This window comes from Ostrinia nubilalis, chromosome 18 (assembly GCF_963855985.1).
Source record: "Ostrinia nubilalis chromosome 18, ilOstNubi1.1, whole genome shotgun sequence".
In the NCBI taxonomy this organism is placed as follows: domain Eukaryota; kingdom Metazoa; phylum Arthropoda; class Insecta; order Lepidoptera; family Crambidae; genus Ostrinia; species Ostrinia nubilalis.
The window spans coordinates 3103178-3391535 of NC_087105.1; the positions used below are offsets into that span (position 1 = coordinate 3103178).

The following is a 288358-nucleotide window of genomic DNA, read 5'->3' on the forward strand; positions in this document are numbered from 1 at the left end:
TTTTCACCATCAATCCCGCGTTTCCTAACTAAGTATCACTTTTAAACAATACCTTAAATTGCCATCCGCGATAAAAATGTGGCTGCCTAAATAAATTGAAGTTAGAAAGTATTTCTACTGTCTAAATATTGCATCAAAAGCTTCAAAGTAATAATTTAGTTTAGTTTTCATTTTGCCGACCATTCCGCGTGATTTTACAATAAAACTGTCACTTAACACTTAGGGGCCCGAAAATTGGGCGCCTATCTTAAAGTGACCTAGAGTGTGACATTTCATAGGGGTCACTTAAAATATAGAGATTAATAGTGAAAACGGGCATGGGGCTCGTTATAAACAGTCAACAGCGCATTAGATTAAACAATTTTGTTCTGAAATAACTCGTGTTTCAGCTACTTAAGATGCAGTGTTAGCTTCAAGTACCGATGTCTGAACAGGGAGTTAAGCACTGAAGTTGATCGCCGTGGCCTATGTCACAACAAAAAAATCATTTTGAAGATTTCCTTTTGGCGAACTTGTTCAGAGTAACATAAAGATGTCCCTATTATACGGAACGCAAGGAAATCAGAAGGACCATTGTATTTAATGCAAAAATCATAGTGTACCTAAACTTAGCCTTTAGAATCCCTCTGGAAGAAAAACAATGCTTATCTACCAGACAAACTAGTAAACTAATCCCTCACACGGTTATTACGTTCATTAATAAGTAACATAATTAGTAACAGGTATCGAATCTTAATTGGAGGCTAAATCCGATATTGATTAGGAGCCATACATAATAGATAAAATCTTTGACGTATAAATGATTAGGGACCTGACTTCGGTGTATTATTTCCAATTAAGATGAATATTAGAAAGGTTCTCTTTAGGTAAGATTACAATGTGTCTATTTCCACTCCGTTTATCGATAGGTTCGTGACACCCAAAGTAGCCAAAAAGTTCGCAACATGTCTTTGTGACAATAAAATTGGAATGAGCTTGTGTTGTCACCTTATTGTCCACTTTGGGTGTCACGTACTATTTGACGCTGACTGTACTAGGTCATAATTGGAATATAAATGATGCCTTTTTTCTTAATAATAACTTGAAACTAGATCTACTGAACTTGATAGGATTTGGTTCACCGTAATACTACAAGCAGTCGAAGAGAATTGAACTGCTGATCCTCAAATCAGCAGTCTGACTCCGAGATAATTCGGATATTGTCACTTTGATGTATTTTTCTTCATGAAGTAATCGGACCTAAGACCACATTTAATTTTTAATTATGACTTTTTGCTACATGTGGTTCAAACTTGATCTTCATTGAGTTTTTATTGGCGATCAAGCTTTAGATCGCATAGAATCACATCTGTGGGATGTGCTGACCAAAAAACTCTCTATAAAATCTTAAACAACCCTATCCCCTATTTCAATAGTTATAAGGTTTACCATCTTCTACCTTAATAAGGTGCAGGAATACCCAATCAGATAACTCGACCAATCTCATTACAAACACTATCTGCATCAGTCGCGATGTTCCCAAATCAGTTCCGATGATCACAGCGTACACAACACACGCTATTAGGGAAACGGTCAATGTAAACAATAGTTGTGACATAGTCGTTTGGCTGCACTGCACCAACTCGGACGCGATTGGAAAGTCGCGGTCTACCTACGGCGAATTGTATAAAAATTGAAAATTCTTTTGATAGCTCTAAAATGTCGACCTGTCTCTATCATGGCAAATAAAGATTATCATGAGTGGGTTTTACCGTAATCACGCATTTTCAGCGCAAGACCGGTCGGTAGCATTTTGCTCTTTTCAGAAGAAAAATTTCCACTCAACCCTAGACTCTACAAGGACCGTTCCTGTCCGTCATGACTAATGAAATGACTACTAGTCCCATTCACCCTAGTGGTAAGGTAAAATTATGCTTACCACATTGATGTCCAGCGGCGGCGGGATTCGAACCAGCGATCTTTGGATCTGTCAGACCACACCGTCACCGCTTCTTCAGTGCTCAGTTGCACCTCACTCTCACGCTCACCTTTTTTTATGCATAACAAGGCAGGTATTTGACCACAATCGCACCTGATGTTAAGTGGGATGCAGTCTAGGATGGTACATATCTGCCCTGTAAGTGCCTATTCACTCTCGCCTTGAAAAGGCCCGGATTATATTACCTCTTCCTTTTTGCTTTCCTTTCTCTTCCGTAAATCATGATGCACAATATCCTAAAGTTTTCTCATCACATTCGCCGTAGCTAGCCCGCACCCGCAAACTTTCATCTAAAACCGGCATGTCACTACTACAAATCGATGGGTGCCTGGAATAAAGCCACAATCGACAAAACACAATTTTACAGGAGAAGAGATTTAGGGACAATTTTGAATCATTCTAAACTAAGAGGCGTATCAAAACGGTTTGTATATCAAACGATGCGTTATTTTTTCTGGAGTAACATTTAATGTGCTTAAGGTTATAGTGCTTAGAATATACTTTAAAAAAGGTATAAATACATATTGCCGCTTCATACATTGAAAGTCGGTTCCGTAAGAGTCCATTGTGGTTTTATTCCGGTAAAAAGTGTGCAATTAATCAAACAGCAATAGTGTATTGCAGCCTCAGGCGCTGATCTGAAGGATACAGTAATAGCCGTTTGCTTGTAGAAGATTTAAATAAAAGTTTTAACATTGTATATTGCACGATTATTCCGGTCAACAAATTTTAAATGATGAATGAGAATAACGATTCAATATCCATAGTGCTTTTGGTAAATCAGGCAGTTTCAAAGATAAAATTCTGAAAAAAATTCAAAAGGTGTATAGGGACCCGCAGTTTACTAAAATCACTTAATCGGAAAACTGCTGCTATGGCTATTGCGGCTTTATTCCAGGCACCCATCGAAATGTCCTATATTTAGGTACGTTGAAAATTACTGGCGGTTACTACAAAACATCAGTATTTTAAAAGCTCGTTTGTTCCACAAAAATCTTACCTATTCGCCGTAGCTATCCCGCACCCGCAAACTTTCATCTAAAGCCGGCATGTCGCACAAGTCCTGTATTTACGACGCGCCAGCGCCGAGTTATGATGCCCGCGCCGGTAGCCGCGTCACACGATACGCTTTGTTTCACTGCCTTTTACATATCTTGTACAGCACAGATCAGGGTTTACATTTTTGCAGTGAAATAGCAACAGTACAAACACATCTTTAAATATTATAACTCAAAAGGTGACTTATTTACATATTGGATCTATCAACGCACAGCCCTAACCACTCAACGGATCGGGCTGAAATTTGGCATGCAGGTAGACATTATGACGTAGGCATCTGCTAAGAAAGGTTTTAACGAAACTCCACCCCTAAGGGGGTAAAACGGGATCCACGCATACGAAGTCGCGGGCGGCCGCTAGTTTTGCAATAAAATATCACCTAGAGTAACTGTATAAGACGCCTTAAAGTTTAGATGTCTTACAAGGATTTGTTTCATTGCCTTTTACATAATCTTTACATTTTTCCAGTGAAAAATTTTGCAACAGTACAGGCACATTTTGCAATGAAATAGCGCCTATGGTAACTAAAAGATGGTTCAAAGTGCAGCTTGATGCGCCGTCTCTACAAGGATTTGTTTCATTGCCTTATAATCTTGTACAGCAGAGACTGTACAGATCAGGGTTTACATTATTGCAGTGAAATAGCCCCTTAGTAACTGCAAAAGACGTGAAATAGCACATAAAGTAACGGTATGAGATGCCAAGAGTTCAGTTTGATGCGCTGTAGAAAAATTGTAGAGCAGGATAACATATTTCATTTCATTTATGGAATCCAATATTGTTACAGAGAATTTATATTCTATGTATTTAATTATGTTTAAATTACCTAAAATAACACCAAGAAATTTAAACCAAATAACTATTCATTAAAATTTTATCATTATCAGATAAGCCTAAAATTCTCAATTAATTCTACTGCAGTTAAACCCGGAACAGTACGTTTTAAGTAAGTTTTTTTATTGTTATTCAGTACATTGGTGATATTTTTCGCACCGGTTCCTGGCAAGGCTTTGTTTGACAAGAAATTTTAAAGCTGGATTCACATTTATCATAAGTGTTGTGTCGCGTTAGAAATCTTACCACTACTTAGAGCCCAGCAAAGAACGATCGTCATTAAACATATTAAAATATCTACTCTAATATTATAAAGAGGAAAGATTTATTTGTTAATTGGTATTGAATAGGCTCCAAAACTACTGGACTGATTTAAAAAAAATGTCTTTCACCATTAGAACTACATTATTTCTGATGAACATAGGCGGTACGAAGTTCGCCGGGGTAGCTATAGTTAGGTAAAATAAAGTTTATTAAGGCTAAGTTGCCAGATCTTACTGACTTAAACAAACGTCAAAAATCTGTCAAACTCCATACAAAAACACCGGTTATCGTTATAGTTACGGCCAAAGTTAGGTGGTGCAACCCAGCCTAAGGCTTATAAAACAGGCAGCCCACCCTGTTTCCTGAAGAGGATGTTATGAATGTAATCTAAAATCGTTTCATTAACGAGGACTGGCTACTCAATATAAAGATATCGGGCTCTATTTCACAGCAATCGGTAAACAAAAACTTTAACTAATTTGACGCTTGTGCCCTGAGGTGGTTTATTGTTATTGATCAAGGAAGAGTCTTGTCTAAACTATTATTTCCCGATTAAAACTACCAATTTTATAAATCTAGATCGGTCTTCATTTTAGGACTAATATTAAAATTTATACCTGAATTTGGTTATGGACTTATTCCTATTTTTTAGTAAAAGTAAAATTATTTACATTGGTGAAAAAACACTATAGCAAAAACGAAATCATTTAAAATTGCAATAGATTTACCAATTTTTCCGATTTATTTTCGATTGAGCGATTTTCTCGTTCCTTCTCTCGTAGAGACGAACGGGCCAGAAGATGTACTATGGGCAGGCCTTTCCTTCCACTAGGTGGACTGACGATCTGGTGAAGTTCGCAGGGAGTACCTGGTGGTGGGCAGCACAGACAGGACCAGTCGTTGTGGAAATGCTTGGAGGAGGCTTTTGTCCAGAAGTGGACGTCATTTGGCTGAAACTAACGAATAATTTTCTCATTTTCAAAAAATCATTAACATAACCCACAAGTATGAATCCAGCTTTAACAAATTTAACCCTTGCACACCTGGTGGCCAGAACAATGCGTCATGCGACACGCACGCGTAGTTTTATTTCATTTCATTGGTCGTACACAGCCTTGATTTGTAAATCGAACGACTTGTTCTGAAATGTTAACACTTAAGGTGGCAGGCGATAACACAATAACTTGATTGTAAAATGAAACTAGCGTGTGATGTTTTGCTATAAAGTTGAGGTGAAATTTCCCATTAAAAATGGTGTTTCAAATACAGCAAATCTTGGGTACCATTCCTAGTCCAGTCATTATAGTAAGTTCACCTCGGAATTCGAGATACCCAGCTGTAAGTCTGTAAATACGTGTATATTGACACCCTAAAAGTTGTCTCAAAACCTACATATGGTAGGGTGTAAGCAACTATTAAATTTCAAGATCAACGGTCACAAAAATCGGTTTTTTGCGCTTTTTTTAGAAATATCTCATTTCCTATGGGTTTTTTGCTATTTGTATTTATTATCAATATTGTAGAATACTAAATTCTCTACAAATTTTGTTTAAAAACTTTTTTTATACGGTGAACCGTTTTCGAGATAGAGGGCGGAGAGCGCGCGGTCACTGCATCACTTCAGGTCTACTTAAGCGGTTTAGATTTTTCATACAAAAGGATTTTCCCGCTAATTCCTGTGGGAATTTCGGGAATTCCTTGTTGTAACTAAGCTTTGAGTTTACTAAGGTACCTACATGCCAAATTTCAAGCGTCTAACTTCCGTTAAGCGTTTAGATTTTTCATACAAAAGGATTTTCCCGCTAATTCCTGTTCCCGTGGGAATTCCTAAGTATACTATAACCTGCCCAGGTGTATGAAGAATAATTGTACCAAGTTTCGTTAAAATCCGTCGAGTAGTTTTTGTTTCTATAAGGAACATACAGACGGACAGAATTCTATACATGAAATATATTTTCAAAATAACTATCAGGGGGTGATTAGTGATCGATACTGATGCCAAAAATGCAATCAGTAAAATTTTTGTGTCTGTCTGTCCGTCTGTATGTTCCTTATAGAAACAAAAACTACTCGACGGATTTTAACGAAACTTGGTACAATTATTCTTCATACACCTGGGCAGGTTATAGTTTACTTAGGAATTCCCACGGGGACAGGAATTAGCGGGAAAATCCTTTTGTATGAAAAATCTAAACGCTTAACGGAAGTTAGACGCTTGAAATTTGGCATGTAGGTACCTTAGTAAACTTAAAGCTTATTTACAACAAGTAATTACCGAAATTCCCACGGGAATTAGCGGGAAAATCCTTTTGTATGAAAAACCTAAACCACTTAAGTTGACCTGAAGTGATGCAGTGACCGCGCGCTCTCCGCCCTCTATCTCGAAAACGGTTCACCGTACAAAAATTTTTTTTAAACAAAATTTGTAGAGAATTTAGTATTCTACAATATTGATAATAAATACAAATAGCAAAAAACCCATAGGAAATGAGATATTTCCAAAAAAAGCGCAAAAAACCGATTTTTGTGACCTTTGACCTTAAAATTTAATAGTTGCTTACACCCTACCATATGTAGGTTTTGAGACAACTTTTAGGGTGTCAATATACAAGTATTTACAGACTTACAGCTGGGTATCTCGAATTCCGAGATTCTTACCTAATTTAAGCTTAAATGACTGGACTATCCAGGGGAAAGCACTGTGGCTGATATATTTTTCATTATTTAATTGTATACTCTAAGACCCAGTCTTAGACTCCATCTTACTTTAAATTTAACAAACGTGAAAAGTCTGTCAAACTCCATACAAAAAACACCGGTTATCGTTAAAGTTACGGTCAAAGTTAGGTGGTGCAACTCAGGCATCTAAGGCTCAATTGCACCATCTTACTTTAACTTTAACAAACATCAAAATAAATTTTATTACTATTTACTGTCAATAAATTACCAAAATTAGTTTTCTTTAATTCTAGAATTTATACATATTTATACAAAAATTGTTTTAAATACATTATTCTTCTAAGGTTCAGAAAATTTGAATATTTCACTTAACAATAGACGACACATTTTAATTAAAGTAACAGTTTCACTACAAAAACAATTTTATTTTGCGGGAAAAATTTTAAGGTAGACATTTTATATTTGTACAAGCATTCTAAAATTGAGACAGCTTTGTACAAAAAGCTCTCATAAAAGCAACTATAAACCGTTCTAACAGCTTTTACGGTATGAAAGTTCTTTATCGCGTCATGTCTAACATGCCAAGTCTAGATTTAAGACCTTATCCTCATTATTCTTCGATCCTAGACCTTTATACTGCGGCACCAAAGAGGATCGTGTAAAGCGACAGTAAAAACTAAGCCGTATAAGCTGTAAAACCAATAAAATCTGGATTTCGCCCACGTTACAGCTCGCAGGTTACAACCTATTCGTAACTGCTACGGGTACTGCGTAGGCGCAGATGTGGGGCGTGAGTGTGAGCGGAAAGCTTAAAATATGATTTTATTCATTTCATCGTATCGCATCAAGAAATGGAAAACTAACTAGTTAAAGATGGTACAGCGAAACACATTCAGCCTGCGACAGCAAGAATCTCCACTAGGTATGGTCTATTTTTTGCCACCTCTCGCTAGCTATCAAAACGGAGCTGGTGTCCGAAAAATCAATCGTTGACCAAGAAATCGTTGACTAAGGAGCATTTATTTGTATATTACAATTAATAAACCAAAAATCTGGAGCTTCCTTACTTACTAATCAACCAGAAAAAAAAAACATGCACAAAATCTAACCCCGTTAATACGAGTAACTACGGAGTTAGTTAAAATTCAGATAGAATACCGACATGTTTCTTTTAAAAAAATCAAGTTTATTCCAGCCCTAAAAGGCCTTAAACTCTCTAACCACACACTTGTAATATTCTATGCATGTCACACTTGGAAATAAATCTAGAAGTACGTTGAGAAACTCTATCCTCTGGCAAGCTTGACAGTGAAAAGAAAATCAACCCGCTTGAATTGAGGCCCCACCCTCAAAACATTCGGTCCCATGTCACCGCTGGCGGGAATCCTTTTTATGGGTCTCAATAACGTGCCTTTTTTAACCAAAGCTTGCCAATAATTGTATTGGTTAGTTATGAAAATAAAACGGCTGGGATTATTGTAAACATTTCCCAGTAGTTTGTGCAAATTGAATGCTTTGTGTTGGAACGTTCTGTGGATTCCATTATGTTTGGGAATTTTAAGCTTTGTTTTATGAATGTGACCTTTTGAAACTGAGGTTTGATTCGAAAAATTTAAATGCTTTGTTAGCAAAGATTGGATTTTGCTAAACAATTCCCAGCTTATATTAGTATTAAACTAAGGTAAACTATTTCGGTCTAGAATTCTAGATGCTTTGTTTGTTTTCTTCTACGACTTTTTAATGGCTGAACCGATTTTGATAAATCAAGCTCAACACCATGTTAGCTAAAACTGTGTAATAGCTGCTATATTGTTTTTTACAAAATTGTTTTCTGCTATTAGTAACTAAGTAACTGATAAGTAACTGATAAACATAATTTATGTACTTATTTAAGTACGTAATAAGACACAATTTTTTCTACATGTAGGTATAAAGTATAGCACAGATCACTCCAAAATTGTTCCCAGCAGGATGTGAACCCACAACCATCTGGCGTAGCAGTCAATACTCCACACATAACCAAGCTGGATCCTTAAGAGATGTCCCTTGATAAAAGTACCGTCGCAATTCCTGATCGAAAATAAAGTACGGTTAGCATAATTAATATAAACAACAAGCCGCAATGCAGTAAATCAGTAACATGCAAACCCATGGTGTTCGAATTTAATAAATAATGGCATTATCTGCTTTATGCCCATATAAATTAAGGGAACGAGCGTCGAGAAGAAAGGACAAACAGTACAGTCTGCATGAAGAAAGCTTAGTAACTTTTGAAAAGGAGTCTATACTAATATTATAAATGCGAAAGTAACTCTGTCTGTCTGTCGGTCTGTCTGTCTGTCTGTCTCGCTTTCACGCCTAAACCACTGAACAGATTTTGATGAAATTTGGCATAGAGATAGTTTGAGTCCCGGGAAAGGACATAGGATAGTTTTTATCCCGGTTTTTGAAACAAAGACACGCGCGATAAAGTTTTTCTGTGACAGACAAAATTCCACGCGGGCGAAGCCGCGCGGGCGGAAAGCTAGTATCACATAATTAAAGATTCTTTGGCAGTTTAAGGGTACGGTTTCCGGTAGGGAAAATGAAATCAAATTACAGGCCCAGTTTGATGAAAATGTGTCATTATCATTATTTCAGCCATAGGACGTCGTGACCTTGTAGTCACCGCAGATACGTATGTCCCCATTTCTTTTAACTACCGGTACAATTGGAGTACCATAATCTGAGCAATCTACGCGGTAAATGGTGCCATCACTCTCAAGACGCGCAAGTTCTTGTTCGACCCGGGTGCGAAGGGTTAAAGGTACTGGCCGAGCTCGAACATACACTGGTTCCTTATCCGTGAGCCGTAATTGTATCATTTGTTTACAAGTACCTAGTTTATCACAAAACACTTCTGGATATTCTTTAATCAACTGGTTCACGAATGTGTCATCAATTAAAACATTAAGGTTTATTTGTTTCATTTCCAAAGCGCTCATCCACTCTCTACCAAGTAGAGGCCTCGCTCCATTTTTAATAATATATAGTTTTAATTTTTTTTTGTTACTATTGGCACAAAGGCTGACTGAAACTTCAATATACCCCAAAGTACAGATTCGTGAACCCGAGTAACAACGTAAAATTAAATTATCAGGTTGAATTTTTTTGTCCGGAAACAAAGATTGATACAAATCCTCACTGATTGCCGAGATGCGGCTACCCGTGTCCACTTCGCACTTAATCACCTTACTGTCAATACACACGTCAATAAAGTATGGTTTGTTGTTACCTTGTGCCACTGCCTCAATGTTGAACATACCATCATCCGATTCATCACTCACGTAATTATGCCTGCCAACACTTGTGTTGACCTTTTTACACATCACTTTCAAATGCCCTTTTTTATTGCACTCATCACACGTATAGTTTTTGAAACGACACTTTTCTGCGGCGTGTGCCCTGCCGCAGCGCCAACACGCGCTCGCGGGTGAGCCTCCTGCCTGCTCTCGCGCGCCCGGCGCCCCCGTGGCGCCAGCGCCTCCCGCTCGCGGCGGCCGCCGCGCCTGCGGGCCGGCCCGGCCTCCACGCGTGAAATGCAAGCCCTCGCTCGCCTCACTGCCGATGCCGCCCGCCGATGAGTCTGCTGCCGTCAACGCCTTCCCGCTTGAGCTTACTTCGGCATGTTTCTCCGCTGCCTCTAAAGCCAAAGCCAACTCGACTGCTTCTTTGTACTCTATTTTTTTCTCAGCGAAAATTCTCGAACGCATAGCGTCGTTCGCCAATCCTGATACAAATTGATCTCTTAGATTTTCTTGCAGAGTCGAACACTGATTGCACTTTCCGAAATTGCATGTAGAAGCGAGATGTTTCAAGGCTTGTAGGTATTCACTGAGTGTTTCGCCGGGCCGTTGTCTTCGAAGTCTAAAAATATGGCGCTCTGCGATTTCTGAGCGTTGAGGCTCAAGATGATCTTCCACCAATTTTACCAGTTCCTCGTAAGTTTTGTTTTCAGGAAAATCCGGAGAACACAAATCGCACATCAAATTATATGTATTTTCACCAACAACAGTAATTAGCATTGACACTTTGAGGTTATCCTCGACTTTGTTTAGCAAAATAAACTGGTTAACTCGGCGAATATACGCCGGCCACTGATGTGTGGTTAAGTTAAAAGGTTCCAACTTTCCGATAGGCATAATTAATTATGAAAACGCGTTTAAATTCGTCGAAAACAGACTCGTCGCCAGTGGAACGATAAATAAAAGGCGCGGATATGCAACAGACTGACTTTAATGACAGGAGGCACAGACATTACAACTGGCGGCAAAGGCAATAACAATATACAGCCTAGATGGCGCAATAGTGGCCTCAACAACGTATCAGTTATTAGAAAAATCTTAAATACGATTAGGTATTATTATTTGTGACAAAAACTCACTGGAAGTTACAACACTCCAAACGAATGCAGGTATAGTTACCTGTTGTACCAAAACATTATATTACTCGTAATAAAAATACATAAATAAACTTTTCGAAGTACCTATTTACAAATTTATTGTACAATTAAACAAAATCATTTAATTTTAAAAACACAAGGACCGAACCGCGTCTAAAATAACGAATACCTTACTTCGATTTACGCTTTGATCATACATGTGTTTAATTACACACCAAAATAAAACCAAAAGATGCGCAAGCGTCGATCGGCGCATGATTACTGTCAGTCCGGCGGACCGTGGCTAACGCGACGCGAGATGACTATATTATTACTTTTTGTTTTGTTTAAACAAGTCTGCTTCGTAAAAATTGTTTGGAGTATTAAAAAGAAACTCATAAAACTCATTTATTTTTATAAGTAGGCTTTTAAAAGCACTTTTACACGTCCCATCCCCTACCACTGCTTCGGGACAATACATGGGCTTTGCTGACCTACCACAATTTTAAAATGTTTTCAAAGGCAGCCTTGGAAATACTTTGGTCTGGGTAAAATAATTATTTATCTAAGTAGATTTATAAGCCTATGAAAGTAAAAAAACCTTTAAGATATTGAAAGGAATAAAAATTATGTAAAAGTAGATTTGTCCAGCAGTGGACGTCCTTCGGCTGAAACTAGTAGCTGGAGATTGCCCCCTTATCATCAATCCCTAATTTTTAAGTGACCTCTATGGTAACACCCAGCAGGAAATTTGTTTTCATTAGGGTCACTTAAAAATTAATAATAATAATCTACAGCCTTCAAAAAGCCTCAATACTGAACACCTGCCGCATTACGCGTAAATTTTTATCCGCAGGTTCCACAGCTCTGCACCCTATGACGCTTGGCTGAGGCCCGCGCCATAGGTCAAAACACCCGTCTTTAAGATGGAGAAAGATAGAATCTCTTTTTTTTTTTTTCTCGGTTCTTCGATCGGGCTCGCTACACAAAATCCTATTTGCATTGGTAAACTTCACTGCAACAAGCTTCAAGGATGTTGACCCGTAAGGCCACCATGAAGGACATGGAAGTTAAGTTGAGGCAGGCTCTCCTGGACCTCAAAGCTTCACGAGAGGTCAGCGACCAGCTTCTCCGGGAACGTGAAGACAGTGAACAGGAGATTCAAAAAGTTGTAAACAGGAACTCACAACTGAAGAATGAGCTTGCCGAGCTTCATGGCAAATATCTGGACCTCGCGGAACAATGTTTGAAATTGCAACAAACGGTGAATTCCTTCAGTGAATGCAACAACACTCATGAGCAGGCTTTGGATCGCATCCATGACCTCGAAAAGAGCCTATGTGAGTCACATAAAACCATAAAATCTATGGAGGAAGAAAAACAGGCTCAAGAATTCAACTCAACCGTTAGCCTGTATAATGAATTGATGAACAATGATCATGAATCGAAGAATCCAACTATACCCATAATAGACTTGACCTGTGATGTGTCCTGTTCCGGTCCAGCAGTAAATTATCAATTTAATAGTAATAATAAACTTAAAAAATATATTAAAATCAAGAAATTTATCAAAAAATGCAAAAAATTAATTAAATTTCAACGTAGTTTACCTAAACAGTCAATTCTAATGAAAGAAAAAAATCTTTTAAAAGAAAAGCTTAAATCATACAACTTAAAAATAGAACAAAACAAAAAGTTGTATGATGATAATACTTTGATCTTACATGAGAAAATAGATGACTTGGAACTTTATCTTAAACAGTTCAAATCTCGATATGAAATTGCACAGAAACAAATCAATGAACATGTACTGGCCACTTCCAAACTTGTTGACCTATGCAATTACAACACTGAGCGTTTTGAGTCCTTATCAAAAAAACAGTCTTGTAACTGTATTAATGGCCTTCAGCCCACTATAATACCAAAGTCTATTCAAACTGAGCCGGCGCAGGACATATTATTAATTGAATCCCAAACTAATGAAACTGCCTTGTCTAAAAAAATTAGTGATACCGGTAATGGAGGGAAAACCTTTATTTATTCTGATCAGCTTGGTCAGGGGTTAGGTTCTATGCTCAGGGAGCACTTGAATACACAGGTCTTGAATTATTGCTATCCAGGCAGGTTTCTGACAGAGATAATTTACGAAATTGGTAAAAACCAAGAATTAGATGAGAACTCCAATGTAATTATAATGTATGGTAATAGTTACTCTGTAGATAAAAAGAGTATAATTCAAAATATTGACCAACTATTAAATTTGCAAAATAGGTTAAAATTTAATATAATTTTGTGTACTTTACCCTATGTAAATTCAGGGTATAATCTAAATAAGATAAACAAGAACATATTTGATTTAAATATACTTATGTATAACTTGACTTATCGTCATAGCGACGCACTTTTACTTTTTGACGTAAATAAATTTATTTCTAGCTTTAAGTTGACTGTAGATACAATGTATCTCTCTAAAAAATTGAAGAATAAATTAGCCTCATTGTTTGCATACAATATTAAATGTAATTATATTCATAAAACTGATCATAGTGAGGGTACTAATAATTTGATATCTCAGTATGTAAATAGTAACAATATTATGACTGTACCTACTACTAGTTGTTTAAACTGAGGCACTCGACAAAGGCCAAGCCCGGAACATTCAAGATTGTTCATCAAAATATTCAAGGCTTGGCCAGCAAAGTCTTAGAAATAGAGCTATTCTTAAAAAGTTTTGATATTAATGTAATATGTATTACTGAACACTGGCTAAAGAAATATGAAAGCTCTTTTCATATAGATAATTATCAGTTAAGTAGCGCGTTTTTCAGGAAGTCTGCCATTCACGGAGGCTCCTTAATATTTGTGAATAATAATATTAAATATAAAGAACGCAAAGATGTAGTAGGGCTATCAGTTGAGCGTGTTGTCGAAATTTCCTGTGTCGAGCTTGAGAGTTACATCATTGTATGTGTGTATAGACCCCCTTCTGGGGACTTTGGTATTTTTGAAGCGGCTATTGAGGATGCTCTTAATAAAACTTGTAACAGCAACAAAAAGGTCTTAGTTTGTGGAGATTTTAACGTCAATTTACTAGATAGCTCATCATCATATTCTGTAAGACTACTTTCCCTTTTTCAGTCATTTAACTTGTTTAGTCAATTTAAGGAAGCAACTAGAATTACGGAAACCACAGCTACTTGTCTAGATAATATTTTCTCTAGCTGTGTCCCTGACAATAAAGCTGTCATACACAATCTTACGTCAGATCACTGTGGTATTAAAGTAGAATTTATTTGTAATAATTTGAATAATAAAAGTAAAAAAAATGCCGTATGTAGACCTGTAACCATTAGTCGTCTAGAACGTTTTAAAAATAATCTTGAAAATAAATTGCATTTAGTCCCGTATGTTCAGGGAGACCCAGATGCTCTTTACAATAACCTTTTCGAATGTATTAAAACCGAACATGACAAAGTTTTTACGGTAAAGCCATTAAAACCAAATACCAAATCAAAGTTTAGTGACTGGGCTACTAAGGGAATATACAAAAGTCGAAATACGTTATATGAACTTTATGGCATGAAAAAGTATAATAATAGTATATCTTTTCTTGAGCATGTAAAAAAGTATTCAAAAATTTTTAAGAAAGTTTGCTTCATGGCTAAGTCTTTTTATATTCGGGACAAGATAGGGAACGCCAGTAATAAAATAAAAGAAACTTGGAATGTTATCAACCGAGAGACTGGTAAACTAAAACCAAGAGATAATGACTTTTCTCTCAAAGTTCACGATAATTTGATATCTGCAGATAAAGATGTAGCGGAAGCTTTTGACAATTTTTTTGGGAATATAGCTTCAGCAACAACTGCCAACTTAAAGTCATCTCCCTCCGAGGCCGAAGAAATATTGAAAACCCACGTGACACCCTGTGACTCGCACTTCTCTTTTAAACATATTACTCCATTAGATATCACTAAAACTTTTAATCTTTTAAACGTAAAGAGTACAACTGATATCTGGGGCATCTCTGTCAAGATAGTCAAACACATTATTGATATAATTTCCCCACAGTTAGCGATAATATTCAATAATTGCATAGAGAAGGGAATCTTCCCCGACCTCATGAAACATAGTAGACTAATGCCATTATTTAAGTCTGGTAGCAAAACCGACCCTGGCAATTATAGACCCATTTCTATCTTGCCCGCTCTGAGCAAGATTTTTGAAAAAATCATACAGGAGCAACTTATGATTCACTTTGGCTCTAATAAACTATTTCATAGTGAACAATATGGTTTCACCAAGGGTCGTTCCACCACCGATGCAGGGGTTGCACTACTTAAACATATCTTCGAGGCTTGGGAGAATTCTCAAAATGCACTAGGGGTCTTCTGTGATCTCTCAAAAGCTTTTGACTGCGTAGAACATCAAACGCTAATTCGCAAACTGCACTATTATGGGGTAAAGGACTCGGCTTTGGATTTAATACAATCCTATTTAAACTTTAGAGTTCAAAAAGTTGACATAAATGGTGTTTTGTCTTCTGGGTCACCTGTGAAAATGGGAGTTCCGCAGGGGTCCATTCTGGGTCCATTCTTGTTTCTTATATACATTAATGATCTACCATATTTTGTTAAGGACTCTTGCGAAATCGTGTTATTTGCTGATGACACATCTTTGATTTTTAATATCGATAGAAGTAAAAATAACTTTGACGATGTAAATAATGCACTAACAAGAGTTTTAAGTTGGTTCATTACAAATAATTTACAACTCAATGCAAAGAAAACAAAATGTATAAAATTCTTTTTGCCTAACGTAAAAACAGTTAGTACACAAATAGAACTTAATAATAATGCAATCGATCTGGTAGACTCTACTGTATTTCTGGGAATTACCCTGGATTCAAAACTCCAGTGGGGCCCCCATATAGAAACTCTGGCGGGAAAGCTCAGCTCAGCGGCTTTTGCAATAAAAAGGATACGGTCATTAACCGATGTTTCAACAGCTCGCTTAGTCTACTTTAGCTACTTTCATAGCCTAATGTCATATGGAATCATGCTGTGGGGCAAAGCTGCAGATTTTGAAACAATATTTATTTTGCAAAAACGTGCGATAAGATACTTGTATAAAATGAAAGCAAGAGCATCCCTTAGAGAATTGTTTAAAGAAATTGGCATTCTCACGGCCGCTTCACAATACATCTTAAACTGTATTCTATTTATTCAAAAAAATATTACTGAATTCAAAAAGAAAAGTGATATTCACCAAATTAACACTAGAAATAAAAATAAATTGGCTATACCCGCTTTTAGACTTAATAAAGTGTTTGCTACTTTTATGGGACAAGGTATCCATTTTTATAACAAAGTCCCTGATAAATATAAAGAGCTACCGTATAATAAATTTAAAGATATAGTTAAAGATCACATGCTTAAAAAAGCCTATTATACAACTCGAGATTTTCTTAATGATAAGTCATCCTGGGAGTAGGATTATGGTCCTCTCATGCTCGCACTAAAAAGAATTAAAATGAAAAGTAATGTATAAACTAATAATAATTTCTCAAATGTTATAGTGTCATGCTTCTCAATCTGGACTGTTACTTAGCTTTATTATTAGTTTTTTTTTAAAGAGATAACTTGGAATTGTCATTCTCACTAAAATGTCTCTGGGGTGGTGGCGTAGTGAGGCGGGTCGTTACATTCCCTCTAATATGGTCGAGTGAAGCGATGGCTGGTTCACTCGTCATGTCTGTGAACAGGCGCTGCTTTCGGGGACTGGTCAATCCAAGTTATTCAAATTTATGTATGCGAGTCATTTCTACTAGTATCTTAATATGTAAGTCTAGATATTAGCACGTCACTACCTTGTTTAATATACCACGCAATCTTGTATACCCATTCTTATAAGATACACCATACAAGAATGCATGGTAAATTCAGTGAACTGCTCCTGAATCGAATGTACCTACTACTACTATTTCTATTTATTTATATTAACCGGCAGACAGTGGTGACTGAGTTTGTTGCGGCGCTTCTTCTCAGCACTTGCCAAATGTTGGTCTCGAAGCGCTGGTAGGGTAAAAAGATTATGAGACATGTAGAGGCTCCTTAAGAGCAAAATGACGATTTGTAAGAACTATTTATTAGTCCAAACAAATAAAGAAATTTTGACTTTGACTTTGACTTTGACTTTGAAATAAAATAATAATAATAAAAATCTTTATTTGGCACGGGACAAAAAAATGACAATTACAAGTGTAAAAAAGTACATAAAGAAGAAAAAAAAAAAAAAAAAAAAAAACAGTAAAATAAACCAGCCAGACCAGTAAAGATCCCGAGCCAAAAAGGCGCCCGCTCAGCGATATTCGGGACTTATGTGAAAGTCCCGACGCTGATTTTCAGCGAGTACCCTTCCCTAGGCCTCGGCTGTTGGGTGGGACCCAAACCGCGTCCGCCAAACAAACTAATTATTAAAAACTTTAATAGGATAATAAAGAGCGGAGAGGGGATGCCCAACAGTCGAGGCCCTGCGTGGCGCTCTGCTGACATATAAACAAACAATAAAAATAAAATAACACAAATTAGGGATTGATGGTGAAAACGGGCATGGCTGAGTTGCACCATCTTACTTTACTTTGAATAACGTCAAAAATCTGTCAAAATCCATACAAAAAGCACTGGTTATTGCTGTTGTTACGGTTCAAAAATGTTACTTCTAACTCCTAACGTATATTCACATTCTGAAACACAAACAATTTAAACACACAATATAATATAAACATGTCTTACCATAAACTACCAGTGTCCAAAACAAAATTGCATATTGAAAAACGTTTAACAACAGTTCAACCACCGATTTCCATTCCATAGAAATAACTCTAGCATGTAACAACTCCGTGTATTTCAAGAACTAAATGCACTGTCACATATATTCATACTCTATGAAAGCATCCCGTAACATATATTTTGAGCTAGACAAGGTAAAATGGCCCATAAATATACTACAGACAAGTACGCTAATTGCTTGCAGTACCGAGTTATTTTTGACGCCTTTGCTTATTATACAGGCTGCGCCACCGTCAAAGGGAAAAGAAAACAGCCATCTTTTCAACCGACTTCAAAAAAGGAGGAGGTTCTCAATTCGACCCGTATGTTTTTTTTTTTTTTTTTTTTCTATGTTTGTTACGCGATAACTCCGCCAATTATGAACCGATTTGAACAAATCTTTTTTCGGCGTATAGGTAATACTTCAAGGGTGGTCCCATTTAAATTTAATAATAGAAAAAACAACCCCCAAGGGTGGAAAATTGGGGATGAACTTTTTTATACGCAATATCTCCGCCGATTATAAATCAATTTGAACGATTATTTTTTTGTTGAATAGGTATTATCAAAAGGGGGGTTTCATGCGAATTTGAAGAAAATATTTCACCCCCAAGGGTGGAAAATTGGGGATGAACTTTTTTATACGCAATATTTTTAATTTTTAGTTTTTTTTTGTGTTCACGCATTTGAAGTCGGTTTTATTTTTTTTAAAAGTTAATTATAAGATCATAAAATCAAATGGTGCTCCCAACTGATCAACTTGGAAATTGGGGGAGGTCTATGTTCAGCCGTGGACGTCCTATGGCTGAAATGATGATGATGATGATGGTATGAATTTATGAAGTCCAGCCTGTCTTACAAAAACAATATTTTTGTTATTGTGTCGTAACTCCTACTTAACTTAAGTATTCGTAGATAAGTTTTTATAATTATAATGATTCATAATTTTATTATGTTCTTGGTGATTAGGTTGGTTGCGTTCATGAATGTGGCTATGTACTACAATTTCTCAGTCATTGAACTCTATTATAGAGCGTTTACTCCGCAAGTTTATGATGTAATAGAGCATGTGAAATTTTAATGGATATTGTGAATGAAGATAAATTATGTCTTGATGATAATAAGAATAAGTTAACTAACTTGGATTCGACGATTCCTTAATATTCTCAAGGATTGCGAGTAAGTCTTGATGTACCTTTCTCTTGTACCTTTTACTGTGGCACTGTAAAGCTTCAACCACACCAACGCTAGCAGATCGCCATCACCGGCGCGATCTCTCTATGATCTCTCATCAATCTGCGCGCGTTGGTGTGGTTGCAGCTTAAAAAAATGCCGAAACTCAACGGAATGAGCTGGCTCATTTATTTGGCATGTGGTAGACCGTCCCACAACCTAAAGTAATTTTACAACATAATATTATGTGAAAGTGTGCAATTATGGGACTGGCCATCCGGAGGTTTTCCCTTGTATTATAATTAAGAGCCAGGAGGTAATGTTTGTAAGCCTTCGGGATTTAGCTGGTATACAAGAGAGGTTATAAAGCGAGTAAAATAAATAAATAAATATCCTTGGACATTTTTACAATACGCTTCTAGTCCCAAACTAAGCAAAGCTTGTACTATGGGTACTAGACAACGGATATAAAACATACTTAAATACTTTTTTTTGTAAATACATACATACATAGTAACACCCAGACCCGCCACTGAAATTAAAATTCATCATTTCAATTTCTGCCCGGCCGGGAATCGAACCCGGGACCTCTCCGCATAATAGTCCGTTTCGAAACCACTACACCAAATGGCCGACAAGATAAACTACTTCTTATGTTTAGTTACTTGAGTATAGTTGTTGCAATTCACGAAAGCGAGTGAGCTTTACATGTGTGGTGGCTCGCTACTGTCCGGTTTAAAGTTTTGAACATTACACTGTTGTTATGTGCATGTACACGTACACACACAATAAAGCTCACTCGCCTTGGTGAGTTGCAAGAACTATAATTTGAGTCCTAAGCCCTAAACGTATTGGTTTTCTACTAATATAGTGTGAACCCCTAAGAACATGATATCTTTCTTGAACACTTTCATCTAGCCCCTTCAAAGCGAGAGTCATTATGGGTGCACTGGGCAGGTATGAGCCACTATAGACTATCCCCACCTCTCGTTCCCACCACTGCAACTTCTGTGTAGCCAGGATTTACAGCTTGACCGCCACAAAAACCCAACCAATGAAGGTCAAGTTTGTCCCGGGGGAAAGTTAAACTGTCATTGGACCCGCAACGAAATTAATCAGAAGAACATAGGAGGAGTTCGAAATTAAGGTTCGACTTCCCTCCATTGCAAAGCGGATGACAGGTGACAAACAAAGGTTTAAAACCTTTAAGAAAAGATTATGCACCACGGACAATACATTAAATTAAGGGGGCCTATCTTATGAGCAATTAGCAACTACCTGCCAATAATATTTTTCACAAAATCGCTTTTAAAAGCACGGAAATTTTTCCTTGTCGCGACAAGATCCACTATAGACTGCATCTATTCTTAGCATTAGGGTGTTTATATAAAAAATAAAGCCTAAAGAATTTTAATTGTTCCCCTAAAGAAGAATAAGAACATTCCTCTTGTGTATGTCGTAAAATGCCGCTACCAATCGACCAACATGGAAAGCATTGGGGGAGGCCTATGTTCAGCAGTGGACGTCCTATGGCTGAATGATGATGATGATGATGATGATAATGATGATGATGATGATGATGATGATGATGATGATGATGATGATGATGATGATGATGATGATGATGATGATGATGATGATGATGATGATGATGATGATGATGTCGTAAAAGGCGACTACGGGACACGCAAGCGAACATCAGGTTTTCTCAACCCATCTAGCCAGCGAAAAGAGAGTAGGCGAAAACCAATTTGCAATTGTAAATTGGTGAGGATGGAGCTCATACTGTGGACTAAAATTCTGATGATGATGATGATGATCATGATGATGACAGTTCTACTCGTTGATACACTTAAATCTAGCAAGACTCATGTGAGGATTGAAAACATCAAATTTCAGTTCACAGTCTCTTTTTTTCGATACAATTCCTAATAACCAATTAATTAACAATCATGTCAGAGCAAACAATTGAAAAACAGCAATTTTACTAAATAAATGTGTGGAGTCAACAGCATTACAGCATTGTAACTGGGAACCTAGTCATTTATGTTAATGCCAGGTATGTTTGATTAAGTGTTACATCAAAATGGAAAATTCATTTTATGCGGGTACACACGGTACATCAAGCTAAATTCTGTAGCTTCTATTCTGTTGGAACAGGGTCTAGTTTGCAAGAGAAATGTATTTCTATAGACTGTGTATGTCTCTACAACACAGCAATTTCGGTAATTGGATTCTGGCCCAACGTGTAAAAGTCTAGCCGTTTCAAATTGTCGATGGTAATTTTGGAAATATTTGCAAATAATGAAAACTCTGTGCTTTAGCATACTAATTAGTGCGTAATTAGGTAGATATCTAAATATACATAACTCAAAGGTGACTGACTGACTGACATAGTGATCTATCAACGCACAGCCCAAACCACTGGACGGATCGGGCTGAAATTTGGCATGCAAGTAGATGTTATGACGTAGGCATCCGCTAAGAAAGGATTTTACGAAACTCTACCCCCAAGGGGGTAAAACGGGATCCACGCGTACGAAGTCGCAGGCGGCCGCTAGTTTATATAAACATTATACGGTCGATTCCTTATAAAAGTTAGAAGCTGACAAAATGAAGTCTGTAATTCTGCGAAAATTAAGGCTTATTCCCACGGAGATCCTGTTTTATGCAGGATCCCGTTATTAGTATACGTGTTTTAATACACTCGGCATCAAATAAATCGCACCTCCCGCGACAAGCACTTTCAAACGTATGCATCCCCACTTCCCACCAACATTGGTACCATTTGAAAGCCTAGTTCTAAACTTCATTTCATTAAAGGAAAGGTTTTTACCCCAAAAACGTGTCTTTACAAGGAGCCAGAGTCACTTCTTCAAAAAATAGGTAGTTACGCTAGAGCCAACTTTTATGGCTATAAAACTGTTAAGTTGGGATTAATCGCTATCCATCTGTTAAAGAGGACACGTGAGTTCATTATTTAGTTTTATAACCATAAAAATTGGTCTCAATGATCCCATAGGTGGGCCCAAAGTGAGGTATTTTTTCAAGGCACATTTATGGTATATGTTAATCATTTATTAAAAAATTAAATGTGTTTTTCTTTAAGGATATTTATTGGGCTTTCAAATAACACCAATATTGTTGGGGCACCATGATTGTGTCAGAAGAAAATCGCTAAAGTTCGCGTCGCGGAAGGTGCGGTTTATTTGATGTTGAGTATATAAACATTCACACGAACATCCTGTTTACTGGGGTAAACCTACTTGGAGTCCTGTTACATTTTGTGACCCATTTGGAAATCGAACCCAGAATCTCTGATTCGAGAGAGTCTAACTCTTCCACTGGACCACAGGCCAGAGCTTAATAGGTCAATAAAAATAGTTCGCTGATACCATTTCAAGAATCCACCGTCTTATTAAACTTTATAATAATCGTTTTTTACAAAGATACGTGCGGACTGACGCCATATTGTATTTGAATCACCTTCTTATCTGCTCTACTATTACGCTTATGAAAGGCAAGCTTATCCTCAAGTTTATGGACCTAACAGAAGTTCTTTATAAATGGTTGACATTTTTGTACCTCTATGTAATGTTAAGTTCTGGATGTTCAACTAAAGGCCGATAACTGATGCTACAAAATGTAGGAATAACTTAAGCAATGAATAATTATTTTCTAATTATGTAGCTACCTACATGTCTTAATTTTTTTTAGAATGTGATAGGAAGTGATCATAAGTAGAACAGAATTTCGAATGTTGATTCCAGGTTAGTCATAAATTATGTGACAAACTTGGAACTGGGAATCGAATCCAGAACCTCTAGGTAACAAGATCTTTTTTATTAGCATCGGATTATTATCAGTTACTTAACTGCAATATTTCTAATTTCTATACAATTCTAATGACAAAATTTGGTATGATATTCAAACCGTTAGTAAAAGTCACAGTGTTTTTCATTACTTTGAATAAGGTCATAACAATTACTGAGGGTCATAAACTGCAAGATTTTTATGCATCAATAGACCCTTTTTCTTGGGAACGGCAACTTACTCGACTTGTTTTGATGAACATCTTTATTTTAGGACCTTTAATCCGTTCTATTGCCGCACCAACCTCTAAGTTCATTATCCGACAACTCTATCATAAATTGCTTTATCTTCTTCAACAATTAAATAAAATTGACCGCAATTCGGGTCAGTTAAGTCATCAATTCATTAATAGTCCCAAATGATAGCTCGCTCGCGCCGCCGGGCATAAAGGCGCCTCGAACACGAATGCACTCTCAATCTCCAACCTGCATAGACAAAACCCCTACGCTTGATGCAGCTAACTCCCACCCCACCTGTTTATCCGTCCCTCTCATCCCGTTAAAAAGTTCCACCCGTCTCGCTCGCAGCTCAAAATTACATTCGGCCGTTTTCGTTTATTCTCGGATGCAATAGCCGGTGTGGCTCGTAGCTAAACATGATTTCAGTTCAGTCGCTTCCCAACTGTCGGAGGAAGCGTATCGCTCTCGGCCTCATTCCCGCGCTCGTAACATCGCTCGGTATCTCTACAGGGATGTTTGTTTCTAGATAGTGCCTAAAATTTAGAGGATTTCAACTGTGCTGTGTCAAAGTGTGGACAACGTGAAAGTGCTCGTCGTTTTAACGGTCAGTTGTGTTGCAACTACGGATGTGGCTAATGCAGCAAGATCTGTTTGATTGTCAAAAGTAAACACATCTGCCCCATCGGGTGTTAGATCTGCAACGTTGTCTGACAACAATTTAATGGACAAATGTAACTTCGTAGCGGAAACATGAAATGATTTCGCAGAAATGTTATGATTATTAATATGCCTGTGGCGGGCGATGTTATTGAGAATTCTGAAGATTTGCTTTGCCGCTTATTCGATATTAATGAGAAAGGAGAATATTAAGATTTGAATATTAATAAGGCTCCTTTAGTATCAGGGCCTGAACAAATGATGGTGCAAGTTCTGTAATAATTAATTTAATTTGTGTTTCATTATTTAAAATATGTGGGCGTAATAAAAGCCAACAATGATCGGGCGGTTTTGGGATGAACACGTTACAAACAATTCATTATAACAATAGAGTATTGTTTGTGATTGGGCTAACCTTTTTGTCCATTAATTACTTCCATTTATATGTTATGATTTAGTTTACGTGGGTTGGACAATACCGGTACAAGCAAAATCATTAAATTGTTATTGTTTATGTCGATTTCTATTTGATTGAATTTCTGGTTTATGAATGATTATTATTTTGAGATTGAAAAGGTTGCAGGATGAAAGATAATAAATATTATTGATAAAGATAAAACTATAGATAGAAATGCAATGGTGAAAACAGATCTTGCTAAGAAATTGACCGTTAAAGCGGCACAATTACTCAAAGTTTTAATTATTTCAGTCGATCTGATCTGTGGACAATCAAAATACTGATAACAATATAAGTTAAGGTGATAAGTGTAAATGAGCCACTCCAAAGGATCTCCGACGAGAAATGATAAATTAACAAGTAAGTTTACGTACATTTTTCTATTGAAGAAATTTCTTCTTTATTTTATGAACGTCAAACATTTTCCGCGATTCTTAGAACGAGCTTGAAAGCCCTTTGAGTTGAAAAGAACTGACATGGGTGCTATTTGAGCAGATACTGTTTCAGTATTATTAGAGAAGCTGATTAATATTTTATCTTTATTTTGTTGAATATAATATCTGATCAAAAGAATCAATGGTGGAGTTTTAAAAGCTTGTTTGTTATTGAATTCAAGAATCAATAAGAAGCTAATAGGATCAGTACCTAATTAGGTGAATGAAATAAACACATTTTAAGGTGTAAAGTAGTTAGACTAAATTAATTAATGGGTAAACAGTAAACACACGTAACATTATTGTATCAAGCAAGAAGTGGGGTATCACTTACTTAGGGTTGTAATTTCCAATTAGAAAATAAAACTTATTTATAATACTTATTCTTATGAAACATCAAATTGGTATAAAAAGAGCTACATTTATGTGCTTAACGTTATAATACCTGTGACAAGGATAAATAATTATTATTTTTAAAATAATGTAATGTCCTACACATATAATTTTATTTTATTGCGATAATCCGTTCTAGATTACGTTCATTAACAGACTCATCAGGTTGACATACTCAAGAGTATAATAAATTATTATAAGACTATATTTTTTTGGAAAATGAAATTACTCCTAAAATCTACTAAGAAGTCCAACTGTTTGGCTTGAAATACCGTCGTCGTTACAAATCATCGTACCCACAACACCGTGCCACAATGTTGACAGGAAAGGTGAAGGATAAATAATGTGCTCCAAAATAATCCTAACTAACTATTTAAGAACATCTACCAACAACCATTACTCACTGTGTACGCTTAGACATTCCAAAACTTCAGCTGTCGAGAATTTTATCAGTGAATGCTGATAAAAATGACGTCACGGATGCTCGGTAGATTCATCATAAAAGGTATTCGCCTACGAGCCGAACAAATTTAACAAATGCTCCGCTCGGACGACTGACCGACGTATGTGATGGATGTGCCACGTTTAAAAGGTAACGTGGTCATTACTTTTTCTTTAACAAGACACTGTCTTGTATGCACAGTTTTTGGGACAACTTACAACCTTGTGATTAGTGATCTCATTAGGTGTTTATTTAGTGCTAGTGCAGCGATAAAAACCTAGCCTTACCTTACTTTTGGTAATAATGAACAGACTAGAATACCTATTCAATTTGGTAAATAAGTTGGGTTGTCCTATTGCAGTGTAGACTAAAGAGATTTCCAATAAGCTAGTCATAGTTGAATTTGGGATAATAATAAATTGATGATGATGATACCTACTCTAATAAGAATATTAAAATATTCGTGTTATTACAACTTCATTTTATCTAATCTCGTATAGGTACTTGGATGCAAATAAATTGAAATGCTAATTCAATTTGAATTATTAATCTAACACCCGATTAAGATTATTCTAGAAGTTCATTTTGAGAAAAGTTCTTCATACAGAAATTCTTCGGTTTACTGGGTAGTTACAACTTCAAAGGTCTTTAAAAATCCTAGTTATTTTTATTCAAAAGCACTCAACTATAAATAATAGGTCCACCGCGTTGAAACGAAACATCTCAAAGTAAAAAGAGAAAAAATGGCGGCTGTATCGGTTTCTTTTCATTAAAGATCATTAGAGTTTGGTGGATGAAAAATGAAAAATAAATAAAGGAGGCCGTCGTAGGCTTCTTGTGTTCGTTTCGAGGCGTGGATTTTTCATCGTATTTTATTCCCTCTTTCTGAGGGCGAAGAAAGACTTTCTGATAAAACAATAACGCTTTGGTACTAGAATAGTACATAGAACATACTAATTCGATCAAAGAATATTTCTACAAGCTCCATCCAGGGATGACTTTGTAAGTTTATTTTGTATTGTCTGCCGGCCAGTCACGGAACTGCTTTGCCTCGTATATTTATGCTGAGTGAGATTGATAAAACAGAATTCTAAAGTGTGGGAATATTAAATCATCCGCGCGTTTAAGACTGAGTGCAATAATTCAAGGTTTCTATATCGGATTTAAATTCTCACCGGGCCTGTGTAATCGGGCTTGATCAAACCAACTTCGAAATAAGTAACTTAATGTTATTCAGAACGTGTCGCTACATTTATCCTAACTGGAAGATCTGGCACGACTTCACCGACAGCAAGGCAGCTCCATATAAATCTAACTCGAATATATTTTAACTTGGTAATAGCGAAGAAATGGATCTCGTTGAAAATTCTACCTGGAGAAAAGTTTGAGAAGGATTTCTAAGGAGTAGTTGGAAGTGTGGAAATAAGGTTTTCAATGCGAATGAAGGATTACTAAAAGGGTTTAAGCAAGGTCTGGTTTTAATAAATAGAAGGTAATACATGAATGTATATCTTTTATAAGTGGGTGTATTCTGATTTCGCAAAAAATCCAATAGGACTTTTTATTTCACATTCCTTTTTCTTATTATAAAGTACTTAAAATATTGGCTTTGAATTTTTAATGTAATTTCCAATTAGGATTAGGCTTTAATTATTAGACTAATAATTGCACAATAGATTAGTTGCGCTATATCCTAGTTCATTTCCACATACCCATTGACTAGCTACGATAAGCCCGACATGTGCCTCCTAGATAAAGCCTTCGGAGATAATGACTTCAACTTCGCTTCCCTCATTAGATAGAATCAGCTGATCGCATTCAGCCTTTAACTTAAACCTTCATGGCGATTCATTAAAATTTGGGACACAGTCGTTACGAGGTTTTGCTGAGCGGCTGATTTGTGACGATGAAGTTTCCGATGACCAGCTACGAACGGTTAAGTTTTAATCCGAAGTTGTAACTCAATTGTTCGGTCGAGTTTGAAATATCTTATTAGAAATTTATCAGGAACATAAACACTTATAAGATTCTTATCTTATCTGATCAAGATCAACTTAACGACTTTTGTTTCTTAATCTTAATTTCCAAATACACGAAGTCAAAAGATTAAAGAATTCCACTCCCAAATAGTTTTATCTAAACGCCCAATAATCTTACTAATCCCTACAATCAAACGATCACCATCAATCTTCTACATTTCCTCTCGTAAAGCCCAAGCCATAAATATCCCATTTTCTATTACCATTAAATCGCTACTAAAGTTTATGAGTCCCGCAAGTAATGAACCAACATGTACTTCTAATTCAACTAATGTCTTCCTTACAGTTTCTTGAATTTCAAACGAGACCTCAGTAAGATCGTCGAGCAGATTCCCAGATGGCTCGGATTAGTCCCATATTGAGTGAAATGTAGAATTACCCTTCTTACTTGGGGTTCTTCGAATATTTGAAGACTAATTTGCGGCTTTAGTATCGGATTGAGTAACGTTTCGACATTCTGAATCGAATCATGGAGGTTCACACGCTTGAAAGGAAATTGTAACTTGTCCTTTAATGGGAGAGTGATTATCAGTTTAATTATCTAAAGAAAATAGAAAATTTTGTTTTAATGGTTGAGTTTTTGATGACCCATTTTATTTACTTTTCTTATTAGACTCTTATAATAATTGCATGCACGACGGATTAGTTTGGAAACATACAGTGTGAGTCACGTTAAAGTGTACATATGAAAATAGATAAAACTATACCTATTTTTATCGACAAAAAAGAGGTCAAAATTTTTTTGAGATTTTTTTTAAATTTTTTATCGATTTTTTTTTCTTCCAATTACTTATTGTAAAGAAAACGTAATAACTTTTAAACTAAGAGGTATATCCTGATAAAATAAAAACAGTAATAATGCTAAATAACAGGCAATACTGAAAAAATACATAAAATACCCAGAAAATGCCAACAAATAATAAAAAATGAGACTTTTTGAAAAAAATCTGCTTAAAAATTCGTATTTTTTTGGTTATTTGATAAATTTTTCAAAAAAATGCCCCTATAGTAGGTGGTTTTTATTACTTTGTATTATTCTCTATCGTATTATCTTTGTAAAACCAAAAATCGCATGTCTCTATCCCTATCACAACATTTGCTATGATCGTTTGAACAAAGGCCTGCCACAACATTATTCTCCGCTACAGGTAGAGACAATTTTAATTTTAACTAAAATGCTTATTTTACTTCGAAATCTTTTGTTTTTATTTGAAATCTAACTTGTTTTTATCAAAATTACAAATCTAGAGCCATTTTCAGTTTCGTTGTCAACGAAGCGTTGAATGGCGTGCCCGGAGAGGCTTAGTTCAAACAATCATTGCAAACGTTGTGATAGGGATAGAGACATGCGATTTTTGGTTTTACGAAGGTAATACGATACAGAATAATAAAAAGTAATAAAAGCCACCGGTTATAGGGGCATTTTTTGGAGAAATTTATCAAATAACCAAAAAAACACAATTTTTTTAGCAAATTTTTTTCAAAAAGTATTATTTTTTATTATTTTTTGGCCTTTTTTTGTATATTTTATGTATTTTTTAGTATCGCCTGTTATTTAGCATTATTACTGTTATTATTTTATCAGGATATACCGCATAGTTTAAAAGTTATGACGTTTTCTTTACAATAAGTAATTGGAAGAAAAAAAATTCGATAAAAAATTAAAAAAAAATCTCAAAAATTTTTTGACCTCTTTTTTGTCGATAAAAATAGGTCTAGTTTCATTTATTTCCATATGTACACTTTAACGTGACTCACACTGTATACGAGTAGGTAGTACTTTTAGTAAAATTTAACTACGATAGTTTGATGATTACGAGTGTAGCAGTTAAGTGTGTTATGATATAAATTGTGCATAAAAACGAAGCATTAAACGTTTGTAGTCCAAACAATATTAAATAATACAAACAGTTCTACAATTTTACTGTCAATACTTAACATTTCCGCCCGTAAACGTTTCAGCTAATATTCAGCGAGAAATATTTACAGAGAAATCTAAAAATGTTTACTAAATCGTGTAAACTGTATACGGCCTATATACAGGCCTTTGATCTTGAAGACATTTGGTTTGATTGATGGGGAATCATAACCCCATTTGATTCGGGTCTCACGCCATAAACATTGGGATAAGTTTCTGTTGCCGTATGTTTGGGAGCTATTTCGAAGAAGCCGTCTTTAGATATTTTATTTGGAGTTCCTATTGTAGCTGCTGGTTTGATTTTATTGTCAACGGGCTTAGACATGTCTTTTATTGCTATTTTACATAGTTAATCTGCTTATATTATACGCGTTCTATTGTCGTTTTCCAAACAGATTGGGTGAGGTAATGTTATTGAAAACCGGGAAAATCTATTTTAGGAAATGTCCGTCAAAAATTAAAATGTCTGATTGATGTATTCACCTCGTTGTCCAAACTTCCGTTGTTTCAGAAAAACAGACCGTACCATGATTTATGACATAAATATTGAACAGAATTTGTCGTAAAGCCCAGTTTATGGTCCGCTGCCTCTATTCGAAATTTCCCTCGCATTATATTTCAATCCTGATTAAATTATGACCGCCATAAACAACTTTAAAGAGAAATTCTGACGTAACCGTAAGCAATTATGGTCGTAAATGAATGATATATTGTAAATATTTAACGCGCGATTGAGTGAAGTTTCAAAAACAAATTGGCAGTAAAGTGGAATTACTATTGCTAAGTCGTAGAAGTGCTGATGATATCGTAAAGGCACCTTCTGTTCCGTAGATACTATTTTATTAAAAAAGTTCGGTCATCATGTCACTGCGGTCGACACGAGTTGAGGCAATCTCCCTAATATCTTCGTATATTAAAATCTAACAACGAATTTTAGCCTGAACATTGAACTGAATCTGCTCTAGCGAGAGCCATAAAAAGTGGCAAAATTAAAAAAGGACCGTAAGGTTTTGTTCTCACAGAGACCTCCCGTTTTTTTGCAGGATCCTATATAGCTAGTAGAATTCGTGTTTTAATGCCCCACAAAAATCAGATCGAATTGAATGCACATAATATTCACAAACGAGGGGGAGGCCTTTGTCCAGCAGTGGACGTCTTTCGGCTGAAACGAACGAACGAACGAACGATTCACAAACGATGCTTGCTTCTTGCTCTGCTCTTGCTCTGCAGCAAATCGAACGCACAGCGTTGAATAGAGCTCTGTGATTGGTTCATGTGTTACACGCGCACTGTGAGACCTCATAGTAATGTTTGTGAATACGGGCGATAAACACTCATAAATGTGTGTCCATACGAGAGTCCAGTTTTGGGAGAACCTGCAAAACTGGATCCCGCAAAAGGTATTGCCATGAAAACAAGCTCAAAGGGGAACGCTATCGTATGGTTAACGTTGATTCATTAAATATAGAGCGAACTTTTAAGTCGTTTGGAACTTTGACGGTGGAAAATTACTCGTCCATTTTAGTAATAAGATCAGATGCGAAGTTTGCGATAGCTCGTACTTCGGGAATGGAGACGTAATCACACATGTACCGGAACTTCCTGAAAGTTTTATTCAAAGACAATTAAGGTGAGCTTTTGAATATGCTAATTGAAACGCGTAAACATTATTAGCAAAGTCGATTTAATGTTTGTTGTTCGACAAGAGAGTTAGGAACTTCATGCATGAATTTTAACATTTTAATGCTTAAAACTTTCATGGACAGACGAAAGCATTATCTGATGTTATAAATTGACTTAATTATGTTCCTAACTTAAGATAAGAAAATTTAAGAAGCTCAAGGACGTAAACCAAAGAATTTGAGAATAATGCTTAATAGGTATTTGATAACGAATTGATCCTACATATGCTATGATAACGTATGACCACTCAAGTAATATCTTTTAGCAATCGTTACAAAAATGAATAAACTCTTTTATTCGCACGAGCTTTATGCTCTATCTATAAGAAATACCAAATTATGAACATCGTGGCTTCGTTCGCGTGTAAATTCAATTCATCAAATCCGTTCAGTAGTTTTTGCGTAAAAGAGTAATAAACATACATCAATACGACCTCACAAACTTTCGCATTTATAATATTAGTAGGATAGTAGGAAATCCGGGCGTTTTCAAGGCGAGAGTGAATAGGCACTTACAGGGCAGATATGTACCATCCTAGACTGCATCTCACTTAACACCAGGTGCGATTGCGGTCAAATACCTGCCTTGTCTAGCATAAAAAAAAATACAGCACAATTTCTTCCAGAATTTAAAAATTCTCTAAGACAAACTAACCAGCGTACACCGTAAAATTCACAAGTTCGCACTACCATTAAAAATTGAACGGGAAGCTCTTTATTGTTCCCCCATGCCATACAAATTACAATGGTGACAGCCACTTCAAAGGACAATGAAACAAGGAAATATCTGGATACACTTCAACCAGCTATTGTGAAGGCACAAACCACCCATTGGGGGCTGTAAAAAGTAAAAATCGGTTTGTCATTCTTTGAAACAGTAAAACAATTTAGTACAGGATGTGCTCCTGGCCATAACACAAAAGACAACAGCCAGCTCAGACTTATCTATGACTCAAAGGGGAACGCTATCGTATGGTTAACGTTGATTCATTAAATATAGAGCGAACTTTTAAGTCGTTTGGAACTTTGACGGTGGAAAATTACTCGTCCATTTTAGTAATAAGATCAGATGCGAAGTTTGCGATAGCTCGTACTTCGGGAATGGAGACGTAATCACACATGTACCGGAACTTCCTGAAAGTTTTATTCAAAGACAATTAAGGTGAGCTTTTGAATATGCTAATTGAAACGCGTAAACATTATTAGCAAAGTCGATTTAATGTTTGTTGTTCGACAAGAGAGTTAGGAACTTCATGCATGAATTTTAACATTTTAATGCTTAAAACTTTCATGGACAGACGAAAGCATTATCTGATGTTATAAATTGACTTAATTATGTTCCTAACTTAAGATAAGAAAATTTAAGAAGCTCAAGGACGTAAACCAAAGAATTTGAGAATAATGCTTAATAGGTATTTGATAACGAATTGATCCTACATATGCTATGATAACGTATGACCACTCAAGTAATATCTTTTAGCAATCGTTACAAAAATGAATAAACTCTTTTATTCGCACGAGCTTTATGCTCTATCTATAAGAAATACCAAATTATGAACATCGTGGCTTCGTTCGCGTGTAAATTCAATTCATCAAATCCGTTCAGTAGTTTTTGCGTAAAAGAGTAATAAACATACATCAATACGACCTCACAAACTTTCGCATTTATAATATTAGTAGGATAGTAGGAAATCCGGGCGTTTTCAAGGCGAGAGTGAATAGGCACTTACAGGGCAGATATGTACCATCCTAGACTGCATCTCACTTAACACCAGGTGCGATTGCGGTCAAATACCTGCCTTGTCTAGCATAAAAAAAAATACAGCACAATTTCTTCCAGAATTTAAAAATTCTCTAAGACAAACTAACCAGCGTACACCGTAAAATTCACAAGTTCGCACTACCATTAAAAATTGAACGGGAAGCTCTTTATTGTTCCCCCATGCCATACAAATTACAATGGTGACAGCCACTTCAAAGGACAATGAAACAAGGAAATATCTGGATACACTTCAACCAGCTATTGTTGTTTAACCCTCCCATAGAGGAGGGTGGAATTCCCTCACCCTGCGCACTTCCTAGGCGCTATCACTCACTCCTACCTACCACTGACTGGGTACTACTAACTACTAGTGAATGAAACACTGTCTTGAGGTCAACTGAATTCAATCTTTATTGCGTCCCGGTTATATTTAAAGGCCGGGCAAAAAATCTGGACACCGCGGGCTAATATTTTGCACATAAAATACAAGTGTCATCTATTGGTAAAACTATGTAAACTTAAACACAAACATAGCATGTGGCGCCATCTAGTAATAGAACAATGAACGAACTTTGAACTAACTCTAACATAATCGCCCACCAAGGACGAGCTAAGCTTCGTCCTTAATTACATCGCCCACCATGACAATCGCCCATTACGAACACTTAAAATACAGAAGAAAGAAGGCATAATATTTTCGAAGTATAACCCAGACATATTAAATACTTTATTACTTCAATCAGTCTGCCTTCTAACCTTACTACTATCCTTATATCTAACCTTAGCCCTAAAATTTCTGTTTGTTGACTTTGTACAATTTCCCGATAAAATCCACCCAAACAATGTCTCTTGTGCAACACAGGTACCGCTTGGACTTTGCCTAACTCCCTCTAGCAAGACTTGACTAAACACATCTACTCCCAATAACAAATCGATACGATTTGGCGTGTGATAGCCAGGATCTGCCAATGGCAAATTCATATTTTCAGCCCATTGCACAGGTTCTATTTTATGGGATGGTAATAAAGAAGTTATTGACTTTAAAACATAAGCTCTCACCCCTAAATTCTCCCCTGGATGAATCCTTGAACTAATTTTCAAGTCAACAAAAGCATTGGATACTAAACTATCCCCACCTATTCCTGACAAGCGCTCTTTAATTGGAGTCTTTTTCAACCCAAGTCTTCGTACTGTTTCTTCAGTTACGAAAGACGACTCCGAGGCCTGATCAAGTAATGTTCTAATCTCTATGCTATCCTTCTTGGTCGACATAGTTTTAACTACCGCAGTCGGCAGTAAAACTTGATTATTATTTCCTGTCGACAAACAAGACCCAGAACTTTTAACTTCCTCACTTGCATTTCTGTTTCCTACACCTCTATGTACATTACCTCGAGGGTGTAACAAATAATGATGTCTGCGTTTGCAGATTCGGCATTTAGTTACATATTTACAGAATTTGGCAGAATGATTGAGTCCTAAACAATTAAAACATACATTGTTATTTAAAACAAATTCCCGACGAGACTCCACCGCCTCCCTTGCAAATTCTTTGCAATACCTAAGTTTATGCCCTCCTTCCGTACAAAACGGACATTGCACATTTTTTACAATATGCATAGACTTAGTAGTTCTATTATGTACATTATTTACATTTATCGAAGTGGATTTTGAATCTAAAAACTCCAATGCCCTGTAACGATTCGTTAGAAAATCTTTGAAATGATCATAAGTAGGCAGTTCATCCGATGTATTAGTTTCCGCAATCATGAACTCCCACTGACGTCTAGATTCAGTATCCAACTTCGATGTCAAAATATGAACAAGAACTACATCCCAACTATCTACATTTATATCAAGATTCATCAAAGTAGCCAAGCAATCATTAGTTGTGTCAATTAATTCCTTCAGCGCATGTGCTGACTCCTTTACAATATTTTTCTGACTAAAGAACCGATTTAATGTTTGCTGGCAAATGAATTTCTTATTGTTATAACGTTCCTCTAACAATTGCCAACACCTATCATAATTACATTCAGCTATAGATATGTGCTTCACAAGTTGTTCTGCTTCTCCTGTAAGGTAGCTCTTTAGATAATGGAACTTCTGTACCTTTGTCAAATGCTCATTGAAATGCACCAAAGAACTATATAAATCGCAAAATGTGGGCCATTCCGAATATTTCCCCGAAAATGATGGAATAATAATTTTGGGCAATTCAAGTTGACTACTTTTCCCCTGAACAACTTGCGGAGTACTATCTGAATCGATGTTGGAAGTCAACTTCAACAAACAGGTTTTTAGATCACATTTGAACCAAGTGTACAATTCCTCTACTTGATCACATAAGTCCTCTTTAACATACAAGGAATCAGCTAGTTCCTCAGGACATGCACTACGCATCAACTCTTTGTGTCCTGAAGAAAACTCTACCCACAGCTGTTCCAACAGTTCCAATTTACCTTCTACATACTGTTTAGTTATTTGACTTTCCGAAAGTTTGTTGAAATTAACTTTATGTTTGTTCAAACGCTTAAAAACATCATACTGAAATCTAATAATATTTTCCATTTCAATTTTACATTCTTTACGTTTCGCCATTTTAAGAATTTGACAAAACAGAATAAACAAAATACAAAACCTGTCACCGAAAAATCAAAAATTTAAAAGTCTTCTAAAAAGCAAATCGACTGTCAAAATTCAAACCGCACTGACACCAAATACACTGACAGTCAATCTCAAAAAGAAGTTACTCACGATGACATTTCCGAATTCATACGAAACTTGCCGAAGTTTGAAGCTTCGCGTCTGCCGATCCTTGCCGAACCTCCTGCAACCTCTGCTAGGAGGGCAGCTCCGCGGACGTCACTCCGTCCTCAACCTGACGTGCGCCGACCAAGCCAAGCGCCGTCGAGATCCTCCTCAGGACCTCTTAGGTGAAGTAGATCTTCACCTCCTGCAGCCTCTGAGGACTGCCCTTGGACCCTCCTCTGTCCTCAAATGGCACCGGTTACGTACACGCCTGCTAAGCCCAGCGCCGTCTGAGGCCCTCCTCTGGACCTCTGAGGTGCCCCACAGCAGCAGTCCACTGCTCGCGTGGAGGAGGAATCCACTCCTTAGGATGCTAGTACCTCCTCACAGCATCCGGCTCGAAGGACCATGTTTAACCCTCCCATAGAGGAGGGTGGAATTCCCTCACCCTGCGCACTTCCTAGGCGCTATCACTCACTCCTACCTACCACTGACTGGGTACTACTAACTACTAGTGAATGAAACACTGTCTTGGGGTCAACTGAATTCAATCTTTATTGCGTCCCGGTTATATTTAAAGGCCGGGCAAAAAATCTGGACACCGCGGGCTAATATTTTGCACATAAAATACAAGTGTCATCTATTGGTAAAACTATGTAAACTTAAACACAAACATAGCATGTGGCGCCATCTAGTAATAGAACAATGAACGAACTTTGAACTAACTCTAACAATTGTGAAGGCACAAACCACCCATTGGGGGCTGTAAAAAGTAAAAATCGGTTTGTCATTCTTTGAAACAGTAAAACAATTTAGTACAGGATGTGCTCCTGGCCATAACACAAAAGACAACAGCCAGCTCAGACTTATCTATGACCTAAATTTTAAGGTTAAAAAATATCCCTTAAAAACCGGCAAATTCAATCTCAGTGAAATGATACTTATCTGCAATCGAAATCAGCGTCTGTCTGTAGACAATATAACGTTATTCTAAGCTTCTGAGCTTATTAAAATTTGGCGTGATTTTAGTGTGAGTCAAATCTATAAAGAGTACAATTTTTTTGCACATTTTACTAATCCCTCACAGATAAAGACAATAAAAACATCAATTAGTAATTTTCCCATTCTCCTTGGTCCATTAAGATACAGAAGCGAGTCAGCACGTAACTTGACAATTGTGTCACCGCAATTTGTACGAAGTGAACTGGCTGTACTCTTTGCCTTACATCAAGTCTATTCATTTGAGGGCTCGGTGGAATTTTATTGAGGCCCTTTCATCAAACCCTACTCTAATGAGGACGTGTTAACAGAAACTTCCTTGGCTCTCTGTTTACCGACGCCGTACAGCTTTTAATTCAGTTTTCTATTACTGTTCTGAAGTATCAATGTTTGTTTTATTTAACGGTTTTAGCTCTTGTTTCCGATGCAAATTGAATGTTGCGTAAATGCGAATTGGAAACGTTTTTGAAAGCATTTACTTTAGTTTATGGATGCTTTTTGGGCTCTGTTTTTGGATTAGAGTATTTCTAATACTGAAGTGTAGTGATAGATGTGATTAAAAGTAGAAGTCGTCATTTTTATAATGCTTTTTTGTCAATTACAAGGTGCATAGTATCAGTAGTTACGTATTAGTTTTTAGTATAAGAAAAAACGTTATGATTGTGAACATTATGATAATGTTTTTCAAGCTAATTTAACATGTTTAGGTTGGTTAATGAACTAACTAGCTACCTACCCTACCTAACTAGAAACCTACCTACCTAGAAATTGTATAACTTCATAATTTTCATCTTCAAACTTAAATTGATTTAAGTTATAAACAATCTCACTTAGCCTTTTATAGCAGCGAAACGCCAGAAGTTGTGTTATTTCAAAATATTTTTATAACACCAAATTGTAGTAATTATTTCTTATGAATGTAATAATTATGATCGTCATTAAGTATATTACAATTTGAGCAATAACTTTTTACAGGTGCAATAAAATCGCAATCAGAAGATCCATTTAAGTCTTCATTATTAATATTTAGAAGTTGGAAAATATTAACATCTTCGGATCTATGGGTACGTGTACTTTTTGTAGTTATTAAAATATGATTTTGAATTTTACAGTTATCAAAAAACTTAAATTGCTCTCAAGGTAGACTGAATTTAATATGCTTTTGTGGTTTTAACACTAATATTAGTGGTTTCGAGATTATATTTAGTTGCATGTCATGCATATAAATTAGATATTTTTAAGAATCGAATATTTTTAAATTTTACTTGTCAAAAAGCTAGTTGAATCTTATATGACAGACGTATTGTATATCTTGCATTATTTTTCTGTAAAACTTACCATTTAAAGTATACAAGTATCAAAATCTTTTTCATGTCTCTTAATAAACTACACCCCCTTTAAAACCCCATGCCCCATCACAAAAACGCTACTTGAAAAATTTCCATACGTTTTAAATCGTCGGATAACCAAACCGCTAACTAGCACTGAACACATACATTTTGCTGAACTATCTCAGCCCGCAATACTAATGAACGAGCATTAAGTTATAGTGCAATTACTTAGGCGGATTTGCATAAAATCTATCTGGAACGAGAACACATTGAAACGTTTGAAGAATAAAAAGATAAGAAGTCAAGAATCGGTAATGGAAAAAGGAATTAACCTTAATGACCAGAAGCGGCTAATAATGAGTGAGGCTATGAGAAAAAGAAAACTGCAGCCAGGATAGATGGCAAGCGAGGCAGGATAGATGATAAAGAAACCAGGATACATAGTACAGGAGCCAGGGTAGACAGCACGGGAGATACGATAGATAGGTATAGCAAGAGACTGAGTTGCTGATGAGTGTGATGCTTTGAATGAATAAAAAAGTTGTGAGCTAATGTAAATGGCAAGGCAAGGTAAAAAAGGGAGTCAGGATACATAGAACGTGAGCCAGTGTAAAAGAAACCAGTAGGTAGTTAGCAAAATAATGACCGGTAAAAGTACTTAAGAAATTGGTTAACCATGAGATCCTATAAGATTATGGCGAGTCCTATTGGAAAATGATGACATCAATAAGAACATGGTAGTTGGTACGATGATCGATAGATGGTCAATGGGTTTGTGAATGATGGCAAATGAAAAATTATCAAGTTTTACGTAAAATACTATTTGGTATGTTGTATAGGGTAATAATATTTTAAAATAAATTAGTATTTGTATCAAATTGTATCTGTACATATTTTGTAATATAAAAGTATTGCAAGTTCTTCGATAATAGCAGCAGTAAGATTGTAAGTTTTGTCGGCCGTTTGGTGTAGTGGTTCGAAACGGACTACTATTCCGGAGGTTGCGGGTTCGATTCCCGCACAGTACAAACATTTGTGTGCATGAACATGTTTGTTTGTATTGGACTGGGTGTTTTCTATGTATAATATGTATGTATTTACAAAAAAAAAGTATTTAAGTATGTTTATATCCGTTGTCTAGTACCCATAGTACAAGCTTTGCTTAGTTTGGGACTAGAAGCGCAGTGTAAAATGTCCAAAGATATTTATTTATTATTTATTATTATCTACCTCACTGTGAACATACAAAACTTCAAACTGTGCTTAGATATTGAGATAACAAAGTATAACATTGTGGGCCACACTTTAGGTGGCACGTACAGCCTTAACTTTACAATGTTACAAAACTGCATTTTTGTGTAAAAATTTATTTTCCTATAAAACTGGAAAACGTTTAATTCTTATTTCACTTTGTTACTGCGTTAATATTGACGCATTTTACAATGTAAAATATTTTTTGAGACTTTTCTGAATAATCTATTTAATCTTGTTCTATCGTGCATCAATCATCTAGGATTCAAACCTAAGGACCATCAGATCAAAATCTTTCATAAGACCGTGTCATCATAATCATCATTTCAGCCGCAGAACGTCCACTGCTGAGCATTGGCCTCCCCCAACTAGACCATGTCCTTTTTATAGGCGAAACTAAAATTTAAGTTACTATTCCATCACGAAAACGAATTTCGATCCAATCAACTTAATACGTAAGGATGTATTAGCATTCTTTTATTTCGTCCTATCTAATGTAAAGACTCGATAAAGAGGAAACGTATCGATAAAACCTTTGTTAGGGCCATTTCTGCCTGCTCAGCCCTCTTGAAGTTGTTGATTAGGGTTGCCAGCGCTGAAAGTTTTTCGTTGTTTATTCAAAGGTTTTTGTTCTTCTTCTGCCGTAGTTCTGTTGATTAGGCAGGCTAGACTTTATTTTTACTCGTGATAAGTTTCAGAGTAAAGGATAAGTTGGTTGGGCTCTTGTATTAGTACCGTCATACTTTTAAGTTTATCGGAACACCTTCTTTAAAAAAATGATTTTATTTTAACATGCTTACTCTTTGTTATAATCTACTTGTTTGCAAGGAAGCAATGAAACCAATCAAATTATTTTTTAGTTATTAGACAACTTACATCGTAGTTGCGGGTTCTTAAACTGTCAGGAGCAAATATTAGTGTGAATAACACAAGCATTACCATGTAAGTCTATTTGTGTCTATTTGAATCATGATTTATTACCTGGACTGCTTAGTTTTGGGTCTTATTAGAGTGATTTTTGGAGCAATTTATTTCGTTTATATTTTTTTATGTAAATTGCTTGACAACCCTAGATCGAGTCGACGTATAAAGTAAATTGCACACATCCTTATCTTGCAATGCCCTTCAGCGTGCGTACTTTATGAATTTTCAATACGAACCTAATGGCAAATGGGGATGATCAAATTTGAAACATTATCATTTATATTGACATTTACCATTTTTGCAATTTTATCGCCAATTGGTAATTTGAATTTAATCAAAAGTTAAGTGAAAGTAATAAACAGGGTGGAAACAATTTCAGTGTGATAATTAATTTTGTAAACTAGTTTGTGTTGAACTATCATTAGTAGTGAATATTTAGTACCTCTACCTGCATCGACCGCACTATGCACTTCTACTAACAAAAGTTTAGGATTACATTTTTCTTAGTTTGATTTAATTTATTTAACTTACAATTTTTTACTTGTAAGTTTCCGTTACCGATCCGACTTGTTATTTAAACTTTTTCCAAGAATCTTAATGCGTCCGTTAACTGCGCATTTTGATTCCACAAAAATTAGTAGAAACTACCAGAATCTTGCCTCTTTACAACAAAATCAACATAAAACACGGGACATGGTGACTTTTACATACATTCTTTGATATTAATTTTATGGAAGCAATGTATCAGGTTTCAATTAAAAACTAGCGTTGTGCTGATAATGATCTGTAGACGACGCCGGCTCAAGAGCTAGTCTCGCTTCTTTATTCAAATTGTGTGATAAATTGAAAGGTCGACGAACGTCGGAGGTCAAGTTATAATGGTCAGTAATAATTGCCTTTCCCAAAACCAGTAATAATATACGAACTGTTTGAACAATCTGCAACTATGTGGATGGAATGTATGCTGGTTATAAACTTCGGAGTCATGATTCCGGTGCGGTGTAACGCAAAGAGATGGATACTAAAAAGTTTATTGTTTGAGACGAAAGACAATAAAATTGGGATGATAATTTGAAGTGTTAACTAGCTAACTTTAAAAATGACATAACATTCTCAACATTTTACTGAGAAATGAATAGTAGATACAAACACGTTTTCCACATTTATGAAATGTTTAATATGTTAAGCCGTATCAGTTTGAATTTCATTACAAGTTTATTATGTCTAAACTTTATAGCAGAAATTTAAATTTGCCTAAGAACCTAGGATTAAGTGTTTGAATTTAACTTTTGCACGTATCAAATTACCAATTTTATTATCGTCCTATAAAGCCGTATCTAGCAAAAGTACATCCTTTGGAAGTCGTGACGGGTCTCACGGTACAGTCGGTGAAATGGGATCTGCAGTAGTGCATTCAATTTTGGTTCTTGTTGGGTTGGGTTTAGGAACATTTTGAGATGTTTATTTCTTGTGGACTGTATAAGTGCTGCCGGCGATCGCTCCGTAATGGTCTATGAAATTATTCACGTGGCTCCCTTGCGCAGACGCCGGCTTTGGACGTATCTAGCCACTTTTAGTCTAGCTCCTATTGCGAGTACTAGTGATGCAACGAATACTATTTTACGAATACGAATATTAAATCTACTATTCGGCAAATACGAATATCTCTATACATAGTCATGAAATACTCATAAAAACTCTTTTACGTATCGTTTATGTTTTAGTAATTAAAATTTACAAATGGCATTTTTTTGTTATTGTATCACTTTACTTTGTATGTAACTAATCACAAAACAAGTTAATACTTGTACAATCGACCTGCTACTGACCGGGGTTTTCCCCTCGTGTCGTCGTCGCTATAGTGTTCAGACACACACGTGTGTGACAAAATTTAAAAAAAGTAGGTATCCGCAGGAGAACCAAAGTAACCGACATAGCTCGCAGAATTGCTAAAATCAAGTGGCAGTAGGCGGGGCACATAGCTCGTAGAGACGATGGCCGTTGGGGCAGGAAAGTTCTCGAGTGGCGACCACGGGCTGGAAGACGTAGCGTGGGCAGGCCTCCTACTAGGTGGACCGACGATCTGGTAAAGGTCGCGGGAAGAGCCTGGATGCGGGCAGCGCAGGACCGTTCATTGTGGAAAACCTTGGGGGAGGCCTTTGTCCAGCAGTGAACGTCATTTGGCTGAAAAGAAAGAAAGAAAGAGGTATTCGTAATTATTATTTCACCGAATACGAATATTCGGTAAATGTCTACTATTCGGCGAATACGAATATTCGTATTCGTTGCATCAGTAGCGAGTACTGTTGCTTTGGGCTTTACGGGAACTTTATTGGTGTTTTGAGTTTATCTGTTTCGTTAGTTGTAATGATGCTGTGGTACTGTTTCGGTTTTAGGTGTTGTTTTGAGCTGGCATTTTGAGGTTTAATGTTACCTGTTTTCTTGGCTTATAAAATGGTGATATAGTTTTATGGGTGGTCTCTTTTCCCAGTGTTATGGATTTTCTTTGTAATTTTTGCTTTATATTTTTCTTTTATTTATTTTTCTCTCATATTCTGTTTATGTAAGCCCTAATAATATTAGCCCTATTAATATCATAATTTGTGCCAATCTCTGGCATCGGCTAATGGATACCTAATAATACTAATCCATTACTATTGTAAGTAATGAATTATGTTTTTGATATGAATGGAAATAATACGAATATAAATTTTATCAAAAAGTTTTCTTACTAATCCAAATAATTGAATTTGAATACCCTCATATTTAACCGACCGTACTTACTTGAAATTGAAATAATATGAAACAAGATTAAATTGTCCTGACCGAGAAACCCACTGGCAATTCAAATTCGTCTGCAGGTATTGTAATATTCAAACCCTAATTGAATTCTAAAGCGAAATATTAATAACCGGCCCCACCAGAGGCAAAACTTACTTGGAAGTACACATTTTTCGAAAAGAACTCTTTATTACTTATGCATTTTGCCCACCGTGCAAAGTTTCGTCTTTAATAATTTAGACGAAATGCTATCTTCGAAAATTCCCTTCCGTGAAAGTGTACATTTTTGGTTTTGAATTTTTCATTAGATAGAGTCCGGCAAACGGCGAGTCGTTGAGGAAAATTAAATAGACTTGTGAGTTTCAATAAATTATGAAGCTGCTCATTTGCAAAGTAAGAACACTATACTAATTGATCAATATACGTCAAAGGCAAAATAGAATACGTAAATACGTCCAGATATTGAAAATTCGAGCATCAAGAAATTTAATTTTGATTCAGAATTAAAAAATAAAGTTATGATTACACTATAAAATGTATGTAACTACAGTCAGTGTCAAGTAGTTTGTGACACCCAAAGTGGCCAAAACAGTTGACAACACAAACTTATTCCAATTGTAAAAACGACGTGTTGCCAATGTTGCGAACTTTTTGGCTACTTTGGGTGTCACGAAACTGACGATGAATGTACACACCATTTAAATTTTGAATTCGATAAAAATGTTCCTAAATCGATTCAACCTCCAAGACCTTGGATGATATTCCAAATTTTGACCAACCACAGACATAAAACAGTGTATATTGTGTGAGTTCTTACGTCCTGAATATAGTTCCGTAATACCATAATGATATACAGGGTGTTGATTTCAATCCTCGCCATATTTAGGGAGTTGATTAAGTAGCTTATTCTGATCACGAATCAGTATCAGTAAAAAAATTGACTTCGAAAAAAATTTAAAACGAACTTTAACTTTAGGTAGTCAAAGAAAAACACCTTTTACACTACCTACTTTACGTGGCTTCCTTCAGTAGGTTATCCGACATGATAAGCGAGCGATCCGCGTAGCTCGATGGGTGCCGCAGTGTAAACTGCTGCAGTATTGCGAGCCACAGTACAGTTGATTTCGCACGGAAAATATTCGCTAAAAATTCCCCTTTCGTTTGTAATTTTTTTTTTGTTGGATAATGGGCTTATATAAGTCATAATAGATCACCTAAATATATAATATGGCGAGGATCGAAATCAACACCCTGTATCTCTAAGCATTTTCTTTTTGCCCATTGAAATATTCCACGCGAAGGCCATTTTTAACACCATCCAGTATCCTTAAAAGGATAATGGGAAGCGTCCAGTTCATCTCTAAGCACCAATTAAAGTATTTTATTCCTTTCATTAGTTCCTACGAACTGTGAACGTTTTATTTATGAATAAGAAGTTTATAGACAGTGAGCACGAAATTTCAGTTAGTTCTTGGAATTGGAAATGTTAGCTCTTGGAATTGGAGAATTACTTTAATACTCTTTCAAAGACACAAGGTTCTGCTTTTCTTTACTCATTTTAAAAAGAGGATAGATTTGATTGTTTATGTTGTATAGGCTCCGAAACTACTGGACCGATTTGAAAAATCCTTTCACCATTAAGTAGAGACCTACATTATTTTTGAAGTAGTTGGTAAGAAGCTTGCTGGGTCACCTATAGTAATTTTGCTATCACGGTGAATATTCGCTTAAACTTGAATCAATCAAGGGTGAGGCATTTCTTTTAAAGATGAACTTGTCTTTTAAAACAATTTCTACTTATTATTAACTAACTTTTAAATGCATACCTTAATCCTTTAACTGGTGATGATTTTATTTTTCCGTCATATTTTGAACTTTTTTTAAATAGACGTTCAGAACCAGTGAAAATTATTGTTTTCTGTACTCGTGAATGACTTGCACTCAGTTATTTTATTACTATGTAATAAAAATAATTTTAAAAGACACACAAGAATAATAATTTATAATTTTAAACCTTTAAACTTTCCTTTCTTTGTAGTCTTTAATCCTTAGAGTTTCTTCGGAGCCAGGATTTACAATGTTCCCTTTGCCACTTTGCTGGCCTGTGTTAATTCAATTAAAACAAAAATGTTCTTTCACGATAACTTTGGTTCTCGCTCTTTGTCTATGGGCAATTTGTTTGAATGTTATTTAGCACTTTAGTGAGTTATTACTGAGGGTTAGAAGCTTCTGAGTATTTTGGTATAATCAGCGTCAAATAGTTCGTGATCGTGACACCCAAAGGTAAAAAATTCACAACACGTCTTTAGAGCGCTTTCACATTTAGGCTATTTAGCAGCGCGACAAACGCGTGACAGACGCGCTGCCGAAAATTTCATACTATGTGTCAGCGGATGCATGCCTTCACATTATAAAAACGCCGCTGCCACGCTGCAGTCGCGTTACTAACGTCCTAATGTGAAAGCGCTCTTAAATTAAGGTTTCGTTGTTTGGCCATTTTGGGTGTCACGAACTACGTGATGCTGACTGTACCTACTAAAGAAAAGACCAATAAAAATGTTTTAATCAGATTAATAATGATACAAATTAATATTGAATTAAGCTTAGCATCATCAGATGATTTCACTTTGCAATTAATAATTAAAGATCCTATTCTTCATGATGGCTATTATATTCGCGCGGGTATGCATAATTTATGAAGTTAATTGTAATTCATTATTAGATACTAAAAGCTTTAGTTACGGGAAGATGTGGCTATTTCCGGCAGTTTGAAAGGGCCATTTGTATATTTGCAAGTATTGTCACACATTTCCGATTCAATATGCTAGGTAAAAATAGCGTCTTTGATCGCTTCTTCGCTAGACATAATTAGATATAATCATGAATCATATTTTTCATCATCATAAAAACTTTATTGTCTCAAAAGTACACATTTTAGGAGAGCAATCTTCTTCTAGCTTTGTTTCCTTCAATTTTTTTATTTGGGTCACCTCAATTGAATATGATAAATTATTATTTTAATGTATAAATTTATGCATAAAAAAACTTTATTTTGTTAAGATTTTAAGTGAACCTTTTTTATCAACAGCGATTGCATCATGCCCCAAATATTCCATAGGACGGCAAACTTTCCATGACAATCCCATGCTTTCTCGGAGTCAGGACCGTCCGTTCTGCCTCCCAGCATACTAATAAGTTAATCTTTTATATCGCTTTTCGTGAAACAAAGAGATGAAAACATGTACGGCTCGGCGACCATTTTGTCTTGACCTACGGAATCGTCCGTCGTTTCTAATAAGGGAGCTCACAGACGAACGACACTATATCAGTAAGTCGGCGATGAACGGTGACAGTTGCCGATAACCGCCGACAACAGATATTTCAATTAAACGACTGTCACCGACGCATCGTGAATACAGCCAATGGTCGCCAACAGTCGATGCATTGCGACTCTCGAAGACGGGCAGTCAGTAACATATACGGGATTATTCCCACCTCTCGTTCCCACCACTGCAACTCCTGTGTAGCCAGGATCTACAGCTTGACCGCCAATAAAAACCCAACCAGTGAAGGTCAAGTTTGTCCCGGGGGAAAGTTAAACTGTCATTGGACCCGCAAAATTAATCAGAAGGACATAGGAGGTCACTAACGTATAGTCAGAGTGTTAACATGTCATGACAGCGAAAGGCGCGAGTTGGAAACTGTCGCGACAGTCGCTTAACTATTTAGTCGCCGAAACAATGTTGCTCGTCTGTCTTCTTCTTCTTGTCGTGTCGAGAACAAACCTACAGTGTCAGCCCAAAATTCCACCACAAGAGTGGCGTTGTCTGTAGCATTAATTAAATCTTCCTGCGTGCAGTTATTTGGGCACGCAGGACACGACATCATGTGCTTCATCATTAAAAGTTGCTTGTCTGTGTGCTCTCTAAATATTCTGTGTTTGGAAGATTAAGAGCGGGGTCTTTTTCTTTGGTTCCGAGACGGTGGTCGAGTATGAGGCTGTATTAAGAAACGGGGAATTATGAAGCATATACGCTTTGAATACTAAGCGGCCATATTATGAAAGGTCCGGTTGGAGCGGCATATACAAAGATGTATGAGTAATAGCGTCACTTCTGACGTCACATTCAAATGATAATTTGGGTGTTTATGGGATTATTAACGGAACTTTAGTTAGAAACAAACAGCTGATAAAAGCTACTGTGCTTAAAAATACAGTATTGGAATTTGGCAATTTTAAAAATTACTTAAAAAGTTGTTGTCAATGTTCAATGGCCTTATTAGGTTATAATATTTTTACAGTCTATTATTGCTTATTATAGATAGAGAAGAAAGTAAGTAAGTACCTAACAAATAACGATATACGTAGATAAAATGTTTGTAATGTAATCTCAATTTAAATCAATTTGAGTTAAAAGTTACCTACCTCACATAATAATGATAACATCTTAAAAGAACATAAGTAATTCGCTTTTAGTTTTACGTAATATTATCTGACTTAATCTTGAATTTTCTTTCCTAAAAATTTACGCAAAGTAGGTATAATAACAACCTTCTAAGAATTATGTTTTACAAAGAATGAGAGAATAGCGAATATAAAATAAAATAGTGTCTTAACACAAAAACATTTCAACATTATTCCTTTATTCCCGTAACAAGAAAATTTTAATTATGTAAATTTACAAACAGTAAAGCAAAATTCAAATGGTTACTACCCTAAAACTGAGAAAGTAAGGCTGTGTTCATAAGCACAGCGGAGAGCATGTCACAATTACGTCGTCCGTATACTTATTCACAAACATTACTATGAGGTCTTACAGTGCGCGTGGACGCACAGGGTGACACACGAACCAATCACAGAGCTCTATTCAACGCTATGCGTTCAATTTTTTGCTTCATTTAAGCAAGCATCGTTTGTGAATACGGGTGTTAATGTATCAAGCAGAAGTGACGCGGGAAATATTCGTGTTACTTTAAATTGACTTAAGACTTAAACTTTACCCTAATTTTGATATAAAAATACATACACAGATCGTCTAGAATCTATATTTCACCCAAAATAACGGACTAAAGCACAATTCAGTCAGCGGTGTCACTACAAAGTGATCAATATTATTATTTATTTGTACCTGACAGACAAAAAAAGCTTGTAGGAGTTATTTTGAAGAAAAAAAGTGATAATATGCCGACTAACACACGAGCACAATACCATGATCGGTCAAATATAAAGCTAAAAAAAATAATGTAGTCTTGAGCTACTCTATCAATGTTCTGCAGAACTAAAACCAGTTTTCACCGCTAATCGCTCCGCTCACCACCACACCTTTCCCTTACATTTAGTAAGGAAATCCTTACTTCATTTGTATGTAAGGCAGCGCGCCCTTAAACGGCTGTACTGTTTTGAATAAATCTCTACCTAAATACTAACTCAATAAGTACTTTGACTATGTTTTAAGGCAGTACGCAAATGGAGATCCCTTTTAGGGCAAGGTTAGGTTACATTTTAGTTTGGGAAAAAGGTTACTGTTTGTAAATTAATGATAGTTCTTTATAATATTATCACGTAGGTTTCTTTTGAACTCAACTATTACTGTAACCTATAACAAGTAAAGTAAGTAGTTTTTGCCAGCGGATTCGCGCGCGTTAAATTAAGTTTTTCACAGCAATGCCATTATGAAGTATGCATTATACTCGTATGTTATTCATATGTTTAAACAATAGTACTGTAAAGTTCCGTAAGGCACGGTTTCCGCCAAAGCGGAGTGGAGCGGTGAAGTGTCGGTGGCCGAATATTTCTATATTTTGACATCGACAGGGACAGCGCGGAGTGGAAATAATGAAATCTGATTGGATCACACACTTCTCCGCTGCGCTTCGCTCTGATCCGCCTTAGTGGAAACCGGGCCTCAATGTACCATTCAGTAGTTTTTGCGTGAAAAAGCATCCTCAAAGTTTCACATTTGTAATATCTATACTTCTATACTAATATTATAAATGCGAAAGTAACTCTGTCTGTCTGTCTGTCTGTCTCTCTTTCACGCCTAAATCACTGAACCGATTTTGATGAAATCTGGCATAAAGATAGTTTGAGTCCCGGGAAAGGACATAGGATAGTTTTTATCCCGGTTTTTGAAACAGTGACGCGCGCGATAAAGTTTTCTGTGAAAGCCAAAATTCCACGCGGGCGAAGCCGCGGGTGGAAAGCTAGTATTAGATAGGATAGTTTCTCGCCTAAATAACCCATTTGCGCCGGGCCTAAGCTACCGTTCGCTGAATTGAAAAAGGTTAAACTGATTTGCATTCCACTAAGTACAATGTCTTCCTAAGGGACTCTCGGCAGCTATTTATCAACTTGTCGGCAGTTAGGAGTCTCGTTTAATGTTTTACTTTTAAATGGAAAGTGATGATTGGCGAAAGAGATTTATTTCTTGGTTTGCATAGGGTTCTTGGTTTTGGAGAACTTTTTGCTAATTTTTGACTTATTAGACCTATATTGTGGCCTATTAAAGGTAACCTCTGTGGTCTTAAGAGTATGGATGTCTGTCTGATACAGAGATCTGGGGTTCGATTCCCAAATGGGACTACAATTAACAATTAGCAGTAGTAGTAGTAGCACAGTAATATTTAAGTAAGTAAACTGACTGTACTAAAAGATTTTGGTTTTGCTTATTTAATTATCAAGCAATTCAACCATTGCAATTTTGGTTTGTATCTAGAGTCTAGACCCACAGGCTTGAAACTATTTACTGTCAAGAAAAATACTGTCTCAAATTCTTTTATTCAACACTCAAGTGTGGATTCATACTTAAGAGTCGTCTTAGAATACTTATTCAAGAAGCTCATTTAAATACAATTACAAACGTCCCAGAAACACTTGAAATGACTAAAGTTGACTAAACCTCAACAAGTCAATATACCGCTAACATACTTATATTTTTGCTCATTAACAAATAATGGAAATACCTCATTTGAATATGACTGAAGTAAAATCCTCGTATACCTACTATCATTATGGACACAGTAAAATTGATGTGGTAGGTTTGGTTTTAACCACCACAGTTATGGTACCAATACTTTTCTCAAAAGGCGTTTTAAGAGTTAACGTACATACCCTAGCTAGACAATTAAATACCTCAGTAACTTTGCATATACAATGATATAACTCACAAAATAGTGAACCCCAGCGGGATTTGAAGCCGCAACCTTAATTCTCTTTTTAAGTAAGTACCTCAATACGAGAACCACCGGTTAGTGCTATGATGGCATCAAACCCGCGAAATCGGGCATAGTAGTCCGGTGCCAAAAAACCGCCACATAGCTTCAGGAGCTTATCCTACTATAATTATTATAAAATGTGAGAGTTTGTAAGAATGAATGTTGGTTTTTTGCTCTTTCACACTTGTACATTTAGATAGAGAAAAAATATAAGATTTTGGGAGGACACGCGATTTTGACTTTCTGAAGCAGGTCGAAATATTCGCGGGTGATGCCACAAGCAAAAACTAGTATCTAGTAGGGTAAATTGTATACTGGTAAGTTATTTAACCGTTACTAATGAACCTACTGGTCGCTTAAGTTAATTGTGACTAGAAAAAATACCCTGCCATATACCTACTTGCTGAGTCACCACACACAATTACACTTAATGAATTGTCTTTTACCCGGTATTGGACATTGACAGCATATTAATACATACACTCGGTTACATACACGCAAGTTGGATGGTATTTCAAGGTACAGTCGACCGCAAAAAGAAATTAAATAAGCTATGGTTATGCATGCATGTTCAATTATTAGTTTTTGATAATAGGGATGATGACTGGGTAATGAAATCGAAATTCTGTTTAGTCCGTCAAAAAAAACTTTGGACACATAAAATATTTTTGATTTTTTTTTATAATCGAATACCTATTACAGTACTTATTATATTGAGTTGAAATGTCGCGTGACGTCACTTTTGAGTAAAAAATCTACTCAAGCGTGACGTAACTCGCCATTTGAACTCGATGTTATTATTTAATTATGAAAGAAAATAAAAAATATGAGTCTAATATTTTCTAATTTTTTATTTGTCTGACGGACAAATAATTGAAATTTTGTCATCTAGCCTATTATACGAGTACATTGAATAATGACTGTCACTGAATCGTGCATAAATAAGTTGTGTAATTTTTGTATTGAAAAAGTACAGCTAACACAGATTCCTTTTTTGCCATAGCATAGTGCTAAGCTTGATGCATTTGTTCATATAGCGTTTATGTAGAGATGTGAGGGAAAAATAAGACTAAAATGAATAGGTTACTGTATAAGATCAAATATTTCCTGAATCAACCGCATGTTAAAGAAAGAAATTTAAAAATCTATCAGGAAAAGTCATTTTCTGGCCAACCAGAGCTGCAGTAACCTGTAACCTCGTCAGCTCAAAGCTTCAAATTCGCAAAAAAAACATGGCGATTAAACGCTAGTCCGGGAGTCAAAGAGCCTTTTAACTGATGTGGGCTGGATTGGCGATTAATACTGATTACGTCACAGCTAAAAGGTTAGTTACATGACTTTTATTTGGCCTTTTCTACGTGAACTTTGAATTGTAAGAACAGTAACCGTTTATATTCATGTTTCTTATGTGAATAACAAACATGAATATAAACGAAGTATATTTAAGTACCTACTATATCGCTTCCAGCTATGTTTATTTGAGTATTGTCGCTTCTATAAGATAACTAAAATAATCACAAAGGATGCTTTAAATAATTGTGCATTTTATACTAAGGAAAATATTTATATTCCACTGCGACAATAGAAAGAGTGTACACCACACCCACAGTATCAGGTAGGTAGTAAAATACTTAAAAAAATTAATAAATTATTTATCATTAAAGTCTTTAAGTCACAAACTAACACCTACACCTTACCAATACTATGACCTTACCTGTTCGAACTATATTAATATTTTATTTTGTATTTTTTTAGGCTGACTGTACGTTCGTTGGACTAAAGCGGGAGATTGGAAAAGAGATTAATGCCTTCTGAATAGTTTCTGTTGGCGGTGAAATGTGATACAAAGTTACTTATACTGGCATCAAAATGTTTAAGAGATGGAATTCTTTTCATATTTTTTTGCATTCGATGTTACAATATGAGCTCTATTTTGTTTCTGGACAATTGAAATATGTTATTGTTGGTATTGTTTATACTCGTATGTAATGTGCTGTGTTATACAGTGCCTATGTAGGTACTTTTTCATTACCTAGTTAATACATAGTTATCCTACTAATATTATAAATGCAAAAGTTTGTATGGATGTCTGGATGTTAACATGTTGTTACTTTTTCATGCAAAAAGTACTGAAAGAATTTAACTACACTACCTTAATTCTGAATGGGAGTTTTAAAAAATTAATGTATAATGTGGTTCAAACAGTAAAATGCCTCGATTAGAACTTAATCACAGCCCTAAGCCTAAGTCCTTAGGTAAGTACAGTCGACATATTTTTTTGTTACGAAATGTCACCTCATTACTACTGCGTAAGATCCTACATAGTTTAGCTTTATATGCCATTGTGTGTACTCATTTAAAGACTAAGACTAAGGCTGGGCTGCACCATCTTACTTTAACTCTGACAAAAGTAAAAAATCTGTCAATCTTCATACAATAATACCTTTTAGCGTTATAGTTACGGTCAAAGTTAGGTGGTAATACCCAGCCTAAATAAATGAGTATTAAGGCTAGCGTAACTTCTCATCCTGTCTATACATTATTTTATTATGCAAGTGCGAGTACGAGTATGTATAAAACCATAACAAAAACAGCCCAACGAACGAGCACGTCGGCACCGAATCAATTGCCCACAGTAATGAAGACATTAAAGTCGGTTCGCAAAGATACTCATCGCCAGCCGAAGATAATCGCAGCTGTATCACGATCGGGGCACAGGGAATAGAGAACAGACAGGCCACAATAAACACGCGGCAAAATCCAATTGGAAACCACCACTTGAAAGTAACTTATAATTCCAAAGCAAAGACACGCGGGCAAAATCCAATTAGAAAGAGAGAAGAAAGAAAGAAAAATTGTTTATTTGCTTCAAACATTTAGAAACAACAACAATTAGAAAGCACCACTTGAAAATACCTACCTACTTATTCCAAAGCACAATGTTTTGGAAGGAGCTCATCATTGTGGTATCATTCAATACTATGTTTGTAGACAATAAATTGAATTAGTAAAATAATGACGTAATTGGCTTAAATCGCCACACGTTTTCACATAATTTATCTTCAAAAGTTCGTAATAATTTATTAATTTGTCCTGTTACTGCTGTTGCCTTAATTTGGGACTTTCGTTTCAACATTTCAGTGAGTGAACGAAAAAGGTCCTGTCTATTTATTTAACAAACCATAAATACGACTGTCTACAATTTATCAAAGCGCATCTTTCGAGTTTTCTCAAAAATAACTGTGCTGTCTGTTCTGTTTGCGCTGTGGCCAGGTGAATCGACCCGAGATTCATTCTACTAGAATAAGATTCTTTATTTTTATCCGCTGTACTTAATTCTACACCACATGATTGATCGTAGGTACCAAATGCTTAGTGAATTTTATCATTATGGTTATGAATGAACATCATTATTCGGAAACGAAATGATTCTGTCTTGGAACATTTTTGGCAACTAGCTAATTATTTTTAGGTATTCTTTCATCGTGTATGTCATATTTACTAGTTTACTTTATGATCTTCCATAGGTGCCCGAAGCAAGATTTTTTTTTTTAAATTAAATTGATTCACTTCTGACAAATTCCTAAGTAAGTATACCAATAATTTCTTAAAATGAATTTTCACAATTTGTGTCCCTGTTTAGAATTGAACCAAAAACCTCCGGGCTTTAAGTCAAACTCTCTAATCGCTCAAACATGGAGGCGTTATATCTTGGACCTCCTAGTTTTACTCAACTATGGCGTCATAATGATATGACGTAAAGGTAAAACCTATGAAGGTATTTAGGACTACATTTTGTGACCTAAGCCAGGCGCAGACCACCGAATTTTAGTTGGCCGATAGTTGGATAGGGCTGATATTCAGTATGGACATGATTGTATGAAAGTGCACTTAATGGTATCGGCCGATTCTTTATACAAATTAGAATCGGGCCCAACTATAGTCCTATTAAAAGTCTGTAGTTTGTGGGACGTCTTAGAGAAAATACCTTGTCACAGCGTAATCATTGTGTCACTAGAATGATGTATATGCAAACTTTATTCATTTCGGCATAATCATCCAACATATTAAATACATAATAGTTGCGAAGAGTATACTGAGCGAACTTTAGTAATTTAACATCGAATTTACTACTGGAGTTTGGAACAAACTGCTGAACGGCGAACGGTACAAAATTGTTCGTAAAAATGGCGGGCGATCGGAAAATCGGTTGGAATAGGTATTTTGTTTATAGGGAAAACCTTTAGTCATTATTATGTAGAAACTGGAACAAAATGGGATATCGACTTTCTGTAGTTATTTGTTTGTAGGTGCTTTGATAGAGAATATTGATAAAAAGGTTATTGCTTTTTGCTTCAAAGTAAATTCATCACGACAAACGAAGTGAGGCCTTTCAGAAATAAAATTAAAACTAGTTCATGGAGACTTACAACCTTCCTTAAGGCCTCATTTTAATTATCTCTTTCTAATAACTCACAAAATACAAATGTTGGAACATAATCTGTAGGTACATAATTAAATCTAGCACAAATTAATAAAAATGAGGCCGCAAAAGTTTTAGACTCAATAATGAAACGAGGCTCAAAAGTCAATTTGAACTTATAAATATTTGAAAATTTCTATTTTCAGACCAATCTCAGGTTTCAATATTATTCTTGAGCGTGGATTGAAACTTGAGTACCTATCATTTCATTTCATAATAAGGGCCTAAGTAGATTTAACTTCCACACAAATATTCAAACAATTTTGCGCCGTATCTTCAAGATTTAGTTCTAAAAACTATATCGTTTGGTGTGCCATCTTATTAGTATTCCGTAGAAACTTTCGGGGTCTCAGGTCCAGATTTATATCGATCATAATAAATGTTACTAGTACGTGCTTTGAGTACATTTAATTTACCTGAGTTTTTAGGCCGATAAAGGGTTTTATTGTTTTAGGGAAGCCTTTGATTTACGCGTAACCTTCCTTTGTGTATTCACGTGAATTCTGGTTTAATTGTAGATTAAAAGGTTTAAAAGATAATGTTTAACAGAAATGTTTGTAACAAAATGGCTGGTTTGGGAATATTGTGCTTGTACTTAGCCTTCATTAGTTTCTTTAGGTATCTATGAAAATTTTACATTAAAAATTAATTTTGTTAGATTTCAAATACGAGTATTGTATACCAATATTAAACACTTTGACTTTGGACAATTTTTATTTTTATTAAGTACTAAAAAATGAATATTTTACAAGACCTAGGACGAGAAATAAACAACAATAAGCCTTATACAGCCTGAAAGCATTTTAACCAGCAAAATCGATTGTAACCGGCATTTCACGCTTACAATAAACCCGAAACAAAGCCGCAATCAATATACAAACGAAGATGGACATACAGACAGTACTGACACGTTTTTATGTCCGAACACTCGAGCATTCTGCGTATCGAAAAAGGTACAACAGTCCAAATTAACAGACATCTATGACAAGTTACAAGTGCTTTTAACAATGTTAAACTCTCCGACAGTGTTACAAGTTCTGATGCTAATGTAAATCTTATTGCTGAAGAGGAAGGGTCATTTTGTGATGTGACTGGATTTGGAGATGCGGTTGAAACATTTGCAGTGTAGAGGGCCATTGAGACTTTTGTGTCCGCTTTCAAAGACAATGAGTTAGACAAAAGACTCTCTAGAGTGGTCAACGTTTTGAAGTCGTCATGGAGTACGGCATAGCACCGTTATTCTAAGATGTGACTAATAGTCTGGCACTGTACGTATCGATAAAAGAGGTACTTATTGAATATTAGCTTTTGTAGCGGCTTCACCTGTGAGAGTTTCGGTATGTCACAAAATATTTACGAATAATAACGTCTAATTACTTAGAAATATTTGAGCTTCAAAAGGAAAAATCTCTTAGTAATTCCAGATATTACTTCTACAAAATAACGTCTTTGAAACATGTAGATATCGAAACTAAAATAAATGCTATATCTACACTCTTAAATGTGTGGAAACAGTGAAACTAAGAACACAATTTTCGTATTAGCTCTATAACAGCCAAAGAATCTACCTTTATTTCCATCTTATTACCATTTCGCAACATATTACTGCTCTTAAGATCCATTTAAAACCACAAATCCTTTTCATAAACATGTCAAAACCATGATTAATATGATAACGGAAATTGATGCATTACATTCCACGTTGATTGAGCGATCGTACCTACAGTTTCACCGGGGATACTCCAACTGCTGATTTATAAAGAGAATCAGTTAATAAATTCACTATCGTGACTGTATAGTCGGATCGAGGAATCGTGATCCCATTCCACCCTGACTTTACATTTGATTTATCTAATGGCATTACGTTGAGTAATGAATTTATTAAACTTGAACTCTGACTTGCTTGCTACTGATTTTATGGGATTGTTTCCTTCATAAATGTTGACTTTTGTTTTTATTGCTTATTCAATTATACGATAAATATTTTCTTCTTATATTAACTTCTTTTAAGTCTAATAATTTCGAACTTTCGTATTAAATTTTGCAGGGTTTATTGTGCCAAAAACATTTTGAGTGTAGTCTCATTTTTGTGAGCATGATTTAATTGGTTTTTAACGCTTTTATTTTTAATCCTTGTCTCCTCAGTAGCGCTATTAATAGTAAAATTATGAGTAAACCTTCTTTTCCATATTTTTTATCAATCTACAGAAACCCATTTCCTATAGTTTTATACTTGTAAATGAATTTATTAAGATAATTATCATTATACTTACAGAGTATGTCAGGTAATTTACATCAACCTTTTTGATATGCGCACTACCAATTAACTATTGCATCTTTTTATCTTATATTCGAACAGGTATCGAGATGAAGTTATTAACGAACGATTTTATTATCGATAAACAGGTTAAAACTTAATTGCCTCTTCTTTTGGCATTTAATTTTATTTTTTTGCGTGCGTACGCGCATTTAACTTTTAGTTTAACCTTTTAGTTTGTTGGGTAACTAGACTGGTTATTTACAGGCAATTGAGTTAATCTGATTATTTATAGCAAAAGGACGCTTGCTGTCTCAATTTAAGTGTGTATTAATATGTATATCGAGGCTTAAGTTTACGTGTTATAGTCACAATGATTTTATTTGTTTTTATGTGTCAGACAACACAAACCTTTGGGTTCTCCTACAGATAATGAGTTGATTCTTTTTCGAGAAATGAATATCGAACTCAGTAGTGTCTTTTTTTTAATGCATAACAAGGCTGGTATTTGACCACAATCGCACCTGATGTTCGCTCATCATGACTTTTAGTACTTTTGGCTTGAATAAAATATTTTTTTAAGTTATCTGTGAGTGGTCCTCGTCGCTGGAAGAAAAAAAAATTTTTATGGATCCAGCGACTGGGACCGCGGTCCCAGTTAATTGCGGTCCTAGTAGCCGGAAACCTCGTGTCTTGGAAATGACATTTATTATTAATTCATAAGCTGCACATCATTGTAGACTTAGTAGTTTTGTGTAACCTTAAAGTCTTTAGGTATTACAAATCCCTTTAAGTAGTAATATCGGTAACCAAGCCGTAACAGGATATTAAACCTAAGACAAAAAATAAGGCATCCAACAAATCTTTAACAACTCTATCAGTAATCAGCTTACTGTATCGTTTTTCGGCCGTTTTATGTCTTGCGAAAAAAACTCCTTTTTTGCTTCAATTCAAAGGGTTTTGCCTCTAACCGGATTTACTGCGATGGCGAATTTAACCCCGATACTCAAAGGCGGCACCCGGTTGTAAAAAACCGGCTACCTGGTTCGCCAACTATTTTAGGATTAGTTTTTGACAATAGGCTTAGATGTTAATAGGGTTTTATTCCGGTAAATTGATCTTGGTTTTGATCAATTTTAAGTTCTTGTAAGAAAATATCTGGAAAAAATACTAATTTCAATTTGTTTATTAAGTTTTCCATCTAGATCTGTATTAGGTACCTACTTCAGTATAGTTTTGCAACGTTTAAGGGATGATTAGGGAACTGTATAAATCCTAAGTTATTTAATATTCATTCACAGAGAGAATTCAGAGAAAATGTTATTTGAGTTTATCTTCATGCAAAGTTGCTAAAGCAAAATCTATTAAAATATTCCTTATATTTAAACTTCTTGTTAATTAAGGGCAAAGAACTACCTAAATTCTGTCCCAAGTCATTTATAATAAAACCAAAAATGTAATCCAATGTAATTTTCACTAATGATTATTTTGTTTCATACATTACCCAAACAAAAGTTTGTTATTCTTCCACGCCCAAGTAAAACAAAACAATTTAACATTATCCTATTACGCGCTTAGCGCCGTTAATTTTCATAAAATCGCACTTTGGCCATATTTAAAATGTTTTATTATGGGCATTGTGAGACAATCCCCGTATTTTGTCGGGCAAAGCCAACATAGGCCGGTAAACAACGGCCGGTCCAGGATTTAGGCTAAAAGATATAGCTATCCCGTGGCAGAGTTTAGTAGGTATGGGGTAATATGGGTCCACAATATTATGTAATAGATGGACCGTAATATTATATGTATGAAAATAAAGAAACAACAGAAGTGACACAAATTATTCTCTTAGCAGTGATTGTGTTGGGCGCGCGAAATTTCATACATTCTAAATTACTTAGGTACTTGCATGGTTGGTTATGTTAATTTCTAAGTTTACTTGTAAATTTAGCTGACCCGGCGAACTTCGTACCGCCTAATTCTTACCTTCTGATGGTAATTTTTTTTTCAAAACGGTCTACTAGTTACGGAGCCTACAAACAAACAAACATACAAATCTTTCTTTATTTATGATATAAGAAAACATGCGTTGCAAAAGTTTAAGAAAGTAGGTGAAGTACAGTTAGACCTACATTAATTGTTGACCCTGAATGTGTGTTTTTGAACTAAGTATTGTTGTTACTTTTCACTAAAATGTGGACTCAAGGCGTGTGAACTCCATCATTGAGGTTTTGTCAATACAAATATTAGAGGTCGAGTCATACCTTTGCCATTTAGAACCAGTATGAAGATTGTTTATTTAGCACATGTATCTATGTAAATAGTTTTAAAATCTTTGTCAGTCATAAAATAAAATCTATAGTTTACTCTTCACAAGTCCCAAATATTGACAAGTGCAAAATTCATAAATAAATAATAAATAAATATCCTTGGACATGTTACACTACGCTTCTAGTCTCAAACTAAGCAACTAAGCAAATCTTGTACTATGGGTACTAGACAACGGATATAAACATACTTAAATACTTTTTTTTTTGTAAATACATACATATTGTACATAGTAACACCCAGACCCGTCACAGAAATTAAAATTCATAATTTCAATTTCTGCCCGGCCGGGAATCGAACCCGGGACCTCTCGGCATAGTAGTCCGTTTCCGAACCACTACACCAAACGGCCGATAAGAAATTAAATACCCACGTTTCGCTTAACATTATGTAATCATCAGCTGTACCATACAATTCAATATTATTCTAAATATTCATGTTTTTATTCGAGAATAAATTTTATAATAATACTTACATTAACTTAAAATTACTTAAAAACTAAAATTTAAAAATTACTAATTATAAAAACTATTTACAAAATAAAAAATACTTCACCCCCAGCGCCGCAGTCAGGGATGGTGCCCAAAAGGCTGGCAGCATTGCCACGTTGAATGGCCAGGCTAATTCTCTGACCAAAATAGCTGCCAGCCTTTTGATCACCGGTCACCTCGGTGAGCCTCTTTGCCAGTTCCTTATAAAAGGAACGAGCGCTTGGACCCCATGGTCCCATAGTCTCAACCCCAAACGGCACAAATATATAACTCTCATTGAGAGCTGCATATTTGCGCCGCTTGGAGCACTCAGCCGAGGCCGCCGCCGCGCCTGCGGCAAGGGAGGTACCTCCTGTATGAGACGGAGCAAGCGTATCCGCGCATGTTGCGTCCCACACAAGAGGACGTCCCTGCTTCCAGGGAATGAGCGTCATGCCGTCAGGTCTCTTGCCATCGTCACGGAATATGCCGTTAGGCTCTAAAACTGCTGGCACATTGACGGCGACAAGAGCTCTGCGGATGACGTCATTGATGCAGGCGTGTCGGGAGACTCGACCAGCGCTCATTTGGCATGAGAGGCCATGGTGTCCTAACTCACCGACGCGAGTACCGCAAGGACAGCGATGGGGATGGTTTGTCTTGACGCCAAGTCTAAGGGAAATGGCAAGGGACAGTGTACTCCTGTCAAGCAGAGTCCCGATATTGGCCGAAGGAAGAGCATGTAGCCAATAACCGGACTCTGCCTGAAAGACCGCTAGTAGGCGAGCACGCTCTGCAGCATTTTCGGAGGAAGCCAATAGATCACTCTGAAAACGCAAACAGAGCGGCTCGTCCCACTGCCTCTGAGACGATAGAGAGGTAGGTGGATCGGCTCCCGGGCATGCCCTGGTCCAAGCGTTTCTGGCCTCTGCGAGGTGAGCCAACTCCACTACCCCTAAAGAAGGGGCTAGTAATTTATTAAAGAGTTCGGCTGTACCATACGCAGAAGACAGAAAAGCTGGAAGGGCAATATGCGATATCTGACGTGTGCCTAGTCCTCCGAAACGCACAGGGAGAGAGGCCTGTTTCCAGGCGTTATCGCTAAATGCACAATTTAGAATTTTGGAGAGTGTCTCCCTGAGCGAACTACATTTTCAACCATATGACTGAATCCACTGCTGAACGTAAGCCTCCCCTAATGATTTTCATAATTATTAGTTGGATCATGCCTCGCAAAATATTACTAACATGATTTGGTTGCTTTTAGGTATAGATTTTTTCTTTGTTTTTATTTTCTCATAGACCTCACTACAGACCACTAAACTGAAAGCTAAAATCTGAAATAATTCCACAGAATCTTCTTTATTTTAAGCCATTTCATAAACAATCGAATCATTCCATTCCTTGCAGATCATAGATATTTTCCCACAAAACACGGTCTAAACATCCCCGGATCCGTTTCGGGTTACGCATTATACTATTATATATATAAATATGGTACACGAAACTCGACTCCGTAGTATCATGGTGTTTATTTGTCGAGCCGCACATACACTACCTATTGTCCCCTTTTTGCAAGATTTCTGATGTATGGTCGGAGGAAAAGTTGAAATTGAATTTGGGTGACATTTAATTTTATTCTTGAAGGGCTGATTTTTCAATCGTCAGATAACTTTTATCTGAAGAATAACCTACTCATTTTGACATATTTCCCATACTAAAACTGTCAATGTGCCAAACTTATTCTTCAGTTAAAAGTTATCCGACGATTGAAAAATCAGCCCTTAGTGTGTTATAAGAAACTTGCTTTGAGATATTAAGATTAATTAAGTAAGCTTTCAAAAAATCATGAAGATTACTAATATTTTTTCAGAGGACCAAAAACTTTTACTAACAAAATTCTAGCATAATGAAACAACTCCTCTCTTTTTCTCTCACTCTTCCCATGCATGTTTTAAGAGGCGACTAAGGAAGATATTATTTGAACATTCAAGCTTACAACCCGTCCGTCCCCACCAGGCTGGGGAGTACTCGTATAGACCGAATCCTCCATTTGCCTCTGGTACTCGTACATTATCTGCCATATCGTGCCATTGGACCTTATTTTTCATAAATAGATTCCTTTAAGATTAATAAGCTTAAAATAAGTCTAGAAGGCATTGTGAAAATAATATAAATAAATAAATAAATAAATATCCTTAGACATTTTACACTGCGCTTCTAGTCCCAAACTAAGCAAAGCTTGTACTATGGGTACTAGACAACGGATATAAACATACTTAAATACTTTTTTTTTTGTAAATACATACCTACTTATTATACATAGAAAACACCCAGTCCAATACAAACAAATATGTTCATGCACACAAATGTTTGTACTGTGCGGGAATCGAACCCGCTACCTCCGGAATAGTAGTCCGTTTCGAACCACTACACCAAACGGCCGACAAGCAAATAATACTTTTTCCTAAATTGAATAGACCCTAAAAGTACCCTCACATCGACCTAAAAACGTAATAACGTCTGTTCCAAAGCAGCATCAATTTGCTTAATAGCAATAAAACAGAAATATAATATCTTTTTTGCTGTCTGTACCTTTCTCCCTCCTAAACGCGATACTCGGAGTGGATAGCCAACAAAAGCCCGCGATTTTGTTTTGACTAAAAATGAAGCCGGCATGGTGTCACGTTTCAATAAACACGCTGCCCTTGATATACAATATTTATGAAAATATTAATAAATAACGGCTGGAATACCGTTTTAGGTTAATGTATCGGTATACGGGCTTCGTGGTATTTCGTTTTGATTTTCATGAGTAAGGGTTAGCGTGATAAAAATAACCCCTTTAGTTGATATTTTTCAAAATGTTCATCATCATCAACATTTCAGACAGGACGTCACTTCTGAACATAGGCCTCCCCAATGACTTCCACAATGGCCGGTTGGTGGCGGCCTGCATCCAGCGCCTTCCTGTTACCTTTATGTGGTCGTCGGTCCACCTTGTAGGTAAGTGTGGTGTAAAATGTTAGGCAGTTTTATCTCAATAGTACTCGAAATTGTAGAGATTAGAAAAGTCCACAAAATAAGAGCTCACAATTCGCATAGAAACTTAACCTACTTGTATAGAGTTCTTTGAGATCATTCCAAAAGGTCTGTGTTAGTAACTTAGTAAGCTAAGTTTTATGACTATCTACCACTACAGCAATGATCACAGTTGCAAAGTAATATAATGGAAAGTAAAGTAAATCATTCACATCACTAGAGGTTACAAATTAATTCCTAAATTATAGCACCCTTTACTATTAAAATTATATTATGTGCCTTTACGACTAATTACTTATTGACTTTAGTAGCGTGGGCAGGCCTCCCACTAGGTGGACCGACGATCTGGTGTAGGTCGCGGGAGGTGCCTGGATGCGAGCGGCGCAGGACCGGACTTTGTGGAAATCCTTGGGGGAGGCCTTTGTCCGGCAGTGGACGTCTTTCGGCTGAAACGAACGAACGACTAATTAAGACGCCACTGTATTTATCTTGATAATAATTATGTCGCCTTCTGTAACTATTTGTACAATATTATTATGAACGATAACTATAAGAAAATCACATTTAGCAACGCTAATACCTTCTAGTTTGCGACAGATGCACCTTTTTAATGCATTTCAAGCTCATTCACAAATGTTTGTGGTCGCACAAACTGTTGTCTGCGTCGGACATCATTGTCTCCACATAATACACAGGAAGTTGGCAGAACTGGCAGAACCGTATCCCTTTGCATAAAATAAAATATAAATGACAACAAATAAAGATTGTGTCCCATATACATTTTATTGACATGGCAACAATAGAATAATATGAATAGTGGAGCCCTGGAACGCAGGCTTAGTCCATTTTTATTCGTTTACAAATATCCTTGCTTCCTCTTATTTTTTGTTTCATTGTATCCTTTGGGGATATTCCTTTGATATCCGAATACGATTTGGGGACTTTTTATAAGCAGATCTGAAATACGTCACTCAACGTAAGATAATCTTGGCAACAAAAATTGTTAACAAACTTAAAAGGAAATATTTTATCATTGACACGCATTTTAACAATAACTACCTATTCAGTTCGCCAATCATCTATCTTTTTTTTTCTTTTTAATCTTATCGTATTTTTTATCCAAACCTTTATTTCCTTAAACAGTCGTAAACAACGTAATACAAGTATACAAGATGTACTAGAATTACATGTCTGTACAATTTTGCTTGGTATGATACAATCATAGAGCCTAATTTCGCTTTGAAATCTTGCAGTTCTTCTCCTACCGTTATCTAAATATATATCGATGGGTGCCTGGAACAAAGCCGCAATCGACAAAACACAATTTTACAGGAGAAGAGATTTAGTGAAATTTTTGAATAATAACTAAACTACGAGGCGTATCCAAATGGTTTGTATATCAAACGATGCGTTATTTTTTTTGGAGTAACATATAATGTGCATAAGGTTATAGTGCTTAGAATATACCTTAAAAAAGGTAGAAATACATATTGCCGCTTCATACTTTGAAAGTCGGTTCCGTAAGAGTCCATTGTGGTTTTATTCCGGTAAAAAGTGCAAAAGTAATGATACAGCAATAGTGCATTGCAGCGTTGTGCGCTGATCTGAAGGATGTATGGCGAATACAGTAATAGCGGTTTGCTAGAATTTAATGATCGACTTGGAAAATGTACTGGTGAATGCTGTGTACATTATACAGGGTGTCCCAAAAACAATGGATAAGGGCATTTCTACTGTACGGTGTATTTTTTCTCAATTCGGTGCTAAAATTTATATTTAGTTTTTTAAGTAGTTTCAATACAAAAAAATAAATGTTACTCCATTCTGAATGCAAAAATAGCATTGTCACTAAATATTGTGAAGTGGTTTATGAGAAATGTTAAGCATCGAATTGAGAGAGCACCGAATTGAGAAAATGAATCACGGAATTGAGAAATGAATCTCCAAATATAAAAATCGCTCCGCAAACTTAGAATTGATGACATTATGAAGAAATACCTAATGTATTTCAATAATCTATATATATAAAAGAAAGTCGTGTTAGTTACTCCACTTATAACTCAAGAACGGCTGAACCGATTTAGCTGAAAATTGTCAGGGAGGTAGTTTAGAGCCAGGAGAAGGACATAGGATACTTTTTATCCCGTTCGAAATAAAAAAAAAGTCTGCTTATTTATTGCCATTAAGGCGGAACAAAGTTCGCCGGGTCAGCTAGTTAATATAATAAATAAAACGTTTTGATATCTGATTGCTGGTCTATTAGTTAGATGGTTCATTTTAGGTTTATGTGTCTGAAATACCAATGGAATAAAACAAAAATCCTAATCAATATGTTTAATTTTTTAATAAGGAACTATAATAAATTCTTAATTTTTATATATTATTTTAATTTTATTTAAATAAAACAAATAAATACATAACACAGGGTCCCTTTATTTATTTATTCTTAACCTTAAACATAAAACAAATATTGCAAAACCCAAGAGCTAGATTGACCTGACACTATACCGAAGATATTATATCGGACGTCAGTTTGTACACTATTAAAATGGCACTCAAATAGCTGAAATACAACAGGCACCAGGTGTTACGGCATTATAGCTGAGCTTCGCCGGTACTAAAGGCTCTACAGAAGCAGTTCAATTACGTCATTCTCGAAGAAAAAACGCCTCCGGCATGGCACAGAAGTGTGGTGATAGTATTATAGACTCATCTCACTTATGAGGCGTGTTTACAAGCTGTTTTCGAGAGTCCTTACGAATCATCTCGCTCGCAGACTCGACGACTTCCAGTCTTCCAAACAAGCTTGTTTCCGAAAAGGCTTTAGTATTATGGTACACACACAGGTACGCTACGGCAGATTATACAGAAGACCAAGGAGTCGCGATGTCGGGGATGATATCGGAGTCATGGCCTCCGTAGAGCCTTTCAACAAGTGGGTCTCAAAATGAACATGGACAAGACAAAAATCATGTCAAATGTCCGTGTTGCACCCACTCCTCTGAAGGTTGGAGACTGCACTCGAAGTTGTTGACAATTGTGTATACCTGGGACAAGAGTCCAGATAGTTAGGTCCAACTTTGAGAAAGAGGTCTATCGCTGAATTCAACTCAGCTAAGCATCGATCGGGAAGCTTCGCTATTACGTCTGAAATACCGCAGCGTCTTAAGACAAAAGTCTTCTACCAGTGTGTGTTGCCAGTGATGGTGTATGGATGTGAAACTTGGTCGCTTACTATGAGCCTAATAAGAATCAGAAATGTGAATATCGGCAAGAGAACCAAAGTGACCGGCATAGCCCGTAAAATTGCATAAATCAAGTAGCAGTGGGCGGGGCACATAGCTCGTACAGATAATGTCTGTTGGGACTGAAAAGTTGTCGAGTGGAAACCACGGACCAGTGAGCAGGCCCCCACTAGGTAGACCGACGATCTGGTGAAGGTCGAGGGAAGAACCTGGAAGAATTATTTTAATAAGATAGCAATAGCAGTGTATTTTTTTAAATGAAACCTCAAAAAATTAGTTTTATTGTCTTCTGTCCAATGACTGGTACGGCCCAATGATTGGTTGTTCACCCTATTATTATGCTCTATTGATTTCATTATTATTTTAAGTTACACAAACAATTTATAGCACAATAAAAGTATCTATTTTCATTTAATATCAATTCGGTGTACGTGTTTTCTCAATTCGATGCTCCATATTCCGCGGAATTGAGATCCACGGAATTGAGGAAAAATCACATTTCATCAAATTACTCGAAAATATTATAAATTACAACGATTTCTACCAAACGTAATGGCAGATATCAGTTAAATACTTAATTAATTCAGCAGTAATCTCATTAAATACTTCAAGAACATTATTAATATCGCACACCGGTTTGAGAAATGACTAGTGACCAAAAATTCTGAGTGATTTCAAACCTCTGAAAAATGCTCCTCAAAGCGACTGATCCCTCTTTTATACTGCTCGACCACTCGAGTGCAACTGCTAGTTTATGGGAATCAGGCGTGGGTGTTCGTATTGTGCGTTGTTAGTGATATAGGAGCACAAAAGTAAAAATCACGGAATTGAGGCACACACGTCGGACAAAATTTAAATGTGTTACTGTATTAAAACCCAAGGACTTGCAATAAAGAAACTCATTTATATAGCTTTATTAACTATCCCTTGTTCTGTGAATGTGGGTTTCATAATGGGGAAGTTATTATTTCAAAAGTTATGAAGCAAAAACGAGTGAATTCTGGAAACCGGACACTCCATTTTAGGCCAAATTTCGCCCGTTTTTGAACTTTCGGATTTTTTCAAGGCGAGATGTAAAACCTGGCGGTCTTCTAAATATGCTCTCCATCAAGTCAAGAGTCCTATAAATACGTGTGTTTTTTTTCAAGTCCGTACTTCAATTTTAAAGGTACTTTTTTCGCCCCAGTAGGTCGATCGGTCGTCCCCGTAGAAATGCCCATAACCCTGTAACCATCGATAGGCCTCTCCATGGTCTCCCTAACGTCCAATTTTGACCCCAGTAAAAATATCACCGTTTTCAAGATTTTTAAGTTTTTGTGCATTTTTAGAAAATTGCCACCTGCGATTACTTTTTCTCATGCCATTTCTACAAATGAGGATACTTTTCAATCTAGTTTTTTTCCTTATCACAAGGGATAGTTGGGCTATCAAAAGAAAAGATTAAAGTTCAACAAACTAGTTTAAAAGTATGAAAATTTTAAGAAATTGCAGAGAAGAAGGAAAAATTAATTCATTGTCTTGCACTTTTGATCAGCTATCGTGTAAAAAAAATGTAGGGAGACCATCGTGCCCATTATCTTAAAAACTTCCTTGGTTAATTGAGATTCTAAAAAGGTATCACAAGCCTATGTATTCTGTATTATTTTTATCTTATGGCTACTTGAATAGCAACTAGTATGAAAACTGCAAAAATGAGTTTTTCTCGTAATAGTTAAACTAGGACTGCATAGTGGCATTAAATACAAATGGATAATTTTTAGCGTAGGAATTTAAATAAAGCAACATTTTATCGTCATCATCATCATCATTTCAGCCATAGGACGTCCACTGCTGAACATAGGCCTGTATCCCAATGATTTTCATAATGACCGCTTGTTAGCGGCCTGCATCCAGCACCTTCCTGCTTACCTTTATGAGGTCGTCGGTCCACTTTGTAGGTGGACGTCCTACGATGCGCTTTCCGGTACGTAGCCTCCACTTGAAACCTGTTGCCCCATTGGCCGTCCGTTCTGCGTTTTTGTGATTACTTAATTTTTGTTTTACACCTTATAAATGTCCCTATAGACAGATACCCGTGATGACACACGGCTCGGAAACGTGGATTTTTTGCACAGCGTGCTATGAAAGGGGCTATGCTCGGGTTTCTTTACGAAACCTTATCAGAAATTAGGAGACCTGTAAACGAACTAAAGTCGCTGACATAGTCCGACGGATCAGCAAGCTGAAGTGGCAAAGGGCAAGGCACAGTAGTTCGCAGAACTGAGGCAGCAGGGTTCAAGTGGAGGCTACGTACAGGAGAGCGCATCGTAGGACGTCCACCTACAAAGTGGACCGACGACCTAATAAAGATAAGCAGGAAGGTGCTGGATGCAGGCCGCTACCAAGCGGTCATTATGAAAATCATTGGGATACAGGCCTATGTTCAGCAGTGGACGTCCTATGGCTGAAATGATGATGATGATGACGATAAAATGTTGCTTTATTTAAATTCCTACGCTAAAAATTATCCATTTGTATTTAATGCCACTATGCAGTCCTAGTTTAACTATTACGAGAAAAACTCATTTTTGCAGTTTTCATACTAGTTGCTATTCAAGTAGCCATAAGATAAAAATAATACAGAATACATAGGCTTGTGATACCTTTTTAGAATCTCAATTAACCAAGGAAGTTTTTAAGATAATGGGCACGATGGTCTCCCTACATTTTTTTTACACGATAGCTGATCAAAAGTGCAAGACAATGAATTAATTTTTCCTTCTTCTCTGCAATTTCTTAAAATTTTCATACTTTTAAACTAGTTTGTTGAACTTTAATCTTTTCTTTTGATAGCCCAACTATCCCTTGTGATAAGGAAAAAAACTAGATTGAAAAGTATCCTCATTTGTAGAAATGGCATGAGAAAAAGTAATCGCAGGTGGCAATTTTCTAAAAATGCACAAAAACTTAAAAATCTTGAAAACGGTGATATTTTTACTGGGGTCAAAATTGGACGTTAGGGAGACCATGGAGAGGCCTATCGATGGTTACAGGGTTATCCATTGTTTTTGGGACACCCTGTATGTTCATATGGTCCGTATCGAAATGAGTACAAAGTTGAATATCTAGAGTGTTTCGTTAATATCTTTATATAAAGTAGTGGAATTCATTAGTACATAATGATAATATTATAATATTACACGCTTTTGCCCGCGGCTTTTTCGTAGTTTAGAAGTTATCAATAATTTTGTAACTTTTTTTCAATTTCATGACCTAGTAGGCTTTAAAAAAACTTATCTTTATTTCGGGTTGACTTATCTCAGGTTTCTTTATTTTGACAATATCGCTATTAATTGCAAATGTTTGAAAAAAATATTCACCTTCCTATCTTTGATGCAAGATTCAAAATGTTTGCTAGAAACATAAAAAAAATGCTTTTAGCAGAACATTCTCAAAATTTCAACTTAAATGTTTAAATAATAAAAAATGAGAACTTTCATAGGTCTAAAATAATTTTAAAAACTGCGCAGTTTTCTGGACATTCATAATAATACAAAAAAAACATAGGCCACTATTTTTGTAATCGCTCCACTAAAGTGGTAAGTCGCTAAATGTTTTTGACTTTCTTAAAGTGAATTAATATGGGCAATCTTCTAAGTTTACATTACGTAGAACAGATTTAGAGACAATAACTGAACAGAACATGTTTTTATTCTCAGCAAGGAAGCTTTTGCCCTTTATCACACCTGGTGGAAACTGTGATCAGGCTCAAGGTAGAAGGAAACTTCAACTACAGAGAAACTATGGCTTCCTACCTCCAATGCCGAAACATATTGTTATTATAAATAAGCTTTAATGAACATAAACCAAATATCCCTCCTTCTTCTCTTCCTAAGTCCCCTTTATCTTCCTAAGTCTGTCGCCATAACAATAATGTTGACAGCATTACTGTGTTCCAGCAGTTGTCAGGTAGGTACACAGCATTGCTTAATGTAAATCCAATCAACATATTTTTATTGCATAGAAGAACACCATGAAGTATTATTACTTATGAAAGTTTAAAGAAATTGTACAAGTAGGTAATGTTTATTGTGACTTGGTACACATAGTTTGTTTCGGGGAACAAAGCCGCAATGGCCGTTACTTGTAGAAGTTTGAAATAAAACTTTTAACATTGAACATGCCACGATTATTCTGGTAAACAAATTTCCGGGAATAACGATTCAATATCCATAGTGCTTTTGGTAAATCAGCCAGTTTCAAAGATAAAATTCTGAAAAAAAATCACAAGGTGTATAGGGACCCCCAGATTACGAAAATCGCTTAATCGGAAAACTGCTGCTATGGCTATTGCGGCTTTATTCCAGGCACCCATCGATATAATCAAAGGTGACTGACTGACTGACTGACTGACATAGACTGATCTATCAACGCACAGCCCAAACCACTGGACGGATCGGGCTGAAATTTGGCATGCAGGTAGATGTTATGACGTAGGCATCCGCTAAGAAAGGATTTTACGAAACTCCACCCCTAAGGGGGTAAAACGGGATCCACGCGTACGAAGTCGCGGGCGGGCGCTAGTTGTTACTATACGTCTATCTTCTTCTATTGATTGGGATTTTCCATATTTTCTTTTCTGACAATTAAATTCATTTAAGTCTGTATTGTCCTACATAACCAAACTGGAAACAAAACATATAATTACAACATCCGTTTAAATTATATTTAACTACATTTGCGTTGTTTTATACCAAAGTTTATACCAACTCTAAAGAAGCTCTCTCTTTAGCTCGTACTGTAAGTGACACCCATATAAATCTCCATTCATTCATGCCTTTACCACAGTACCACCTTTTGCTTAGTCCTCGCACTTAATCATCTGTACTTTATTTTATGCAATAATGTAGATAAATCATTATTTCCATTCAAAGATGGAGACTTGGCGTTGTAAATCATAAAACTTCAAAGCTATTAGTGGTATATTTAAGCCTTGCTATTTGTTACAGACTATTTGATGGAATAGAAGCCTATAGTGTCTATAGTGCGTGTTTGTAAATGAAAAAATGCTGTTTTTTTTTAGAATTATGTGATGCACGAGCATTAATGAGGGTTTCTTATCTTCGCCTCTAAACTACTACTGTCATAAAAAATTAACAGGAAAGAGGTAACAGCTACTTTAGGTGAAACTACTTATTTCTCTAAATAAAATTACTTTACTTAAAAACATTTCAATAAACATAAGTAACACTGAAAGCAATATTAAATAAGATATTTTCTTAGTAACTTGAAAGAAAACTACGAAAATATTTTATTTTTTATAAGAAGTAAGTGCTCTGCTTAAAGCTTTTGCTGAATCAATCATCGGTTTTTTGAGATATTTATATTTTTTTGAGATAGGTGCTAACTTTTTTGCGAAAGGTGATCACTTTTTTTCTATGCGTGCTTTCACTGAGTGCGTATTTAACCAAAGCAAGCTTTATGGCGTCTATTACTTCATTTGTCTATACGAATTCTCCACCTTGAACGTGCACTTGAAGTAACTAGTATCTATTTAAGTATAATTTATAGACTTCGGCTAACCTCAAGTGGTTGTAATCTTGTACTACATGTGTTTTTTAATGGCGGCGGTCTTGTACAGATACGGGAAGTGAACTTGAATTACTTGATTCTGTATCAGTTTTAAAGTGTTATGGTCAAGATATGGGTACCGTAGTATTTCGTTCCCACAGTGATTATTATTTTAGACTACATAATACTACATTTCGATACGCCAATAAAATTTATTTAACATCATAATTTTAGTAAGAAGTTGGCTAATTAAGTTAACTTTCACATCTTGAAGATCTTTTATTTAGATAGCAGACAGATTTTTAATGATAACATCGTTGCACTAAAGAAATAGCAAAATCAACTAGAATTGGGGAAAAGACACAAACTACCTAGGTACTACTTAACATGTACCCTTCATTTACATGAAAAAATAGTTCTTGCTTGTGTGCATTAAAAATTAAGCCTAAAATATTTTTTTGTCTTTCAAAGGACTTCACATCATTGTACTTATTTCTGTAATTTCGAGAAACATTTCTTTGAATTCATAAAAAAAACTTAACAACTGAAAGCTACAGTCAAAATAATTGTTTTCAGCGAAGTAATTTTAAGAAGAAAAAACGTACCAACCGAATGGAGAACCTCCCTTTTTGATGTCGGTTAAAAGAAGAAAAGTCAAATTGGATAACTTACTGCACCTTTTGCGACGCAACGAAGTAGAAAGTGACACTAAAGATATTGTTCGCGATTCACGCATCCATTCTGTGCCTTAAGCACGAACGACTCTCGGTATAGTAATCGACTGTATTTGTTATTACACGATTGGTTGCTGTCAAAAATATTGAAAGAAAAAAAGAAAGACAGAAAGTAAAAAAAATATTTCGCACACATTTAGAATTGCAAAACTACAATGGACAAAAAATATTGTTTTAAAAATTTGCGAAAAAAACAATGAAAAGAGCGTTCGCCACTAAGTTTTGTATCTTTTTATCGCTTATTTATGATAATTTATCGCTCATGACAGCAGCAATCAGCTGTCATGAAAATTACTTATGATTACGAGAGCTAGGTTTTGTTATATAAAATGGACTGTCCCGTTTTGCGTGCTTGGGCTACTGACCGGAGCAAATTGTTGAGGCGGGTAAATGTCATTTTTTCATCCCACTGTCCTGTAGAAGTGACAGAATGATACATCATGTATGTGAATAAGGACATCCAGGTAGTCGATTCACGCCCGATTGGTTTTGTATTTGTCGGTTTCGATTGAATTTGCAACATTTGTAGTCGCAAAGAATTTTAGATGTCGCAATTTATTGACTGGCCTTTGCCCGCAGCTTCGCACGAGACGTTTTTATGTCAATTTTTTTTAACATGCTTTGGATAATGTACGATAAACTTACAAATAATTACACTGACAGAAACTACTCACTGGGCAGATATTTATTTTCGAAAAAAATGATGAAGATTATTTCTGGGTTCAAAAAATAAAAAGACCTGTGAAGGGTTATCATTTTTTTTTGTTAATGGTCATTCGTAGGTGCCAAAATATCAAAACTGAATAAATATTCTTCATTTTTTTCTTTTTTTCACTATAGTTAACGGAAAAGAGAAAAAAAAAATATTTACCACAAACATTCCTATTGATTCATGTTCATGTTAATAATCATGAGAAAAGACTTACACAAAATAAATCCAGCTCTTGGCAGCCAAAAACTTACAAAAACAAGTCTTAATTGAATCACAGCGTCTTCAAACAAAGGCTACAATACAATCAAATACTACATTGACATAGATTGATAGTAATCATAAGTTATGATTGGCAAAACATTGTTATACCAATGCTTCTGGCCAACAAAGATCCTTGTAACTACAACTAAATAAATCAACTACTTACAACAAGAGTTCGGCGTTAGGGTTGCCAGGTCCAAAAATAAGTACAAAAGCCGGACTCGGTGCTTAATGCCGGACAGTTTGGAGACCCCGCAATAACACCCATGGCAGAATAAGACCGCTTAAAAGATGGACAGGTGACATCCTAAAATAAGCTGGAATAAACTGGATGCAAGTGGCCGAGGACAGAAGTCAGTGGAAAGTTGAAGAGGAGGCCTATGTTTGTAGACGAACCCCAAAGGCTGCTATAGATAGATGGAATGTTCCAAAACCCGAAAAATATTTCTTAAAATAATAAAAACAAAAATTGCGTCATGGCTTTACTTATGCGCTCGATTTTCGACTGGCGCGGCAGCCACATAAAAAGCCGGACAAGAAAATTTTTGTCGGACACGTCCGTAAAAAGCCAAACATGTCCGGCTCTAGACGGACACCTGGCAACCCTAGGCGTACCCAATTGTATTAGGTTAATTTATCAAATGTTCTTACTAACTAACATTAAGAAGAGAAAATAAGTTCCTACAAGGCTGTACGAAAACACTTGATGTGCTTTATCAGTTGTACTAGCTATGCCCGCGACTTCGTACGCGTGAAAATAGTTTGAATAATTCCCGTTTTTGTAACATTTTTCTTTACTGCTCCGCCCCTTAGGAGACGCAAAACAAACTTCATCTTTATAATATTAGTATCTATAATCTACTAGGTTGGTATGACGTACGTTACGTTAACACACAATAGCTGAATAATGCTGATGAAGTGTAACCTAAATTGGATCACAATACAAAGATGTAGGTCAATCAATTGACCCAAATGCAAGACTGAAAGTACCCATCATCTCTCAAGTGAAAATGTATTTATGTTCATTTTTACATCCTCTTGAAATGGAGTCTGCATGATCGCAGGAATTGCACGGAAATCCGTTTCCCCCTTTGCTTTGAATTACTTCGAAGTCATGAATAAAATGTAGGTGCGTAAGATGAATCAATATTATTCTTTAGATATGTTTCCTGAGGGCCCAGTGTGAGTTTACATAGTAAAAAAATGACATAAAATGTATGACGGATTGTACAGCGCCCCTAGCGGAAACGTTCAAGAACTAAAATTTTCATAAATTTTTTTAACGCGCTCACTAGTGAGGACGTTTGAAAAGCAAGAGTTTGAATATTAGTCCGTCGATTAACTTATCAAAAAATACTCGACACGTATTTTTCACTTTTTCAAACTAATGAAAATTCAAAGAGATAAAGTGCGCTAGAGTTTAAAAAAAGAGGCCCGTGACATCAAGGCGTTGTAGCACTTTGTGACGTCACGCGGAACTTAACGCATCATAACTTCGTAATTACTTGTTTGATTGACAAATAAAAATATACGTGTCCAATATCTTTTGATAATCTAATTGATAGACTAAAAGTATTTTTAGGAAACTAGCCCAATATGTAGACTCAGTGAAAATGGATTCAAAATGAACGAAACATACTTTAGCTGATGAAGTAAGGACGCCCGAATAACAACGTTTTTGAGACAATGCTACGTGAACACATTTCCCAGCTATTTTCGGAACGTTCTCATTCGCTTTGTCATTTACTCTCGAAATATCCTCGCGTTTACGATTTGTTATCAACTATCCGCAGTGTTGACAGTAGTTTATGAAATAATAAAGCCAAGATCGAAATTATGTCTAACCCAGTTTTGAAACAAGTGAATCACGCGCTAAGTTCGAAGAAGATATCAATTGGTAAGGCATCGGCTATGTTTGGGAACAAAAGCACAAAAAAACAGTTAAACTGTTATTATAGGTGGTAATTAGCAACAAAAATATACAGGGTGGAAATGATAAGTGATCTCACTTGATTATTTCTAAACTATACAAGATATCGAAAAACTGGTTACTGATCCTGAAAGTGTTTTACGAGCCAGTCTAACGGTATACAGAATAAACTGGAGAGAACCTGAAGTTCAATGTTTTCAACGTTATCAAGGTTACTTCACATTAGATGGCAGTTTCTCAAACCGAGGTTATTAACAAATTAAGCCGATCCAACCGTTCCTTATCAAACACTATCAAGGCGGGATTAGTCAACTTTCCCATCGGCCGACGGCAAATAATAAACACACAGATCCTTAGGCCAGATATTGAGGGTCACTATTTGAGTTTGGCTAAATACGTTACGGATACAGACTACTTAACCAATAGACGGGGACATTAAGTTTGAGTTTTTAATTACAGCCCGATAAAATCTAAAGTGAAAATGATTAAGAAAATTTTAGTGTAATTAACAGTAACAGTAACTTAGGAAAGGAAAACTTTTTTCAATTAAAGTCAAATCAATGAAATTTTCTTTATCTATCTTATTCGTACCTATTTATTAATGTAACAGTTTTAAAACACGTTAGTTATGACATTTTCATAGATTAATACAATTTATAAAAGGCATGGTGTAGGATGTTATAAAAATACAATCGAGAGAATATACCTGCATTTTTATGCATAAAAAAGACAAAAAAAACTTGTAGACTTTATAGCCGTTGCTATTAATTAAAGTTTGTAAGCTGTGTGGTAACTTGATAACTTTTGTGCCTGTATTCAAAAACTGTTACAAGAAATCCCTAAATCAGAACATTCGTCCTTGAAAGAGCAGTCTTTACCCAAAGTACTCTGCGATCAAACCCAATATTTGTGTGGCCTGTTCGTAGCTGCCCAAACAAAGTTGACATCAATGAATCCCCCGGGATGGATATACCGTCCGTATGCTTAACATGTCGAATTTCAGATGGAGTTTTGTCTTTTATAGTCAATAAGTGGGAGCCATGTTTGCTTAAGTTGAAAGTTTGAAAGGCCCACGCGAAAACATGGTGTTTGCTTGGAATCTTGCACTACTTTTAACTTTGATAAAAAAGTTTAAATTTTGAGTTAAATCTAATGGGCTTGTTCCCACGAAGACCTTTCGTTTTTTGCAGGATCCCCTTTAGTAGTTATATGACTACGTGTTTTAATATTAACGTTAACATGAACAATCCCCACAGATCACAGAAACTAAAGGGAGATGTGACAAGGGGGCGGGGCCAGTGTCGCAGCAATATGCCCAAAAACAGAACACATCACTCGTGACAGCAATGATGACAGCAGCGACGTCATAATGTAAACAGTTTACATTGCTTGTGTAGTACTAAAGATTATTCGAACGTTGTGTACTGATACCGCAGTGGATTGTGCACATATTTTGATTACTTTGTGTTTGTGAATTTCTAATGCAACACTGAGTTTCGAACTCAGCGCATTTGTTGACATCTCTCTATATCTATTTGCCTCGAACAAATAATAGAATAAAAAAATTCTAAGATCTAATCTATCTCTAGAACAAACTTAGATTTATTTCAGAAATCAGTTTAGAAGCTTAGGCGTGAAAAGACAGGCACTTAAATAAATGACCTCAATATGTGTTCCCAAATTCAATTCCACACGAATTTCTTTGCCCAAAGAAGTAATAAAACTTCTCGATCAGATCAGACTAACGTCCGGTGACATTATAAATTGGGACGATTTACACACTTTTCTATAGATACCATTAGGTAAATATTGAACTTTATTCACTTGGAACAGAGTCGATTTTGTAACAAAAGGATAGGCTGATGTGCTGGACCAAAAAGACACTAATAACTTATTGTCGTTCACAAGTTACTTCTTGATTGCATGATTTTTCTTATAACACAACATCCGGCGAAGTTAAGTAACTTACTTAATTTAGTTACGAAATAAATGTTAACTATTTAGTAAAGTTTAATAAAATTTTCGTGGTATCTAAATAACATTCAAAGTTTGTATAGTTTGTAATACTATTCTGGTATGAGTTGCGACAATTTCTTGTAACTACAGAACTTGTGTTTTAGATTCCAAGTGAGAGAGTATGTTTTCGTACTTATTTTTTTTTTATTAATTTATTTACCTTATTTTATAATACTATGGTAGTTATAGCATTTGATCATAAACTACTACGAATAAAATAAATAAAACACCATGATTACATTTAAATATTTTATTATTAAAATCAAATTAAATCTAGTTTACTGTGCAGCAACATGCTGTTTTTACTACTTATTACTAATATTATACAATACAAAACTATTGCTCATCTTTCAGTCTCACTAAAAGAATCAACAGTGAATAATTTTTCAGTCATCATAATCAATTTTAGCAATGAAAATATTTCAGTCATTAAAACACCATTTGATATCCCTTCATCGCAGTACAAATCCAGCGCAGAACCGGGAATAATTAGCAAGGTCTGATCAGTTAAACATTAAACTAAATCGGCCACATTCATGGGCATTTCATCAATTTGAGTCGCATAATACTGTTCGATGTCTCTCAAGATTCTGATGTCATCGCACTTGGCGAAATTGATAGCGACTCCTTTACGGCCAAATCTTCCTGACCGGCCGATCCTGTGGATATACAGCTCGCGATTGTTCGGCAGGTCGTAGTTGATGACTAGGGACACTTGCTGGACGTCGATGCCTCTGGACCATACGTCTGTTGTGATTAGGACTCGGCTGAAACAAAAAGATATAAAGAAATTAAAAATTGTTCAAATAGATGGCATAACGCATTGGACAAAGTTACTGTGAAAATTTAAAGGAGCCTAGAAATCCTTTTGGAAGTGCTAACTGGACTATGTTTTTGGGCCATACTAAATAAAAAAGAACCATGGATAAGTTTAAAAAGTATGGCTTTATTTGATAGATTTTTTGCTATACATGAAATTGAGTCAAATTTCAGTTTAAATTCAAAACTATAAAAAGAAAAAGTTAAACAAATTAATTTTTTTGTGAAGTAAACATACCTTTTTCCAGAGCGAAATTCTTTCATAATGTTATCTCTCTCTTTCTGAGGCATATCACCGTGCATGGAGCACACAGTGAAATTGACCTCTCGCATCTTTTGTGTCAGCCAGTCCACTTTCCTCCTCGTGTTGCAGAAGACAACAGCTTGTGAGATTGTGAGTGTGTCATACAAATCACAAAGAGTGTCGAATTTCCATTCCTCTTTCTCCACAGCTACGAAGAACTGCTTGATTCCTTCGAGAGTCAATTCATCACTGCAAAGAAGAAGACACAATATAAAACACACATGGTTAATTGAAAGAAATTAAATTAACTAATAATGATACACATAGTTTAGTAATTATTATCATTACTGGTTAAAATGGAAATTGAGGTAAGGGAGACAACATTAATTTCACTTTTCAGAATAAACGGACATAAAATTAAAGAGGTTGATAGAAGTAAGCAAAAGAAGAAGATAAAGGACGTAAAAAAGATAATTCTTAAAATTAAAAATTACAACTTACCGTTTAACCAAAATCCTGATGGGGTCTGTCATGAACTTCGAAGTCATCTCAAGAATTTCATGGGGCAATGTAGCAGACATGAGCACAACCTGGGTTGCAGGGGGTAAGTAGCGGTACACATCATAGATTTGCTCCTTAAATCCTTTATCCAACATCTCATCTGCTTCATCAAGAACTAGCATTTTGATTGCTCTGGTCCTCAATACACGCCTCTTGATCATATCTAGAAAAAATAATTAAAAAATATGTAATTTGATTACAATAAGACCTAAATTATCAGACGATTTATAAAATAGACCTTCATAAAAATAAAAAGGTTAGTCAAAATAGTGAATAAAACTTACCAAAAACCCTTCCCGGTGTGCCAGAAACAACGTGTTGCCCATAATCCAGTTTCCTTATGTCTTGCCCAAGGTTGGTGCCGCCGATGCAAGCATGGCACTGCACGTTCATGAAGTCGCCCAACGCAAGGATCACTTTCTGGATCTGCGTAGCCAACTCACGAGTCGGAGAGAGCACCAACACTTGCGTTTCACGTACAGTTGTGTCCAACGACTGGAGTATTGAAGCAGAAAAGGTGGCAGTTTTACCAGTACCAGACTGGGCTTGGGCTATCACATCTCTACCATTCACAATAGGCAAGATACTCCTTTGCTGGATTGCGGACGGTTTCTCGAACCCTGCAAAGTACAGACATCTGTAAATTTTGCCCAATAACAAACAGTATTAATTAAGAACTAGCGGCCGCCCGCGATTTCGTACGCGTGGACTTCGTTTCACCCCCGTTAGATATCATGTTGATAGATGGCGTTTCACAGCTTCCCCCGTATGAATATTTACGGACGTCAAAAACAGTAGTTTGTCCAGCTCTGTAATGTGATTTTAACCAATGACGATAGATGGCGCTTTTTAGACACGTCTTATTTATTTATTGAAATTTGTTTGTCACATATCGTCATCTACACTAATATTATAAAGAGGAAAACTTTGTTTGTTTGTTTGTTTGTTTGTTTAGTTGTAATGGATAGGCTCAAAAACTACTGGACCGATTTTAAAAATTCTTTCACCATTCGAAAGCTACATAACTCACGAGTAACATAGGCTAAATTTTATTTTGGAAAAAAATAGGGTCCCGTAAAATATTTGGGATTTTCATAAGACGTGGAAAAGCGCCATCTATCGTCATTGGTTAAAATCTTCTTGCGCCTGACAAAAATTTTTGAGGTACGTAAATATTCATGAAGGCAAAGCTGTCAACCGCCATCTATCGACATCATTAGTAAATTAGTAACTAATTATTACATGTACTATGAATAACGCTGTTCGTAATAATATTGAAAATTTAATAAATAAAGATATTTTATGTAATTGAACCATTCACTGTATGTACCTATTTGAATCATTCACTGTGTTTAAACGAGCAAATCAAAGTGTTAATTAGTGACTTTTTACAAACTTCCTTGCAAATTCTTATTAAGTGCCGCCATCTACCGAGATGAATATTAGGGTACGGTTCAGCGGCGGACAAATGGTATGGGCGCGTGGGCGATTGTAGTTAAATAGGATAAGAATTACTTCGTTTTTGTTTTCTGTATGTAATTTGTTAATTTTTTGGTAGGGTCTTTATTTTAATTACTTAGGTTGGTAGGTAACTTACTTATTTGAGTTTAATGATAATTACTATAGGTACGTATAATTTTAGTAGAAAGAAAGGTAATTGAATGACTAAGTGCCTCACTCACTCATCACGAAGTCTCAGAAACTACAAGTCTCAAAAGACTTCTCATAGGGGTTAATGGTCTATTCCACCTGGCTTTGATCACCAAGATGATCAAAGTGGACTCCAGTTAAATTATTTTTTTTAGTGTTCTTTGATCACCTATAAATAAATCATACCTCTGAATTGTCACATACATGTCCAATTTGTTTATTGCGGTTTTTAGAAAATATCAAAAATGTTACAAAACAAAATATGTAGTACAACAATTGGACATATTGTGACTATTCAGAGGAGGTGTGATTTGTTTGTAGATGATCAAAGGACACTAAAATAATAATTTAACTAGAGTCTACTTGGCTTGGCTTGCCCAGGACATCGTATCCGTGGGTGATCAAAGGCACAGAATAAATTCAAAGGACACTAAATTGTCGCTGTAAGTCCACTTTGATCACCTAGCTGATCAAAGCCAGGTGATCAAAGTGGAATACACCTCCTTTTAGAACGTAGGTCGTAGTCACTAAGACGAAATTTTGCAAAATTCAACCCTTATCGGAGTTAAAAAGGGGGTTAGAAGTTTGTATTGCAGTCCTCGGTTTTTAAAGTAAGAGACTTGAAAGTTAAAATGTATGCTCACTATGATCTCTAGATATTGTGGAGGTGTAGGTACATATACTGTTCGGTACACTGTGGTACTGTGTACACATCGGTTTGCCGTCGATATTGTGGTCATGGCAGAATCGTTGGAAGATCTTGGCACAATGCTCGAAGACCTTAATCGATTTTCCCAACAGGTAGGCCTGAGGATGAACATGGACAAAACGAAGCTTATGTCGAATGTCCGTGTTGCGCCCTACCCAGTTTCAGTTGGGAGCTCAATTCTCGAGATTGTCGACAAGTAGGTATTACTATGTCTACCTCGGACAAACGATCCAGCTAGGTAGGTCCAATTTCGAGAAGGAGGTCAATCGTCGAATCCAACTCGGCTGGGCAGCGTTCGGGAAACTACGCAACATCTTTTCGTCCAAAATATCTCAATGCCTGAAGACTAGAGTGTATAACCAATGTGTGTTACCAGTGATAACTTATGGCTCGGAAACGTGGCCTCTCACTATAGGCCTTATAGGTACAGAAGCTGAGTTGCACAGCGTGCTATGAAGAGGGCTATGCTTGGTGTTTCTTTGCGAGATCGAATCAGAAATGAGGAGATCCGTAAACGAATCAAAGTCGCTGACATAGCCCGACGGATTAGCAAGCTGAAGTGGCAATGGGAAGGGCACATAGTACGCAGAACTGATGGCCGATGGGGCAGAATGGTTCTGGAATGGAGGCCGCGTACCGGAAAACGTAGCGTGGGACTTCCACCTACAAGGTGGACCGACGACATCGTAAAGGTAGCAGCGAAGCGCTGGACGCAGGCCGCTTCCAATCGATCAACATGGAAAGCATTGGGGGAGGCCTATGTTCAGCAGTGGACGTCCTATGGCTGAAATGGTAGTTTCTTTGCGAGATCGAATCAGAAATGAGGAGATCCGTAAACGAATCAAAGTCGCTGACATAGCCCGACGGATTAGCAAGCTGAAGTGGCAATGGGCAGGGCACATAGTACGCAGAACTGATGGCCGATGGGGCAGAATGGTTCTGGAATGGAGGCCGCGTACCGGAAAACGTAGCGTGGGACTTCCACCTACAAGGTAGACCGACGACATCGTAAAGGTAGCAGCGAAGCGCTGGACGCAGGCCGCTTCCAATCGATCAACATGGAAAGCATTGGGGGAGGCCTATGTTCAGCAGTGGACGTCCTATGGCTGAAATGGTAGTGGTGGTGGTGGTACATATACTGAAAATGTATCATTAGAAATCAACTACGGGGGCTAAGGAGATAAAAGGAGGGTTGGAAGTTTATATTATGAAAGTCCTATGTGTTTAAAGTAAGAGAGTTGAAATTTAAAATGTATGCGCTATAGATGCTAAGAGCGGATTTTACGAAACTCCACCCCTAATGGAGTAAAACGAGGTCCATGCGTACGAAGTCGCGGGCGGCCGCTAGTACATTATAAACTATATGTCAATCTGGGTTATAAACAATAATACTGTAAAGTTTCAACAAAATCCATTCAGTACCTAGTTTTTGCGTGAAAGAGTAACAAACATCCAGACATCCAGATATCATGGCATCCAGACATCCTAACTTTCGCCTTTATAATATTAGTAGGATGTTTAATCTCAAATTAAATTTCTAATAACTTAGTCATATTGCCAATATTAAAAGTTGCATCTCAAACTAAATTTGTAATAATATAGAAAAGTCAAGCCTTATTTGGAAATAGAATCCATGAGTCCACCTGGCCAGCAAAGGGTCGTGATGTTAATTTTTTCCCAGTGACAAACATGCTAGTTACTATTTTTTAAACACCAAGAGTTGCAAGTTAAGTTAAATTTCTAATAACTTGGTAAAGCCTGAAGGAATTGAGCCCATGAGCCCACACGGTAATACTGTGTGGGATCATGGGCTCGACTCCTTCGTATACGAAGGGTCGTAGGTTCTATTTCCTTAGCCAATTCGATTTTTTCAGCTTATTAGAAACAGACAGGATATTTCGGTAGAAAATCCCTTAAGAGTAGAAAATTAAATAAACATACCATAGTTATAGATTCCTCGTAGTAACTCGTCCCGCAATCCCATCTTATCGAAGCTTCGAATCACAGCCACATCCTCACTTGTATCGAACTCTACGTTAGACAAATCTCTTGGAACTATTTTCCGCTTTTTCAAAACCGGTAACACAAACGTTACTTTCTTTTCGCCTGGCATCTTACTGTCACTGTTACGAAAATATAGTAAAATCAAGGAACGACCGCGCGCACACGAAGCAAGCGAACGAATGAGCAACCGTGCTATGATACGCGCACAAGAAAGCATTGTATCCCCTCTACGCCGGCTCTTTAGCACGTGGTATATTTTAGACAGAGATAGATATATCTTGACTCACAGAATGACTAACAATGGTAACGACAAAAACAATTGAATTTAAGCACCCGTTTTCTATTGTTTTCGTGGCTACTACAATAAAAGGGTTTATCGGTATCAGTTAGTAAAATACACACATGGTATTTTTTGGCGAAAATCTATTGTTTAACTGGATACCTACTAGAATAAAAAATCTTATCAGTGAGAACTTTAATGCAGTGGGATTTTTGGCTTCGGCGAGACTTGGTTTAGTGGCTCACACAAGAAACTTTTCAGGACCACCTATGTAGATAAAAATTTACATCATATACAGCGACATATACAAATACAAATACAAATACAAATATTTTATTTATGCAAACACACCGTTTACGAATACACCTTCAAATACAATTGGTAACATATAACATGGTTATTATTACGACTTTTAACATAGCACATAAAAAGTTTCAACTGAAAAAAAAAAATATTTTCAAGTGCTGTCGTGACAGTCGTAAGTCTATGTCTCATTCTTATACGAAAGAACGACGCGACACTCATTTTTTTATATGATCTTGGTGATGCGCGAAGACTTATAAAAATTTAGAGTGGTAAATGAAATAAATATTTATTTTAGCGTGAAAAAAAAGCCAACGAATTATAAAACAAATTAATGTCGTCGCTTATGATGTTGCTAATGTTTAAACAATAGCCCTGTTATTACTTAGTACTTTTTATTGCGCTTTTTAATTCCAAAGTGTTCTTACAAATACGCCTATTTTATCACATAAGTTACGCTCTATAAGCTTTTTCTTCCAATCCAATTTATTTAAGATAGTTTGTGATTTCATGATTCCTTCGCGTGACAATACCCATTTACCCTCCAGATGGATTTATAAGACTTAACTTAGTCTTAATTAAGACTTACTTTGCGTGGGATGTTTTAAGACCTAAATTAGTGCGAGAACACGGATCGAACAAGTCTTTTAACTTAAAATCCTCTGGAATAACTGAGTTAAATTAAACATTTCCAATGAAATTAAATGTTTTATTTACAAGTGATTTTCTACCGAATGGACAGCGATTTAACGGCGAAGAAATTAATGATGTGTAGAAAGAGAATTTAAACTACTTGCGCATATAAACAGAATATTGACTAATAACTAAATGGCTCGACGAAAATTTTAGTTTAGTGGATGTTCCTGAGTATCACACTAACTTTTGCCACAAGAGAGTCAAAATTAAATCTGCAACCACTTAAGCTAGCGGATTGAGAACCTCCTCTTTGTTAAAAAGCATCGCCCACAAACTATCAATTAGGGAGAGCTTTATAGCGTCATCATTATCATCATCATCATCATCATCATAAAGGACGAACAATAATGAACATAGGCGTCCCTTTAAATATCATGTTGTCAAATCCATTATAATACCTACCCCTAGCAAAAGATGCTGACTTATTGAAGCTAGGTAACTTTTACACAGAATTTTTGTACTATCACAGAATCCCGGAACTAATTTTCTTTAAGCGAAATTCCTTTACCCTATAAACTAAGAGCTAGATTTCCACGTTCTTATTCATCTATTAGCTACTTTGGTTCACTTTAATTAACTTCCGATCTTGAACTTACGATCACCGATATCGATAAACTGTGCACAACACTATCGGGGCCCTTAAAATACCTTTAATGCAATTATCAGACGAACGGGTCTTTCTGGATTCGTGCGATTCAATGAAGACATGCTTAAGTCACATCACTTGAAGAACCGCCAGCTCATTCTGTTCAAAAACTCAAGTCCAATTTCATCTACTTACTTTGAATTCATAAACATAACAACAATATTGTACCTAAGGTAAAAAAACTTAACAGGCAGAAAAGTGTCAACTATTATGCATTAGTCACAGTCAGACATTAGGGTTCTTAGAAGCTTTTGGTGACTCATAGTCTGACACTAGGATTAAGTACTTCATTATCACAAAACTAATTAGTATTATCTTAATTTCTGCGGATTTTCTCATACCTAATACATATCACCCAAATATTAAACATGCGTAATCAGAGTAAATGATTTCTTTATATTTATTGCTAGCAAATCTGTGATGCTGAAATTACACAAAGATTTGTGTAAAATTCTGTATTTTTTTAGTAATCTTCTGCATAACGCTACATGAGATTCTGGCTACACAGGGGTTACAGCGAGATGTAGGTAGACATAGTCCGTGAGCCAGACGTACGCTATAAACAAACTCGATCCAAGTTCTTTTACCTTAGGTACAATATTGTTGTTATGTTTATGAATTCAAAGTAAGTAGATGAAAATATTGGACTTGAGTTTTTGAACAGAATGAGCTGGCGGTTCTTCAAGTGATGTGACTTAAGCATGTCTTCATTGAATCGCACGAATCCAGAAAGACCCGTTCGTCTGATAATTGCATTAAAGGTATTTTAAGGGCCCCGATAGTGTTGTGCACAGTTTATCGATATCGGTGATCGTAAGTTCAAGATCGGAAGTTAATTAAAGTGAACCAAAGTAGCTAATAGATGAATAAGAACGTGGAAATCTAGCTCTTAGTTTATAGGGTAAAGGAATTTCGCTTAAAGAAAATTAGTTCCGGGATTCTGTGATAGTACAAAAATTCTGTGTAAAAGTTACCTAGCTTCAATAAGTCAGCATCTTTTGCTAGGGGTAGGTATTATAATGGATTTGACAACATGATATTTAAAGGGACGCCTATGTTCATTTTTCGTTTGCACCACAGAGCATGGAATGACCATACTCAGCCCCGCCCCCAATTTTGAATTTTGTCTTGTCCGTTATTTGAAAAGAAACAAATAACACATGGCGGGGGTTGGGTCTAGTCGCTGCAAAGAAATATTTTATAAGCCTTAAAGGTATTCAAGCGTCAAGTTCGTAGTACGGTCAGCGTCAAAATATAGTTTATGACCCCTAAAGTAGCCAAAAAATTCGCAACAAGTCCTACGTCCGTATTCAAAAACGATTGCAAGTGAAGCAGCAAATCGAACGCACAAAATTGAATAGAGCTCTGTGATTGGTTCGTGTGTCACCCTGTGCTACACGCGCACTGTGAGACCTCATAGTAACGTTTATGAAAACGGGCGTTAGTTACAATTGAAGAAAGATTGTGCTATCAACTTTTTAGCCACTTTAGGTGTCACGAACTATATGACGCTGACTAGCTGACTAGCTGACTAGCTGACTACTGGCTGATCTCTCCAAGCTGTGGTCATCTAGGATTAACAGGCTTAATTGCTCGGACTGAATGTGGTAATCTTAGTACTTATGCGGCATTGGTGTTACGATTCAGCAATTAGTAGCGCGGCCATAACTTTACGTAGCTAGACGTGTTCAGTGGGTTTGCCCGTCGTTAGTAATAAGTGGAAACAGAAATCTTAATGTGAAACGGGTTTTGATGGTGTTTTTGTAACAGCCTGTGCTACCCAGTGAATCAAAGGACGTTATTGCAACCACATTATAACCATGTGGGCTTAGAAATGTAGCCTTCTTTCAACATGGACTTGGAACTCAGAATGAGGTTGGCTCGTCCCAATGTTGGTGCCAATTATTTTCTAGATCCACACGTTGGACGAGTGGCGTTGGGTCCAACATTTGGGCCAACGTCCATGGCTCATTGTTATGTTTTATTTCGCACTTTGAATGAATGAGTGAGATTAGAAGCAGACAATGGTAGGGTTTAACTGGGACGTGTAAAAGCGCTTTGTAAAAGCCTAATTGCAAATAAACACATTATGACTGTTATGACTCACACTAACCAGACATTCTTTATGAGTTAAAGCAGTAATTAACGAGTTTAAATACTTTATAATTAATATCCTAATTACGTAATTATTACCTAAGAGTTGACATTGAAAATAAGTATCATTGTTAAGTGCCTAAGTACTTAACGATGATACTTATTTTTAACTGATGTTTAACTGAACTTTATTATTATTAGACGTTGCACGATTTGACTAATTTGATGCATTTATTTGCAATTATCTTAATGTCAGATGGAATTGTGAAACAGCAAATATGGAAGTAACACTTCTTCAGTAAATATGGATTAAAAACACAATAGATAAAGAAGGTTCATCTAAAGCGAAAGGTCACTGACTGACTCACTCACTCATCACGAAATCTCAAAAACTAATATACAAGTGCTCAGCCTCTCAAATTTTGCATGGGGGTTCCTTTTACAACGTAGGTCCCATTTAGACGGGATTTTTCAAAATTCAATCCCTAAGGGGGTAAAACGGGGTCCACGCGTACGAAGTCGCGGGCAGCCGCTACTTATTTATAACTCTTATGAAAAGCATTGTGTACAGCAACTAATCCATCTATAATTTCCAATACAACAACCTTATTCTACAACCAACCTTCATATCTGGCGCCTACAATATTGACACAACACAAAATAATCTCAAAAGTGACATTATGTCACCTATTATATCAGTAGCGGCGTTCCATACTTATCAGTTATCGTCCTGTAAATAACTCGGGGGATTTTATTAACTAAGGATGTAATGGATTAGGCTGGCGTCGCGGGGGTAGATAAGCTATGTGATAGACTCTGCAGGTTTTCCCCCTACTACTGTCTATTGTTTCCTCCCTTATTGATAAAAGTCACGCGTGTTGAACGCTAGTTCAAGGTGACTTTTAGTATGAAATGTCATTTTTAACTAGTGACATGCGTTGCGACGTGCCTTTGGAATTTTGAGAGAGCGTGCAGTTGCTTGATATTATTTTTATTCTCATCTGTTAGGCCTAGGATGCACGCCGTGTTAAGATTTTGCGTTATTTTATCGACTTCACGCGATAAGCCCATAACATTTTGTCGTCTAAAATGATCAATAAAACAGGACCTAAAAGCGAACTACAAAATGTGGGTGGGTAGTAGACACAAACTAGTAAAAAAAACACTTTGACAGCCCATAATAAGTTTTGTATGTGACAAAGCAGCTATAGGTGGCTTCTGATGTCACGGTAGTCTGTGACAGGAGTCACACGCGTGGCGATAGCTTGATGGATCGGTAGCCTTATCAATTTGTTAGTGTGTTGTGTGCCTTAGACTTTGTTTTGACTCGTGGCGGATTAGGATAGAAGGCAGTTGTAGTGTGAAGGCACTGATAAGTTTTTAATCCTTGGTTTTGATGAAGGGACTGGGTGAGAGGATTTTCCGGCTGATTTAATGTGACTCAAGGTATAATCTAAAGGTGTAAACCGAATAATTCTTTGTGAATCATGTCTGTTTATTTTAACTGTATTAATCGTGAATATTGGTATGTGGATATTATGTCTATAAGCCTGAGTCTTCCTCGAGAGAGCTTTAAAAGCTGGACACAGTGGTCACATTATTCTTGTGTTGAATTTAATAAGCCATAATAATTATTGTGTCACAATTTAGTGTATCATTATAACATAGGTGTCTGACGTTTACATCACTAGGATTAATCCCACATCTCATTCCCACTGTTGTGACTCCTGTGTAACCAGATGTAAACGCTTTGTTTAACTGACTTTATAGTACGTTATGAACTGTCAAATGATTACGATTGCTTTACACAATTCCACCTCAGGACCCATACAGCTTGACTGTCAATAAAAACTCAACTAGTGTCGTTTGAATAAAAATAAAAATAAATACCTGACAACTTGAATCCATTTTTTATGAAAAAAGAATATGTTATTGTTAGCAGGAAGAGCCACACTACTTTTGTGTTTACCTTTCATCCCTTGATTATACGCAGTTCCCCAGGGACACATCTGACGGACCAAAACCGACTCATGGCCAAACATTTCCTCCTATTTATTTTCAATAAAAATACAGCTGCATTTAACAAGCAAATGTATTCAACAATGACAACATACAAGTCCGTAAAAAGATAAACTAAAACAGTGAACAGTCCGACAATACAATGAGTTATTTAATTACAAATATAATAAACGACTTATCAACGTATCCCTTTGTATGTCATTAATTCTGATGAAGATATTAAAGGTAAGCCGAAATACAGGGCTGCTTTAAAATTAAACACGCCTGCCAGACCATGACCTGCCAATGTACGGATAAAGACTTATTATCTTGTAATTTACATACATTTTGTATGAGAGCCGATGACGGAAAGAACGCCCTCTGCCGTATTTGGTAGGGTTCTGTTGTTGTGAAAATTATTTTTAATAAGATTGTAATTATTGTTTGTGTAACTTTTAATGCTGAGAAAATTAATATTGCGTCTCATTCTTTTGAATGGTGTGATACTTTCACATAAGTAATCATCTCACACTTTTTTATGTCATAGGTAACTTTAGACGGAAATTAAGAATAAGTATGTATTGAAATTATTGCTTACAATTTGGTAAGAGTTTAACTAAATTTTTAACTAGTTAACACATTACGAAATATTGGTGCTAACAAGTTATAGAATAAAGGGCTATTGTGATATAATTATTGTCTCATAGACGATGAATTTTACATAAGGAAAAGTTTAAAATATTAATTTAATGAGGACTTTCTTACGCAAAATAAACAAAACAAAACCTTCAGCTAAAATTCAAGCAACAAAAGCTTACCATACCTTATTTCGTTCCACGATCGCGTAACGTCTTTTCACCGTTTTCAAAGGTTCGGTAATTAGGAATTACCTCTAATTACCATGTCAGTTTCGTCGTGCAGCTACCGCATCTGTTATTTGAGTAAACCATCATAACGAGCCGCCATTGTGTGCCTGTCAGATGCCGCTTCCGAGCTATCATTCATTTCAGTAACCTTTAGTATAATAAGGTGCTAAATAATACAGGGTTACTTCGCAAATAACGCTTTGACTATTGTTAAGATGCTAAAGTAATGAGTCAGAGTTACGATACCTAAGATCGATATCGATTGGTATTGTAAATAATAAATAAATAAATAATAAATAAATAAATATCCTTAGACATTTTACACTGCGCTTCTAGTCCCAAACTAAGCAAAGCTTGTACTATGGGTACTAGACAACGGATATAAACATACTTAAATACTTTTTTTTGTAAATACATACTTATTATACATAGAAAACACCCAGTCCAATACAAACAAATATGTTCATGCACACAAATGTTTGTACTGTGCGGGAATCGAACCCGCTACCTCCGGAATAGTAGTCCGTTTCGAACCACTACACCAAACGGCCGACAAAATCTTCATCATTTATAATTTACTTGATGTCTATTTAATCTTCGCCCGCGTGTAATTTTATTTGACACAGAAAAACTTTTTTCACGCATCTATGTTTCAAAACCGGGATAAAAACTATCCTATGTCCTTTCCCAGTAATCAAACTGTCTTACCTTATCAAAATCCATTTATACCTTATCATAATCAGTCCAGTGCAGTGGTTTAGATGTTAAAGCATAACACACAGACAGGGTTACATTCGCAATTATTTTTATTAAGAATCTAATAAAAACAATACGAAAAACTTGACATTAAAATCGAAATCGCTTCGCATGTTTGAAGTTTAATTCGCTGGATTTCGCTTCAAATTTGAATAATGTCGTCAACAAACCGTGGGGATATAAAAAGCTTAAGAGCGGAGAATTCCTTTAACAGATTATTTGAGGTTGAGGATTTAGGTTATTGTGTTTTCGAGTTTTTTGCTTGAGGAACGAATTTAATGTATTTGTAGGTAGAGATAGAAGGGACTGTAGATAAATAGAAAATACTATAAGAAAGTACCTAATAGGTATGCTACTTAAACATTTTTAGTGATTTCACTGTATAAAGTTTCCCACTTTAAACTAAAATTAAGTTTAAACTTAAGTTAAGAATAAGAAAATCTTTATTTTCTTCAAACATGGGTAGGTAATGAGGATGTTAATTATTAAATAATAAAAATACGCCATGTATATTCAAATTTATACAAGACTGATTGGAAACTCGCTAGTAGAATTAACATTTTTGAAGATTACAAGTATAAGATCAATAGATTGTTATTTTGATTATTGGATTTATACGCAGTTACCACTCTTCTCCTATTTTAATACCTACATAGTACAGTTCTGATATTAAAGCTCCTAAATTCAATCAGTTCCAAATTCTCATGGTTTCATTAATACTCCATAAAAGTGATTATTCTATAAGCACTAAAAATGATTTTGTAGCGATAAAACAATCACCAAACAAACCTTAATTACTTTATTACGAGAACACTGAGCAAGAAAAACAATAACCTCGTGCCCCAAATCGCAGAGAAAAAGGCCAAAGTTCGCAAACATAAATAACGGTTGCCTTCTTGACAAACTTAAACTGTCTCTAATATAAAGCGGGCTATTCATCACCCGGCTCCTAATAAAGGTCGGCACTCGCGGAACCAAAATCTTGAAAGCCTCAAATCACTGGCAATCTATCTGAGCACCGAGTACTATAAAAATAATAATTCGTCTCAGTCGAGGGAGGTGCAAATGAGAAGATTTCGCGAAAACTGGTCACACTGAGGCAACTTATAAGTTTATTGACGCTGGCAATACTGATAGTTTCTTGTACAGCATCTTCTGAACACTAAAAAATTTGGCCCCAAAGCAGTGTTAGATCGGCAGATCTTAAAAATCTCTTTTGTAGGTCAAAAGACCTTTTAAGATCCTGAATATTACTGAGAAAATTAATGATGGTTAAATAAGTTCTAAAACTTGTTCATAGACTTGGGCAAAACAGATGAACTTTATTCGCTGTACACCATACTCATACTGGCCTACAATTTAACAGATTCCTTTAAACCTTGAGTGGTTAAGTCTCTCTTTCGACATGAATACAAACACGTTTTTGTAGAGCAACAGTCACCACATGCAAAACAATAAATATTGGGCTTCTACCCACTGGTTCTATTCTTATACAGGGTGGAAACGATAAGTAATCTCACTCGATTTTTTCTAAACTTCACATCGAAAAACCGTTAACTGATCCTCAAAGTGTTTCGCGAGCTCTATCAAACAGTATCAATAATAGGTTACACTACTACAGAATAAACTAGATTTTCTAAAATGCAATATTTCCAGCTTTACATTTTTCCAAACTCAATACGTTTTAAAGTCGCTTAGACCATTCTACCACTTGGACCAGCCGCCAGAACGCGTTCGTGATCTCAGGCCCAACCGGGTGGCGCGACCTAATATCCCTCAGAGAGAACTCCGCTCACACAGACATACGTATACCCAGGGTCGCCAGTAGGAAGGCTTACCTTCAAAGTTCAAATATTACATTTTGGGTTTAGACTGAAAATGTGGGTTACTGGAGCGTGAGGTGTTGGAAAAGATTAAAACAGCTGGAATTAAAAAGGAACTGACAAAACAAAGAGGTTCTCAAAGCTGTAACGTTTGAAAAATAATAGTTGAACATAATGCGTCATAGTATTAAGTCTTTAACTGCCGAGACACTAAATACAATATATTAATTGTTTTGTTCAAGACTCACCGGTGAGTCGCGTAGCGTCCTACTAGTCCAGTAATTTGATAGTTTTGCCTTGACAGTTTTCCGGGAGTTTAGAAAATTGGTATTTATATAGATTTCTGTATTCTTTTCGAATTTCAACTTTATTTTGAACCAAATGACTGCACTGTACGAGTTACAAGGATTTTTGGACTTAGGTAATAATCACGGAGTAATTTTTGGAATCAAACTGTCTAACGTTCCAATAGATACCTAGTTACCCGATTGTCCAGTAGTGTCAATTGGCACACAGGTGCAGGTGATTGCTGTAAGACTATGACTGTAAAACAACTCAACCCAAGAATCCAAGTTAAAATTAAACGCCATAAAATCAAACCAGTTTTATGAACAGCTATTGTGCCTTGTGGCAGCCCTGGCTGCTCTACATTGTATTCTTTAACATCAGACACTGCACCGCTTGTTAACTTCCAACCTTTAGTTGGACAGTCCGTGCCATGCCATTGGTATGAGAAAATCTTTAGTAATTCCATTTCTATCTCCCATCAAACATTTCACTTACAGTAAATTTGTTTAGGTTGGATTGCACCATCTTACTAACTTTAGCAAACGTCAAAAGTTCGTCAAACTCCATACGAAAATCACCGGTTATGGTTATAGTTACGGTTTAAGTGAGACGGTGTATCTCCGCCTATAGGCTCTGAACTAGAATTAGACGGCACTAAAGTTATTTTGCTGATGACTCAATTAATACAAAATAACCATGTAGTTATTTGGTTTTCATAAGTTACCTATACTAAGAATCTTACACATAAAATCAACGATGAATCATGAATAAAAAACATTCCAAAGATCCTTTGCAACTCAATTGTGCTACACAATACATGTTTTAAAATCCAAAAAACTCCCCCTTGTAAAGACCACCATTTTTAAAGAAACACTAAACTGTACAAAGAACTTAACGATCATCAGAAACAATCACAGCAACCGGGATCCTATGACCTCACAAGGTCCACAGTGTAAATGATGCTCCAGTAGTTTTCTTTCCATCTTGAAGGGTGAAGTAAATTATAAAATGCGTTAAGTAAGACGTACTTAGTAGAATTTCTGTAAAGGGCAATAATTTATTCCGTAGCTAGAGCAGTTATTTAAACCATTTAATATCCAAAGTATTTTCCAATACATCATAATTTGAGGTGTAACTAGTCTCCTATGTTGCGTTAGAAGTTCACAATCATTCCTTGTGAGTTAAGCTACTTCAAAATATTTTTTCTTGTACTAAATGTAACTTCTTAGCTTAACTTTTGTAGCAAAAACTTTGGGTTACTTATAGTCATAATATCAGGTCAATTTCTCTACTAAGGATCTATGTGTAAAACTTCAACGTTCTAGTCATAATAATAAGATCAGATATCAGGTGTTGTTTTCAGCATTCCGAGATTAATGGTTGGTTCTACTGTATTAACGTATGCTGTACCAGAACCGGTCCGTCGATTAAGTGATCTTGGGCTGTTTCACCGATTTCGTTAATTTCTTCATTTTGTCCGTCTCACGACTCGGCCCACCATTTTTAAGGTTCAGTACGAGATGTTCGTGAGAAATCCTTAATTACTCGCCTCTGTCTTTGAGACGTGTTTCTTTAAGTACTTACTTCAATATTGGAGTTCATTCGTCTTTGATTTAAAGCTTTTCAAAATGTAAATGTGTACTTGGGTATTTCGCCAAAAATGGTCAATTTTGCCTAATTTCCTTGGTACGAAATATTCTTTTGTTTTTAACTATTTTTAGTTTCCCATTGCATTAAGTAGCAAAAACTAAGCTAATATATCTAAAAGGGGTCTCATAATTAGTTTTAGAAACAAAGTTATAAGGTCATGAATTTTTGGTAGCCAAGGAAATTATTATAAATATTTTTTTCTCTAAGTTTTCTTCTGTGGTTTGCTTTTTTTTTGTTCGACCCATTTTTGTGTACCTTCACAAGCAAACATAGCAATAAAATTAAATATTGTATCATTACGACCTTTTTACACAACTAAGGATGATAAATGCAGTAGATTGAGTTAAGAGTTAAAAACAAGTTGTTCTATATCTATTCTGATACCCATTTCTTAAAATGTAAATTTTAAACTAATTCCATTAAAGAAATACTCAAAATTTGACTTTACGCCGAATTAAAAATGATCTTTTATAATTTCCTAGGCCATTTTATGCCACGGAAAACAAGGAAATTAGGGCCAAAGAAATTAGATTTATGCCTAAAAGACACCACAGACAAATACCTATTTACCCTATGCATTTACTATTTAAATCATGGGTTTACCCCTACAGACACTGCATCTGTGTAAATAAACAAAAAAATTAATCCATGTTTAGCTGCGAAAAACCGTCCAAAGAAATTGACTTTTTAGTAAACAAAAACCCAAGGAGGGGCCTACTTATGCGATTTGTCGCGAAACTGATCAACGAAGTATTGTCCTGCCTCGATGGCCTCGTGGGACGAAATGGCCTAGTGTAACGGTGCAGTGCATTACATTCTAAGTTCTTTCGTTTCGTTACTACAATGGTCGAAAAGAAGACCCAGGGAAATTATACTTTTGACTCGGACAAGAACTTAACTTCACTTTATTTCCTTCCTTTAAGTTTTTCACATTTAAAGTTTTTATTTTCCGATAGCCAAACGTTCCTCAAATATAAGAGAGTGCTATTAGAATGAAATTACGCTTCAATTTGTTACAATGTGCCTTCATTTTGGCAAACAACAGTAATTAACAAGGAAATTAGAAAAACGACTTTTGATTAAGTTTTTCTACAATATTATTTGTAGTTTCTGCTGTTGTAATAGCAAAAACAAATAAAACTTTTGATGATCTTTCCCATAAAAATAGTTTTATACATATAGATATAAAAAAAACATGTGTTCGCCTGCCTGGACACAGAAAATTTACTGTTTCGGCGAAATACCCACTTACCACGTCAATGAAGATAAATTAATTATTTCACACATTTATTGCCCTAAACATTGAATTTTTTGTTGTATTTGTAACTTGTGTAAAAAAGTGTCTAATAATATCCTTTCCATTCCGTGAACGCGGAATTCTCAACAAAAAATTGGATCACCATTGCCACATTTTTTCATTTCTTCCAACCATTTGTCCAAAATCGAACGCAATTTTTCTAATGGACCATCAAAGACGTCAATGGCTCAAAGCTTTTGGAATAATTGTCATTATAACTGGTCATTACTTTCCTTCATGGGCATCTTTCCTTTTGTTTCGTGAACTAGCCTCTCTGTCGCTTGTTGTTCCATTATGACAATTAATTTCATTACAATAATATTGCCTTTTTCAAATAATTTATTATATGTTTTGTAGTACCTATCTATCTTTTTATTTTGGCCTGTAGTTTGATTATTTTAACTTACAATTATACATCTAAAAGTTTTACAACATCAAATCCATTTTAATTATTCAGTGGCATTAAATTGCTCTTAAAGGGAATATTTAAGTTCTCAAATTGAAATTCAAAGCTATTTAAATAAGTTATTTGTTACAAGTAAATTATTTGAGGCCAGTTTAAGGTGACCTTGTCAATCCGCAGTGAGGCTTTAGATTGACACGTAGACGGCACCTCGGATTCCAATTTAGTCGTGATTCGAACGTCATTCTCATGACTTTATCTGTGACTGCTAGTATATTTTTTGTACACTGATGATAGTCCCGTTTTTTTACCCGCTACGATATTTTTGATTTATTTTTATTACATACGATTTACTTCATTCGTCATGCTTTGTTTTGAGGATAATAAGAACTTGTTTCGTGTTTTTTGCTAGTTTGAATGTCTTTATTTGTTGCTTGATTTATGTTTGACGGGAATATTATAAAGTTGGAGAATTTCTCACTGAATATTTCGAGTTTCACAACAAGTCTCACATTAGTAATGACCCGTTCTATTCAACTGTAAGTTGGAGATGTTAGTCAGTCCGTCTGTTCAAACTTCCTTGTCTAATGAAATCGCACTAGTCACCGTTAGGGCATGAATCAACGTCAATAGCTTAAGGTCATGAGTGTTAACGAACACTTCACTACAAAATATTTCATAACGTCTCAGTAACATGCGTAAAATTAAAGCTTTGCTTGTCGCTCGTAAATGTGAGATAATTAAAGGCTAAAAATTAAGAAGGTATTTTGAATATTAAACGAGTTTCATAAATTGATATTGGAAGATGAATTTCCTGAGACTTCAATATGAGCAGATGAGATTCAAGATGAGGGAGTCCACAAATTGTGCCATAAAGAACTTATAGCAGACAAATCAAACGAGTCCGATTGAATGGTAACAGTATCGTAAATAAATCTAGAGCGTTCTATGGCGGCGATGGTGATTGAGCACTTTAATGACGCTATATGCCGATACAATTTTATTATGGCTGGGAATAATCGTAAATTTGTTAGTGTAACAATAGTATTGAGTGCGGTCCATTTTGTTAATACAATATTCTTGGGACTTTGTTTTGCCTTGACGCATGCGGCTATAAACGAGGTGGCAGATCGTAAACTTACTTTATCGACGTTTGTCCAAGATGCTTTATAGCTTACGGGATTACGTTTTGTGATTGATTCGAGTTCTCCCAAATAAATTTAGGTTAGGATTACCGTAGAAACTTGCTCTGTTTGTTTTATGTCGCAGTATTAAATTTTGGATTTTAAGTACCCCACCAGATTTATGGACGCGATCACCAGATAAAGGAGCACGGCTTATTAAAACAGAATTTATCTTTCCGCTTGATTCATCGATTCAGAGATTTTACGATTCCATTAAAACGCGGGCAGGAGTTTTGAAGAGGTCAGTGACCTTCCAAGACTTTAATTTAACAGATTACAATAAAGAAAGATGGTGCTATTTACTAAAATAACCTCTAATCAAATCAGCCCGGAGCAAATGGATATGGCTCGCCGACAAAACACATGTAAAACACCTTGTACCACAATATCGAGCTTTATGTTTTCAATGTAAAGTAGCGGGACGTATATTTTCTAAACTGTTGCCATAATTATAAAGTTCAATTTAGAACGATGGGGATAGCTTTTAAGCGATTAAAACCTCAATCTCTAAATGCCATAATGCGAGGGCTCTCTCGCTTGGTTAATTAAGACATAGATTATCAAACGTTTTTGAGTAGTAAATAAAATAGTAATCTTTTACCGTACCGTATAGGCGTCTCCATAACACGCCTTTATCTCAAAATGGTAAGCCGAAACGCATAACGTTTCTTTGATCCCACACCTACACGTATCCGAACTAAAATCCTACCATTTGATACTAATGCACTGTCAAAATTTAATGTGCCTTCAGATAGAGCAGCTTTAGAAAGACCATGACTAATATTTGTGTCTGAATGTTCCATTTTTTAACAAGATCTTTCTTTTTCACAGGTAAGTGCGTCTTTAGCAAATTGGATGATCTCCACTTCGGTAAGTGTTGTTAATTGTACAACTTTGACGTCATTCACCTCATTTGAGGACATCTTCTGAATTTTTCCCCGTGTTTCAACCCTCATTTCTTGTTTTGCCAAAATTTTCTACTCCAATTTAACTCGGAGTTCAAAAGATATAAGTCACGTCAAAACTTTTGTTAAACAACACAGAAAGAGAAGGAGAGCCCTAGAACAAACTGATTAAATACTTTAATCTTTATTTACTGAGACGTCTGTGAGCAGAATTTTGTTTAAGAATTTATTGTTCAACTTATAATGAGTTCAAATCAAGTTTGGGGTCCAGTGCCTCTCTGAGTTGTCATTTTGGCATTAAGTAATCCAGCGAATAAGATGTATTATTATTAGCACTAATTAAAAATATCGAACCTGAAAATATACTAAAACTAGCTTTTGCCCGCGGCTTCACCCGCGTGAAATTTAGTTTGTCACAGATCATCATAAATTATAGCCTATATGTTATTCTGGGCTATAAACAATAATACTGCAAAGTTTCATCAAAATCCGTTCCGTAGTTTTTGCGTGAAAGAGTAACAAACATCCAGACATCCACACAAACTTTCGCATTTATAATATTAGTAGGTACGACAAATTAAATAACAAATTCAATGTTATTTTACAAATATCATAACCCAAAAAAGGTTTTGATCTAATAACCCATATCACACTTTTATTTTTAAAAGCAAAAGGATTCCTGATGGATCTAGTAGCTATACCACTCATACATTCATTATCACGTGTCAGAATGAAATTTGATCTCTATCAACTAGGGGATAGGGATGTCTTTTTTCACTTAGAAGTTCCCGATGTTGTTTTTAGTAAAGTGAAGAAGTCATTCGTATGTTGTCCTGATGGGTTCCCAAACATTGACCGGCGTGTCCATTATCGGAGTGTGACGCCTGCCTAACGATAACCAGTGTCTCGCCGCCCTAAGGGCTTTTACTGACGGGACGTTTTGTAAGCTTGTTTTTGCACGCCCAAATAAAGGGGTTTTACAAACAAGCTCTCTTGCAGAAGCATGTGTTCGTTTAGTCTCTTTTGAACAAAATTTTCATGCTACGTTGTTATGCAATCCAAAATCAAATACTTTTTCAATAAATATTAGATCAAATCTTCAGATGGATAAAGGAGTTTTTCATTTTATGAAGATTGATGTGTTTTTGAGTATACAATTAACAAAAGTTTTTTTTTTTTCACTCTCGTGTAGAACTTAAACTTTTCCTACCAATCAATATGACTTTTAGACATTTACCAAATTGTCATTTTAGGCTAAGTCTTTAGTCCAGTTACTGGATATAATATTTTTAATATTATTAAATTCATCATTGAGTAGAAGATGAGCAATGAGCATGCTCAATCTAGAAATCTCAATTCAATCACAGGCCTTTATCGCGCACAAATATTGATATGCAAGCGTCAAAACGCCTAATCTGTGCACGCCCTAACCGTCGTGTTTGTCCTTCTGTCTGTGTTTGCGTCGGTGCGGATATTAAAAGGTGCGGGCCCTTTGTAATTAAAAGCCCACGAATTCGAGTTCAGTAGAATTTCGTATTCATTCTCCTTATTGTTAGTTGTTCTGTTTAAAGGCAGCTTCATTATTTTAATGAATGCTCAGAACTTAATTGTATCTGTGATTATTTTTTGTCTTGGCTCCTTTAATCTAGAATTCTACATAATTATATTCTACGTTATAATTAATGAACACCACGCATAAGTATAGTCCACAACGAGCAGTGTTTTGAGCTTAGCTAAGAAACTACACAAATAATGAAGATTATGGTAGACATTTCGTGAATCAAGACTGTACAAATCCTTCATGGATTTAATTGTGAACGTATTACATTGAGTTTACTGGAGCGTTGAACGCTTAGGAGAATTAGCAAAGAAATAGACACCTAAATTAATTTTGCTTTGCTCAACAATAATAGGTACTATAGTTTTCAATGTAGAATCCTTAGCTCAGTTTTTGGGACGTCAACCGTCAGCGAGACTTTAAAATGTGCATCATAATATATGTCAATGTCACTCCTCCTGTACCGCTCCCATGCCTCAGGCACTAAGTTATGATCTAGACCTATAGATGATAAATGGCAATTGCTCATAACATATCTCGACATTCCAATGAAAACCAAGAATATGTCGAACACGATGCTGATACAACAAAAACTAACACAATCGAACATGTTTAAGATTAATTATCTCCCGATTAAAAAACCGAACATGCTTTTAAACGAATGTAAGTGAATTCACACAACCGGATTGCAACGAAGCAATTAAGAATATTGTTATGTTGATCAGATTTCTTATTGAGATACAAACTCGATGAAGGTAGATAAACATCTCGTTATTCGATGTTTGTGTTCAAGTTGAATGTACTTTTAATTTACTTAGGTCGTGAACTCGCCTTCGATGCATATAAAATTTTATTATTACATCAAAAAAGTTAGCAGTTAAAAATGAGAGAAAAATTTTAGTACAATCAGCAACCAAAGTCCATGAACACATCCAAATTTTCAAAACACCTGCACAATATAAAGATTCATATTTATGTAACTGAACAGGCTGTTGTACATTTTGTTTGTAGCTATGTTCAGTAACTTATGTACAATTCATGTGTCTAGTATTTTTTGTAAAGTTATTTCGCTCGGCAAATTTCGTTGCTGACTGAACCATGGGTTGTTGAATTTAGTTTTTTACATTTTAAAAGACACAAAACCGTCCCCAGCCATTACTATAATCACGTCATCAACATACACTCACTCTTATTTCGTCTCACATTTCTAGCTTTCCTGTTCACGCACGTCACAACAAATGATAAATTTCAATGCAGCGTGAGCTCCCTTTCAAAATTCACTCATATCAACACATTTGTTTCCAATTAAGTTGAAATACACACTGAGAATTTTGTCTGTCTGTCTTATAATTAATATCTCCTGAACGCTTTCAACACATGTGTGAATCATATTTCTGATTTGTTAAGCGATACTTCATTTTGGTTTTCGATGTCTAATGAGGCTAGAGATATTGATTGACCATCATTATTATTGACTGATTTTAAGCCGTTTTCGATGAACTAAGTTCAATTTTGGAATTGTTTTCATTTGTTTTTATTTGGGAGTAATTATTTTGCATAGTGATCTCGTGATTATGCACATTTTAGAATTATTGTTGTCACCTTATTTACTTACTTATTCAAATTGAAATCTTCCTGTGCAAGCTAATTGATTGTTTATAACAACTACAATAAGGTGAATAATTTCTGTTGCATGCTAGGTATTTGTAGTATTAATGAAAGGCCTCATTACAACTTCTTCAACTAAGAGCACGTTACACTTTCCAAAACGACTTATCCCCTTGAGTTTACTATAAAATAATAGTCTCCTTATTCGTAGGTTATTTGGATCTTAAAAAGCTGTTCCATGTATTCTCCTACGCTATTATCGTTCGAGTTTAATTAAGCAATTAAAACCTCACACTTAATTAGAGCCAATAAAACTTGGCAAAGTAAATCGAGTAGTATTTTCTTTAAATGTTAAGAGCCTACCGTAATAAACTGGAGTCTATCCAAACATAAAATACTTTGAAGTGTTTACGCTTAAAATAAATACACTAGGTTCATTTTTTTAGTTTTTCTTACTTTGATTATGCCCTTAAATTTTAGTTTCATTTTATCATTGGACCATTCTGTTAATGTAACTAACTAACCAATTATTCCGAACCATAAGATAGGCAATAATATTGAATATTAAGGTCTAAAATGCTTGATCCTGTCTAGCACATCTATTATCACGTATCTAGAGTAGAGAGTAGAGGGGTTCGAATCCTCGATTTACTAAACCGCTGCTGATCAAATTGATTTATGTCAGACACCAATCAGGTCATGAAGTCAGATATCTAGCAAAGTGATGGCTTTAGTTGTTTTGGTAAAGGAAGAGGAAGAGTCAATTTTAAGTATAAATATTTTCACATTTTTGTTATGTTGTTAGTCGCTAACATTGTTACACAATTTTGTTATTTCCTTATATCTTTAACGTATTTAACAATAAGCCTACCAATAGAATCATAATTTATTTATGATTCAAGATTCACAATAACTCCTTCAAACATTATAGTAGAAATGTAAATTTCTTAAGAAAAGACCTTTGGTATTCTCTCGAATGCTTGTTCTGGAGCCTTGAAATAATTTGTGATAATTTATTTGCTACTCAATCCTATTCACAAAACCCTCTCAATACGAAACAATTTCAAATATGCCGTAGTCTAAGAGCTAGTAAACGCCAGACCTTTGTTATTTTATAAAAGCTGAAAGTTTGTCAGCGCATGCTCCCAACATAGGTAAGAACGTTGGTGCATCATGAAGTTTGGGTCATCTGACTTTGGCGGCTACCCTAAAATGATTGTCTGGCAAGAGGATATAGAACGATCAAAACTCTCTGCCTGATGAGGAAACAACTTCTAATTTTATCAAAATTATTATAAAAATCAGCTTTTATGGGCACGTACTCAACTCACGTTTTTAGCTTAGCTTTTATAAAATACGTTCAGGCGTTCATTAGCTCCTAGTCTATAGGTACCGATTCTTGAATTTTAAATTGTACAAACTTTTGCCGATGTTGTTTCTGTGGAATTTCCAAGCAAATATTATACTTAATTAAATACTTTAAACTTCAGGGTTGAGGTGAGGCTCCACAGATCTTTAAATATGAATAAGGAAAGGAGTTTGAGGTAAAAATAGATGAGTAAGAACAATGAGGAATTACCGTTTGAAGTTTTAATAAAGACAATGCAAACGTTTAACCCGAAAAGTTAATTACATTAAACAAAGGGAATGGAATTCGTTATAATTACGAAGAATGTACTGTTCCGCGATGGAGAAGTTTCTACTGTTATTGTTTGTAGAAATTCCAGCAGAGAAATTACTTTGAAAATGCGAATCTGTCTCTTGGTGTTTGGATATATTATTTATTGAAATGGTCATACCACATATTTTAACTAAGGAGTTTGTTTAGATAGGCCTTAGTAGAGTTAGGGCGTGTAGAGTAAGAAGTTTGGCTCTACATGCGATCTGATAACTTTTTCACATTGAGAGCCATTTGGGTCTATTCTTGGCCACATTTTAGATTAAAAATTTAAAATGTTTTGATGGGATATTTTTAGGACATGTACCACTAGAGTTAGAATCTTGACTCTACCCTTTTTTGGTGGCATATTTTTTACTATTTCACGCAAACGGAAACATTAAGGCCTCAGCCTCGAACTTAGCGGGCAGCGGGGCGGGAGCGGCGGCGGCGCTGGAGCGGGGCGGGCAACGCAGACCCGTTCTCGAAACAAGCGGGCAGCTCGCGCGGCGCTTTAGCGGCGAAGTATTGTGTTCGGGGTTGTGTTGTCGAGATATTTGTTTTTATTCGCAAATGAAATGTCTGAACAACGGCGACAATTTTATTTCGATTCAAATTTATTCCTAACGCTCGATTTATTGTGGGCAAAAGAAGGAGTGCGCTCTGCCCGCTCGTTGCCCGCTCCCTCGCCGCTGCCCGCTCGTTGCCCGCTGCCGCCCCGCTGCCGCGCCGCTGTTTTCGAGAACCGGTCTATTTGATTTTACGCATAAGATCCTTACGCTACCGCGCCGCCGCCGCCGACGCCCCGCTGCCCGCTAAGTTCGAGGCTGAGGCCTTACAGAATGATGAAAATTTACCAAATACCGTTTTATTGTTTATACATCAGAATAACATACGGGCTTTAATTTTACTTTGTTTATTTCTTCCTGTACAAAGGTTCTTACAGTGTGTTACAGTTAATTTAGAACGATACCATAAACCCACGCCGGCAAAGCCACAAGCAAAAGCTTGTACTAGATCCAACAAGTATAATATCAGAGTTATAAACAATTTTAGCGCTACAATCGCCATGATGCTCCAATTGAATGCTCCGTCTGCATTCTTATGCGCAGGCGCAAACGGGTTCCGGTAAAAAGCGGTCGGTCCTCTCCGTTGCATTCATATAAGTTTTTGTCACCTGCCCGCTCCTGGTATTATTTCAATAATAACGCGATACGTATTATAAATCTTGGTTTTGTAGAGAGGTATGCCGGGACATTAATTTAATGCGGAATTTAATGAAGTGAACGGTTTAGTGTTTGGTGTTTTAAGTAGAGCTAGTAGTTACAGAAAAAGCGGATTTCATTCAGTTTGCTTTTTAAATTATTTGATCATCAGAAAAATAAGCTTTTAACTATATTTTTCTTCTATGTCTGCTTGTAGTTTTTCTACTAAGTTTTTATAGAAATTGGAATCTTCACCGAAGAAGAATTTTGTATACCCAGTACTAAATGAAAACAGTTAAATTAAAACTTCTCCAACGTTATGTCCATTTAGAATGAACAAAAAATTTTTGAGTTCAAGAAACTTGACTATTTATTTGCTTTAAATCCGTTTTGTTCAAACACCCAGCCACCCAAAAACACAAAATTGGTTATTGCAGCAGTATTGGTTCTAGAACAATCCATTCACTCACTTTCCAGTCCCATCAGACCTGTGAACTAGTTCCATTATCCATTATATGGAAGCCATCGACAAAGTATCAACTTGATGGTTTTGCTCCAGTAAAAAGAGCCATCAGTTTAATGGCAACGTGCTTGTATTAAAGTAACAGATTATTAGGAGCCAACAGCGGCTGTGTAAGACTAAAACCATCTGCATAACGATGCGTAATTGGTTGATAATGGCGATTTTTAACTTATAAAGATTACATAGCGCTTAACGGACGAACGGACGACCGTGTAGGATTTTATACAAATATATGCAAAATGCAATAATTATATACATTTTTATGTCCACTACAACGAGGAGGCTCATAGTGTGCATCTCACCTAGTGAAAAATAATGATCAGGCTAAAGATGGAAGTGGGTTTCACCAGGTATCCTTACCCACAAAGGAACTGACTATCTTACCTTTAACTGCCGGAATACAGCAATGCTGTTAACATTGTTGCTATTGCGACGCGATACACTTAGGTAAGATGGTGGTAGTTAGCCAGGCGGAGTTATAACAAGCCCTACCTCCAACCAAACCGAAAAGAATCCCCCACTGGAAATTGAACCTAGAGGCTAATATAATAAAAATCAATAATACAATAGAAAAAAAAAACAAAGCCGTAACAGGCTGAGGTAAATTAGCATTATAAATGGAGAGTTGAAAATGTAACAGATAACATCACCACATTAAACAATCCCCGACCCAGCGACCTTTGCTCTCAAAACGTCAGAACTTTAATTATTCGTAACATCATAATCATTCGAATCGTGAGCATTCATCGAACACAAGTATTAATACTGCTCGACCAGTTTATCTGGAACTCTACGAAGGTATGAGATAGGAGGTTATTCTAAAAAGCTCAGAGGTCAAACGTCTGGCTGTGAGTACTTAGATTATTACGTTACCCTCACTGTAAGATACTAGTTTACTTGTCCAAACCACCCGCTGAGCTCAATGTGAGGCGTCTGTACAACCATCCTCAACATCGTTCTCATCCATTTATAAATAGACTTTATTGTTAAGACGAGAGAGATCAAGTTCAGTTTTGTTTGCGTTTACGTGTGGCAACTATACAGCTCATACCGTTTCATTACAATCCTTACATCGTTTATCATACTTTACATTGCCATAATTTATTCATAAAAGCGATCCTGTTTTATTTCCACCAAGATTGTTTTACATGGTGTTCTCAGATTTCTCTATACGTGATGCGATTCTGTATATAAAGTCGTTGCGTTGAATTATTGTAGTTTTATTATCGATAACCATATTTTACACGTCACCAAGTGTAGTGTAAAATGAAACCGTGCCCTATTTATGTTACGACCGCAAAGGTTATGGATGCTTGGTGTTTATTAAAAAAGGGAATGTTACATTCTTGCCGATGATATCAAATCCTTTGTAACACTAATGCATATTTATAACGTTCCTTCGAATTATTGTTTTTATAACTAGGCTATTTTTCGTGCTAACTACATTTTGTTCACCTTCAGAGCTTGATCAAAAATTGAACGTCAAACACACTTAAAATTATACTTGAAAAAGGCACTAACTAGTTAATGGTTTCACCATTCCAAAAACCATTAATTAACACCGACACATTTATAGTTAATCTATATTCAAATACAAAATAACACCATCTATCTACATCAAAACCAGATTGAAAAGGAATGGCACCAATAGATCTCCCTGTGGCACACCTTTATTAGTAGACGTTAAATGATTTATAGTGATTAACGCAATCAACGTTTATTCGATCACTTGATTAGTGTCTAGTTAAATTAGATGTAGATAATTTGAATTGCTTGTTCAATTCGATAGCTCGATCGAACAGAAATTACATTTTTGAATTAGCGATTCGAATTTGTAAAGCTATTACTGGATGATGGATAGCTTTGTTGACGTGTGATTTTCAAAGCCGGTAGAAAAATAAATAAAAAATTATTTATATGTGTGAACCATTTTTTGTGTTCTTGATGATGTACACAAACTCAAAAAAGATTAAGCTAAAGTAGAAACAAAACTTTACGAATATAAAAATGTTACAGCTTTTACTGTATGCTTAGAACACATTTGTAATATATCTTGTCGCGGCTTATATCAGCCCCATGAAACCTAATAAATAACTTGTAGATACCATTAATTAGATGGCTTGTAGTACAAGACACTAATACCCTCTAAATGCGGTAGTCTGATTCTGCTTAGCATATTCTATCACGCGATTTTAGAAAGGTGATCTTATCCCAGTGTTAATAATATCTACTTTGTAATGTATTTTATTGATGACTGTTCCGCTAGTTTGTTGTTAATTGGTAGCGGGAACAATAGATCTTTTTTGTTCTTTTAAAAAAACATACGCTCTTCTATTTCCATTTTTGTAAGTTATTGGATTGAATCTTAATTTAACAGTGGAATAATTGGTCAAGAAAAGCTAGTGACAATGACTGTGTTGGTATTAAAATCGATGCCAAAACTTTTTAAAGTTGGGACAAACTTCTTGAGTAACTGGATTACAGAGTTTAAGTACAACGACATATTTTACAACATCTAAAAGTAGTACAATGACATGAAACATTATTTTCTGTAGCTTATGCAATGTTGGTAGTACAGTCGCCACATCAACCTAAGCACTGGCTTCTTATGTAGACGTAATAGTTGCTATTTTTCAATAAATATGTACAGTCTGATGTGCTCTCGACTGTACCATACATTACAGCGCTCATAACATCGCTCGGATAATATGGAAATGGGTCTTGGCCTGTTCCAACTCTCGGATGTAAGACTTTTAGTAAAATGTACTGATGCAGAAAATTGTGTTTTACTCTACTGACTCAGAAATATTTGCTCTGCGGAATTTAGTTGGTAACAAATTTCATGTTTTGCAACGCGGCATCCGAACAAATATTAAATATGCACGTTCGGTCAAAACAATGTTGGTATTTTCATGACTGGTTGTTCTAGCATTCGCTTGCAGTTCTACAACTATAATTTTGAGTACAATGAGGATTTTGTGTACCCACTTATTATAGTTTAAAAAATATCCCGCGAATTTGATATCCATTTCATAAGCAACATTTTCATAAAATTCCCATTAGTATGACATTAAGAATCAGCATTTAAAACACCATCAGCGATTACTTAACACGTTTCACATGTCACTGTGATCGATTTATAATACACTTACAACTAATCAACGACAGAATTGATTCTCGTCGGTCGCCGTTAACATAGGTGTAAAACGACCGGCCTATTCAACACTAAAAAAATATATGCCTTTTTATAATTTATTATTAACATCAATTAACCCTCGTACGGAAACATTTACATATTAATACATTTCGAAATCATAAATTAGAGTCGTTTGAATATCAGTTTAGTTTTTTTAAGCTAATGCGTGAGGTGGAAATTTGAGTCGGATCTTATTAATATTTCTGTCTGGTTCAACTCATGCGTCGCTTTTGTCATGTTGTGTATCATTAATAATGCATTTTCCTTTGATGAGAGTCAGCGTTGCATTTACCTTAAATTTAAAACACATTTTATCTTTAACTTCTCGAATTATATCCTTTCCGTTAGTTTGTTTTTTCATATTTCCGCAAATGTCTTTATGATGTTTTTTAAATTTACATTTAGATGATACATTTTCATATGCTGTACCTATTTAACCTACTACCCTACTTTGGAGTTTTAAATTGAATGATCCAATGCATTGTGAGATAACTGGAGCATGAATTTCAGCGCCCTTCCATAGGATTGTCGAAGTTCACTCACCCCTAGCATTCAGCACAGATTGATCCACTCCCATTGTTGCCAAACTCGCAAACTATTCCATAACAAAAACCGCCAAACTCCAAACTGGGGCTCCTCGATTGAAATGTCTGCAACTAAAAATATCAGGGAACAAAGCGGCCGACGAATGTCTTAATTCCCCGAAGCAAACGAATGGCTACAATTTGTCGGTCTCGTTGGCTTGATATCTAAATTAGTATGGAGACAGGCCTATACTTTTTTTTCGTTGCCCCTTCTGCAAACTTGACGTCTCAATTAATGACATGTAATTTCAAAGATCTGAATCTGTGGCGACTAATTTTGGCGCGAAATGATGCCTGCAAATATTATACGCATTGACTTTGCTTCAACTTTCTGCATTAAAACGAGTTTATACTTTACACGCAACTACTACCACTGTAGTTTGCGCTTGAATATTAAGCGAAACTTTTAGATTTGATGCGAAAAAAATAAGTTCAGGTTTTTCGACGCTCCACATTATTTATACGCCCAACTTTAAGGAGAAAGGATACTTTTTTCATCGCACACTCCAGGATTTGAATACAAAACGAGTTCTTAAATGCAAATGCGTTTTTTATTCAATAATTATGACATGAAAAGATACGATGTAAGGTGAAAATTGAGTGAATACAAAATGAGATTACTCCGTCGTATAAATTAAAATTGTTAGACGTAAAAGATACTAATTAAAAAGATTTCACAAACAAAAGATCTCAGGAAACTTCACCGTAGGTATACTTTGTCAAAAATGAATGCAAAATAATACAATTTTGTTGAGAGCGTCCGCCAAGCCGGCACAGAGCTTGTAAAAACCTCTCAGATTTTCTAGCCAACCGAACGAACTGTATTTATTTTAGTGCCTAATTTAAATAAGACAGGGCTTAAGTTCTTTTGTGACTTTGTTGGGATTCGTAAACAAATTAGCTTTATACGAAAAGGATAAATTTTATTACGACAAAAGCAACATTATCATACTTAAATGGCTGAGTCTTAAACTTGAATCCTTGCTCTCTGTATTTGTGGCCATTATTTAATTTATACTTTATTAGGTTATCTAGTTTCTTTTTAGTAAATGATGAATTAATAACGCTTGCATTTATAGTAATAATTACGAAAGCAATTATCACTGTAATGATGTTAAGTTTAGTTTAAAACGCACTATAATTTAGACTGATAATCCCTTCAAGCGTTTAAAAAGAAACCGGTGAGAAAATACTTACAAAAACCCAACAATTCATCATAATAGTGCCAAGCAATTACTGTTGGAAGCGTTAATGACTGCCGTCCATTATTAATCCGAAGGGAACTTGTTTTGAATTTACAAGACTTATAGCGATTTCGATAATAATCTTGTTTTAATAATTACTCACTTATTTTTCTTCCCACAATCTTGATTAGCCCTATTTGTATGTTATTTTTCTAAGTCCCCGTTAGACTTAATTTGGTGGCTTGACAACTCTTTTAGGAATGCTTAATTCATGTTATTTTTCTTGGTTGGCGTTATCTAGCGAAGCATCGCAGGGGAGAGCTTCAACGGAACGTTTTATTTTTTTACTTCTTATCACGGCTCCATTCTCTTTGTTTTGGGAACAGTTTGGTTCGTATCCAAAAATTTTAAACAACATACGCTGGGGAACTACTCACAGTATTTTAAACTATTTCGCTCCTCTCGCATCCGGGACTATGACTGGAATGTTATTTATTCCGCAGTTTATTTTCACTCTTATATCTCCAAGTGCTTGAGCGGAAACTGTGAACTCCTTGAAAATATTTTTGAATCTAACAACGCACAGTGTGTTATGGGACTGTATAAACGGACATTCTCATTGATTTGATGAAACGTATAGAGCTCAGTTATACAAACATGATAGTAAAACTCCCGTTTGAAAATTCCACGTAGTTTTCGCGTTATAAAAATTCAAAGTTACCTATTTTTTTACTTCAAAATTATGCAAAAATATTCTCACTCGTTAACTAATAACATTTAATTCAGAATTGTTACAATACTTCATAGAGCTCTTAAAACTACACGTAATAAGCGTATTAAGTGCTTCGTAAACGCATTCAGTTAATTAGGAAAAATGATTTTAGTGATTTTTGTTTTTATTTTTTTTCTCAATTATACCTTAATATATGCAAACATTTTGAATTGCAAGATATAGTCTGATATTTAATCTTATTGTATTAATAAAATCAGCTTTAAACTCCGTGATATATTTGAGAAAAAACATAAAACGTCTTAATAAAATTTTTACGAGTCTAGGGTCGACAATTTTGGAAGGAATAATTCATGTCTAAAAAGTTTCAAATCCCGCCTGTTATGTGCATAGTGTTGAAGGTTCTAAAAAGTCACATTCACATTGTTTTTAACCGACTTCAAAAAAAGGAGGAGGTTCTCAAGTCGAGTTATTTTTCTTTTTTAACACTCTTATATTAACTTAAGTTGTATGTAAGTAACTAACTAAAAAAGTATGTAAACTAATCTAGGAAGTCGAAATTTATCCTACCTTTAATAATTTTCTCATCGATTTGAAACCTATGTAAATCGAATGTCAATACAATAATTTGGTACAATCGAGCTGATGATATTTAAACATCCAAAAGAAATATTGCTATTAAAAAGTGATGGGAAATTTACAATTGTATATTGCGCATATTTTCAATTTGATTTTCCTCAAATATATCACGGAATTTAAAGTTGATTTTTTTTATGCAATTAGACTAAATATCAGACTATATCTTGCACTTAAAAATGTTTGCATATATTAAGATATAATTGAGAAAAAAAATAAAAACAAAAATCACTAAAATCATTTTTCCTAATTAACTGAATGCGTTTACGAAGCACTTAATACGCTTATTACGTGTAGTTTTAAGATCTCTATGAAGTATTGTAACAATTCTGAATTAAATGTTATTAGTTAACGAGTGAGAATATTTTTGCATAATTTTGAAGTAAAAAAATAGGTAACTTTGAATTTTTATACCGCGAAAACTACGTGGAATTTTCAAACGGGAGTTTTACTATCATGTTTGTATAACTGAGCTCTATACGTTTCATCAAATCAATGAGAATGTCCGTTTATACAGTCCCATAACACACTGTGCAACGTCGAGTTCGTAAACGTGACTTATGAAATATAATAATTTACATGTCTAAGTCCAATTGCACAATCTCATTATGGATCGGCCTACCGTTCTTGCTTTGGTAATAAATATTAATCACTCTCTAACTCATGCTTAAATGTTTCCTGCTACTGTAGAAATTACCAATGCCCAAACGAATTTAATTCATAAAAGCCTCATTATCATATAACAGACATGGCGTGTGGGTTGGTTTGCCTTAGCTTTTTAACTGGTATTTTTAATAGGATAGCGTATACGTCTCTTTAGATCTTTTGTTACTCTATTCGGGCGTCTTCAACAATAAATCGAGACCCATAATTATTACATCATATTTCATGAATATCTAATGTAATTTCACCGTCTACATTCTCTGTTGGCGCGGGAATGATTACAATAATTCATAAATCGACTTATTAAACCCACACCTCGGCAGTATAAATAAAATTAGCCGCCATTTTGTTTAAGCTCGTTACAGCTGGGCGCACGCCACTGGCCCTCCTAATTATGATGTTAAGCCGGGCTCGTGTGTGTGCACCATCCCTAACGTCCGCGAATAAATCGCTCCTCTGTGTGCGTGCGCACCATTACATGCGCCCGCGCTGTTAAGTGTCGAGTTTTATACGTGAGGTTGTTTGTCGGCGTTTTTGAATCGTACGGTGCTTGTCTAACAATAATTACTATATACCATACGGCCAGCCGGACGCCCTCTAGTTTTTGTTTCATTTTTTCACATAGCACCTTAATCAAAATGTTTGATAGTAGCACGCACTTGGCGCGCAGCCAAAAAATGGTCTTGAGTTCGTTGTTTAATGGTTAATCACGATTGTTATCGCTTTTCGATTACGAGGGGCGATGGAAAACATAAATATGCTGCCAAATATTGGCGGAGCACTTGTCTGCGGCAATTTGCACCACTGTTTGCTGTGATATTAACGTTTAATTATTCGACGTGAGGTCGAAATGTTCGTGAGGCGTGCGTTATTTGTTTGTTAATTTGCTGTTTACGTTCAAAAGGGAGAACAAGAGAGTGCATTAAGTTTTAAAATTCACAAACAGCATCATTATTGGCGCGGCAATGTTGACACTATTCAACGTTTTTGCACCTGACTCACGTTGAAAGTATAAAAAATAAACAACTGAATATTGACTCAATATATCAAGCCGCAAAATAGTCAGCCCAACATCCGATGCGCTAGTAAATCTCGACTCACATGAACGCAGTACATCATACGATTCACAATAAAAAAACGAATAGGTAGACTCATTAAACGTGTAGCAGGAGAAAAACGAGCACGACCGACGGATCGTTGCGGACTAACGTCTCAATTCATGTTGATTTGCCTCGGAGAAACAAGTTATACGGGTAGGCAACGAGATGTAAATGTAACGAAGGCAAATACAATGAAATTGTTTAGTAACAAAAGATAATACAAAGGGTTTTTAAGTGAGTGGAGTATGGGAACTGCCCCGCGGTCGCCTACCACGATTGCGTCGTCACGACTCCAGAGTTTTAAAAAGGGCACTGCTGCATTTGAATAAGTGACAAATTTCACTCACAGATTATTTAAATCGAGATTTTTGAAAGTCCAATCCATTTGTTTTGAGGACTTATCGGTTTGCAAATGTGGTCCGAAAATGCTGAAATCATTTTTAAGCTTTTGAGAAGTAGGAACTCAACATTTTTGTTCGTGGTTAACGATCTGTTATTTCTTACTGTTTGGTTGTGATTCTTTCTCCAATTTAAAGTGTTATAAACAGACATTTTATAACTTGTAATTTGTTATGTTATTGCATGCTCTCTGCGCAGGTAAGAATAAATTAGGCTTATTTTCTCCTTTCAAGTGGGAATATCGAATGGCTTATTATTTTTATGTAGCTCTTTAAGTAGTTCGTCTTTAGCTCAGGATTCGGTTATACTTACGATCATGGATTAGTGTTCTTATTTTGCTATTTATTGCCTATGACTTTATTGACACACTTTTCGAAAATGATTCGTCTATAATTAAAGTAGGTAATCTGAAATTGATTTAAAAATAATTAACAATTAAATCAGAATGGCGTAATTTAAACTGTTAACGCTAATTGGAATTGAACAGCAGCTTAATAAGATTAAATGGAAGATAAATTAATTAAAGATGTCCGGTTAATTTGTTAAATTAAGTAATTATTTTTTAGTTTTATTGTTTGCTATATTGTGAACTCTATATTAAGTTAAGTACGAGTTAAATAAAGTCAATTAGTGATTTTGACTGAATTTATATCTTCCTATAGTCCAGTCAATGAATGCCTTAACGACGGTGTAGAGAGAAATCCATGGAACACAATTTCTGACCTCGGGACTTTATTTAGCCTAGTTAGGTGGTGAAAATAGCAAAAGTCCCCGCCCTTAGCCCTTGAGCCGGCGGGGAGAGGGGGGTTTAAAGGTACCACTTTTCGATTTTTCGCTTAATCCTCGGAAACTATGCGTCCTAGTGACATGACTACTATGAACCAAAAAAAGCTTATTCAATTTGCTACAGGTGAGACAGTCAAGTTTTTCTATATCTTGTATAGTTTTTGCGGCATCTGCTCTAGAAGGTCTGTAAAATTGGAAATTTTATTGTTGTCTTACATGTTCCTTTCAGGAGAAAATCGACTAAATCAACATTGAGCAAACACTATAGACATGCGGGAGCATGTTAAGCCTAGTTCCAGGGAGGGGACTGCACCGTGCGTATATTTAGACGAACCAATTAGAGCCACTTTTGACTCCTCATCATTCAAAAACTACTGTGCATTAACACTTCAAATTTGGCTCATGTATTGAGACTTGCAAGATGTACATCTGCTTCAAATTTCATAAATATACCTCAAACGGTTATTTAGGTATTGACGTTCAAAAATCGATATTTAGAGCACTACTATCTATCACATGTGAAATGTTAAAATTTACTGGTTTTTTATTTGTTCCTTTGTATTTACATAACTACCTTTCTGGATGCCAAATTTGAACCTTCGAGGTCATCTGGAAGTGGTTAGAATTTGGTCTATAGGTCAGACATGTAGATTTTTGGACGTCAATATCTAAAGAACCGTTTGAGGCAGATTTATGAAATTTGAAACTGATGTATATCTTGTAAGTCTCAACACATGAGCCAAATTTGAAGTGTTAATGCACAGTAGTTTTTGAGTGATGAGAACTCAAAAGTGGCTCAAAGTGATTCGTCTAAATATACGCACGGTGTAGTCCCCTCGCTGGAACTAGGCTTAACATGCTCCCGCATGTCTAGAATGATTGCTCAATGTTGATTTAGTCGATTTTCTCCTGATGGTAACATGTAAGACAAAAATAAAATTTCCAATATTACAGACCTTCTAGAGCAGATGCCGCGAAAACTATACAATTTATAGAAAAACTTGTCTATCTCATCTGTAGCAAATTGAATATGCTTTTTTTGGTTCAAAGTAGTCATGTCACTAGGACGCATAGTTTCCGAGGATTAAGCGAAAAACCGAAAAGTGGCACCTTTAAACCCCCCTCTCCCCGCCGGCTCAAGGGCTAAGGGCGGGGACTTTTGCTATGTTCACCTCCTAACTAGTCTAAATAAAGTCCTGAAGTCAGAAATTGTGTTCTACAGTTTTCCATCTATAATGCTTTATTGACTGGACTACTATTTAATTTTAGAATTTATTCTCCATGTCGTCAACTTTATAAGGTAAGAAGCATTCGTTTTCAGCCAAATGACGTCCACTGCTGGACAAAGGCCTCCCCCAAGGTTTTCCACAATGAACGGTCCTGCGCTGCCCGCATCCAGGCTCTTCCCGCGACCTTCACCAGATCGTCGGTCCACCTAGTAGGAGGTCTGCCCACGCTACGTCTTCCAGCCCGTGGTCGCCACTCGAGAACTTTCCTGCCCCAACGGCCATCGTCTCTACGAGCTATGTGCCCCGCCCACTGCCACTTGATTTTAGCAATTCTGCGAGCTATGTCGGTTACTTTGGTTCTCCTGCGGATCTCCTCATTTCTGATTCGATCACGCAGGGAAACTCCGAGCATAGCCACCTTCGATTCGCGGACGATATCGTAGTCATGGCTGAGACCTTGAAGGATCTAGGCACAATGCTCAATGGCCTCAGTAGAGCCTCTCAACAAGTGGGCCTCAGAATGAACATGGACAAGACAAAAATCATGTCTAATGTCCGTGTTGCACCCACTCCTCTGAAGTTTGGAGACTCTACACTCGAAGTTGTTGACAATTATGTATACCTGGGACAAACAGTCCAGTTAGGTAGATCCAACTTCGAGAAAGAGGTCAATCGTCGAATCCAACTCGGATGGGCAGCGTTCGGGAAGCTTCGCCATATACTCACGTCCGAAATACCGCAGTGTCTCAAGTCGAAAGTATTCGACCAATGTGTGTTGCCAGTGATGGTATACGGAGCTGAGACGTGGTCGCTTACTATGGGCCTCATAAGAAGGCTCAAGGTCACCCAAAGGGCGATGGAGCGGGCTAAGAAGCATTAAATGAAAGTAATTTTTTCTTTGCTTCGGTTCCGAAGTGTCCCAATTAAGACATTTTTATAAGTAGCTAGTTAAGGATAGAGTTACGCCTGTATTCACAAACGATGCTTAAGTGAAGCAGCTAATAGAACGCACAGCGTTGAATAGAGCTCTGTGATTGGTTCGTGTGTCATCCTGTGCGTCCATGCGCACTGTGAGACCTCATAGTAATGTTTGTGAATACGGACATAAGAGGACACAAATAATGGACTTATACGCTACTGAAAAAAGAGACTATTTGAAGTTTTGATTCAGTTGAATCCGCGAGCACTAGCTAGTATCTATTATTGCTTGCTTAAGTGAAGCAGCAAATCGAATGCACAGCGAATAGAGCTCTGTGATTGGTTTGTGTGTTACCCTGTGCGTCCACGCGCAATGTTTGTGAATACACTAGCTAGTATCTATAATGCTTCAACCACACCAACGCGATCATAGGGAAATGACAGGTCGGGTGAACTGTCATGGGTCGCGCGACCTGTCATTGGCCTTTGATCGTACCGGCGATGGCGATCTGCACGCGTTGGTGTGGCTGAAGCTTAATAGGCGTTATAAAAGCGCCAAATTACCCGTTTTTGTGACATAAACATTCAATATCAGATCGTTCACACTTTTAGCATCACAAAGAGCAATTTGTAGTTTATTCGCTGCGGCACTAATAACACTATCTCGATATTGCTAATTTACATTTAATTTTAATAATTTCAATGGAAACAGGACAGTTTTATGGCCGGGCATAATGAAATTATTAGCATAATAATGCTCGCAGAACTAGCTGAAATGGACGCGGAATTAATGGTGACGAATAGACTAGTAAAATTGGCAATAATAGCTAGTAATTAACTTCTTTTATGTCTAGCTATGAAAATAACGTTGGCCAGTCATGACAGTGGCAGATCTGATGAAACTAATTATATTTTAAGAAAGGTCAAATAGTCCAACGATATCAATATTGGACACCGATTCGAGAATCGCTCGCGAGGTTGTTCCATATCGATTACTGTGGCAAAACTACGAGCTAGGGTTAAACGGAAATACATAGTACATAATTTATGCCTGCACAGGCTAAAAAATTCAGACGAAGTTTTTTTTTTAGTTTAACTTAGATCTAAGCTAAGTTTTATAGAGTTTTTGATGACGTTTTTAGAAATACATCAACACACATAGCAAAAACTTGATTACTCGTGATTGTGGGCAAAACAAATATGCAACACAACACCCATAGCAAATGGAGAGTTGGAATTAAGTCATCACTACAAGGGGTCTACTTCAGTTGTGTATTTTAAGCTTTCCAACAGCAAAAGCTACTTAAAACTCTAAGCTGGCGAGATAAAGTGCACATTCATCTACACCCGGTGTTAATGGCGGAAAAAATCGCATCGTCATTTCGACGACGACGGCAAAGCGTGACGAAAGCGATGGAGACGTCAATTCCTTTAAGAATGTACAATAAAACCAACAAGTACGACAAAAAGCAAACAACGGCAAGAAAACGGAATAAATAGTACAAAAATCGGGTAAGAATGATACTGGAGCGGAGTTTAGTGTTCTGTATAAAATTAGTTGTTGATTGCTTCGATTTGCCATCGGTAAATGTGTTGTTCTTATTTGAACATTTGGTTGCAAAAGGTGGAACAAGATGTAGGAAGTTATCAATGCTAAACTCCAAGATCTGAATTCATTGAGCTGGTAAATTAAAGTTTGTTTTGTTTGAAACTGATGTCACTGAGAACTTTACTGATGATAGGTTACTATAAGTAAGCCGATGCACGCCTCTTCTTTTCATTTTATTGTATTTCCCCAGCTCTAGTGTCATACTTAACGCCCCAACCTCTTACCTGCTGGTCAGCTTGCTGACTGACTGCTGATCAGCTCAGCGTCTTTGCTTCTGCTACATATCTTCATCTTTCTTTTCTCGATCAAATTCCGTTATTGACGTATTTTGATACCTCAGTATCTTTTCTGGCCATATAATCACGTCTCTTGCTCCAGCTAGTACTTTTTTAACCCGATCGAGTTAAATGCGCACCTGGCAGCCGTGACGTCACATCGACGCTCTGGTACAGACGGGGCGAACGCGGGTATGTTTGCGGGGGAGTGCGAGGGAGAGTCGCAATCCAGCGAGTTGTGCAGTTACCTCGATCGGGTTGTACTTATCATGTCTCTGTCTCCATGCTACCTTCCTACGGAACCCTAAGAATGACAATCGCGGAGTGTGCTCGTGACAGAGTAGAGCTACCGGGACGACTTCATGTCGGTAAGTGTATTTTAGCGCCGCTGCCTATTATGCGGTGGATCTTCGAATTCTGACCCCGTTCTGCCTGATTAGCGAGACAAATAAATTGGGTATTTTTAGGCTTAGACGTTATTTTGACAAGAGTTATCTTGGTTAGGTTGGGAAAACAAATAACGCTTCTTGTTTACTACTTCTTGATCTTAGTTTTTAAATTACGTAGCCAATGTCCAAAGCTCGCATTACTATTGATGGTTCATATCATCATACATTTTGTTATTGTTACTTATAAATATCTTCGTTTGTAGCAACTTGTAGTAAGCATAAATGAACTAGAAAGTCCAAACAATACGGCGATTTTGTGACTCTACCTTGACTAATATGGCAATAGTCGTTTGCTACTAGTTTATTCATCTTCCATCGTGTAGGTAGCAATCCTGATGCCTTCTTGAGATATGCCTAATTTTTATGTTTCTTCGTCACCTGCAACAAATAATGTTGTCAGAATATTAATATCCTACTAATATTATAAATGTGAAAGTTGTGACGGATGTATGGATTGTTTTTACTCATTCACGCAAAAACTACTAAAAGGATTTTGATGTAACCTTCCAGTATTATTTTTATACATGGGAACGATCTGTGATAACCTGAATTTTCCACTGGCGAAGCCGCGGGCAAAAGCTTTACACCTACTTACATATTATTATAAAATTATATACTTCAACAAAACATCTTGTGCGACTTTCTATCAAGATAGCCCTTCATAATTCCATTTTACCCTAACAGGAATTCTACATTATAATTTTGAATAGGGAATCTCCACAAACAACTCACAATGGGGGTAATTTATACTCTGTACAGATGTAATCTGTGGATCTTGTGAGTGTTCAGTGCCTATTTCGTACGTGATTCTGCTAAAAGCACAAGTTTATGTATGTGGTGAGAAGAGCAAGATTTGGTACGGCAGAACTGTTTGATTTCCATATTTAAGTATCTTCTTAAATATAAGAAAAACGCAGCGTGAAATGTCCACTAACAAGGTGGGCCGACGACCTCATAAAGGTAGCAGGAAGGCGCTGAATGCAGGTCGCTACCAAACGGGCGATATGGAAATCATTGGGGGAGGCCTATGTTCAGAAGTGGACGTCCTGTGGCTGAAATGACGATGATGATGATGATACTTCATTAGTATCCTCTTACGTCAGTATCTTGATGATTTGTTGATGACACATTATGACATAAAATGTCATCGTCATCGTCATCATTTCAGTCACTAGATGTCTACTGTTGAACATAGGCCTCGCCCAATAATTACCAGAATGGCAGGTTCAGCGGCCTACATCCAGCGCTATCCTGCTACCTAAAGAGGTCTTCTGTCCATCTTATTGGTGAAAATGAAGTATAAAATAATGTCAACTACTATGTACCGATTTAAATCTAAGGCTAAATGCCTTAAGCTTCTAAGGCTGGGTTGCACCATCTTACTTTAACTTTGACAAACGTCAAAAATCTGTCTACTCCATACATAAAACATCGGTTATCGTCATAGTTACGGCCAAAGTTAGGTGGTGCAACTCAGCCTAAATGTTACAGATATACATTTTTTATGATATTTATGTAGCAAAGAAGTTTAAAACGCACTTATAATAACCGTATTTTAAGCAGTTAGAAAGATTAAAGCCGTCTGCATTAAAATGTTTGTCTAAAACGGCTTTATTTATACCCCATAACGATGTTTAATATTAACTTGCGACTCAGTCTAATAACAAATTTATCTACAAATTAGCATAAACCGCTTCCTATCTTAAGTGGAGTGACATAAATAATTAACAATACACATTTTCCATTCTGAATATGTATCCAAAATGACAATTTGCATACAAAATTAACTATATGCAAATTTTGAGCTATTATTCATATTAAGTACGTGTAATTCTGCATCCATTCGCATGATGTTTAGGATTTCTGAAATCTAATTGAATTTTAATTTGATTTGTTCTTTTATACCAATTAAGCTATGTCATGTTCTAAGCAACAAGTCTTACAATAGGGAAATTTATTTATTTCTTCCTTAATGCCATATTAATTTGTACCAATTTAATGCCAATATCATGTGGAAATCGTTAGGAGAGGCCTATGTTCAGGAATGGACGTCCTTTGGCTGAAACTATAATGATGATGGTGGTGAACTTATTGCCATAAAGGTAACTTTCCGCCAGTAAATCATCAGTCAAACATTTGGCAGTGTTTTTAAAACGCAAAAAAAAGCACTAAGTAAACAAACGGCCACGTACCGGAAAACGCAACTTGGGATGTCCACCCATAAGGTGGACCGACGACAGGTCAGATAAAGGTAGCAGGAAGGCGCTGCCGCGCTGGATGCAGGCCGCTACTAATTGCGATGTGGAAGTCTTTGGGGGAGGCCTATGTTCAGCAGTGGACGTCCTGTGGCTGAAATGATGATGATGATGAAGTACACAACAGCAGTTTTTAGGCCTGAATCTTAAAAATCTTTAATTTCAACATAAACAATGTTTATAGAGTTTCATTGTCTTCAAATTTTCGAGAAAATCGGTCAATGATAATGATAATGATAGGGGATCATTATCATTTTATTATGAAAGTATGGTCTCTGGGAATTATAATCTCATGTTCAATTAGTAAACAACTATATCCACTATTTACTGCTCGATCGATTCTGCCAAGACAAGGAAAACCCCTGTTTTCCGGTAATCGTGCACGCGTGTATCTGACATTTAGTTAACAGCTCACGTGACAGTTTCCTTATTTCTTCCGTGTCAATATAAATATATACATATGTATTTGCCTTTCTTTTATAAGGTAATTTTGTCTTATAATAATATTCTAATACTAAAAGTGCCCGCGACTTCGAACGCGTGAAGAAATCCCGTTTTTGCAACATTTTTCATTGATGGTCTGCTCCTATTGATCGTAGCGTGATCGTATAGAGTCATTAGCCTTTCTCGATAAATGGGGCAACCCAACACAAAATATTGTTTTCAAAATAAATCAGTAGTTTCTAAGATTAGAAAGTTCAACCAAACAAACTCCATCAGCTTTATTATTAGTATAGATTTACTTACTGTGAAAAACCTCTTTCGTTTCATCAATATTCCCGTCTGTTTCTCTCATACCATCATCTTTAGTAGTGTGACAAAGACGAAAATAGTCGAGTATTCGTCGTTCAGGACCTCATTCATAGAATACAGTCAGCGTCAAATAAGTCATAACATCCAAAGTAGCCAAAGAGTTCGCAACAGGTCTTTATTACATTGGAATAAGGTCGTCGTCAATTTTTTTGCCACATGTCGCAAACTATTTTCAGCTGACTGTATCACTGAAACTTCGGATCCCATTCTCAACATAACAAGAAAACTTAGTCTATGCATTCAACATTCAAATTAAGCCATTTATATGAACAATACTTACAAACAACCAACACGTCGCTTAGTAGTGGAAAATTACAAAATAGAGTTAGATTTCCCTCCGGAGTTAGTTCTAAAGGAAGTTACGGGGGTTCACTGTCAACAGACAGGACGAAAGTTTGTGGATGGTTTTATTCTGTGGCTTTTTTATTTATAAGGTATCTTTTTACCGACTTCAAAAAAGGAGGATATTGTATGGCCTTTATTATTAATGATGTTAGTTTGTCAGGGGATTTTAAGAGAACTTTATCTATATTATTTTAATTAAAATAGGATAATAAAAACTTATATTTTTACTAAAATACTATTGTCAAAATCAAAAGTAAATTAAACGTTTTGTTCTATTATCAAAAAATGATTTTCAAAACTAATCTAAGCAAAAAACAATAGCTTCAAAGTTTATATTTTTAGAAAAGTTCATTTCAATTCAGTTTAACTTCCAAAAAATTCGTTAAACTCCGCAACTATTTCGCATTCTACCAAATCAATTTAAATACTCTAACATTGTGGACTTTAATTTAGATTTTTATTTATACCGAATGGTGTTCGCGTTCAGTTCAATTTGCTTTCAATCAAGCAGATTGAACTTGGAACAAACATTCAATTAGGAGAAGTAGCGGTCCACGGTACGCTCCCTGGTGCACTCCCATGCGAGTTCAAATTAACTAGCTAAAGCCTTCGTTTGTTCTGTAATAAATTCGCTCTAAATCTATATGGAGTAGATCCTGCAGGTGAGTGAAGTAAATTGAATGGAACCAAACAGTTGCCATTGGATAATACGAGTAGGGACAGTGAAAGCTCATTTTACGTTTCTTTTCTAAAAATAATCCAGTGTTTTCTTTACGGGTTTCACGTATACGTTTAATTATTTATTTGCATAATATTAGGCAACATACAAAACATGCATCATATTATTTAACCCTGTTTAAAAATACAAGAGCTATTTTGAGTAATGTTTGGTGTAATTAACGATGTCGTAGCTACAGGAAACATAATTATTTGTAGGATAGTCAATAATATTAGACCCTTACGCATTTTACGACTTGCATTTCAGTACTAAACAAATACGGGTATAATAGTGTTGAATAAAATTACGACTTCAGTATTTAAACTTTCTCTACAATTTCGTTTAAAAACTTCACTGCAACATTCGTAATAAAAATGTATTTACGAAGTAAATTGAAACTTCAGCACATCTCACAACTTAGTAATGGATTCCTCAGATCTCTACACCACTTAATACCATACATAAATGGCATGGGAATCCATAAACCGTCAACTTTACACCTAGCAGGGTATTTGCATCTCAAACGGCTCGCTTACGAGTAAAATCATGGCGCTAATGTACGGTGATGGAGGTATATGGTTTGGGAAAAATTAGAAAAGCTTAGTGAAATCTGATGGCGCAGTTTAGTTGAATATTGTCCTAATTTTAATTGAAACATAGGCGTGCCAGCTTCTGGGAAGTATGTACCTGCAAACTTTTAGCGATGAAAAGCCGTAGAGAAAAGAAAGAAGAAATTTTAAGGCTGGGTTGCACCATCTTACTTTAACTTTGACAAACGTCAAAAATCTGACAAACTTCATACAAAAAGCACCGGTTATCGTCGTAGTTACCGTTAAAGCTAGGTGGTGCAACCCAGCCAAATAGTTTTCATATCTTTGATATTAGAATACTCGCTCGCTACAAAATCTCAAACTATTGAAATGTCCGAGTAATCCTTAAACTAAGCCTTTTCCTGCGACTTCTTCCACATAGTTTTAATTAAAAGTAAGTAATATAAATAGTCTTGTATGATGTACAATAATGTATGTTCAATTTAAGCCCATTTGACTATAGCCTGTATACTATTCTGATATGATTGTAAAGTTTCATAAATAGTAAAACAAACATCCATCAACGCGTATTACGTTCATTCCCACAAACTGCCGTATTTATATGTGTATTATTCTGCCTTAGCTGCATTATTATAGACAAGTTAGACGACATAATTCGACTACCCACAGCTAATGGCAGGGGAATCAATAACTCGTCAACTGTACACCTTGCTGCAAATTTGCATTTCAAAAGGATTCCCTTAGGAGTCGCTCTAACAGTTCCACGGCTCTAATGTATGAGAGATGTATTAACTATGTATCTAACATTACTCTGAATTACAAAATAAATAGCTACATTGAATCTACACCTACACTAATATTATAAAGAGGAAATATTTGTTAGCTTATTTGTATTTAATAGGATACAAAACTACTCTACCGATTTGAAAAAATCTTTCACCATTAGAATCCCATATTATCCTTGATGAAAATAGGCTAAAAAGGGATTTTATTGGTCAGCTAACTACAAAATAAATAGCTACACTTAGGGCTGATTTTACCATCGTCGAATAACTTTTAACTGAAAAATAAGTTTGGCACATTGACAGTCTCAGTATGGGAATTATGTCAAAATGACAAGTTTATTCTTCAGTTAAAAGTTATCGGACGATGGTAAATTCAGCCCTTAATAGATTTATGCCTACATAGATGGATAGATTAATAGACGACTCGTCATAAAGCAATTAAGAAACTTATGACATTATTATGCCCTTTAATTAATTTCGTATGCGAACAAGCAAATGCCTACCCACTAGTCTCCAGTACGCTGTATTCTGCTCAGTTACCGTACCGTATTTTCACTAAACTGTATTTTTGCGAATCTCGTTTCACATGTATGAGGGTCCTTATTAAACCGAATCACTATTTAAGGACTAAGGTACTGTTTAATAGAAAAAAGTATTTCTGAGTCCAGTTGAATAAACTCTTTTTATCATAGAAATAAGAAATGCCATATTTTGAAAGCCATTTCTGACCATCTGCATGATTATTGCATTCGGGTAAGAACTACAAAATGTCAAAAACTACAATCAAAGTGATGATGTCAAAAACTACAATGAAAGATATTCCTAAATATTTTTTTAATTTTATAAAAATCATTGAGGCTGGGTTCCACCATCTTACTTTAACTTTGACAAACGTCAAAAATCTGTCAAACTCCATACAAAAAGCACCGGTTATCGTTATAGTTAGGTGGTGCAACTCAGCGTAAATAGTACACTAAATAACATACTTTTTACGTAGGCAATTTAGGCATAGGTACATATTTTATTAGTACCTACTTACAACTCTACGGATTTTCTTTTCAGTGCCAAATTACAGGACGTTCTTACATAATAATCTCAAGCTAAACATTTCAATATACTCGTGATACAGTTAATATTAATACAGTAAATGTGGAAACTATGTAGTTTAAACGCCTACCTCTCAGAGTAGCTTACCCCAGCGAAAGTACCACTTAGCAATAGTGCAGGCTAACCATCGATAAAAATATCGATTTATCGATCTCAACATTGCTTTAGAAGAATTTTGGACATCGTTTAGTAATACGAGCCGTAGTTGTTTTTGATATTTTTGGAAGGAATAAGGTAAAACATGATTATGTTAGTGATAGATTAATTGCTCAGCCAATAAACAAAAGCTCAGCCCTCTATTATCTAGCTGCGCCATCCCTTAGGAACCAAAGTAGCTCTGGATCTCTCTGAACTCTTTATAAAGCAATTGTGGAAGTTTCATAATTCACCATAATTCCTTTAAATTAATTTCGAATACGAACAAGCAAGTTCAGTCAAGTTAACCTGATATAATTCACCCTAATTTATCAATTAAAGACTATCGATAACGACTGACTACATCACTAAATACCGCGGCTGCGTAATGCGGTTGTAACATAATACGCGCGTGTCACAACACTGCCTTATCACGTCTTGATGAATTATCGCCATCTTGGAGCCGTATACAGAAGTGATGCCAATTTGGGAATCTAATTAAGTAATGTACGAACGTGCTAGGACACATTCAACATGGCGCGAACATTGTGACGTCATTCAGTTGAAATTGTATTGAGGGTTTTGTTTTGGGAATTTTTAAGAAAATTGATTTATTTTTAGACTTTTAGGTCAAAGTTTCAGATAAATACTCATGTTAAAGTAAAGATGGCGCGAATATTTCTCGTACGTCAGTTGTTGTATTGAGGGTTTTGTTTTGGGAATTTTTAAGAAAAATGATTTATTTTTAGACTTTTAGGTCAAAGTTTCAGCTAAATACTGATTTCAAAGTAAATAAGTAATAATATTTAATAAACATTACTTCGACTCATAGAGATTCTTCTTCTACTTCTCTCATAAATGACGAATGTTATTCCACGCTTTCCAACAATGAGCATAGTCATAATTTAAAGAGGTTCGGAAACAAATTAAAACATAATTAACAGCCAAAAAATGAACGTCAAGCTTATCAAATGATACTAGTTTTAAGCTAAAACAAGTTTAATTCTCTGTTAAAATCTCACACTCATTACTCCTGCTTGCAGCAAGCCACTGGCTAACAGTGACTAGCTGCTGAACCCTGACACTACTTAATGGACTCACGGCTTTAGCTCCTGCATTTTTTAAATCTTTGTTATACTTCGCTTTGGAGCTAAAATTATTAAGTATGACCTCTTTAGGTGCTTGAGTTCTTGAAGGTAAACGGTTTTATTAGTTTTTGTACGATGAAAAATAGAGTAATAGGTTTGTAGAATCAAAAATAACTGCTTTGGTTGAGAGAAACGACTTTTGTAGCGAGGAAACTTATTCAGAATCTGTGGTACTTACTGTTTTTTATTACCTACGTATATTTACATACTAAGTTCAAAAAACCACTTTTATAAGTCCCAGACATTTTTCTCAGAGCATTCAAACAACTCTTTCAAGTTCAAGATTTGATTTTTATTGTGTTTACTTACTGAACAACTTACTGTGTGCTTACTTAAAATAATTAATATTAATTGCACAATAGTTCACAAGACCCTTAAAATACTTTAACGAAATTAAAAACAATTAGTTCCCCGAACCTACCCACCACCATGTTCCCGCGTCGAAAACAATGTTTTTTATTCATTAAAAATAACCAAAGAGGTTTTTAACAATTACTACGCACCGGAAACTCGGCTGGTTGGCGAGCGATAATATCTTTGCTTTTTAATTATACCAATAGGCCAATAGACTCCGCCTGGTGCCGTCATTTATATGAAAACGTCCAATCATATTAGACTCTGTGGTCGTCGAGTGTCACTCGCGCGGGAAAAAGAATATGCCGCATTATAATTCAAAATTGGAACACTTTTTTTGGAATGCAATATTTGAATCGTGTAATTCGATCTGACAAGATGACGCGGGAAATTCTTGTGGGCGAGATTTTATAAAAACAAAAGAATGATTAGGTGAAAGAAATACTGTATTATTTTACGAATGGTCGATTTTAATTAAGATCAATTACTTTGAAAATGTTTTGACAAATGAAAGCCGCAAATAGCGACATAAAAAATGGAGCAATCGTCCATTACTTAGCTCATCGGACCATTACTCGTATGAAATAAAAAACCCAGTAACTAGATTACAAATTAAATCATCCGCCTAATTCTTTTTTACTTTTACCTTTGTTCACAGCCGCCACAATTTTCTCTAATACACGCGTAACACTCTCGATAAGTAGTCGACTAATCTTCGTTGAATTTACGTACCTACATTCGACGTCATTTCAGACTATCCATCTCTGACAAAATCGCCCCTATAACAATTGCTTAAGGTGGACTGTTTAGCTAGAATCGTCTGTCCATTTTATACTGTACCTGTATAATTTACAGCTGCTCCGGCGGATGCCTTCTCACAAATTATGATTCAAAATAACACATTTCTCCCGACCGAAGCTATAATGCGGGACTCAAAATTAACCATAATTGCTTAATTCGGAACTCATGCGTTGTTTGCCCTGATCCGCCGCAAAGGGTTCGATGGAGATGGATATAGAAAAAATAACGGATAAGAAAGAGATGAGGATAGCGAGTTAGATGTCGACGTAGTGTTGTGCTGGTTTTGTAATCAGGAAAAGTTGAGCAAAATAGGTTATGCTTTAAAATTGCTTTAATATTTATGTTTATGTTTATTATTGTAGTGCACATACCACTTAGCTACGTAAACTCATAAAAAAGGTATAATCTATGGTGATACATAGACTCGTAACATTTCACTTGTCGGGCTGACGACAGCTCATACGGTTTTATTTCAAACTCTTACGGAACTGAAAATCATATAATTCGATAGAATAATGCTAAAAATGAAATAAATATCAACCAATCTTATACCCCTTTCAACAAGGAATCACAATAATTCGATTAGCTCAAATTGCAGTCCTGCAAATTACTTAATCAACAATTAGACTAAAAAACCTCCACCGCTCTACTTAACTAACACTACCTAGCAATTTTCTACCATAAACTTTCGACTCGATTCTCGATTTATCGATAACAAGAACATCACTAGCGCACACCTTCCAAGTAATGGCTGAAACGTGTGAAGGGAATAACAGCGTGATCATTACGCTCGTAGTTTTTATCAGGCTGTAATGACGTGGGATATGAGAAAGCGTTTGTCACTAGTGTCTGGCCAATAAATATGATGTTGTTATGGAGAAATGGCGATGTGATTAACTTTTTTTTCGATTATGATTTGGTTTTGCCATGATTATTAGTTATTTTGAAAATTGTACGAAAACCACAAGACAGAGTTAGGCTGAGTTGCACCATCTTAACAAACGTCAAAAATCTATCAATCTCCATACAAAAAACACCGGTTGTCGCTCTCGCTATAGTTACGGTTAAAGTAAGATGGTGTAACTCAGCCTTAGTGTACAAGTGAAGAGTATTTTTATAGTTTTTTAACTGCTTTAGGATAATTTAGTGAATAGTAATAGTAACTTATTTTGAGTTTTTTATATATTTTCCTTTACTAATGTTCGATTTTTTCTATTTCAGATGCCGTGATTTCGGGGCCACCATTAAAAAGGTAAACTAGAATAAATTATTTTAATTCTTTGATTTCTACTTAGCTCTGCATATATTATTATTTTATTTTCAAACTGCAACCTTATCACCGATTAATAAATAACTCCATACCATGTATGGTAGGTATGGAGTTTTTGTCTTTTGATGTAAAATAATTTCAATTAAAGGAAAAAACAATACCAATTAATCATCCCAAAATCGACTTTCATAAAATCCAGGCAGTCACATGTAGATGATACGTTTCATAAAAGCTTTTTCCCAAACAACAATATTTATTCCGAATTTTCCATGCCCGATGAAATTACGATCATCGCCAAAACAAATCGGACATCAAATCGAATTCATCAAATACCGTGCCTTTTTATTATATTGCCTCTAAAGCCCGGGCCGAGATAAATATTTGAATAGCCAACTCCATTGTTACGGGCAACTTATTTCGAAAATCGTAAAATTCACTCGCATGTAGGGATGGGCGAACAATTATCGATAGTTTACACCCACGCTGTGGCGTTGTGGAGTATGGATTTAACAATATTGAAAGTAATCTGTATAACGATTTGGTTTAAGTTAGTGTGTGCCAGTACCCCGCAATGGGACTTACCTACCTACTTTTACGCTCCATTCATTTATGAAAAAAGACAAACTAGGTACTTATCTATTACTATCACTAATGTATAATATCCATATTTCTAATTACATGATTATTATACAATAAAATCACACACACACACAGCCACAGTGTTAACTATCCATTTCTGTTTTTGCTCTCGCTCGCATCAAATGGTGATTCTTTGCGATAGAACGAGACGACATGACCGGCAATGGTGCCGATAGTAGTACGTACGTGGCACGCACATTTTTAGGTTTATGTATTAAGTATGTGGTGTTCCTGTTCATCACTTTGGGCATTGTAAATTATGTCTCTACATGGCACTCATAAAATATTTTTAGTGCCTATCGATATCGGTAAAAATCAATTCAACACATCTCTACTCGCATCAAATATGTTCCAAACAATGTTTGTGGGCGATTCGTCAACGCGACAGGCAAATGTTATTAAATTTTATAATGGATTTGGGATTAACATGCTGAAGTGATTTTTACTTTATAAAATTATGTTCACCACCAACTTCACCAATATTTTACCTAGCTTACTGAGTTACATAACAATGCAACGGTATATAGTCAACTTTTGACACAGCAAGAGAAAAGTTGACTTCCTTTAACCCCTTTTTATTGCATTACATTTTATCAAACTGTTAAAGGGTTTGTCCAACTAAGAATCAACCCCAGTACCTACCTATGACTTTCTTAGAGTCAAAGCACACGATGCGTTGCGGCTGCGATGCGACGCGTGAGGGCTATCGCTGTGTCACCCATATAATTATCTGTGGATGCGGCGAAACCTTTGCGGTGCGGCGCCGCAACGCATCGTGTGCTTTGGCTCTCCGAGTCAAATTCGCTAACAACCTAGTCCGTCTATATGATTTCCTAGGGACACATTTTACACGCTTCAATTATCCCCAAAAATTGTTACAATTCACAAAGACATGTCAAAACGCCATCTCCTTCCTACCCACGCCTGAGGCGACCTAAATTGGTCGCCTCAGGCGGTGGCTATTATTTCTTTTGTATCATAGCACGCTCCGCGAACAAATTGCATCACAGACACAGTTTTTCGATTGATGCTTTCATCAAACTCATTTTCGATCGATTTCACTTCTCGTTTAAGCTTTTGATCTGAGGAGTCGTCAATATGGGCGATTAATTAAATAGGAGTGTCAAAAGTAAATTTTAGTTTATGTAAACCTAAACATACTATTCTCTATTAATAAGCAATTTAAGGTCACCTTTAGCGCTGTGGCGTTATTCTTCAAATATGAATGAAGGTTTTTTCTATCAAAAATGTAATTTCATCTTTTGTTAATCAAGACGTTTTTTGATATTACAGTTAATATTTCGATATTACAATGATTTTGTTGTAAGGAAAACAGCTAAATTGATTAAATATTCAGCCGTTATTTTACTTTCAGTGGTTAATATTTCATCCACGTGTAACATAATTAACCCATTTAGACCTACCGTACCCTATGTGGTACGGTATATTATTGAACATATTTTGAAGTACCAAACTATTGTTATTTTGTAAAAATGATTGTGACAGTAAGCTTAAAGTGATTATTTTACATAAAAATATTTAAAAATGCGTTTTAACAGGAGGTTTCGGAAATATTTTTAAAATTCCTCGACAGAAAACAAAAAAAATATTTACAATGTATTCAAGAAGGTATATTTCATATTATTCATGGTAAATTATATTATTTATCAATTTTATTTCAAAAATAAAGTACAATAGATATCATAACTACGAAAAAAATATTATTGAGATTATTTTTATACCATTTTTTCTAGTCTAAAATAGGTGTACCCTATAAGGTACAGTAGGTCTATGCATAAGCAAAATCATGCGAGAAAATGTAATTTAATTATTATTATTTTTCATTGTTTTAGGCTATTGATGCTTCACTTGATTGCCACAACTCCAGAAAAAAATTATAATTTCAGCAAACAAAGCAATTTTGGTATTTTTTTACTGCTTTCTTATCAGATGGCCGCTAATGGTGATCAGACTGACGAAGATTCAGGCGATAAAGATAGTGTCAATGTAAATAATTATCCTCAGAGTTTTCTTCGATGGATTTGCTAAATTTCCGTCATCGTAATGTTAAATGCGGTTATTGATAGCAATAAACGTAACAAGTCAGAAGAAGCCAGGTCTTCTTCAGCTATCCTCACTAACTTTGGAGAAGGTAGGAAAAAAGAACCAAATGTGATTAGTGCCACATAAAACGTCTTACAAGCTATGCCAAGAGTAATACTGGTGATTATGTGATTTTATTTTTATTTTATATCATACAAAAATAAATAAAAACCTGCTTTGAACAACTAGTATGTTTTGTATGCATATAGACCTACTGTACCCTATATGGTACGGGCTCCCCACGGCCCCCTTTTTATGGATTATTTTTTTAAATATTTTTTTCATGATTTTTATGCTTCCTTTTGTAAGTTCTTGCTGAGAAATCAATAATTGTTTACAAAAATAATTATCGGTCTAAATGGGTTAATTACTCCTAAAGCTGTCTCACAAATCAGACGCCATTTTAGTTGTGTGGATTAAAAACTGACAAATCCACACTGACAGCTCCGCCATAAAAAATGTGTTGACAGCCCACAAATTCCCGCCAAGATTAGCGTTCACAGAATTGCATCCTATTCCGCGTATAAAATTCTAAATACAAAAACTTGAAGTTTGAAAATGGAACGGCTATATTAACTGCCAGTCTGACATGTTAAAACAGATGTCCACCTTCTTGCTTGACGGATGGGTCAGGCGAGGTCGCCGCCATCTTGCGAGATTCCCGCCATTCGTCCCGGGGTGCCTGTCACCGCGGCGAAACAATCAGCGGGATCGTGACTGGTAAACAGAAAGAGGATGTAATTACAGGAGGATTGTGTTAATGCACAGTCCACGTATGTTTAGTAGGGTTACTAAAATAAACATATTATTATTAAGTAGTATGTAGCTAGGGCCCGGTTTCTGAATTGAGTTTTGAAGCATAAGCGTGCTCGTATTATACTCAATAATCGATTTAATGCATAGAGCAATAAAAGATAGAGTTATCGTTAGCAAAATTCTTGTACCATTTTGGAAATAATTAAAACTGAAGTTCGCTGCAGCGCTATAACGTTTCTGTCGTACCAAACTGTAAAAACTTGCAGCGTTCGATCGCTTACAAAGTATAGTTTTTAACCGACTTCTACAAAAGGAGGAGGTTCTCATCTCGCGATAAATTCATACATACCTAATTAGAAGATGAGCACGCTCAAGCTGGAAAATTTCAATTCAGAAATTGAGCGTAGCCACGCCTAGGTGTTATTCCATAGAACAGATAAATGTACCTACGTGTACTTTTGTGTGATTTTGCAGTAGTTTTTTTTTGCTAATGAGCAGCTTGTCTAGTAACTGAGCTTTCTTCTCCTACTTCTACTATTTAGAGTCGTACTTTAAAATAATCACAAAACAGTTTAGATATCTGGTTCTATTTGAACTGCCCGTTCCACTTAGCTGGATTCTGTTGGTGTTCAGTAACGATGTTCCTGTTACAGTGGTTGGAAATTTTAATTAGTTGAGTTTAGATTTTCCGAGGCAGTTAATTTACACTTAATTATGAGGCGAATGAAAATAATTGGTAAAGTTGGGTGCGCTTATTTTTTAAGCTATTGCAGTTTTAGAATTTTGGGAATGGATGATCCGTACCTTATTAATATTTTAATATTTAAAGCAAGGATGCGTGGTCAACATTACGCCATTTTGTTATGCTATGCTACACAGTAATGTACTTACAGGATACAAAATGGAACACAGCCGATTCGATTCCTATCACATACCTTACCTATGTCTACGTAATTTAATACTTATTTCGTGCTTAGTCAGAAACTGTTTCACATGATAAGAACACCCGCGTAAAAACTTTCATCTGACAGGACTAAACAACCAAAAAATTAAGCTACAGAAAGAAAACAATTGAAACTCGATCCAAAATTGCAGCAAAAACCCTTGCGATTCCAATTGGTCTTAATTGATCGACCCAAAAACTTTAATAAGAAATAACTTTATCCGTCCGAATAAAATAGGTACACTACACAAACAGGTCATTAGTCCACACCCTACAATTACATTCGCAAGCATATCAAGCTAAATACTGACTCTTATGCAGTCGCAATAGGAGGTATTTTACAGCAGAAATGTATAGGTTGATGTGCCTGTACCTTCGTCAGGCTCCGATCACCCGAAACACCTGTCATGGACCTCTCTTTCCTTTAATGAAGACATTTAGATCCTTGCAGGTGTCCATAGCCATAAAGAAGGTGTATTCAGTAGACTAAACCTTTTGGAAAGAAGAAGTATAAGGAATTTGGGACTGTATAGATTCTTGCTTTAGATTTTATAGAAGAGTTACAATTTGCTTCTTCTCACTACCTAGCTTATTTAAAATACTTAATGTACGAATCGTAGCTTAGAATCCAACTTAAAAAAATACACTATAATCTATTCCTGACAATTAAAATGATAACTACAATGTATTTTCGTACGTTTGTGGTATCCCAAATGTCAAAAGACGATCGATATTTAGATAAAACACTTCAGGTATTCGGTTTATTTAATAAAATGCCAAACATTTACAAGACGTGAAAATATTTTCTTCGAATTGAAATTAAGCTCATTTCAATTTGTGCTCGTGTTAATTTATTGAATTGTAAATTGTGAACCTGAAGCATAATTTTAACATAATGAGCGCGAAAATAATATTTAAGTTTAATAAACAGTAATAATTATTAAATTTTAAAATATTAAATAAATTTTTTATAAATTTAATACTAATTTTATCATTATAACTAAATTTATAAAATTTAAATCCTATGTAAAGTATTAATTAGATTGACTTTAAAAATCAGCTGATAGAGAGACTAAAGTAGAAGCAAACATGGTCAATAATGACCCTACTGAGATCCTATTGTCACGTGATAACTCCCGATGGTGTATTTTAAATGCGCTTTGTTTTCTTTACAATTTTTTTCCGCACAAGTTTATTACTACAATTTATAGCGGCTCAGAGGTGCATAATAAATCGTATCAATTCGTATAACAGATGTACGCAATTAAGCTGTAAAGTTACAATGTTTTTACGACTAGGGAAGTTAATCGTTGCTATTCAACCTTCGTGCTTAATTTGAGCTTAAACAATACGACTCCGCCGAGGCCTAATATAAAAGAGGTTTGATAGATCCTTTTTGAGGTCAGTTTTATTGCTTTTGTTTTGCTTAAAGAACTTATAGACAAAAGTAAAAATGGTTGATATAATTTGGAGTAGACATAATAAAACACCTAAGATAATAAGGCAATAAAATCAACGCTACAATAAAACTATCCACAATGTTTTCCAATAGAGCTCGTGATTCGATCGAATACTTTTTGTTTCGAACGAAACGAGACCGAATGTCCGTATGTTGCTGGCAACTTTTTCTTTTTCATCCACAACTTTCCGTGGAACAACTCGAACAACGATTCGCGTTTCAAAATTCGAATACTCATTGACATTTTAGACATTCCATTGCCAAATGAAAACGTCGTTCCGCCTCCACAGACAACAACAAAACGGGACCCAACGCTGATCTGAATAAGCTCCGAATTCAAACCTTTCTTATAAACCACCTGCAGCGAAATGGAAACAGAATAAAACGCTCCTTTAAGATAATACAACAGATTCAAATATCGCATCCTCGTTCCAATCGTCGACTTTATTAGCAATCGATTAAAGGCACTTCTCGCTTGCGTCGAACATCGATTGGCTTCAAAATAAAAGTTATTGAATGATCACTGATTAGATGATTATCGGAGCAGAGTTGCGGCGTCGTGGATGTTGTACGAACATTTTATATGGTAATTGAAATGTAATATAAGCATTCGCTTTCGAGGCTTCATTATCTGTGGTTTATTCGGTATCGGTAACATGAGCGCGGAGCGTTGTGCATGTACATCTCGAATTAGTTATTCCGGAATAATTATGATAAGCGTTGTATCGATTACATGAATTTTAATGACAGAATCTGATCCGAGCGAGTTACATATCGAGTATATCGTCGATTTAACCGTCACACGGGCTGTGAAAAAAAAGGACAAAAGGGCAGATGCGAGCAAGACTGCACAATTAATTTTATATGTTCATAAAAATAACGTCTCTATCCGAAGGAAGCCATTTCTCGAAGATTTGACGCGTTATAAATTTGTGTGGATGCTTTTTGTGGGTGTTACGGTCGCCATATGCTGGTCTAATGTTTTATTCAGGCTGGCTCCGAATGTATGGATGACCAGTGGTTTTTTAGTTTGCGCTATGTGATATTATTATAACAAACATAATTCGGAGATATGCGCCGTGGAAAATTATGTTTATGAGGTTGCATTGTTTGGAGTTTTTATTTTAACTTTTTGTAGTAAATTATAATAAGAATTTTATTTAACTGTAATTTTCAAATGTACCTACTTTTCTCTACAGTTATTACAGTAACTAACTAAAAAAGAAAAAACAATATTTAAGTGATTGATAGTTGCCAGAGCCAAAGCCGATTGCTGTTGCATTTTATGGCAAAAGCATGTCTTTCTAGGCATAGGGATAAATCTAGAAGCTGATCATGATTATGATTACACGGGACTATTCCCATTCCCACCTCTCGTTCCCACCGCTGCAACTTCTGTGTAGCCAAAATCTACAGCTTGACCGACATGATAATGACTACGATGAGTCTACATTTAAGAGTATAATTACAGTAGTTAGTTCTTTTATACACATAGTCTCTAATGTTCTAATCTAGAAGCTATCAAAAAGCTCGTTTCGCTGATGAAGCTATTACCTCGACAACAGCAAATTTTTTGCCCATGTTCGGCTGTTGCCGAAATCCAAAGGTGACAGATGGCAAGATCACCCCACATAACGTCCACAAAAAACCCATAGAAATCATTAAGGTCAACAAATAATGGGACAAGCACAACAAAAGGTCCAAAATGTAGATTCGGCCACAATAAAAGCATTTGTACGATATTTGTAGTTATTGTACGAATCCAAATTTACCGTGCGAACTAAATCTGAATTTGGTTGTATTCAATGAAAATGTATTAATAAATTGAAGCGTATTAAATTAATCGAATTACCAAACTTTAATCGAGAATTGTTTGCGGAAGCAGTACATTTGAATGTACTTTGTGAACAATGAACAATTAATACCGCAAGATTTTCTCTTCTATTTACGTCAGCTGAATACAAATAGGGACATTATTGTGTTTATTGAAATCTATTTTGTAAAATTAAGCCAGTAGGGTACTGTGTTATACGATTATTACAATCTGATAATATTACACCATTGACTACAAAGACATTTGCTGATCCATCACTTATCCCGTTCATCACTTGATTCACTGCTTAGCATAGACTGAAAAGCCTACGTCGCTAATTTTAGTAAAGTCTAGAGTACTATGTTAACATTTCAAAAAGTCTAAAGTCATGAATGATAATATAATGCAGTACCTACGTGGATTATCAGTTCAAACCAATCAAAATTGCATTGTTAATAGGTTTCCACAATAGTTTTGGAAATTAGAATGACCAAATTCTAGTAATATAAAAAGTACAAATATTCCGATAGGACTTCTCAATTCACTTTCAAAGATGAAACACCCATACGTAACTATGTAACTACGATCCAAATGAAATTGATACGTCATAAATTCTTCTACCGTATTTCACTATCCTTCATTGAACAACAGATGGTACTCATGCTGATTCATAGTTTAATGATATTATGGCGCTTACATTATTGTTTTAGGTCCAGTGGCGCCAAACACATGGTGAAGGATCTAAGGCTCAATGAAGACTTTTACGATTGTAAAAAAGAACAGCAAAACTGTTTTTGCCCCAACAAGGCCGTAAAGTTTGTTTGCCTACCCACTTGTTGGACTGATGTTAAGAAAATAGTATGCCACTGAATTGGGGTTCCTTCCCCGAAGGGAAGATGTTTTATGAGGTTCACTATGTCCTTGGGAATAAGTACTTCTCGTCAACTCTTTACAAACGATGAAGATAGAGGTACTTTACACACTTCAATTATCTTCATTGAAACTTAACTATAACATAATTAACTATAACATAAAGAAAACAAACCATAACAACAACAGCACAAGCTTTAATAACAGCTAAAAATAATCTTAAATCCTTAAACTATAATACAATTACGAATGAACCCTTTGAATTTTTGGGATTCACACCTGACCCATTTTTTAGAAGAGTTTAGACACTCAACCAGGATTACTGTCATTCTCGTCATTGTTCAAATATGTCAAGTCATAACCGTCAAAATTTGCTTTTACCGCGCGTCATTTGCGATAGTAAAAGACACTTTAGCTGTCGACGTTTTTACAAGGGGTAGAGATTTTGCCATAGACAGATAAGAAGTTTGTTTATGGTATTTCAAGTGCTTCCAAGAAGTTTTGTCATAAATTGAAGTGTTTGTATGAATAAGTCTTTGTTTTTTATAGTAGTAATTATCTCCTGTCCAAATAGAATTATAAAGCTTGATAAAATCGTTTCTGAAACCCCTTTATTTATGTTTTCGATTATATCATCAGCCACATCATTATCGTTCTATAATCACGCACGATGTGTATCACATTTAAATAGATCATCAACACCTTCGTTATCTTTTTTGTGGGATCCATGCGTTTACGCTATACTAATTTAAAGCACCATCAATCATTTCTCAAAGAAACGCAATCTGTGCAGCCCATAAACCCTGCTTACCTGGGGTCCGGAGAATCACAGAAAAAGGTTACTACAACAGACACGACCGTAAAAGATGTCTCAATTTATATTTCTATACAATCGACAGGAATCAATTTGTTCCCAGAAGTCGCATTGGTGACAAACTTCTCAACTCAATTATCTCTTCAACTGTGTTTATTAATGTCTTTGATGCTACCTTCTAAGGATTTAAAAGCAAAAATAAAAGTGGTACGTGGATAGAATTTCTTGCCTAGATAGTATCTCTCGACGCTTCATTTGAGGCCAATACGGCGTATTTCCATGCTACATTCCTGCATTTTGAATAAAGCTATATTTCAACGGCTGACGGCCACTGATACCTATCGGGCAGCCTTCAAAGGTAACAAACTTGACAACTCATTCCGTACTAAATTTTTGTGTTCATAGAGTGTGAACAGTTAAGGGTAAATTATAGGCTAAAACAAAAATCGAGGGTCGAAACTCGAATAGGTTCTAAGAAATTATATTAAGATGTTATCGTCTTTGAGTTTCGGCACCGCTAACGAAGGTTCGGTTTGGTACCTGTTTGTTTTTTTCTGATCCCCGCGAAGCACCCACATGTCATGATGCGAGAGGGAGATAGCTGATTTATCGATGACCACCGATTGTCATCAGATTTCTCACTGTCACATTTGGAATACAATGTATATTTTATTTACGTCTTCTTTTATTATTGAGTTTCATTTTTGTATTATCATCTTTATTAAAATCATCTGTTGCTTTATGTTTTATCTTATTAACTGTAATTTTATCACGATCGCAATTTGATACCGTTTAATGACCGTTTGTCGGTCTTCATTAAGTAGCTCACGCGTCAAAAACAGTAGGCGATAAAGTGATAACACTATCTATAGTTCCACCAGTTCCACGGTCGTGCTTGGCCCCTAACGCATATGTTCCAGGTAACGCTCTTTTGTCCGTATAAAAGTGTAGATAATGAATGTCCGACATTTTAGGGTAGGTACCGGATTTTATGGCCAACGCTTACCTACTGTTTGACTTTTATTCTACTCGAAATCGAAAACGCAGTGATGTAATGGGTGGTTTTTAAATACCTTTACCTACCTACATAAACTAACATACTACAATATGAAAAATTCCAATGTGCATTTTTAACAGGATTCTGTCTAGTTCAACTATCAAATTCACTAATTAATAAATGAATAATTATCGCCTAAGCAAGAAAAGTGTACTTATAGAAATTTTTGAAACAGAAGTCAGTAAGAAATTGTGTAAGTCCAAACCACCGCTTCGGCCTTGACCGTTTTTTTTATTATTAGCCTCGTTCTCTACATCTGTCGTGTTTTGTTATATTTTTTGTTGAGTGGCCACTGCCCGGCCGTTATAGGTAGATTGGTCGGTCCCTAATAGTGTACAAGTAATGAGCTCCGAAATTGATAATGACTATATAAAGTTTGAACTCATGCGTTTTGATACCGTAATTTTGAATTATGACTTCATATCCTGCCTTTCGCTTAAACAGGACGTTACTTTACGGATCGTTTGTTGTTGAACAATCAGACGAAGTGAGATTATTTTGGTTAGCGTACTTTGTAAGGTTTGGAAATAAACCTCTCCAATTACAGTCACATTATCGACGTAGTACCAGTATTATTAAATTGTAATTGCTCTTTGAAGTGCTCGCTTCAGTTGCTAATGTAAGATACAGGCAGTTGAAAATAATCATTTTTATTTTCACTTAATAATAAGACAATTTGACAAGCTCAAGGGCGGCGTTGAAACAGGATTATGCTCTCAGCTACTCCTTATTAAACCCACATCCAGCTTGCCCACATTTGCTTAACGTTCATAACCGTCATTTGTCATAACATCCCCTACGCCTGTGTTTGTTTTCTTTCAAATTTCGAAATTGGAACTCCCCTAAATTCGTTTGCAAGTGTTGTCCCACATCGAATTTCATTTGTTTAATTGAGCAACCAAATATTTGGCCCGATTCTGTCGATGTCGTTAGTTCTGTCCGTGTTCTGTCAATACGTCCACTAATAAAGGACAACATGACGCGTGGCGTATATCCCCACGCCAAATTGGAGCTACTGTGCTCGACATAGGACAACATTTTGCACAGTCTATTATTAAAGCTGATGAAAGACTGACTGTTCGGTGGCAAGGCATAATAAATTGTTTGGGAGTTCCGTATTAGTGCTAATTTTCAGAGTTGCCATGTTACAAGTGGGATTTGTCAGTGGGCGAAATGAAACTCCTTATTGAGGTACGGATTTAGTCATACGGTAATTGAATCGTAAAAATGAAACTGATACTCGTTTGGATGGAAACATAAGAGGAAAGTATGAAGCCAAACACAATTTTGTAAGTACTATAAACCAACTTTATCCTCGCTAAAACTGTTCGAACAGTTTTGGCATGGCAAATGCGTTTAATAGCTTTCGATGTTTCACCAGTTGTAAAAATTTTATTGTTCAATTTTATATCTGACTTGGTGCCCGGCGGAGTTTACTGTCGGTTTTATATGGCCGAAGTCTTTTGACCATTGACCACACCATCTTACACACTCGGATAATTGGTAGTACGTGTCCACTTCCCGTAGTTTATTGTGTCTATAATTTTAAGTAGCCGCACTTTCTCATAAATATCTTTAGCTTGTTTATTTGTCATTCAAAGTCCCTCTTGTACTTCGCAGTTCTCCATCAGATACATATATTACATTTGAAACTACTCCAGATTTACGTCGATGATAAACTTTTATGCATTTCGAAGTTAAGAAATTTCCAAAAACGCGTGATTCTCAACACTGAACCGGCGATAAATTGCGTTGTAAATGGACGAGCAGTTTCACAATAAATATCTGATCTAACACCGTCTTCCTGCCCACGCTCATAATTCAGAGAGAATTATTGGTATAAATTAAATAAACATCTCAAGTGGGACATTTACAACGAATGCCCAAGTCACCGCGAAATTATTTATAGAAACTCTTACTTACTACGCCCGAGATAGTTTTAATTGGGTGCAGAAACATTTCTAGTACGATGCGTTTAAAGTGAAATGTTAGCAATAAATAACGTTTTAATACTCTTTTATAGTGTCAATAAACACGTTGCTAGATTTCTGGTCATAAATTCGCAATAATAATTTTCAAGCCTCAAATACTTAGTTGATTATGTGGCCGTAAAGCGTTTGATAGCGTGCGCGGAGTGGGTGTTAAATCTTTTTCTGATTCTCTTACGCCTAAACGAACTTGAATGCGATAAAAAGCGAGATTTTATGATAGGGGAATCTCTAAAACATTGTTCATCTTGGGTGGTCAAATAACGACTGGAGCGATGCTGGTCTAATAAACACTTGTTTTGCGGCCGGTTCCCATTTTAATGTTTGTTTTCATATCAGACGAAGGAGAACCAAAATTCAATTCATTCTGTAACAATTTATTGGGCTTGTTTATTCAAATGTTGGTTTAAAAGCGTACTCCAACATTGTAGATAGCAATGAAATAAAAGCTAAACGTATGATCAAAACAGAAATGTTGGTCTTTGTTCGCTCTTGTATTTAATTTATTTTCCAGAGGAGTGCTTTTAAAACGTTATTGTATAAGGTCCGACTTTGTGTAGTACTAGATAAGCGTTAAATATATTTTATATTCAAATTATATCTGTACGAATATTTTTATACAAATGGTGATTCAGCAGTTTTTACTAATAGACACTTGGTTGATATTGTCCATTTCAAATCTCTATCAAAGCTACTACGCCCTGAACTTGTTTAACCTAAAATATGTATGTTCCACACATTTGTAACACAAACAGTCTATTATTTCTTCTCTATTACCACTATTAAATCCAACATCGCTATCACATCATCAAAACACCCTCTTAGATTTTATAAGCGGCAGCTGCTTTGACATAAATTTTAAACGTAATCATACATAGCTGTTTCTTCGAAGAGTGACTTGTAAGCCTCTGAATGGTCTCAGCGTCGACGTTAAATTTCATCTCGAAGACATCTGTCAAGCGAACAAGATCAACTTTGTCGCTGCCTTTGCTACTAATTTCCCTTTGCTCCCATTTATTGAGTGTGATTGGATTATTTCCGTGGCGAGTTCTTCTCTTCCTTGCCGAGCTAAAAATAATATCGCTCTTAAGATTTTATTTTATTATTCGAAGCGTGCTCCGGCTCCAGTTAATTTTTTTTCTTCCAATCAAACTCCAACGCTTTGGACGCTACTTTCTGAAGACAAATTCTCGATTGATAATAATTTGACAAGGTACATTTGTATACCAATTTGTTTTCCAATAAATCATTTCCATGGGTATCGATGGAACCTTTACAAACTACATACATCCTTGATACATCCAAGCCTGTCATTGATGCGATAAAACTCAATGGCTTCTTCATTCATTCGTGTACAAGAATGCACGTTTATCAAAAGTTATAGGCGTGTCACTTGATAAAAACTATATTTTATTACAACGCGTAACAACAAATGGAAAAGAAATCGGTGACGCAACACAAAACAATGGTACAAAACAGAAATGTTCTCATCGAAAAAAATATATACACCGAAACAATTAAGTCCTCAGCGAAAAACTTCCCGAAAACTCGGCAACTAAATACGACGAAAATCACTTAAGACCCTAACTCTGAGCATTCCGATCCCCAAAGTTTTTGCGTGAAAAGAGACAAGGAGTGAGTGTCATACATTTTGATGCTCCGTTTTTGCGGACGTCTGTTATTGCAGAAACAAAAACGGCTGTTGTTCGCTTGTCTGCCGTTTTTGTTGGCCTGACAAGTTACACGACGGCCGACTTTAATTTGTCGCGAATAATTACGTAATTATTTGTCCCCGATGTTGGATTGTTACAGCTTCGGACGGTGAAGTTAACCGCACAGTTTAAACATTTGCAGCGTTAATTTATTTGATTGGCCTTAAAATATCTGTATGTAAATACAGGCGCTGCAAGAGCAAGATTTTTCATTTATTCCAAAGTTCGTTCTGGAAAAGCAACTTTGAAATTTAGTGATGACACTGCCTAATTTATTGAGGAAGTTATAATTGTACTCATATTTACGCAGGCGTCCAACTTTCTCAACACTTAATTAGCTTCTTAAGATAGAAGGAATTAAAAGTTGACTCTCCTATTTCAAGCCGAATTCGGACATTCCTTAACTTGTTTAATTCGAAGTGTTTGTCCCTTTTCGAATAAATTACCTAATAAATCGACTCCCCTAAATTTCTGCATCCAACTTTGGGAAGATTTTTCTTTCTGTAATTGGCCCTTATCCAAATTAGCTGGGGTATGTCTATGGAATTATAACTTTCCATAACGTTAACTGTACACGTCGGGGGGTGAAACAACAAAATGAACTGTCAACGGGGACGTCCAAATCCAATTATTCTTGGCCTTACAAACGCTGAGATTCAAATTAACCTTCATTCTCTTCCCTTTTTACAAGCTATGACTGGGTTTCGCGAAGTTTCCCTTTTGAGCTATGACACCGGTGATTAAGATTCATTTTTATTCGCGCCGCGGAAATTATAATGGCTTTATAACAGCCCGGAGTTTCTTGACTCGAGATATTTGGTTATCAAAAATGTCATCTCGGTTTTCAATGGGATTAGGCTTATAGCGATCGGGTAGTTCTTTGTAATGAGACTTTTTCCAGCCAAAGTTTTAAGCAAGTAATTTTATCTCGAAACTTCAGATTTCTCATTAGAGCATCTGTAAGGATTTCGGCATACTTTTTAGTTTATACATTTTTATCTTCAATAATATATCGCCTACACGGATTTCAAAAGGATTCTTTAATAAATCATATCTGGGTTAGTAGGTATCTTATTTATCTGCAGAAAATAATTAAGTTTTCATAATTTCAATTTGATGTTTCCTTCGGTGCAAAGTTTCAGCATGTGCTTTTGCGGGCGCACTTTATTTTCAATTAGCAAAACTTCTCATTCCATTTCGTTTCATTTTCTCGGTATTTCTGAGAAAAACTTGTTCAAAACAAGTTTAATTCGAGCGTGTTTTATGTTCTTCTTAATTGTGTGTTTATGTCGTCATTGTCTTTGGATCCACTTAATTTATAGCCTACTTCAAGAAAACATAATGATATCTCTGTAATCTTATGTGGTTCAGTATTTTATTAGTTTTGTAATTATAATGTTTATCTGGGAAGTTTTACGACCGTTGGTTGTATTATTTATGTCATTTTGTATAATAATCAAGATAATATAATCGTAAACCACATTAGTTATTAAATATAAGTTTAATTATCTGTTAACCTTTGCTCAGTCCATATTATTTTTACGCATTAAAGCTTTAAAAGGAACAAAAACGTTTTGGTTTCAAGTACATTTACCAAGAAAAGTGTATCCCACCAAAAACATTCTGTAAAAAACTAGCCAAGTCTCGATGGAGCTGCCTGTTTATCTCTAAAAAGTAATGAAATCTAGACAAAGTCGTGCCAAGTCTATGGTTCCTTACTGCGATTTCTTTATTATTTATAGTTAATGTTGTGTGACTTGGCCGTTGAAGGGTACAAAACCAGATGCTCCATGACACCATTTGCACCAATCTGTCGCCAGAACCGCTACCCATTGACGATGGAAAATAAATTGCACTTGGAAAACGTTGATTCAATAACCAGTCAATTGTAGACTTAATAAAGCTGCGTATTTCAATAATACTTATGTATGATTATCTTAATAAAGATTGTTCAACGGCCAAGTCACACAACATTAACTATAAATAATAAAGAAATCGCAGTAAGGAACCATAGACTTGGCACGACTTTGTCTAGATTTCATTACTTTTTAGAGATAAACAGGCAGCTCCATCGAGACTTGGCTAGTTTTTTACAGAATGTTTTTGGTGGGATTTCACTTCTTTTTGTAGAAAGTGGCATAATAATTATTTAACGTCGTCGTCTTTTCTTTTAATATTATCGACATTTTTTTTACAATATTAAACACAAATAAACTCAACGACCTTTAAAATGGACAAAGAATCAGAAGTTGTTTTAATAACTTAACCTTAGCGAACAATAAACGAAATGCAAATAATTACAATAATGGGGGGGGGGGGGTCGTAGAAAGGAAAACAGAAAATCGACGCTCAAAGTGCTAGCGCCATCTAGCGGTGAGCGGTACAGGCGAACACCACGGTGCCAGTGTGGCGCTAGTAGTATTGATTATGAATGTGGTGTTACTCCAGATCTTCGATTTTCCTAGTTTTTATAGTTTTCCCTTTATGTGGCCATTAAACCCTAACTCTGTACCAAATTTCAGCTCTCTGGGTTAATGGGAAGTACTAGTTCTATTTTGATGATCATCAGTGAGTGAGTGTCATAAATGCGAAACTTTGCTTTCGCTTAACTTCGGAACTAAATGACCTACAGACTTGAAATTTTGGATTTTAAGTATGTGATTATAGCTTACTAGATGAAAAAAATTTCTGCACTCTGGTCTTATCCAAAGGTTCTCAAATAGAGACCTGAAAATGCGGCGAAATGGTTCCAGTAAAGGATGGTACGGCAGTGTTTGCTTCGCGCTCGACTTGGCGGGGGCACTGCCGTGCCCCCAGATCCATAACGCGATCTCTACTATCGACACTGAATCAAACTAGCGCAATTGAGTGCGAATTAATCTATCAGCGAGCATTCGCCGAATCCACTGATAAACGAGCAATCAATCAGTCGGTGAAATCAGCCCGGATTAGCCTCACAAGTGACGAATTGTCCCGTAATTGCCGACGTCGGAGGCAGATATTTTTTCGGCTAAAGACAAAAGTCGTATTCGCTTAAATAACCCGAAAGCGATTGATGGTCCCCGTGACAGATGGGAAACGAATGTCCCAACTCTTGGTCACAGGGAATTTACAAACAGTAGGTCCCAAGCTGAGATAGCAAACTCACGGGAAGTCTAAAAAATTAGGTACTCAATAATATAACGCCCGTATACATAAACATTACTATGACGTCTCACAATGCGTGTGGACGCACATCGTGACACCATGAACCAATCACAAAGCTCTATTCAACGCTGTGCGTTCGATTTGCTGCTTCACTTAAGCAAGCATTGTTTGTGAATACGGGCGTTAAAATGCTTATATAATTGCTTATAAAATGCTTATATACTGCATGCTTATAAAATTTTCTCTCTATGATATTCAATATTGCAGTTCAATACACATTTATTTTGACGACTCAAATCCACTAATATTATAAATGCGAAAGTTTGAATGTCTGGATGTTTGTTACTCTTTCACGCAAAAACTACTGAACGGATTTTGTTGAAACTTTACAGAATTATTGTTTATAACCTAGAATAACATATAGGCTATAATTTATGACAATGTGACAAACTAAATTTCACGCGGGTGAAGCTGCGGGCAAAAGCTAGTTAGATAAAAAAATATTAGTTTCTATAGCAAATGATCGTTATAAAGTGAATTTTCTTTATCGTCGTATATTGTGTTTGATTGTGAGCGTTCAAAGGCTTATGGTAATGAACGATACTCGCTATTGATAGTAAACGATGCAATGGGAAAAGTATTTTAAAATTGCTGTCTTTTGTTAAATGAATTCAGTACCTTTGTTGAATTGATTGTTTTCAGTATACTTTAATAAGAATTGCTGACATATTTTGACAGTTTTTGACTTTAACTTTAAACTGTTTGTTAAAATTGTATTGTTTTTATTCTTCCAAGGCCCAGTTTTTTGATTCATAGTTAAAATAACTAATTGTTAAATTTTGCTACTAATGGTTAAATATTAACAAAATGTAAACAATTAGTTAAAAAATGTACTAAAAGTCAAGCTAACCATTGTTCGAAAAACATTTTTTTCTGATATTTAACCACTTGTCATTTGACATCTGTCAAATTTGACCATTGGTTAATTTAACTACGAATCAAAAAACCGGGCCTAAGGCCCAGTTTTTTGATTCATAGTTAAAATAACAAATTGTTAAATTTTGCTACTAATGGTTAAATATTAACAAAATGTTAACTAATAGTTAAAAAATGTACTAAAAGTCAAGCTAACCATTGTTCGAAAAACATTTTTTTCTGATATTTAACCACTTGTCAATTGACATCTGTCAAATTTGACTATTGGTTATTTTAACTACGAATCAAAAAACCGGGCCTAAGTTTTCACATAAAAACTAAATAAAAACTTTTCTTAACGAGATTATGTTATGATCTAACTTGCAGTTAATGTCTTTCAGTAATGAGTAAGTTTTATGAATTAAATCCATAAAGAATTTGCTTTTTCTCACAAACAATTATCATCAAAACATCGACTACTGCATCGAATAATCTTTCGATTTAATCAACTCGATTCACTTTAGCGTCTGGTTCTCAATCATCTAGGTGTAATAGTATATTCGAATCCCGACTTTTCTCGGTGGAAGAAAAACTAAAAGATTTATGAGTCCGCCGTTTGGCTGAGGAAAAACTTGCCTTTCCTGCTAAGAGTGGAAGAATTTTCATAGCTATAGATGTTGGTGCGAAATTCAGTGAGCGGGTTTGCAATATTGATCGTTAAACCTTTACTTACATGGCTGTTTTTAGCGGATTATTTCACTTCACCTGGGTGATGTGAGATGTCACCTGGGAGAAAGTGGAATTTTTAGTGTCCTCATTCACCTCCAAACCACCTAGCTTCATTTTCCAGGAAAATTGATTCACCCAGGTTATCGCATCTGTTGTCTGCTTTAGTCGAATCAATTCACTCGGATTATATCACCTGGGTGAAATGGTTCTGAGGTGAAATGAGGACACTGAAAATTCCACTTTGTGATATCACCCAGGTGAACAAAGTGGAATAATCCATCATAGAGTATTTTCCCTCAACTGTCATTAGAAGGATTTTCATTTATTTTTTTTAGTAATTTTCAATTTTATAAAGTTGAAACTTTTAAAAAGTTCTTCAATTTTTTGAATCAATCGTGATTCATGTAAAAATATTCTACCAAATTATCATCACACCACCATGAGAATTTATTGTTAATGTAAGCATCAGACTTGGAATGGTTTCAGTCATAACTTCTTCATATCAAGATAAGGCAAATTTGCGTTCCTCAAAAATATTAACGTTGAATACATTAAGATAAAATCGAAATTTAATGGCAGAACGCCGGGCCCGAATACATAACACGCTCGGCTAGTTTTTTGATCGTTCACTTTGAGCAGTGTCTTGCAAAATATGCGTCGAATATTATTTTTCATCACGTTATAAAATGATTTTATCAGAAGTATATTCTTAGAATTTTCTGTGATTTTGTGCCTCACACTAAAAACATCTTAAATTCTAAGTTAAATGCTAAGGTGTATAAAATTTTATAGGTAAATTAAGCATTTAAAAATAATCAGGTTTAGTTCAATGCGCAATCAAGGTTTGGTAAAGTGTTGTAGAGCTATAAAGAAACTAATATTGCCCCTGACTGTACCCAAAACCAGTTTCATAAATGGCGTTATTACTTTTAACCGTTTAACGCTAATGATTGTTTCGTTAAGCTTTTTCGGTAGCCAAAAATAATAATTCTGACGACTACTTTACTTAATGGTGGGTAATTTTTTGTGTTAACTAATAAGTGGCTAATAAATTATTTTTTCTAATATTAATAATATTACCGTGTGCTGACGGCAAGTAGAATATTATTTGTCACCAACCCTTACTCTTCCCGCGGGTGTTGTAAGAAGCGACTTAGAGACTACACATTGAACAGAGAACGGGCAGCAGCGCTCTCTGATTCAAACATCAATAACCTTTTAAACTGCGATCTCCAACCCGCCTGCCAAGCGTGAAGATTATGGTTTAAAACCCTCGACTAAAGTGCGAAAGCTTATAGTCCAAAGGGCTGTTGATGATGACGATGAAAGTTATTTAAAAACATTTTCCAATGCCTGTAACGTTTTTTTCATCCGAAAATCTCGTATCTAATATTCTATGTTAACCCGTTTTGTTTTCGAATTTGCCGAAAAACCCCAAAGCGTCCTCTCATAAATTCAGAGCCTATTCGACCGACGCCAGTTTTTGTGGATAACCGTCCGATTTGAGCCGGGAAATCTGCAGGCATGTTTGGGGTAAAAAGTTTGCCGCGTGGCAGTGGGTGGGTTAAGTCAAAAGACCAAATGCCGTAGTGCCAAAATATTATGGGTTCTTGGTATAAATTAATTTAGAAGTTATAGCGTGGAGAGTATAGGCAATACTCCACTTGCTTCTAGTACTGAAAGAGGGGTTGCCCCTGTAGATGGATGTGTATGAAAAATAGCAAATTATTAAGACAACCTGTCACACTAAAAAGTTTTCGTTCGTTCGTTCGTTCGTTCGTTCGTTCGTTCGTTTCAGCCAAATGACGTCTACTGCTGGACAAAGGCCTCCTCCAAGGTTTTCCACAATGCACGGTCCTGCGCTGCCCGCATCTAAGTTCTTCCCGCGACCTTTACCCTAGATCGTCGGTCCACCTAGTGGGAGGCCTGCCCACGCTACGTCTTCCAGCCCGTGGTCGCCACTCGAGAACTTTTCTGCCCCAACGGCCATCGTCTCTACGATCTACGAACGAACGAACGTAATGTTGGGATAGACAATATAGGTTCTGACGTGAAAATACTGATAAAATTGATTTCCCTTGGAAAAAATATCGCTTTTTTATATTTGCCAATTTAGTTAATTTGACTTTAGCTCTTATGATTTAGACCAAACCCCACACTCTTCTTCAATTGTGTCCAAAGTTTTCGCGTTGGCGTGAATTATTATCTTAATAATGAGCGGGCAGAAGTGTTGTAGCGGTCAAAATACCTTTTTCCATACAGAGAAACAATAAAACGGGCCGAAAGTGCCCTTTTAGGGCGTTATGAATTTGGGCCATGTTATAAGAATGTGACTGGCCAATTATTTCTTGTTTAAATTTCGAATGTGCCTTTGAATTTCGAACGGTGTTTGAATTTTTGAATTTTTCCTTCTTCATTACGGGATACAATACAATACGAGATTGTAGCTTTAAAAATATTTTTTAATACACGTTTGTTGTAAAGTGGCTTTTATTGCTTAGTGCTTAGGTGCCTTTCTGATTTATATTACCTATCGTAGTAGTGCTGTTACATACGAAAATCTTGAATTAGCTTGAATAAAGCTTTTTTGCAAAAAAAAAATGTGAATTTACAAAAATAATGAGGTTAGATGCCTGAAAATTATACTCCTTTACATAAATATTTTCTAAGCTGAAATTGTTGTAATGCTTTACTTATCATATTTTAATGCTTAATTCAAAGCCTAATGTTATAATGTAAGAACTTAAAATACTAAAAACGAGACAGTGAATTAAGTAGAGTGTAAGTTAATAAGAGAAAAGGTTTTATCTCGTAACGTTCTTAATGCATTACTTTACTTTATTAATCACTTACAACGGACTCTACGACTGTATAAAATGTCTTACAAGTCGGAATTCATGCCCTAAAAACGTGTTCAAACAAACTTTCAAATACAATGAGCACGCGCTTACCTCAAAAAACGAATAAACACTTTTTCTGGGTATCACTATAAAATCGTTAAAACCGAGAAGAGATTTTCGGTTCAAAGACCGTTTGATTACGACATTAGAGCACATCGCCTGTCTCCGTGACGTATTATTCACGCACGTACGTTTTCTGATCGAGTTCGTGATTTCGAAGCGATAAAAAAGTGAGATCTGTGACGACGGTTCCGCTGTTTGTTTAGTGGGTGGAGAAAGAAAGGGCTTGAGAGAAAGAGATGACATAAAATTTTAAGATTTGCGTGATAAAAATACCCAATACACTTTAACAACGCCGTTTTTGCGTGATTTTTCGACAAATTTTAATCACAAGGCATGACACTTTCTTCGATAGCTATAATAATAACTTTCCCTAATAAATGATGTAAATAATTACTTTTAAATTAGTTGATAACCAATACATGTTTTCATTCTGCGTGTTATTTGTAAGAGGTCTCACATAAAAATAATTGTAGTCTATTATTTTATCGAATTTATATTTAACGAATAAGTTGAGTTATTTTATTTTTGTACACACATTAAGAGTCTTATTCTTAACAAGCAAATAAAAAAAGCCAACGAAAACTTAACATCATTTCTTTACATTCTTTCCGCAAACATTAAGAAAGAAATTCAAATAAACCAAAATAGCAACAAGGAACAGTTATTTAACCTAACCGAATTCGCCAGCCATGTTTACGTACAACCGCGAAACGTATCACCACAACAAGACTAACGCGTTAAAAATGCAAACACGCGGGGAAATGACGCGTTTACGGACGCGCGAGACATAATTGCGTCATAAGAAAAGTCATAATAAAAAGATGCGTCATTTTGACGCGGAGCCCAGACCGCACGTGTGTGCTCATTAAATTAAGTAAATGTGCGCTGAAACCGAGGATCTTTTAAGCGAGCTAGTGACGAGAGTAAAGATGCTGAGGATTTGAAAAATACGCTCTTTTTTGTAAGTACTAATAAGCCCCGGATAGCGTGTAAATCCAAGTAAACCAAATTAGAGAGCCTTTTTCGGGCCAAAATGAAGGAACTGTCAAATTTTGTCGGATTAAAATTAGGCTTCTTTATTTTACAACTACGATTGGTCCCAAAATATTGCGATGCCTGAAATCAAAAGAAAACATTATGGTTGCTATCTATTTGGCTTTACTTAACAAGGATAAGAAAAATGATCTTTACTTAAAAGGTAAGTAATGAAATGTAAAAAATAACTGCGTAAAAGCTGAAATGATCTTGAAAGAATTGCATGGTAGGTTAATTTGCATTTTAATAATATTCACCTATTACAATTAGTTCTTATAAAAATAGTTTTTAACTTTATCGATGGACTTGAACCTGTCCCAACACTAGCGTTTACGGTAAGTTCGCGTTCATAAGTAGAGTTACATTAATTAAAATTGGTGTGCTTGGCTGTGTTAAATTAACTCCATTCCGCTTAGCGAACGAAACGGGATGCTAATGGAATAAATAGTAAAGGCTCGCTTATTTTCGTTCTAAGAAATAAATAGGACGTTTTGTTTCTCGTACGAACTTCGTTGGAAAGAGATGTTTTAGTTATTTATTAGAATTGAATTTCTCGTTCTAATTTCGTAGAAGACATTTTTTGAGTTAGTTTTAAAAAAACTGATTAATAAGTATTTAGTTTTTTGTAGGAACATACACATACACTAGATAGCTGAAAGGAAATAAAAGCTTGTAAAAAATATACCATAGAGACATAAAGCTCATCCTTACTTGAAGTAGGTTAAAATATCTTATGGATCAACAAACGGTATAGGATAGTGTGTATTCCTGAGGTTAACTTTACATTTTTCATCATTCATAACATTTGTCTCTTACAAGAGTCGATTCTACGACTACAAGCCTTCCTTTCTCAACCACGAACTACTCACTACAAGAACAAACGCTTTTTATTATACAAAAAATATTTTCCCCAACACATCTATCAGAAAAGGCTGCGCCATTTTCCCCATGTAAATACATTAATATTTTTAATGGCAATCGTTTGGGGACATAAAAGGTAAAGTGAATTTACGGGACGTCCCGTCCCAAACCCCTTCGATACATTATCGGGGACGTCCGTGTTTATTACTGTGTGTTTTGTGATAAAAAGTGATTAATATTGCTTTGTGCGTTATTAAAGGGATTTTGAATGGCCGTTATAGGATTTTTTATTTACATTATTTGCTTGGATTTTAGGTTTTTTGCAACAATTACGTGAAATTACTCGTCAGTAGCAGAGCTTGCGCAGATGTGGGCATTTAACCCATTAACGACTAAATAATTTGATTGCAATACTTAGACGTTATTTTGAAAAATAAATGTAGAGCATAATGTTATATCGAATGTACTATGGCGATAAACAAAACGTCTATGGACACTGGTACACCATGTTTGGGCTTGTAGTCGTAAAAGTGTAAATTAAAATGAACTTAAATAAAACTGCCTCGTACTGCAGTACATGAATGAACTAATATAAAATCATAAATATGACAGAATTAAAATTTAGATAGGTACTTTACATCATTTTCAGAAGTCTATGAAGATTCACTAGAAAATAGTCTATACTTAATATTGTTGTAGCCAGATAATGGTTTGTTCAATGTCACGTTTTGCTTCTTATAAGTAAGTAGTCAGAACTACCTAAATAACAAAAATGATTTATATCACAAAACTGAATGTCGTACCAGACAATATCAAAGACATGCTCCAATCTTATTTCATTGTTTTGCAGTCCACTGACATCAAAAGAAGCGTGTTTTTCCTTATTACTATGAGCATAAAGTCCAAATACTTTCGCCTTATACCATACTTATAATAACAGCAAGATAAGCTTAACACTGTGGAAGCTTTTGTAGTTGTAATAGGGTTGAATTTGCGACTAAATTGTTTAGTTTAATGGGCTTGCCAAAAATAAACGAATTTGTTCGCAATTCTGGGTGGGATATGGATCAAAAGGCTGACTTTTTAAGACGTAAGTAGGCAAAGGAATAAAGCCTTATGTCTTGTTAATTTAAATGCCGCCATCTTTTTTCGTTCGCAATACAATCTTGCGATGACAGAGGTATAAATTTAGTTTATGGTAGCGATTAATTTGCGATATTACCAGGCCTCCGTCACTCGCCTATGCCGGCCGAGATAATTACCTACAGCGCGCGACAACTTCAAGTTGCAAATCAGTCATGGCCGCCACGCGCCTGTGAGCACACGCGTATTTCTACACGCTCGGTCGATCATCATCACAATCAAGGTTTATTGTTCCAACAGCACTGTTATCCTTCTTTAATGGAAAATCGTAATATTTAGGAATAATAATTAACTGTAGTAATTTAAATAATTAATAAAAACTACACTTTTTAAATAATTTTGAATACTTATGACAAAAAACTGTAGCAAAAAAAATATTTTAGCTAATATAAACATTAACTTTACTTCACCGTGTCTATTTTCCGACACTGCACCTTTTAAAACTGTTTGTCCAATTTTAAATTATCGCAACACTGAAGTTTATTAATAGGTACTTTAGAGATGGTACGATTATACAAACACCACTAGATTAAAGTTTACCAATCGTCTATACTTATAATAAATCTGTAGAGAGGTCAATTCTGTACATGAAATATATTTTCAAAATAACTATCAGGGGGTGATTAGTGATCGATACTGATGCCAAAAATGCAATCAGTAAAATTTTTGTCTGTCTGTCTGTCTGTCTGTCTGTCTGTCTGTATGTTCCTTATAGAAACAAAAACTACTCGACGGATTTTAACGAAACTTGGTACAATTATTCTTCATACTCCTGGGCAGGTTATAGGATACTTAGGAATTCCCACGGGAACGGGCATTAGCGGGAAAATCCTTTTGTATGAAAAATCTAAACCGCTTAAGTTAGACGCTTGAAATTTGGCATGCAGGTCCCTTAGTAAACTTAAAGCGTAGTTACAACAGGATATTGCGAAATTCCAACGGGAACGGGAGTTAGCGGGAAAAAACATTTGTATGAAAAAATCTAAACCGCGTAAGATAGATGAAGGGGGTAAAACGGGATCCACGCGTACGAAGTCGCGGGCGGCCGCTAGTATACAATAAATGCTTCTTAAAATTAAGTTTTTATTTATTTTACTTTGCTTATACAACCCTGACGCTTGAGCTGTGAGGTAGATCAATTCTGAACACAAAAAAATTGCGCTTTTGTGAGCGTAGTAGTAAGGTGCGATTTCGAATGCACCATGTGCGTTGGATAATTTGCATTATTATTATTACCGTTAAAATGTCGGCATCTGATCCTACACAAAGGAGTGCAATTTCTGTTGCTACTATTATGTATTCTGTGATATTACTAAAAGGACTTTCTTTAGTTGAATGGCTGTTTGATTTTTAAATACAAATATAAAAATAAGAAAAAAAAAACGTGAATCATGTGACTAATGATTTGAATCATGGGAAGTGCATGTAAAAGATAATTCAAGCCTGATACTATTTTACATAATAAACTATTTTTAACCTACATAAAAAAAATATAATTTTAAAATGTGAAAACAAAAAATATCTAAGAAATTGGTCAATAATGCGCAACAGCGCAAACCAAACAAAAAAACTAATAATATACTTAGGATATTTTCTTCATAAAAATACATAACAAGATTAACAGCACAGATCAAGGATTTTATTTTTCAAAGAGAATGAAGGAATTAAAAAGAAGTGTCTAAATAATATTTTACGAATAGTCATGCATCTTTTACAAATTCAACTGACAATACCATCTTCTTAAAACGTATTTTCGTAAACTCACACCGATTTATTCACAAATAGTTAACAAGGTTTCAAACAAATGCTGAAATAAAACTATGACTAGCTTATTTATAGAAGCGAAGATGAAAATTGGCGCCCGCGGCACAACTTTTAAAGAAGTAATGCCACTGTATTTTGAACTTTATTGAGTTGACATAAGGTTCAAAACCAATGAAAAATATTTTTCTCTGCACCAGTTAAAGGGTTAAGTTTTAACCCTTACGTACTGTACTTTGTGGACTGAGTAAATTGGCCGAAGCATTTCAATACCCGTAATTGGTTCGGAGTAGTGCTGAGCAAATACTTACGATAGTTGGGGAGTAGTATCAATATCGAAAATGCTATTTGTATCAATCGAATTTGGTTCTTGATACCACCAAACAAAGTGGCAACAACCATAGGCTAGAAGATGTAGTGGGAGCAACCCACTAGGTTGACCGACGATCTGGTGAGGGTTGCAAGAGGTGCCTGGATGCCGGCAGCGAAGATCCGGTCGTCGTGAAAGTCCTTGGGAGGGGCTTTTTGTCCAGCAGTGGACGTCACTTGGCTACGAAGGAACTATCAAACAATAAAACTGACACACTCTTTAAGAGTTGCCAAAACGCAGCAATATCTTAAAGCAATAATTCAATGTTATAGACCACCAACTCTATTAAATTCAAAGTTTTAAATCAAATTAGAATCTTTTGCAGTCAATTGATAAATAATTTGTTTTTCAGGCTCAAATGAAGTATTTTTTAGATAAATAAGTATTTTAGTGTCGTTAAACTTATCGATAGTAAGTTTATCGATATTATAACATTGCAACAATATACGCAACACTAGTCTAGAGCTTGCGATTCGTTATTTCTGATTGATGAGCATTTTTGTAATAAAATAACCATTAGCAGTAGACTTCGCAAATTGCTTGTTAACTTCTTTTTTTGAGAGTTAAAAGGGTTAACGCGTCGTGAGGATTATTGTTTAATTGGATAACTACTCTTTGATGTTTTGCTTCGTACTTAGAGCTTGTTGTGGCGAAATGAAAAATGACATGTCAATTTAAACGTATGTCGTTTGTTCTTGGTATTTTCGCGTTTGAGAGGTTAATTACTGCGTGTTTTAGGACGAAAAATATAGGCTCTATAATATTTTCAGTATTTTATCATGCATTAATTAAATATTTCTCTCAGTTTTCTGGTTTCCAATTCGATGTGTTTTGTTGTAAAAAAAACAATGAAGTGTCAAATTGTTTTGATTTGACTCTTTTTTTTTTGCGGAAATAGGCAAAGGCATACGCCGTACAGCCGTCTTCAACAACTTGTAATTATTCGCTGCACAGTGTGCGGCAACACCGTACACTCGGCACAAAAACGAGTCGTCACCGGCGACTATTTTCATTCATGTTTATGTCAGACTCCCCGCGCGACGCGCTGGGTTTTATCGGCCATATAAATAAAGAGCAGTGCGCTTGGGATGAAAAGAGCGGGCCAAGCGGTTGTGGTAGCGGGAATTGAAGGTGGCATTTGTTAAAATTTTATTTTGTTTTTGAGCTTTAGTGTTAGTTCTTAAGTGGGAATTCTAGTGTTCAGTGTGATCTTGAGCGTTATTTAACTAGATGTACAAAATATACATGCAAGTCACAGGATGTCAACTGCTGAACATAATAATATGTAGGCCTCCTATATTGATTAATTCCAAATTGGCCGAGCCTATAATGAAAAGAAAAAGAAGAAAAATAGGTAGAATAGTAAATTAAAAAAAAATATGCAATGCTTATAATAACAAAACCAGTATTTTAAATGTAAAAAATAAACAAATTAAGTCTCCCATAGAAGTTCTAAAGAAAAACTGTACTGACTGTGACAATGCAATTTATTTCAAAGTCTTTGCCAATTTGCATGCAAGTTTCTTATGCCTTTCTAAAGACGCATTTAAAGTGTACATTCACTGTGAAAAAGCCTCGACTGACTGAGATGTCTCAATTTAACGTCTTGTTACCATTTCTAATAGCTTCAGAGCACTGTGCAGGGTTTCTCTCAAGTTGACGTCGTTTCAAACCTTAATTAAGCTGTTCTAGTTTTTTGACCGAGAATTGCCCGTGTAGTTTATTTGACGTGGTATAGAAAAAATCTACTAGCTTTTTCAGTTGCATAAAAGTAAAAAGTTTTTATAAAGTTTCGGTACTTTTTCTTTCGTTAGATGTAGCGAGTTGCCTAACTCTACTATTAGCACATTAGCAGCATTCTGCTAGACTTTTTTATCCACCAATTGACATCTGACATTGCTGTACAGATCGATACATGTCCTCTTTATTAGTTTTTGATCATTATGTCAATTCAAGCCTGCTATTTTTTAAGCAGATCAGATAATATACAGAAATTGAAATAAATCTGAAATTCGAACCCTGAAACTTTGAAATCAGAAATGTCCAACTAACCACTGGAACACGATGGCGTTTGAGCATAAAGGACAATGTTCGTTCTCCATACATTGTTCGCCTAAAGAACCAACAATTTTGACATATTACTACCCGAAAGCGAAATAATACGATTCTGTGTGTAAGAACAATGATTCCTGATGGACACTTGCCATAAAATTAATGATTAAGAATATTAAATCACAGCGATTTTATAATATGTCGTTTATGACAACATGGCGTCTAATGTATTGTGTGAATGTATGAACACCGATTCGCGAAAAATGTTTTGTATTGTCGTCACGCCGAGTCGCAGCCAAATAGTATAAAATAATAGAACAAGTTTTAGAAATACAACTCGGCATTCCACTTTTACAATATGCCCACATATTGCACGTAAATAAACAACATGAATCGTAGGTTGTTTCCACCCTTGTCATCTGACACATGAAATAAACTCCTATTGTATTATAGATATCGAAGCCGAATCGTATATAATAATAGAATGGGTTTTGGAGATCACTCGGGGTTCCACTTTTATAAAATACCTACATATTACATAAAAATACCACGAATCATGAGTTTTCTTTTCACCATTTACATCTGACACGAGATAACAAACTCCTATCTCCATGACTACCATCGTAGTCTATGCCAAAGACTACAATATTTTAAGCAAGAAGTTTCAAACCTTAGCGGCTACGGTAACCCCTGGGCCACATACATCATGATAACATTCGGTCGACACCGGAACGAAGTCTTGCGATTATGCAAAAAAGCATCGTATTCTAGTGCGGCTATATCACGTTCAACCGGGGTTTTAATTCGACTAAAGTCCTGACTAAAGACTGGAAGAAAATACGCCGCATTGTATGAGCACTTCGTGTTCGTTAAAGCGGCTTCAGATCTAGAGCCCACATAGTTTTCTTTCCAATAATATCCGCAAGTAGCGCTGCATGATCTTTACAACAAAAACGGCAATAGTTATTAAGGTGCCAAAATTATATGATTACTTTGGCACGGTATTATACACGTTCGAAGATTTGTCATTTTCATTCATTTCTTCATCATCATCATCATTTCAGCCACAGGACGTCCACTACTGAACATAGGCCTCCCCCAATGACTTCCACATCGCACGGTTGGTAGCGGCCTGCATCCAGCGCCTTCCCGCTACCTTTATCAGGTCGTCGGTCCACCTTGTGGTGGGTTGACATTGCAGAATATGACTTTTGATAGGTTCATCATAGAATTCGGCGGGGATATCCTCACGGAGAAAGTTCGTAAAAGGGCGGAACAAGATCTTATAATAATGCAAGGCCGAAGCTGTTACGCGCGTGCTCATACGTGTAATCCGGCGAGTATGCAATAAATAGTAATGTCTGGTAAATAGTGGTAATACGTATCGTTCGTTCGTTCGTTTCAGCCGAAAAGACGTCCACTGCTGGACAAAGGCCTCCCCCAAGGATTTCCACGAAGACCGATCCTGCACCGCTCGCATACAGGCACCTCCCGCGACCTTCACCAGATCGTCGGTCCACCTAGTGGGAGGCCTGCCCACGCTACGTCTTTCGGCTCGTGGTCGCCACTCAAGAACTTTCCTGCCCCAGCGGCCATCAGCTCTACGAGCTATGTGCCCCGCCCCGTCTATGTCTGTATGCGCTACGATTACAGGGTATCATTTTGCATAGTCGCAAGACTTCACTCCGCTGCTGTCAAATCAATGTCGCATAATGTTATCGCAATGTGTGTGGCCCTTGGCCAAATCACAGAAGCCTATGCGAAGAAAGAGCACTTGAATGACAATAAAAATCAGGGTTACCATTTTATAAGATTTCCTCACTATTGAGGGTAACAAAGTAACATCCATTGATGCTATATCAAGGATTCACATATCTTCTGATGCCGTCCAAAAAAGACTACAGTCATTGGATACATCAAAGGGACCGGGATGTGATGGTGTTCCCCCTTTATTTTGGCGCAACTGTGCTAAAACCTTATCGTTCCCCTTGGCTATTTTATTTAATAGGTGTCTTAACGAAGGAATTATGCCATGTATATGGAAAAAGGCTCATATAGTTCCTATTCACAAAAAAGCCTCTAGAACTAATATCGAGAACTATAGAGGTATTTCCATCTTAAACACTGTTAGTAAAGTTTTTGAGAAGTTGGTCTTCGATATTATATATCCAGTCATTAGCAAGGGACTGCCTGTCAATCAGCACGGATTTCTAAGACAGCGGTCAACGGTCACAAACTTAGCATGCTTCTCCAATTATGTTCTTTCAAATATGGATGGAGGTGGGCAGATTGACGTGGTCTACACGGACTTCGAAAAGGCTTTCGACCGTGTGGACCACGTCATTCTCTTGAAGAAGCTACAGGATCTGGGAATACATGGCGATCTCCTTAGATGGGTCAAGTCGTATTTGAATAATCGGTCGCAGGCTGTAGTGATGGGAGGTTACAGGTCAGATTTTGTGGGTGTACCCACTGGCATTCCCCAGGGTTCGCACCTGGGACCATTGTTTTACAACGTATACGTATATGATATTACAAATTGTTTCACATACACAAAACACCTAATGTATGCCGATGACAAAAAAATTTTTTATAAAATACAAAATGATCGTGACTGTATTTTAATGCAACATGACTTGGACTCTTTATTCAACTATTATACGGAAAACAATATAACTGTCAATATAAATAAATGTGAATGTATTACTTTTACACGTAGGCGCAATCCAACAATGTTCTCATATAATTTTAATGGCGTACCAATACGTAGATCAACGGTGGTAAGAGACTTGGGTGTTTATCTAGATGGAAAAATGCTAATGTCTGATCACATAGACAGGACTGCTAATAAAGCCTTCCAAAGCCTGGGCTTTGTCATGAGATCATGTAAGGCATTCTCCAGCGAGCATACCTTCAAAATTGTTTATTATGCTTACGTCCGCAGCGTTCTGGAGTACGCTAGTGCAATATGGTCTCCACAGTATGCTATACACAGGGATCGCTTGGAACGGATTCAAAAACTTGTTATTAAACACCTTAATTACCGTCTTCGTAAACCCACATTACCGACTTATAGTGACAACTGTAAACAGTATGGTTTACTGACCCTTGAGGATAGACGCAAATTGACTGATGCTTGCCTGTTGTACGACATAGTACGCGGTGGGGTGGACTGCCCTGAGCTTGTGGAAGGAGTATCGTACTGCGTTCCGGCCCCCCGATCGCGCCGCCAACCACGTCCTCTTTTCAATGTACCGCACTGCAAGACGAGATACGCGAGCAATGCACCGCTATCACGTTTGCCGCGAGTTTATAACCAGTACTTCAGCGAGATTGACCTATTTACCTATAGCAAGGTAAAATTTAGGTTACAAGCCATTAAAGTGCTAAAAGATGCCTGATCAGTGGGTGGGCCAAACACACACACACACACACACACACACACACACACACACACACACACACACACACACACACACACACACACACACACACACACACACACACACACACACACACACAACACACACACACACGAACACACAAGGAGCATAATGTGTATATGTTTTGTGTTTCATTTAATGTTTTAGTGTCAGCATAATTTATAGTTATGTGATTATCTAAACGATTCGACATTTCCAACTCAATATGATATTCTGTGGAAATCTGTAATTAGCTGTAAGTTTTATTCAATACTAATGTATAATATTACCATAATGTATCGCCGTTGATTTCCCAAATAAATAAAATAAAAATAAAATAAAATAATCTAGCCATTAATTACATTTATTACCTATACGAGAAAGTAAAGCAACATGCGGTTTTATTTTAATTTGTAAAATATTAAACCCCTCATATTTGTAACAGTTTGTTCCAAGTTTAGTTTTACTGTTTTGTTAACAGTATTGCTGTTTCAGCTGTCACTGTGAAGCTTTGGGAAAATAAATAAATAGAAAAAATATTAACATAAATATTTATTTAAGTTTTTATGTTCATTATCATAATATGCCAATTTAAGTTACACTGTGTGACAGTCTTTGACACTAAACAAACTCTTCAGCTTAATAATACCTACCTACAGGGCGTTTTTATAGTTACTCTTGCTGATGAAACAAGAAGGGTTGATTCTACTACTGAAATACAACTACTTTTCTTACAGGACCAATATCAAATTCTCAAAAAAATTCACATCCTCGTGATGGTGATAATTTCTATGGAGAGGTTTTTTTATATTCGGTCTCTTGGGATAAGTTATTCCATTTGAGCAGTAGAATTAATCCTTTTTATTCGATCACATATAAAAACAACACAAGTGTTTAGGAAAACTTCTTCTTTGGTATGGTATCACTACGGAGTTATAATGTCGGCAACTCTGTATCACTGACTTGTAACTTTCAAACAGCATGAATAATAAGGGCACCACATTGGTTTTCTTTCTGAAAAAAGGCTTTCAGTTTTAGTACTAACCCTTTAGCACTATTTCATTGAAATAAAAATACAATAAACGCACAGAAGACTGAAATTGAGTCAACTGACGTGACATTTATAATTTGTTGACATTATGACAGTTTGACAAGACTAGGGATTGAAAAAGTTTTAATTGAAAAAGTAAAATGACAATTTATTAAAACGATTCACATGGATATAATCGATTAAAAATATTTATAAAATGTTCTGATACTTGCCTGTAGCGATTATCCAATCCTGGTTTCTACTGAAAAACTACCTCGTGGCAAGATTTTAATAAAATAATAAAATCTTTATCTTCTCTTTCACAATCTATAAAAGTTCATTTGGTCTATTATTATACATGTGCTATGAATGAGGGTTTTCGCGATTGAAAAATCCGCGAGATGGCAATACGTAGACGCGAGGTCCAAATGCTGCATGATTGGTGGATATCTGTCAATGTCATGTCAAAAATAACCAATCATGCAGCATTTGGACCTCACGTCTACGTATTGCCATCTGGCGGATTTTTCAATCGCGAAAACCCTCATTGGCATAGATTATGAGAGACTGGCAACTATACTAGGTTGATATCAGGTGATCCGTCTGCTCATTTGCCTCCTGTCACATAAAAAAAAATATATAGGTATGTTTCTCACACTTCAACTGGCATTGGATTCAACATCGGATTCTGACACTTTTACAGTTATGATACCATGAATATCAGTTTATGGTCCTAATTATTTTTATTTTATTTACGACCTTCGACCAGTTGGACACTTTAGATATCTTCTTGTAATAGTGTCAAACTGTCAATATCTTTTTAGATTTTAACGCAAATCTAGTCTTCAAAGCAGTTTAATCGATTTATTTTATTTTCAAAATCGATATTTTATTGTCTATGATGGCCGCAGGAACATCACTATACATGGACTCCCAGCAATAAAGTACGGTAATGCCTCGTACAGATTTTATCGGCAAAAATTATGGAACTTGATAGGTTTTAGACCATGCCACGCACCAAAACGTCCGGAAGTTGTAATAGTATTATAGAATAAACGTTAAAAGACTTATTTATTTAATTTTTCAATGCTTAAGTGTCCATTAGAATGAAAGGGTGCTTAATGTATTAAAAAAAATAGAAAATAATTATGATGGGTTAATGTTTTTGGGCGGTTTTTTAGGCGGTTTCTGACAATGTCCTTTGCATCTCCATATCCAACATAAGCCAGAAACATTACTTTTTACGAACCACCATCAAGGATATTTTAGTTTTCTTCCCATAAACATAAGTATAAACATCCAATGACTATTTACGTACAAAAACATTCTGAAACTTCTTTGAAGTGGAACATCGTCCAAAATTTGTTCGAGGAAAAAATTTATAGTATCCAAAGAATCCAAATTGTCGGGTCCCGATTCTTAAATGACTTCTTTCAAATTCTTCGCGAGTTTCATTAAGAATTTAATCTGTTAAAGTTGTTGTTTCTAATACACTTCAATTCCGCGAGATGTCTTGCTTTTAACTCGGTAATTATCTAAGGCCAGGTTGCACCAATTTACTTCTTTTTTTTTTAAGATTAGTAATAATTTGTGTAAGAACAAATTACTAATAGTCCCGTTAGCCCCTCGTACTAAGCTACATTATGCTTGTATCACGAGTGAGCTCACCACAATAGCCGAGCGGCGGCGGGGACCAAACCCGCGTTCCCCGATCTCGAGTCGGCCAGTCCGACCCCTTCACCGTTCCGCTATCGTGGCTTTTTGTACTTTAACCGTAACTATAACAATAACCGGTGTTTTTGTATGAAGTTTGACAGATTTCTGACGTTTGTTAAAGTTAAAGTAAGATGGTACAACCCAGCCTAAGTATTTATAATTTAACTAGTTAAGCTTGGCTAAGCACTTTGAGTTACCTGATTATGTGCTTCGTTGATTAAAAAACACTAATTATCAATTTTAATACCCATCTTTGTAATCCATGTTTTTACCTGACCTAGAGTACCGGGAAGCAACAGGCGTCCAAGTACGTGTACCGTCTATCTCATGCCATCATTTTTTAGATTTTTATTCAAAAATAATTACAGTATAAACTATTACAAGCATTTACACTACTATGTAAATAAGCCTCAAATCTTTCCACGTAAACAGAGCTAAGTCGATTTACTTTTGTATTTCAAGTTTTAATCGCAAAAATAAAGATAAGTGTAAGTCTTAAGTCCAAAACAAAAGTTAGCACCATTCCCCATGCACTGATTATCCGTCGTCTACTTCGCACAGTTCAACAATCTTCGAGGCAATAAATAAAACATAGAGGAAAAACTGGAAAGAACCCAATACACTACTAAGCTCATTGCGAAACAAAATGTTCGGTTCAATATGCGGGTAGCTGAACATTTGCCAAGCGGGAGGAGGTAGGCGTGCCATCGGTAACGAATGCCATCCTTGGCATGGGCGCCTCTTGGCAAATGTTTGGCATCGGCAAGCTACCTACTTGGAACAGACAGATCTAGTGTTTCGGAATGCTAAAAATTGGGTTAAGCTCCCTTTTCTGTTATGACCAAAATTTGAATGATAAATAAATAGCTATGTAAACAAAATTAGTGATAACTCGTACTTAATAACAGTCATTTTAAAACAAGAGAGAAATAAATGAACAATATCCAAGAAAAATAATAGTTCACTCGGAAATACCAAAACTTAAAAAAAGAACGTCGACATATAACTTTTTTCATTTATTTTTAAACATGACACGGCCAGTAAGTAACATGAAAAAATAAACGAAACTAAAAAAATAAAAACATTAACATCTGCCAATATTGATGTTAAACATTTAAACCGTTCTATTTTTAAAAACAAAATAAAAAACCTCATTGAAAACGCTCTCAGCAGCCAGTACTTAATTACAAACCAAAGCAGTATTCAAAGTATGGTCGGTACGTTGGATGCAAGTAAAACACAACAAAGAATCTGTATGGCTTTTAGCTTTTAGAGAATGTGTGTTTACGCTGTTGTTAGCGTCCACTAATGGCTTCTATGGCGGGTTCCTTAGGGTTTGTAGGTATAACAGCTTATTTGTATTTGTACAAGGCAATCGTAATTCCGATGGTCAGATGGCAAAGTAAAATATGTAGTTTATTTTTAAATCATCCTTACCAATTCGAATTCGACCACGAAAACCATAGCAATATGGAATTTAAGTACCTAAATTGTAACTTCAAAAAAGTGATATCTGTTTACATAGGGCTAATTTATTAGAGACTTGCAAAACGTAACGTAAATAAAAGTAAGTTTTTCTATCATTGCTCAATGCTCAATATTTCTTTTTTTCTCTTTTAGCCTTCACACGAGGTGCTAAAACATATTCCCGATATAAGGAAAACGCCGACCCAATTGTTTAACGAGAAAATATCTATAAGCAAGAAAAAGCAAGAAATCCCTATGTGTTTTAGCTAAGAGGCAGCAATGTTTACATGTTTGTGTTGGTGTTCGCCACATCCCTACTTAATGGTCAGCTTGGCTCGGCTAATGCTTAGTACACACTGCTGGAGAGGGTTACAATGGGTAAGATGGGATAAATATTGAATATCCGAACGTCTTTACAATGACGGTTTCTTGGCGCGAGAAAAGCCGGCGATTTGATGTTATTCGACCTTAATAGAAGTCGGTAAGGTTTATTATGTAATGATGTAAAGCTAAAAAGCCTAGTGGCACTTACTTAATGGATAGTCAGACTCTTGAGGTAATTTAAGTAGTTACACACAATGTTGGAGAGAATTTATGAAGGACTTTTGCTGAAAGATGCTAAGAGATAATAATATTTTCATCTGTTTGAGAATACCTTTCGATAAAATAACGTATGATTTAAACCCAAAGTTTATTTTTCATTAAACGCAAAATACGCACCAATAATTCGAAACTAATACAAACTTTGCATTCGACTGAATAAATCTGCCAACAACTAGACGCGCGTACAATAAATCGCACCCCCCCTGGAATAAGTATGCAAGTCCACTTGTGCGATATTTTTTTTATTGCACTAAAAAATCAAGAAGGAGGTAATACATATTGTCAATTTTTTTCATAATTTTTCTCTTAAAAATGAATAAATTATGTACAAATATGTAAAATATTGCAACATTAAAATATCTAAATTTCCATAGCAAAAACGAAGTAAATACATTTGCACTTAATTGTTTAATAAAGTTCCGTATGAATAATAGCATATTAATAGTTACGTACATCTTCCACGAAGACTTTAAAAAATATTTTCGCGTATCTATTGTTGCATACTTATTCTAGGATATTATTTGGTGGGTATCGTGGTGCAAGTTTAGTTGCTTAGTTTTTCCACGAAACTTTTGTGCACATTATGCTGGTAATTTTGTGCAAGTCTAGATGCCTAATTCTTCCACGAAACTTTTATTCGAATAATAATATATAACAATTGATACGTTATTTTCTACGTACATTATCTTTGTGCAAGTCTAGTTGCCTAATTATTTTACGAAAGTTTTGGCGATGTTGTGTTTTATACCGATATTGATACATTTATTTAGATGTAATTTAGTCATTAACAAAGCACAAATTAACTTAGTTTCAGTCATTTAAGTATCCGAACCACTACTTCTTGCACTAAATACCCTTGTAAGACTATCAGATCCTGTGTGTTTATCAAAAATTCGTACCAATCATGGTGGTAAAACGTGGTAAAATGATCGGTCTTTATGAGTACAAGATCCATTTTAAATTCTGTCTCTCTCTTCAGTGAACCGTTATCGTAGTAATCGAGATAAATATTCATCTTTCCAGAGCCGCATGAGTCCATTTATCAGCTTCGTGTATTGCCAGTGTGACAAGGTATGTATCTTAACGTCTTTCAAAGCAGTAAGCAACAATCGGTGCGTCCCTAATTATAAAGTGACACAAGTTTGTATGTATTTTAAGGAATATTGTCATCAAAAGGACATAATGGTCAGACGTGTAAAAATGCAACAACCTGATACAAAACTATTGCCATCTTTTCGTATGTATGATGAGCAGTCAGTATTCTTTTCAGGTGGTACTTGATCGACCGGACGCCAGCTTTCCGCAGACCTCCACAGATTGGACTTGCCACTGGAATGTAGTGCCATTAAGTGCCTTCTATATCCTAGTGTTGACTCTATTTGTCCAGTAAATTGCATTATTATTCCAGGCCTTATGAAACTCCTGGCTCAGACAAAGTTTCTATCCTGGTTGCTTCACAGGTCCGGTCACTCTTCAACAAAGCGTATAAAAGCACCTATAAGTTTTGGACCAAATAAAAATAGTTCTTTCTTTCTTTAAAGGTTCAGCCAAACCAACGCAATCACACGCGATCAGCCGGCGTGCAGGCGGCGGCAGTGATGGCGATCAGACAAAATGCATCGATGGCCATCGCTGCACGCCGGCTGATCGAGCGTGAAGTGAACCTTATAGGATTCGGAAGTGATGTCACCAACGAGTTCAATGTGGGTAACTTTTGTAGTCATGCAGACAATAAATATCACTATATTATAGGCTTCTATAGTTTTGTTCCCTTGGACATCAAAATTTGAAAGGGTCCTTCAAAATCGTCTCCCTTGTTCATGAATTGTCTAGATTGAGTAACTTGCTGTTCTGGTAAATCTCCCATTAGGTACTTACTTTAGCAGTAGCATTCAATTTAGTTCAATTGAAATATCTGTGTACTTATTTTCTCACCAATAGTTTCGCCTTGATAATCCAAAATGTGGAGCTGAGTCAGCTTTCTTGTGAATTAACATGATGTCAGTATTAATATAAACGTTTTCGACAATCTCCACGACGCGGTTTGCAACAATAGATTTCCACCTATTCGTCTCTCCAGACAGCTAGGCGATCACAATAGAAAAATCTGTTCATAGTGTGCGAACATCTGTGAGGTTGGTATTCTTCACATTATTCCTTGTCATTTGCTTCATCCAGTTTACTCAAAGCAGCACATAGCTCAAGACGAAGTAAAAGAAAAACAGGTTTCAGAGAGCTGCACTTGAGTTTTTTAGCAATTAATTTTGTTTCAAACCCTTCATCTAGTTCAAGACTGCTCAACCTTTTGAAGAGTCGGGCCAAACGGTGGATTCAGTCGTTAACGACGGGTCACCTACATTTCTGACAGCTAACTTCAGAGAGATCTTAAAGTTTGTACTGTGCTCGGCGGGATTTTTTATTTGGTGCTTTTTTTTTTCAAACTGTACATGCACGGGCCACTTAAAATTCTTTTGGGGGCCACACTGTGTCCCGCGGGCCTGGAGTTGAGCAGCCTTGATCTAGTTGATCTTATGTGAACGGCTGCAGTATAATGCACTCACAGAGGCATCGGTAAATTTATTATAATTATTGTATTTTTACTCGGCCTGCATCTGGCCTTCCAGCTACCTTTATCAGGTCGTCGGACCACCTTGTCGGTGGATGTCCCAACGCTGCGTTTTACGATACCTGGCCTCCGCTTCATAACCTTGCTGGCCCATCGGCCGTCAGTTCTGCGTACTATGTGCTTCCAACCGTGCGATGTAGAAGTCATTGGGGGAGGCCTATGTTCAGCAGTGGACGTCCTGTAGCTGAAATGATTATGCTGACGTATTTTTTCTCTCTACCTATACCAATCTATATCTGTATTTTGTCAATATGAATCAAATCCTGCCGTATCTTAATCCAATCTTTTTTTAATGAGTTACTTATCTTTCTATCCTTATTATTTTTTTATCAGCCAAAGTTTTTGTTTTGAAACAAATAAATACTTTCTATTCTATTTCCATTAGAATCTTAGCCATGACTGTACTTGGAGCTAAGCTCCAGCCAAGGGGATCAAAAAGTTTGATCAGATGTATCAGATAAAATATTACGTTTCATGATTGGTTTTGCAATTTGTGGTATATTCACATTGTATTTAAATCTGTCCTCAAATTCCATTCAATACCCAATGCTTGGACTGTTCCATCAAGGTTCATGAAACTACTTTAGCACTAGCTGATCTTTTGTTGACTTCATAAACTCAACGCAGAACTAGGTAGCAAAGGGTACATATTTGACCGCAGTTGCATGTGATGTAAAGTGAGATGCAGTATAAGATGGTAGATATCTACCTGTAAGTGCCTATAAGGTCTGGATTATAGTGTTCAGAAGAGAGCAGCAGGCAGCGACCTGTTCGCATTATAGTATTGAAGTGTAACCTGGTGGATGGTCTGGTCATATCAGATGTATTATTATCTGCTCTGTAAGTTCTCATTAAATTATAGCATTATAGCTTCAATTGACCAGTCCGCTCCTGATAAAAGGTCGTTGATATAAAAATGTTGTTTTATTATTTTATAGAAATCGGTACCCTCGGTAATTCGGTCTCCAAATAATGCACTGGTAATCCGAATCATTTTTTGTCACATAAATCTGAAGATCATCTTCATAATGTCATCTATGAAGCAAACGTTTCATTATAATATTTCTCGGGTCTTCTTGCAGCTGAGAACTGCTTGTGGGTTGGTTCACAAGCAGTTCGTTATTCAGTGAAATATAAATCGAACCTTAACACGAAGCATCAAATACAATCGTACGCGAGTTGTCTCCGTATTATTCCAGACAACCGCATGATAAGGTAAGTATTACTGTCATTCTTGTTCGTTATTCTTTTTCAGGTAGGTACCTTGTTTTATAAAAAAAATTCTGTGTGTTCGTTAATCTTTTTCAGGTCTGGTGATTTCTGCAACTTTCTTTCTAACTGAACGGACCTCTGTGTGGTTATGTTTTTGGGTTTTTTTTAAGGGAAAGGAGGCAAACGAGCATACGAATCACCTGATGGTAAGTGATTACCCGCCGCCCATAGACACCGCTCCTCGGTGAGTTACAGGTGCGTTGATTGTCTTTAAGGTGTTAGAGTCTCCTCTTGAAAGATTGTAGATCGTATTGGTCCGCAAATACTGTAAACGGCAGTTCATTCCTCGGTTTGGTGTCTGCAAATGGTGATTGTGGATTTTCTGTTTTAAATGGTAACTTTACAAAATATCTATCCACCGCTTCCGTAAAAAAAAATGTCCTGAAGCAGTGGTTGGGTTAATACTGGGGAGTGTAAAACTATAAAAGCCTACTTGCAAAAATAAAATGAGTTTTATGCCCGTTTTCACCATTAATCCCAAATTTTTATGTGACCCCTATAAAAACAAAATTCCTGTTATGTATCACCATAGAGGTCACTTACAAATTAGGGATTGATGGTGAAAACGGGCATTAGTCCTTTTGATAGCTCGTCTCTCCCTAAAAATGCAATTTCCGAAAATTATAATATAGTTATGCAAAAATATTGTAACTTTTTGATTTTGAATAAAGCTATAATTTTAAATACTACCATAAGTAATGTAATTTTTCACAAGGTAAAAGTACGTTATCCTTTTTGCGAATTTATTTCAATACAAATAGTTCGAGGAAAAACTACGTAAACTACACTTACACGTTGAATGCACGACTAAATCTGAACGCCAATAAGTGGTTATCTGCAATAATACCAAACAGCATGTATTCCTTTACATGTCAACAATGCAATATTCATAATTACAACAACAAGTGTTAAAATATGTTTCGCGGAATAAGTACGCAACGCTCTTTTTTAAGTTTTTCTCAAAACCTATTAAGTGTATTTTAAATATAAATACATAGGCCCCTCACAGACATTTTTAGCTATCTTTTGATGTATAACACATATTTTTAATAATGGTAATAAATTTTTAGGACAGTTTTTTTACGCTCCTGAAAAGTTGGCATTTTTCACTTGCGTACTTATTCCAGGAAGGGTGCGAAATGTGAAAAACTGAATTTAATTTCCGCTAGGAAAATGTATCGGTACCTATCTGATAAATTTTCATTTCAATTCAGTGGCTGCCAAGTATTCTATTTAATGTGGTTGTAAGTTTTAGTACTGCCATATTTATTTTTGTTATTTACTAGTACCTGTTTAAGTCACAAAAATATTTATTTTTAAAAAACACGCAACCTTTACCTATATTTAAAATACAAAAAAAATAAAATAAAGAAGTTAGGTACTAAATAAAATGAAAAATTTAGTAAATAATTGAATGAAGATGATGTTTAGATCAAGAAAGTAGTAAATCACTATGATACTTTTAAGTAAACTCAGTGTCCATATTATATATAATATATAATATTATAGGAAAAGAATATTACCATTCTCATTACACGCATTAATACAATTAAATATACATTTTTCTTTAAAAATCTAGGCACTATTTTACAATAACGAACAGCGAGACTCATAACTCAACGGACACGTATCCGAATCTTATCCGATAGCAGCTAATGTGCAACTGCCTTTTGTTATCCAGGGCTATCTCTTGTGTGGAAGGCGATTTACACGGTCCGATCTCATTTTCTATATTCAAGACTTCAATGTCAAGTAATGAATCTTTGCAGAAATGAGAATTGCATTTTCTTTAGTCCACTAAGTATGTATAGTGAGAAGTTCCATGACTAAAATTCATAGTTCAAGTTGACTAATGAATGAAAAGAAGAAAAGGCACCCAAATCTATTATGTTAAGCTTTTTTGATAGAGACGTAAAAAATATTCATCATCATCAGCCTCCAGCAGTCCACTTGTTGGACACAGGCCCTCTTACATTCCCCAAAAATGTATTCGATATTTAAGATATTATTTTGATTTCATTTGCTATACTTAACTCTAGCGTTTTACCAGTGACTTTTATACTGTTTTATTATTATTAACTGTCATCTCCAAATAGAAATCGGTCCGTGTAAACCAACTTCAGCTGAGCAATAACACTCGCGGGTTACGCTACGAAGATGGCCGGTTTTGTTTACTTTTTATTCTTTTATTCTTACCGGCCAGCTAGCCGTAATTGTAGAACTAGAGGAATTCCCACTCTCCTACGTGTATTTATGGTGTCAACCGAATTTGAGATCTTTGTCGTGAAAGATAAGGGTGATGTTAGAAGAGATGTGAAATTCTTGGAGTGTGACATTTTGGCTGATCTTTTAATACTGCAGTAAATTAATAGCAGATGGTGAAACTAATTTTATAATCGTATTAGTTGCCATTTTCTCCTTGGTTCCAATGATAGATACTTCTTGTATGCAAAACATTAAAAAGTAGAAAAAATTACTTTTAAAGCAAACTTCAGAATCTGTAAGTGAAAGGAATACAATAATTGCGAACTTTTGAAAATTAATTTTATTGCCAGCTTCTCACCATAACTGCATGCATACAATAGTGTTGGTTCCGTGAGAAATCAAGGCATAGGATTTAAAAACAATAAGTTGAGTTAAAAATAAAACAAAGAAGACTGTTAGGAATTGGGATAGATAAATGATACCCAGGCTCAAGGAAGGGAAAGCGATATAATAATAAAAGGATTAAAGGAAGATACAGGAAAGGTTACAGGAATAGAAGAGACAGACAGATGACAAGTGACATATAGAAAAATATAAAAGCATAAACCATAAACGCTATCAAAAGAGGCCGTTCGTAACATCTCTCCCTCTCTCTCAACAATGATAGAATACGAATATCAAGAAAAAAGAGAGAGAGCGGGAGAGATTGATACGACCGGCCTTAAGGTGGGCTACCAAAAGAGTTAAAAGTTCATTTAACTATGTGACGTGACGTGGTGGTTCAAAATGTGCTGGCTTCGGGTCAGGGGGTGGTGGAGTCTTGCAGTCAGGTGAACAGAAGGGGCGTCGTGCAGTAAGGAAGAGACGTCGTGCAGAAAGGAAGAGGCGTGGCAACCGTAGATAAAGCAGCGTCCAGCAGAGTTGAAGGAAGAGGCGCAGCAACAACCTTAGATAAGGAACGGCCAGGACGCACAGAGGTAGGCGCATCCTCGGTGGCAGCTCCAGATTGCAAATCGGGTACACTTGAAGAAGCAGGTCTACCTGGGCACACAGAGATAGGCGCGCCCGGAGAGGGAAACCTGCGGCAGCTCTACCTGGGCACGCAGAGATAGGCGCGCCCGGAGAGGCAGAGCTGTAGATATGTGATGCCCGACTTGAAGGCGCCGTATTCTCCAACCATTTCGGAGTGTTAACGCTGCAGCGGCTGCCATTGGCTTCAACAGGCTACGAGCGGTCCCTTTCTGGATACGACGAAATTGAAGATGGCGAGCCGTAAATCCGATGGAGCTTCAGTATCCAAAGTCTCATCAACGACCATATTGGTATGCCGTGAGCAAGGCGTTGGTGATAATGACACGTCAGCAATCCACTAACTCGATGCGTTCCACCCAAGACTTCCACTCAAGACGACAGAAGTGTCCATCCAATTTTCAAAAGTAGTTAGATGTTACCGAGAGCCACAATAACCATCCTGGTATTAAATCAGAACCACGCGTCGAAGTTTTACTTTGCAAAAGTTAAGACAAATAAAAAAACTAGAGTAGCCAAAGGTAAAGTAAAAAATAAATATAAACTTAGGATTGCACCAATTGTTTTGGACCAAATAAAAATAGTTCTTTCTTTCTTTAAAGGTTCAGCCAAACCAACGCAATCACACGCGATCAGCCGGCGTGCAGGCGGCGGCAGTGATGGCGATCAGACAAAATGCATCGATGGCCATCGCTGCACGCCGGCTGATCGAGCGTGAAGTGAACCTTATAGGATTCGGAAGTGATGTCACCAACGAGTTCAATGTGGGTAACTTTTGTAGTCATGCAGACAATAAATATCACTATATTATAGGCTTCTATAGTTTTGTTCCCTTGGACATCAAAATTTGAAAGGGTCCTTCAAAATCGTCTCCCTTGTTCATGAATTGTCTAGATTGAGTAACTTGCTGTTCTGGTAAATCTCCCATTAGGTACTTACTTTAGCAGTAGCATTCAATTTAGTTCAATTGAAATATCTGTGTACTTATTTTCTCACCAATAGTTTCGCCTTGATAATCCAAAATGTGGAGCTGAGTCAGCTTTCTTGTGAATTAACATGATGTCAGTATTAATATAAACGTTTTCGACAATCTCCACGACGCGGTTTGCAACAATAGATTTCCACCTATTCGTCTCTCCAGACAGCTAGGCGATCACAATAGAAAAATCTGTTCATAGTGTGCGAACATCTGTGAGGTTGGTATTCTTCACATTATTCCTTGTCATTTGCTTCATCCAGTTTACTCAAAGCAGCACATAGCTCAAGACGAAGTAAAAGAAAAACAGGTTTCAGAGAGCTGCACTTGAGTTTTTTAGCAATTAATTTTGTTTCAAACCCTTCATCTAGTTCAAGACTGCTCAACCTTTTGAAGAGTCGGGCCAAACGGTGGATTCAGTCGTTAACGACGGGTCACCTACATTTCTGACAGCTAACTTCAGAGAGATCTTAAAGTTTGTACTGTGCTCGGCGGGATTTTTTATTTGGTGCTTTTTTTTTTCAAACTGTACATGCACGGGCCACTTAAAATTCTTTTGGGGGCCACACTGTGTCCCGCGGGCCTGGAGTTGAGCAGCCTTGATCTAGTTGATCTTATGTGAACGGCTGCAGTATAATGCACTCACAGAGGCATCGGTAAATTTATTATAATTATTGTATTTTTACTCGGCCTGCATCTGGCCTTCCAGCTACCTTTATCAGGTCGTCGGACCACCTTGTCGGTGGATGTCCCAACGCTGCGTTTTACGATACCTGGCCTCCGCTTCATAACCTTGCTGGCCCATCGGCCGTCAGTTCTGCGTACTATGTGCTTCCAACCGTGCGATGTAGAAGTCATTGGGGGAGGCCTATGTTCAGCAGTGGACGTCCTGTAGCTGAAATGATTATGCTGACGTATTTTTTCTCTCTACCTATACCAATCTATATCTGTATTTTGTCAATATGAATCAAATCCTGCCGTATCTTAATCCAATCTTTTTTTAATGAGTTACTTATCTTTCTATCCTTATTATTTTTTTATCAGCCAAAGTTTTTGTTTTGAAACAAATAAATACTTTCTATTCTATTTCCATTAGAATCTTAGCCATGACTGTACTTGGAGCTAAGCTCCAGCCAAGGGGATCAAAAAGTTTGATCAGATGTATCAGATAAAATATTACGTTTCATGATTGGTTTTGCAATTTGTGGTATATTCACATTGTATTTAAATCTGTCCTCAAATTCCATTCAATACCCAATGCTTGGACTGTTCCATCAAGGTTCATGAAACTACTTTAGCACTAGCTGATCTTTTGTTGACTTCATAAACTCAACGCAGAACTAGGTAGCAAAGGGTACATATTTGACCGCAGTTGCATGTGATGTAAAGTGAGATGCAGTATAAGATGGTAGATATCTACCTGTAAGTGCCTATAAGGTCTGGATTATAGTGTTCAGAAGAGAGCAGCAGGCAGCGACCTGTTCGCATTATAGTATTGAAGTGTAACCTGGTGGATGGTCTGGTCATATCAGATGTATTATTATCTGCTCTGTAAGTTCTCATTAAATTATAGCATTATAGCTTCAATTGACCAGTCCGCTCCTGATAAAAGGTCGTTGATATAAAAATGTTGTTTTATTATTTTATAGAAATCGGTACCCTCGGTAATTCGGTCTCCAAATAATGCACTGGTAATCCGAATCATTTTTTGTCACATAAATCTGAAGATCATCTTCATAATGTCATCTATGAAGCAAACGTTTCATTATAATATTTCTCGGGTCTTCTTGCAGCTGAGAACTGCTTGTGGGTTGGTTCACAAGCAGTTCGTTATTCAGTGAAATATAAATCGAACCTTAACACGAAGCATCAAATACAATCGTACGCGAGTTGTCTCCGTATTATTCCAGACAACCGCATGATAAGGTAAGTATTACTGTCATTCTTGTTCGTTATTCTTTTTCAGGTAGGTACCTTGTTTTATAAAAAAAATTCTGTGTGTTCGTTAATCTTTTTCAGGTCTGGTGATTTCTGCAACTTTCTTTCTAACTGAACGGACCTCTGTGTGGTTATGTTTTTGGGTTTTTTTTAAGGGAAAGGAGGCAAACGAGCATACGAATCACCTGATGGTAAGTGATTACCCGCCGCCCATAGACACCGCTCCTCGGTGAGTTACAGGTGCGTTGATTGTCTTTAAGGTGTTAGAGTCTCCTCTTGAAAGATTGTAGATCGTATTGGTCCGCAAATACTGTAAACGGCAGTTCATTCCTCGGTTTGGTGTCTGCAAATGGTGATTGTGGATTTTCTGTTTTAAATGGTAACTTTACAAAATATCTATCCACCGCTTCCGTAAAAAAAAATGTCCTGAAGCAGTGGTTGGGTTAATACTGGGGAGTGTAAAACTATAAAAGCCTACTTGCAAAAATAAAATGAGTTTTATGCCCGTTTTCACCATTAATCCCAAATTTTTATGTGACCCCTATAAAAACAAAATTCCTGTTATGTATCACCATAGAGGTCACTTACAAATTAGGGATTGATGGTGAAAACGGGCATTAGTCCTTTTGATAGCTCGTCTCTCCCTAAAAATGCAATTTCCGAAAATTATAATATAGTTATGCAAAAATATTGTAACTTTTTGATTTTGAATAAAGCTATAATTTTAAATACTACCATAAGTAATGTAATTTTTCACAAGGTAAAAGTACGTTATCCTTTTTGCGAATTTATTTCAATACAAATAGTTCGAGGAAAAACTACGTAAACTACACTTACACGTTGAATGCACGACTAAATCTGAACGCCAATAAGTGGTTATCTGCAATAATACCAAACAGCATGTATTCCTTTACATGTCAACAATGCAATATTCATAATTACAACAACAAGTGTTAAAATATGTTTCGCGGAATAAGTACGCAACGCTCTTTTTTAAGTTTTTCTCAAAACCTATTAAGTGTATTTTAAATATAAATACATAGGCCCCTCACAGACATTTTTAGCTATCTTTTGATGTATAACACATATTTTTAATAATGGTAATAAATTTTTAGGACAGTTTTTTTACGCTCCTGAAAAGTTGGCATTTTTCACTTGCGTACTTATTCCAGGAAGGGTGCGAAATGTGAAAAACTGAATTTAATTTCCGCTAGGAAAATGTATCGGTACCTATCTGATAAATTTTCATTTCAATTCAGTGGCTGCCAAGTATTCTATTTAATGTGGTTGTAAGTTTTAGTACTGCCATATTTATTTTTGTTATTTACTAGTACCTGTTTAAGTCACAAAAATATTTATTTTTAAAAAACACGCAACCTTTACCTATATTTAAAATACAAAAAAAATAAAATAAAGAAGTTAGGTACTAAATAAAATGAAAAATTTAGTAAATAATTGAATGAAGATGATGTTTAGATCAAGAAAGTAGTAAATCACTATGATACTTTTAAGTAAACTCAGTGTCCATATTATATATAATATATAATATTATAGGAAAAGAATATTACCATTCTCATTACACGCATTAATACAATTAAATATACATTTTTCTTTAAAAATCTAGGCACTATTTTACAATAACGAACAGCGAGACTCATAACTCAACGGACACGTATCCGAATCTTATCCGATAGCAGCTAATGTGCAACTGCCTTTTGTTATCCAGGGCTATCTCTTGTGTGGAAGGCGATTTACACGGTCCGATCTCATTTTCTATATTCAAGACTTCAATGTCAAGTAATGAATCTTTGCAGAAATGAGAATTGCATTTTCTTTAGTCCACTAAGTATGTATAGTGAGAAGTTCCATGACTAAAATTCATAGTTCAAGTTGACTAATGAATGAAAAGAAGAAAAGGCACCCAAATCTATTATGTTAAGCTTTTTTGATAGAGACGTAAAAAATATTCATCATCATCAGCCTCCAGCAGTCCACTTGTTGGACACAGGCCCTCTTACATTCCCCAAAAATGTATTCGATATTTAAGATATTATTTTGATTTCATTTGCTATACTTAACTCTAGCGTTTTACCAGTGACTTTTATACTGTTTTATTATTATTAACTGTCATCTCCAAATAGAAATCGGTCCGTGTAAACCAACTTCAGCTGAGCAATAACACTCGCGGGTTACGCTACGAAGATGGCCGGTTTTGTTTACTTTTTATTCTTTTATTCTTACCGGCCAGCTAGCCGTAATTGTAGAACTAGAGGAATTCCCACTCTCCTACGTGTATTTATGGTGTCAACCGAATTTGAGATCTTTGTCGTGAAAGATAAGGGTGATGTTAGAAGAGATGTGAAATTCTTGGAGTGTGACATTTTGGCTGATCTTTTAATACTGCAGTAAATTAATAGCAGATGGTGAAACTAATTTTATAATCGTATTAGTTGCCATTTTCTCCTTGGTTCCAATGATAGATACTTCTTGTATGCAAAACATTAAAAAGTAGAAAAAATTACTTTTAAAGCAAACTTCAGAATCTGTAAGTGAAAGGAATACAATAATTGCGAACTTTTGAAAATTAATTTTATTGCCAGCTTCTCACCATAACTGCATGCATACAATAGTGTTGGTTCCGTGAGAAATCAAGGCATAGGATTTAAAAACAATAAGTTGAGTTAAAAATAAAACAAAGAAGACTGTTAGGAATTGGGATAGATAAATGATACCCAGGCTCAAGGAAGGGAAAGCGATATAATAATAAAAGGATTAAAGGAAGATACAGGAAAGGTTACAGGAATAGAAGAGACAGACAGATGACAAGTGACATATAGAAAAATATAAAAGCATAAACCATAAACGCTATCAAAAGAGGCCGTTCGTAACATCTCTCCCTCTCTCTCAACAATGATAGAATACGAATATCAAGAAAAAAGAGAGAGAGCGGGAGAGATTGATACGACCGGCCTTAAGGTGGGCTACCAAAAGAGTTAAAAGTTCATTTAACTATGTGACGTGACGTGGTGGTTCAAAATGTGCTGGCTTCGGGTCAGGGGGTGGTGGAGTCTTGCAGTCAGGTGAACAGAAGGGGCGTCGTGCAGTAAGGAAGAGACGTCGTGCAGAAAGGAAGAGGCGTGGCAACCGTAGATAAAGCAGCGTCCAGCAGAGTTGAAGGAAGAGGCGCAGCAACAACCTTAGATAAGGAACGGCCAGGACGCACAGAGGTAGGCGCATCCTCGGTGGCAGCTCCAGATTGCAAATCGGGTACACTTGAAGAAGCAGGTCTACCTGGGCACACAGAGATAGGCGCGCCCGGAGAGGGAAACCTGCGGCAGCTCTACCTGGGCACGCAGAGATAGGCGCGCCCGGAGAGGCAGAGCTGTAGATATGTGATGCCCGACTTGAAGGCGCCGTATTCTCCAACCATTTCGGAGTGTTAACGCTGCAGCGGCTGCCATTGGCTTCAACAGGCTACGAGCGGTCCCTTTCTGGATACGACGAAATTGAAGATGGCGAGCCGTAAATCCGATGGAGCTTCAGTATCCAAAGTCTCATCAACGACCATATTGGTATGCCGTGAGCAAGGCGTTGGTGATAATGACACGTCAGCAATCCACTAACTCGATGCGTTCCACCCAAGACTTCCACTCAAGACGACAGAAGTGTCCATCCAATTTTCAAAAGTAGTTAGATGTTACCGAGAGCCACAATAACCATCCTGGTATTAAATCAGAACCACGCGTCGAAGTTTTACTTTGCAAAAGTTAAGACAAATAAAAAAACTAGAGTAGCCAAAGGTAAAGTAAAAAATAAATATAAACTTAGGATTGCACAGTTTGAAATGCCAGGAGCGTGCAAGGCTTACACACATTAGCTCTACCTTACAAGCACCTGATGAACTGATGCGCGGCCGTTATTGAAACGAAAAAATGCAGCCATTGGCTGAAACGGAACGGATCCGTACACACAAAAATATTATAGGTGAGATAATGGAAATTAATGGTAAATACCTATAATGTACAAATGGAAGTTGCTAATGGCGAAACCTGTTCGACTTCCAACAAAAAGTAAAAACTAAAAAACTGAAGACTAATTCTTTAATGTCTTTCTAAATGAAACAAAACAATTACAATACTTCTAATATTCATGGAAACGAGTGTACTGAAACATAACAAATACACGAAATTGGAAGTGGGATAATGTGTTGGTTGACCTTAGTAACCAAATATTCAAAAAAGAAATAGTGAAATCCTACTGATCAGGTATGGGATACCGGATGAAACTAAAAGCTCGGATGCTTTGCTAAAGATTACTTCTATCTACATAAATATCTACTAACTCGAGCTCAGAAGGCACAAGAGCGGGTGCCTCCGGAATAATCGAAACCCAAAAGTCTTTAAAATGCTCTCGCTTTTGCACCTTATGCAGCACTAAAGATGATCGAATTGGTAAATAGGAAAGATCGCGGCATAATAAGTGTCGCGCGTCCTTGCCCTGGGATCCAATCTTAACCCTCCTGATGGCAATTGAACAGGAATCTCTATCCTCTCGAACTCGGAAAATTAAATCATCGTACGAAGATAGCAGACCTGGGCCAGATAATGGAGGAGAATTAAGACTGGAAGGAGCACAAGAGACGTCGACTGCGCGTAATTTTTCATGATGTCGATGTCGATGTCTGTATTTACAACCGGAGACTTGACATAAAGTATTTGGATTATACGACTTATAAGTGTGAAAACCTTTTTTCAAGCACCGAGTGCAAACTTTTTCCTTACGGACCCAATTTAATTTTGACATAATATCTAGATGACGAAATTTATGACAGTTGTCAATCAAATGTTGTTGTTGACAATAATTACAATTTGGTTGAATAATTACAGATTGTGATGGATGATTATTTACAGATGGCGAAGAATCGATGGCTGTGGTGCACAACGATTTGTTTATGGGCCGTTCAGATAAAGTGCGGACAGGTAACACGTGTTCCTGCGTGACACTGGGACCGGCGAACAGGAGGGTTGAGTCAAGGGGCGCGGCAACCATAGAAACGGAACGGCCGGGATGCGCAGAGGTAGGCGCATCCCCGGTGGCAGCTCCAGGTTGTCCTGAAATAGGCACGTTAGCAAGGGCAGATTTACCTGGGCACGCAGAAATAGGCGCGCCCGGAGAGGCAAACCTGCTGGTAGACGATGCCTGATTTGAAGGCGCCGTATCCTCTAACCACTCCGAGACACTGGGACCGGCGGGCAGGAGGGTTGGGTCAAGGGGCGCGGCAACCATAGAAACGGAACGGCCGGGATGCGCAGAGGTAGGCGCATCCCCGGTGGCAGCTCCAGGTTGTCCTGAAATAGGCACGTTAGCAAGGGCAGATTTACCTGGGCACGCAGAAATAGGCGCGCCCGGAGAGGCAAACCTGCTGGTAGACGATGCCTGATTTGAAGGCGCCGTATCCTCCAACCACTCCGTAAAGTTGCGGCTGCTGCGACGACGGCTGAAGCTGGCTTTTATATGAGCGAGTTCCGCTTGCAGCTCAAGCTCACTCGCCACAGCTTCGGCAGCTTCTAACCGCGCTCTTTCTTCAGCGGCACGCACGCGTTCGTCTTCCGCGCGCGCTCGCGCTGCGTCGGCAGCTCTGCGAGCAAACTTAGCTTGCACGGCGAGGATGCGTGCCCGAACGGTGGCCGATGAACAAGATGACGATCCTGTAACAGATGCCGCGTCGGCGGCCGCCGCGGGGGCGGTCGCGACTGGTGCGGGGTCGGGTGCGGCAGCGTGAGGGGAGCCCCGTATGGGCTGCGTAGCCTCGGCCATACCCGACTGGCTTTGCGCTTTTCTTTGAGCCCGAGTGATCATGGCTGGTAAGCGAAAAAATTAAGGGAAATTTTTTTGAAATTTTCAATAATTAATGCCGGAGAGAAGGACCAAAAATGTTAGGAATTGGGATAGAAAAGGGATAAATGATACCCAGGCTCAAGGAAGGGAAAGCGATATAATAATAAAAGGATTAAAGGAAGATACAGGAAAGGTTACAGGAATAGAAGAGACAGACAGATGACAAGTGACATATAGAAAAATATAAAAGCATAAACCATAAACGCTATCAAAAGAGGCCGTTCGTAACAAAGACTAATAACTTTATTGTAACAGATGTAAAAACGGTATGGCATTTACGAGTAACACGAAAAATGCTTTAACTTATTTTTTTACTCGCAACTTAGCTCACTTGTAACACAGATAAAAATACTCGCCTGTAATACCATTTCTTCATTACTTACATATTTCTATCAAGCTAGAAAATAGAAAAAGACATAACCCAAGCTAAAACATTTTAAATGCGTTTCGCCTGATGTTACAAAGCGCAAAAATACTTATAAAAATTTCAGTTTATTCTCCATTTGTGAAATTGCTTTTCGCATAAAGGATTTGAGTAAAATTATTTTGAAATGAAATTTTTCACTGTCTTTTCAAGTTTTGTTTGAGTGGAATACCTTGTAAGTAGTTTCTTGACTTTACAATTTATATAAGCGAGAATTTGAAACAAATCTCTCTGTGGCTTTAAATAATTTAGGCTGAGTTGCACCACCTAACTATAACGATAACCGGGGGTTTTTATATGGAGTTTGACAGATTTTTGACGTTTGTCAAAGTTAAAGTATGATGGTGCAACCCTTCCTTAATCTGTAATCTGTATTTAGCGGAGAACCCATAGTAGGTACCTACGAAAGATTTTTTTGTTTGATTTAGTTAGGTTGTTCATGATACATTTGACTAAACTATTCAATACAAACACCATGAAAGTGGTATTTAGATCTAAAAGAGTTCTTTCATACAATATTTTCAAAAAATTTAAAAGAATGGCTGTGACTTCTGTAGCTCTTGTACAAAAACAAGGAAAACCAATAGAAAATGAAGACTGAAGAATAACATTTCTGCTGATTTTTTCAGTTCATTTATTTCCCTTAATTTTTCAATAAACATTTTCAAAACTTTGAAATTAATAAATAATTAATTTAAGTTGCCCACACAACTAGTAGCACTCGTTGAAATGCAGTTAACTTACCAATTTAAATAAACAGAATATCGCGCCCTCTAATCTCCAGACTATACTTCCGTGCGTCAATACAACAAATCTTCATGAGAGAACTAATTTACTGATCACGAACACCATATTAACAAAATAAAGGATTATTCAGTAGGTTCTATAAATAAAGGAATTTAGGTTAGCCCTGTGAGCTTTGGCATCATTATAGTCGGGTGAAGCTCGCTTCCACCTTCGGCCTGATCATCACTTACCATCAGGTGATCGTTGTGGATAAAAAAATAGTCTACAAGATGGTTTCACGGGACTCATGGATATCATAGTTAAATGTTGTCCCCAGTGCGATTCAAACCTGGGCTCTCTGTGTTTGAGAACGACTACGGATACAAAAGCTGTTAATAATCTTCTTTGTCGTTTAAATTGCTCATGAAAAAGTCATTTTAAGCGATTATGTCAGATAAAATACAATTTTTGGTTTCACATGTCCCAGTGGGTCTAGACAAAGTGCACTTTAAAATCGCAAACCAGTCGAAAGATGTTCGAAAAGCCCTTTTTTGTATGGAGTTTTGACGGATTCAATTTTTAATTCGATCAAAAAAGTGGCACTTGTCTAGGGAGCAGATTATCTGACAGATAGAGTCATCCGTAAACAAGTTTATCTATTAAATAGCGATATAGCAGATAACTATCTGAAACTTTGTGTTAGAGTTAGTTTAAAGTTCGTTCATTGTTCTATTACTAGATGGCGCCACATAAAATACAAGTGTCAACTAATTAACTTGGCTTTTAGTAAAGCACCCCTTCTGACATCTCCCCTATTGTGGAATTAATGTTATTACACAGACAAACAGAGCGAGGGCTCCGATAGTAGACGGCTATCATTCGTGGCCTTTAGATCTTCCTGTTAATTATTCCCGGGAATCGAATCCGTAATAAAGGTAATACCATTTATTTGATGTTAGTAATTCATAAAAGAAATGTAATAAAAGTGTCTGGGACTTATTTAGCTTATGTTTGTGCAATGTGCACATCATAGCAACTACCTAAAGAAATTATTCGGAAATTTTCCCCAGGTCTGGATTTTTGTAGCTCAATACTTCTAGTCAATAGAAAAACTCTATTAATAAAATAATCATATTGATATTACATGAAAGATAGAAGGAAATAAATGTCCAGATCATTTAATGTCGCTTCTTTATTTATGACTTGTCTTTAAAAAAAGGGCGACAAAATTACTTCCACTGTTCAGAATGATAGACTTACACCCGTATTCACAAACATTACTATGAGGTCTCACAGTGCGCGTGAACGCACAATACTCAATACTCAATATTTTATTGCATCCATTATGTACTTAAAATTAGAACATTATGGGCCCTGTAGGGCACGGCAATTAGGAGAGAGGAGGACCACCCTAGATCAACCGAAAGATGTCAGAAGTTAGAGCCTAGTAATAAGCACAGAGTGACACACGAACCAACAAGGTGTCCAAAAATATGTACGTAAGTTGTGTTGTCAACTTTATGCCCACTTTGGGTGCCACGAACTATTTGACGCTGACAATACATCTAAAATTACAAATCAAATTCCCCAAAAATTAGTTCAAAAATTTTAATCCTTGCATTTAGAGCGTTATTCCTTTAATCTGTTTCAAGTCAACCTTTACACCTATAAGTATTTCGATTCTGGCATTTCCTATTAACATTCTAGAGATACACCAACGAATTCAATTCCAGATAAGTCAGCGTTAATTGCTTTGAACATTACAAATAATAATTATACGCTTTTATCTTTGAGATGTATTTATTTGATTTGGATTATTGTGTTAGTGAATTCCGGGTATGTGCGTGTAATATAATATTAATTCTGCCTTTCATCTTTCATCTTTAGGTACGCAAAATTTCGGTTATTAATTTACGTAAAACTAGGTTATTTCCAGCTGCTTACTGCGCATAATACGATCAAAAGTATCCTAACTATTTAAAGTCTATGTTACTTTAGTTATTCACTAAAATTGTATGTCAATAACCCTCCTACTGGCGCAGTCAGGTAAAAACTAGAAACAGAGAGATTTTGACAATTTAATAATCACAAATCGATCTTACGATCCGTAATGAGCTCGCATATTGGAGTAAGGTCTCTGCCACCCCACTTCTGGGAGTCTGAGCTATGCTCTACATAGGGCCTTAAAGATAAACACTTATCTACCTTTTTCACAGTATATGTCAGAATTATTGCTTACTTCTAGTTAGCAAGATTCATAAAGTAGATTGGCACTATAAATATTAAGGCTGAGTTGCATCAACTTACTTTTACCGTAACTTTAACAACAACCGGTGCTTTTTGTATGCAGTTTGACAGATTTTTGACATTTGTCAAAGCTAAAGTAAGATGGTGCAACCCAGCCTAAATGAAACTCAAGCGCTACTAACCTTTGACATTTCAAAGGCCATCTGACAGCATTTCACCAATCCTCCAACTCAGTTCTACTCCATATGTCTAAGTTCACAGCGCACTATAAAATCGGCGTTATCACGACACCGATCGAGACCTAACCCCTGGTTCTACGATTAAGATTTCGCTAACAATGTCTGAATGGCAGAGAGGTATCTATAAACCAGTACTAGTTTTAGGCATTACATTTAAAATTATCTTTGCATGATAAAAAGGTAAAAAGTTGGTATATGTTTCGGAGAGAGTGGTAGCTATATCGCACTCTGAAGTGCAAGGGATTACCAACTTTGAAGCCACGATAGCTGAACGGTGAAGGGGTTGGACTAGCCGACTCATGATCCGGGGAACGCGGGTTCGGTCCCCGCCGCCGCTGGACTATTGTGGTGAGCTCACTCGTGATACAAGCATATTTAGCTTAGCTTCTTTAAAAAAAAAATTAAGAAAACTCTTTATAGTTAGATCCACAAGGTGGACCGATGACCTTATAAAGGTAGCAGGAAGGCGCTGGATGCAGGCCGCTACCAACCGGGCGATGTGAAAATCATTGGAGGCCTATGTTCAGCAGTGGACGTCCTGTGGCTGAAATGATGATGATGATGATGATTGTTGGATATTGTCGCTTTGTTTTGGATTAAACTCAGAAGTATTTTTGTAATTGTCTGTGTGTGTCCATTGTATCAGGTTTATCAGGTCTGATTAATAATGGATGGACGGTCTTCTGAACGTAAAATGGACGCGCAATCATTGAATTAAGTTAAGTGATATAATTAACCTAATTGCGTTCATTATGTAGAAACTTAGAAACCTGGCTTCACGCATTTGTGGTCCAGGAGCTACGGAAATACACTTTCTAGACTCGGGGAGCTGAGAAATTAATTTGTGCAATTAGATATTACCAGTTTACTTGAATATTGCAGGGTTAAAATTTAAATTACTAATAAAACAGTAATAATGATTGTTGAGTGAAGAGTCGAGTCGTACGGTTTGTCCAATTGTGTCTAGTCAGCAGATAACGATTTTGACCTCAGCAATTCAAAAACTAGAAATACATACACTAAAAACATAGACCCTTCTGCTTTTTTACTCGACTGCGCCAGAAGGAGGGTTATGTTTTTGAAGTCCGTTAAAAAAATTGAACTTGATCAGACTGACTCTCTATGTCTGGTGAATAACTTAGATGGGCTTATAAATACGGCTTCGAAACCTGAGAACAGTCAAACTTGTTTCATTTAACTTAGGTCTGAATAGTATTTGAGATAAGGTAACTAGGTGGTGAGAATCGAAACATTGGCAATTACTTTAAATTGCGAAGTATTGGCGAAAGAGATGATAAGAAAATGATGATTCAGAAGGATTAAGGATTACTTATTGCGACTTAAAAACATGCTTTCTGTATGTAATTCAGGGGACAAAAAATTTCCACTTAATAAATCATTACTGAACATCATGTTCCGTGGAAAATGGACATGGTAAATATCATTAAATAGTAAATACTTTTGCCAAATTATTTTAATAAATTTACCAAGTACTTAGAACTCAAATTAACCTTATTCCTAATAATAAAAATTACACCTAGTTAGTTAGCTAGATAGTGATGAATTTAAAGAAGTAGACGATCTGTTGAAGTTGAAGTAAACGACCATAAACATCTAGAGGAAAAACAACTGAAAAACAAAATTTCCAACATCGTTCCAGCCTCTCACGCCCATTTACGCTCTCAAGAGAGCGAGTAAAAGTGTAAGAACCCAACAATTGAAGTCATCTAAACCCAAACAAGTATCATTGAAGAATAAAGCAATATCATGCGCATTCGCACACGCTTTAATCATTGTACCGCGATTTACGTGAGAAAATGAACAGAATAGCTTCGTTATGGTCTCGAGGGCCCTTGGAATTGTGCTGATGGCGGATCTTCGTTCTGACATCGAGTGGCGAGCCAAAATGTTAATGAGACGGACCGGGGACGTTATGCAGAGTCCACGCGTGAGTGCCACTTGGGGCAAGCTTTGGGTCAATTTTGGTGTGGTCTATTGGATATTAGAGGTATTCTTGTACAAAAAACTCATTTCTTTTGATATTCGTGCAATGTTTGTTGTTGGTATCCTTATTAATTTCCTGAATTATTTTTCCTGCGTTTTCAAGGCGAGAGTGAATAGGCACTTACAGGGCAGATATGTACCATCCTAGACTGCATCTCACTTAACACCAGGTGCGATTGCGGTCAAATACCTGCCTTGTCCAGCATAAAAAAAAAAGTTTTTCATAGAGTACTAGTAATTGGTCACAGTCCGGGTTAGCTATTTAAGTTTTCTTTTGAAAGTTTTCACTACATTCTCTCAGGAATTGAACTAGCGACCTCTCGAAGCCACTTACAGGCCGATGCCGAAATATCTCATCGATATTCTATCTAAATAATATAGCCTACGATGTACTACATAACAAACTGTTACATTAATTTGGCCAGACTCTACAAAAGTGATAATTTTTCTGCAAGGAGCGAGCAAAGTTGTTTTTTCATCAATTTTTTTTCTATTTCAATACAAAAGTACCTTTTGATGTACGTCATGAAAACATCCTAAAATAAACATTGTGGAGATATTTTGTGTAAGATTATTTGATCCTATTGTGAGACCACTAGGCTTATAAAATGATACGTACGTTTAGTTACGTAGGAATTATCGTATCGGGAAATATCCTAAAATAATCTCGCTAGTATTTTTAGAAAGATTATTGGGATCAGAGAACTAGGTAGGTACTTAAGTAACATATTTAGCTACTCTAGGGCATTAGTCCTTCATACTTTTCCATGTTTTTGTATTTCTTTTTCTTTCTTTGTTGATGCCTTCATAATAAGTACCTATTCATTCCTAATGTAATTGGAAGACGTTTTCTTTTGTTTTTTTGTTGAGTAACAGCTAAATATTATACTTACAGTAATTAAAACCTGGACTATGAGCAGCTTTGTATCTGGTTTAAACTTCGTTGCTGTAACAACCAATAGATGGCGTTGTTCCATTTTTACATCGCGGTATCGCCTGTTTTATTTAGCTTGACAAGCAACTTTCTTAATTTATTTACTGTAGCTACGAGAGAATTAGGTACTTTGATATTTGACGGTACCACAAGGAAGCATCTGTAGTGTAACACAGCTCTATTTATTTTTGTAGCTTTATTTTACCCTAAACTAATAGCATAGTTGCATCATTACAAGAAGTGAACGTTGTGTGACATCTATCTTCTTGTTTGTGGCTCGGTTAGATAGGATAGGAGTACCGCCAGGAACTTACCGTATTGTAACGCAACTCTATTTTTTATAGTTTGTGTTTTTGTAGCTTTATTAAACCCGACCAGCAGTGTAACCCCAGCCTTATATTACATTCACTTGACGGCATCACTCACATCGTGCACAATACTCGAGGGCCATCCGAGGCCTGTTGACTTCTGACCTGGCGGTCTTGCTGAGGTACGGGTATTCCGAGTGACCTTACTTGTGGTTGACTAGGAAGATAACTTGTTTATTAAACACTAGGTTCTGCCTGCGGCTTTATCTGCGTTGGTTTTGGTCGATTATAGAGTCTTTGAGTCGTCACAAGTCGTAAAACACCAGCACGTGACACTAAAACACTTTTTTTACCGTCACATGAATTTGTTTTCATCTCTCAAATAAATATCAAAATAAATATTACGCTTGATGTCATTACACTCTCACATAATTTATAAAAATGTTGTATTGTAGCTTTTTCCCAGAAAAATGCTTTCTTAATAACGTTCATGTTAAGTTCATTAAATTATACATACGCAAGGTTTTTTCCAAAGATAATTTAACCAGGTAGTGGCTAAATGTTGTTTTTCTAAGACTGGTTAATCACCTTCTAAGTCACTTCATCACTTAGATGGTTGGCAGTCCACAACAGTACGTTTCTCTAGAAACTTCCTGCCCCGTACAACCAAACTGTGGAATGGACTGTCGTCTGCGGTGTTTCCGGACGGATACGACCTGCAAGCTTTCAAGAGGAGAGCGTATCTTCACCTTAAAGGCTGGCAACGCACCTGTAACGCCCCTGGGTCTGCGGGTGTCTATGGGCGACGGTAATCACTTACCATCAGGTGATCCGTCTGCTCGTTTGCCTCCTGTCACATAAAAAAAAAATATAAAAACTATTAAAGTCAACAAAGGTCATTAAACTTCAAAATATGAATGCCGTTGCAAAACTGATCTGAATGAAGCATCAAAAATCAACTTTACTCTTTTGAGAGGCAAAGGCATCGCGATGTATGCAGCTTAGGAACGAGCTAGAGCATTTGAATCGATAAAAAATAAATTAAAATAGCTGACCGGTATCGATGATATCGACACTTAGTTTCAATTGTACTGTCAGGAACAAAATTTGTTATCACTTTTTATGAAAGTCCAACGATTCTGAAACGTAAAGTGGCAAAATCACTACTAATAATCCAGTATTGATACTCGTAGTAACAAACTCCTGTAAAAGCTGCTGTCTTTCCCGAACACTAAATCCGGGCCTTTTCAAGGCGAGAGTGAATAGGCACTTACAGGGCAGATATGTACCATCCTAGACTGCATCTCACTTAACATCAGTGTGCTTACCATGAGTTTACGTTTTTGACGTACTCGCTAGCGAGCACACCTAACGTGAACTCATGGTAAGCACACTGGTGCGATTGCGGACAAATACCTGCCTTGTTCTGCATTAAAATAATTTCAAGTGTCCCACTTCAGTGTTGTCCAACTACATGCCTAATTAGAGTGTGTAGAGTGGACTCTATAAACATGAATGACAGTGTTTGTCTATTTTTAATGTCAAATATCTATTTTTTCTTGACCTTTTCTTTTCCTTTGTGTTAAAGTAGGTAAATGCGTAGGTAGATGGTATTTATAAATTATGTATTGTCTTGCCTCACTCAACATTCATATTAATATTAAGCGGGAAAAACAAAAAAAAACATTAAGCTACTACATGTCTTGTACGGAGTTTCAGTTGATATAAAAAGAAAGAATAAGATAAATTCAAATGTTCTTTATTGCTTTATTTATTTTGACATATATTTTTTTTACAATTTTTGTTTTTCACGCTATAAAAAAATATTGCCTGTATTTTAATTTAAGACTTTCGTTCACGACTGTAATACAACACAATTTCTAATCGCGGTGCTTTTGTTATACAAAATGAGGTGTTAGATCTTCTATTAGATAATAAGTGGTTTGATTCGAGAGATGGACGTGCCAGATTAATCAGGTGCGGTTGTTTTGTCCGTCTGTTCGGTAGTTTATATGAGTAGCTTGAACGGTACCTCTAGCATGAACAACTTTCGTCTTCGAATCGTTTGCTTATTCGATACTCAATCTTCGAATTAAACGATAACGTGACAATTTTGATTCTCAAAATAAGTTTCGTGCAACCACATCTCATACTAAGTTCACTTTACGACACCTTCACAAGGGCGATGTTGTAGTTTTATTACTAAATCTTTTGATGGGGATTCGAGTACGCAAACGATTTGAACTCGAAAGTTTTTCGTGCTAGCCGTACGGGTTTTAGAGAGGATATCAAAAGGTAAATAATGTTTTTGGCGGTTATTTTCCGAAATTAAATTCAAGTATCGCTATTTCAAAGTCATTGCTGTGTCCTAATTGGGATAGTTGCAATACTTGCATTGCTTCAAATATCAAGTGGTACTACATGATTTTCAATTTAAAAAGGGTACCTATAGGTACGCTTGAAACCCTCCACCATTCAATGTGAAGGACATAGTATTATTATTAGGTCAAAGCATATTTCAAGCATATATCCACGGATCATTTTTACTGTAGTAATTCATTATACCTGCCTAACTTTTAATACAATCACAACATTTAATTGGTAAATTACTAAGCCGCTATTTACTTAAGTTACGGCATGGAAGCACCTTCAAAACTGGTTTAAGTCACTTAAATTAAGTAACATAATTAAAATTACATTTTAATTTCCGATAATTACTAAAATTTGAGTCAGTGACATTACCTGCACCTATTAAATCTAATTACGATTGCATAACACCAAAAACATTTCATAATTACCGAGTCTAATAACTTGATGACTCAATATAACATTTATGTTTTTAATCCTAACGACAGATACAATCGAATTGAGTAGACCGTTGTCGTGTGCTGTCTGCGCTCACAAAAACTTTTCGAAACCCCGGTATAGGGTCAGGTAGCTAACGCTGTGAGGTGGGGACTAAAGGATCTTCATTCCGACGCAAGTAACCGAGCGAGGTTCACGTCAATCGTGTCGCGGGACAGCAGCGAAACTTACGACAACTTTTTATTGCGTGCCAGTTACAATGTTCTTTAGGTACTAAATTTATTTAATGACGTCTTGTTATAGACATGGTAAAATCCAAAATAATAACTTTTTTAAATGCAAAGGAATTTGATTGGATAGAAATTTTATATTTATTTTTTATTGTTACAGATAATTTAGAAGAAATCTGCGTATGGCCGAAAGATACACGAGTAGTCCAACTAAAGCGTCACCGTACGCTTTTTGGACATCCCACAATGCTTGGAACTATCTTCAAGGACCTCAAGGATCTGCTTTGCCAAAATTTAACGACATAAGTGCGCATAAAGTTGAAAAATCTGAAGATGTTCTTCAAAGTGATTACAGTGACATATCTAGAGTTCATAGTGAAAGTGTTATAGCGAATTCAGAAGATGATGACATCAGGAAAGACGTCTGGAGCGACGTTGATGATGAAGTATACATAGCGAATGTAATCAAAGCGAGGACTAATGAAGTGAGGAGGGATAAACGTGATATTTATAGTGATAGTGATGTTAGTGAGGTTGTGAGTAGTGTTAAGGTAGACAACGAGATGTGGGAGCTAGAGCCCACGGACCTGAGTGAGTGTGATTGCCTTGGACCACCTCCGGAGTTCCTGCTGCCTCCTCCTCCAAGACCGCCTTTCTTGAGCGCGGAGTACTATTGTGGGGACGACCCGATACCAGATTTGGAGACTTGCGACACGGAACCAGTAAGTTCTTTTGTTTTTAGTTCTATCTTATTATTATTCTGTAGTTCTATTTAGATTTGCTTACTACAGTCAATTGTTTTATTTTTACGCAATGGTGTAAAATTTGCGATCGTGTTTATAAGTCTTCTACATAATAATATTTAGGTTATCGAAGCGTTTTTTTTTTACCCAATATTAGATATTGAAGTACTCATGTAAGACAAGCATTCAAATAATGTCTTACTTGACAGTATAATAATATTAGTTAGGAGGTAGGCATCTTTTAATAAGAATAACATTTTAATAAAATAAATGCACAACCCAATAAAACTACTAAAAATTCGGCTGACAGCATTCCAATATTTTTATGACTTTTATATGGCGTCTGATATGACTTCAAATATCAATGATTTTTGATAAAATACTTAAAGATGTAGAGTAGGTATCTTAGTTTGAAACCATAAAAGCCATACATTTTAAAGGTTTAAATAGACTAACCCTTCAAGTACTATTCTAAAAAACCTCTTTGCAAACATTGACTAGCCAAATAGAAACGCTCTTGCTCTGTGCCAACAGAAATCTCTTAAAATTCTTAAGCCGCTAATCCAATCTGACTTTCCGGCGAGTTATGTACAGACACACTTAGCGTTTTGTTCTAAAAATGGTAATGAACTCTTGCCTTATCTGGCCAAATATTTGATGTGTGAGCACATGAATTCTGGCGCCACAGACGGGTTATAACAGCCAGCTAGGTGCAAATGAGGTAGATACACACAGTGCCTAATACTAATATGACACTATTATTTCGTAACTCAAGAGGCCCTTACTCACAGCAAAATGTATTTTGTATTCTGTTTTAAATTCTGTCTAGAATGAAAGGAGTTTTAAATTGTGACTGAATTTTCATGAAATTGGAACATTTTGATGACTTCTTATAAGACTTTTTCGACAAAATATTATTATGTTTCATGTTTTATAGTTTTACGGTGGATTATTTTTTAAGGGATTAATTTGTTCTAATGGATAACGTCATTCAAAATTGTTGAGGTTTCTATCTTTATATTGATTATTATTTAGCTACTTCATAGCACGTCGTGCTTTTAATGATTCTGTAATGTTAATACATTTTATAAATAGGTACGTAGATATCATTGAAGTAACCATTAAAATGTAACCACTTTTAGACTCTCTTTTGAAAAATGAATGGCTGGTTTTTCTGTGTTGTTGCAAGTTTGAAATCCGTTATATTTCTATCTGAAGTAGTGCGAGTTACAAACAATTCAACATGAAGAAATAACTCAAAAGCCTTTTATTATCTTAAGCTCTATTTCTATAAAACTTGGTTACAACATGATCTGATTCGAATCAAATAAGCTATCACAATTTTCTACTTTATTTGCCTTAAGGCGAAGGTTTTAATAGAGTTGTAAAAGCAGACCTAAGAGTTATAATCCATTGTCAACACCGATTATTTGCTCGCTGATGTTGATCAACAATCAGTTAGCACTTGCCAAAGACAACAAGTGGTTAATTACATTATTAGAGGGCAAACATTGGTTGTTGTACTTGTAAACTAGCGATTAAACAAATTAGGCATTGGTGGCAAACAATCTTCTATTATTACACCGTGAAGATCCAACTAGCGACAGCGTACCATCTTCTACACTAATAACACTAGTTTACAAGGTTTTTTACCCAGAGATGAAACTGATATGTATCGTTAGAGTTATTAACCCTTACTTAAAAACTGAACTTAGAAAAAATTTAGGACGTCAAATTTTGTAAATATTGATTATGTTAATTTCTATCATTTTTATACATTTATTTCTAAAAACAACCAAAAATGAGTCGTATTACTCCTTCTTTTATATTAATTAGTATCAGTTTCCCTTATTATAGACCAACAGCAATCCGCTAACATATTTTTATCCCAAATTCCTTGGTATCTTTCCTCAAAAACCTTCAAATCATGGTGAAAACTTTCGCCATGCTCAACACTCACGCTTCCCAGGTTCTCAGGAAAAAAATCCAGGTGACAATGTAAAAAATGAATTTTTAACGACTTATTCACACCCATTCTTTGGTAATTACTCAATAATTTGGAAACAATTTTTTCATAATTCCCAGATAAATTTATAGTTTCCCAGGAAACTTTTCACTACTGCTTTAAATTAATATCAAGCATCTTTGTCTTACTGGAATTGCTGGGTAATAACTCCTTCAGATTGTAGCACAGGTCTTGTGACTGATACAACATCAAGATATTGTATGTTCTTGGTTTTTGTTGTTAAAACCTGTAGTTTCAGTGAGGCAGAAGTAACAGACATTAGTGTGATTTGTTGGTTCTCTCCATAACATTGGGGTGCCAATTCGTATATGTTTTCTTTTTCCTGCAGCCTAGTGCAATATTATAATCCTCAAATTTTCGCACACTGCACCAGGAACCCATTTTTTATCAGGTTTGTTACCGAGATTAGAAAGTAATAGAAATAGGCCGGTTTTACGGCCTTAGTGACTGGTCTCTTCTTTTTTGACAATATAATTTGGCCTCAAACTTAGCAAAAGTTATTTGGGCTTAATTTACACTGCCTTGATGACATTTTAAAACAAGTGAAAATGTTAAAATAATACTTAAACGCAATTAAAATAAAGTAGAAACTCCGTCACGGCTAACAAGACAGCTTACTTAGGTAAATGTGGATATCTCAAAAACTTGACGTGATAAAAATATGAGACGTATATTTTTGTAATAAGGGGGCTGATAGAAAACACATCCAATATGAATTATCTTTGGGTAAAAGAAAAACTTATTTTTTGTAAACTAGTGTAATTTATATTAAGAGGATTTGATTATTAGTTTGTTTATATTAAACTAGCGGCCGCCCGCGACATCGCACAGTGTTGCCGGTTCATAGTAGGTAACGGAAAAAATTATTTTCGATCTGAACTTACTACCTTTTGTCAGATTTGTATAGAATATAACTATATCTAATATAAAAATACATTTTTTAGTTTTGAAATTGGTACATATATTTTAGCACAAACTTGGAACAAAAATGAATGCAAAATATCATCTAACTTCAGCTTAATGATTAGGGTTTGTGGTTTTCCATAGCTCGATAGGCTTATATCATCCAAATGTATTTCTTGGTGCACCTTTGTAATGACGTTAAGTATGTTACCATGTGTAATTGACCGCTTGTTTACAGGAACTTTATCCAATTCTCAAACAGCGCCTCGGAAAAATTCTTAGTTTCGAGAATCGCTAAAAACAGCGCGGGTAGTATGTCGTAGCAAAATTTGTTTTTACAACATGAAAATATAATATCTGAGGATAATTTCTATCAATATTTCGTTACGGAAAGTAATGGAAAGTATGTACTTTCAGCCATGTGAGTATAATTTTTAAGGTAGTTTTCAATCACTGATTTTGTTATTTTTTATTAAATAAATAGGCTTAAGTTATATAAACACAAATACATTTTCTAAAAGACAGTACCTTGAACTCTAGAACCCATATTTTTAATCGTGTAAATATTGTCAATTGACAAAACAGTGCCTAAATGAATAAAGCTATATTTTTGTTCCAAGGAAACCTTGTTATCGGACGCCCTACTTTGACCAGTCATATTTTCATTTCTGTTAGCAATCTATCCTCAATATTTTGCATTTTCACGACACACATATTCAGTTTGAATAATAGTTAATCAATTTTCGTTTACGTTCAGTTTTCAAAATTTGGTTTTTGTCCGGCCGTGGCAACACTGTGCATCGTACGCGTTCACCCTGTTTTACCCCCTTAGGGGTTGAATTTTGCAAAATCCCGTCTTAGTGAGCACCTACATTCTAAAAGAAACCCCCATGCAAAATTTGAGACTCCTAGCATTTGTAGTCTGAGATTTCGTGATGAGTGAGTAAGTCAGTCAGTGACCTTTCGCTTTTATAATGTATAATTAATTACATAGATATAGATAGACTCCGAAACTACCGGACCGTTTTGAAAAATTGCTATATCATTATGATCTTACATTATTTCTGATGAACATAGACGGTACGAAGTTCGCCGGGTCAGCCAGTCTTCTAATAAATAAAGTGCTCGTGTCATAGTTTTGTAACAAAAGTTCTCCGAAACGGCTGGAGCGATTCTCATAAAATTTTGTGACTGTGTTTAGGTATTCAGTCTGAAAATAGGACGCAAATAATTTTTCATACCACTAGGTGATAAGGGTTTTTCAAGCATACGAAGTCGCGGGCATAGCTAAGCCTAGACGCAAACCACCGACTTTTAGTCGGCCGGTAGTTATGCCCGATTTTCATTTGTATGAAAATCAAATCGGTGTAATGTGCGCACTTCCATACATGCCCACACATTAATGAGTAACTACCCGACTAAACTATCAGCCGACAAAAAATTTGTGGTCTACGCCTAGGCTAAGTGAAATACAATTTTCAGCAAAGATCTACAGCTATTTGAGTTTGAAATAACTTTTCAATGGAACATTTAAAATGTTCCAAAAAATGTTTCATGTTACATGAATAAAATATTTTAAGACTAAAAACAACGTTTTACGGTAATTATTCATCTCTATTTCCAAGAACAGATTTTAATCAGAAATGGATAGAGAAATTGTTTGCAATTTCAAATGTTTAACCTTGTCATTATTGTATGAAAAATATTAGTTTCGCTTTAAAACAATCTAATTACATTTTCATGCTAAATGCAGTTAAGTATTACAGTGAAATTGGTATTTTTTATGCATAATAAGGGATTAATTTGACCGCAATCGCACCTCGTGTTATGTGAGATGCAGTCTAGTATGATAAATTATTATCTGCCCTATAAGTGCCTATTCACTCTCGCCTTAAAAAGGCCCGGATTAAAGGTACTTGTGACTCATACACTGCTTAAGTATTGCAAAACATAAAGTACATAATAATATTCGGACGTTTGGTGTAGTGGTTCCAAACGGACTACTATTCCAGAGGTTGCGGGTTCGATTCCCGCACAGTAAAAACATTTGTGTGCATGAACATATTTGTTTGTATTTAATTGGACTGGGTGTTTCCTATGTATAACTAGCTTTCCACCCGCGGCTTCGCCCGCGTGGAAATATTGCGCGCGTATTTGCTCACCGTTTAGACCTACCCTGGACTACGACAAACATTTTAAAACCAAAATCAGCTCAATCGCTCCAGCCGTTCTCGAGTTTTAATCAGACTAACGAACATCAATTCATTTTTATTTATGTAGATAGATATGTATGGATTTACAAAAAAAAAGTATTTAAGTATGTTTATATCCGTTGTCTAGTACCCATAGAACAAGCTTTGCTTAGTTTGAGACTAGAAGCGCAGTGTAAAATGTCCAAGGATATTTATTATTAAAAAAAATATACATACACAATTTCACTTATTGGATTTACATATTTAAATAGAGACTTGTGGTAGAGACTTCCCGCACTCTACAACAAAGATGTTACTGACTGTCGCCCGTATTCACAAACATTACTATGAGGTCTCACAGTACGCGTGGACGCACAGAGTGATACTTACACGAACCAATCACGATTTTCTGCTTCACTTAAAAGCAAGCATCGTTTGTGAATATGGGCGTATGACTTTAAGATGATACATTAACTTAAAAATTTCAATTAAACCTCTAAAGAATGACGTCAAACATTCTTGAAACAAGTAAATATTAGTTTTCGTATAAATTATGAAACTATTCATAGCATTACTGTTGAATAAACACTGATAGCGTATCCCCTTCTCTTTACATAGAGCTTCCAAAGCTTGTAATCAAGTTTGGACTTTATAACAAGTATATATGATATCAAATCGTGTGTTTGTTTGTACAAACATACTTACAAGAGGCGGTAATTTTGAGGCGTATGCGTCATTGTGTTGTTAACTGGATTAGCGCAAGTTCTTGGGAAATGTGACTAGAGTCTATATTCATCCTAATTATATGAGTTGGATTCTATTTGATTAATTAAGCATACATAATATAATTCTTAGTAAAACTCTGGGTTTAGTATTTGTTCTAGGCATTGCATAATTTTATTTATGTCTTTGTCTCTAACACCAAAGTTGTGATTTCAGTTGTTAAACACAAAATATTTAAGAAGAATGTAATAAGGTATAAATTCCAATAAACTGATTATTAGACTGGGTTGCACCATCTTACTTTAACTTTGACAAACGTTAAAAATCTGCCAAACTCCATACAAAAAGCACCGGTTATCGTTATAGTTACGGTCAAAGTTAGGTGGTGCAACTCTGCCTTACAGGTTAAACACATATTTAAGTATCTTATGTGATTCTAATAAGAGTATTATGTAACATACCGTATCGTATATACGTTGTGACGCATCGCAGTTTTCATTACAATGGTCCCCGACCATAAAATCCTTAATTTTCTTACTGTCTAACTCAACAGTATATTACAATCAGATAACTCCACACTTCCAATACTCGTTATAATAAAAACTCTTAAAGAACTTTAAAAGCCACCAAGATTATAAACTACCTTATTATAACCGTATAAAAGCTACCATCTTTAGCAAGATATAAAAACTCGACCGCAAATAATGGAGTTTATTAAGCCGTCCATTTTGGGCATCTATTGAGTCATAAATTCGTTAAGAATTCGCCGTAAAACTGCTTTTGTGTTGCCTTGCGGTTGTGGTTAACGTTATTAATTATGTTGTTATTTTAACACCGTTTTAGGAAACTAGAAAAGGTGCTCAAGCTTCTGAAACTAATTCGATTTGATCTCAAGCTTTGATTTTTCACCATTTTCAGTCTTTAATTGGCAGATTTTCATGGTTCATATCGACTGACATTGATTCTATACTGAAAGTAAATTCCCAAAGCCTTAAGTCAGAACACGAGATTTAATTTACAAAAGTAATGTCTCTATTTTCATTCAAAAACTCACAGCTTTAATCAACTATTGAGACGACACTACATTATATTTTATGCATAATTGCAGTATTCAATTAATAACAATGTTAACTTTACTTTTAGCAATTTGAGTATAGTACTTTTCATAAATAAATGTTTAGGTAAATTACTATTTAATTTTATAGATCTTATAAATAGCAATGTGTATTCTAAATTGCTAACAGGGTATAAGTTTGCACACACTAAGATTTCTTGAAAAACAATAATTCTTAAAAAACAATATGCGAATTTGTACGGGTATGCAAAAGTGGTTTTGTTATGTGCAAACATTATTTTGACAATATTTTTGAACCAAACCAACCGTACCCAAAAAAAACTCTACCACTAGACCACGAGTCATAATTTTTTAATTACAACAAAACGCATTAACAAAATGAACTTTTTAAATTATACCAAATCTTGTTCCGCGGCCATTAAAGTCTAGGTTTAATTCACATTTCTGAGTTACGTCCTAATGTCTCTTTTATTTCTTTTGTTCGACGCCATATTGCGATAATTATGGAGTGTAATTTTAGGGGAGGAAGGTGTGTGGGACCCCAAGTGTTTATATATTAATACCAGCTGTGCACGCGACTTCGTACGCGGGAAAATAGTTTGAATAATATTTTTGCAACATTTTTCTTTATTGCTCCGCCCCTATTTGCCGTAGGGTGACATTATACAGCCGTTATAAAGCCTTCCTTAGTAAATGGGCTATCCAACACAAAAATATTTTTTCAAATCGGACCAGTAGTTTTAGAGATTAGCGCATTGAAGCAAACAAACATACTCTTCAAAATTATTAGTATAGATTTTAGGCCTATCGACGTCACGCGACGGTATATGCCAAAGAGGGCAATTTTATTCCTAATGGTGCTATGGTGTTCAGTTTGCAAAGCACCATTGTTGAATTAACGCCAGATGGCGCGTATTGCTTGATTGAATTATTTATGGCACTTTTTATGGGTTTGCCAACTATGCAAAAACTTAGAAGGGGCGCTAAAAAGTTGTGCATATCCAACTAAAGCACAAGTCAAATTTATTTTATTTTTGACTTAATATTTTATGGGTAATATTATTTAATACAGATGTGCACCCTCAAATATTTATCCTTCTTAAAATTGATTTATTAGCTCAAACTTTTAATGACAAATCCACTAATTCGGTGTTTTGTCTCAAGACCCAAAAAAGTCTTATTGGGACGAATTGGGAATCACTATTTTCCTATTTCAAGAAGTCCAATAAGAATAGCTTGCTTTCACTAGTAACATTAAGAATCCTCAATATAATAACACTTTTATACCCAAATCATTACCACAGTAACATTCCAAATTCCAATACGAAAAATACTCCCGAAAATTTGCAACTCTCGTTAATTTAAGTGGCTGCATTATTTTTACCTCCCCTACCCTCGGAGGTGGGAATCTCACGTATCTCTTCAAATCGGGTTTGATGCTAACATCATTTTCTGTCTGTCGGTATCTCGATAGGATTCGGACATAGTATAAATATAGGTGCAGAATGTCCACTCCTTTAAGATTGTAAAAAGTTGTATGGTTTGTACCTAAAAAAAATAAGCGAATGACCGACAAACTCGAGTCATCTGTGATCTCGTTAACTCTACTAATTAAATAACTCTATAATCTACATGACAATCACATCCTATTGAAATTCATTCATTACACAGTTCTCCTTTTCTTCTGGTTTATTTCGTTGTGGGTAAAACTTCAGTTCAACTTTCCCTCAAGACTAACTTAGGTTTCAATGATTAGGTATATTTTCTGATAGTCAAACTGTGAATCCTTTCAAGTAGCACGAAAAGTCGTCTCTCACATGGGGATAGTCCCAATTTATTTCTTGCCTTCATTATTAGAGCTGTGATGGCTTTGGTGATTTGACGTCAAAGAGAAGCTGGAATAGTCATTCCTTGAATAAGAATATGGAGTTTCTACAATAACTTCAGTTGTGGCCAAACTAATGCTAGCACTACCAACCCGTCTGCGATTTCATAAGATTCGGTATTCGGTAATATTTTGATTCTATAACGTCTATTTTGTTTACTTATCATTTGATTTCGTGATACTATTTGGTTTTCCATTTGCGAGACGCTTTTATTATGGGATGAAAGTTTTATGTTTCGCCAAGGCTTTCACGAACGTTGATTTAATATAGAATATGGGTTTGTTTGCGATGTCTTACTTATGTCTAACCATATTTCATATTGGGATTAGACTGATGGATGATTAAAGGATAAGCTCCTCTTACAATGATATCTATACATATGTAGAGAATTAGAGATAGAAGTACAACATTTTAACCGTAACAATGACAATAACCTGTGCTTCTTGTATGGAGTTTGATAGATTTTTGACGTTTGTCAAAGTTAAAGTAAGATGCAACTCAGCCTTAGATACGATGAAACGTATGGATACATAGACAGAGGCTATAATTTACATTTCCTACATGATGACTGTATACAACACGCCCTGATTTGATACCATCTATCCAATTAACACTAATAATAGTTCCTTTCAACAGACCGCCTAATTGCGTGCCTCGTATATTAATGTTTTTATTAGAGAAAAAATTATACACCCTCGTAGATCTGTCTGTGATACGCGCAATATGTCCAACCTAGCCACGTTACTTGAACCGCCTCACCCTTCTGTAAGTTACATAATTGTTGCCGAAAAGGGTAAATGTATTAGATATTTGTCGGCCGTTTGGTGTAGTGGTTCAGAACGTGCTTCTATGCCAAGAGGTCCCGGGTTCGATTCCCGGCCGGGCAGAAATTGAAATGATGAATTTTAATTTCTGTGACGGGTCTGGGTGTTACTATGTATAATATGTATGTATTTAAAAAAAAAAAAAGTATATAAGTAGTAATATCCGTTATGCTAGCACCCATAACACAAGCATTAAGTTGCTTACTTTGGGGCTAGCTGGCGATGTGTGAAATTGTCTAAAGATTTATTTATTTATTATTTATTTATTATATGAGAGGTCTGGTTATAGTGGTCGTTGCGGTATAGAATAAACGCTTTTAGATTGGTTGATATTGTAATAACAGTAGTGTTCCGTTGCATGCATTTTAATTTGGGTGTGTAGGGGCTCGTATGGGATTGTTTTTGTTTGCAGCCGTATTTTGTTTATATGTAAACTAAGAGATAATGAAACATTGCCCGCATAGAGTATTTTAATTTGTCATAAAATTACGTAATTTAAAATTACAAAAAAATGATTATCTTTTATTATGGTCAACTTAATTGGCAATTGAATAAACAAAAATAAGTAGGTACAAGCTTAATTTAAATACAACAAAGGTACGGTTATCGTTAAAAACCACTAGTTCATTACGATTATTGTGTAATAATTTACCCACTTGTCCTAAACCGGTACCCAAATAATAGAAAGTAGGTGTATTATTAACCAGTATTATAATCAGTTTATTGACATTCTTAACCTATGACATCAATATCTCTCGCATCTCATAAAACCAATAACTATATTTCATCGAAAAATAACAATTGAGCGTCGCCAAAGCGAGTCGGCCGACCGGTCGACGCGGTTGCCTTGTAAAAAATCAAGATAGCATCGAGGCGCATGTATTAAGCCTGAAAAAGGGACAACAATTTGTCAAAAACTGGCACTATCAGAACACGTATCCGTCATCGGACCTCGGGCGATTCATCGGCGCCTATCTCATGGGATCTCAAACAACAATCGCCAAGAAAAATCTCAAAAACTATCCCCGATCCGAGCGCGCGTTTATCGCCCGTCCATCTGAACCCAGTAGCCGATTTGTCAATGCCCCTTCTTTAATTAATAAAAAGTCTCTTTATGGTAAAAAATTGAATAAAACGTTAATTAATTTGGGTCGGATCCGTTGAACTTTGTGAATTATCGGACCTTTAAAACTTTGCTGTGGAAGCAGGAAACGTTTTAGAAAAAATGAAATAAGGAATCCGATGCCACAAGGGGAGATGAAATTGAATTCGTTAGTGAAAGGGATTTTTTAAGGAATTTAATGCCCGTTTAAACTGTAAGACGATTATTAATATTTACCGTTGAGCCAGCTGGAGTTTATTTTTGTTTTTGTTGTTCTTTTAGCCGAAGAATTGAAAGATTTATTTGTCTTAAACTGTCTTATGTATTTATACTTTTCGGGATCCGATTTGAAACTTTGATTCTGTAAAAAAGTGGGTCCTTTCAATTGAATGTGAGTACTATTAGGTAACTAGAAGTTTCCACGCTATATAACAAATATTTATCTCTAGATCTGACTGATTAGGATACTGACTGCAAATTTTTGATCACAATACCAACACAACTCTTCCTTTTAGTTGAAAATCCATCGTTCCTTATTAATGATCGAATCCTTGCTCGTAGTTGCAAGGAACTTGATCAGTGATTCAACTGGATATTGTTAATTTTGCCGTACAAAGCTAATTGAATGTTCGAGCAAATGACAGATCAAACCGCACGTTAATTATAATTATCTAATCATGGTTAACCAATTGAAAACGTAGAAACCGCTGGTTCTGATCGACAAAGGAAAACTTCACATCAAACGGGAATTGTTTGGGCTAATAACGCTATAGGGTTGCCAACTCCAAACACACAAAAGCCGGACATAACTTTTTTAATACATAACCATAGCTTTTCTAAAGCCCTAATTATATTCTAAAAGCCGAAAAATATTTCTTATAAGACGAAATAGTGTCTTGTCTTTACTTGTGCGCTCAAATTTTAACTGGCCTGGCAGCCACATAAAAACCCTAACAAAAGACGGACAGGCTGAACAAGAAAATATTTTAGAATAGGATAGAAAGAAAGAAAAAAAATAATAATAAAGGCATAAAATTCGTTACAACAGATTGCTCATATTGAGCATGCAATACTTATTTCACCGGACACGTGTTTAAAAAGCCAAACATGTCCGGCTAAATCCGGACACCTGGCAACCCTACTGGATCGTTTAGTGATCGGCCCGGCAACTTCGGGATGATCTGTTCAGGGGCGGTTAAATTTGTGTACTTCTCACTATTCGGATGTATTAATTATAAGTTCACAACACAATTAACAATGTGGGCAACTGACAACAGATGGTACTTGAAGTACTTGAAGCGAAGTGAACCCGAATAGTTTCCCAATAACGACAATAATTGTGGAAATTATAATGTAACTAGCTTTCCGCCCGTGGCTTCGCCCGCGTTAAATTTTTTGTCTGTCACAGAAAAACTTTGTCGCGCGCGTCCCTGTTTCAAAAACCGGGATAAAAACTATCCTATGTCCTTCCCCGGGACTCAAACTATCTCTATGCCAAATTTCATCAAAATCGGTTCAGTGGTTTAGGCGTGAAAGCGAGACAGACAGACAGACAGAGTTACTTTTGCATTTATAATATTAGTAGAAGTATAGATTAGTATAGAAGTATAGATTAATAATTTGGCATACGTATAAATAGAATAAAATGCTACTTAATTACAACCAATGATGCAGGCACTATTTGTTAGCATCCAACCAAAATAAAAGTAGCTACTGGGCTAAATCCTGCAGGGGGCTTATTATGTTACTGTGATGATCACGATTGATATTTAAACGTATCTGTCATAGGTTGATAATATTTTTAAAGTTTAAATACCTTATGGCTGAGTCTCACCATCTTACTTTAACAGTAACTGTAACAGACGGTGATTTTTGTATGGAGTTTCACAGTATTTTGACGTTTGTTAAAGTTAATGTAAGACGTTGCAATCCAGCCTTAGTATTTATTTATTCTCAACCATAACAGAGCAGTAATTTTTATTTTCTGTTCTCCTTCATTACCAAGTCAACAGTCGTCGATTCATCCTTATGATTTTCTTATTATAGTTACCCAAATTCACCCAATCTATCAACAGCAAGCAGAACAGTTTCAACAAATCAAAAACAAAACAATAGCTAACCAAAACTCCAAGCGATTGTTTAAACAATTTATTTTTTGCCCCCACACAGAACCCAACATGTCCCATTGAGAGATGAAAAAACAGGTCTCCTTATAGTAAATGCGCATATTTAATAGTCAGAAATGCATCGTCATTTCAAACAATTAAGCGAACAAATAAAGCCTTGTTTGTTTGAGGCATGCTTTTTAAATAATCTTACACTTGGTGAGGTCGAAGCATATTTAATGGGACAGCATACATATTAAATGAAATTTCAAAGTAGGTATTAATAGTTAAATTCTGTAGCATTTGAGATAAACGAATATGCTTACAAAAACTAATTTATAAATCAGAGACACCTTGTGACAATATTCCTAAAAAGTTAAAAACATGATTACTGCTTCTTAATATAAAGGCGAATATAGACTAGAGCATTTATTTGTAACTGAACAACGAACCGCTCTATGATGATTATTTTACAATCCGTAAGAGCGCAAGCGTTACCTACATTACATAATTATCAATTCTTGAGAAAATGCTCTAGCTTATAACACTAGAAAGGCCGCCGTCCCATTTTTGTCCCACTCGCGAGTTTGATCAGCTCTAACTTTTTTATTTTTCAACGAAAGTCCATGAAACTTTTTGACTTTTGCTGATTTATTGAATTATATCATTTTTTAATGTTTTTGATAATATAACATTAATAGAAAATTTTTAAAAATCGGTTTTACCTAGAAGCGCCACTGGGTCATTTTTGTCCCATCCTGGTATTTGCAACAATAATTCTATGAAGAGTCCTTGTTTCGAGGAGATACGAGTGTGGAGAGGTGAGGAGCGTTTAGGTGACGACGTGACAATGCAGAAATGTAAATATTATGTACTAGTTTTTGCCTGTGACTTCACTCGTGAGAAATTAAGTTTATCATAGAAGGACCTAATTTCTTGACACTTATCGTTGTTATTTGACCAAATATCTGAATGTTATTGTAAATTATAGCCTATATTATATTTTATTCTGAAGTATTAACAATAAAACTGCAAAGTTTTATTAAGATCGGCTTAGTATTTTTTGCGTAAAAGAGTGAAAAACCATCGATCGATCTAACCATGAATCCATACTCACTTAGTTCAAGTTCAAGGCATATATCCACCTATTCATCCTTCCTATACATTCATCAGTCCATCCATCCTTCAATTCATCAATCTTTATTAACTTTTACATTTATAATATTAGTAGGAAGGTGGCTTCCAGACATTGGACAGTTCATACATTGTATGATTTGATACACTTTTAAAATGTGTGACTTATATTTTTTTTAAATTAAACGTACATACTTTTCATTAAAACTGGTAAAAAACTTCACTGTGTGTGTACGGATAACAGAAAAATAACCATACCCATAGAAATTCCTAAACACATAGTACACCAGAGAGACAAAAAAACCATACAAAAAAACTTTGTGCAAAATGTGCACTATTATTTGGAAGATATTTATTTTTCCTTCAAAAATAATAATGTATAGTTAAAATAGTAATTTCATAATTTTAACACAATATAACACAATGTAATATGTGACTACTTTTATATGAAACCAAAAATATCTGACATTTAATAATTCAAAATTAAAATTGAATACATTTATATTTTTAGAGAAATAAGTACATATTGATTTAACTATAAGATAAACCCTTTTTTAAGGACACTACAAATAGTTTTAACCATAATGTTCATGCCTGAAACTAAAAAATGTTACAAAATATATGCTGGGACAAAATTGACCCAGCGGCGCTTTTAGGGGGGTCGTAATCTTCGGCACTTCTAGTGATAACTGACCTTTATGATTCGATTGAAGCAAAATTTTTGTTCAATAGCAGTTCTTTTTAAGTAACACAAACTAAACCGTTAAGGAAGGTAAAATCAAAGTGCTAAATAAAAAAGCAACTGTATTCACTGGTAAAGAATGTCAAGTATCCGAAGCTAAAAACAAGCAAACACAGATTCCCAACAAAATTGAGACGTTACAAGTAAACCGCGAGTCACGTGTGAATCGCCCGCCGCGATCGCAGCGCCGCCCGGCTGTTCTGCGAACTATGACCAATCTGCTTTTGGGACACCTACGTTGAATTCTTGTTGCTTTCATTTTACTGTTTGACAATTTTGTTGTATTTTTACTATCGTGTCTGTGAAATTACTTTGTGGTTAACAAACTTCACTCTTTTGTGTAAAGGGGAATATAGACTGGAGCATTTCTATGTAATGTAACATTCTTACGAATGGTCAATACAGGTGATAAGAAAGACATTTTGTTCGTGAAAGGGTGACACTGATACTGACACTAGACATAGACAGAGAGCGGCTTTGTTCTGTTGCAAGACTTGCAAGTAAATGCTCTATTCTAAATACACATTTTGTTTGACTGTGTTTAGAAGGACTTATATCAGAAGAATGAACATCAATCGTAATATCGTAAATAGGTATACCAAAATGTTCCATATTTTACGCTACATCTAGCTGCTTTCAAACTTCACTTTGACTCAACCTATCATCCTAGACTGCATCTCACTTAACACCAGGTGCGATTGCGGTCAAATACCTGCCTTGCTTGTCTTGCATAAAAAAACCTATTTATTTTTTCGATATAGGTAGGTACTCGTGGTGAATTTCTTTAAATGTTTAACGCATATTTTTAGACTAATAACGTTTGTAATATTGTGATTTGTTTAACAGACACACATAATAAATTTTATTTATTTATTAATTTTCACACCACTCTTCTGCGAACTATGACCAATATGGTCATCAGAACACCTACATTGAGTTGTTAGCGTGCGGTTATCCGACCGTTTTATTTCATGTTTCTTTTTATCACCTTATTGAGTCAGGTAGTCGGTCCAATTAGTATTTTGTGATATCGATTTTCGCAGTATCTACGGATAATCGATTCTTGAAGCTTATGGAACACCTACGTCGACTCGTTAGTGTGTTGTTTTGTACAGTCATCAGATTGTCACTTATTTTTGTAAAATCATTCTTATAAGAACTACGTGAGATGGAATAATGTTTATACGACTAGTTTGATGTGCCGTTTTCCTTACTTTTTTCGTTTTATCCTTTTGATAATTTTTGTATTGTTATAATCTTAGGCTGAGTTACATCACCTAACTTTGACCGTAACTATGAGGATAACCGGTGTTTTTTGTATGGAGTTTGTCAGATTTTTGACATTTGTCAAAGTTAAAGTAAGATGGTGCAACCCACCCTTAGAAAGACGTCGTGTCATTTTTGAATAATGAAAGTAGTTTACTATTGCTACTTTGCTAGAAAAAATGAACTTTTTAAAAGTTAGAACTCTGCTAAAAATTACGTTAGCAATCAAAAAGTATCATAAATGAAAAGCATCTTAATGTCATCTGGATCTAACTCTATCAATTGGAGTAATTACCCCAATATTCAACAGAAAAATTAACAATTGTGGAGTATCACATTGACCTAAGAGTAAAGTCTGTCGCGAATTGGCGCCAAATTGCTTGGATGACAAATTAACAACTGTACAGTTTTCCACAAAAGTAGGCTACTTAATTGTCTTCTTATAGAAACTTTAAGGTTGAAAATTGCCTAGCTACTTCCACGCTCTTTGACGACAGAACTTTGGAATTCTTCCAAAGATATCGGATTACTTTCATCATTGATCCGCTCACTTAGGCTAATAAATCTACGAGATTGCGATGTTCTATATCGTTTTCACAAATGAGATTAGACTGGGAATTTTGGGTCGGTAGCAATTTTTGAGGCCGAGTGTACTCGTAGTGTGGTAGAAATAATCTATACTAATATTATAAAAGTAACTCTGTCTGTCTGTCTGTCTTGCTTTCACGCTTAAACCGATTTTGATGAAATTTGGCATAGAGATAGTTTGAGTCCCGGGAAAGGATATAGGATAGTTTTTATCCCGATTTTTGAAACAAGGACGCGCGCGATTACGTCTTTCTATGACAGACAAAATTCCACGCAGGCGAAGCCGCGGGCTGAAAGCTAGTATTAGATATTGGGTATTGATCGCTCACAACGATGTTTTAGAAAGTATTGAAATACATGACTCACTCAAGTCAACAAAATGCACCAATGATTTCTGTATGATTTTTTGAGTCATCCATTATAATAGTTCTCTACTAACTATAGTAGCTCAGTCACCCGATAAGTGGAAAAGGTCAAGGGTGCAATCGGACAACGAGCGTGCGCAGGCCTCCCACTAGGTGAACCGACGATCTGGTAAAGGCCTCGGGAGTAGGGTTGCCAGGTCCAAAAACACAAAAGCAATCAGTGTCATAGCTCACCCTAGTACTGTCATCGTATCATCATCGGTTGCCCAACATCCTGATGCGTGCGCTTCATATTATTCTGTGGCTCGACCTTCGCCTGGCGCGGCAGGCCAAAATAAAAAGCCTAACAAAAGCCGGACAGGCCGGACAAGACAATATTTGGCCGGACAAGACCGTAAAAAGCCAAACATGTCCGGCTAAAGCCGGACGCCTGGCAACCCTACTCGGGAGGTGCCTGGATGCATGCCGGTCTATGTGGAAATCCTTGTGTCCAGCAGTGGACGTCATTCGGGTGAACCGAACGAATGTGCGTCCAATACCCACCTGGGGCGATACATTTTTTCATATGCAAAATCCTAATAGATTTTATCTACTATTTACCCAACTGCGCCAGAAAGACAACGGTAAAGCTTGCTAACCGTATTTCAAAATAGCTCTATTGTTTTAGTATTGACATCATAAAATATAACCTTTGTCTACGTCAGATATTAATTTAATTGACATTTCTCTGATATCTTTTTCTAACTCACGATCAGCTTATATTGTCCGTCTGTCTGTCTGTCAATCCTTAATCATATTATTGCGAACTTTTCCATGTCAGTGGCCACAAATAAAAGGCGGGTAGAAAAATAATCCGGTCAATAAAATGATGGAACGTTTGTTGATATATTAATTTACTTTGCTGTCAGAGCCTTATGAAGTTATTGGGATGTTGTGATATGTTTTACAAGAAAAAGATGGAAAATATAGATGATAAATAAATATTAACTTAACACTTTGAGTCGTATCATTAAAACATTTTAATACTAGCATCTCCCCCTAGACAAAAATAAAGGTAACAATTGCCATTTCGAAATCACTTCGCTCCGGCTTTTGTTTTTGTTCTAAGCTACTTCGCTCCCTGAAGTGATTTCGAATGTTAATGTTTCCTAGAGCGATTTCGTCGTCGTCATCGTAGTTGTATCAGCCAAATGACGTCCACTGCTGGACAAAGGCCTCCCCCAAGGATTTCCACAAACCGGTCCTGCGCTGCCCGCATCCAGGTTCTTCCCGCGACCTTCACCAAAACCTAGAGCGATTTACTCGAAGAAATTAAAACTGGCACTGATGTTACTTTTCTAGTCAAATATTAGTTTGTTGTAGATTAGGCTCCATCTATCTATAACATTATCTATTTTACAAATAAACTTCTTCGTCATTATAGGAATAATTTGCTAAAATGTATTTAAGTATTTTGCTAAGCGCAAAACTCAAGAATAGCTCATCCAATACATTCTAATTATATTTCTCAAGAATAAATTGCTAAAATGTATTTATTGCTAAGCGCAAAACTCAAGAATAGCCCATCCAATACCTAATTATATTTTTCAAATATTTGTTGAAGCCCGAGCAAGGTTCATGAAGAGACAAATTAGAAAAGTTTCTGAGAAATATTTATATTTCAGGAAAAAATGTACGCCTTTTTCTATAAGTGGGTATTTTTTATTATCAGAAAAAGGTCTAAGGGCAGTTAGTAACTAACTAAGGTAGATCCAAAAATATCAATGTGTCACGTCTTCTTTTTTTCAATAATATATTGAAACGGATTGCCATAGAAGGGTCGCGTTTTGACAGCTCTGGTCGTGACAACTTAGGTACCTATTTCCTTCTTCGAACATATCCTCGATAGAACTTGATCCAAAAACTGTCAGCCAATTCTAATGTTGTCCCTTTCTTTCCGCAGAAGATAGACGCGTACAACCACAGCGGGCCGTCGCTGCAGACGTCGGCTGCCATCGCGCTGTGTTCCATCGTGCTGGTGCTAGGCATCTTCGTCGGCGCGATCCTCGTTTGGAAGTGAGTGCTCTTTTGTTTCTGTTTTTTAATTGACATCTTTTTTTATGAATGGCCAGAATATTGTGTTTTGTCACCAAACAGGCACACTGTTTTTCTGGAACTAAAATTGTATTTTGCTTAGGCACCCTGTTACGTCGATATCACGTACGTAAGTACGGTCAGCGTCAAATAGTTCGTGACGCCCAAAGTGGCCAAAAGTTGACAACACAACACAACCTTATTCCAATGAGGGCTATCGTTTTAGCGCTCACCAGTTAGCGCCACTGTAGAGTAAGGTCCTGTCACTTGCTAGTAGCGAAGACAGTGGCACCAACTGGTGAGCGCGAAAGTGGTAGGAGGACTATCGCATTTGCACTCATTAAGATGGCGCCACTGTAGAGTAAGGTCCTGTCAATCGCCAGGGGTGCCAACTGTTAAGTATAAAAACGATAGCCCTCATTGTAACAAAGACGTGTTGCGAACTTTTTGGCTTCTCCGGGTGTCACGAACTATTTGACGCTGACTGTACCAATGACGTGTACTAGCTTTAGGCTTTGGTACTACTACTTATTCTGTGCTTTAGGCCGCGGCTTGTCTCTCGAAAAGTTTCAGTTTTCACAGATCGTTATAAATTAAAGGATTTAAGTTATTCAGATGTAATAAACAATAATACATTTCATCAAAATCCGTTCAGTAATTTTTGACAAATCAAAAACCTTTGACAGTTGTTGTGTTATGTAGTATAGGATATTTAAAATTAATGTCAATTATATGATTGTGGTATTGAATGTGTGTGTGGTATTGAATGTAATCAATTACTAGCCTGAAAAGACAGAGGAAGGATTTCCCCAATTGGAATCCACTGTAAAGCTTAGTTAAAAAACCTATTCATTTTTAGCGTCATTTCTTTATTGTATTACGCATCCAAAAGCGTCACATCTCTTTGATACCCGATCCAAATTTTAAAACTTTTATCACATCTATTCCAAAATCCGTCCCATAACTAACGTCTAGACTCTTTCTAACATAAAAATAATTCTGACTATAACGATCGAACGTGCAGACCGTGTCGACAATGCTTCTGAGTCTTCTGACAGTTTAATCGGCGCTTAACCCGTCGTCAAGTGTGTGGAGGCAATGGCCCGAGAAAGTTGATTAGAGTGCCTGTCACCTATTCGAGATTTAATCCTAGCTTTAGTTTTGGTGGTCCAAGAATAACAAGAAAGCGGGAGCGAAATTGACTTTTAAAAAGACACCTTTTAGGTCTAGGATGCGTGCCGCGATAAACTTTTGGCGAGGAATTTTATCGGCTTTGCTCGATAAGCCCATACATTTGTCATCTAAAATCGACAATGAGATTTTATCATGGCATGTATTCTTGCTCGGCTGAAAAATAATTGACGTTCATAAAGTGCCAAAATTAAGCAAATATTTTTTATTTGATTGTTAATTTTGTTAGACAAGGTACTATCGTTAACACTTAAAAAGTTTATTTGGCAAGCGCTCTTTGATTTCTGATATCCCCAAAGAATAGATTGATAACGTTTATGATAGACCAACATAATAATATTTTACATTGTATTTTTCTTTTCTTCTTTTAATGGCTTCAACTTGTGATGACACTGAAAGTGCCAGTACTTATCAAGTAATTATAAATAGATGTTTTGTTTTTTGGCTGTCAGAAAAAAGTGTGCATTAAAAGAGTCCATATTTTTTATTAAAAAAAGTTAAAGATTCGGTAAAGTGGCCAGTTTTTTTTAAGTAAGGGCTAAAAATCGGTTGCAAAAAGTTGCCAGCTCTCGCTTTTTCTTATAACTTAAAATGCCACTTCAAAGTAATTAGAAGTGTCACAATATTCGTGTCATAGAGTCACGGACAGTTTGACTGACGGATTTGGAAACTGAATATCTTCACCCAACTGGGCGTTAAGAATAGAACTGTTAATTGGGTGTGTTAAATTACATTCGAAGTGGAAACTGGCCTTATTAGAGTCTCAATTTGGATTGAGATTGTAATATTGAATACGTAATTGTTTAATACATACTTGTAAACAAATTACTTACTTGTGTGTTAAGGCCCAAAAATATACACGGATGATAAAAGATAAAGAAAGACACTCGTATTAAGTTACAATAGGTACGCCTTTACAAAATGTAGAGTCATTTCTGTTGTTAGATGCTCTTTGACATGAGAATCGATAGAAAGGTTGAAGTAGCTAATAGCACACTAATAGTCCGAATATTTCGTTGACTTTTCAGTATAGGTATTAGATTAATACATGTCATAAAATCTATTACGTTCATGCATGTGTTATCATTTATTATCTTATGTATTTATTTACTACATACTTTGTGTTCCATAAGGTGGGCATATGATGCTCTCTACCAAACAATAATTACATGATTCGCTACACGTTTCATGTGGCAACATCCTTATTATTAACCATATTGAAGTTAGTACAATTCAGCAAGCAAGATATAACAGCCTGTATTCCAACCAACATTTGCACAGACAGTGCTCATCCGAACACTACCTCAATCTGGGAAGATTAAGCAAACAAACATAATTCAGTAACTGTTTACATAATAACAATAAGCTGGGTAACTTCCTATTTGGTATCACGCCATTGGGGAAAGTTGTAGTGAAACAAAATGGCGACGGCATTGTGAGGGTTTAATTAAATGATATTTTTTCGATAAGATGCAAGATATAAAAAAAAGCTTTTGTTTTAGCACCTATTGTTATTTTCTTTAACTTTTGTCTAAGTGGATCAATTAAAAACAAAAAGAAACTAATCTGGAGAGCAGAAACTTGCTAAATCTAATTACTGAATCTTCAATCCCTATTAGTGTGTGTTTGATTCATTAATAAATCATCCGATACGCGATAAGAGTAGTAGGCAATTCGGAATAATATTCCATAGATAATCTTCAACACAACTAAGTTAGAAACTTTGAAACAATGACATGTTTGGAAGATTTACGACGGTTTAATGATTAAATTTATCTCCGAATGCACAATGCCTAGCCGGTAGCGATAGCGAATTAATGTTAATCCTCAAATTAAGTGGTATTATTCATGATTCATTGAACAAATCCGAGTTATGGTGCTTGTAGTTCTCGAATAGTAGAGTTACATTAACTAGGATCCAATTCTTTGAACTGTTAGTCACAAGTGAGTATTCTTTGGAAGAAAGGGGCGCAAGTAACTTATGTGCTAGCTACGTATCTACATGTACAGATAATAGTTAAATTTCGAAGTTTTTGTGCAATAAAAAACACCGAATAGGGAGCACGCCGTAACCTCTGTCCGAACGAACCCTATATTTTTAAACGGTCAATGATCACAAAATAAGCGCCAACGGAAATTAATTTCCCACCTGCCAGTTAAAAATAGCTTGACATGCCAAACTCGTCTCTATTTCTATGGAGTAATGATAGTTGTTTTTAGTCGCACACCTCGTTGCGTGACTAATTATGCCAAAATTATACGGAGCGTTTCCCGCCAACTGGTGATTGGGCGACGCCAAAATGGCGGGCCAATGGCTGACTGGGGCGGATCGGCGCACGCGCATGTTGCGTCGCGACGGGCGTAGAGACGACAGCACGTCAAGATAAACATGTGGGACCTTATGTAGTTGTGATAGGGTTGATATTGCAACAAAATTATATAACATGATGTGCTCTCGCGATCTCGTCTGTACTAATAAAGGAATGAATATTCAATATGGCTAGCAAAGTTCAACGTTGCGAAGTTTATGTGGGTTATAGCATGTAGCCTTATCCTGTTGATAAAGGGTCACACAGAAAACATATTTTCCGTTTATGAGTTCGATCGACGCCGGATCTGTGATTGGTATCGGCTATTTATCAAATTAATTACATCCACTAGCCCTACCTAATTACCTAACCTAACCTATTATTATCATTCAATATCATCTATAGATTTCAACAGGAACAATACAAAAAGCCAATTAACTATAATAAAGTCAGTGATCCTAATGTCAATTTTGATACAAAACTAGACAAAATCTGAAATGACACGATTCTGAATTTTGAAATTGCGATTTCGTTTCGTGCTTAATTCTTACTCGCCAGCTTAACTAGGGCTAACTTTTTGATTAAACATTTTAGAATAAAAAAACTCTACCAATTTATAGTTCTTAACGATGTATTCATTAGCAGAGGTTTTACTGTAATTACTAAACCCTCGATCTGAATCAAGTTTAGGGACTAACCTGAGCTGGGGTTACCACTAAACTAGACAATCTGGTATTGACTGGATTTCAATAGATGGCACCAGTGTGGTCACCATCAGTTTACGTTAGGTGTGCTCGCTAGCGAGTGCGTCAAACAATCTATGAAGATTTTAGTTCTTGAAAGTAACAGTTCTATCCGGATTTTATTAACAAGAATTGAGAAAGTACACTTTCATGTGTATACATTTTTGTAAGTTCAAACTCTGCTGGACACAAATAAATATCGTAAATGATAGAGTACTTTTATTAATACTGTGACATGAAAATCGAACTTCTACAGACTATTTACGTTTCCAATTTCATGTCCAGTCACCCTACACCTAGCTACACCAACAATTATTTTCTTAGCCCTCGACCTATTTGAAAAATTCATAAATCAAAACCCACTAAACTCAAATGTGCAGTTTTTGCTTGCATTTTTTACAATTCCGACCTGTGAATGAAAGTTAGACGGCACTCGTAAGGGGTAGCGGACTTCAAACCGCGTAAACTCATCGAGGTACCCTCAAGCAAGGGTTCAGAACAATAGACTATTTACGGGGCTTTTGTCTTGGGTTGAGAACCTAAGCACTTTTTCAAGCACCTCAGGTGGGGTCTAAATAGAAAGCTCGCTGACGGGTGAGAAGCTTTTTGGGTTAAATAGAGGAATGTTTTTTGTTTTGTGGTTCAACTGTCGTTTTAATCAGTATAAAGTCCGTTACAAAAGCTGGAAACTCATCGTCATCGTCGTAGATTTTCGCTTCAGAAATCTCGCTTGAATTTGTGAATTTGAAATATTCAATTTGAAAAAAAAAACGGTTAAATAATATTAAGTTGACTGGCCAGCGTCTGTGGAATATTTGTAATCTAATAGGTACTAATCTATTGACGATTGTATTTTAGTGATTGGAACTAAATCTACACCAGTATAAAGAGGAAAACTTTGTTTGTTTGTTTGTTTGTTTGGTTGTAATGAATAGGCTCAAAAACTACTGGACCGTTTTTAAAAATTCTTTCACCATTCGAAAGCTACATTATCCACGAGTAACATAGGCTAAATTTTATTTTGGAAAAAAATAGGGTTCCGTAAAATATGTAGATAATGTAGTCCAAGCGCGCGAAGCCGCGGGCGGAAAGTTAATTAATAATAAAATAGAAAAGTTAATAACAGAAATCCATGTTTAAATATGTTTTACATAGAGTTATTAATTCGAATGAATATTTAAACCGTATTCAGAATCTTACGAGTAAGGAAGAAAGATTTCAATGTGATGTAGAAGTATTTCAGCACAAAAAGCTTTTGCTAAAAGCCTTTAAAGTCTGATACTGAAGGCTCAAAGCTTTGAAAAGAAATACTAAGCTTTCTATAAAGCTTTATATCTAAACTCTTGAGCGAAATGAGCTTTATTCATATGCAGCTATTTGTGAAATGTAAAGGAATTGCAAAATCTTTGACAATCAATTGGTTTTGACTTTAAAAAAATTGTGCCAGGTAAAAAGAAGTACAGGTAGAAATTGCGAGTGCAGCCGTGAGTTAAATTATACCAATCAAATAGAAATATTTAACAAAACTTATTATTGTGAACTACTTACTTATTAGCAACTAAACAATAGACGAATTAAGGAAAAACAAAAATACGTGGTGCTATAAGTAAGTAGTTGCATTCATGTGATATCATTAATTTCCTCTTTTTAAAACTTTGAACCAGCAAACAAGTATGGGAAAATCTTTTTTCCAACTTTCGTATATCCTCAAAAACTTTTCCCGCTTCTTCATGCATAACACACACGTATTATACCTGCAAAACCTAAACAGCCTAACGCAATCTCTCCATCTGCTCCTATTTATGGGCGATGTCTTTATTAAGCCCTATTGTCTCATTCTAATTATGGTAAGAATTGAACAGCGCTGATACCCGCCTAGGGTTGTCAGGTCCAAAAACAAAAGCCGGTCTTTTGTGGCAGAGTTTTGGGCTGACACTGTGTAGGTTTGTTGTCGACACGACAAGAAGAAGTGGTTAATTTGGCCGGACATTTTCATCTAAAAGCCGGATATACATAGATTTTTAATAGCTAATCATAGCTTTTTAAAAGATCTAATATGTTCTAAAAGCCAAAAAATATTCATCATCGTCTTCATTTCAACCACAGGACGTCCACTGCTGAACATAGGCCTCCCCCAATGATTTACATATCGCGCGATTGCTAGCGGCCTGCATCCAGCGCCTTCCTTCTACCTTTATGAGGTCGCCGGTCCACCTTGTGGGTGGACGTCTCACACTGTGTCGTTCCTTTGCCTAATAAAAAAATACGTTTTACTTGTGCGCTCGACTTTCGACTGGCGCGGTTGCCATTTAAAAAGCCCAACAAAAGACGTACGGGACGACGCCAAAAAACCAAACATGTCCAGCTTTAGCTGCTAGCTAGCAAGCTGTGGCAACCCTATATCAGGCTCTTATTATTGCCAATCTGCATACAATCAGGCATTTGCATAATATCTCAATTCGTTCTTGTGAGTTGCACTGATTTGAATACCCACAAAACATTTTACGCATGGTAGATTTGGGGGACACATTGATGGGAAGTGTGGACAACTTGAGGTATTTCAAAAAGTGTCTAGAGTCTAGACCAAGACTATTCTCACCTCTCGTTCCCGCCGCTGCAACTCCTGCGTAGCCAGGACCTACAGCTTAACCGCCAATAAAAACCCAACCAGTGAAGGTCAAGTTTGTTTTTTTGGCTCATAAAGAAATTAATCAGAATAACATTGGAGGAGTTCGAAGTTAGGTTTCCCAATAAATAAATACTTAGTTGATCGAATACTAGTACTAGAATTTACAGCGCAGCAGAATGCAATATGTTCCCAACTCAATTTTGAATATTTTACTCACAAACTTTCCAATACAATGTCTGTTCTTTATTTGAGTCCGTGTGTCTCATAAACAATGTTAAGCTTATTTGTAACCGAAACAATGAAATCATATTGTTGTTAAGGAATTGCATTCTCGATTCAATCCCAATTCGATTTCACAACGACTGTTTGTAATAATCAGGTACCTACAGCATATGATTTTTAACCACCTGTTAGAAATTTTTATATTTTTTCACTATAGAGACAATCTGGTCTAGAGTTGGCAGGCTTAAATCATGAAATACCTAGTCATATTATTTTTTATATTACCTACCTATTTAAAATACAGAAAAATTACAGTATTTGAAATGACAGTTTCTTATCGATCTTCTTAATAAAATGAGAGTACAAATACAGTTGTAACTTTGGTTCAAATACTAAGAACTTGACGAAAATGAATCAGATTGATTTTATCGTAACCACATCAATCTTTTCAACAAACAATGAACGATACATCTTGTCACACGCCTAAAAATAATACTCTTGGAAATAGAACACGAAAACTAGTGTCTAATAACGTAACTGTTAGAAAACCCCCTTTCTATTTTGCACGTGTATGTACCACCTCTGATACGCTTCCAAACTTTGCAGACTTGATCAAACTGAACTACAATTTTCGTTTTGAATATCAAGATTGTTTTCAAATTTAAATAACGTTTTCGAACGTAGCAAAAGTTAATAGAATCTGTTACGAGTGAGAAAGACGTTTGAAGCAAAAGTTAGACGCAAACAAGCTGCAAGTGACAAACACAAAGAACAAAAGGAAAAGTTTTTAACTTGAGATTTTTCTGATGTTCTATCAGTTTTGGTATTACTTAAATGATTATTAATTTTATTTCACCGTTTTGTCGGCGTGATTAATATACATTCTTCTTCTTCCTCGGTCCCTCACTGATGAGGATTGCGACCACAGATAGTGTTCCTCCACAGACTGCGGTCATAAGCTGTGTGGACCGCACGATGCAAACTCCCAAACTCAACTCAAACTAATATACATACCTCCACAAAATTACAGGTGCCTATAGTGCCTAATTCCCTAGTGCCAATAGTTTCCAAGCAAAACCTCGGACAGACAGACAGACAAACAGACAGACATATCGAAACTATAAGGGTTCCTTGACAGGACTACGGAACCCTAAAAAGCGTACTTTGGATTTAATATTTTTTTAATATACTTTTTTTTTCAAGGTGAGACTTCCTCATCGACAGAGTAACAGCTACCAAACCCTTAGCCATCAACTTTTTCTTGACAACCTGTTCCGTTCCCGTAACATGAGACCCAAAGGCGTCAATCCCGGACCGGGATAGGCGCCTCACTGACAGGACCGGGATCCACCGAACGGGATTAAATTACTCGCGTGACGCTGACAGGGCGTGAGTCGATTGCTTTCTGTCCGTTATTTGGACCACAGATTAGATTGTGTTTTGTGGACTTAGGTGACGGGCTAGGCTGATACTCGATTTTGTAGAATTTACGGGTTGGGCAGTTATGGCTGAAAGCGTCGATTTTAAGTCACAGAAACTTATAGAACCTTCACGCTAACACTAACATCTTGCGTGGTCCTTAAGTATTTTTTCTATCTACTACCTGTATTTCGAATTTTGAAATCCTTTAAAACACTTCTCATGGTTTTTAATAAGACCCCTACATTTGATAAAGCAATAATTCGGACACGGAAAACACGGAACGGACTGAATTCATCCAAAATAATTACTCTTCTTTATATTTGTGATAAAGATACCTAGTTAAAATGGTTGTTTTGATTCCAAAATTGAGCAACATTTTTGACAAATCCCACCTAACGTGTTACACCAAAAAATGTTACAAAAAAAGTGTGACAGCCAACACTTTTTACATCGTCTAACATCGCACCTCATTATACCCGGCCAGTCTAAAGTAATTTCGACTAACGCCAATCAATCTCACAACGCGTCCCTACCGATTAGTAACGAGCCACTAATTATCGACTATCGAGTAACTCTATACCGGTTTCGTTTTGTGGTCATCGACAAAACGCCTTGTCGACATCGATGCGGTGTAGATACGTATTATTGAAGCAGTCGAATCTTGAATCGTGCACGAAATCAAGTCGTATGCGATACTGATTTCTACTTCTCCCGATTTATCAACTACTGAAAAGAAATCATAGCATCAAATCCATCATTAAAAAAAATAACAAAAAAATGGAAACTAATAAGACATGCTTTTAGACATTTATTGGATCTTAAACAGACATTAAAATCTGTTACCTGATGTTTTTCTTTAATTTCTTTGTCTCTATAACATTTACTATTTTCGCTAATGGTATGGTGATATGGTCAATGACTAAAAGAACTTAACATACTAGCAGTGGATACCAACAAAATTGAAGAATGACTTTTGAAAAAGTATTTTTTATGGACTCGTATGGGATTATGCAAATCCATTAGCAATTTGAAATTCGAATGCTTCCAAAATACATCACCTGGTGTCGGATTCTGTGTGTCGTGCCCAGTCAGATACGTTTTGCGTGAGCATAGATTAGCCAATATGTACGGTTATATGTCACAACAGTTATTCTGCTTCATTAGGTTTAGATGTATAGTTAATTTGAGCACATGTAAGGTGAAAGTAGTTGCCTTCATATTGCATTTAAAACCATATTATATCAGACATATGACCATCCAAGCTTAGCATGGAACGAAACAGAATAAAACTATTTTACTGACTGTTTTCACAATCGTCATTAAAAGATAGTGGAATGGTATCTAATTAGGAATTAATTTATTTTCTGAAATTCTCTCAATCGGACAAGATTTAATTAAATTCGTATTATTTATCAACATCAACTCAATAATATTCACGCAATTAGTTAATGTCATTACCTATGATTGGGTTTAATTATTTAAAATTATAATCTAAGCAATCCTATTCACATATTTGACTTATCATCCATTTTGTAAAGCCTAAAGTGCTTTTGCAAATAGACCCCGATCTAATTAGATAACATTGAAGACAGCCCATTGAGGTATAATCAGCTGCTTTTAAAATTATCAATACCCATTAACTACTCGATAGATTTCTTCCACAGTACGGTATCGACACAATCGAAGAATCAATACGAGTTATTACTTACTAGGAATTGTTTACTCGCAACCGTCTGTACGTATTACCTTGATTTATTCGATTAACTTTATCGAATAGCGACAGGAACTTTTATTCCCATCACTAGTGCCGGAAAGGCGTATGTTTGATTTAACTTGACGCATTCTGTTGTTTATTGTGATTGAATTAAGAGTTACATTGGATTGTAGAGGCTGTAACAGATAATAAATGTAGTTTTATCTTTAAAAATGAGATAGTAGATAAGGAGCATAGAAAATTCGGTGCGATTAGGTATACTAAGAAGGTTGTGCATTGGTGTATTCAATTCAATTGTCAAATGACCAGCTCTTATTCAGATAAAGAAAAGCTTTTTTTTATTTATGTTGCTGATTGATTGTAGTTTCGATAGAGATTGATTAATAAAAATAAAATCAATATTAAAATATCTTTATTTGTTTAGACTAATTCAATTAGTTCTCACAATATGTCCTTCATCTTCATAATATTATTGTCTCATGGTTTTTTACCCTACCAGCGCTTTGAAACAATTATTTGGCAAGTGCCGAGAAGAAGTGCTGTATCAAACTCAGTCACCACTGACTGTCTTGATATTTAGTCATATAATATTTTAAAGCTTGACTTCACTGTCATTATCAAATCTGACTTACCTATTCAGTACAGTCCTTTAACCCATTTAGACCTACCGTACCCTATGTGGTACGGTATCTTTTTGAAAATATTTCGAAGTACTAAACTGTTGCTAATTTCTAAAAATGATTGTAACAGTAAGCTTAAAGTGATTATTTTACATAAAAATATTTAAAAATATGTTTTAACAAGTGGTTTCGGAAATTTTTATGAAATTCCTCGACAGAAAACAAAAAAAAAATTTTTACAATGTATTCAAGAAGGTATAATTTCTTATAATTCATGGTAAATTATGTTATTTATCAATTTTATTTTAAAAATAGAGTACAATAGATATAATTAATATAAAAAAAATATTATTGAGATTATTTTTATACGGTTTATTCCAGTCTAAAATAGGTGTACCGTATAAGGTACAGTAGGTCTATGCATGAGCAAATCATGCGAAAAAATATAATATAATTTTTATTATTTTTATTTGTTTTAGGCTATTGATGTTTTACTATATTGCCACAACTTATGAAACATTCGATAATTTCAGCAAACTTAAAGCAATCTTTCAGCATTTTTTTACTGCTGTCTTGTCAGATGACCGCTAATGATAATCAGACTGACGAAAATTCAGGCGATAAAGAGTGTCAATGTAAATAATTACCCTCAGAGTTTTCTTCGATGGATTTGCCAAATTTCCATCGTCGTGTTGCTAAATGCGATTATGGATAGCACTAAACGTAACAAATCAGAAGAAGCCAGGTCTTCTTCAGCTATCCTCACTAACTTTGGAGAAGGTATGAAAAATGAACCAAATGTGGTTAATATCACAGAAAACGTCTTACAAGATATGCCAAATGTGATACTGGTGATTATGTGATTTTCTTTTTATTTTATTTCATACAAAAATAAATAAAAATCTTCTTTGACAAACGACTATGTTTAGCTTGCTTATAGACCTACTGTACCCTATATGGTACGGGCTCCCCACGGCCCCCTATTTATGGATTATTTTTTAAAATATTTTTTTCATGATTTTTATGCTTCCCTAAGTAAGTTTTTGCTGAAAAATCAATTTTTATTTACAAAAATAATTATCGGTCTAAATGGGTTAAAGGTTCGTTTAATGCAAAACAGACCCACCGCACACGCCAAAAACTTTGCTTTACTTTATTTGTATCCATACATCAAGTCATTAGTCCAATGACCAAAAACCTGTGCTTTTTCCCAACGGCCAATGCACAGCACCTGTGCTCGCATCCGGACCGTGGGTGGGCGTCGTGTCGTCGTCGTGTCGTCGTCGTGTCGTCGTGTCGTCGTTATGATTTAGTAACGATGTCTTTGTGGTATGACATTAATTACGATAGTTAGACAATTTTTGTATAAGATAAGAAAAACTTCGAAGAGGCTAACTGGTTTTAATATTATTCTCTTAGGTACTACAAGTTAAACATACTCGTACCTATTTATTTTTATATTCTCATCATACTTTGTGGATTTAGATTTTTTCGTAAAACTGAACGTTTTATTAAAATTTGCCCTGTATTTAGGTCCTACGGTATTTTTATGCTCAAACTAGCTTAATTTCATCATGAGAGATAGTGTAAATCAGCACAACTAGCATTGGATAATAGCGTGTTTCTACACTACAACAATTTTAATTCCTGTCCATATGGTGACTGTCGAAATTCGCGGATACACAGTATTATCCACTGCTAGCTATAGCGGTTTACACTATCCACGAAGCCCATAAATTCCTTTTTAGTATTTTTTATATTTATATTTACATAAATATGATTCAACTTAAGTACCTAGATCAGTTTCCAAGTTTTTTAAAATATCATAACCGCACCGGCATCACACATCTTTGCCTATTCTATTTCATAAATTGAGATATCCCTTAACAGTTGATATATTCCTTTAATTAACCACTCCGGTTTCAAACATCTGCCTCGCCACAAACCCACCATTATAGTCCGAATTTAATAGACACATCATATTTGCTACCTGCTGTCTTAGCTTTTGTTAGATGTTTGTTATAGTATAAAAAGGCTGAGTAGGTTTACTACCAAGCCACTATTAAAGTCAATTTCTACTGAAACAAAGTCGTGACTAATTAGTTAAATTTGATGATACCAATCGATATTCGATAGATTTGAGTCTATGATATTCTTACTTAAGTGTCATTTCAGAATTTGGGTGTAAAAGCGAAAATATCAAAAACTGTACTAATATTCTCATGCGTTATTTTAAAGTAATACTTAAGTTTAATTTCGTCTTAAATATAGTTTTCTTCGGACTTACTACTTTTTAAAAACGAATCTAACAGTTTTTTCGAGAATTGCTTTAAATTACTCTAAGAAATCATAATAGACGAATCTAGCAGGTACCTTTGGGACATTATAGAAAGTGAACCTACTGGTTGGCTTACACTGTTCACAATATTTCCTTTTTTAATACCATATGCTGCACAGAGCACGTGAAATTGGCGTATCTAATAGGTTTATAATGGCGCCATCTTGCTGTAATTGAAAGGGATCGCAGCTTTGTTCGGTCTACAATATTAAGTGAAAGACAGACTTATGTGGATGTGACGAGAAATATTTGGAATGGAATAGGTACCTACTCATAAAACGCTCAATGAGCCTCTTTGAACCAAAAATCTACTAATATTATGTGAAAGGTTATGAGGGTGGATGGATATTATTTGTCACTCTTTTATGCTAAATCTACTGAACGGATTTTGATGAAACTTTACAGCATTATTATTGTAAACCAGAAAAACATTATATCAAAATACAACAATTTGTGACAAACTGATTTTCACGCCAATTGGCTAAATAGCAGTCAAATGTAGAAGTCTGATCAGTAAATAATAATCAGTTTCTGACAGATGATTTGAATATTTGAGAGAGACAAAGGTGACTGGGTTTCTTCCGCCACTTCTTCTCAGCACCAGCCCATATGTTGTCCCGAAGTGGTGGTAAGGCAAGCTTTGTATATTTGGGACGTATATTAAGTGCCCTGGAAAGGGCCTATGTACTGTATAAAATATTTGAATTTTGAATTTTAGATCCAGTAAATTTATTTGTTTGTTCACTAAAAGTGGCTTTTTACAAACCAAAGTGGAGCATCCTTATCCATCTAGCCTGTTATTATAATCATATTAATTCCACACTTCCTGTTATAAAATCTATTGAACAAGGGATGCGACTTATAGAAGCGTAAATATTGAATAAAGCTTTGAGTGGGAAGAGGGTAGTTGAATTGTAGAAATTAATATTGGAAATATCAATCCAAAATTCCTTTCAAATATTTAGTGGTTTTTGAATTACCTCAATAATAGATGGTTTTCCCTCAATGCAAAACCATCAAGCTTTATCCTGGCTTATTCTATCTTCTAAACACTTATCATCATTCTGTCATCTTATTATCAAATCATATGTATTACGAAGTGGAGGCCGCGTACCGGAAAACGTAGCGTGGGACGTCCACCCACAAGGTGGACCGACGACATTATAAAGAAAGCAGGAAGGCGCTGAACGCAGGCCGCTACCAACCGGGCAACATGGAACGCATTGGGGGAGGCCTATGTTCAGCAGTGGACGTCCTATTGCTGAGATGATGATGATGATACGTATTATATAAAGGCGAGAGTAACTCTGTCTATCTGTTACCATTTCACATAATAAAACTCCTAATTTAGATGATATTTGGAAAAGAGATAATTTAAAGCACAGAGAAAAACATAGCATAGGTTTTTATTCTAGTTTTCAAAGAGACACGTGCGTAATAAAGCCTTTCCTTTACAGACAAAGCGGACGTAAGCTAGTGTTCCATAAATGTACAACAATGTACGCTACTTGTAGGTTAGAGTCTAGACACTGTTTATTTTGTTTATGTATTGTGATATGTAAATGTCTGTAACCTGTATGTGTACTTATTGAATAAAATAAAAATAAATCTAACCAATACCTTTCCTTCTTCAACAGACACAAGCGGAAAGTGACGAACCTCCTCCCCTCCAAGTCTTCAGCGCCGAACCAGAGCACAGGGTCCCAGAGGAGAGCGCCCCCTCCCGCGCCCCTCTACGAAGACCTTCAGGACCTGCCTAGAAGACCACCGCTGCCTCACAGGCCGGACTTGGAACCACAGTTAGAGGTGAGCAAGTTTAAACTTTCGCTTACTTTTCACCATCTAATCCGAATTAGGCCCGGTTTCCACCAAGGTGGAGCGGAGGAGAGCGGAGAAGTGTCGCGCCGTCAAATTTTTCTATAGAATTTGACAGCGGCGGCGATGCGGAGCAGAAAAGAGAATTGGAAATAATGAAGTCTGATTGGTTATTCACAACACTTATCTGTGCTTATCTGCTCCGCTCCGCCTTGATGGAAACAGGGCCTTAAGCAAAGATTTTACTACCATCAAAATAACTTAAATAGAAATAATCCAGACCAATGTAAGCAGATTTATGCACCACAAAATGTTTATAAGGAACCCACGATCTAGTCCCATTTACAAGTTACAAGATCTGGCATATGTCTAATGTTAATTACCTGAAGTAGCTACAGTGATATGTCTTACTACAATTTATTATGAGTGAGAGCAGAGACTTTAAAAACTTCAAAATTATTGCCCAATTTAAATTCATCATTTAAAATGTTAAGACTAGATTATTCTATTGCTCAAAACAAGTTCAAATATCTTTTGATACCCATCAGCAATTCATATTTTAAATAACCAGTTACCAACCTAATTAAACAATAAGAATCGACTACAAAATTGGTATCTAACATCATTACAAAGTTCACTTCCAAACGCTTGATAGCTTTAAGCCAATTTTAAGAAATTCCCAAACTTTTATGATTAGCCTCCTCAAACATTTTCGACTGGTTAATCCACGAAATTACGTTTAGTACTTGCTTTGAACCAGTAATTGAATTTCCAATTTATTTTGGCAAGATACCATGGAACGGATCATTAACCCTTTGCAATCAGTAACATTACTCCAATAATAATATCAATTAGTTTGTTTTGTAGATTAAAGCAAAGCAATTAATTCTAAATGCCATTAGTAATTGATTCTCAGTATCCGGTATAAATCGAAATTATATATTTACCTATTTCTTAAAAAGTCTTAGAATTAGATATACTAATGCTGCCTGCGACTTGGTCCTCGTATATTTAAGTTATGACGAACAAAATTGCAGCTCATAAAGAAAACATCTTTACACCCCCATCCTCAACCATGTTTGCTCTCTTAATACGAGTGAGTAGGTAGAGTACTCAAAGTTATAGAATTCCCTCAGTTCTGCTGTGATCTTGCAAAATTAACGAAAGTTCCCTATTTTTCAGATGGTAGAAACAAAAAGGCCCAACTGCCCTGGAAGAGTCTTCGTCTGCGGTGCTGGTGGCACTTGGAGAGGAGGGAACACTTGCGGAGGCGACGCCTGCGGTGCTCCTCTGTACGAGGAACTGCCTCACAGATCAGACGACTCCCTCCACAGTGATGACCACTTCGCCGAAGACGAGCTCAGTCTTGTAGGCGAAGCAGCACCCTGCCGGACCTGCTCCAGACCACCAGCACCCCAATCCCTGCCTCACAGGCCCAGGCATCAACGCATGGACCGACGCCCTAAATCACTAGAAAGACGACGAACGCAACACAGAATGCCGAGGCATGTACATCCACCTGATCCTTCAGAATTCCACGAAGGAGTATTGCTAGATGCACTGCTAAGGCTGTATCCTCAAGTGGGAACAGTTGGAGCTAGACCGCAAGGACCTTTGCAAATGGGGGCCGGCGGCGCGTGGCCTGGAGGCGAACTCCCTGGTATTGCATGCTGGAGAGGACCTAGAGCTTCTCCAAAGCCTCCAAGCGGAGATTCCTCCTTCGGATCTGATTCCGGGTACAGCAATAATACGTGTGGAACCTGCGGAACGAGAGCGTCTTCTAGACATCGGTTATCAGCGGAGATACCCATGTCATGAACAAGTGAACTTCCATTTGTGACTTTCAATTGTGGTAATGGTCGAGTGCCATGACTCTCCCATAGTGTGTGATGTTGAACAATCGAATTCACAGTGCAGGAATTATTGTAATCATTGCATTTAGTAGTTTACTTTCTCTCGGCCTAAGATACGTTCACGGCCTCAATTTCAATGCCTTCTAATATAGCGACCACTGATACGTTATAATCCACTGTCATTTCACCAATTTTGAACCCTTTAGGGACTACTTTTCTACAACTCTGTACAAAGTTAAATTTATTATCAAAGTAGAAGATTCGTCCCTATTTAGATTTAGCAACTTCATTTCGAAGACTTGTAACGATCATTTTATTAGCAATTAAATAATGGTTTTGTACAAAATTCATGTGACCATATTTTTAGGTAGTGATATAGAAGTTTCGTCCTAGTAAGTTATTTCAAACTAGTCCTAAAATTATCACATTCATTACGAATTATTGATGATAAAATTCTACACGATGATTTTCGTATGTAAACTAAGAGTTGTAAAATTTTTGAATTTGTAGATATTGTAAAAATGTAGGTAAACGAATTACAAGAGGAATAGTAAGTTGAATTTTATAATCATATCATTATAGGTATCCACAATACAAACACACCTCTAAATTGTTTTGAAAAGAAACTTTTTAATGTCTTGTTTTAATTTTATCACTGGTGCTAAACTTTTCATGTGTTTAATCTTCGTAAATTATACTTAGTATGTCCTTTTATTCATCGACACATGCTTTTATATTTTATTTGTAAACGTTTTGACTTTGATAATGATTTAAATCATTACTTTTATTTTGTCTCTGACTCGACTAAAATTAACTTAAGTTTGTAAATGAAGTACATATTTTTTGGTGGTCCAAAAGTATTGTTTTTGTTTTCTGTTTTGTATGTATAATTTAAGTGATATTTATTTTTTTACCATTTGTTTTATTGTATAGAATAAAGGTTGCATCACTTATGTATTACAAATCATGGACTGGTTTGTCCGATCTATAAATTAATATGAGAAGCACAATAAAATGAAAAATAAAATACATTTTTATGAACTGATTGGTTTCATTTTAAGAATCCCTATCTATTTTTCCAAGTTTTCAAGTACAGATTGGTAATTTTCTCAAATATTTAAATTAGACTTTATCCAATCTACATTAAGATTATGATCTGAATATTTTCTTATCTTTGAAAAACGATACAATCTTGATTAGGGCCCAAACATTACAAGCCCTATCCAGATTGTCTTTAACACAAAATGTCCTTTGAAAGCCCTTCTAAATTATTCATATCATAGGAACAAGCTAATTATTTGGGCAATATAGCTAGACACAGTAAGCTACCTAACTTAGACAATGAACTTACAAAGTAAAAGGATATCAAATAATTTTGTAGAGACTTCACGGAGGGTAGAACAACACTCGTGGCTAGCATATTATAATCATTGAACTAGAATACAGGGTTATTTGCAAAACACCTGCAACCTAACAGAGCATAATAAGTAACAAAAGTAACACGCACTTAACTTCGAATGCCTCCTATGTTCTTCTGATTAATTTCGTTGCGGGTCCAATGAAAGTTAAACATACCCCAGGACAAACTTGACCTTCACTGGCTGGGTTTTTATTGGCGGTCAAGCTGTAGATCCTGGCTACACAGGAGTTGCAGCGGTGGCAACGGGAGGTGGAAATAGTCCCGTGATTGCGATACGCATTCTGGCCTCAGCAATTATACCATGCCTCTGAATCATAAGAGTAAATATCCAAAATTTATAGTATATGAGTTAATCAAGTGTATGCTGAAGCTTCTGTACGTACTTGTGTTATTATTAGGCTTTTAATGAAGTAGGTATACTACTTGATTATCATTTGATGAACTCATCTATATTCAGGCGGCTGAAATCCAAGATGGAGTTTGACTTAGATATCTTAATTTCTATTAATAGCTTAATTAATATTTGCAGAAGATATTCTAATATTCAAAATAACTTTAAAATTTGAGTAGATCTACAAGTCAAAAAATACAATTATTACAGTAGGTAGATAGTACATACAGTAGAATACGTACAAGTGTATAACGGGTGGAAAAAAACTACATGAGGGTAGAAATAAATTTAATTCTACTTAACAATCGCAACGCAGCTCAGTCAGTCTGTGACCGCGGTCGGTGTAACACGTATTAAATGCACCTATTACCTAACATAGTGTATCGCGTTAATATCCGTACTAAGTTTACTCTTACAACACAAAAGTCCAAATTATAGTGTACAGTGATCATAGTGTTCTATGCAGCTCCAGTTTATGACGTCATTGTTCAACGCATCGGGTGGTCCGCGCTCCTGAAAACAAGAAAGGTCAAGGTAAGTTAAAAAGCTTTATGTTTGCATGAAATATAGAGATTTATTATTATTTAAAGAAGCAACAAAGATATTAAAATAAAATTAGGATTATTAGTAGGTAAGGGAAATACATCTGTAGTGGTTAACAAAAATAAACTCAAGCTAAATTCATGACAATTTTCAGCAGGAAAACTATGTAAAGCCATACTATAAAACTATTCTGGACTTATTACAAAAAGTTAGACGCCCGTTGAACACTTATTTAAATTGTCATTTAGTATGTAAAAGACTTTTTTAACCCATATTCACCGCGTGTTTAACTTTTTTGCAATAAGGTTATGGGGCTTGATTCTAAAACACCTAAGCCTCTAATATTATGTAACAAAATCCTTGTTTCAAAAAACCTTCATGGAATAATCAATCAAGACTGGTATCTTCAAAGAAAGTATTATTTTAAACTAGCAGCCGCCCGCGACTTCGTACGCGTGGATCCCGTTTTAGCCCCTTCATCTATCTTACGCGGTTTAGATTTTTTCATACAAATGTTTTTTCCCGCTAACTCCCGTTCCCGTGGGAATTTTGCAATATCATGTTGTAACCAAGCTTTAAGTTTACTAAGGTACCTGCATGCCAAATTTCAAGCGTCTAACTTAAGCGGTTTAGATATTTCATACAAAAGGATTTTCCCGCTAATTCCCGTTTCCGTGGGTATTCCTAAGTAATTGTACCAAGTTTCGTTAAAATCCGTCTAGTAGTTTTTTTTTCTATAAGGAACATACAGACAGACAGACAAACAACAATTTTACTGATTGCATTTTTGGCATCAGTATCGATCACTAAACACCCCCTGATAGTTATTTTGAAAATATATTTCATGTACAGAATTGACCTCTCTACAGATTTATTATAAGTATAGATAATGTCACAGCTGGCGTTAGGAAAAGGAACAAAGAACTCAGTGCCCAAGATGTTTATAACTTCCAAGCTAACTATATCCCTGACAAGTCTTCTACTCTTCCGCTGCACAAACCTCAACAATTGCGCCTTAAGATACGATCTCACTTTTATTACGACAGAGAATAAGAATAAATGGAAAGAGTATTTTTTTATTTTATTTTTTAAGTTCCTCGACAGAAAAGTGCTAGACATCCAAACTAAGCCCCGCGGACGAGGAAGACCCCGAATCACATGGATGTCCGTAATCAATAACGACCTTAAAGAAGCCCAAGTTAACAGCAAGACAGCCCAGGACCGAGCCGCCTGGAGACGCATGACGCGGAGGGCCGACCCCAAATAAAATGGGAATGGGCCAGGCAAAGTAGTAGTAGTAAGTTCCTCGACAAAGGGAGACACAATAAGTAGCCCTATGTCATCACTTAGACGTGTCTCCATTCGACATACCAGCACTGACAGAATTTGTGAAATAGCAATTAAGTCTTTCGCGGAATTCTGTAAATATATTGTAAATACCCTTAAGGAATATAATGATACATAGTTCGCAAAAAAAATATACCTATACATAAATTTAAAAAAAAAATACAAAAACAATAAAGAAAAAAAAATGTCAAAAACAAAAAAAGGCTTCTTGTAAAAACCATTATCATTTGCAAACATAACCATAATCATCATTAAAATTTGTAAATATTATCTCGCATCATGACTTTTTCAGTTTGCTCGTAGAAAATTGCGAGAAAGTATTCTACTCTCTCAAAACTCAATAAAAGTAACTAAATTAAGAACTAATAGTTTGGGACTAGAAACGCAGTGTTAAATGTCCAAGGATATTATTTATTTATTTATAAATAATAACTGAACATCCAATTAAAAAAAATCATTGATCCTGGTAGAAAAATACCAGTTAAAAAAAACTATCGTATCAGTTTTGAACCCGCAACGAAATTAATCAAAAGAACAGGAGGAGTTAAACTTAAGGTTCGTCTTCCTTGCAAAGAAGATACAGGTGACAAACAAAAGTTTAGTAACCTTTACAATGACAGTTTAACTTTCCCCGGGGACTAACTTGACCTTCACTGGTTGGGTTTTTATTGGCGGTCAATCTGTCCGTCCTGGCTACACAGGAGTTGCACCGGTGGGAACGAGAGGCGGGAATAGTCTTACTTTTATTTGCATAGATGATTTTACGATTCTTTTACTACATAAACAAAGTTGTAGATTTATAAGTAGTTACACACTAACCACATCCTTGATACACGTCTTTATGAATTACAAGTTTGAGGATAGGTATACAAGTATGATTGTACAAAACGTTTATATTTAATATTTTACAAGCCACATCCAGCAACCCTAACTCGATGTCACAGCAAATATTAATAATCCAGCCTCGCCACTGTTGATTTATGTGCTTAGACGAGCGTTCGCGAATGAATATATTTTAACAAACACGCACACAAACATTGGGATATGAGACGAGGTGTCACGTCGTCGACAATATTGTCTCTGTGACTAAACTGGCCTATTATTTATTGATAATTACGTTCCACAGCTGCTTTTGTGGATTTAATTTCGTCTGTTGTTTATGACTGTACGTTAGGCCGATATGAGTTTGTGCCAGTGTTTATAACAAAATACCTGCGGATTAGAAGATTGGAATAAATTGAGCGCTTTAATCTAAATTAGCAAGAAATATCTCTGCTACAGTCTTAACCCTTAAATTGGCACTCATTGAACCCTTGCTTCAAAAATGGTCAAATTTGGGATTTAGGTAGTGTTTTGATAGATTAAGAAAAAAATATTTTCTTTTTGAAAAAATTTCAATTAGTATAGAAGTTATGACATGTCACTCAAAACGGACATTGCCAATTATTTAGCATTACATCCATGTCACTTAGGGCGGACATTGCCAGTTTAGGAAAACAAACGTAAAACAACTTTTATTAATAACAATACAGGAATCCCTGATAATCAGCATCTGGCTAATCCAGCGCCTTTTGCAATCCATCCGGACTATTTACTGTTGATTTTACATAAATATATCAAAAAATACCCTGACATATAAAAACAGAAAGTGACTGCCTGATTTATCAACATAAATCCCAAACCAGTGGGTATAAAGACACAAATTTTGGCATGTAGGTTCCTTATTAGGGTCTAAGGGTGTTATCAGAAAGGATTTTTCCAAAATTACCCCCTAAAGGGGTAAAATGGGGGTCCAAAGTTTGTAGGGCGAAACAAAATTAGTTGCACTATTTAATTCGAAACTTCACAGGAGTACTCCTATGGATAAATTAATAAACACGTGTTTCAGATTATTTCAGAATTCAACCCCTAAAAGGGGGAAATGGGGTAAAAATGTCTAAAAATCAACATGAGTATTTATTACTGATACATGGCGTTGTCCGTTTTAAGTGACATAACATTTGTAACCTTGAAATGAATGAAAAAAAATCGATATTTTTTTACAGTTTTGGCAATAATCGTCAGTTTTATTCGTTAATATTCTAAAATCAGTCAATAAACCACAAGAACAAGTATAATACCCACAGTGTTGCCATATTTATCAACAGCGAAAACTTGACCTTGCTGTTGCAGTTATTCAACTGTCTTAATTTTTAAAATTCGCGGTTTTTTATGAAACTACTGCCCCGTGTTTCACATAAAATATCATGCTTTTTATAAAATATCCCTTGAAAGTCGATAAATTGCTTTAATTTAGATTCTGTAGGCAATTGTTTGACATGTCCTTTATAACGGACAGAAACCATTTAAGGGTTAAAGTGGTTGCGTCATTAATTGGAATAAACTTGTGCCTAAATTGAGGATTGTGGCATAAATTCTGATCATAATATAAGAATTAATTAGTCAACTACTTCGGCTTTCGTAGAAAGCTAGGGTCGATGGTGCAGCAAGGTTCTGGAGTGGAGGCCACGTACCGGAAAACGCAGCGTAGGACGTCCACCCACAAGGTGGACCGACGACCTCATAAAGGTAATAGGAAGGCACTGGATGCAGGGCGCTACCAACCACGCGATACGAAAGTCATTGGGGGTTGACTATGTTCAGAAGTGGACGTCCTGTGGCTGAAATGATGATGATGATGTTAATTAATACATATTTACTACTAAATAGTACTTTATTAGTACTGTAGGTATTGTTAATAGCGATAATGACACAAGCAACGTGAAAGTCAAAGAAAAAGATACAAAATTAATTCCACCAGTGCAGTGGTCTGCAGTGGTTTTAAATCTGCCGATCCTTGACGCCAGCATCACTTCCTATTATTTCGAATAACATTTCCTCGGGCGTTGTCGCAGTGTGTTAATTAATGTAATGAACCTGCACTCGGATACAGAATGAGGCAAGACTGAGGAAATTATAAGTTATTCTGGTCTGGTTGTAGATTTTCTAGAATTTAGATAATTCTAATTTAACATCAGTTACTAAACTATGCGTGTGCAATGTTGAATCAAAATATTGATAAAATACGAACAAATTACAACACAACAAGTACCTAGCTCTCAAAATTTGGTTTCAAAATTTACTGTTCCATTAGGTAGGTTACTTAAAGTTTAATAATATATCTTCTTTTTGCAAGACTCAATTTCGTAACCCTTTATTAACCGCTAAGAAATATTCTTGATTACCTATTCATCTATCTTAGAGTATTCATTCAGCATTCTATTACCTACCATATTTTAATACCTATAAATAGTACCTAATCAGTACTTTATAATGCTCCCACTTTCAATCCAAGTAACAACCAGAATACTGTCTTAAAATCTTTACATTTTCTTTGTCGTCCACATCATTATTCTCCCAGCTCACCCTGTATACTTGTAATATTAGAATTTAAACGCTACCCGATGGTACTTGTTGCATCAAAAGCAAGGAGTGCGCTATTCGCGTCGCGTAGTTAATATTATCGTGTAAAATTAACGAACACATTAATTTTGTCGTGGGCTTATTTAGCATCTAATTCTTCTTAGTATTTTCGTCGTGCTCTGAGAATAAGATAAGTGTCAAGTACGAAATTAGTACAGAATTCCTGCGGTTTTGACGTGACTTTATTATAAAATATGTAGTTTGATACAAAGGAGAGAAAAAGAGGATTTTGTTAGTTCGTAAGTAGATTTGTAAACTAAACCTATTCTCAAAATAAGTAGGTACTTTTACTATGCGAAAGGTACATTATTTTAGACAGATTTATAGCCTAATGTACGAGTATGACATGTCCTATTGCATATAAATGAGATTTCATTCATCACCATCATCATTTCAGCTATAGGACGTCTTGTGCTGAACATAGGCCTCTCCAAATGATTTCCACAATGACCGGTAAGTTGGCATCCAGCGCCTTCTTGCTAACTTTATGAATTCGTAGGATCACCTTATGGGTGGACGTCCTACGCTTTGCTTTCCGGTGCGTGGCCTCCACTCCAGAACCTTACTGCCCCATCGGCCGTAAGTTCTGCGTACTATGTGCCCTGCCCATTAAATCTGAACCTGAACAGCCCACTCTATAGACTAGTTAGATCACTCTACTAATCTACTTTTCAAAACTTCTGCTTACGTCTTTTTCTCAACATGCGTCCTTTTTTCTCGTTTTCAAAAACTAAGCGCCTCACTCAACAAACGCCGCACATTGAACTCTACATTTCTGTTGCAAAGTCACCCCTATCACCGCTACTTAAGAATGTTTAGTTTGAAGTGCTTCAGTACTTGCAAAATACAAGTGCGATTTCGCCTCAAGCCATAATTACGTTAAATTGAGCCATCGAAGTCATTAAACTAATTGAACTCGATGGATTCGTGTGCCTTAAGTATATAATTTGAGGCATTAAAGTAAGCAGCTAAAATGAAAATAAATCTGCGTGTACGCTAGGGTGTCCCTTATATTTCAAAGTTTTAAATTTGTAACGCATAGGTCTTAGTTTTGTTTGTTTGCCTCTAAAACACTCGGAAATAAATTATTACCTTATTTGGAGTACGATAACCCGTGCCGACTTGCATCGAAACATGTTGCGCGGCAGTAGCGGTGCGTATTCACGGTATTTGTCATTTGTTCTCAATTAATCTCGTGATAAACACCTATTGTTTGACATTTAGAAGATGGCTGTGGAATTAAGAAGCAATAAAAAAAGTATTTTCTTAGTCGGGGACGTAAATTTATCAAATAATAGGCACAAATTTACCGTTAATCGTCAAGTTTTTGCAGTAGTTTTTAACATATTTTGCGAAGTTAATTAAATGTTATTGAAACCTCTAATCTCATCATTCGGGAGTGTATTATATTTTGGGAAAAGCTATAAATCCTACCAGAGCCTAACTGTGTAAAAAAACTTGTGTATCTTCACCATGCTTGGAGGGAGTTGCAAGAAAAATTATTTAAAAAAATCAAGATTTATAAGCGCCGCGGTGAGGAGGATTTAAAAACAAATATAATATTTTAACAAAAACAAATAAAACCAAGGCGTCCAGAGTGTTAAGGTGTAGACAAAAAGTTAGTTAAGAAAGTAGAAAATGCAAGACAAAGAAAATTAAATAAATAAATAAATAAAAAATAGAGCAAATATGTTTCGGAGGTTTATCATCATCTCTTACTACGCAAGATTCTATACAAACGCAAGGACATCACGACCAGCTTACCAGCTCTGAGGAAAGCCTTAAGGAATTCTTGACATCCACTTTCCAAAAGGTATATGAGAGTGTTGACAAATTGATTTCCAAAGCAGCCCTGAGCAAGTTTAGTCAACATCTTTGGTACTTCATATCAGAAGAAATTGCCGTTTTATCACTCTTTGATGATGAAGGTCATGAACAAACACCGTCAATATTGTAGTAAAAGTACAAAGAGAGAGTATGTATGATTCTGGGAAGAGATACATTCCATCTGAAGAAGGTATGATTATTTCTATGGTAAATAGGACTTTGTACTAATTTTTTATCCTGTTTTTAATGAATTGATAATAATACTGCCTTATTTATTGTTGCTGGAAAACCATTGAGTGGTTTTATGTCTGTCAAGAGTATAAATTTATTTTCTCGATTGAAAATTGATAATAATTTCCCCCTGAGACACATTTCTATATGAGATAAAGATGTTGCCTATTTAAAGGCAAAAAAGTGCTTCTTTAAGGGTAGTTAATGATACAGCTGAAAGAGCTATAAAGCTTATGCAAGATTTTCATGGTTTGACCACTGCAAAGGAAGAGCAAAAGCTTTTTTTGCTACGCACAGTGTAGCAAAAATCAGGCCAATATTCAGGAGCATGGAAATCTGTATCCAGAATGTAAAAAAGGGTCCCTCAAAAGTAAAATATATTGTCTGATCTGTAATGTTATCTTCTTTTTATAAATATTTTATAAAAAATAAATATTTTAATTGATTTAGCTACATAAAGAAAGGGCTAAAACCAGCATTTTTCAAAATCTTCAGAGCTAAGTCGGCACGGGTTAATGTGGACGTAGGAAGATGAAATTTTGTATTTAAGTATGTCTGAGTAGTACGAAAAGAAATAGAGGGTATGCATTTCAATATCTAAAAAAAATTTTTTTCGGCCATATAAGGGACACCCTAGTGTACGCACTATTATTAGGTGTTGTATTTTAATACAGAGATTATACTAAGCTAGCTGTGAAAACTGTTATTAGTTTTCACATTATTATAGCGGGTCGGAAGTGGTAAAACGCTATTTGAGTATAAGATTTTAAACTTTCGCGTTCCATTTCAACTAAAATATGTAGTAATACACGTTTTTTTTTTTATTAATGAGATACATTATGTACCTACTCTCGGCTTGACGTTTCGGCTGCTATTCTGCAGCCGTGGTCACAAGCAGACTCAAATTTAGTATTTCTAAAAGCACCTAAAATACTTTGTAATAATACCAGTTAGATATCTAATAATATTTAGGTAACATTAATTTTCGAATACTAAAAGGCCCAAAGGCAGTTTATCAATTACATAAAGTCCGAAGACCGATAAATTTTTGTCTGTATACTGCCATTTAATACTGCCTTAATAATGCTTTAATAATGCCTAAAAAATGGTTATCACAAAATAATCATTTTAACTAACTTATTACTTTAAAATATCAAAAAGAAATCACCAAAGAACTATTGAAAAATGACTTACAATTACTCATTTTTCTTATAAAATTGTCACTCCACGGGATTTTACAAATTATATTATAGGTACTCATTTTTATGTAAAGTTAATTCTTAATTAAACAAACAATCACTGCAATTTTATTAACACCTTAACTTTCATGTGTAATCTATTGTGCCCTTAATAAAGTAAAATAAAATATAGGTAAAGCCTGGTCCGTGAGCACGTAGAATTTTGTCCAATGACCCCTAGCTACCCATCCTTGTCGCTCGCGCGTAATTATATTATTGCTGTCGCGACTGTGCGACGGGCGCCCGCAGTGAGTGTGCGAGTGGCTTTAGGTAAGTAGAGTCGCCTCCTAGCAAGTATTTCAAATGACTACAGTCTGCAACTGCCCTTATCTGCGCCACAAAAGTCGCGTCGCGTCCAAGTCGCGAGCGCATCGCAGGCCTAACTCGTTATTATGATGTCTTCATCACGCTTGCCAACGAAATTGACGCTACGGGCGAAGATGCGAGCACATAGTAATTTATCAAAGATGTAACTCAACAAAATGCTATCAGCACAAACACCCTTATGTTAAATGGCTAAGGTTGATCTTGGCACGGCAAATCTGAGTTGTTCCAAGATAGTATTTAAGGAAATTGGCCTATAAAGGTCAGCGTGTACGTGACAAGGCGGTGTATCAGGTGAGATGCTCTATGGTAATGTGTGTGCAATTGTCATGGTGTATAGGTAATTTTGTAATGGTTTGATGGTAGAGTTTTCGTAAATAATACGTGCCTGAAATGAATAAGTAGGAGCAGATAGTTCATAGAGAAAGTCTTGAGTTAGATTATAATGAGTTTTTGATCCAGTTATTATTATGTGTTTGATTCTTATTGATAAGAGTGACGTTAGGAGTGGGTTCACCACAATTGCACCTGGTGTTAAGTGAAATGCAATCTAGGATGGTACATAATATCTGCCCTGTAAGTGCCTATTCACTCTCGCCTTGAAAAGGCCCGGATTATAGTGCTCGGGAAAGACAGCAGCAGGCAGCGAATTGTCATTAGTAATTCGTATTGAACAATGGTTTTTTCTTCGTTGATAATTTGCATAAATTAAAGTTAAACCCACAAAAACAGATAAACAGTGGTTGTCGCTGATTGTGAAGCATTTATCATATCATATTACAACAACCGCGCAATCACGTGAGCGTTAATGGCGCCTCGGACGCGCAGATAATTTTTGATGGAACAATCCGGTGATTTATCAGCACCGGTAATCCGATAAATCAGGTGGTATGGGTATTTTTAAATTATTAAAATTGGATTATGCACTGTATACCTACAGTCGCATATTTAAAAAATAAAATTAAAACGCGTGGAGGCCTTGCCAGGCAATTGTTTATTGGCCCTAGTTTCTAGTTGAAATTATTGTTCAAAAAAATCCTGAATTAGGGAAATCAATATCCTCCTGTACAATTTAATTTCAGTGGGTTCAAGTGTAACCTGAAATAATAAAAAAAATCTATTTGTTCTTTAATGTTTAAAAGTATTGGAAACGTCCTACTTTTTATCCGACTGCGCCAGAAGGAGGGTTGTTAACTAAGTTGTTAGGTTGGGGGTAAGATAGCCAGTTCTTTTGTGATTGAGGATTCTGTATGAAAATCGCTTCCTCCTTAAGCATGCATCTATTCCACTAGGTGAGATGCAGGCCAAGAGTTTCTCCGTATAGAGTGAGTAAAAAAAATAAAATTTTATAATTTATCAACATACATATTTTTCTAATCGCTCGTCTTCAGTGTACGCCGCGCCTTCAAACTCTTTAATATCTAGCGGGTGATCGAACAATTTATCGGAAACAAGTACGGGCACGTTAAGCTAAACACTGTGATCTTATGTAATTGTATTAAGTTCTATTTTGCTACAAATTGTATAAGCTGACGTGCTTTTCTTAAATCTTATTGACGTTGTTTTTGTTAGACAAGAAATTATAGATTTTCGGCCGATAGGAATTTTCGTTACAAAGACCTCGAATTTTTGGGAAATGGCGCCCTTTTTCTGTGAATCTAATTTAGTTTATTTCATTTGTTTGCTCTTTTTAGATTTAAGGTAAATCCGTGATTAGGTTTGGCAATTTGGATTTGGCTAGCCAGAGCCTTTCGAAGAAATGAAGACAATACTTTTATTTTATATTAAAATTATATTTGTGAAAACGTTACTCATGTTGATCATGATGGTCTCCTCAAGGCGAAAGTGAATTGACATTTACTAGACAGGTATGCGAGTACCCCACTAGACTGATTCTCACTTCAGGTGTGATTGCGTTCAAATACGAATAAGGTGTGTTGGGGTAAGATCGGATCGAGTTAAGATCGGGTCGTTCAAATTACTGCTAAACTAGTGGATAATTTCTTTTATTTGATAACCTAGCCTTCACACATTCTTTTTTCTTAAAATACATTTCTTTCTTACTCATATAAACTCTTTTGTAATTCCATAACTGTTATCCAAAAAATTTAATTTATTTTTTTCATAAAGTGTGTCAACATTAGCAAAAAGCGTCCGAACACACCTTACCTACCTGCCTTGTGATGATTCCGTACATACATAAAGTAGGTAACTTAAATCTTGGTATTTATAGAGGCATTATACCAATAGATTTAATTTCAATATTCATTCATACCAATCACAGGGCACAGTCTGTGACTGAGTTAAAAGTTTTGAGTGTTGTTTTGTATGAACTTGAGATGTATGGCCGACCCATACATCAGTTTGGACACCCGCCCATAATTCTCACGGCTGCGCACGCGCCGCAAAGAATGCAATTTGTAAAAGACAAGTTTCTCTCAAATTCAGTTTACAGTCGCTCGTGACGATCTGTGCACTGAATGATTATAAATAGATGGCGTGTATTCTGAAATCAATCGACAGTAGGCTAGATGACAAAATTTCAATTATTTGTCCGACAGACAGATAATTAGAAAATATTAGACTCATATTTTTTATTTTCTTTCATAATTAAATAATAACAGTGCTACATCGAGTTGAAACGGCGCGTTACGTCACGCTTGAGTAGATTTTTTACGCAAAAGTGACGTCACGCGAGATTTTAACTCAATGTAATACTGTAAAACTGTAATTATTTAATTATGTAAAAAAATAAAATACTTATATGTGTCCAAACTTTTTTTATTATCTGTCTGACGGACTAAATAGAATTTTGATTTCATTACCCAGTCATCATCCCTGTTGTCGATTACCTCAAAACGAAAAATTCAATATCCTAGAATGTAGGCCCATTTCAGGGCACTAATACACGTCCCAATGTAACTTGCTCTACCACCACTTCGGGAAAAAATGTTATAGCTTGCCTTACAATCACTTCAGGACAACAATAAGGCAGGTGAAGAAGTGGTGGAAGAAACTTAATCACCTTTATGGAAGTAAAGTACTACCGTGTTTATTTGTAGAATTAGTGCGTCTCTCTTTGAAATTCGTATCTAATTTTCATTGATATCGTTTGATAATTTGGACAGAGTTTGCGTCTAAGTCCATTTTAATGGTTAGTTTGTGTACTCAATACAATTGAGTCATAAAAAAAACGTCAATCGATTGTTGATTTTGTTGATCTATGATATTTTGTAAAATAATAGAAACAATAAACAATATTATCTTAATAGCCCCGTCACGGTGACAAAGCACTCTATTTATAGCATCACAAGTGTCACCTTGCTTTGTAGCTACACGGCACATTGGGTTCCCTTTGATATGCTTTATTTTGGGCTATTTCACAGACAGTGGAACGGCTTGCATAGTGGAAGTTAAAATTATAGACTCCACGGCTCCTACTTTAAGCCGACTACAAAAAAGGAGGATTTTAAACACGAAATTTTGTGAGGATGTTTTTTACTCATTTACGCAAAACCTAATTTACTAAACGGATTTTGATGAAACTACACTTTTATTGTATAAACCTTCATCAGAATAATATGTATGGGCAATAAATGTATAACGATCTCCTTCTTGTTTGTGTGAATTCAAAATTCCAAACTTTTTAAGACTACCTTTTGCCTACGACTCTACTCGCGTCTGTCAGTTAAAGACTCAATTACACAAGTTAATTTTTATTTTTTCTTTCTTTCAAGTCTGCCTTCCAAAAACCGGGTTAAAACATCTATCCAATATCTTTATCCGTGACAAATTAATATACTTATTTAAACCTTACTCATCAATCACTTTACTATTTGGTGAAAATCTCATGAAAATTCGTTGCTTGATTGTGACTTTGTTTTAATTATAAATTATGTTAACTTATGAGTGATTAAAATTCTTTCTACATCGCTAATTTGTCTACGGCTGACACAGACAGTGGAATAGACGCCAGGTGCTTAACTTAGTGCTCTTGATCCCCAAATAGAGTGAGGGCGCCACCGGCGTTTGTTTTTATTGCCGCTGTTCACAGCTACTTAGTTGTGTGATACCGTTTTGTATTCGGCTAGCTTTTAGTGAATGGCGACTGGTTTGAAATACGATTCGTACGGGAAACATAAGCTTGATCTAAGCTTTGTTAGTGATGAAACGACATATTTCTAGGAATATTAGAATTTATTTTTTTTAAATCTCTCCGGGACAAATTTACATCCTTGACTACACATGCGTTGCAATTGTGAGAACGACTTCAGATAAAGATGGTCCACACAATATGATGTTTTGTGTGATTTAGAAACCTTTTCATACAATTTGGTATGCAGAAATTTTAATACGTCTTCTTCTTTTGAAAATGTTAAAATGATAGCCAAAATTAAAACCAAAATTTCAGAATTTGTTTAAGTAACTTTTAGTCGGCACGTGGGTATTCTCTTAAGCCTCAAAACTCAAATCCATTAGTATTCCCAGAAGCCATCTTGTCTCAAATTGTTCGTTATTAAGCCTTTTCTCACTACAGCTGCACGCAATTGGTACAGCTTTAATTGTTCAAATTACATATTTCGAGTCCCATGGCGTCGGCCAATGAGACTGAAATGAGGGACAAATCGGAAATGGCGGCGCAAGATGCTTGACACGCGAGGGAATTGTTTAATTTGAGACGACCGGGTTGTGGGATTTTGTTTTACAAGTTGGTAGCAGGCTTCATGAAGTTGTCTTACGTGTGTAAGCATATGTCAGATACTGATCGCTGATTCCATTGAAGATATACAGGGTGTTCCAAAAAGTAGTGTCAAGCCAAAGCCCAGAGGTAGAGCATCACCAGGGCTATTCAAATCTCCCCCATGTATGTTCCGCGATTTTTGATAGTTTTCGAGTTATGATTGTTTTAAATTTCTGTGCTTTGTGCACTTATTTGGTCACTGTGGCGCGAATAGTCAAGTTACATGCTTGATTTTTTTATTATTATTAGATGAATACTAGGTCTAGCTGATTCAGGAGTATTTACATCCATAACAAGAATGTAAACTAACATCCTGTATGTTGTAAAAAAATTCGTAACTCGAAAACTATCAAAAGTCACGGTGATTTGGGTAGCCCTAGGGCTCTACCTCTGGGCTTCGGCTTGACACTACTTTTTGGGACATCCTGTATATTGAAGACATAATAGATGTTGCCTGTGGAACTCTTGACTGTTTGACAGTTACCTTACCTCTACCTTCTATCTTACCTAAGCTGCTGAACAGATTTAGATAAAATTGGTGTACAGGTAGTTTTCGACCCTAAAAATATTAAAAATTTAAATGTATCCTGAAAACCATCTCTTAATGCGGACATCTTCTTTTTTTTACTTAAAGTTAGTAGTTATATGTATAATATTCATGTAGGTATATTAGTCTATTTAGCTTAAACCACGATATTATGTACATAATGTATTCACGATTAGATCCAGTTTCCATTTGTCCACAATTATTACCCAAACGTTAGCTAACAATATCACAAATCCAACCGAACGCTGATTAAGTCCTCCAGTACATAACTCATGAAAACACATAATATACAGCGTAATTTTGCGGTCGATTCGTGTCTGAACTAATATACATAGGGTAATTAGCTAGTGACGTCGCTAATTATGACTGTCACTCGATACCTACTGTTTACGTTACTAAACTGGGAATTAGAATAAATTAGTATGTATCTATTTGAGGTTTTGGCTGTGCAATAAGGCTCATTTTATTGTTGTTCCTATTTTGTGTTTCCTTCACGGATGTGTACAATTTGCATCAGATTTAATGGAAAATTTTATTCAAAGTTTTAGTTGAAACTACAGCATCTTTTTTGATAGAACAGCAGTTTTTTTCTTGTTGGTATCTTTAGTTCCATAGTAAAATTGACCTTCACTGACTGATTTAGAAATAATTCCTTGAGGGTAACGGGACTATCATACAGTTGACCGCCAACAAAAACCACTGGCGGTCAAGCTGTAGATCCTGGCTACACAGGAGTTGCAGCGGTGGGAATATGTAAAAGGTGTGAATAGTCCCGTTAGTCTCATAGTATACTTTGTTAATTTATACCTAGCTTTTGCATTTACTAAGATTTATTGTAAGTGTTATTTACATACACATATTTTATTAATTTAAATTAAACCATACCCGCGTTCCTCTCATAATAAGGTCAAAAGATATAGCATAAGCATACTTATCATTCCGCCCACTAATCTTGATAGTCCAGGGGCTAGGTCAAAAATAATAAAACCTGCAAATCTAGATTTAGTCATCATGTACCTACCTAGTTTATTATTTCGGTGATTACGTGATGTCTAAACTATCTAAGCACTTAGTTTTAGGCTATTCTACTTTTTTCTCTTCAACTTAAATCCACTGCTGGACAAAAACCTACCACAAGGATTTTTACAATAGCCTGTTCTGCGGTACCCCCAATAAGTTTTGGCCAGTAATATATTATTATAATCGTAGAAGAAAATGATGTTAATCATCATCAAAATAAATAAAGACAGTCAACATTCTTGAAAGAAAAATATGTCGATATTTAAGTTTATAAGTCGTGGTTTGAACAGACATCAGATTATACATTTTTGTTGCAAATTCGACTCTGTTACAACCACACATAAGATATCTTAAGCTGAGTTGCACCACCTAACTTTGACGGTAACTATGACGATAACGGTGTTTTTAATGCAATTTGACAGACGTTTATCAAAGTTAAAGTAAGATGGTGCAACCCACCCTTAGTGTTCAACTTGATGTGCTGTCATCTTTGATTTAAATTGTCCGCCCTTTCTCCAAATCATCACTGAAGTCCGTTTTAACCTTCTGTCTAAAATCGTTGTGTAAAAACTGATTTACGATAACACAATATTTTATGACTCCAGCTCTAATTCTATATTCAAAGTCGTAATAGGCGCTAATTTACAGCTTTGTTTCGCTGATTTAACGATCATCATAAATATAAAAGATTAAATTGAGTTGTGATTATGGCGATGTTATAATCCCCAGTTTACTGTTTCTGTGCCGTTTGTTTGGCTAGTGATGGGGCGTAGCTGTCTCAAATCGATAGTTTAGGAAAGTAAACATTGTTGCATGGATTTTACGATGGATGAAGTTAATTTTATTGTGCTAGTTTATAGCATGGTTACTGAATAACAATCGTTTATTAGGACTTAGTAATCATGATTGGAAAATCTAATCTTTGATATTGAACTGTTGTTGTCGCCTAGAATGTCACATTTATACGCCGTTATAAGCAAGGAATCTTATGAGAAAATGTTTAATATTCTAACTAAACTGGGAAATACTTTTATACTTAGTCATTAACAGCCAAGACACTAGACACATTAGAAATTACACAATAGAAATTTGTTCGAGGCTCACCGATGAGCCACGTGGCGTCCAACGTTAAGGAAATTAAATGGTATCCTCATTAATCGGTAAATTAAATGGTATCCTCATAAATGATTTAATTTATCGACATAATATCCCGACACCACCCCATCCCTACCTAAGCGTATTTTCGTCATCACTCGTCGCGTGCAGCTGCCACAATTTGTCCACACTGACGGCAGTCGCACGCGTGTCGTACGAGACTCGTACGGTTGTTAAACAACATTGTTTTGACTTCGAACGTTTTCAGAATAAGAACTCTGCTTCCATGTTTTTCAGATTTAACATGAATTCTGTGACACTACGTTTGTAGACAAACTACTACACTCAACATCAAATAAACCGCACCTTCCGCGACGCGAACTTTAAAGATTTTCTTCTGACACAATTATGGTACCCCAACAATATTGGTGTTATTTGAAAGCCCAATAAATGTCCTTAAAGAAAAATACATTTCATTTCTAAATAAATGATTAACATATACCATAAATGTGACTTGAAAATAGACCTCACTTTGGGCTCACCTCTGGGATCAATTAGACCAATTTTTATGGTTATAAAACCAAATAAAGATCTCACGTGTCCTCTTTAACAGATGGATAGTGATTAATTCTAACTTAACAGTTTTATAGTCATAAAAAATGGCTATAGCGTAACTACCTATTTTTTGAAGAAGTGACTCTGGATCCTTGTAAAGACACATTTTTGGGGTAAAAACCTTTCCTTTAATGAAATGAAGTTTAGAACTAGGCTTTCAAATGGTACCAACTTTGGTGGGAAGTGGGGATGCATACGTTTGATAAGTGCTTGTCGCGGGAGGTGCGATTTATTTGATGCCGAGTGTATGTTTTGACATCCCATGATTGGAAATCTGAAATGTTTTTGCTGCTGCATTCTTCGTTATTTTTACAGCTGACCAATTTAGTCTCTAATTAGTAATGAATTATGTAGAATGTCTATTAGGGTTGGCGAATTCTGAATTTGACTCCTCTATTAATAATCCCCAGGGCATAGCGGGGGTTACTTAGAAATGGAAATCGTATTTCATTCGGAGTATCTCAGTATTACCTAGGTTCCTAGAAATTGCTACTAATTAGCACATAAGTTACTGTTAGGAGCTGCCAAAACATGAACTCGCAAGATTAAACCTAAATAAACTAATAAACGTTTAAAATTACATTACAACCTAGTTAGTACGTAAATCTCATTTACTAAATAAAACTACTGTTCAACAAGTGTGTACCTTTTAATTAGTAAGGGGGTTATACGAATACCTTCATTATACAATTTTACCAAAATGATTAAACAAAATCTCAATATAATTCAAAATTAAATGATATTTGGGAACGAAATAACATAACCCGCGCTGTCCCAAACATTCCGGGCCACTGGCTTGAAAAATAAACTCAACCATCCCAGCGACTAGTAGAAACGTTTCCTATTATTAATTTGGCTATGGGCTCCCCGATCTGCGGTTTATAAAGTTGGGTCTATGGAAACAGCGGAGACTGATAATTAAAACGAATTTAAAGGCCAAAACAAAAAGTTCTAGAGTGGCAACAGTGACGGACCGGAAGATGTACTTATAGCCAAGTGTGAGTTTTCATCAAACGCGCTTATAAGCCTTGATCACACGTACCGAGTAAACGGGCGAGACAGTAAAATGTTTACTCGGTCGAGACAGTTGGGTGAGCGAGTCACATAGGAACTCGAGCGCTCGGCCGAGCACTCGCCGTAATGTTCATACACACCGAGTACTCGGCCGAGAGCACTGTCTCGCCCGTTTGCTCGGTCCGTGTGATCAAGGCTTTAGTTGTGCGCGTCAAAAAATGTCATTAAATGTATGACGGATTGTACAGCGCCCCTAGCGGGAAACGTTAAAAAACTAAAATGTTCGTACATTTTTTAAACGCGTTCACTAGTGATGCACTTGTGTGGGCCGGTCCCCACTAGGTGGACCGAAGACCTGGTGAAGGTCGAGGGAAGTGCCTGGATGCGGGCAGCGCAGGACCGGTCATTGTGGAAATCCTTAGTCCGGGAGGCCTTTTCCTGTGGGCGTCATTTGGAACGAACTGTATAGAACGAACAACAGAATAAAGTATTGACACTACCAATTAATTGACTAATTGATTAATTTTATGGACTGTCAAAACGACACTACCATAAATTTTGTAGGGCAATAACAAGCCGATGAGGTCTTTATTTTGCCAACTGGAACCAACAATCTTCATTTGAGTTTTTACTTAATACCAGAAAGTGTGATTTTTAAGAAAAGTTTTGGTTTAGAATTATTGGTCAACGGCATCAAATTAATGCACATCTGACTAATTTAAACTCACGACGATCTTTAGCTTCAGGTGAGTATTGAACCATCGACCTCGCTTGCAAGGCAAATTCTCTGACCGCTTAGCGTTACTTTCTGGTGGGCGCTACTCGAACCGTAATTAGCGAAAAACACAATTTCATTTATTCAAAAAAGAAGAATAAAAATATAGACCAAAAAGACGTCATAACTAATCTAAAAACTGCTGCAAAAGCCAATTTCATTTAGTGGTATAAGTTAGTAACTAAATACTTTACGGATAGCTAAAGTAATTTAGCTCTGTCTTTAGTAGGTTTTCAGGCTAAAGTCCTGCAACTAATTTTGATTGATTATGTCGTAATACAGAGTTCTATTGAAATTAGGCTAAGGAAATACACAAAAATTCTTCTAAGGGCAAGCTCGTTCCACTAAATTTATCTACCAGCCCTCGAGCAAACTTTTTACCAAGAGCAATCACATTCATTAGAAAAACACCTGAAACTGTGTCAATAATAATGATAATAAATTCCAAGGTGACTTTCTCAATGTGAATAATTTGACTGGTCCCAAATGACGTCATTATATGCAATGCAATGAGAATCACGAAAAATGGGCCAGTCTAAATGGTAATGATGATAGGTACCAATAACCAAGTTAAATAGGAGAACGGGGATGTAGATCTATGATGTTTTTCCTGGATGTGGTGAAGTAGAAATTGAGCAATGTGACAAAAAAAAATTTCTGAAAAAGAATTATCAAAAAAGGAAACCTTGAATTTTCGTATAGATCCAGTTTAATATAGATTAAGTAACTAATTATTATTGATACCATGTTGCGAGCTCCATGCTCGCGAAACACTTTTAGGATCAGTAACCAGTTTTTTTATATCTTATATTGCTTAGAAATAATCAAACGAGTGGCGACCACGAGCCGGAAGACGTAGCGTGGGCAGGCCTCCCACTAGGTGGACCGACGATCTGGTGAGGGTCGCGGGAGGTGCCTGGATGCGAGCGGCGCAGGACCGGTCTTTGTGGAAATCCTTGGGGGAGGCCTTTGTCCAGCAGTGGACGTCTTTCGGCTGAAACGAACGAATCAAACGAGATCACTTATCGTTTCCACCCTGTATATGTGACACATCCTTCTCGGAAGATTTTCTCGAATGACCCGGGCAGTTGGCTGGAAGACGTAGTGTGGGCAGGACTCCCATTAGGTGGAACGACGATCTGGTGAAGTTCGTGGGATGTAGGCACTTAGATCGGCTCGGATGATGTCGGCTCGACAGGGATGCCTATCTATGAAAATTGTAACTTTTATTATGTTTTTTTTCTTTGTTTCTTTGTAGAACGCAACTGTTTGATTACTAATTTAATAGACTGACCGCATCAAGCATTGCAAACAAACCTCAGTGGTTTATGCCAATGCATTTAATTGTAATATGTTTAAGAACTTCCTTTGTAAAATGATAATAAATGAAAAAAAAAAAAAAAAAAAAAGATGCGGGCAACGCAGGACCGGTCGTAGTAAAAATCCTTGGGGGAGGTCTTTGTCCAGCAGTGGACGTCATTTGGCTGTCACGAACGTCACATCCATCCGCTCTACATCCGCGTAATGAGCAGGAAGAGATTCGTAAGATATCATAATTTTCGGCGCGGCCCATTGCGCGCAGACATTCCCAGCACGTAATTCGAACAATGAAGTTTTTCCCAAATTTCAGTCGAAAACAGCTAATTTTCAACAGCCAGGTCATCATAGAGCCGACATAAACATAGCATTTACTGACTCTTTGCGCGGTTGGTTTTGAATCAAATTGTGGCGGTGTGTATTTAAAATTGAATGACGACAGAGGACACTTGAGAGGACGTTATAGCAATTTTTGCAGTGAACTAAAACTGGAACTGTAAAATAACTGTTCTAATGAATTATGAGACGCTTTTAGAGTCTTTGTTATCTGCAATATGAAAAGACGCTCAAAATTTATTGAAACTTATCTATTGTAAGTGATTTCATGATCGAATTTCAATATTGACTGAAGTGAGACACACCTTTAAAATACAGTTGAAGAAGCATTTATTAGATTTACAAAATGAAATCTACTGATTTGCATACCATCGGAGCACGCACGTCGTTCGTTGGGCTTTGGCGTCGTTCCGGCTTTGAGAACGCTGCTCTTCTTAGTTCCCTTTTACCATATGCCCTTAGTCGTTCCGATGCTCTCGTTGGGTGGTTGAATGAGATCCCAATTAAATGTATTTAGGTCTCCCCTACTGAACACCCTGAAAATATGTCATTTATGTGGGTAATTGTTTAATTAGACACGCGGGATTATTCGTCAAGGTTAGAAAAATCCACTCACCTATCATGTTCATCAATTTTCGGCACCTGATTGACATTTTTATTTATTTTAACCACAATATTATAATTTCTACTCAATGGAATTTAATCACAATTTTATAAAAGTTAAGTTAATAACTATGTACATTATTGCTAAAACCGATCACAGATTACTTATTAGAAACCGATTGTTAATTTTATTTTTGTTACGTGGCTGGTGGACGTGGCAAATGTCAAGTCAACTTGACAAGTGATACTTTTTTTTTTAATGTGTTTTTTTTTTTTTCTCTTCTGTCTCTGCCTCGACTTTTATGGCCGTGCAGTAGAAATGGTTTTTGTTTGTGACATGTCTATGTATGTATTATTAATATTGTTACTTATGTTTTAATTTAATTAGTTATGCATCTTGTTATTATTTAATTTTAATTTTTTTTATAATTGATCAATGTATTGAATGCTTAATTTATGATTTTTATTATTATTTTTTTACTCTTTTTTCTTCTGTTTTTGATAAATAGCGCTGCAAAAAGGCACCCACTGAAAATCAGTGTCTTGGCAGTCACACTGTCAAGATATTACTGAGTGGGTGACCTTTTTTGGCAACTTAGTAATATTTTTTTTTTTATGTAATGTCTTTATTGCCTGAATCTGTGGTTGTCAAAATAAAATTATTTTCTTTCTTTCTTCTTTCTTTCTTTCTTTCTAATATCAAGACAATATTTGACCGTAATTAACACTTTTATAATTCGAGTGTAAGGCTGATGAGTTGCACCAACTAACTTGCTATAACGATAGCCGGTGCTTTTTGTATTTGACAGATTTTCGACGTTTCTCAAAGTTAATGAAGATGGTGCAACCCAGCCTAAGTGTGTCATGATTTTGATCCAGCAAAACAATAAAAAGTTAAGTAGGTACTGTTTTCTGACTAAATGCAGTGTCTGTTTTAACTCACACTGTGGCAAGACCACTCAATATCGGCGCGTTTTGCCAAATTACCTTTTGTCCAATAACGTTTGATGCGTCCTAATGACGCAGATGTAATTAGCCAAGGAACTGTGTTCCTTTGTGTTTGCCGACTTGTGACCGCCATTGTTGGATTGGATTAATGGATGACACAAAAGATGGCGATAACACCAGTAGCCGTTGTACTCGTAGTTTCGTTGATTGTCATTGTACATAGGAATGTTGTTTGAATCAAAGAAGTTTTGTATAAAGCCTGGTCCGTGAGCACGTAGAATTTTGCACAGTCGCGACAGCAATATAATTACGCGCGAGCGATAAGGATGGGTAGCTTGGGGTCGTTGGACAAAATTCTACGTGCTCACGGACCAGGCTTTAGTATGTACTAGTAAAGTTATGTCAGCGACAGCCGCGACTTCATACGCGTGAAAATCGATTGTACGATTTTTTCCGTTTTCGCAACATTGTTCATTGTTAGTCGTAGCGTGGACTATCCAACACAAAATAATTCCTTTGATCAACCAGGATTTTTAAGTCCTTCGATATACAAAGATTTCGCCTTCATATTCTCAAGAGTCTACAAAGTCTTCCACTTGCCTCGAGAATTCCTTTCTACCTGAGACAATTTTTCTTCAAGCTTTTTGAAAAAGTGCACAAATGCAAATATTCTGTGAGTTAATGAAGATTTTGTAATAATTCACTAATTTACTGATTGCTGCAGATTTCACTAATTTAACTTATAGAACTACAATAAAACATTCCATATTGTTTCGTCAATATGAAAAGTAGGTAGTTCATATGAGTATCTTCATTATTTCACAAAGCTTTAATTCAAATCAGATTGCATCTCACGCCATCTCGGGACAGATCTGTTCCAGAATGTTCCAGCGCCTTCACTGGAACATCTGCTAATAGTGCTGGCTCGACTGTTCCTCGTTACGGACATCCTTAATTAACAGTCAGTCAGACATGCTGAATTATTGCAACAATGCAATGGAAGACTGTGGATATAGGCTAGTCCAGGAGTCGGCAGCCTTTGGATGTTTTGTAGCTCTTCAATTCAATCCGCAAAATTGTATTTACTTATTAAAATGCTTCTTTATTTGATTGACTGGTAGAGAATGCCACCCGGCATTAAATCCGCCACTGTACTCTACCTCTGTGCAAAAAAATGTATAAAAAAAATTAATTAAAAATCCTTATAAATCAAGTGTAAAAAGAACACTATAAAAATACGTGTGGATCGAATGTTTACCTACTAAAAGTTTAATGGGCCTTTAAATGTAATCATCATCATTTCAGCCTTACGACATCCACTGCTGGACTTTTTAATTAACTAAATAATTTGCTAACAGGCTCCTTGACTAGACGTATTCTACTGACATAGTGTAAGCTGCTTTGATTTCAAATTGTGATAATTTTGGAGACAAAAGATTACGATTTCAATTAGATGTTCTCTTAAACGAATCATTGAATTTTTAACTGATATCACATTCAAGTCATAGGATGAGTTGCACCACCTAACTTTGACCGTAACTTTTACCATAGCCGGTGCTTTTTGTATGGAGTTTGACCGATTTTTGACGTTTGTCAAAGTTAAAGAAAGATGGTGCAACCGAGCCTTAAACTTTTTCTAATAGGATCAGATACAAAAGACTGACAGTAGGTTCCATAAATTAGTTGTAAGATACTCTATTATACTAACAGACGTTAAACGCGAGCTACAATATTTGCGTGTACTTAATTATTGTAGTCTCGAATCTGAGAGGCAGTTGCAATTACGGACGTTGCCGTCAGCGCCGTAACCGCTGCTGACACGGAATTATTCTGCTAAAGTACCTACCTACCATTTATCTAAGTAAACTAGACTATTATCAAATCAATACTAACAATATTTTAACAATACTTCTGACTGTACAACTTTTTAGGCTGTTTAAAATAAATAAGACGTGTCGTTGTCTCATTAAAATATGTAGATATCAGTTTGTAAACTACGACTTTCGCGAGGACCTTTGATACTTGAATGAAGTACTTGTTTCAAGAACTTAGGCTTTGTCAAACGTCAGAAATCTGTCGTTATAGTTACGGTAAAGTTAGGTGGTGCAACTAGCCTTAGTGAGTACTATCGCACTTCAGCACAGCCACCAACATAAAAATCTTTGTTTAAGCAACCAAATATAATGTTTTCTTAGCGGACTTTAACAGCAATCAGCAACGTTTCGCTTGTAATTGTAGTGTCTTCCATCTGAGGCCGCAATTAACGGCCGTCGCCGTCAGCGCCCTCGCTCTGCTGACACTCGGAATTATTGCCGAAGCAAGTGCCGCTACTAGGCGCTACTGGAATTAGTACGTTCCACATTCCACGTACCATGTACCATGTTCCACGTGAGGATTTTAGCTGTCACTTGTGAATTGCGATGAATGAATAAAGGCTTCTGTTTGCATAATGACTCAAATAAGAAGGTCCTAATCTTATTAGAAGTAATTACATTTTTCGCATTTAAGCAATCAAACATGTTTTTTTTTCCTGCCGAATGGTGGAATGTTAATAGCAATCAGCAACATTTCGCTTGTAATTGTTGTCTTCCATCTGAGGCTGCAATTAACGGTCGTCGCCGTCAGCGCCCTCGCCTCTGCTGACGCCCGGAATTATTGCCGAAGTGCCGCAACTAGGCGCTACTGGAATTAGTACGTTCCATTTTCCACGTACCATGTACCACGTTCCACATTCCACGTACTACGTACCACTTTACACGTACTACGTGAAGGTTTTAGTTGTCACTTGTGATGGATGTAGGCCTCTGATTGCAAATGGATTAAAATAATTTGTCTTAATAAGTAGGTTACACATATTTAGAGAAGTCTTTTGTAGTTGTCTTCCATCTGAGGCCGCAATTAACGGACGTCGCCGTCAGTGCCCTCGCCGCTGCTGACGCCCGGAATTATTGCCGAAGTGCCGCTACTAGGCGCTACTGAAATTAGTACCACGTACCACATTCCACGTGAAGTGGAAATGCGACCAAATTGTGATGAATGTAGGCTTGAGATTGCTAAATGGGCAATACATTTTAAATCATTCTACTAGGCGCTACTAGAATTAATACGTTCCACATTCCACGTACCACGTACCACTTTACACGTACTACGTGAAGGTTTTAGTTGTCACTTGTGATGGATGTAGGCCTCTGATTGCGAATGGACTAAAATAATTTGTCTTAAAAGTAGGTTATAACATTAATAGAAGTCTTTCCAATTTAATAAACTTTGCGTTTAAACACTGAAATATGATGTTCTCTTGGCGAACTTTAACAGCAATCCGCATCATTTCGCTTGTAATTGTAGTGTCTTCCATCTGAGGCTGCAATTAACGGCCGTCGCCGTCAGCGCCCTCGTTGCTGCTGACGCCCGGAATTATTGCCGAAGTGCCGTTACTAGGCGCTACTGGAATTAGTACGTTCCACATTCCACGTACCATATACCATGTTCCACGTGAGGATTTTAGCTGTCACTTGTGAATTGCGATGAATGAATAAAGGCTTCTGTTTGCATAATGACTCAAATAAGAAGGTCCTAATCTTATTAGAAGTAATTACATTTTTCGCATTTAAGCAATCAAATATGTTTTTTTTTTCCTGCCGAATGGTGGAATGTTAATAGCAATCAGCAACATTTCGCTTGTAATTGTTGTCTTCCATCTGAGGCTGCAATTAACGGCCGTCGCCGTCAGCGCCCTCGCCGCTGCTGACGCCCGGAATTATTGTCGAAGTGCCGCTACTAGGCGCTACTGGAATTACTTAGCAACGTTCGTTCCACATACCACGTGAAGTCGAGATGTGACTTGTATGTAGGCTTGAGATTGCTAAATGGACTAAAATAATACATTTTATAATCATTCATTTGAAAAAAAAAACACGGTTTTAGTAACTTAAAAATTTCAATTTGTTTAGTTAAGCAATATTAAATTTCTGTAAATCACTGGTCAATTTATTCCAAACTAGTCTCTCTAAACAAGTTACTTATTCGAATTTTAAATGAAAAATTATAATATCAACAAATAGCAATCTAATTTAATTTATACATTTTTAATTTAACGCCAGGAAAATTTAAATAACTAATTTAATTTGTTATGAGCATTGAGCAGGTTTTAAAATTTCTAATTATTTTGCATACCTATAGCTAAATAATAGCTGCCAAGCAGATGTCGGTTTTCGATTTGAACTACATCTGTGAGTCTGCGACCTACTTGAAAGTCATATCAAACTTGTTACCTTTGAACGATAAAGTTGGATTAAAATAAGTTTGATCATTACAATGTACGAATAAATTATAAATACTTTTTACTTTTAATGCTGTGCCCGACAGGGTCCATAATTGTATCTTATAAAACCATACATACCACCTCTGTAACATTATGGATGCAATAAAGTATTGAGTATTGAGTATTGAGTATTGAGTATTGAGTATTGAGTATTGAGTATTGAGTATTGAGTATTGAGTATTGAGTATTGAGTATTGAGTATTGAGTATTGAGTATTGCGTATTGAGTATTGAGTATTGAGTATTGAGTATTGAGTATTGAGTATTGAGTATTGAGTATTGAGTATTGAGTATTGAGTATTGAGTATTGAGTATTGAATTAATAAATTAATAATAGGTGCGTCAAAAAGTAGTTGCAACAATTCATACCATATATTTTCAAGATAATTTACTATTGATTGGTCAACTACCCTATTTTTCAATGTTAAAACAAACGTTAAAAATCTGTCAAACTCTATACAAAAAGCACAGGTTATCGTTATAGCTACCGTTAAAGTTAGGTGGTGCAACTCAGCCTTAGTTTTTGGTTTAGTAGTTTAGTAGGTATCCATTGATACTAGAAAGACAAGCTCTATTATTATTTTAGTTCGAAAATAACAATTTCTACCAATAATTTTTATTTTTAACCATTTTCTTAACAGAGCGTTAATCACAAACAAAAATTATGCTAGATCCTAATTGATTTGTGTAAACATAAACAAACGTAAACAATTGTTAAACAGCGTTAATGACCTAAGACGCTCCTCACCAATGAGACGTTTACAAACTATTATGCAGCCCGAAATGTTTACTTTTCGGTTCTTTACTTAACCGGGCCGTGTTTACACCGAACTGTAACGGTGTACATTCTTATTCCTGTTTTCTTACGTTAATTCCTAATGTTCTCATAGTAGAGTTGTGAAGAGTTTTTTTTTGAGTTCGGAGAATTTAGTCGATTAGTGATTTTTTCTAGTTTCGATTTTCAGATGACCTAAAATAAAATAAAAATCTGACTTGAATCTACTGGATTTTTAAGGAGGCGTCCATTAATTACGTGAGACAATTTTGGCTATTTTTTAACCCCCCCGCCCCCTTTGATGAGATTTTATGAGATTTTGCCAGACCCCCTCCCCCACCCCCTAATCTCACGTGAGATTTTCCAAAATACCTATTTGCAATGTAAATGAGATTAATCCATGCTTCGAAAATATTAGATTTTATAAAAATACCCGCGTAAAAAATTTTACTGAAAACCAAACAATTTAGGCCCAGTTTTTTACTTTTAGTACATTTTTTAACTATTAGTTTACATTTAGTTAATATTTAAGCAATGGTAGCAAACTGCGGATCTAAAAACTGGGCCGACGGAGGATTTACTCTGTTTGTTGTGGAAAAAAATTACGTGATATTTCTCAACACCCCCCCTCTCCCCCACGTGAGATTAAGTGAGGTTTTTCTGGACCCCCTCCCCCCCCTAAAAGTCTCACGTAATTAATGGACGCTCCCTAATACCTATAACTAACTTTTCAAATAGATCTTTTTATTGCACACCACACAAAACTAACAAATAAATACTTCTCGCTAGGAAGCGGAGAGACAAATATTTTTCTCTTAGTGCTTCATACGGTAAGTAGAGTTTCCAATCCAATTGAGTCGTTTGTAGAGCACCTAACATCTGACACCAAAGTGCAAATCAGATACAGTAAAAGCCCATATTTTTCAGCACTTTATCTAAATTATATAACTCAAAGGTGACTGACTGACTGACTGACTGACATAGTGATCTATCAACGCACAGCCCAAACCACTGGAGGGATGAAATTTGGCATGCAGGTAGATGTTATGATGTAGGCATCCGCTAAGAAATGATGGGATCCACGGGTGTGAAGTCGCGGGCGGCCGCTAGTTAATACATAAAATACTTCAACTATGTAATTGACCTCAAAATAACAATAGGAGGTATCAGATAAAGAGCTCTGATTGCCGGCACATTCAATAAAGCCTCCTTTAGCTAATTAAATTCATTGCGGTAAATCAAGTAATCTGTCCCCCGGGTGTCCTCAGGGTTCATTATTCAGCCTCCAATTTGTGGTTGACTTAACTTTTATAGTTCGCGGAACTTTGTATCAGACCGGGAAGGTTTAATAAATTATGTAGAGAGCCGAAAAACGAGCCTCTTTATAATTCAATATCGTCTGGTTTAAGCTTTTTCGGAATGGGGAGATATAAATAAGGCTTATTTACTCTGATTAAATATTAGTAATAGGTATGTAAAAACAAGAAGAATGCAACATCTTTACTATTTTCTGTCTTCATGACTATTCTCATATCATAACAAATGAAGGGTTAAAGCACAATGGAGCTTTTTCTAAAAAAATTGCGATAATATTGTACTGCATTAAAACGTTAACATAATATTATGCAAATTAATCACCAGTATCTACAAAAAAAAATTCATTAGCCCATATAGACTTAATCTGGCTTCATCATTTAGAGCCAAAGCACACGATGCGTGGCGGCGCGGCGGTTACGACGCCCGCGAAATGCATGTGTCGCAAGGCATTGTGTGCTTTAGCTCTAATATTTGAAACTTAGGCTGAGTTGCACCATCTTACTTTGACTTTGACAAACGTTAAAAATCTGTCAAACTCCATACAAAAAGCACCGGTTAATGTTATTATTACGGTTAAAATAAGATGGTGCAATTCAGCCTTAGTAAATCAAAATATCCTGTCAAAAGTGCAATCACTATCATGGTGGCCATTTACATAGACGGCCGACTTTTAGTGGACTGATAGTTGGGTCGGGCTGTAAATCAGTAATGGACATGTATGAAAGTGCGCACATTGGAATCGGCCGATTCTTCATACAAATTAGAATTGAGCCCAACTATCAATCAATCAATGTTCTTATTTTTCCTTTCTTGTCCCCACATTGCTACACTTCGGTGTAATTTTAAACTCCCCGCGTTAATTAATACCTAGCCCGTCTTTATTTATGTAGCGACTTTAAAATTTGTTTATTGACAATAAGTATTTAACTGAAAGCTTTCGGATCCAGCCCGAATAACAATTACTCGCAAAGTAATCGTTTGTTTACGGCACATGAAGTCAAACACAGTGGTCTTATCGCTTTGTAATAAGGATTATTTTGGCATAAAAATGTATAGGTTGATGTGTTGTGTACGTTTAAGCTTTATCCGTACATTTTGAATGAGGTGGTGGATGAGTGGTTTGGATTTATCGGGGGAATTTGAAAGAATACTTTTCGATAATTTTATATGCCGTTTGTGTTAAATAGCATTTAGCTTATTTTGCGCTATTCATCATCGTACCTTAGTGACAATAATAATAATAGTGGTATCATAGTTTGAAGAAGACTAGTCTGCTATCCGCGACTTCGCCTGCCGTTTTGGTTCGACTTGATCAATATAGAACAATAGTATAATTCTTTCAGACTTTTCATTTGTAATAAGAATTCGCCCTTTTAAGATTTACCTATTTTGCAACAAAAAACTAGATTATCCTCATCAACGTCTACCTTTCATCAGCCATAATTGAACAGACACTATTTTCAATCTTAATTAAACTTAATATTATCGTATACGATAATAAGTTTAATTAAGGTTGTAATTTAGGTAATTAAGGTTACGATAATTACGAAATAGATACGAGATTACGAATAATTTTGGCCAGGTTATAATCAAATCAATTTCTAAATTATAATTTAACTTGCAACCAATGCTGATTGCAAACGCACAAACAGATAATTGGGCGGATTTATATAATCGAAACGTTATTATGCTGATCTAATTAGATTTTACTACTGATGAACTCCTAATTCCATATTTACTAGTTTAATAACTGGATTAATCAGCTAATTGTATTCAAATAATTACGATTTTCCGTTCAAAGTAAATACTAATAACGGTTCATCAGTATCCGATTGGAATATGTTATTAGTGTCACTGTATTTTCTGTGGGAATTAATATGAAATAAATAATATTGTTAGCAAACTGACATAACGTAATAGTTATATTATTATTATTGATAGATAGGTTAAGCATGATATTTACATAAAAATTTACCTGGTTCTAACCTATGACCTTTCGCATGCTGAGCAACTTTTCTCTAGCTGCTGGCTTTTCTTTTTGTTGTCAAATGGAAAAACATAGCAATTCATAATTCAAATAATATGCCAATATTTACGAATTTTATGGTCTTATGTAATTTCTTATAGCATTGTGCTTTTAGCATGGAGTGAGATTTTTAAAGTTAATTTTTTACATTGGTCATTCAGGGACTTCCAGTTATCTCAGAGACATCAATTTATAATTTTTTCCCGTTCCGTATATACTAACAATGATTTCTACCACACGTCATAATAAAACAATTTCCCACACTCTTCCGTATCACTAAAACCCCCAACCGTAATAACCAATACGATAAGGGAGCGGGTATGCGCATTGCGCATCCATTGCATAAATGTATGAAATCCCGTCGGCGCGCAGGTGAGCGAATCTGTTAGCGATTAGTATTGCTCGCCCTGATAATGGGAGGTGCCGCAAATTGCCGGATTCGCAGACGGAATTTTTTTTCTAGTGGCATAAGTCATAAGCTTCTTATTTTGTCTGAAAAGTCTTATTACCTACTACACTTATTACGTAGGTATTATTATTTTTACTTAGGATAGCCAAAGTAACCGATATAACCCGCAGAATTGCCAAACTTGAGTGGCAGTGGGCGAGTACTGTAGGCAGGCCTCCCACTTGATGGACTGACGATCTGATGAGGGTCACGGGACCGGTCGTTGTGGAAATCTTTGGGGGAGACCTTTGTCCTGCAATGGCAGGCTTTTGGTTGAGACAACTTGAGATATCAAATGAGAATCTTTCCCTACTAAATTACTAATGTCTCTAGTAATGTATTGTTTGAGTGTATTGCTACAAGCACCAGCGATTAAAAACGGTCGGGTCCAATATTTTCTGGCATCTGATTTGATTTAACAACCACAATCAGAAATAGGTAACGAAACCGACGGCCACTAGGCTAGGATTAGAAATTAAGTTTGCTGGTCTGAGAGGTTATTTGACTATGTAACGCTAGACTCTCGCTTTGCTGGTGGGCCCAGTTACTCCTCTCTCCTAATGACGAGTTACCTAGCGCCTAGCGCTTGGAACGTTCTTGCCAAATGTGTCTCCTTCTGATTAAATCCTTTGTGGGTCCAATGACAGTTTAACTTTCCCCGGGACAAACTTGACCTTCACTGGTTGGGTTTTTATTGGCGGTCAAGCTGTAGATCCTGGCTAACAGGAGCTGCAGCGGTGGGAACGAGAGGTGGGAATCGTCCCATTTGCCAAGGGCTGCCTAGCTGTTCCAGCAAGACGCTCATAGCTTCTGCCTTAACCCACCCACCATCTGCTGCCTACGTTATTGGCGCGCGTGTCCAGAATTTTATGAAGGCACAAATGAACCCGAACTGTTATTTTTCGGAACATCTGTTTAATTATGCTGAACGACCTTGGAAACGGCTTTTAGATGAAAATGAATAAAAAACAACGCAGTTAGGTGGGGTTGAGATGTTATTGCTACGTGGAAATCGGCCTGTGGGCTGGGTATTAATAGATCTTCTTTCTTTGTCCGAAAATGTTAATGTTCACTTGTTTTGTCCGGAAGATATTCCTATAATTCTTTTATTCTCATCATTTTGCAAAGGTTTCAAGACTTTGTTTGAGACGTCGATATTTTGATTCGAACCCCCCAAAAGTATGATTTTGGTTTTTAACGCTTGGTGACCAAATTGTTGAGTAGTGCTGTGAAGAGACGATAATTATTATAACATGAGTGATAAAAACTTTTATCCCTAATTTCACAATACACTAATAAACATCATGTTTGTGACACATAACGCCCATGACTATTAACATAGTCGGAACTGCAAAATCGCCATTTTTATTTTATTACATAATTTGTGCGTAAATAATCATATCTATCATCAGGTGAAAGAAAAATTATGATTTTATGCATAGTTTTTGAAATAACTACATTAAAAATGTCGGATATTTCCTAGATAGTCCGTTAACAATGCCGGATAGTAGTTCCCGACGTATTTAGCGGTGCGCGGAGGCGGGTGAGCGCGTGCGATCTCCCACTTCTGGCTATGTTAGCGGGATGAACGGACGTCGTGTTGTCATTTGTTTTTTACGCCAGTTATATTAAATATTAATCGTTTTGAATGTTATACCAACTTGCATTAGCATTTCCTAACACGTAACTTAAAATTGTAGGATGTACCATATCCGACATTGTTAATTTTATTTTTGTAACACTTTATGTCAGTAGTACCACATATGACGTTGTTAAGCTTTTCTTTGAATGGGACAAATGTCGGAAGTACCATATTCGACGTTATTGAATGTTTCTTAAAAAAATTAAATGTCGGTAGCTCTACATCCGACATAATTATAACGTTCAAATGGGTTAAAATTTCGCTAGTTACTGGTTAGCCATTGTTAGTTGTTTTGTAAAATACTAAAATGTCGCTGGTATCTTGTATGACGATGATTGACTGACTGTAAAATAAAATAGGCATGTTTGTTATAAATATATTTTGTTCGCACGCATGAATTTTCAAATGTCTTCTTATACCTTCTTTTATTTATAAACTACACTTTTTTAATTTGGGCCTTAAATTTTATTTAAATTACTTATAGTTTTTTATAGTTACCTATTTTTAGTTCATCAAGAGTCTCCTATACCGGCGAGTTTTCAAGATGAATTTATTCAAATGCAGGAATTACTTGGTGATATATTCAATGACGATGACGAGATATTATCAGCAAAGGAAGCTAATGCTACTAGTGCCGTTAAAGCATCGGTACCGTCACCACTTCCACCACCAAAGAAACGTTTATGCTCTAAGTCACATATCAACCTCGACGTGGGTTCTATCATTTGAAATACTCCGAATAATATACGTGGCTACGTATCTAAGCTCCATTTGCTATGGTGCACCAGTTTGGGCTGACAGAGCTACTATAGGAGCCGCTCAACGGAAACTACTCCAAAGTCAACGCTTTGCACTGATTTTTCTTTGCAAAGCTTACAGAACTGTGAGCAAGGAAACCCTGCTAGTCCTGGCTGGTGTACTGCCGGCTGACTCAGAGGTACAAAAGGTACAATTAAAAGCGTGCGGCTATGTATTGCGCATCACGGGAAAATGTAACCTCCAAGTTCTTTAATAATGCGATCGCTCTAAAATAAGCCGATTATTTGATCCCCGACAAGTCGCTGAAGAGGAATTAGTTACTATATGGCAAAAAAGATGGGATAAAGGGCGTCAATCATATAAATTCTTCCCGAATGTACGCGAACGTATATCTAGGCGATGACTAAATATCGACCTTTGCTTGTCGCAGTTCCTTACGGGGCAAGGCAACTTTAAACTTAAGTTTCACTAATTCAAACTAGTTCCGTCTTCTTTTTGTGAGTGTTCTTCTGATGAAGTCAGTCATGAGCAGTCTGCCCATCATATCTTGTAGGAGTGTGGATCTTTAGAAACATTATACGTGACATAATGCTTAACTCAATAGCTCCGAATCCCAGAGACAGAGCATCACTTGGGCTATCCAAATCAACCCCATGTATGTTCCGTGATTTTTGATAGTCTTCGAGTTATGGTGGTTTTAAATTTCTGTGCTTAGGCACTTTTTGGTCACTGTGGCGCAAATAGTCAAGTTATATGGATGATTTTTTTATTATTATTAGATGAATACTAGGCCTAGCTAATTCAGAAGTATTTACATCCATAACACGAATGAAAACTAAAATCCTGTATGTTGTAAAAAAAAAACATAACTCGAAAACTATCAAAAGTCACGGTGATTTGAGTAGCCCTAGTGATGCTCTACCTCTGGGCTTCGGCTTGAAACTACTTTTTGGGACATCCTGTATATAATTTCTATGGATTTTTTGTGTTATTTTCAGTAATTTTCACATACGACATACATAATAATCATAAATAAATAATTAAACAAGGACGTAAGTGGCATTTCCGACAAGTAATCACCAATTACGTTCAAGCAACAATGTCGGTTCTGGTAGATATGACAAATCAGCATTAGTATTACTCCGTTAAAAAGGTCACAAGTGACTTTTCTCATATTTTCACATTAAATACCGGGTACTCATAATATTGTCCTAAACATAAATAACTTTCATAATAATACTCTAAACTTTCATAACCCTGCTTAAAATAAGTACAAAAATATGAGCAATTTAAACTTTGAAACGCTCTCCTGTAAAGTTGCTGTTTTTCACATACGACATTGTTAATAGTCATGGGCGATAAGATAAGCTATGTCTTCTTTTAAAGTTTTTTATAAGTCCTATCTATCTACCTACCTATGTCTTTGTCAAAAAAAATCTTCCAATTCAGCATTACCGTTTAGGCGAAAAAACATCTCGGATAAACGGACTTTATTTTTCACTAGTGGCCGCCCGCGACTTCGTACGCGTGGATCCCGTTTTACCCCTTTAGGGGTGGAGTTTCGTAAAATCCTTTCTTAACGGATGCCTACGTCATAACATCTACCTGCATGCCAAATTTCAGCCCGATCCATCCAGTGGTTTGGGCTGTGCGTTGATAGATCACTATGTCAGTCAGTCAGTCACCTTTTAGTTATTAGGTACATACATGGTAGGTATTTATTACTGTTAAACAAGGCGATTACTTTATTCGAGAAAGGATTTGCATTTTCTCAGAACCCTGGCTACTTATCGAAATAGTCTGAACTCATTAAAAGTAGCAAGGAACTTTTAATTAGTTCTTCATTAAGTTCGAGTCATTCTGCAGCTCAATTTGTTAGAGCTTGCATTCAAAATATTAGTTTTTTCACTACACAGAATTAATTAGCACTTATTTTAGTTTGGTAAATATTTTTCTTGTTGAGTACAGTCAACAGCTATGATACTTCTAGTTTCATTCAATATTTATTTAGGCTGAGTTGCACCACCTTATTTTAACCGTGACAATGACAGACTTTTGACGTTTGTCAAAGTTAAAGTAAGATGTTCAACCCACCCTTAGGCTGAGTTGCACCACCTAACTTTTGACCGTAACTACCGATAATCGGTGTTTTTGTATGGAGTTTGGCATTTTTTTGACGTTTGTCAAAGTAAAGTAAGATGCACCATCTTACTTTAACTTTGACCCAGCCTTAGTTTCTTTGATTATAATTTGGTTGACTGTTAGTTGATAACACTCAGAATTTGAAATAAGCTTCCAAAAATCTTAGAATATTTAATTGAATGTGTCTTTCGATTTGAAGTATTTATTTTATTATGAAAAGTGTAGGTACTCGTACCTACCTATTTGGTTCAAACTTATGGACGCAGTCTTGCTAGGATATACCTCTTTAAGTAAGAAAGACAGACAGATTAACCTGAGAATGGAACTTAAAACTTCCAAGTCGATAAAATTAATTTCTCTAGTCTCTAATGCGTAGACTACACGAGTTTAGTAATTACAAATGGCTAGGCACATACAAATTACACCTGCCTAATGGTCCAAAAAATGTCTCGCTTAGCGCTAACATATTACGTTTAACCCTTAAAAACAGTAATTAACGTGCTAACACTCCCCAAAGTTACTATTCCCGTTTTGTCGCAATAACAAAATTAAGTCGTCCCAAAATTTAGTACTGCGGCACGAATAGCCGGCAATTTTGTGTGCCACACGACCGCCTAATGGGTCATCATGTAATGTACAACCAGTGCTTGTTAATCCGTATTAAATAATTGGGTTTGGTTCAAATAGAAACCACCGAAGGATTTATCAGAGTTGAAAGCGCCTGCCCGGATAATGCAGGCAAAAGCGCGCGATAGAGCGTTTCAGCTAAATAGTGGTAGGCGTGTTAAATTCACATTTCACAGTCAATTGCATTAGTGTGTTGTATCACAGGCAGCGTATTAGATTATGCAGACCACTATAATTCGTTTATTTATTTAGTGCCTTATTTAATTCGTTAGAATAATTAGTTTAAAATAGTGTCATTAAAATTTTAATTAGGTACGATTTATTAGGACTTAGTACGGTTCGTAACAAAAGCTTTCGTAACTGTTATAAAATAAGCTTTGTTTATAAGAAACGCAAAAACTATCGTTAATAAAAGGCCTTTGTTCGCTGCGTAGTTCCTAATCTACATCAATCTGATGCCAAATACGTTATTTTCACCGGAGAAAATCCATTCAAAACGCCCTAATCTCCCAAAAATCTCCATTTACAACGTCCATACCTCATTCCAACTTCAGTTCTAGTGTCGTATAGCTAGTTACGGTCAAAGCGAACTCGCGTTTCAAAGCTACCCTCAAAGGCTAATACATTATAGTGGACGTGCTGTTACGGGTTTTATCTAGCATTTCGATGGCAGATTTCTGGTTTATGGAAAATAGAGCTTGCTGGCTACAGTTTGGCATACCTTTGATAGTGTTTTATGTGGCTGGAAGTGGTAAAGAAAAAATGTAAGACTTACTCTTTAGTTCTAAGAAAAAGTATTATGTCATAAATAGAAACTCTAATAAATAATCCAATTCTGCACAATATGTAGGCCCTAATTAAATTGCAGCTGTTCATTAAAATTCAACAGTATTGTAGGTAGTAGTGCAACTCGTAATGCATTTTTTATGTAAGACAAGGCAAATAATATTTGCCTTGTCTGGTGCAATTGCGGTCAAATATTATTTGACCGCAATTGCACCTGGTGTTAAATGGGATGCAGTCTAGAATGGTACATATCTGCCCTGTATGTGCCTATTCACTCTAGCCTTGTAAAGGCCCGGATTATACTGTTCAGGATCTTTCCTGCAGCAGCAGTTCGCATTATAACGCTTAGTGCGATTGTGTAATTCAGAACACCAATCAATGACATCAATTAATGGTGTGTCAAAAGTTTTATCACGGATTATAATTTATAGAAGCGTTATTTCAAAACAAAATAAAATAAATCGACAGCAAATTAAACTGAAATCGCAAATCACAATACAGTTAGGTGTGTTTTTTGGTATGGCGCCATTAATCGGTCTAAACTACTTATCTATTCCCGAATAGAGTCCCATCCAGTTCCACGAATTCCCTAACAGCTGGCACAGGAGCACATTTTATTATATTCCAAGTGTATACTTTGTTGATACGCGACGGTAATATTTGGGACAATTTCCCGTACAAATACAGGCTTACGCGTAAGATATATAAATATTTGAGTTTTCTGTTTACCGTGCCTGGGTTTCGGCTGCAACGTGTACCGCCAGGAAATAACTGAATTTAGATTGTCACTATTTTTATGAATTTGTTTACGCATGTACACTTGTAATATCTGGTTTTGTTATTTTATTCGAGACTAGCTTTCCGCCTGTTTCAAAAACCGGGATAAGAACTATCCTAGTCCTTTCCCTATACCAAATTTAATTAAAATCGGTTCAGTGGTTTATGCGTGAAAGAGACAGAGACAGACAGAGTTACTTTCGCATTTAAAATTAGTATAGAAATAAATAGACATGTTTGATTTTATTTTTGGATGATTCCTTGGTAGGTCCTACTACTACTGCTCAAATGCCAAAACTTTCTCCCGAAGAACTAAAAGTAATAATATGTTATGGTTATTTCATTGTATTAGCTTGTGTGTGTCATGTTGTCGTTCGTAGGTTTCTATGAGACAGGTTATACAAAATTAAATGACACATTAAAAGTTAAAGCAAAAATCTCAGAAAATACATCTTAAATCTTAAAAATAGCCATACAGCCATACTGTAATGTATTAAACCTTTATTAACTTCACCTTTATTAAATACTTTACGAAATTAATTTGCGTACCCTACTCAAGTCTATGCTTGACAAAATTTTACCAAGATATTCATTATTGGCGTACACATATCAAGTTCAAATTATTATCATTTGATATTACGTAATTTTATATATCAAGAGACATGACAGGATCTTGTAGATGAAAATTAAATTATATTTCGTCTTTGAGGGAAAGGGCGTAGACAAAATTGTGTTCTGAGAATACTTTATTATTGAAAGTATTTATTGCTCAAATGTTTCTGAGTAGGTACTTTAACCTGTGACGTTCTTAGTCCTTGAGTTGTATGTCGTGGTGATGTCAGGGAGAATATTACAGAGGACTAATATCCTCCAATGTCCCTCTAATTAAATCTAAGTGACAAGCTGCAACTTAACTCATTAAAACGCACTATGTCGCAATCTTGTGGTGGTAGTAGATAGAGAGATCATACCTAGTAATCATGAAATCATTTATTGTCCACTGTAGGAGCATGGCCTCCTCAATTTTTTACCGGAGGCAAATGGAAGATTTGGCCTACACTCCCACACTGGCCTGATGGGTTGGGGAGTCTCCATGTTCGATGATCCTTTAGTCAACTTTTCCGAATTCTCCGTGGAGCGCTTTCCACACTGGCCAGACAGGTGTGATGATCCGATGTTTGTTAATCCCTTAGTCGCCTTTTCCGACTTCCTCGTGGAGAGTGATAGTGGCTCTATTCTGATTTTCATATTACGTGTGTCCCTAAGTCGCTTACGACATCCCCGAATTAGTATCAGAGTGATCATATTCTGCTGGAATCTAACAGCTAAGAGATAAAGAGGTGTAAGGTAGGTAAGTAAATTACGCCCGTATTTACAAACATTACTATGACGTCTCACAGTGCGCGTGGACTCACAGGGTGACACACGAACCAATCACAGAGCTCTATTCAACGCTGTGCATTCCATTTGCTGCTTCACTTAAGCAAGCATCGTTTGGGAACACAAGTAAAAAATAGAGGTGTAAGATAGGCAAGTGACTAATCTTACGATCCTGCAAGTCAGATTGTTCAGTAATCAAACCGCCAATCCTGATGATAACAAAGTTACAAGCACAAAGCATTTCATTTCACGCTAACAACCCAGAACACTCGGTAATCTTGTTCCACTAAAATGTAATGAAATAAGAAACTCCTCAGCAAGGAACTGCAATAACTCCTCTCAACCGGCAGCTAATTGTAAAATCGATGGGTGCAGTTAAACCGTGTGTTTCTGACACACTAGTAAGAGCATAGACGCCGCGATAGGGTACCCAAATTTTTAAAATATTGTAAAATTTGTACAATATTGTAAAATTACAATTTTAAAATGTAAGATTTTGTAACCGCAGATTTACCCTGGGATTAAGTTAGTCTTTACAGATTCTCAGCTGTGAGTGTTATATTCGCTCAGAAATCACACCACAGCAGCGGACTATAATACAAAATCAGGAATTTAAAAAAAAATACGATAGGCTCTCGTGTTACTAACACCTGTGTTCCTGTGGCCCCTCTGATAGCTTCCGAGGGGTACAGTAGAATTTGTAAAGTTGTCAGGATCAAGACTTACTTTTAATAATGTTTTGTGTACTACTGTCCCGACCTGTACCCGACTTTTGACTCGTATTTGCACTAACTATGCATGCATAACTAAGTGCCATCATAGAATGTGCTGAACTGCACTGCCTTTTAATTTTTTGACGGGAACATTTTCCAATTTTAAATTGCAGCGTCTATAAAGAGAGTTGTCTATGGCCTCCGAACTTCGGTTTTTGCGCGGAAGTAGTTTAGCTGCTTCGGGTATTATTGCTGTACAACTCGCGTTTCAGTATGAAACAGGAAAACTTGCAGTTTGGTTTTGGTTGCGCTTTACACGTATTTCAATACTTTGGGATTCAAAGAGGTTTATTTGAAACAACTAATCTGCCTCCTTCAGGTATAAAATAGATATAAAATATGTCGGAACGACTGTCTCCATAACTATAGTCGTAGGTGTTAGTTTTAACTACTGATAATGGTGTCTGGTATGGCTCAATTTCTTTCTTATGGCTTATGTTCTTTCTGAAGGGCAGGATGATATTTATCGGATTAAAGTTCCCTTTAAAACACATAAATTCTTTTTCGCATAATCAGACTGATTTCAGCCTGCAATTTCCTAACTAATTTTGGAAATAAATACAGTACAGTATATTTGTCATACCTGGGAATCAAACTCAGAACATCTGTGACGAGACAGTCACTTGAATAGACATCAACTACTTACTGTCACTGGATAAAAATGGTTCAAACTCAACCATATTGTAATCTAACTCGCAACCTCCATCGATCACTAGACCAAAAGTCAAAGGTATGGCAATAAATTTAAGATGATAAACTTTATCAAAGAGAGGTAGGTACCTATATTAATTTACCACACTTTGTTTGTCACTAATCTACACTCGACAGCAAATAAATCGCACCACCCGCGACAAGCACTTTCAAACGTATGCATCCCCACTTCACACCAATATTGGTACCATTCAAAAGCCTAGTTCTAAACTTCATTTCATTATAGGAAAGGTTTTTACCCCAAAAATGTTTCTTTAGAAGGATCCAGAGTCACTTCTTCAAAAAATAGATAGTTACGCTTGAGCCAAGTTTTATGGCTATAAAACTGTTAAGTTGGGATTAATCGCTATCCATCTGTTAAAGAAGACACGTGTGCTCATTATTTGGTTTTATAACCATAAAATTTGGTCTAATTGATCCCAGAGGTGAGCCCAAAGTGAGGTCTTTTTTCAAGTCACATTTATGGTATATGTTAATCATTTATTAAGAAATTTAATGTGTTTTTCTTTAAGGATATTTATTGGGCTTTCAAATAACACCAATATTGTTGGGGCACCATTATTGTGTCAAAAGAAAATCTTTAAAGTTCGCGTCGCGGGTGGTGCGATTTATTTGCTGTCGAGTGTACTTCCTAAACCACAGATCACAGAAACTAACGGGAGATGTGACAAGGGGGCGGGGCCAGTGTCGCAGCAATATGCCCAAAAACAGAACACATTGCTCGTGAAAGCAATGATGACAGAAGCAACGTCATAATGTAAACAGTTTACATTGCTTGTGTAGTAGGTACTAAAGATTATTCGAATTGAGTACTGGTACTAACCGCAGTGGATAATTTCTAATGCGACACTGAGTTTCGAACTCAGCGCATTAGATAGCATCTCTCTATATCTCTGTGTCCTAAACAGTTTACTCAGCTTTAATAAACGCCTGTTCAAAATAGAGCCGCACATTCCCGACAAAGGGAATTGCAACCAATTTAAATGCATGCGTCTTGCTCTCACATAATGCACAATTAGTACAAATCGCAATCTCTGGGAAACTGGGGAGTTGTCTTAAAACATCTTTCCTTATGTCTAAGAGCATAAAGTCTAAAAGGCTCCGTTAATTTTTGGGGTGGGCCACAGCTAAGAAAGGTCAGCCACACCTAAGTAATGGTTTTTATTTAAAAAGTCTGAAAGACTAAATATAAGACTAACTGCATGTCCCATGGGATGTATAAAACTTGTAGTGTCATTTTAATGTATTTTCAAAGTCAAAGTCAAAGTCAAAATTTCTTTATTTGTTTAGACTAATAAATAGTTCTTACAAATCGTCATTTTGCTCTTAAGGAGCCTCTACATGTCTCATAATCTTTTTACCCTACCAGCGCTTCGAGACCAACATTTGGCAAGTGCTGAGAAGAAGCGCCGCAACAAACTCAGTCACCACTGTCTGCCGGTTAATATAAATAAATATAAATAGTAGTAGTAGGTACATTCGATTCAGGAGCAGTTCACTGAATTTACCATGCATTCTTGTATGGTGTATCTTATAAGAATGGGTATACAAGATTGCGTGGTATAGGTATTAAACAAGGTAGTGACGTGCTAATATCTAGACTTACATATTAAGATACTAGTAGAAATGACTCGCATACATAAATTTGAATAACTTGGATTGACCAGTCCCCGAAAGCAGCGCCTGTTCACAGACATGACGAGTGAACCAGCCATCGCTTCACTCGACCATATTGGAGGGAATGTAACGACCCGCCTCACTACGCCACCACCCCAGAGACATTTTAGTGAGAATGACAATTCCAAGTTATCTCTTTAAAAAAAACTAATAATAAAGCTAAGTAACAGTCCAGATTGAGAAGCATGACACTATAACATTTGAGAAATTATTATTAGTTTATACATTACTTTCCATTTTAATTATTTTTAGTGCGAGCATGAGAGGACCATAATCCTACTCCCAGGATGACTTATCATTAAGAAAATCTCGAGTTGTATAATAGGCTTTTTTAAGCATGTGATCTTTAACTATACCTTTAAATTTATTATACGGTAGCTCTTTATATTTATCAGGGACTTTGTTATAAAAATGGATACCTTGTCCCATAAAAGTGGCAAACACTTTATTAAGTCTAAAAGCGGGTATAGCTAATTTATTTTTATTTCTAGTGTTAATTTGGTGAATATCACTTTTCTTTTTGAATTCATTAATATTTTGTTGAATAAATAGAATACAGTTTAAGATGTATTGTGAAGCGGCCGTGAGAATGCCAATTTCTTTAAACAATTCTCTAAGGGACGCTCTTGCTTTCATTTTATACAAGTATCTTATCGCACGTTTTTGCAAAATAAATATTGTTTCAAAATCTGCAGCTTTGCCCCATAGCATGATTCCATATGACATTAGGCTATGAAAGTAGCTAAAGTAAACTAAGCGAGCTGTTGAAACATCGGTTAATGACCGTATCCTTTTTATTGCAAAAGCCGCTGAGCTGAGCTTTCCCGCCAGAGTTTCTATATGGGAGCCCCACTGGAGTTTTGAATCCAGGGTAATTCCCAGAAAAACAGTAGAGTCTACCAGATCGATGGCATTATTATTAAGTTCTATTTGGATACTAACTGTTTTTATAACACTCGTATACATTATTTATACGATAAACAATTGATTTTAGTATATTTTATTACAATATTACACTAAATTTTAGTAAAATAACATTAAAAATTTGACCCGTTAAAATTACGCGTCTGACAGCTGGGGATGCCAGCGCAAAAAAAAAAAGCTTTTTACCTATCTAACCCTTCTTTAGTAAAGTATTTAACATCTATAGGCTAGTTCATACAGTGTACTTCAATTCATTGGGAGGTTTTGTATCTCCAAACCGTTCTCTCAGGTGGATTCTGATGATCACCAGCCCCTGACATTTAATTTTTACTGAAGCCTTGAAAAATACTAAAAGGAAATACCTATACAGTCTGCAGGATACTTCTAAGTATCCTAAAAGTTTCTTCTCGAGTTTCAATTATTTGGCTATACTAGAGCCGTCAACATTATCTCGAATCATAATTTTATTATTATATGGCTGATTTGGTGTCGTCCTTCACCCCTTAAAAATTAAATGTCCTGGCTCTTTTTGTTGAGCTGCTTCCACATCTTTTCCTAATTAGGGCAGGCTGCATCAAATCAGAAAGTAACTACTATTATTTTATGCTTAATTTAAAACGTGTTAATTGCGGAGCCGGGCGTTTTGTTTTCTTAATTAAAATGCTGAAATTAACGACGTAGACTCTGTCGAACTTATAAAGGAGGACGTTTTTTATTTACCTCATTTTCAAAGGGTAGATACCTCTAGAGACCTTGTAGAGATGCATCTTTTAATGCTAAACATTTTTATAAAATACGTTTACCTTTTTTTAATAAAAAAAACTCGAATTTTACATTTAAATCAGTTAATTAAAGAGATTTTGACTAACAAGACAGATTCAGTGCTTAACATTATCTTAGTTAATTAATTAGCCATTACATATTTTTTGCCTCTTTAAAATGAATATTTTCAAGCGATTTCAAAAAGGAGTAAGGCCCTATTGTGTTTTAGAATCGTATTACAACAAACCGTTGTTTATATTGACCATCCTTCCATCATTTCCATTCAAAATTATCCAATTCCTCTAGACCTCTCTCTCAAAGCGCTTTCAGCTCATTTTAAAAAATGACTCTTAAGTCAGGGGTCACGTCAGCCTGGCTGAGTGAGCAGTGAGCCAGTGAGTGACCCGACCTTCTAATAGGGTATGCCATCCGTCAAAAGGTCCCAAGGGGATATACGTTTTCCGATATTTTATACGCAAGTTTTGTTTACGACTGTGCGATAGGTTAGCCTTTATGCTATCTGTTTTGTTTCTGGAACTATGTTGGTAATAAAGTAAGAACTGAACCTATGTAAGGTGGATTTGCCTGTCTTAAACCATTTAAGGAAAAAATCTTTAAAAGTTGTTTTAACATTGAAATAATTGCGATATTTATTACCAGTTTATTATTTAGGTAATTATTACTACAAAATAAAAATACCCGCTTCAAAAATAGACATCGATAGTCGATGGACTCTTTTAAGGTAGATTTTTCTATCAGAGCTGCATACGTATTCTTAAACTATAGGGAAGTTAATCATAATAAAAAGTCAAATAAAAGGATACAACACACAATGCTCTTACCATACAAAAAGTAAATAAATTCGATGTTGGAATTTACAAAACCACTTCCACCATAATGCTCGTAAGTTAGCTTGAACAATTTTATTTACTGCCCTTAAACAATTTCACAAGATTCTCATAATCCTGAGCGGATGCAAACTATGGGATTTTGTGGGAAAAAGGAAAACGTAATATATTTTTACGGGTCTCCTATAAAAATATATGATCATTATGCCTTGTACGGAACCTTCTGGGCTTTTATTGTGAGCATTGGCAACTTTATTGTTGGTTTTACGGAAATTTGTAGGGAAGAGATAATCATATTTTGTACGCAAGTAGTTTTTATGACTTTATTTAGAAAAAGCTATTCCCACCATTCCGAATTTAACATAGTAGGACGCTATGGCCACAATTTGTGCTCTCTACATAATTATTATAATTTAAAAAAAAAGATAGTTTAGCGCTCTTCCAAAAAATTATAAACACATTTTTACATAACCTTTAATGGTTTTATTTTTTTACCTATTTAAAAAGTTGAAATAATTTTAAAAACAGCCTTGAAAATTCTTTTCTAATAATTTTATCTTAAAAAACAATTTCAGAATTTCAGATCAACGGAAATATTAGAAGTAAAAAAGGTTCTTTCAGGTCACGTTAGTTTTTCTCTTTACTAACGACACCTACCGAGAACTGATCAAAACTTTCTCTCGAGATAAGAAATGACAGGTACTTCTAAATATTGATAGTTCTCATCCAACGAGGGGCGTTAAAAAATAATGTTACGACTCAACTTGAGCAGTTTCCTAAGGGATATCTGGAACATTTTTATTACTTGCGAATAAAAGTTTATTATACCCACCTTTTATTTAAGGTATGCGAACCAATTTCGGAAGTTTGGCGTCTGTTACTTATTTATACGGGAAGTTCTTGATCGTTCTGTTTATTTTAATTTGTAATGGTGTTTGGGGTGCAAATAAACCCATCTTACGAAGTGAAGGTGAAAGGAAATGATTTTGTTGGATTGAATTACACAATTGAAAAAAGATGAAAAATTAGTTTCAATAAATTATATTATTATCAATATTTTCCAGTTGAATTATTGCTAATGTATTTTTAAGTATAGTGCGTTGCTTCTCACGAACTCTTATGACGTGATCAAAAGTCGATTTTTGACGATAAAAAATATGAAAGTCTCGTAATGTTTTTTTTTTCAATAGAAAAAACTATAAGTTGCATCGTTTACCTACTTATTAAAAAAAATAAGTTAGACTATGATACTTAAATTAATACTTGAAATAAACTACATGTACACAAGTTGTCCCCTGTAAAAAACCCCGTCCCAACTCCAAGATACTGTATGCAATAAAGAACCTGAATTTGGACAGTTCTAATTTTGAATTCAGTCCCCACGCAGCGCGATAAAGCCGCGTGCAGACGGCGGTAGTGGGTATTAAACGTTTTATGAATTTTGCCTAGCATGTACCACCGGCCTAAATTGGCTGGAAGGCGCAAATAGGGTTGTTTACCTGAAACTGCACTGAGAACATCCTAAAAAGTCGTGCATTAAATTGCATTTACGTTTAGGCTAATAAAAGACTTCTATCATAATAGCTTTTAACATAATTCGCATGAAAATAATGATGACCAGAGTGAAAGTAGGTATGCCGACTACAAATTTTATAGATGTAGGACATCAGCTCCTTTTGTTCTAAAATCATAACTATACAGGGTGTTAGGTAAATGGGTATATGAGCCGACACTAGCCCATGTTAACATGGGCATATAAATGGTATGGTGAAGTCAGAAAATTTATATCTTCATTTTAATTATTTTAATTTTCATACAAATCGGATTTTATAAAATTTATTTTGTATGAAAATTTAAAAAAATAAAATGATGATATTAAAATAAAGATATCAATTTTCTGACTTCACCATACCATTTATATGCCCATGTTAACATGGGCTAGTGTCGGCTCATATACCCATTTACCTAACACCCTGTATAGTGTGAATGCGTTGTATATTTAATTTTCTATCATCAACTTAGTGAGCAATAGTTTAGGAAAGGCTATTACATAAAGATCAGTATAAGCGACAATATGTCTCATCAAGCTAAACAATGGGTGCTATTTAAATAATAAATAACGTAGCTTCTTAAATGGTTACAATGGGTGCTATTTCGCAACAATGATGAACAATGTCTGTGCTGTCAACTTGATCATCATCAACCATTTTGCCTGCACTAAAGTTTTTACAGCAAGAAGTACTTTATTATTTCATCATCATCATCATCATTATTAGCCACAGGACGTCCACCGATGAACATGATTAATGATTTCCATATTACCCCGGTTGGTTAGAGCAGCGGTTCCCGAATGGTGGTCCGCGGAACCCTGGGGTTCCGTGGAAAGGCCGCAAGACTTCCGTAAAAAATATTATCCCACGTTTCGTGACCGACGTTGTTCGCTCGCACCGACTTGTTTACGCACAAGGGAGGGGCAGGGCGTGCGGGCGGAGTAGTATGGGGGTTCCGCTAGAAAAAGTATAATCAATTAACATTCCTTGGCAAAAAAAAATTGGGAAACCCTGGGTTAGAGGCCTGCATCCATCTCTTTAAACTTACGTAGTCGTTATAATCTTCTCTATATCCGTGTACACGACTTGGCCAGATGTCGTTTTGCGCTGCCTTATTAAATCTAGCCTCAATTTTAACTATGTAAATAGGTGATATTTTTGTCCGACTCAGCAAACCAGGGGTTATGATTTTAGTACTGCCGCAGTCGGTTATGAATTTGGTATGCGCCTACACGTTATTACTGTACGTGCTCGAAGTTAAGTGAAACTAGTGAATAGTTTTTTAACGAATGGAAAACTTAATGACAAATACTATGGCTGAGTTGTTCCACCTAACTTTAATGGTAACTATGACGATAACCGGTGTTTTTTGTATGGAGTTTGAGATATTTTTGACGTTTGTTAAAGTTGAAGTAAGATTGTGAAACCCAGCCTTAGGCCCAGTTTTTTGATTCATAGTTAAAATAACCAATGGTCAAATTTGACAGATGTCAAATGACAATACAATAAACACCGGTTATCGTTAAAGTTACGGTCAAAGTTAGGTGGTGCAACTAAGCCTAAATAATCTGATGATGATGAAGAACCTAGCTTAAAGCGCTTAAGCGCTTTTCTAGAAACGTTAGTCTATAATAGACTTTAGAGACCTGTATTACGTTCAAATTCATGCCTATTCATGCAGAATACAAGACTTCTTAATAATGCCTTAAAACTTAACTAATAAATCTCACTCGCCACCCTTAAATACCAAAAAGGAACCGTCTACACCCCGTAGAGTTAGAATTAATCTATGTTAGCACAGTCCGACGTACGATCACATTTTTCCATTAGACACTTTTTATCGTAGTGTTGAAAGAACGTTTCGAACAACTTACACAATTTTGACCTATCTAAAGTAGTGAGAGTATCGAGTGGTGAACAAATACGATTCGCGAACGACTTCTATAGTATCTACCCAACTCTATCTGCGTAGAAATAGGGTTGAAAATCGTAGGTTGTTTAGCAAAAAGTTGGGAATCGACGGAGTACTCTCAAACTCTCGAGTGAAGGACTAAAGATCGATTCATGTATTTTCATTTCGATTTGAGATAAAGTATTGAGTTTGGAAGGCACTCTAGCTCTAGAGTGGTTAAGTTGTCGCATCTTAGTTCGATGGAGTATAATTTCGTAAGCTTCAAGAACTGAAGAATTAGACACTGCCTGTTACTAGGTACAAACATAAACCTAGAACTATTGCTAAGAATAAGAACTACCTATCCAAAAACTTGTAAGTAATATTAATATTATGACATTAGGTATTTGTTTTTGGATTTGACTTAAAATATCCTTAATTAATATGACCTTTAACTTTAACCTCTAATGGATGGTTAATTTAGATAGTAAATAACAATGAAAATAGATAATTATTTTCAACTACCTACACTTTGTAATTATAATGTTTGTGTGGGAGCAGTTAGCTAGAGACCTTTGACTTAATTTTATAGCCCAATAAAACAAATAAATAATTATTTTATTCATGCTTTTTCGTTTGAAAAATTCAACTGCTTCAGTTCTTCTGATCCTATCCTAGCGTAAAAGCCTAACTAATTGATCGCAACTACCAAATTAATGAATAATTATTGCAGATAACAAAAACAAAGACCCAATGAACCTGAACAGAATACTTAAACAATTTCAAAACGGACCCCCATTTTCATCCCCTAATAAACTTCCATTTAAATTACCTTAATACACATCACCCCGCAATCACAATACTGAAATGAAATATCGTATTACGCAAAGAGAATACGGAATCGCCAATAAATAAGTCTCAAAGCGGTACCTGTTTGTAATTTGGACCCCCAACAATTAGCATAGGGGTCCATTGGACCCCCGCCGTGATTTGAAACCGGGATGAGAATTCGTAATGTCACCCTCAACCCTATGCCTTTAATGTAGGTACTTTAATTATACATGAATTTGTGTACCCCTTGTCATAAGTACGAGTACGCAGGCTTTGCTTGTTATTATGTTACAGAACTTGAGTGAAGCATGTTGCAATGATGAAAATAATGATACTTAGGTACTCATGCATACATTTTCAAAATATAATATACGTATTTAGTATGTAAGGGCTATAATTTCACCGGGAGACCATGGCGGCGCAACTAGTCGCCGGCTACCAACAAAATGTATACAGCTATATAGAGAGTTACTCACCTGGTGTCCGTTTTGTTGCGCAAATCTCTATACATTTTGTTGGTAGCGGGGACTGGTTGCGCCGCCATGGTGTCCCGGTGAAATATAGCCCTAAGTACGGAAAGTATGTTAATAAAGGCTGATCTTTCAATCGTCAGTTATCTTTTCCTTAAGAATAAACTTGTCATTTTGTCATATTTCCCATAATGAAACTGTCAATGTTAAACCATTGAAAAATCAACTGCAGTCAAACCAACGCGACCACACGCGATCAGCCGGCGTGCAGCGATGGCGATCAATGCATTTAAGTCTGATCGTTTAGCGGAACTTTTGTAAGGGGTTTGGCTGAACTTTTAGCCTGAGTTGCACCACCTAACTTTGACGGTAAATATTTTTTGTATGGAGTTTGACTTTACCTTTAACAAACATCAAAAATCTGTTAAACTCCATACAATACCATACAAAAAGCACCGGTTATCGTCATAGTTACGGTCAAAGTTGGGTGGTGCAACTCAGCCTTAGTTTCTTTTATTTTGGAGTGCAATTTAGAAGAAGTTGCAATTCATGGTGCTAAGTTTTGAAGGCTAGTATAGTATTAGTCTCGATATAATTAGGAAAGTACCTAATTACATCGGGACTATAGCCTTAGTGTCCATAAAAGTCTCAATATTGTATTCGATACAAGCGTAGGTATACCACAATAGCAGAAATCAGAATCATTCAATATCATTTTCGCCAAAAGACCCGAAAATAACTCCATCGTTTTTGACTAGCATCGAAGTATTAATTAACAAACAAAAAGGTGCTTTTTCCTTTACAATTCGAAGTCCGACCAAACCGACTTAACTTGCAAACTACCAATTAGCGTAGTATCGAATACCAACCAATTAGTTCAACAACAAAACTGTAAACTATCTCCAATTACTCGTTTCTTCATAAAACGATAGTATTTCCAATTCAACAAACCAATTGCTTTCATTGGAGCTAATTTTAATTCCGATTTCTCTATTTAATACCAATTTTAATTATTCATGCCCCTTAAAAGGTCATCAAGGGATCCTTCGAAGTAAGCGTTTCGATATTACAATTTAAAATTGGATTCTAATAAAGACCTAATGATAGTTCGTTGATATTCCACCTGAAAAACTCTTTTGCGATAGTAAAAGCCTTTATGTTTAAAAGTCGTTCAAAATGAATTGTTTTTTATAATCTCCATTATGCTTGGTTTTTCACAGTAATGCTTATTTTATGAGCTTTTAAAATCTATTTTATGAATAACTAGATTCTGAACGTGACTTCGTCTATGTCCTTAATAAGAAAGAAAGAAAACGTTTATTCATTTCATGTCATAAAATTACACAGTTTGAAAATAAAAATACATAAGTGAGTACCTATACGAGTAGGAACATGTTGTTATTACCAAAATGGCAACTGCTCAGCATGTGTCATACTCTAAGGTATAACCTAGATTCTAGAACATAACACTGGTATTCTTCCGAAGCCATTGCTAGAAAGAGCGTCATCATTTATTATCATCATCACCACGTCATTTAGACTCGCTGCAGGATCCATTTTGATGTTTGAGTGTTAGTTATGTAGTTTATGTTTTGTACCTTTACTTCACTGTCGCAATGGGACCTCCTGTGATGCAGTGAAATGTTGTTTAAAAAAATAAATAAAAGCTCCACTATTTAAATGGCAAATGGAAGGTTTGTCACCTTCTTTATTCCCAGAGAACTTTCCGTAGTTCTTGTTTTATATTTTACATTACCCCAGCGTTCCTGATAAACATTCTCGGGAACTTGTCAAATTGTTCCAAACTATTGCGTTAAGTATCTTAAAGTGTGCCCTTTGAGAAATCTGGCCTTTGTAAGCTTAGACAAATTTGCAACTCCCCGCGAGTTGGGGCAGAAATGCGATGCACGGTGTGAGGGGTTATTTTGCATTTTCTTTGGGCTTATTTGATATAACCTTTAATGCACTGAGAATAAGGTACAAGAGTATTAATGAGGGACAAATTCAAAGGGCCAAACAAAATTTTGGATAAATGCGGCTCATGAAAATCTAAGTTACAAACAAAAATCAGAACTGAAAAAGGATTTTTTTTATAATCTAAGACATAACGTAGTAGACATACGTACCTACCTATTTCATATAAAATAGATAAATAAATAACAAAAAGTTAGGACAGCTTAAAATCGAAATAAGTTTGAAAAATTGAAGGCGCATAGATTTTAAAGACTGAGAGCATTCTAGAGGCTAATTTAACTAATGAAGAAAAAGAATTCAAGGATTATTCCTTAATAAGGATCCTTAAGGATAAGGATATTGTGTGATTCATTGACTTAAAAGCTCTGAATAAATATTGTGTCACAGTGAAAAGAAAGGTAGAAGAAAATATAATTCAGCCAACAGCATTAAAACTTCGGTTACAAACGGCACGCGTCACACAACGGTATCATCTCCACGTCAAATTGAGATGACAGAGGACCGAGCATCGAGCCTTGCGGGACACTCCCGTTTACGACGATAGTTTAGTCTTATGATGACCTTCTTTTCCAACTATGAGGTTAATTGACTAGAAAAACACAGAATACACTTAATAATAAATAAGCAGACGCAACAGACAAGTTCATAGGTACATAAATGAATCTACAGAAAACAAATAAGTCAAAATTACCGCTCAAATGCTATATTTTTTTCCATCTTTGGTTGTCCACCAATTTACCAACTTTTAAGTAATTGATGTATGATTATAACTACGATGACCAAACGAGACTTGCAAGAAATATTAGTATAGTGCCTCTATCTACACATTTCAAAAACCCTTTTAGATTGGGTGTACGTCTGGAAAATACCGCATGCCATTCATGAATTATTATGAACGTGATTTTTATTTAATAACGATGTCAAAGGTGTATTATGTAAGACAAGGCAGGTATTTGACCGCAATCGCACCTGGTGTTAATGAGATTTAGTCTAGGATGGTACATATCTGCCCTGTAAGTGCCTATTCACTCTCGCCTTGAAAAGGCCCGGATTGTAGTGTTCAGGAAAGACAACAGCAAGCAGCGAATTCAAATTCTACAGGATCAGCTAAAAAAACACAAATAGACTAGTATCTAATTCACTAACGAAACCGTAAGTACATATCATCTCTACATTGCCCGTTGTGTCTCGTCGCTTTTTATCCTCCTATTTCGGATAAAACTAATTTTGTGCTTTGTTGACTTTCCCACTGTTATATTTTCATTTCGATTTCTCCGCTTCGACTCCACAGTGTGTTTTGCTGATAAGAAGTTTGCCAAATTATAGCAGATGTAGGTGCAGTAGAATTTGACACACTGATGCTAACATAGCTTGTCCATGCTTACTGATAAATGTACTAGGATAGCTTTTTATACTTACTGGTTACCGACGACATCGTAAAGGTAGCAGGGAAGAAGCGCTGCTGGACGCAGGCGAATCGATCAACATGGAAAGAATTGGGGGAGGTCTATGTTCAGCAGTGGACGTCCTATGGCTGAAATGATGGTGATGATGATGATGTGGTGAAAACTGATGGTGGAAATAAAACAGATCGGGAAAATGTCTTATACGTAGAGATTTAGAACGTATAGAAAAAACTGGGAAAAAAAGGTATGAATTACTATTAATTCATACCTTTTTTTCCCAGTTTTTTCTACGTTACGTGACTATCGATTTGATTAAAAGATACTTATCAGCTATGCATTAATCGTCTTTCTAACAAAAGTTGCACGCGTGTTGAACACTTGTTTTTTGAGGTACTTAATTTGGCATTTAAAAGAAGTCACCCCCTTAGAATTGAATGTCCTTGCAGCAATATCTATAGTGGTTTTACTATATTTTTCTCTATTATACATCCTGAACTTCCCAGATATACATTTTTATGGCCCTGTAAACCACGGCTAAGTATGTTTCTTATGGCTGCGTTAATAAGGGCGAGAGTCGTACAGTTTCTATTTAGGCCTGTAACGCAGTTACGGTGTATAAACACTTTGTCTTTTTTATTTGAAGTGTCCAATAAAGTTGATATGAGTGGTCCTTAGAGGTACTTGATGGATCTAAAGTGAAATAATTGTTGTTTCAGGAAGTTATTTATAGAAAAAAAATTAGACCGGTTTCATGACTGACTCACTCATCACAAAATCTCAGAAACTACAAGTGCTAGGAGTCTAAAATGCATTGCATTGCATGGGGGTTCCTTTTAGAACGTAGGTATGTGCTTATTAAGACGGTATTTAGCAAAATTCAACTCCTAAGGGGGTAAAACGGGATCCACGCGTACGAAGTCGCGGGGGGCCGCTAGTAATGTATAAAAACACAGGCCTTATTACAGAAAAGTTAAACGCGTGTTGAACACTGGTTAATTAACATTTAACAGCAGTCTAACAACAGTCGCCTGGCAAGCGAAAGATAGTGAGTTCGATTCTCGCCTTAGGCAGTTCGATTTTTTAAGTTGTTTATTTATAATTTAGTTGTTTAGTAATTAAAATTTCTTATTTCCATACTTTTAATGACAATTTAAAAACGCGTTCAACGCGTGTTTATCTTTTGGTAAAATAAGGCCAAAAATGTTTATCAATGTCTTTGTAGCTCAGTGGTTATGTAAGCGGAAATTCGTAATTTCTTGTCCATTATTCACAGTTTCAGTGGAAACACAAATAACTCCTATGTTCATTCTTCATAGTATACAAAAGGTAACTTTGATTCAAAGCAACAGTAATTGTCAAAAATAAACCTAGAAACCTCTTTCAAGTATAACTTACATAAAGTTCGGTGGTTTCTCGACACTTGAAAGGCGCGGAGTTGGCCAACTCGCGAGTTAGGCTTTCAGCTGCTGAGAAGTTGATAAGGCGACATGAAATAGGCACATATTTGTGAAGTAGCTATTTACCTACAGACTAAGCTCTATCACAAAAAACTAAACAAGATTTTAAGTACTAAGCGTTTCGATGACTCTTTTATGATGCGAACAGCTAAGGGCTGGAATTCGCTGCTTGCTGCTGTCTTTCCGGAAGACTATAATCTGGGCCTTTTCAAGGCGAGAGTGAACAGGCACTTAACATCAGGTGCGATTGTGGCCTTGTTATGCATAAAAAAAACTCTTATGATAAATTGGATTTTGAATTCACCCTCAAAATATGGTGAACTAGCTTTCCGCCCGCGGCTTCGCCCGCGTGGAATTTTGTCTGTCACAGAAAAACTTTATCGCGCGCGTCCCTGTTTCAAAAACCGGGATAAAAACTATCCTATGTTCTTTCCCGGGACTCAAACTATCTCTATGCCAAATTTCATCAAAATCGGTTGCGAGGTTTAAGCGGGAAAGCGTAACAGACAGACAGATAGACAGACAGACAGACAGACAGAGTTACTTTCGCATTTATAATATTAGTTGGGATAAAGCAGATTTTTGATAAAATGACAACAATTTCAGTAAGATAAACGATTTAGGCAGTCATACCGTTAAGAAGCGAACTTTTCCCACTAAGGGATAGGACAGTTATTTTATTCTTTTATAAGCAAATTAATTAATTTGTCAGTGTCTTGTGATGGGAAAAAAATAAATACAGTTTTCATTTCTTTCGCCCGTATTCACAAACAATGCTTGCTTAAGTGAAGCAGCAAATCGAACTCACAGCGTTGAATAGAGCTATGTGATTAGTTCGTGTGTCACACTGTGCGTCCACGCGCACTGTGAGACCTCATAATAATGTTTGTGAACAGGCGTTTCATAGTTTTCAATTTCTTGTGACGATAAGAAAATAAAAATATTCAACCTTTTTCCTTTTGAATCCATTCCTGAGCTAGGCTACTTTGGCATTAGAGATTTATGTGCGATTTCTCACTTTGCAGGTGAGTACGGATTGGAAGTTTTAAATTAAACTTGCAAAGTATTGCTAACCTAACCTAGTTCAGAGACATTTTGAATTGGAGCGTATTATGGTTTAAACCCAATTTTGGATTAATGCTTCAAGTTTTTAAAAAGTGTTTTTAGGTCACTGACGGCTGTTCAAGTATAAGCATCACTTTTAATTCAAACTCCTATTGTTTCGGAGATATTATCTACAGTTGATTCGTCACAACAAAAACTTGTGTGAATTCGCCAAACCATTCATTTACTCGTATTTTACCAACAAAAATTTCAAAGTTATTAGTCTAATTAGGCATTTCAGATGCATGCTTTAATTTTATAAACACTTAACTTTAATGTGTTAATTGACTTCCCATAGCTATTTATTACTGTAGATGATTTATAAAAAAAAAATAGGCGAGTTACAAAAACGACAAGTGTCATATTATATACTCATATTTTTAGCTCCCAAATGAAAATTAATAACGCTTTTTCCTCACAGAAGATTAAATACCTGATTTACATGTTTTTGTAAGACTTCAAAGCAAAATTCCGGGCGTTTAGAAGCCACATTGAAATAAAGCTGTGTTTTAGGTTGTTCATGAGAGGTATTTTTAGTACAATCCATACTAATTTGCATCACCAACATCATTTCTTTGGTCATTTTAGTAAGAGACAGGCCGCATTCCTCTTTTTTTTACCCAGGAAAATGGCCTAACCTAATCTACCGCCGGGAGACGGCAGGTTATGTGGGGCTCGAACCCACTAAAAACCTGGGATGTTCCCTCTGCCGCATAGTGGTCGACGCCTTGGGTACGACCAAGGCGCCTTCCGCGGACGTCCCGCCCTACACGGCGGGACCCAACACGCCCCCACTTAATGGGGGGCAGGCCGCTTTCCTCTGGTCTGATCGTGATTCTCTTCTAAACAGCACCACAAGGCACGGTCCTATATCTTTCCTATCCAGCCACTACGAACTACTCTTTTTGGTTGGCTTTTTCAGGACTTGCCAACTCAAGAAGTAATTTTCTCCACATTTAACATTTAATCGGTTCTGCACATTTAACAGATAGCATATTATAGGTACAGCATTTTATGACTTATACATTATATCAGAACAAAGAAAAAAGTTGGAATGGCACATTTTAAGCGATTTTTTGCTGCGATGTAATGTTCCTTGTTATATAAACCAGAAAGATCATAATTGTATGAAAAATATTTCTAAAGGATTATAAAAGGAATAACCTATATCTACTATAAATATTATAAAGCTCACGTATAACACAGCAGACTCTTAGCGGAGTTGGTTAACAGACTTCCACGAAAAACCTTGCCCAAGTTAAATAAAAGGGAATTCAAACATAAGCCCGCACTTCTCGCCTCCCTTAACACCCCCATATAATTATGGGGTATTTTGTAAACAATAGATATGAGCACACAGAATTTTAATCCAAACGGGGAACATTTAGATTTGTCGCGGCAGTACGTGAGTGGAAAACGAACGAGGTGTCTACTTCGAAAAACATTATTTTAAAATCAAATTCTTCTGTCTCTTTTACTCGCTAAAGTATTCCAATGTGAGTGAGGGAGATGGAGTTAAAAATAACGTATTGAAATGGGATTAAGAAGTAGGTCAATTCGTAGCCTTTTGCATACCGTTCTCCGGTTGAAGAAATTTCGAATTTCCTGGGATGCCAAGAAAGACTTTTTCGAAATTAATTTCAGGAAGCAATGTAGTGTCAATTTTTATTTAGCGATCTTTTAGATCTTTTCTCAGAAAAAGGTAAAGATTTTGCCCTGGAACATTATTTAAATTTAAATTATACTAAATTCCTGTAAGAGTTAATAATATTTACAATCCTACTAAATAAATTATAAATAATTAGAAACGTATTTACGAGTATTTCACTTTGAACGTACCTACTTACAGTCCTCTCAACTTAAGCTGAGAATTGCATTTGTGTGAGTGCACACCGATAGTGTAGAGTGGCAATCGGCTTGAAGCGCGGCGCGTCCCGCGCATGGTTTAAACCGGTTTATTTATAGCAAGCGGCCTGAAGCGCGGCGCGTCCGCCACGCACCGCTTCCTTGCCGCTCACATACTTCACTTCACCCCCGGTACTGGTAGCAGATACGTGTAATTTTATGTAATTGTGTTCCAAATATTAGTGAAATGGCTCCTACTGTAAGTGAATTTCCTGTGCAAAATCCATTAAGCAGCCAAGTGAAAGAAATTTTATGCAAATTGAATACGTATTTTAAAGGTGTGAACGAAAAGTTTTTAGTCTGTTTTAATTTTGTAATTTTATAAAGTTT

General features: G+C 36.0%; 2 protein-coding genes across 3 annotated transcripts; one reads left to right on the forward strand and one right to left on the reverse strand.

Annotated features, from left to right (window-relative positions):
- The first annotated feature begins 23707 nt into the window (after positions 1 to 23707).
- On the forward strand, positions 23708 to 229993 carry LOC135080505 (uncharacterized). Of its 2 annotated transcripts, XM_063975140.1 has the most exons (7): positions 23708 to 23893; positions 24656 to 24763; positions 129072 to 129102; positions 192510 to 193071; positions 211966 to 212078; positions 226922 to 227090; positions 228282 to 229993. In XM_063975140.1, the coding sequence occupies exons 4-7, from the start codon at positions 192532 to 192534 to the stop codon at positions 228915 to 228917; spliced, it is 1458 nt and encodes a 485-aa protein (XP_063831210.1). In that variant the 5' UTR covers positions 23708 to 23893; positions 24656 to 24763; positions 129072 to 129102; positions 192510 to 192531; the 3' UTR covers positions 228918 to 229993. The 2 variants fall into 2 exon arrangements, with proteins under 2 accessions (XP_063831210.1, XP_063831211.1); XM_063975141.1 differs by lacking the exons at positions 23708 to 23893; positions 24656 to 24763; positions 129072 to 129102 and adding an exon at positions 192304 to 192427.
- LOC135080363 (eukaryotic initiation factor 4A-III-like) lies at positions 77790 to 83404 on the reverse strand. The gene is made up of 5 exons (XM_063975011.1): positions 83278 to 83404; positions 79262 to 79597; positions 78918 to 79140; positions 78411 to 78665; positions 77790 to 78120 (listed from the first exon to the last, which is right to left on the reverse strand). The coding sequence occupies exons 1-5, from the start codon at positions 83318 to 83320 to the stop codon at positions 77868 to 77870; spliced, it is 1110 nt and encodes a 369-aa protein (XP_063831081.1). The 5' UTR covers positions 83321 to 83404; the 3' UTR covers positions 77790 to 77867.
- Positions 229994 to 288358: the final 58365 nt, after the last annotated feature.

Excerpts from the sequence above, each read along its gene's own strand:
- LOC135080363 (XM_063975011.1), bottom strand. The coding sequence starts at position 83,320 with ATGGGATTGCGGGACGAGTTACTACGAGGAATCTATAACTATG. Across the intron at positions 78,666-78,917 it reads ATCAGGATTTTGGTTAAACG|TGATGAATTGACTCTCGAAG; the intron begins GTAAGTTGTAAT and ends TCTTCTTTGCAG. Across the intron at positions 78,121-78,410 it reads GAATTTCGCTCTGGAAAAAG|CCGAGTCCTAATCACAACAG; the intron begins GTATGTTTACTT and ends TTTTTGTTTCAG.
- LOC135080505 (XM_063975140.1), top strand. The coding sequence starts at position 192,532 with ATGGCCGAAAGATACACGAGTAGTCCAACTAAAGCGTCACCGTACGCT. Across the intron at positions 193,072-211,965 it reads AGACTTGCGACACGGAACCA|AAGATAGACGCGTACAACCA; the intron begins GTAAGTTCTTTT and ends TTCTTTCCGCAG. Across the intron at positions 227,091-228,281 it reads ACTTGGAACCACAGTTAGAG|ATGGTAGAAACAAAAAGGCC; the intron begins GTGAGCAAGTTT and ends CCTATTTTTCAG.